At 41.2% G+C, this 288,358-nt stretch overlaps 1 protein-coding gene and 2 pseudogenes across 1 annotated transcript; 1 reads left to right on the top strand and 2 right to left on the bottom strand.

The window, feature by feature from the left end:
- Positions 1–56,812: 56,812 nt before the first annotated feature.
- On the bottom strand, positions 56,813–58,979 carry LOC120233187 (annotated as a pseudogene).
- Positions 58,980–90,419: 31,440 nt separating this feature from the next.
- HMGA2 (high mobility group AT-hook 2) lies at positions 90,420–226,544 on the top strand. The gene is made up of 5 exons (XM_039234293.1): positions 90,420–90,800; positions 93,429–93,515; positions 103,838–103,888; positions 214,907–214,939; positions 226,391–226,544. Exons 1-5 carry the CDS (start codon positions 90,690–90,692, stop codon positions 226,436–226,438), a joined length of 330 nt encoding a protein of 109 aa, XP_039090224.1. The 5' UTR covers positions 90,420–90,689; the 3' UTR covers positions 226,439–226,544.
- A 43,174-nt stretch (positions 226,545–269,718) lies between these two features.
- On the bottom strand, positions 269,719–270,282 carry LOC120233152 (annotated as a pseudogene).
- Positions 270,283–288,358: the final 18,076 nt, after the last annotated feature.

The following is a 288,358-nucleotide window of genomic DNA, read 5'->3' on the forward strand; positions in this document are numbered from 1 at the left end:
TGAACTCTGTGGCTCTTTGTTTATCCTCCCTATGCAGCCTTTTTTCCGTGCTGCAAACTGCTTATTTATTTATTTATTTACTCCCTTCCTATGGACACTCTGCTTTAGAGCAGAAAGGATTTAAGGTGGCTTTAAACTGTTTTACATTTTACAACAAGATGAATACAATGACTAGGTCTTATCACCTCTACTTGACTGTGAGCCTGGAGCAGAATAAGTATGTATTTTACAGCTTCGGAGGAACCATGTGGGGCCATTGCTGATTGTAGATGTTCAGAAACTAGGGAAGGAATACATAGGTGAGTGAAAGGCCATCTGAGAGATTGCTGTCAAAGACGGGATGGGGGAGGAGACACGGTTAAATCAGTCACGGTATTTGACACTTCAAAATAATCTGCAACCATCAGTAGGGTGAGGCAGATCTGTATGATTTAAGATGGTGAGAAGACTGTGATATGCTGTTCAGCAAATCACAGGATACTCACATGTATATATGGGAAAAACACCAGCATGCACGTGTGTATGCATGTGTGCGGTGCTCATAGAACGATTAACACTGATGGCCTCTGGGAAAAGTCATGGCATTGGATGAGAGTCAGTTAGACTTTTATATTACAGTTTGTATCCTGAGTTTATATAATTCTGTATAATTTTGTATATACTGTAAAACATATTTTACAACGCATTTGTATGACTTTTGTGTGTCCAGAGAATTTGGTAATGCAAACTATATGTAACGAAGGGCTAATACTACAGTTTCATGTTGTCTTGTTGATTTAGCCGGCGTTTAAGAAGAACCGTTTCGTCTCCCCCACATGCTGAAGGTCTTCATTTCACTTAATCCTGGAGATGCTTTCCAGTTTGTGATCAAACCCACCTCTATGTCCCCCTTCCTTCCCTGTGTCACCCGCCCCTTCCAGGTGGCCACAAAAGATGTCCCACACGTGGTCTCCTGGTCTCCTTTGTTGTCTTTCCTTTCCTAGGACTTTGAACGGTGTACTCTGGTCCCCTCTGGTTTGACTCTCTTTCTGCTTGGGACCGTCTGGTTGGATCCAGCCCAGCTGTTTCCCACAGCCTCACCAAGGGAGCGTTGCAATATTGTAAACACAGTTGATAGAGTGCAGAGGCATTCATAACAATGTAGGACAAATGTCAAGCCTGTCCGTGAGGTGGCCAGAGTCTTGAGGTCCTCGGGTACTGGGGGTAACCGTGCTTTATGATTCAGCTATGTAATGCATCCTCCTGACCACTGCTTTTGACAGAGTTTCATTATTGTGATGAATAGCGTGGTTAAAATAGCCAAGCACAGTTCTCGCTCAAGTTGCTCTGTCTTTATTATACCAGGACGCCCACGGTTCCTAGAGGGGCTTATCCTCCACTCTACTAACTCTCCAAGGAAAACATGTAGAGCCTTTAAAATGATGACATAGTGTGATTTGAGAAGATTTAAGCTTTTATTTATCAATTTCTATGCAGGTAATCCCACCCGCGTAAAGTACGTAAAGATTTCATTTCATGTTCTATTCAAGTAGACCTGCAGCATTTCCTCTAATTTAATGATTCAGGTGCATATAATATTAAAACATTGGAAGTCAGACATCTGTATATGTGCTTATTGTTTGTTCGTGTATATATATGTTACAAACATATCAAGCTGTTTGATGAAAACTCATGTTTCTGGATTTCATTTGACTTCGAGGAATGAAATCTGAAACAACTCTGAGATTATTTAAGTCGATTATTTAAAGCATAACATTGATTGTGCAACTTGTTTTGTTTTTTTATATATATTTAAGGGCCCATGAGTCGTCCAACCCTACAAACAGAGATTTGGGGTTCTAACTTGGTCTGATATTCATCAACAACTGCTCCTTCTTTATAAACAGAAGAAATAGACAGGGATGCAGAGCAGAGGGGTCCAACTCGTTCCCAAATCTGATGCTTCTCTCCCCCTCTCTTCCTCATATGGTAACCAGTTAACTTTTTTTTTATGAGATTCGTTAACTGTCAGGAGGGAAATTAAATTTGGAAATCTTTCCTTTTTGGACAATCCCAAGGGTTCGGAGAACTGTATGTGATGAGAGACCATGTTTATCCTAAGGGGAAAGCCTTAATTCTTTGGAGTTTATTTCACATTTTGTTTTGTTTCCTTGATTAGCAGAAAACTTTTATAGGTCCAGCAGGCTTTTCAAAGAATGGACGATCTAATTCGAGGGCAAGGCCCACTGTATTTGTGCATGAATGGAAAGTTAATTGAGGAAAAGGGCAGGGTGTATTTCATTCATTGTTAATTTGTGGAGCTGATAAGCAAAGAAGTAAAACATTATTGAATTCTTAGGTATAGATGCAATGTAAAGCACAGGAATATAGTTAATAACATTGTCACAATTTTGTTTGGTGACAGATAGTAGCTAGATTTATTGTGGTGATCACTTGGCAATGTACATAAATTCTGAATCACTCTATTGTACACCTGAAACGAATATAATATTGTACGTCAACTACAATTAAAGAAACTTTTTTTTCAGGTATGTTTCTCACCTTATGTCAATATCTGGATTTATTTTTCATGGTAATTCCCAAAATCACAGTTGTGTCTTGTTTGTTTGTTTAATATTTTACTATATAAACTTCTTTCCTAGAAAAGGTTTCATAGGTCATGAATGAATTCAGTAACAGATCTGATCAAACTTGGAACATTCACACTTGAGTTTAGTAAGATAGTCAACTTGTCCTGTTACACATTCCTTAATGTTACACAATTCTTTCTCAGATGAGTGATTTTACTTTTACAGATGTGTGATTATGTAAAATCTGAAAGTTCCAGGGGAGTGTAGATTGCAAAAGTGGAGAATTGACTTGCTGTAATGTTCCATGAACCTCTTCTTTGTTTCCATTTTTAGTTTGGTTTTGGTTTTCTAAGAATTTGCACCCTTGATTTTGGAATTCATTATTTCAAACTCCAATAATCCTAAAAATGAAAGCTGAAACTATGGAATTTTTTTATGGTTTTAACTTGATCATTCCCTTTCACCTGGGAAAGGGCAAGAATTTGCCCCCAACTAAGCTAAATTTATGGAAAAGCTTGATAAAAATGGTGAGTGTTTTGTGTACGCAGTGATGTCCAGAGAGGCATGACCTGTCTTGCCTTTAAGTTCTAGTATATGAAATGTCCATGCCCCTCTTCTACAAATGTTAGCCTTATTTTTCTAAGACTTTTTTCATTTGTTTTTTTTTGAAGGCAAGAGAAGAGAAGTGAATTGCAAGGAGGTTGGTGTTGTGATAATACTTCCGTGGGAGTTCAGAAAAGGATTACAAATAAAAGCAGTTCATATTTCTCATCTGAAGAAACAGAGAGGAAATTCATGGCTTATGAAGGAAAGAAGCAATAGGTGCTTACCATATAAGACATCGTGGGGTGCAGAGGGAATTGAAAATATCTACACATGAAAATGTTAAGACAGTTGTAAGAAGACAGCTTCTACAACAAACTTCATGAAGATTAAATGAACATTTCCTTTTGTTGTTTGGTCCTTAATAAAATTACTGAACACCATTCTCATAGACTTTGTATTTTATGCTTGCCTCTGCTGCTGACACTGAGAGATCAAAACTAAGTGCTTGGATTCATGTTGCTTATTCATAATCTCTTGGCTGCTGCTCTCAGAATTTAGGAAAGATAAATTTGTGGTGACAAACACATTCACACGCCTCTAATCCTTATATCTTCCAAAGTACCACTGAGATTTAAATGCCTTTCCTCTGTTTTTGTTTTGTTTTTTTATCCCTAACTGTGGATTACACTTATTCCCAAAAGATCTGCTAAACTCTATAAAAGTTTTCCAACCATCTCCTTCTTGTCTCTTAGTCTTTCAATCTGGTCCTCATATGTTAATTTTGGCCTTCCTCGAGTCAGGCTTCCTGTCATGGCATCCAGATAGAAAGAATAATATGGAAAAGAGGAAAGTAAAGAGATGAAAATGTCAACAGATAGGAAGGAGTGGAAACGAAAGATTAAGGCAAGTCCGTACTACAAAGGCATAGAAATAGAGGCAGAATCTGGGAAGGTTAATGATATTAGGCCTGTAAAACATTTGAGCTTTTCGGAGAAAGCTGGGAAATGAGAAACCAGTCGGCAAATGGAGGGAGAATTTACAGTTCACCCTGAGAGAGGAGGAAGCTCAGCTGGCACTCGGGAGCTTGCCTAAGGACCAGCCATGGATTTGAGATGCTTGGGCACCCCAGGACACACTTAACCTCATGACATTTTTTGGGTATCTAAAAGCTTGGAGCTTGGGGCTCCTGGGTGGCTCTGTCTGTTAAGTGTGTGACTTTGGCTCAGGTCATGATCTCGTGGCTCGTGATTTCGAGCCCCATGTCGGGCTCTGCATTGATGGCTCAGAGCCTAGAGACTGCTTCAGATTCTTTGTCTCCCACTCTCTCTCTGCTCGTGCTCTCTTTCTCTGGTAAATAAACAAACAAACAAACCAAAAGAGCTTAGAGCTTAACAGAACGGGGAAATGAGAGTCCTCAGGGAACATATTCCTCTTCTTCCTAGGACTAGCAGTCTGGATTCCAGGACCACTCTGGATCCTCACACAGCACCCTGAGTTCCCTTTCAGCCATGAGGCAGGATCTGAGGGTCCCCAAAAACTGAGTGGCCCCTGGTTATAGAGGTTCTTCTGAGATCTTTCTGATGCCTCCAGGGTGATTCCCGAAAGCCTGGTCTAAATTTGATAGGCTGATCATATACTGTGTGCTCAGGGCAGATACAATTTCTACCTGTTATCCCGCTTCATTAGTAAGAGCACATCTATGAATCTCAAAGGAGATGGATGAAAATTTCCATAGTCATCTTAAAGATTGGCCTCTGGAGACCCAATGATCTATTGACCTTTTTGAGTGTGAAGGAGTACAAGTCAGAGTAGCTCACAGGCAACAGAGGACATTAGCTGTGTGCAATTTCCCTGAAGATGGGGAACTGAACGTGACATTCATAAGCTAAATTAGTCCTGTGGTCTCAACATACAAACACAACGACCATATCCAGCTATAGAAGGAAGGCAATACATTTAACTTTTGGGGCAGGGTCCTCAGATTTGTGGGCATGCCTCTTGCTTTGTGGAACTTTCCAAAACAGGGATCTCTGGATCCCACCCTTGGAGTTCTTACTCCTTGGGTCTGTGGTTGATCACTGGGGCCCGCCACTGGGAATTCTGGTGTTCACCTCTAATAGTGAATTTATTCTTTAAGGCATGCTTAATAGAGCCAGGTCTCCACCAGTGCATTTGTTTAACTTCTCAAAAGAAAAAAAAAATTTAATTACAATCTGAACACCAAGCAAGGGAAGGCAAGGGTGCTCTTTGATCTTTTACCTACTTTGGGAAAAGGCAATCAAATACGGCAATAAAAAATATGGAAAGTCATCACCCATAATATAAATTTGTAGGGCATTTCCTTTAATAATTATCCTTTCAAAGCAAAATTTACTTTCATTATTGTATCGGTTGACCACGACAACTTGTGAGATAGGAACTATTATAACAGTTGAAGAAAATGAGATTCAGAGACTTTATGTAGTTAGTCCAAAGTAGTAGATGACCAGTCTCACAAAAATTCAAATAAAGTATAGGAATATAGGGGAAAATGACATAGAAGAATCAATACTTAAAAAAAAAAAATCCTTACTAGAATACACTTGTACATGTTTTATTTCTATGTAGAACTTGACAATGCACAACTAGAAGCACCCTCAAGTTCAGCTTTCTTCCTCAGCCGGTCTAGGAAATTCTAAACATTAAACAGGTACTTGAAATATAGTCTTGAAGGAATAATGCATTACTTAGTGACTTGTTACTATTTAATAACATCATGTTCAAGAACACCCATCCTTCTCGTTGCCCCTGAAATCTCATTTCTTCCTTCTAAATCTTTCAGTATGCTCCAACTCCATATCTAAGGATCACACTTAACTGAATATGATTATTAGCAATCCTGAACTTCCCTTACCAGGGCCTTAAAGTTAATTTCTTTCATATTTTCAATGAATATAACTTAAATTTCTAACTGTGATGGTACTTTCCTCTAGTGCTTCTCCAGTATGAGAAATACTTGAAATTCTCATATTGTTCTTTAAAACACGGAGGTAAATTTGACTTTTGGTCTAATGCCTACAACCCCATGCCACAGTGTCTTCAAGGCTATTTATTCATACTAGAGGTACAAAGCTGTCCTTTCCAAAACAACACTGTTTCAGTGAGGTCTCCGAATTTTCTTACTTCTCTTCTTAGGAAATATATTTTTAGGTAAATCAGTGCCCAGGAATTAGAATGCCAGGACGGTATGGATGGTGTTGCTTGAACATTTCCTCAGGTTGCAGGAAATGTTAGCAAGTTTTACTATGGTGTTTTATTCGTTATAAGAAAAATAGGTCTACAATTTATTATTGTATTTGTGTTGTTCTTCGTAAACTAAAATTACTTTAGTTTGTTTCCTTCTCTCTTCCAATTCTTCACCCCTCCGCCAAATCCCACCTATCTTACAGGTAAGTTTCCAGTTTCTGAGAGAAAACGATAATGCCAGCTAAATTTAAAATTTGACTTTTCACCTACTTCTGTAATATACAATATCACTTAAGTTATTAAAGACTTTTCATTAGTTAAAAACTTTCTTTGTCAATGACGGTTTACTTGAAACAAAGGATTCAAATGCTGTGTTTCTTTTTATCAGCAAAATGCTTATTAATCATTTTGACCTGATATGCACATGGCTCTATTAAAACTAGACATCATAATTATACAGCATTAAGTAAACTGCACAGAGCATTCTCTGAGAAAATGAAAAATAAATTACCATTTCCTTTTCTTTGTTAGGTGACACAGTTTTCTAAGTTTTGACTTATGAGAGTATATCCCTTGTGGTTTTTTGGTTAAATCATGAAAAATAGGTGAAATTGCTTAATAGATGGGACACGTGCAGTTTAAAATCTCTGATCATCTAAGGATATAACAACCCTTAACATCAACCCTTTAAACATCAAAAAGTATTATTCAAGTCCACTTTAAGTTAGCATATTTTTCTCTGGGTAACATTTGTTAACGAAAAATCTTGACCGTGTATATATACAGTAGAATTATCAATAATCGTGTTAATAAAGTTAATGAAACTGTACAGTTATATGACGGAGACAATTAGTTCACACCATTTTAGTTTATTTATTTAGCAGTGAGCATTGTTTAACATGTCGCCCCCGAGAAACAGAAACAGCCGTGAAGAGGCTTAACATTACTAATAAAACAATCAGTAACAAAATATTTTATGTAACAATTTGTCTGTGTTCATATAATAATCTGTCAGCTCTATGATTTGCTTATTATGTGAGTTAACTCCGTAATCGCTCTGAGATCGGATTCAGCTACACTATTTAACTGCTTCCGAGTCCGGGGCTTTTACATTTTTAGGAAAGGAGCTGTCAGGCTAATCAGAGGACCTTTGAGGAAAGCCAATAAACTGTCACAAACTCCTAAGAGGTTAGATTTCTCGTGGTTTGGTAGAGAGTTTAACTCTTCTCCTCTCCCACTCTCCAGTTCCACTCCAGCCCCTCCCTCGTCCAAAGCCTTTTTTTTTTTTTAAACAATATTAATTTTAAATGCTAATACCAGCTCTAAACTTGCCTCTAATTGGTGAAAGTCAAATCGCCCGCACCCTGATGAGGCTGAGCTGCCCACTTTCCCGGCGGGGAGAGGGGACGTTCGCAAGGACGCCGAAATTTAAAAACCCGTCGCTCCGCCCCAGAAACGAGCACATGCGCGCCGAGGACCCGGGAGCCGACGCCATCTGGGGGACACCCTGAGTGGGCTGCCGGGGAGGCGCTTTTGGGGAGCAGCCACCCCTGTCCTCGCCACCGGCCCCCCTGCTGCCCGAGGAGGTGTCCGCAGGCTCCCGCGCTGCGCGGGGAATGGAAACGTTGCTTCCACCCAGACGCAACGTTCGCGCCCCAGCCGGCGGGGGTCCCGGGCCGTCGTCCTTGGCCGAGGCCGCGGGGGCGCAGGGCGGTTCCAGCCGCGCACCCCGATTCCCAGCGGCCGCAAGCGCGCGGGCGGCGGGACGCGCAGACCCGCCAGCCCCGGGGACAGCGTGCGGGCAGAGGCAAACTGCTAACTGCGACTCTGCACGAGGGGCGAAAAAGAAACACAAAAGCCATTTTAAACATAGGAGCGGAGCACTGGGTCATTCGGACACCTAAGGACTATTAATGAACTGCAGCCTCCACCCACCCACCAACGTAGCATTATGTAGATGCGCTTGCAGATTAGCTTTCCTTTATAAATTCTGTCCACCCCTCCACCACCACCCTCCCCCCCCCCAAAGCAACACAGCCATCCAGTTCCTTCCCTCTCACCCCCACCCCCAATGGCAAGGATTCAGCCAATAGATTTAAAATACAAAAACAAAAACAAAAAACTTTATAGCAGACTTCTGTTTGTTTTGTTTTGTTTTTTGATATTCCTTGGTAGGAAAGTCACAAATGGCACGTTTATACAAATTAGTATTTAAACCAAATCTTCTAGGAGCGTGCGTTCCAAAATCTGTCAATTCCCACCATTCCAGACCAATACGCCTAGTAATTTTGGAAAGTGAACTTAAGGATCAAGATAATTTTGGAAAGGAACAGAAAGAACCTACTGGGACACAACCATTTAGTTATCAGAAACTTTATGGCCGATCATAATTGGAGAACAAAGCAATGCGAGGAATGTCACATGCTCCTTAGATCTTGGTATCCTGTCTGGGCAAATATCCAGAGCTTGACACTACCGAGAAAGGGGACAGCAGATTCCCAAGAGTAAATAGCACATGCAAAGAAACCTTTGAAAGAACATCATTCAGTTAGCGAGTAAGTGAATGAGTGAGTTATTTTTCATTCAGTGAATATTTGAACAAACTTCCTCTGGCAGGAAGGGTAGGAAAGAATTGGGAAAGGAATAGAATAGGAATAAATTCAGGGCTCCCTCCCTCACAGGTCATCTGTCTAGTGACAGGAAGAAAGTTTAAACAATGCAAAAGGTAGAAAGTATAAAAGCCTCAAGATAAAGCCCTATTAAGTCTAGGGAGGTGGGTTCCCTAGACTGAAGGATTGTCCTTGATTGAGATGAGTCTGGACAAGCTTCAGCTCTGTTTTGGGCTCCGAGTTAAGTGAAGAAATTCACTAGAGGTCGTTTCCCCGTAAGAGGGTCCTTGCTATGGATTTAGCATTCTGCCTCTTCTAGAACCTTCAGTATGTTTCCTTCCGTAAGCTTTAAATCATCACTTTCTTCCTTTTTAAGTTTTTTAAGCACTCATTTTTGGGGTCAATTCCTGTAAGTTGAGGCTGAGCTGAGGTGACACAATCAAAGGGAGTTAAAAGTTATGAGCTAAGTACATTTCACTTATTCTTTCCCAAAAGGATCTGGGTGGTCCATGACTAAAAACACCCCATTTCAAATAAATTGCTAAAAATCAAAATAGAAAACCAGAGAAGAAAAAAGCAGAAACTCGAAATAAGGCAACCATAAGAGTTAACGTGATTAGTGTGATCCAGCTTCAGATTTAGCTCTGAGCTTCTTAGCAGCCAAGGTAAAGACAGAAAAACCCAAACTGACATCAATCTGCTCTTGAAAAAATGCAAAGAATGCCTATTTTCAAAGAAACTAAATTATAAAAGAAATTTACCGTGTGGAATATTCTAAAGGGCACGGAGGGACGTAACAGGTAGGGACCTAAGAGAACTTTTAGAGAAGAAAAAAGGGAGACACCACAGCCCTGTTTTTCATAATAACCTCCCATTAAAATGAAGACTTGAGTCAAGACGAGTCTTTGCAGACTAAGCTAATACCATTCAGTGTTTGGGGGTTCACTTTGAACACTAACATACCTAGTGGAAGCCTTCTCTGTATAACACTCCTCTCAGCTCAGCCAAATAATTTAAAATTAAGATTATCCTATGTGGCAGGAGCCCAGAGTGTTGGTATTGCTCTGGATCATAGACTACAGATTTACAGGGTCTGGGTAACGGAGCAAATGCTAAGTTTGTCATCCTTCTACTAAGAAGGCAGAAGCAAATCAGTGCATTCACACCAATGAAGACCACCCGAGTTTTCCTCGGAGTAGGCTGCGGGGCATCTCGAGGGTGAGCCAAAATTTTCCTTAGGAAGTTGCTTTGAATGTGCTCCAGCACTTGAACAAATGTTTAATTGAGTCCCTAGAGCTCCACACTGTTTTGGCATGGAAAATATTTCAAAGCTGGTGTTTCCTAATCACCCACAGTGGCTGGAGGAAAACATCGGTGGGACTTGCCCCAGCACCTCTGACTGAGGGACGGAGCTCTCTGATGGAACTCCGGGATGAGCTTCCTTGCAAAACGAAACTGAATGAATTGACGATACCTCCTGTAAACAATGACTTCGATTTTATTAACGTCAGGCTATTCTTATTGACCCTTGTTAGATACGGCAACTCTTTTTTTGGAGGCCACTTTTGGTTCACGATAATAAAACAATGTCATCAGACCATATATACTATGGTGGGTGGGAGTTGGAGGGCTTTTAAACACGAAGGGAGATCATCCTTTCTTATACCCCTCCAAGGATTGGGATCTGATCTGTTAGGAGACTGTTTCTACTTGTCTTGATTCTTACAGAGGATGTGGGAATGGCGAAAAAAAAATTTTATTGTGGCAAAATATATAGAAGGTAAAATATACCATTAAAACCATTTTTTAATGTTTTATTTATCTCTGAGAGAGAGAGAGAGAGAGAGACAGCATGAGCAGGGGTGTCAGAGAGAGAGGGAGACACAGAATCTGAAGCAGGCTCTAGGCTCTGAGCTAGCTGTCAGCACAGAGCCTGATGCGGGGCTCGAACCCACAAACCATGAGATCAAGACCTGAGCCGAAGTCGGACGCTTAATCGACTGAGCCACCCAGGTGCCCCCCATTAAAACCATTTTTAAGTGTACAGTCCAGTGGCGTTAAGTACATTCACACTGTTGGGGAACCATCTCCACCACCCGTCTCCAGAGTTTTTCAGCTTCCTCACCCGAAATTCTGTTTCATGAAATGCTCACATCCCATTCTTGGCCCCCCATCCCCGCACCCAGGCTATGGCTATTCTACGTTCTGTCTCTGAATTTGACTCTTCTAGGCAGTTCATGTAAGCGTAATCATACTGTATTTGGTCCTGTCGTGACTGACTTTTTTTCATCTACCGCCATGTCTTCAAGGAGAATATTTTTTAAAAGAACATTATTAACTAATAATCTATGTAGAAATCATGCATTGTGATGCATAACCAGTTCCAATCCACATGATGAAGAGTTGGTGAAATCTGCAAACCATCTTAAGAGTTCTAGGCAGGTTTCTCCCCAAAGAATGATAGGCAATGTATCATTGAACATTAAGAGAAAATAGCTAATCTGTAACCTACTTGGTCCTTAGGTAAAATGTCAGACAGAGAGCCTCAGAAATACAGAAAACTGGAAAAACTTTTAGAGAAATTATGCAAAATTATTGTTGGGCTTAGATTTTGTGAGCTACAGAGATTTGATGATAGATCATTACTAATATAAACAGACAGGATCCTACTGGAGGTGCTGTTGAAAAGAAATAAATGTGGTAAAGACTGGCACGCATCGATCAGAACAGACCACAAGCCAGTTCTGATATTGTTTAAAGTATCTATTGTTCTGAACAAATATCTTCTAAGCCCAACGGGTTAAAACAGCCATTTTACTTTGCTCACAATTTTGTGGGTCAGGAATTTGGGGGTGGGTCGGCTGAACAGTTCTCTCCTAAAGCTTCTCATGTGGTCACACTGAGCGTCCAACATGAACGGCTTTTGGTTGGGAGCTGGGCGGGGCATATCCAGGGTGGAAACCTGAGACGTTTGCATCACAATTAGCTTAACCTAGAGCACATGTTCTTGGAGAACCAGGGAGAATCTTCATGACTTTTTATGAGTTAGCTTTGGAAGTGACAGAGTATCACTTCTGCCATATTGTGGTGTGGGTCAAAATAAGGTTGTCGAGATGCGCATGGGGCAGATACACACTCTACCTTTTAACGGGAAGAGTAGCAAAGGACTGGTGGCAAATTTTAAAATAACCGCCACATGTAGCAAACTACTTTAACACAGTTATAATCAGTGTTAATCAGATGTGCTGTGGCAGGAGGAATTTGTCGGATCAAACCCAAGAGGCATCAGGAATCTACAATTTTATATAGCTGCTCTTTCTCATCTCTCCTGTCTTTAAAATAATGTGATGGCTGCAGCTCTAGCATCCATCATGGACCACGAGGGAATCTTGGGGATGGAAGCCGCCCAATAGGAATGGTGGAATAAAACGTAAAAGGAGTCCCTGATGACTTAGAAGCCACCATAACAGACCTGGACTGCCTTTGCAAGAGAAAAAAAGTTCCGTCTCATGTTAGTCAGTCATTTCTGGTCTCCGTTACCATCAGCTGAAAGCAATTCCTAAACGCTACACCTTCCAAAATCACTAACTGGCCAATTCAGTTATCACTTCAGAAAGACTTGGGAGGAGCTAGGTTGAAGATTGGGATAGTCAAGAAATGGTAATTTGCAGCAAAATGGACTCTTAAGTGTCTAAAATATCATCCAATAGTTATTGCTTGAGTACTCACTGTGTGGATGAAAGGTAGTAAATAAATAATTACAGCACCGAGCAATAACGTGAAAAACAGAATGTGCGTAAATTGCTGTGTTTGGAGCAATTCATTTGGGCTGATGGAATAGTGAAGTTTCGGAGGTAGTGACATTTGGGTTGGGTCTTGAAAGATGCGTAGGAGTTTATAAGGTGAGTAAGAAAGAAGTGGAAGAACATTCCTGGCAGATGAAATAGCATATGCCAAAGCATGGAGGTGTGAAATAGGCCAGTGTGTTGTAAGCCTGAACAGTCTGGTGTTTCTGGAAAATACAGTTTCGAAGACTGGATCCTTGAAGTCAGTGAAAGCCAGATTTGAATCCCATCTCTGTGACTTCGACTTCGTGGCTGGGTGGCCTTGAGCAACAGCTATTCAACATATGCTAAGGAGATTGGACCTCATGACGAAGACTGAGGATTGCCTCTGAAGGAGAAAAGCAGATGCGGGTTTTTGAAAACCCACTCTGATAGCAGCTCAGAGGACGAAGGAAGGAGGGTGCCAGTGAGGGCAGAGAGACATTTAGGATACGAGAAACATTTCCTGAGTGCCTACTGTGTCCACACACTGAGACCCTGAGGAGTCAGCAATATGCAAAAGCTAAATCCCTACCTTTGTGGAGTTTATTTCACTGGTAAAACAGATAATTAAAAAACACATCAATATGCAATAAAAGTGCTAAGACATGAGTGGAAAGTGAAAAGTTGGACTGCTATTTTATGTAGGCTGATGAAGAAAGGCATCTCTGAAAGGAGACATTCAAGTCAAGGACTGAAAGAAGTGAAGGAACAAATACGGCGTCCTAAGAGAGGGGCATGCTTTGGCATGACTGGGGAGCAGCAAGAAGATTATTTCGCCCAGAAGAGAGTTATGGGAGCATGTTAAAGCTGGTGGAAGGCTGGGCGGCTCTGACCAACTGGAGAGGGAGTGGGGAGGAGGAGACACAGAGCTTACCATTTGTACAGGGTTTTATGACCAGTTGGATAGGGCAGTGAGGAAAAGGAAGGGATCCATGTGATTGACAGATTTCTGGGTTGGGCAAATGCATCGCAGTGTCAGTGAAGGAAAGAGGGAATACAGGATGGGCGGTACACAATGAAGTCGGCTTTGGACTTTGTTGAGTCTGGTGTGCTGATGGAAATCCGGTAGAGGTGACTTCTAGGTGTGTGTGTGTGTGTGTGTGTGTGTGTGTGTGTGTGTGTGTATCTCAGGGGAAGGAGATGTGGTTCAGGGATCAAGGACATTAGCATTTTACTGAGATAGCCATCTTCAGAGTTTAGTCATTCACTCCATTAATGCATTCATTCAATATTCTGTGAGAGCCAAATCCTGTGCTAGACCTTGGGCATATGAAACAGACGTAATCCTTACCCACATGAAGCCTACAGTAGGTAGACAGACAAAAAACACAAGAACAACAAAAGAACACAGTTATAACTTGAAACCTGGTACAGAGGAAACAACCACCATGTGAAGAGAATACAGGATGTCTCCCCAGAAGGGATCTCTGGGGTTGCTTTCAAGCTGAAACCTCAAGGATAAGATGAAGCCAGCCTTACAGAGCGTGAGGGAAAGCCTGTGTGAAGACTTGACATTGAAGGTAAAGGGGAAGAAGGTACCCACGATGAACTGGGAGAAGTGAAGCAAAGGCTTGGTCATAGAAGTTTGGTACATCGTGACATAAAAGAATCTGAACACTTTTAAGCATAGCAGTGACAGGATGCAATGCATGGTTTTTAAAACCAAATCATCTTGTGTTTCCAGGCATGAGAGACAGATTGCAGGGAGGGAAGAAAGGATCAATGAAAAGGAGGTAAGGGCAAGGAGAAGCCAGTAAACAAGGCTGCTGCAGCCGTCCCGATGAAAAATATGGCTTGGACTAGGGTAGGACACAGAAGATAGAATGGAGTTTTTTAAGATATGTTTTGGAAGTAGAATGATCAGAATTTGGTGATGGATCAGGTACGGGGAGTAAGGAAGACAGAATTTTTTAAATGACTGACAGGTTTCTTCTGCCTTCTCAGTTGGGTGCTTAGCGGAATTATTTATTTCGACAGGAAGACCGGGGAGAAAAACATTTTGGAGATTTGAGATTCACTGTTCGGTTTTGGAGCCGCTAAGTTTGAAATGCATGAGATGCTGTCAAGCAGACAGAAATGTAGGACTGAGCTCAGGGAGATATCTACTCTGGGGATAGTAAGTTCGGAACCATCAAGTTAGGAATACATGAAATCACCTTGTGACCGAAGAGACAAACCCTGGGAAATTTTAGCCTTACGGCTGAGAAAAAGCGGAGGGGATGGCAACCAACATTGGTTGTATTTAACTAACGATATGAATTCTTGAGATAGCTGGTTAGGGTAAAGAATATATTATGATACCGTGGGAGTATTTTTCTGTGTACCCTTTCTGCTTTGCACTAGCATATTTTTATTTCACCTCGCATGTCCCATACAAGGTATAGGGATATTTGTTAATAATCCAGTTGTCTACTGGATAAAGGAAAGTAACAGCTCTCCCTCTCTTCAAGTGATCTGGCCCGAAATTTGCCGACTGACAAGAGAGAAACTTAAAAGAAAAAAGGAAAGTGGAAGGCATCCGACCAATTAAAGAAATGAGTCTGAAGTTTAATTTCAAATATTCAAGAGTTTTCATTTCATATAAACTGTTAACACGTTTCCTGTTTAATTTTAATGCCCATTTGCTACAGTACAATGGCTCTGACAACTGTGTTAAGGTAAGCTTACTGCTGCAATCAACCATTTTTCATTAAATAAAGACGTTCTGCAACAAACCCCAAGATGAGTGATTCCTTTCAGGAACAAAGAAAATCAGCTTTACGTTCTCTGTAAAAAAAAAAAAAAAAAAAAAAAAGGTGATCAATACATACTGCTCCCAACCAAAAGGCGCAAAGCCATTTTTGTTGGGTAGTCAGTGTTTAGAATTCAAAGAAAAACCTAAAAAGGCTTATAGCCAATAGCACCTTATTGGGCATTCTCAGTGTGATACAAAAAAAAACAAACACTGTTACCATACAGCTCAAACGATTTGAGCTCTGATTCAGCAATAGAGAGCAGAGGTTTCTAGAAGCTTGAAGCAAACCTAAAACTATGTTTCTAAGTGTCTTCTCTTATCTGTTTTTGTTATCTTCCCTCCCTTCAGTGTGTCCATCTTTTTGCTTTTGCTGCTCAAATCTCTTCTGTGCGGTTTTGACTCCATTTCAAAGCTGTTCTTAGCCACTAAACCTTAGGAATTCCAAACTACCTTGCAGCCCAAGGTTCCACTTGAACATGAAGAAATTTCAAACATAACATTCAACTGGGTGTCTTTTAAGACTCTTTCGTATCCTTTCATTGCATTTTGCTGAATGGGGTGCGGTAGCTGCTCCTACGTCACACACACACACACACTCAGATGTAACTCTCACTCCTAGGTCAACAAATATTTTAATAACTTTGAACAGACGTGACCTGTAGATTTAGGCGGTGACCCCATCAGAAATAATTTGGGGTTGGGCGAGAAGACTGCCTTCCTCTCCAGGAGAGCGTTTATTGTGTACTCTAGTTAATGAGCCTCCTCTGAGCCTCAAACTGAGCGCGTTATTATCCGTGTCGGCAAGGCTGGAGTAAGAGAGGTAAGGAGCAAACCTCCTAGGCCCCAGGAGCCATCAGGACTGTCTTCTCCCCGCCCGTGGGCAGAGCCTGCAGAACCCAGGCGGGCTCTTCTCCGATTCCCAAGCCCGGTTGCGGCGGGAGAAAGGTAATCGATTCTGTCTGGGGTTGCGGCGCGCCTAACACTTCCTGCGGTGATTTGCAGTCGGGGCTGGAGGTTGCGAGTTTCCCATTGGCTCGGGGGCCGACGCCGCGCAGTCTGGAGGGGCCGGGCCGGGCGCAGGGGCGGGGCGGGCCGGGCGCAGGGGCGGGGCGGGCCGGGCCTGGCAGGGCGGGGGCGTAGACTTCACACAGGCAGGGCCGTAGGGCGGGTAGAGCCCCGCGACGGCTGCTGCTTCCGCAGAGCTTCCTGGGTTGCAGGTCCCTCGGCTCGCGGAGTTGTGTGGGGTTTTTTTGGGTTTTGTTTTGTTTTGTTTTGTTTTGTTTTTTTTAAGAAGGAGCGGATGCTAGTGACAAGTTAGTATTTCTCCTAGGCTGAGCTCTTAGGTTAACCTGAACCTCATTCCTACCCTGAGTCCCCTTCCACTGCAGACACTGCGCCGGCCACGGTGCCTAGGGGCATGGTGCTCACCCCTGCTCACACTTGGTCCACAACCCCCGACCTCTCCACACCCGGGGCGCGGGGTCCTGAGCGCCACTTCATGGGTCGGCGGGCACGGTCGGTTCCCCAGCCCACCCACAGCCAGCGACCGTTTATCCACGCACCTAGCTGGAGCACTGCCACACTCCTGCCTCCTGCCACCAAGTCACCCGGCTTCCTCCCTCACACACTCACCCCTGCCTCCTCTCGCACACATATCCATCCACTCACACTATCTGCTCCGTTACACACACACACTTCCAGTTCCTCCTCACTCCCGCTCCTCTCCCTCGCACCGCACCCCTCCCTCAACACTTGTGCACACTCATTCTGCATTCTGCACTAGGCACCAGCCCGCGTGCTGCGTTGGCCCCTCGCGCCAGCGATCGTGGGAACCGGGCGGGGCCCCTTCGTCGCTGTCCGCCCCCTCCGCCCCCCCCCCCCAATCCCCACTCGTGCGTCTCCCTCCCAGGCGTCCCGCCCGGACTTCAAAGGCGGCCTGGCTGCCCGAGGTCCGCCCCCGGCCCCGCCCGGCCCCGCGGCAGACGTGGAGGCCCGGGCCGCGCGGGAGCGGGGCGGCGGGCGGGCTCCGGGCGCCCGGCGGGGGGGGGCGGGCTGCGGGGCGGAGCGGCTGCGGGGCGGAGCGCGGGCCCAGCCAGGCCGGAGCCCGGGGCGCCCGGGCCCCCGCAGCGCGGCGAGCGCAGGCCGGCGGAGGCGCCTCGGTTCACCCCCGCCCGTGAAACCTTTCCGATGGAGGCGCGCTCCTGGTGCCTGACCCTCTCTGCTAGAGCAAATGAGTCTCCCCTGGAGTTTAAGCCACATTTCCTTCCTTCTTTCCTTCCTCCAGGTCGGACACCCCTCATTGACAGGCTCTAATCCTCGGATCGGAACTCCTTCTGCCTGGAAGATTTGGCCGGCTTTTCCTTTTCTCTCAGCATTCCTGAAAAGCCAATTCGTTCTGAGCTGCATTGATGGCGGGGGCTGGGGGAGGAGGGCGGCTAACAACTTCTGGCACCACCTGGGTGGTCGCCTACCGTGATTCTTTACAGCTATTATTCTCCCCAACTTTATAAAGGCCATTTTGCATAGAATAGTTAGAGAAGCTTAAGTAGTTTATTTTGGCATTGATCTTGCAAGGATATAATGACTAGTTTATATTTATTTATGAGATTTTTGAGAGCAGGGGTGGGTCACTCAGTTCCAGGGCTCTAGATCCTAGCACGGGGCCTGACGAATAAATAGTAGCTGTGCGTTGAATTGTGTTCCGTTCAACGGAACCAGCTTTTTGCACGAAGCTTTCCAAACACTTTATCAGAGATGCTTTAACTGTTATATAAGGCTTTCCAAGAAGGAGAGAAAAAAAGATGGGAGACGGAATCCCAGAGTAATTTCAGATCCCTTGAAAGAAACAAATTAGACTTAAGTCTTCAAAGCTAACCCAGACAGATCCTGCCTATCTAAGAACACAGACGCCCTAAAACCCTCATTAAGTACCTCGAGTTAATTTTGTTCTCCAGGCTGACAATGCCAACCTGCCTTAATATGTAACATTCTCTGACTTTGCATCGTGTTTATTACCTTTCTGACCCACCTTCAAACTTTATATGGAAGTGCTGAGCTGTGAACAAAGGCTAAACCAGACACAGATTGTGCACATCTAGAGAATGGCAACTTCTGTTTTTTTCAGTTACAGAGCTTTTATCCCATTTAAAGGAAGGGGAAGGGCTAACATAACCAGATTAGCTTTTCACAAAAATTGATAGCCGTGTGGAACCAGTGTGCACATAAGTGCAGAGCAGCCCTGTGATGGGGCTTTAATGAATATAAAATACCCTCCTGTTCACAACGGATCTCATTTTTCATTCAATAATAATTTTTTGAGATATAGCCATTTTGACATATGTCAATCTTTATGTTAACTGTTGTGTAGGATTCCGCTGAATGGTTTAGAATTTACTTATTCATCTTACCATATGGAAATTTAGAGGACCTTTCTTTTCTATTAAAAGATAATGTTGTAGGGGCTTCTGGGTGGCTCAGTCGGTTGGACCTCCGACTTCAGCTCAGGTGATGATCTCGCCGTTTAGGAGTTCGAGCCCCAAGTTGGGCTCTGTGCTGACAGCTTAGAGCCTGGAGCCTGCTTCAGATTCTGTGTCTCCCTCTCTCTCTGCCCCTTGCCTGCTCGCACTCTGTCTCAAAACTAAATAAACATTTAAAAAAAAAGATAATGTTCTAGAGATGTCCTTGTAATCACGATCTCCTTGTTTGCTCATGAGACTATTTCTCTTACATTTGTCACTAGAAATTAATTTGCTAGGCTGTAGGGTTACCTCTCTTCATTTTTACTAGATATCGCTAGATTGTTTTTCAAAGTGGTAATAGTGGTCTGCTCTCTTATTAGTATTTCAGACACCCACTTATCCCACATATTCAACACTTGCTATCATCAGACTTTTCCATTCCCCCACCGCCAATATCATGGATAGGAAATGGAATGTCATTTTAATTTACATTTCCCTAAGTACTCATTCAAGTCTTTCAAAATTATCCGAGCCAGCATTGTCCACATTGTCCAACAGAACTTTTTCTGTAGTGCTGGAAATGTTTTCCCTTTCATGGGTTTCTCTTCATTTTAGTTAGTCCTCTAAATAATCCTTGGTTTTCCAGCAAAGGAAAGGTGTTCAGGTTAACCTCACAGCTTTAAAATAGGACAAAAGTTGAGATTACTAACAACTGTAGGCCACACCAAAGTATAAAGCTTGGCGATCAAGGGCATTACACCTCTCCCTGCTCTGTATTTCACTTGTATTTACAGTCCCTCGGTCCTAGCAGACCTTTGCTGAACGGCTCCCTCATCTCTCTACACACCGTGTGCCAGCTCGTCTCTGAGCCCTAGCTCTTTTGGATTATTATACCTTTTCTTCCCTTCCCACCAGTCAGGCTTCTTTACTTGTGTATCTCTGCTACGAGACTGAGTTTCACGAGAACAAAAGAGGTGTTTGTTCATGTTTGCATCCTTAGTACCTGCCCTAGCACTAGACACACAGCTAGGGGTCAATCAGTGTAGAATGCATGCATGAATGACTTCATGAATGAAATCTTCTAGGAAAAAAAAAATGGCCCAAAGCAGAAGAATCTAAAATACAGTGTCATAACTTTATTTATTTTTAAAGTTTGTTTATTTATTTTGAAAGAGAGAGAGAGCACAGAGCAGGGGGAGGGGCAGAGAGAGAGACGAGAGAGAGAATCCGAATCAGGCTCTGTGCTATCAGCTCAGAGCCCGACGCAGGGCTCAATCTCACCAACCATGAGATCATGACCAGAGCCAAAATCAAGAGTCAGATGCTTAACCAACTGAGCCACCCAGGCGCCCCAGTGTCATAATTGTAAGACAATATTCTTGTCTTAGTTCTGTGGAGATGCTATAGCAAAATACCATAGACTAAACAAGCCTGTTTACATTTATTTCTCACAGCTTACAAATGTGAACAAACCTGTTCACATTTATTTCTCACAGTTTTGGAGGCTGGAGAGTCTGGGATCTAGAAGACTCAGTGTTTGGTGAAAACTCACTTCCTCATAGGTGGTGCCTTTTTCCATGTTCTCACATGGTAGAAGTGACAAGGAACTGTCTCAAGGGCCTTTTTTTTTTTAATATTTTATTTATTTTTGGGAGAGAGATAGAGACAGCATGAGCAGGGGAGGATCAGAGAGAGAGGGAGGCACGGAATCTGAAACAGGCTCCAGGCTCTGAGCTAGCTGTCAGCACAGAGCCCGACGCGGGGCTCGAACCCATGAACCGCAAGATCATGACCTGAGCCGAAGTCGGACGCTCAACCGACTGAGCCACCCAGGCGCCCCTCTGGGGCCTTTTTTACAAGGTCACTAATATAATTCTTGAGGGCCTCACCTTCATCAACTAATCACCTCCCAAATACCCACCTTCTAATCGCATCACTCTGGGCATCAGATTTCAACATCTGAATTTTAGGAGAACACATTCAGACCATAGCTCCCTTCTATTGACCATAGGCTATACGTATTTTGAAGTAGGCACTACTTAACATTGATTCATATTCTCTTCCACTGACTTTTTCATTTCCATTGTAGATCAGTTTTTTTTCTAAAATTTTAAATGTTGATTTATTTTTGAGAGACAGAGAGAGACAGAGCATGAGCGGGGGAGGGGTAGAAAGAGAGGGAAACACAGAATCTGAAGCAGGCTCCAGGGTCTGAGCTGTCAGCACAGAGCCCGACGCAGGGATTGAACTCACAAGCAGTGAGATCATGACCTGAGCCAAAGTCAGGCGCTTAACCGACTGAGCCACCTAGGAGCCCCCATTGTAGATCAGTTTTATTCCTATTAGTGTAACAAAGAAAAAAAATCCCCCGAAACCTCTCAGTTTGGAATCATTCACCTGTAAGAAACAAAAATAAAACAAACAAAACCTAGTGACTAGTAGCTCAAACAAAGCACTTTTTCCCCAAATTATAAGAGGCATGAAGAGAGATGGCTACTAGGACAGATTCTATGGCATCTCTGCTAAGCTCTGACTTTTCCTCAGTGTCAAAAGTGGCTGCTGCTCCTGGTACATTCATATTCAATGCAGGAAATAAGAAGGAAGGGATAAGGCCACCCTGAATGTCCTGTATGAGAAGCGCAAAAATTTTGCCGCAACACCCCACCGCAGCAGACCTCCTCTAATTTCATTGGCTAAAGTTGGGTAAATGACCATTCCTAGCTGCAAAGGAGGTGAGGATTGCCTTCGCAGTTATGGGACCAGACACACTGCCAATACCTGGCAAGTAGCATTCTGTTAGCAAGGAAGAGAGAGGGTTACTGGATACTCCACTAAGCATCTTCCATAAACTATAATCCCAGCATTTAAACATAAACCCAAATGTCTGGTCTAACGTCATGTTCCAGACACTCCTGCTCTATCTCCCAGAAGGCTTAGAAAGTTCGAAGTTGTATAGGATTTTGACCAGTGGGCTCTGTTTTCATAGGAAGGAAACATAGGAGCAGGGCAGGAGGGGGTGGACTGAGAGTGAGGATGATTACAAAAGGAGAATTATAAAACTGGGCTCAATTAGGAAGCTGCCCGTAAACTAAGGCTGCCATTTCAGTTCTTTCTACTGTGACCCACTGCTCACAGGACAGGAAATTCAGCGCTTACCCTTTTAAGATGTCAGCCAGTCCACTCAAGTCAGGCCAGAAGAGCTACAGGCAGCGGGGAAGGAGGATCCCAGGAATTAAGCCGAAGGAAGTAACAGTCAGGGTTGACCACCTATCCATCTTTGTTTCAAGTGCTGTGCCAGGCTCCCTGCAAACAAAAGATTTAGGTCAGATCTTATAAAGCAATCATTATAAAAGATCTGAGTCAGATACGATAAAGCAATAACTGATAGCAGCTTAGAGGACTAAACAAAGTGGCAAGAAATCCATGAGAGAGAATCTATGGACATTCTAGACTAGACTAGACTAGACTTAGACTAGACACACTGCACTCTGCTGCTCTCCACTCCACTATACTATAGCCTTTCTGAAGATTGTCAACAGGATAATGGGAATGGATGAAATAAGAACATTATTTCTGGAGAATTCCGAGAAGATATGGAACATCTGTTGTTGCTGGTATGACCCATATGCCTAGCATGAACTTCCCACCTTTCTGACTATCCAGTTTACTTAAAAGTAACTTTTCTTTAAGTCTCTGTTTCCAGAATTTACCAGTACAACCTGTTTGTTCATTCATCTTTTTAACAAGTAACTTGGAGGAAGTTCCACTTTGAGTAAGTTTCCAGGACTGTTGAGAGTGAATTTGGAGAATGATAGAGGACACTGTCTGCCACATGAATAATGATCTAAAAAATAGGTAGGTAGGCCTGTGAACACACTGATAAATTCTTTCTTCCTTTTAGTTTCAAACGTACTTTAAAATAAATATACAGTCACCTTTAAAAGGAAGACAACCCATTACAGTCTAAAATTGTCCAGCTTGTAATTAAAAATTACTAAGCACTCAAAGTATGCGAGGGGGTAGGAAACCGTGACTCATAGTCAAAGATAAAAGCAGTCAATAGAAATAGCTAGTGAGATAACTCAGATAATGGGATTAGGCGGCAAGAACCTTAAAGCATCTGAAAATATGTTCAAGGATTTAGGAAATGACAAACATGAGTGAATAGATGGGAAGTATCAGCAGAGAGTTGGTAACCAAAAAATGTAAATTCTAGAACTGAAAACTGTAATATCTGCAATGAAAAAAACCATTAAGTGGGCTTAACAGCACATTGGCATCTCTAGAACGAGGGGCCAGTAAATCTGAAAACAGATCAGTAGAAATTTTTTAATCCACAGAACAACAAAAAACCCACAAATTTTTAAAAATCTAAATGTTTATTAATTCTTTATTTTAAATTGAATTATAGTTGACATTATTTGAGAAACTATTTTTAAAAAATAAACAGAGTGGGGCACCTGGGTGGTTCAGTTGGTTGAGTGTCTGACTTTGGTTCAGGTCATGATCTCACGTCCGTGGGTTCGAGCTCTCCCTCGGACTCTGTGCTGACAGCTCAGAGCCTGAAGCCTGCTTCAGATTCTGTGTCTCCCTCTCTCTGCCCTTCCCCTGTTCATGCTCTGCCTCTGTCTCTCAAAAATAAATAAACATTAAAAAGTTTTTAAAAATTAAATAAATATATAAAATAAAATAAGAAATGAACAGAGCTTCAGTGAGTGGTAGCAAAATATCAAGCAGTCTAATATATACATTGGAGTCTCAGAAAGAAAGAAGAGAAAGAATGTGGTAGAAAAAGTACTTGTAGACATAAATAGCCAACATTTTCCAAATTTGGTTGAAAAGCCATATAAACAAACAAAAATTGACCTACGCACCCAGGACGCCCTGCAAACACCAGATGAGATAAATATAAGGAAAACCACATTTCAGCACATCATTGTCAAGCTGCTGAAAACGAAAGACAAAGAAAAACCTTAAAAGCGGTCAGAGAAAAAAAAAGACACCAAATTATTATACAGGGGATGATCAAACAAAGGATGGCTTATCGCTCATCAGAAACAACAGAGACATAAATGAGTATATATAATTTTTATAATGTTGAGGTGAGAGGAAACAAATGAGGAAGAGGAAGAAAAGAATATTGCTGGGCAGCCAAACAGACAGCAAACTTCTGGATGCTGTAAGTGGATTTGACAGTACCCCGTCAAAGCTGTTTGGTTGCTCTCCCTAATCTAGAGAATAGAAAGGACGGGGCAAGAATGAAGTCTTCCCCTCACGGGGCTAATAATGTGACTGGAATCGCTGTAAAAAATAAACCTGAAAAGGAAGAGACGGAGGTGAGCTAGAGTGGCTGAAGAAGGCTAAGCGGAGCAGGTTGGGGAGAAGGTAAACTATACTTGGAGAATAATCAGATTGGGATAGAAAGACATTCAGCATAGGAGAGGGGCAGCTGCAGTGGCGGAGGAGTGGGCATGATACCCTCAGGGATCTGACTTGGACGAAAGCGGGTAGCGAGGAGGGAGTGCAAAGGCCAGGGATCATCAAGCCCTATTTTCGTCCATACCTTTATTGATTACCTGTATGGGCCTGCAGCTAGCGTAGGATAGGGATTAAACGTGGAGGCTCTGAAGTCAGACCGTCGGGATTCAAATCCCTTTTCTGACACTTATTAGCCAGCTGCTGCATCAAGTTACTTAAGCTTTGGGGGGTTTCTATTTCTTCACTTGTCAATGGTTAATAAAACTATATCATGGGGATGTAGCGAGCATTGAACACAAAAATATGCATGGAGCTCTTCAAACAGTGCCTGGAATACAGTAAATGTTCAGTCATGTTTGTTTTTATGAAATCAAGTTCTCAATAAATATTTGTTGACTTACTATTAGAGAAACTGGTGGTAGGAGCTGAGGCAGAAATGGTTGTCCCAAAAAAGGGCTGAAACACATTTAGGGTGGCTAGGATAGAAGCACTACAAAAAATTTGCTCACGAAAACAGAAGCCGCATATGAAGCGACTTTGTCACCGGCATGTCGCCAGTTGTGTTTCAGAGGGTGTGAGTGAGACATGCACACCAAGCATATGTCGTTTGAAGACAGGTTGAAGACGCTGATCTCGGGAGAGAAAACCTTTAAATGTGAGAGACCTTACGTTTGACTCAAGCCATGTAATTGTTAAACATCAATTGAAAAACAACTATATGAATGTAGATTTATTGCTTACCGGGTCACCTCTGAACAAGAAAGTAAACTCTTCTTCCTCTGCAAATGAAGATTTTAGAACGAAAATTGGCCAATTACTATAATTGGATCCACCAATTACCATGGAAATTTCCTTTATTTCCTAAAGCCATGACCAATACAGATGGAGAAAATTGGCCCTTTGTTTCTTCATACCCTTTGGCGGGAGCCAAGTACCCTCCTTGAAAGAACACTTTATAAGCTTAGACTACATGAGAGAATTCAAAGGACTTTTGACCCCCACAGTGGCAGGATCTACTCATATTCAAGTTCTATGCTGTTATAGTGCTGTCTCCAAAGCAGGTGTCCTTAAGGTTATTAATGGGTGTTTTTAGCAAAGAGATCTAGCTCATGACATCCACCATCCAAGTGAGAATGTAAACCAGGGCAGAGGACTTACTTTCCAGGTTACCATCATATTACAGAAGGATTAGCTTATAGTTTTGAGCTCTTATATATCCAACCAACTGATATCCATCAAGCTATGAGATTTTACCTATTTTTCAAATATGTCATTCTACATAGGAATTCTTGGTTGGGAGATACCAGAATCTGTGGTACTTTCTGGAAATATTGCCAATGACTTAAGATGAAAAGTAAATTAAAAAGTGAGGTTCTGGGACTTCATTGAGTCTGAAGTAATAGAAAATTGGAGTCTAAACATTTAACTTACTTCCTGCCATCTTATGAATGGGCTTTTAAGTTATTCCAAGGTTTTGAGAACTAGTCCTATTTCTAAACCCCAGTTAAGTAAACGATAAGTTTTATACTGAATCATAATGTTAGCTTATTTGTGAAAATGTTTGGAGACGAAAAGAAACAATAATCAAATCACCAATTTCCACACGACTTTAAACATAGACAAGGTGTATTGTTGTAGAAATAAATAGACTTCACTCCTTGTGGTCCAGTCTAGGGGTAACCTTTTGGCAATGTCTCTCAAGCTTCTTCCACCAGAACTACGTGAGCTGTCTGAAATTTTTATCAGGTCCGGGAGAAAGAAAGTGACTGACAAGCAGACTCTAGGAATGAGCAGGACCTCAGTAGGAGCTATTGCTTTGTTTGCCCTCTCAAGCTACCTGGATGGAACCATTTTGACCAGAAAACATCTACATGAGCTAGGGGAAAAAAAAAAAGAAAAAAAAAAAAGTAAAGCGATCCAGCAAGACTCTGGCGAAACACACTACCAGAAAAATTCCAAATTCTCCAGAGTTGAATGTGTTCTCCTCTCGGATTGTAGACTGAAGTTTTCTGAGGTGTGGTCACAGCACTTCGGTTTGTTGATCCCCCAGCAGACACGAGCTCTCCTCTATTACCAAGGCATCTTCCAGGATTAGTTGGTACCAAACGCCTCAGGATGTCTTTGAGACTGCATTCCACGGAGATGAGCCAGGCTGGTCTCGGCACCATACGGGTTTCCCACCTCCCTTCTTTCCTCTCCTTTCTCTGACCACTTAGGACAGCTGGCCGTCTGACATTCGCTCTAGTATTCACACAGGAGCCTCTCTCAGCAGTGCTGTCCCAGGCTTCCGTCACCACTCCTCTAGGAATCAGAGCAGTAGAGCCCAACGGGGGTAAGAGGGACGTAGAGTGGCATAGTCACTGAGAAACGTAACAGCCTTCAGCAACTCACCTAACATCTGAGAGGTCAAAAGCATGCTCACCCTTGGAAGCCGGTAGGCATGGAACTTTCATTTTGCTGCAAAACGCGATGCCTCTTTGGGGTCAGCGTCATAGCCTTGTGATATGGAACGTCTCACTTATTTCTAAACTCTTCATACTTTTTTTCCAATAATTGCTTGAATCTGCTTAGCAGCCCGATTGCCAGAAACAGCTGTAGCCATGTTCCCTGTTCTCTAGCGTATGCGTGCGCCTTTCTTTATTAAAGAGCCTAATCTCTACCTTCTTACACAGGCCAGTTTCTCACTTCCAGTGCTTGTGGAAAACACAGGGTATTTGTCTTTACGTAAAATGATGTCAGGCATCTGAGCTTTTAATGGATTTGGAGATTCCCCAGTCCTTTGCAAGGGGAGCTGTGCCGTGACATCATGTTTTGAATCCTTAAGGTAAGAATTTTAACGAGAAACCACTGTCAAAGAAACTCTTTTTCTGAATTTGTACCATGATTTCATTGTGAAAAATGAGTTTTTGCTCAAAACCGGCCACTGTGGACCGAAGTGGGGGGAGAAGGGGGCTGTTCTGAGGATCTGAGCAGAACTGAAAAATTAGGGAACCCTCTTAAAGAGAAAAGACATGCTCTCTGGAGCGAAGAAACAGGAGAAGTTTCGGCCATCCCGCTAGGCCGGTGTTTTCCCCGCTCTGCAGCACTCTTGTAAATTCGTAAATTTGCCACAGCTCACTTGTAAATTTGCCAGGGTGGCGGGCACACGTGACACCCGGCTGTGAGGTCTGCCAGCCATCAGAAGCCCCCAGCTCCCAGGAGGGAAGGGGGCGGGTGCCCAGAGACCACCCTGGGTTATATTTATTTGGGGGGGATCCTTGCTGGTACTGATTGCAAGTCCCGCTGGACAGACCCAGCCCATGGAGGAATGCCTTGTTGAGAATTCCATCGACTTCCCAGTATCAGGCCCAGCACCTTGTAAAACAAATCCGGCCATTGTAACGAAGGTAAGCGCAGCCTTCCCGATCTGGCCCTCTGCGTCACCTGATCTTTCAGGTTCTTCCGTGCCTGCATCCATCTCGCCAGAAACCCCTTGTTTATTCTCAGTAGGCAGAAACCCATAATTCTTACTGGTTTTATCGATTTTCCCTCTGTTCACAAATCCCCCTTCATTCCTCCCCGATTCTGGTTACCTCATTGTCCCTGGGCCTCCAAAGAATCATCTCACACCCGCAAGCCAGACAGATTAATGTCCCTATTTCCCAAGATGTGTGTTTGGTCTGACTCCAGCTGACCACTGAGACTTTGAGCCACGACCCTATCCTGGGGGAAACTCCCTCTTTCTTTATACTAAATTTATGCATATTCCTGATCCTCAGTCTGAGACTGCAAAAATGCCTATCGAACTTCCCAGACATTTCTGAGTGGAAACTTAACACTCTCTTATCATACACAAACCTCCCCTGAACCCTCGAACCCTGAAAGGGAGTACAGAACCTCTTGGAAATTTGGAATGGTTTACATGGCATTCTTAGGAAACTTGAAGTCAATGTGTTTGTTTGTTTTTTCTTCAAGTTTGTTTATTTACTTTGAGAGAGAAAGAGAGCAGGGAAAGGGCAATGAGAGGGAAAGAGAGAATCCCAAGCAGGCTCTGCATTGTCACTGCAGAGCCCAAAGGGGGGCTCGAACTCACTAACAGTGAGGTCATAACCTGAGCCTAAATCTGGCTTAACAGACGGAGCCACCCAGGCGCCCCTTTAGTTGATATTTCTTGACGTGGGTGATTTGTGCCACGGGCTGATAGAACTCAGGTATCGACAGGATGAACTGACCTCCTCTACCCCATTGTCGTGTCCACTGAACTCAGCACTTAGGATCTGCCAGGACAGAGGATTAGAAGAGCAAAACGTTGAGCAGTGGTGGCTGAAAGACGGGCTTAGGGGCACAGAGGCATCAAGAAGTGTTTTATCCTCTTGAGGAAAGGAAGAGAGAGGGAGAGAGAGGAATAGTTCTAGAATAGCCTCATAGCCTAACTTCCATTTTAGAGGTGCTGTTCTAGCTCTCATAGTTTTATTGGGCTTATTTCTCTAGTTTTTGAAGAAGCAGTCAGAGTTATGTGCTTCTTTCTTACAAAAAAAAAAGTCACTGTTGGCTACTGTAGTTTTAAAGAATTCAGGCTAGCTTGCAGAGAAAAATTCATATTATGTGAACATATTATGTGTTAGTTTTGTTGACATTTATGATGCTACAGATGATACTCATGTCAAGACATTCATCACACTCATGACCTTTAATCAGAGAAACACCAAAAATGAAGAGTAGTAATATGTCCACATAAGGAGAATTCAATGTCAACATACCTAGGGCGCTGCTCCCTCTCCCATGCCCCCTTGTTCTCCCTTCCTCATCTGTCTCTTTTCTTTCCTCCACCCCTACTTTCCCTTCTCTTACCCCAGGGAACCAGAAGAGGGCCATTAAATGTAAAATTAAAAAATATTTAGTCCTTGGCAGATCCTTGTCAAGTTCTGGAACTACTACCCATTTACATTCATGCATACACATATGTGCACAGTCATCGCAACCAACCCAGTCATTGTTCAGAACTAGGATGAGATTCAACACAATGTTTACATGGTAAGTTCTTGGTTTGGTTTGGTTTCCTCATTCCATTGGTTGCATAGCTTAGAAAGCAATGCAATGACTAGAAATGTGAGTCCCAGTGGCACTGAGTCCCAGTGGCAGAAAGGGGCTAGAAAGCCTAAGAAAAGGGGCTTTATGGGAGAAGAGGTGGGGACAAACTAGTCCGAATCTTCCTTTCTGGAGTTACGTGTGCTGGATGACCCAAGAGATGGTGGCACATTTGCTCTACTGAGGATGAGCACCAGCCACCAGTTTTACAAGACTAATGTTGAAAGCAACGTCATCATTTAATGGCATCACAGAGAGCTGTCCATCAGATTTATGTCTGCACACACCTTTACCTAAATTCAGGTCCCTATTTTGCCTTCCTTGCATCTATTTAACAAACTAGTCTTGTCACCTCAAAAAAAAAAGTAGATTTTTTTTGAAACTGACATTCAAGTAATGTCAGAGGGAAGAGATGAAGCGTATGAATTTTTTTCTAATATACTAGAGGATGTGGAAAATCAAACTCAGCAGGTTTTGAGTCTTCTTTTTTTAGATGAATCATCCACTTCATGGCAGGTGTACTTTTCAAGATGACAGCAGTGAGACTGTCCATCACACCTTTGCTTCTTACAACTTGAGGTTGATACTCTTCTGACAGAGGGATACCGTTTGTGTCCACTCCTCTCAAATATGAGGGGGCCCATGACTATGGTAGAAACAACACTATGTGACTTCTAAAACTAGACTATGTGGGGCACCTGGGTGGCTCAGTCGGTGAAGCATCTGAGTCTTGATCTTGGTTCAGGTCATGATTTCATGGTTTGTGAATTCAAGCTCTCCGTGAGGCTCTGCACTGACTGTGCTGAGCCTGCTTGGGATTCTCTCTCTCCCTCCCTCTCTACCTCTCCTATGTGTGTGCATGCACATGCTCTCTTTCAAAATAAATAAATAAACTTAAAAAAAAAAAAAGACTAAGGCATAAAAGAGATCAGGTTTCTCCCTGGTTCTACTCTTGGAATCTACCGCTGTGCTTTGAAGAGACCAAGCAGCCAGAGAGAGTGACATGTGGGTGTTGCAGCTGACAATGCGCTGCGGTCCCACCTGTCAGATGGGTGGGTGTCAGTGGTATGTGTGACTGAGCCTTCAGGGGATCCCAACTCACTCGAGTCTTCCCCAGTGTGTGAGCTATCCCAGCTTATGCTTCGGGTAGCAGTCGGTCCATGCTGAGTCCCGTCCAAATTGCACGTTTGTGAGCAAATAAAAAAGATTATTGTTGCTTTAAGCCACTAAGGTTGGGGTGTTTTCTTACGTACCAATAGATAGCTCCACCCCTCAACTTTTGCCTCCCATTGCAAGTTTGTCCTATAAATATCGCGCATATAAACATCCAAATATAATGAAACCATTTAAGTCAGGATCTTGAGTCTTTAAGGTTTAGCCTCAGGGAAAAGTGGAAGTTTCATGTGAAATGAGTACTGTGGACTAATAAGAAGTATAAGAACAAATTCAAGTATCATTAATAATACAGCAATGATTGCCTTTCTTGATTCACTATCCACTGTCCCAGAGCAGAGATGAATTGGGAAATGCTGTTTGACAGATATCTTTGGTTTCCAAAAAAAAAAAAAAAAAATCGAAAAGGAATTTAAAGAATGAAGGATGGACAGGCTAGTAGAAGGTGACATGAGCTAAATCATGGATTTGGAATGAATCCAGTCTTTGTATCTCAGAAGTACAGAATCTCAAGATTATATGAGGCTAATTAGACCTGGTCTAAATCACCACTCTCTTCAAATCTCTGGGTCCCATGTATCACGTACTCACAAATTTATTGTCTAGTTTCTGTTTAAACATCTTTGATTCCAAGGAAAGCCCTCTTAACTTCCTAAAAAAGTTGGCTGTTAGCGACTTCTTCCTTAGCTTAAACTAAAAGCATCTCCCTGCAACTTTTCTTTTTTAGTTTTATTGCAAAGTTGCATCTTTTGCAGAAGATTTGGTTCTAAAGTCAACATGAGGCAGCAACTGCATATGGCCAAACTAGTCTGGAAAGTTCCTCTGGAAGGCACCCCAAAAACCATTAGCCTATGATTTCTCAGCCAGTATTGCCTGCAGTGTCAGAAATGATCACCGTTTCTTTGGTTGAGAACCAGAGAAAGTATTTGGCTTGAATGTAAGAGATATGTGGATTTAAAAATCCATGTATTTTTCAAGGCTGGAGTCACACTTGGATTGGGGAGATGTTTATGATCTGAGATGCAAAATAGTACTGAGATGGGAGATGAACATTTTCTTTCTCTTGCTCATTTGGGGCCACACATATGCCCATTAAATGGAATAGCTGGAGGAGACAGCACAGTATTCGGATTGTACTGAAATCTAAATTTAAAATGTAAAAATGGGATTATTTTTGCAGAGCTCATGTAATTGAATTTGTTTCCCTTAAACACATATATGACATGATATCGCTGTATCACATGGTTTTAAGCCCCTTATTCTCTTAGTGTTTCTCTTCTGAACAGATCTGAATGTATCGCCAAGTATCAATTTCAGAACTGATCAAACCATCCACAAGTAATCAAGTCAGCACAGAATAGAGGAGACAGACACACATATCATTCTGGATGCTGACTTTTGTTACTCTAGCCAGAAACTGCATGTGGGTTTTTGGCAACCTGGCAACCATGTCCCTTTGCTGTGTTACAGTTATCGAAGTCCTAAGTCTCTTCTATAATTATGAACTATTTAAACATGCAGAAAATAAAAAGCAGACACCCACAATCTCACAACCATCATCCACAGATGTCAGCTTGCCTCACTTGCCTCTTTCTCTCTTTGTGTGTTTATTTGCCCAGGTCTCCCACGTACTTTATTTGTGCTCCCGTATAACGACACTGTCAGGTTACTGATTCAACAATTATTTATTGAAGCCCTACTGTGTCCACTTTGGGGTCTTAGTTTTACCACTCAAATGTGTTGTGTATTAGCTTAGCCTCACATCATTCACAAATTTGCTGAGGGGGCTTTCGTACACAGCATTCATTACAATAATGAATGGGACAGGGTTAATGCCACAGGCCCGTGGCCCACCAGTAATGACAGTCCTCTGGACTGGCTGACATGTTATTTCATTTCTATGATCCTGTGCTTTTGTCTATGTGGTTCCTTCTGCTTTCTTACCTCCTTCTTCCATCTGACTAACTTGTATTAATTAATCCTTTGAGTCTCAGTGTTCTGTGCTCCAAGGAAACCTCCCTCATCATTATTTGCAAAGATGGGGTGCCCCACCATTGTGCATTTCTCTATTATAGCACTCATACTCTCATAATCATTGATTGCTTGTCTGTCTTCCCCCTTTAAGGGCAAAACGTCTCCATATTTATCTTTACATTCTTCACCTTTATCAGTGTTCCAAAACTTAAAAAGTGCCAGTTCATATTAGGTCCTCCAAAATGCTTGTTAAGTAAACAAGTAAGATTAAAACAATGTATTCAAGGGGCATGTGAGCAGCCCAGTCGTTTAAGCATCCGACTTCAACTCAGGTCATGATCTGAGTTCGTGAGTTCGAGCCTCGTGTCGGGCTCTGTGCTGACAGCTCAGAGCCTGGAACCTGCTTTGGATTCTGTGTCTCCCTCTCTCTGCCCCTCCCCTTCTCATGCTCTGTCACTCTTTCTTTCTCTTGAAAATAAACATTAAAATTTTTTTTTAAAAACCAACCAAGTCAAATCTTCCTTCACCACTAGCAGATCATCGCTTCTAACCACAGAGATTCACTGTCCTGCAGGACAATCCGTTCCTTGTTGGAATGGTTCTGGAGTTTGAAATTCTTTTGTCCTATTAAGCTCCAAGTAGGTTTCCTGTAATGACACTATAAGTTCTTCTCATAAATAAATTCTTTTTGTCTGAATGTCAGATTCTTTTAGGATGCTCACTTTTGTAACTAGTTGTTCACGAATCTGTCTTACATGTAATTAGCCAGCAGACCTGAAGAAATAATTCAGTGCTCAGAATTGGGGAACTTTCTGGGGGTGTCCCATTAAGGATTTCTACCCCCCATTCTTTCCGGAAGCAAACCGGGGCTGTGAAGACCACAGGGCACAGGTGTTCCATGTTCCATACAGCTCACATTCCTATATAAACATGCCGCTACTTTCTTGAGCATCTCAGGCTCCTGGGTGGTCTTAGGGCTGCGTTAAAAGGGAAACAAGTTGGGCTTTTCTCTCCTTGCTAATCACCTGAGGACCTGGGCAGCATACAGCTACACTCTATTCTGGAATCTTTATTTTGTGAGTCCTTGCGTTCACACTCGAGAAGAAAACTACGTGACTGGCCCCAAACTTGATTGAATAACCGAAAACTTCTAGGGAAAAATAAAGCTGGGAGAAACAGGTAACTTCCTTGCTAAGTTTGATGCCTTTGTATATAATTCTATAAATTGTAACTGTCATTTAGTAAAGTGCAAGCCACTGACACTTTCCCCTGAAAATATGGAAACAAAACACTTTCTTAAAGTTTAGGCTTTTGTTTCATAGGATAGGTCATGGACTTTTCTTTTTTTTAATTTTTTTAAATGTTTATTTATTGTTTTGGAGAGGCAGAGAGAGTGTGAGGCGGGGAGGAGCAGAGAGAGAGGGAGACACAGAATTGGAAACAGGATCCAGGCTCTGAGCTGTCAGAACAGAGCCCGACGCAGGGCTCAAACCCACAAGCCATGAGATCATGACTGAGCCAAAGTCAGATGCTTAACCAATTGAGCCACCCAGGCGCCCCAGGTCATGGACTTTTCTAAATGGTGATCAGTTGGTAAAATCTTAAAATAGAGCATTCATTATTCCTTTGGTATAGAATATCAGTGCTCCTTGTGTGCCAGACACTACGCTAGACAGTCACAGATCATACCTAATGTAACCCTTATAACTACCGTGAAAAAATAAATCATTATCCCCATTTTATAGATGAGGCACTGGAGGCTCAAGAAAGTGAAGAACATACTCAATGTTTCAGAATCACTAAGCTGCAGAAACCATTCAAATCCATATGGTGTGAGTCCAAAGCCTGTGCTTTAAACCAGGCCATGCTGCTCCCCCTTTCCAAAACCAGCTTCACTACATGATCTTCCATTTGTATTTGAACTCTGCCTTCACTTCTCCATCCTGCGTTCCTGCATCTCCCCTTTTATCTGCTTGTGGTGGGGTGGCATCCTCTTAGGGCAAGGTGATAACACCCATGCTGTAATTTTGCCTTAAAATAAGGTCACCCATAAGAATGTCCAAGATAATACAAAAGTGATTATAATGAATGTCTGCTAGCTTCTCTTTTTTTTTTTTTTTTTTTTTTTACCTTAGCTTTGGGTTGGCAAGAAGGGAGGGTCGGGAGGATGTGATCTTTACTTAATAGTTGCCCCGTAGTAGTGTTTAGTAAGAAGGCCAGTTTACAGGGCACCTGATTGGCTCAGCCGGCTAAGTGTCCAACTTGATTTTGGCTCAATTCATCATCTCATGATTGGTGAGATAGAGCCCTGCATCGGCCTCTGTGCTACAGTGTGGAGCCTGCTTAGGGTTCTCTCTCTCTCTCTCTCTCTCTCTCCCTCACTTACTCTTTCTCTCTCTACCCCTCTCCTACTCTCTGTCAAAACTAAATAAATAAACATTAAACAGAAAGAAGAAGACCAATTTACTTTAAAACTTTTAAGTCATCTGGACTGAGAAGCCAGGGATAGCATTTGTTAATATTTAGCATATTTTATTCATATTATTTAGGCTTTTTTCCCCCATCCATCTGCATGCTCCATGCTTCATAGCAAATTATTTAGACCAGTGCTTGACCCAATCTGACTCACTGCCCATTTTTGTAAATAGAGTTTTGATGGAACACAACCACGCTTGCTTGTTTGCATATCCGTGGCTGCCCTCGCACTATAAAGGGAGAGTGAAATTGTTGCAGCAGAGGCTGTATAGCCTGCAAAACCTAAAACATTTACTTTCTGACCCTTTATAGAAACAGTTTGCTGACCCTTGCTTTAGGCAGAACAAAAAAATATATGGATGTTTCAGCCCCGCAATGAATCTCTGCGTCTAGACTAGAATGTGGAGGAATTTGGATTTGGATGGCTGGACTAGAACATCTTTAAAGACACTTGCAACCTTGCACTTCAAGGATTTAAAAATTCAGCAACATATATATTCAGCAACGTATATATATATATATATAGGAAGACCAAGATAGCAGATGTGGACTTGGAATACAATGGGTATGTTAAAAACAGGCGTTTCTGTTTTGTTAATTCTTACTACGCTGATCTCAACTATAGCAAACTATGTATCCAGCATGTTAGTTGAATCTTGAATAGTCTCTAAAGATGGTTAAGGCTGAATATATGGAAAGGAGCCATATCTGATTATATTGACATCAACAAGTATTTGAGAGAAATCCATCTACATAATTGTACCATTTTGCTTGTCGGGGTTTATAAAATGTTATTCACATCTTCGATGAAAACTCCCTCCAGTCATGGAAACTTGTAATTATGTGAACGTCTTATTAATGTATTTATTACCATCAACCTTATGCACACTGCGACAGAAAACAATAGAGGAAATAAGGTCTGTGTCCTGGAGGATGGTGGTGCTCGGTTCTTGGACTCCCTTCCCGCGCCTCAGGAACTGTTAGAATGTTTTGGTTATTTTTAAATCGACTTCCAAGTAATTAAGATGCATGTCTAAAAAATTATGTATATGTCAGAGGCCCAAGTCCTTGGGATCTAACACCAGCTAGATTCCTTTTTGCCTCCGTGGGAACTTCAGTTGTATTTTAATTAGAAAACCCAGCCTTTGAAATTATAACCTTTTAAAAAAGTTTTTATTTTAATTCCAGGTAACTGAAATTGCAGTATTTTTAAGCCTCCTGTATTCTCTGTTGATCTTCATTTGGCTCACTGGTTAGTCACCTGGTCTCGGGCCAAACTTTCTCTGAATAAAAGAGACATGTCTAAAGGAGATGTTTACAGGCATCTGATCTCTGTATGTCTTAAAATCATCATGTACACATATTTTTAAAACAATAGCTTATATTTATATTTTCAAGCATCTCTGCTAGGAAATAGAAAGACTAAATTTAATTTTTTTCCGATGGAATTTAAAATCAAGATATACTCACATGCGTGAAACAACAGAAAGTGGAAATGGCGAGATCACTATCTTATGATTTGAAAATTGGAAAGACATCTTATCTTGGAAGGAAAACAGACATGCTGCAGGAAGAGAAAAGATTTGTTTCCATGTGTGGAGATTAGGAATGGTTTGTGGCCATGACCTACCGGAGTTGTCTGCACATCACACGTGCCCAGTGCTATTGTGAACTCTCTGATAAGATGTTTTGTAATTGCTCTCCAGTCAGCCAATATATGAATATTTTGTTTTCTGAGTCGGTAAAGAGCAGAATTTTCATCATCTAGTTCATTTTTTAAAAATTTTTAAAAATATTTTATTTCTGAGAGAGAGACAGAGTGAGCAGGGGAGGGTCAGAGACAGACAGAGAGAGAGAGAGAGAGAGAGACAGAATCAGAAGCAGGCTCTAGGCTCTGAGCTAGCTGTCAGCATAGAGCCCGTTGTGGGGCTCGAACCCGTGAACTGTGAGATCATGACCTAAGTGGAAGTCGGATGCTCAACCGACTGAACCACCCAGGCACCCCTTCATCACCTAGTTCTTTAGTATTCCCTTTCTTTTCTTCACCTGTAAGTGTCTAATAAAATAGTTTTTGCTGGGTTCTTAAAAAGTATTTACTGATGAATGATTTTGCTGTTTTAATTAGCTCATTTGTATATCTACTGAGAATTTAGAAATTGCATGAACTTTGACTTATAGTCAAGAAAATTCTGGGGAGAAAAATTTTAAGTTCTAAAATTGTTTAAAAGAGAACTTATGTAATGGTTCTAGATGAATCCACTAAAGTTTATTTCACACAATAATTTGTCAGTAAAACAGTTGGCCCAATGACCAATTTGCCCACTTAGTGATTCATACTTTTTTTGACAAGTAATAAAGTAAGGAGAATCATTGCTTCAGTCAGTTTGCTCAATATGCCACTATGAGGAGACATCATTGCTTGGGGTTTAAAAATTCTGGTATTAGGTGTGTCACCAATCTCAATGAGATTTTAAAATGGTATGGTTTTTAATCTTCCAATATATTTTCAACCCAGCCTACTGCTTTTCCTACTTCTCATGGTTTACAGATTTCCTTCCTTGATGGGGAGAAGAAGGAATTGGATTACAAGCAATTCACTGGGAATGTTTCCTTACACGGATGGGGGAGGAGTTAGTGTGCATGAGACAGTGAATACATAGACTGATATAATGAGAATGTGAAGATACAAGCATGATGATGTCCAAGACTTTTAGGCTCAGAATTTTTTTTCAAGCAATCATGTTAATGACTACAAAGCAACAAGTGTTTGGTGAAATAATAATATTGAAAAATTGGTCCTTGGGCAAATTGGTTCTTTGATGAATTGGTAGTCAACCACTCAATATTTGGCTGATATTCTACATACTCATCCCCTTCTTATAAAATCCTCTTCCTTCTCCCAAGAGAGACCTACTAGTGTGGCTTGCCAAAAACAGTCTCATCCAGAAGCAGGTGGATGGATGAAGCATCTGCCATATTGCCCAGCCTTATAGCTTTAAAATAATAAAGTGTTTCACTCCATACAAGGGGGGTGGAAATCTTTTCAAGTGCCTTTTTGGAGAATGGGAAGGATCTTTTCAGTTATCAAACGTGTCCATGTGATAGCATTAAAAATAAGACACCATTTTAATCACCAAAATGGCGCATAACTCCCAGCAGGAGGTAAAAAAGAGGACAGCTTGGCTATGTATAATAAGAAGGGAAAGAGAAGAAGGGTAAATGTAGGAAAATGAGTAAAATGCTTAAGGCCCCAAGGGATAGAGAAAACATGCCTGAGGATGTAAAATGGTACAGGGCCCTTAGAGTTTGATGGTGCTTGTGTACATGAGTGTATATCCTGGTCTGAGACAAGGTTATGTGTGTTAAAGACAGAAGGCTCACTCGCCCAAGACATTCAACCATCCTAAAATATTCAACAGCAAAGAGTTGGCGATAGATATACGCAATTTCCAGGCTTGCCTTTTTGCCCTCACCCTGCCCATATCCTTTAGCAATTGAAATAAGGATCCAAGGACTGTAAGGCAAAGTCAGGTTCTGACATTCCAATGACTGGGCTGACTCCATGTCACCAGTGTTTCTGGCGGTAACAGCCAGAAGTTGATGGTGAGAGGGCACTAGAATTGACTAGCTGAATAGTGAGCAGTGTTAGATGTCATTGTCAAAATATTGATCGTTCATTCTCTCCTGCGAATAGGACACTGGCATCCATGGAAGAAGAGTCTGTAGAAAAAAACTCCAATATTACTCTACCAAGTTTCCCTTTCACCTTGTACAAGGTGTCCAGGGTTTTGAATAGAGCTTTCTAAATTCTTCTTGGTATGAGCCTTTGTCTTTCCATTTCTTTTTTCTTTCATCTCTTCTTGTTTTCACTGGATTGAATTAATTTCTTCTTTCACTGAAAAAGGAGCTGCATCAGGCACAGAGGTTTTTTCACCTCCATGATTTAGGTAGCTATACAGACATCTGGCAGCAAGGAGTTATAGAAAAATTCTTCACTCGTTTCCATCCCCCCTCCACCCACCCCCTTTTTTTAAAGGAGCCATTATTTCAGGTAGAAGATATCAGGTAGCATATTTCTGCGGGCACTGGCCTCTTTCTAGACCTCCATTGGTGATCAAACCAAATATTTAAAAGGACATTTCCATAAACAAAAGCATGGTCTGCATTCACAAACCATTTTCAATAAGACCTCTTTCTAGTCAAGATTCTGACCATCTGCTTGCCATCTTATATTTTTTAATATTATTCTGTCAAATATACGCTCTGTCAATGCAGGTAAAGGAATACTTGAACAATCTGAACATACACAAATCAGTGGGTCCAGATGACACGAATCCTGAAGTCTGGAGGGAATTAGCTAATGCAGCTTTGCAAAAAAGTACCCAAAACAGAACAGCTTCACAATAATGTTTTATCAAATCTCCCTCCTTGCAGGACGTACACAGGTAGTAAAATATATACAATCAACATTCTCTTAGACTCTCCTGGCATAAACTGTTAGTTACCTTCGACAAGTTGCTATTTACAAGGCCATACACATGAGCTTATGCTACCTGTCCCCCCCACCCCCCACCTCAGTGTGTCAGCAAGAAAGAGCGAAAAACAAACAAGTATTTTTGCAGGATGGTCTTTTTCTAAAGACTATAAAGGAAATTGGCAATTTGTTATTTATGAAGGGCAGTTTTTCAAGATCTAGAAAAAGATAAACCATATAAGAGATGTCGCTGAGGAGTTCAAGCAGACACCTCAGGACTGTAAGCCAGGATGGTCCTACATCTGGCCTTATTGGTCATGTGGCTGTGTGACCACAGTCATGGATCTTACATGGGCAAAAGCTAAGGAATCTGGCCATTTCTTCTTGGATATTTTAAAATGGCTTCAAATTCTTTGACACTCCTTCCATTGAGAAGGGAAATCTATTTCCCTTCCCTTTGGATCTGGGCCAGTGTCTAGCTGCTCTGACCAACGGAGTATGGTAAAAGTAATGCTATACTAGCCTCAGGCCTAGTCTATAAGAGGACTTCCAAGACGGCCTCTTGAAAGCAAGGCTCCATGTAACAACCACCAAACCTGCATGTGACAAATACTCTAAAAGTACCATGTTGTACGGGAAGGCCAAGCTCCTGATCCATGGACGCATGAGATTAATAAAATGGTTGTTGTTTCCCTTCACCAATTTTAGGCGGTTTGTCATGCAAAAAAGAGAAAGAGCTAGCAGCGCCCCTTCTACTTCAAGAGACCTTACTCTTTTTCCTTTGTCTGTACTTCCTTTTCCCTATTTCCCCTTTTATTCCTCTTTTCCTTGCTATGCTTCCATATTCACCACACTAAGACATGTAAGCACATTTTTATGTTTGTTTCATTTGTAAATGAGGTGGGATTTCAGTAATAATTCCCTCTCCGTGTTCATTATTACAGAAAAAGGTGAGCTGTGCTTAAAACGTGGTCTCAAGAAAATGAAACCAGTCAGTCCATTGTTACTTTAACGTAAGCATCAGTGGATTTTTGTCAGTGGCCCAGAACCTGTAAAAACAGTGACTATAAAAAGCAAACATTGGAAAAAACTTGAGTGCTTAACAAAGCGATCCAATACCAGGCACCTAATAAAAATATGCTCTTCTGACTATATCAGAACTTCAGTACTATCTCTGCCTAGTCTGAGTACTCTCACCTGGCTACCCCTGGTCCAGTTACAAGGGTCTTGGTAGTGTGTTCCTCTGACCTGCCACACATGTCCCACGTCAGGGCCTTTGCGTGTGCCTCTGCCTGGAAAACTTTCAAAAATGCACACAACTTGCTTGCTTTCTTGTTTTAGGCCTTTGCTTATCAGTGTAACCTTCCCTGATCATTGTTGTTTGCATAACATGGGACTCTCTCCTTCCTGACACTGTCTATCTCATTCACCCGCTTTATTTTTCTCCTTAAGGCTTACTTATCACCATCTGATATATGGTGTGCTTGCTCATGCTCTTGTTCATTGTCTTCCTGTCAGCTGACCTACCAAGTCTGAGACCTTGTGTGTTTGGGTTAGTGTCCATCCCCAGCACCTTCAGTACTGCTTGGCATATATCTACACACTGAATCAAGGAAGTTTGCTGGGCAGCTGCGACGCAGTTAATTTTTTCTGCTGCCACGCTACTGGTGATAAATGCGTCATTCAGAGAAAAGAGAGGGTTATGAAACTGTATGGGGCATTTATAGACACGCTTTGAAAAGGTGTAATTGTCTCAACAGGGACACACAACTAGAAAAGAGGGAGATTCCCATTTTTTCAGCCAGGTGTAAAATCGGAGGAAACCCTGGTGTGCCAACCAGAGTGAAAGAACAGCACAGGCAGTACTAAGAGAATGGCTGGGCTATGGACACCATGGGACGGAAGGAAGGAAGGAAGGAAGGAAGGAAGGAAGGAAGGAAGGAAGGAAGGAAGGAAGGAAACAAAGGCATGGTGCGGGCTGAGGCAGCACTGGAAGAAATGCTAACTTTCCCATCCAGTAGCTGTTTCTTCATCTGCCTTACCACCAAAATCCTGATTCCATTTGGGGGAGTGTGGATCCAGCCAAAAATACTCACTTTCTTGAACCTCCTTACAGTTAGAAGTCCACATGAAAAGTACCAGTCAATGAAATCTAAAGTGAGGGCTTCAGAAAGAAAGAAAGAAAGAAAGGAAGGAAGAAAGAAAGAAAAGAAAGGCTTTTACTTTTCTGATCGGTATCACGTTGCCTCAGACGGATGTGAGGCCTGGTTCTAGAGCAGCTATCTTGCAACCATGAGGTGCCAGCTGGGAGGCAAAGGCTCCCATGATAAGTATGGTGAAATGGAAAGGTAGAAAAGAGCCTGATTCCTGAAAGGATCATGCTGTTGCTGTACTATCTTCATAGTACCTAATCTGAATTTCTCATTGTTGAGGTCAAACGTGATCCTAACAGAGACTTTGGCAATTAAAAAAAAATGTATTTTCTTCACCCCACTTACCCTTTTTCTATAATCAGCATGTTATTTACATGATTTGCAAAAGTAATATGTGTATGTATGCGTGCATATATACAGTGAAGGTGGTTGTGGAACACACACACACACACACACACACACACACACAGACACACATTTATTCTAAATCTGAGGCAGGAATTCTTTTTTCTTCCTGGTCCACTTATCCAAGAAGAGAGTACAAGATCCTGAATTCCTGGACCAGCCATGCTCCTTTATGTCACCTTATTTTACACGTGGAGACAATGCCAAATATTTGGTCAGTAGCTGGTGCCGTGATCTCAAGTCCCATTGTAATGGCCTGCCTTGGTATACTGGTCCCTGAGTGATCCAGACAGATTCTGGTTGTCCAGCCAAAAACTTGTGATAGAAACAAACATAATTTCCTTCCACTTGGCGTTCTGGTACCAGAATGAAATTAATTTAAAAAGAAAAGAACTTATCTCCTTAAGCTTGGAGCAAAACTGGGCTCATCCCCAAACCCCCTGCTTCGTTTTTGTCTAAGCTGAGTCTGATGGCTACTCGGCAGAGGTCGGGATCCTTCCTATATGCAGACTCAGTCTCTCCCAAAGAGAAGTTTCAGATGCTACAGTCTGCATGCCTCTCTGCTCCTCTGACTGAAATGTCTCTTGCCAGCATCACAGCTCAGTTGTGTGGGTCCAAACTCATCCTGCCTACGGGACCTAAGCTATTATGTCCCCGGGGCCCTGCTTCCTCCTTCTATTTACCTGGTTGAAGTGTAAGGGGGTCCAATTAATAATATACCTGCTTTGTCTCACTTAAATTGAGAGACAAAAAGACAAAAGGGTAAGACAGATGGGAATACAAAACATATTCTTCCTGATCATGCAGATAGTGGTGAAGGTTTCCTCTATCAGCAAGTTGGCTTCCAGAATGAGACAGATTTACCAACCCAGTTACAGTTGGCATTTGGCTACCATAATTCCTGCCTCAAAGAGGGGATCTGATTTTATAACATTTGTAATGTGTAAAAGCAGCACGCTGTCTTCTCATAGACTGGTGGATCCTAAAAACAAGAGGAAGAGAGAGGACTGGTGAACGTATGCCCAGCTTCTTCCAAACTCATCAGTCAGACCGAGGGACTCTACTTCCTGTTCATACTCCAGCCAGTCCAAGCTTGGTCTCCCTCGCTTACCCTCCGGCATTGCCAGACAACACCTGCCACGTGCCCAGCTCCTGTTCTCTGCAGGAAGCTCACTCCAGAGTAGCATTTTGTTAGGGTGTCAGACGCTCCAAGTCTCTTTCCCACTCTTCCCTGGACAAACGTTTAATCTCTTTCAGTTGTACTCATTCACCTCTATATTCTTTGTATCATTTGGCTCTCAGTCAAAGATCTTACTCTAGAGAAATACTCCCTGGGTTAGGAACATATGAAAAGACATATGGTGTCCCTCCGGCCAGCTCCAACTTCCAGAATTATGGAGGAGAAAGCAAGTCTTTTTCTACAGTTTGGGAAAAAGAAAGTTTATTTTCAGTTTCAGGGAAACACCAGAGTTCCCAATCTGGTTCTGCCATTTTCTTGCTCGGAGATTTTGACACGTGGTTTAAGCTAGGATTTACTCTTTTACCTGTAAGAATGCAATGTTCTTCATATCATGGCTACCTTGCAGAGCTTTTTGTTTGTTTGTTTGTTTTTATAAGTTTTCCCAGGACAAAGCCCAACCACAGGAGGTAATCAAGAAACATTGATTTCTATCACTAATCGAGTATAAGAAAAGTAAGGAAAGTTCCTCTCAGAGAAACTATAGTTGCCATTTTTAGTCCTTAGGTCCTTCCAATTTTTGGATAAGACTATCCTCTTCTGCCTGTGGAAATCATGTATCTTAAGTTAAAAAAAAAAAAAAAAAGCTGCTCCTTCTTATTCCTTTCCAGATCTTCTACTGAACCCAAGCATAAGCTAAAGGCAAAAACTCTCCGAAAGTCAACAGTCAACATGGCGGCTGTAGAACACAATGAAAACCCTTAGAGACTGTGATTGCTCTTCTGAGACCCATCTGCCCACCCTGATGTAACCTGGTAAGACATGATGGAGAGGACCATGCATCAAGTCACTCTATCCTCAAAGAACAGGGGGTGGCCTAAACCACAGCTGCCCTTTGGAAAGCTTATTTCCAAATTGGCAATAGGTTTTTACACTCACCACAAATGATTATGACATCTTGCCTATGCCTGAACAACACGTAAATACCTCCATGACTTATTCTTTGAATGCTCGGCAGCAAGCCTGGGGGCAAGGGCAGTGGGCTTTTAAGTAATGCTGACTAAATGGATGAATGAGCGATCTAGTACCAAAGAACTGATTCAAAGGGCTCTTTCATAAAAAGCATAATGGAAAACACTGTGTGGTTACTGTGATTATTTTCTGTGAGTCGATTTTATTTAAAATAATAATTTCCCTCCAATATAATGTAGGATGAGCTCTCTTTGTATAATACTTCTGTCTGTCATAGCTTTTTGTTTATTGACAGGCTCCAGAGATATCTAACCACTTCTATTTGCAATGAATGCCCTAATCACAAAGATGTCTCAAGTGATTTTATGTCTTTAAAATAGTATTTATTATCGGTTAGCTTCATAATTTCAGAGATATTTTGATTTTATTCTAATGAAGTGGCTTTATTTCAATGTTTGTCTTTCTCCCAAGAAGAGACATGTAGAATCTTCTTGTAATGTAAATTCTCACCCTCTAAATTGTATGTTGCAAGTTTGGGTTCTCGTATACCGTACTTGACTTTTTAAAGCAGGGCACACCTGAATTAGTTTCGGGGATAAAAGGAATACAAAGAAAATTGTGAGTAAAACATCTGATATAGTTTTACTTCGAAAGTTCAAATTTTCTGAATGGGATCAAGATGGCATGGCTTGAAATGTGGCTGAAGGGAATAAGAGAAATATGGTAAAGTTCTATGTATCTGAAAGCAGTAGTGAGGAAGGTCCAATGCCATATTTCCTGGTGTATTCCTCCTTAAATATTTCCGCATATGTACACACACATTGGAGAAAGCAAATGGAGAATTTCCCTGTCTCTTCCCTAGAATCATTACTGCCCCATACATTCTTCTGTTATGTGATAATGGCCACTTTTGCCAGCATTCACTGTTGAAAGTGGATTTTGCTCTGACTTAACCAAACAAGAAAAAGGACTGAATGAAATTCTGCTTGCTACTGGGGGCAGTACTGTCCTCAGAGTTCACTCCTCTGGACCTGCAAACACCACTCACTCCCCATTCTAGTTCTGCTCTGTCCCTTTACCCACATGCCAAACTTTTATCCAGTACCTGCTAGAGACCAGTACTGTCATATGGGGAGAGAGGTGTCCCTGCCTTCCCGAGCTTAGAGTCTAAAGAAAAATTTGATTAAATTAACAAGTCACATTAGATCATAGAGCCAGTGACACTGTCCAGGTCAGATATTAACTGTAATTACAAGTGATACTCATAGTTTGTCCTATATTTTGTCTGTATTTGTCTTTCTAGAATTTTCTTCCTTAGAACCACATGGAGTAAGGCTTATCTCTCTTCTGCAATAAATTTAAGGTTTAAGAAAATTCTTTTTTTAACATTTACTTATTTTTGAGAGAGAGAGAGCAATCAGGGGAGGGACAGAGAGAGAGAGGGAGATACAGAATCCAAAGCAGGCTCTAAGCTCTGAGCTGTCAGCATAGAGCCCAATACAGGGCTCAAACCCAAAAACCCTGAGATCATGACTGGAGCTGCAGTTGGGCACTTAACTGACTGAGCCACCCAGGTGCCCCAGAATCCAGGTTTTTAAAACAAGCCCCCTTGTCTCTCTGAGTGATCTCTCTTCTAGGCTAAGTTGACCCAGCCCCTTCAACATGGGCCACTATGATTCCCCAAGCCTCTGTAATAGTTGGTTTTGCTACAAAGTGGCTGAAAACCCGGGTAAACAAGGCGTTAGAGGATTTCCCTGTCTAAAACTTCAGCTTCATGATCTAGTTGGGTGGGTCTTCCACAACTCCACAGAGCTAGACTCCATCTAGCTTGTTGCTCTCTCTCCACGGCTTCCGTATCAAGATCCTTAGGGCAACACCAAGTTCTGAGCAGCCAGGACTTAGCTGTGCACACGTGCTATCCCTCAGGAAAAACGGTTCCCAGAAACTGCCACTTCTGCTTCTATCTCACTGACTCAAACTTAGTTACATGCCTGCACCTGTAAGGACATGAGACGGAGGAAAGCAAGGATTCTAGGAAGCCGTATGCCCTGCTAGTACTTGGAGGTACTGTTGCTTTAGAAGGAGGCGCAAAAGAAGTGCCTGGATGGTTCAGTTGGTTAAGTGTCCGACTTCGGCTCAGATCATGATCTCACAGTTCATGAGTTTGAGCCTGGCATTCGGCTCTGTGCTGACAGCTCAGAGCCTAGAGCCTGTTTCAGATTCTGCATCTCCCTCTCTCTCTGCCCCTCCCCTGCTCATGCTCATGCTGTCTCTGTCTCTGTCTCTCTCTCTCCCTCTTTTTCAAAACTAAATAACATTAAAAAAAAAAAAAAGAAAAAAGAAGATGGGGCAATGAATGCTGAGGGCAACCCACTGTATTTAGCACATTATCCCACTGTTCTCTTTGGCTACTCATGAAGTGCTATGGCCAAAGCTGAGCAGAACTATCACTGCCTTTTTTTTAAATAACATGCTGTAAAAATACGAATTTTATTTCACTGCACACAGAGGCAAGAAAGTGCTCTTCTAAATCAAATTGAAAACTTTGAGTCTTCTCTCACCATACCGATGAAAAATTCACTGTTATTGCCTCTGTTGGGTCACATAAGACTAGGTAGGGGTCAGGTTGAGTAGGTCTAAAGCGGATCCTGGAGATTGACAGATGGGCCTCTCATCTTCAGGCCATCATGGGCCTCCATGAGAGTTTCATTATCCAAGTCCCTTGTGGTCCATGTAAAGACAGGAGGTGCTGTTCCTTTCACACCAGTCTTGGACCTTAGAGTTTTTGTCAAAACTAGAACGAAAGCTTTGATGGCTCATGCCCAGCTTTCCTCAGTGCACTGGGTAGCCATTTTTTTCTATGACTGTTAACTCCCCGGATCACTGCAAAGTCGCCTCCGTGGTCTTCTTAGGCCGGCAGAACTTACCCTCTCCAGGGCCAGCCTTGTCTGCCTTTACCCTTGAAGAGTACTTTTTGATTTCCTGAAGTCTGCATCAGTCCAGGCCTTTGAGGAAATTAATTTTTGCCTCTTTTTGTGAGCTTGCGGTAAAAGGAAATTCTGGCATCGGTCAATTTTCATTGCTGTTGTTCCGTTTGCATTGTCTTGTTTTGTGTACTCTGTCCCAGATGAAAAATATTTATGAATGCCATCTCAGGTAACTTGGACCCTGTTCATAATCACATTGTATTGCTGACCAGTATCAGGAATTCAGTTCCTCTGCTCATAACCTGACTAGAGGGATAACTAATTTAGAGTTTATTTTCTCACATGAAAGAAGTCCTGAGAGAGTCCAGTTCAGAGCTGGTATGAAGGCTCCATGATGTCATCAGGATGCAGCGTTTCCTTCATTTTCTCCTCTGCTACCCTTACTTATGTCCATCATCATGATGGCTAGAGCTCCAGCCATTACATCTATGTTCCAGGGAGGAGAAAGGGAAGGGCAAGATGCAAAAAGATATCCGTCCTACATGAATCAATACCCTTTAAATAAACATCTTAAAAATGATTTGCAAAAGATTCTATTTATATCTCATTGACCAAACCTTTCCTTACAGGAGGCTAGCAAATATAATCTTAGCTAGACACAGTGCCGTTCCAAGTAAAATCCAAATTTTATTAAGGAGGAAGCGAAGTGAAACTACACTTTGATAAACTAAAAAAAAATTTTTTTAATATTTCTCCATTTAAAAAACAATTTTTTAAATGTTTTATTTCTGAGAGAGACAGCATGAGCAGGGAAGGGTCAGAGAGAGAAGGAGACACAGAATCTGAAGCAGGATCCAGGCTCTGAGCTAGCTGCCAGCACAGAGCCTGATGCGGGGCTTGAACCCACAAACCATGAGATCATGACCTGAGTCGAAGTTGGATGCCCAACCGACTGAGCCACCCAGGTGCCCCGTTTGCTTCTCTATTTTTGAGGGGGGCAAGGGGGGCAGAGAGAGGGAGATACAGAATCTGAACCAGGCTTCTGGCTCTGAGATGTTAGCACAGAGCCAGATGCAGGGCTTGAACCCACGAACTGTTAGTTCATGACCTGAACTGAAGTCAGAAACTTAACTGACTGAGTCACCCAGGCACCCCTTGATAAACATTTTTTTTTTAATTAAACAAAGAAGGGACAATGGAAATGGGTAGGCATCACAATCTCTGCCCATAGCATATTACAGCTAATTCGTGTGTCTGAACTCTTACTTACAGAGTTAGATATTTGTACCCAAGCAAAGAACTATAACCTTTATCTTATTAGCAAGTGCTCAGTTTCAGCCAATGAAAGTCTTTTTTAAAAATTTTTGGAAAATCTTTTTAGATCCAATGTAGTCCTTATTCTGCAGAGCTAAGTCCTCTGTAAATAAAATCTAAGAGAGCCAGCTGCTGAAAAGCTCTCTGTCTTTGTACCAGTTGGTGAAATGATGAAGAAATGGGAATCATCTCTCTCCAAATACTTTTCTCTGATGCCTTCAGCTTCAAAGATTTCCATCGCTTATTCCATAACTTTGACATCTTTTTGAACACTTGGCTTTTCCTTTTTATGGAGACTTTTCATTCCTAGAAAGATGTAGTTTTTATTTCAAAGAAAACGTTTCTAGTTCATGTTCCCCTTCTGTCATTTTATGAAGTATAAATGGCTGTGTCATGGGAGCATTACCCGCATCTATGTTAAGATTGCTATGTTCATGCTCCCCCTTTTTCAGAGGATCTTTAAACTAAAGTAGAATTCTTTTAAAGCATAAATTTTGCCTTTTCAGGTCTCAAGTCTTCTGTCTTTTCTGAGGGCTTTGGAGGAGTCTATCTTCTCTTCAATTAGCAATAATCATCCTCAGGATAGGAAAATCTGTTCAGCAAGTTTTGTTTTTTACTTGTTTCCTTGTTTTTTTAGTCGAGAGTGAAATAATTGTGTTACTGATCGTGTTTCATGTTCCAAGGGTTTAAAAGATATGGAAGTAATGACATGGCATCAGCAACAACGAATGGATTATTTTGAGCCTTAAAAATTGCACTGAATAGTGGCAGAAACAGATCAAGATCAGTAATTCCAGTCTCTCTCTCGAGTTCACAAATATTCTTTTAGTTCCTCTTCTCTCACAATACAAATTGATGGCCCTTTGCAATATTTTAAAATCTGTGCACTCTCTGTTGAGGGTAAAGGGGCCCAGCCTTCTCCCTGAGGGGAGGGGAAATTCTTTGCATTCCTTCCTGATGAATCAGACACACACACACACACACACACACACACCAGGTCTTGGTTTCTCAGTGGCTCTCTCGTGGGATACCCTGCTATAGGCTGAGATCCACAATCATGAACTCTGCCACGTATTCATGGTGTGCACTGGGACTCAGTTTCCTGGCCTGCTCAATGGGGATGGTGATACCTACTGCACAGTGTTATTAGGGTTCAGTGCGATAACACGGAAAGCATCTAATACAGCAGATCCTCATTAGGATGGGATAAGTCAGAGGAGTTAGTCTTCCTTTTCAACTTTCTGTGTCCATCATTAGTGCACAAGGTTAAGTACAGTTTGCAACATGCTGCTTTGTGACTATTAAAACATACGCAGAGCTAACCTGGGGTACCCGCATGCATTAGTGCATGCCATTGGCATGCAGAGGCCAGAGCAGGAGAAGGCATTTAGTGAATGTGTTTCATCTGTTCAACATTGTCCAGATGCTAGCGCTTCTTTTTCTCCCAATAATTCTATGAGTAGGATTGCTCTAATTTGGAGGAACATAGGCTCAAAGAAGTTAAGTGACAGAGCTAGCCAGGGCAGAGGTTGAGAGTTGATATGTTCTTTGTTGTGTCAGAGATTCAGGCCCTGTGGTAGGCAGAATTCCAAGATGGCCCCCAAGATTCCCACTCCTCTGCTGTTCCACATTCTGTATAATGCATCCCCTCCTCCAGCGTGAATGGGACACATGAATGGGATCGCGTGGTCATTCCCATGATCACATTCTGATGCTGGGGACTCTATTTGGCAGAAGTCAGGAAGATTCACCTGCTGACTTTGAAGAAATAAGCTACCATGTTGTGAGTAGGCCACCTAGGCGGGCAGCGAGGTCAGCGTGAGCCCTGGACAACGGCGAGGAAGAAACAGAGACCTCAGTCTTACAACTTCAAGTGACTGAATTCTGCCAACCATCTGGATGGGCTAGGAAGAGGATCTCGAGCTGTAGATGAGAACCACAGCATGGCCCATATCTTGACCTCAGCGTTGTGACACAAAGCAAAGAATCCAGATTTGTCATGTCAGGACTTTGGACCTACAGAAATTATAAAGCATCAAATGAGTGTTGGTTTAAGCTGAAGTTTGTGGGAATTTGTTACACAGCAGAGAAAATTAATACATGCTCTTTGTATTAAGTTCTGCTAGACCCAGAGTCAGGAGATAGGAGCATCAGATGCTATGTGCTATTCTATCAGTTATTGGCCCAGAGAGCTGGGTCAATTCATTTTTAAAGAGGAGCCAGTAAAACACAATTCAAAGGGATATATGCACCCCTATGTTTATTGCAACATCATTTACAATAGTCAAACTATGGGAGTAGCCCACGTGCATTGATAGATGAATGGGTAAAAAAGATGTGACATATATATGTTTGTATGTATAGAACGAAACCTTGCTATTTGCAACAACATAGATGGATCTAGAGAGTATAATGCTAAGCAAAATAACTCAGAGAAAGACAAATACCATATGATCTCACTCATGATCTCACTCATATGTGGAATTTAAGAAACAAAACATATGAGCAAAAGAAAAAAAGAGAGAAAGAGAAACAAAACAAAAGAACAGATTCTTAGCCATAGAGAACAAAGTGATGGTTACAGGGAGTTGGAAGGGGAGGTGGATGGGGGAAATATGGGATGGAGATTAAAGAGTATACTTATGATGAACAAATAAAATGAAAAAAGTAAAAGTAAAATAAAACCAAAAACAAAAATAAAATAAAGATGAGCCAATAATACTTGTCTTTCTACTTGACAGCGTGGCTGTGAAGCTTATCTGAAATGGTGTACGTGAATGTCCTCTGTCGGATATAAAGTCCTACCCAAAGGTGATTTTCGAGAGGTGATATTTAACTCTTAGTCCAGTGCAGGGGAGCAACCCATCAGAGGGAGGGTGCCCATGAACAATATGGTCACACTGGTCCATGCTGGGAAATATTCCTCACAGGGCAGATGGATAAGGTATTTCTAGCTTTTTGTATCAACGCGTGGGAGCTCAGGACAGCATCAGGCAGGAGATCGAGTTCATAAAAGAGGTCCTTCCATTCCACAACAATCCCGTTCAGTATGTCTCATAATTTTGCTTTCACATCATTTTCTTTAAAGCGAATAACTATCATGTCAACAAGTTCCTTCTAAAATTTGTGAAAAAGATTCCGCCTTTGGAGAATGAGCTTTCCCTACCCTCTCTGGACCTCTGAGAAACAATGGTGTCGTTAGCTCTTCCCCGAGTGTGCTGGAGCAAAACAACATAAAAAGATTATTTAATGCTCAAATGTACGCTTGTGAGTGAGAAGTGAAAGGTTGTTTCTTTTACAGTGTCATTCACATTGATTCAGTTTGACCGTGGGGATGCAAATTGTGACCTGCAAGTTCTGCCTTTTTTCCTGTAGATCTTTCGCGTTCTTCCTACAAGTATTTTTGTCGTCTTTCCTGCGCTCAAGCTTCTCAAAGTGTCTCAGTCGCTTTAGCGGCCTAATTGTGCAGTGGCATATTTAAAAGTCATCATTTTCATCATCTATTAACTGTAGCCCAGAACAGTTTAAAAAATTGGGTGAGGCGTTTTTGCAAAAGCATTTATGGTGTGGGCTGCCAAGGAATGTGCAGCTGCGGGAGCTTCTTTGTCTAATCTCAGACTTTTACTTGAAAATGTATTAAGGGTGGGTACCTGCGAAGAGGAACCGATTTGATCTCCCAAGAATGGCGAGCGTTGGAGAGAGAGAGAGAGAGAGAGAGACACTTTGTTTGAATCTGAATCTGAATGCTGAATCTATTGATCTTGGGAAATGTTAGCACTTACAAAGTAGCCCTTTTATATTGAAATGAGCTGTCTCAGCGTGGACTGCACCTGCTATCTTGCTAGCTTTTAACAATTTTGAAGAGTGTATACTATGCAGTAGTGTATCGGTAAATATTTAACCCCAAGATGCTGGGGGGTAGCACCTGATTCCTTACATTTGCCAATTTCCTTGGTGTAAATACTCCTTCTGTAGCTAATTTCTACCTGCCACAATGAGTCACTAAATGCTGAGTTGGGAAGAAATGTACAGGGGCACGCCATCATATGTTAATTTTAGCATACACAGACAATAGACAATCTCAAAAGCAGAGATAATAACAAAATGAAGTGACAGTTAGAAAGTGATGACTTTTGAGTCTTTGTTGCCTTTTAAAATATATATATAATTTATGTAATTGTCGATTTACATCATTTAAATTTTAATAATGGCCATGGTTCATAACCGGCTCCAGCATACCACGGAGCCTACGTCAAGAAGACTGACTATGTAACTCGTTGATAAAATTGGGGTCATTCTGCTACAGTTTTGGCAGAGGCACCGAAATTGAAGAATAAAGCTATTGGCTCCAAGTACCCTGTATTAAAATATGAAGTGCTAGACCACCCATGTGGGACTGGCAAAGGGGATGATCCCAAGTTGGCCAGCATCACCTTCTAGTTGGGCTGAAAGAGGTGGGGAGAGAATTTCCTTGGGGGGAAAAAATTGCTGGAGTGCTTCAACACACACAACAGGGACTTCAAGGGAATGTCTTGGGGGGGACTTACACGCACCTCCTGGAGGTTGGAAACATCATAAGGATGGTGTCTGACATCCACAAAGAATAGTAAGCCTACAGACGATGGCTGTTGCCACCCCACTGTGGCTGATAACAGCATAAGGAAGACTTGCTAACAGAATAAAGTTTACTTCCATTGATGGTAGGGAAAGGTGAGTGCTTCTTGGAGCTCAGAAGTGGACTATGTAAAAGGGAGCCAGGCTGGGGTTGCCTTAGAGGGGATCTTATTCGGTAAGCAAGTGATGACCTCTAGGGATGATGTGACCCTAACAGAGTAATGCCCAAAAGCCCTCCAAGGGGGTAGTGTTAATCAGACAGCTGACTATGTCAAGGTGGTGGCAGTCAGAGGTCCCTGGTGAAGCCTTACTGAGGAGCCAACAATAACCTTGACTGAGAAAGAATAAGCTTGGAGCATCTGCCCTCCCAGACCTGAAAATGCCTTGTCACAGCTCTTCTATCTTTTCTATTCCTTGAGCCAATCTTACCTTCCAAGGGTCAGAATCAGCAGCTAGAGGGAAGAAGGTAAGGGAGAAAAAGGGGGTTAAAAACAGCAGTGCCCATACCCAACTCCAGTCTACACAGAAAGCTTTAATTTGGATTAAAATGGTTTTGGCAGTGCACTGAACTAGTTATAAGATTATAGACTGGGTCATTTTAGATGCCAGAATGAAGGACTATTCATTAATTATCCAAGAGCAATGGAAAAGCGAAACAATATTTCTTTTTTTTTCCCTTAAAAATATTTTTATTTTTTTATTTTTTGCGAAGAAATATTTCATCTTGGGGAGGCATGAGGAGGGAAGAGACCCAGAAGTCAAATGTGAAGAGCAATGGAAGAACAACGTTAGAAGTCTGGTTTCTCCTTATAACCCATTGATGTACAATCTGTGAGTCAACCAATTACGAATGTATTCTTTGAAGATTTCTGAATACATCCAAATCTCCAATATGCTAAAGAATTGCTACTTGAAAGAATGAAGTTGCATTTGTTGGTAACAACAACAACAAAAGCTTAGAGTAACTTTGGGAATGAAATATTGAAATATTCCACACAGACTTGAATGCCAAGCTTGTCTTCCTCAATTCGAATTGGTAAATCTTAATCCCGAAAAGATAATAGGAAAAGATAAGCCAATTCATAAAAGCTAGAGTGGATATAAGTTAACATAGGCTGTCCAAACGCTAGCAGAGCAAGGAGTTAAAAGGTACAAATTAAAATACCCAATTATTTTCAATTACAGAACACTAAACAGTCGATTCCTTCTGGATTGCCTGAGTTATTTTTTGTTTGGAGCTGTACATAATACACAGCCATAGGATTCTTGCCAAAAGGAATTTCAGCCTTTACCTACTCAATTTCATGAGCATAAATGTAATCATAGAGGGGAGGCATTGTTTGGGGGGATGGGCTGGGAACAAGTGTGAAAGCTCCCAGGTTTGACGAAATAACCTTGTGTTGGATCTACTCGCTAGTGGAAATTATATTTGCGACTATGACTAAGCCCAGAATATTCTGTCAGGATCCTGGGCACGGAGGCCACACGCTCTCTTTCCAGGAGAGTATATGTGACCAAGGTAAAGCCTTCACTCGGAACATGCTGTCTAAAGAAGGACAGAGGTTGGTAGTAACAATCATGTAGTGACAGAAGCAAAAGGGAGAAAGGGAGGAAGTGATAGAACAGCACTGTGAGGTCCCTTTCAATTTGCAAACATCGCAGTCTTTGATAGGCATTCAAACTGAAATGCCCACGGGGAACGAAACATTGAGGAAGAAAGAGAAAAAGAAAAACAGTAATGAAAACAGACTACAGCAAATGCTACAATAAATAGCTATCTACCCCTGTTTCCATGTGAGGGACTATAGGGTGGGGGGAGGAGGGCAGTGAACCGGAGACTAGCCAGAGTCGGGACCTGATGACTGTGCCACAGGACAAAGTGCATCCAGTAGCTAAAACATCCCAGCTTTGTAATGTCCTGAGTTTTTAAATGTTACCAACTAATTTTAAAAGTTGAAAACACTGGGGGGAAAAACTCAAAATCACTGTATTGCCCAAATAAAACATAGGCGCTCTATGATCAGTAGTATGGGGTTGAAATATCTTTTAGGTAATAATAATGATGATGATAATAATTCAGTATTGTCCAGAGTATTTTAGAGGTCTTTACTACTGCCTGGAATTAAGTGATTCATGCACATTAACTGTTTTAATTCAAACTTATATAGCACACCACATTAATAACAAAAAGGGTCGAATGTAAATTTCATGGCTTTCTGTTTTCGTGGAGTTTTTTGTTTGTTTGTTTGTTTAGCATTTATTTAATTTTGAGAGAGAGAGACAGAGATGGAGCAGGAGTGAGGGAGAAGCAGAGAGAGGGAGATACAGAATCCAAAGCAGGCTCTGGGCTCTGAGCTGTCAGCACAGATCCCAAGGCAGGGCTCGAACCCATGAACTGGGAGATCATGACCTGAGCCAAAGTTGGCCACTTAACCAACTGAGCCACCCAGGCGCCCCTCTGTTTTTGTGTTTTAAGAGCAAAAAATGTTTGACTTATAAATAATTCTGAATACATGTTCTCAGTTCCTATTACATTTTTAACCATTTGAGAAGGCACCCAGAATGGAGAATAGGTCAAACAGGGCAGGACCTTGTCTACTCTGATAAGGTGAATATGGAGAACTCATGAACATTTATGGAAATACTTCAGAAATTAGAACTATTTGTGAGCTGCCAGAGCCCTGAGCTTTTCATTGCTTTCTGCCAAACAATGCATTAGTTGTGGGAAGTATGCAGGGATTGGAGAAAGATACAATCTGTAATTTCTGAGAAGCCTTTCTGTGTATGATTGCTGTCTTGTTGTCTCAAACAAATTCTTTAAGGAACCAAGTTTACCCTTTTAAATGTTTATTTATTTTGAGAGAGCCCACATGCAAGAGAGTGAGAGTCTCAAGCAGGCTCTGCACTATCAGCACAGAGCCTGACCTGGGGCTCTATCTTACTAACCGTGAAATCATGATCTGAGCTGAAATCAAGAGTCGAAGGCTTAACGGACTAAGCTACCCAGGAACTTACCCCCCCCCGCCCCCCCAAGCTCACCCTTTTAGAAAAGATCTATGAAAGCTGCTCAACTGAAATATCAAATCTCTTCCTCCAATGGTGACTGAAATGTCCGTTAGGTCATGTTTTATCCTAAATCTTGCCCATTTTAAACTCTCTTTTTAAACAACAATGAAAAGTAAATTCTCTCTGAAAGAGATAACGTATCAAGTGCTGAACACTATAATATTGCCTCATTTTTCTGGATTTCTGAGATAGCCCTTAAAATAATCACGTAAATTTACTGGAGGCCAGTTAGGTTGGGAAAAGAAAAGGTAGAAGAGATGAAGAGAAAGGGAAGGACAAAAGGCTAATGTATGTATTTTCTGTAAAGTTAGCCTTCGATTTCCTATTTTAGGGACTGAAATCATTATGGGTCAGAAAATTAACAGAACCATTATAACATCTACTATGCCCATATACACACATAAACATACACATACTTAATGAAAATAACTTTTTGGTTTCTTTTCTTTTTCCAGTGTGGATAGTTTTATTTTGGGAGTAGCACCCCATTTCCAGGCTACCAACAAGGGGGAAATACAGGGGCCTCTGGAATGTCTGAAAGTAGAAAAGTCAGTCTTGGGTGCAAGAAGACAAGTCATCCCTCTTCATCATCCTCAACCATGCCCAGGGACTGCATGCCTGGGGTCCACGCGGGCATTGCTGGATAGAAACGATGCTACTGAGCAAGGCGTAGACCACCATGGCTGCCGGTCCCACCAGCCCCGATGGGCTATGGTTCCTCCCCAGTCACACAACTGGCATGGGGGTGGCACCTCAGCTCCATCCCAGGGAAAGCAGAGGTTGAGAATGTGGATGCTGCAGGCATAGACTCCAAGGTGGGCCTGCAGCTTCCCACTGGGCAGCTTTGCCTGCAGCAGCAGGGTCAAGTAGCTAAAGACAAAGGTGTCCAGGGAGGTGGGGGCATCTCCAAAAGAGAATATCTGAGAGCCTAGGTGCTGAGAAAGCAGCGTCAGGCGTCCCCGAGCCTCTTGCTACAGCTCCTTCTCCAGCTCGTCCTCGTTCTCAAGCCTGAGCTCCTCACACAGAAGCTGCAGCCACTGTGAACTTTCACTACGTCCAGCCAGGAAGAAAGACGTTTAAGGGAAAGGGCGTCGCCCCCTGCATTCCACTTCCGGGTCACGTCCATATTGTTCTTGGGGTCTACATCAGTATGTGGCGCGCAGCCTCTCCTCCAGCAGAGACATGAAGGCCAAGGTGTCTGCACCCTACGAGGCTGAGATAGCATTCTCGCCACTGTACTTTTCGAAGGTGAGTGATGATCTTGTGTGGTGCCAAGATGACCTCTCCATAACTAGTCTGAAGGGCAGTCAGAGTTCCTGAAAGATTCCACCAGGGGTCGGTGATCTTGTGCACCTTAAGTGGGGCACCAGTAAATCTGGCATAAGTCAGCATGACCAGGCTGTCCAGATCCACTGACAGTAGCCCCGTGTCCCCCAACCAGCTCCATGGGCGCCGCCATCTTATCTGCCCTTTGTCCTGGATGAAAATATGTAGTTTTTGTTTTGTTTTGTTTGCGTTTTGTTTTGTTTGGCGAAAAGCTCTCTTTTTCTACCAAACAGTATTAAGTGCTCTTTAGTAGAATGTGTTTTTAAGAACACCTGAGAACATATAAACGCAAAGTCCTATTTTAAAAGTTCTTGTGGACTTTTCAAATAGTTTCACCATAATGGAATTGGTTCCTAATGACCATAATGAAATCATCACTAGAAATTATTTTTTCAGGTTAGAGGCCTTGGAGGTGAAATAAACTTGATGTCTAGTTCCTAAAGGGATCCAGTAGGAAAAATACTGATCTCAATAAGAAATATACAGAGAGCCCAAACGTTCATTTCTCTGGGATGCAGTATTGTTTTTGACTTACTATTTTGGTTGAGGGGAGGGTGCAGTTTCAGAGACTTCTACCTGACTCTTCCTGGTCTCTTGGATAGCTCTGACCTGCTTAGGCCCAGAGATCAGTGGAGGGGTCAGCCAGCTACCAAGTATCTCTATTTCAATTACACATTTGGGGACCAGGGAAATGACCACTGGCTTTGTCCCCAATCCCAGTGGACTCATTGGGAGCCAGACACAAGCCAGAATTCCATTTATTTTATTATTTGACTCCCATGTGATCATATGCTTATAGGGAGCCAAAGCAATGCTTTGAGCCTCTGATTGTCATTGTCCCTTTTCCCTAGGAAGTGGCCGTAAGTTTCTTTAGAGAAGAGCAGTGGTATCACTACTGTGTTTACACGCTGTGGTAGGTATTGCAGGGTCCTTCTTTCTGGGGACCTGGCCTCTTCTTTAGCCACTGGGTTATAGGTCCCAAAATTCGCTCTGGTTCAGAAATATTTTATTGTGATGTCTGGCCTCAGCCTCCTGATCATCCATCCTTGATCTCTTTTGATTTAATGGATTAAGTAGTACCTTCCCTGGCTGCCCCTCTATTTTGCCCTTAGGGGCACTGTTCTACTAACAACGTCTGTATTACTCTGAACATAGATCCCCTTCTGCCTGCCTTTATGACTTTGCCTCTCATTACCATAATCATGTCCCCCTGAGGGGGTCTTATCACTCCCACTGCTACCAAGAATGGCCTCTTGTACCATCAGCCACGGAACAGCTACCACTGGACTTAGGATACTGGTGCCTCTCTTACCTGCATATCCCTGCTGCTTGGTAAGTGATGCTCTTCCCTTGTTTCTGCTGAACAAGGGCCTCTGGTGGTTTTCTGGCCTTTTGTAGCATATCCGCTGCCACATGCCCCTTTCTCTGAGCTCTCCAACCTTCTCTCACTGTCTGTCGTGGCAGTTCTGCCATGATTACCTCACTAAGTGTTCTCCATTCTGTTTCTAGCAGGCATCTTAGTACTGTGTTTGTGCCATCTCCCAGGGTCCTTGCCAGGGTGTTCAATCCTATATCCCGGATAGACTAACCTTCATCCAGCCTTACAGTCCACCCCCCCTTCATCAAGCATTTGCATAATCCAGGCCAGTGTGCTTTCATCTGCTCCTGCCCTTTCACCAGCTCTTTGGGGTCTAGGCCCTTTCTCCCTTATCAGCTCCAGTATGTCCTTGGCTGGGTTACACTGTGACTGAATCCTAGCTGTTGACCTCATAGCGAGCAAGGGAAAATGCTGGTCCTCAACAGGAAGAGTGGGGCCCTTGTGCAGGCTTAGTGGGTTCAGGGGAATCTGGGATTTTGTGATTCTCATGCACATCAATCCAGATGTCCTGTTCATGTGCCAGGGTCGAACTCCCCCCACGCTGCCCCCCTCCTGCATCCAGTGCCCTGAAATTGGCATAACAGATCTGCCTTGTTTGGGAGCTTAACCTTTTGAGCTCTGCTACTGTTATGATTAAGTCCTGGTCTTCAGCTTTCTCTGCCCTCCCTCCAGGAGATGAGAGGCTCTTTATACTCTCCAGGAGGCTGTCTCTGGCCTTCACTCTTAAATTTTAAATGTCAGTCACTCTTAGTTCTTCATCATAATCATTTTTTCCCCAGAGTGTCAACGGAGCATAGGTATAGCCAACCAGTGCCACCATCCTCATAGTTCCTGCTTCCCATACCTTTCTCAAACTCCTACTACACGGCACCAATTAGAACTTACCATTCCACTGGTCACTGCTCTACCAGCCCAGTTCACCACTGGCAAAGGCATTAACAATTGCACTGCTACTTGTACCAGGGGTCGCCCGGGCACTGCCTAACCCAGTGATGGAATTCACATTGCCAGCCAAGAACTCCAAAACTGCATCCCAGGATCTGCTTTCCCAACTATCCCTGGTACTAATTGGCACTGGTCGGGTTCTCCAGGAGGCAGACTCGGAGGCAGAGTTTCATCATGGAGTCTCTTGGCGTCACTTCCTACAGAAGAAGAGAGATGAGGCAGGATTGGGAAGAGGCCGAAGTCAGGCTGTGACGCAGCCTCACGGAGCCCTGCAGCTGACTCTACAGGGGCCTCCAAAGCCAGGTTGGCCCTGCAGCCTGCCGTGAGCTGGCCTGAGAGGCTGGCCTTTGTACCCCAGCACTGACCAGTCCCTGGATGCCAGAGTCCCAGGAAAGGGTCATAACCTTCGGTCAGGCAGCTCTCTCCAGTGGATGCAATCCCCTCAGGGGGCTGGCTGCTGAGGGCCATCTGCTGGCAGCACTCCCGGAAGCTGGGAGAGGAAGGCTTTCATCCTTGGAAGGGGTGCTGAGTGGTGCATCACAGTGTCCACCACACCCCATATTCAAGGCTATCTCAGACAGGCATTCCTGGCTCTGTGACTCTCTCTTTGCAAAGGTGAATTCAATATTAAACACTTTCAGATGTCAGCTAGATAACACCGTAGTTTTGAATTTTACTGCTCAGGTCGTTGCTGTTAGCTTTTCAGCTTCATCTCCCAGAACCTTCTGTCATTCATGGTGCTGTCTACTCACACTGGCATGCACTTGGGGACACTGGGTCCTGAGGCCAAAGTTGCCTTTCTCCCTTTTCCATCCGACTAACTCCTGGCTACCCCTTAAGACCTGGTTCTAAGGTCACCTCCACTGTGACACTTTCCTCTAGTCCCCTACATCAGGGCTATTTGCAATCTTTTCTTTCCTATAAGCATTTGGTAGTATGATACTTAGAGGTCATGTTCATAATGCTAAGAGCTAAACTTGGGAGCCAGACTCCCTTTGATTTAAATCCTAACTCTGACATTTTATAGCTGTGTAACCTTGAGTAAGTGAGTCAACCTCTTCCTGTCTCAGTTTTCTCATTTGTAAATAGGGGTCCACCTCATAGCATTATTATGGAGATTCAGCGAGTTAATACACACAAAACACTTAGAATCGTGCAAGCATAATTTAGGCTCTATGTCTTTGCTGTTATTTCACTGTAATTATTCTATATTGCATCTCATTTATTGGCTCAACAGGGATAATAACTGTTTCTTATTTGCCCTAAAATAGCCAACTGTTACACAGTGGCTGGCACAGAGGTAGAGATAAACACTTGTTGACTAAAGTTGACTCTCTAAGGCCTAGAAACCTATCGTCTAGCTCAAGGATAATAATGGGTCGCCATCACTAAAAGCTAACAATACTGTATATTTCTTCTAGAAATAGATTCTATGTGTGTGTGTGTGTGTGTGTGTGTGTGTGAGTGATAACAGTGTGAAACCACTAATGTTGCCATAAGCATCTCCAGTGAAATACCAGTTCTACAAAATAATCCACAAAAGTGAGTTCAGTGTTCAAGCTTGAGAAATGCTACCTACACTTCTGGATTCACTTGAGAGTAGTAAAGGCTCTAAGAATTTCTACAGTGATATGTAGCACGGTTAATACAGTCACAAATTGTTGCATACCTCTCCTTCAGGGATTGGAGTCGATTACCCACCCCCCTCCCACCCCGCAGGAGCAAAGAGCTAAGGCCTCCCTCCAACAGCCTTCTTGGGAATGGATCCTCCGGCCCCTGTCAAACCTTCAGATGACTCCGGCCCTCGATGGCATCTTGACTGCGGCCTAGGAGAGACTTTGAGCCAGAGCCACCCAGCAAAGATGCTGCGTTTTGGAACAGTTGATTAGGTGGGAATATGTGTACATGGATGTAGCAGAATGAAGCATGCTTACCTTTATAGAATCCAGTGTCTGACCCAGGACACTCATCCACATACTACTCATTGACAGGGCAACCCACACTCTTGTTAGAATGTTAAAAATCACTGTACAAGTACACAGTATCAATTTTCTCTACAGCTCTGTTTTAAATCTTTTAGAAACAAACCGTTTTCTTATTAAGTTGTTCTACAATGGATTCCTTTTTTAATTAAGTTTTTAATTTTAATTCCAGTATCGCTAACATACAGTGGGTGCTATAGGTAGCCTTAGGTGTACAGCATAGTGATTCAACGCTTCCATAAGCACCCGGTGCCCATCGCAAGTGCACCCCTTCATCCTCATCCCCTATTTCACTCAGCCCCTACCCACCTGCCCTCTGGTAACCACCAGTTTGTTCTCTATAGCTAGAAATCTGTTTCTTGGTTTGTCTCTCTCTCTTTTTTTCCTTTGATCATTTGTTTTGTTTCCAAAATTCTACCTATGATCTACAATTAATACTTAAAAGCAAACAGGGGTGCCTGGGTGGCTCAGTCGGTTGAGCATCTGACTCTTGATTTCGGCCCAGGTTATGATCTCACAGGTTGGAGCTCCACAAAGGGCAGCCTGCTTGGGATCCTCTCTCTCCTTCTTTCTGCCCCTCCCCCACTCACACATATTCTCTCAAAAAGAAAACCAAATTAAAAAATGAAACCAACAAGTCCACCATCATACTGTTATCCCTGGATTTTCTGAAGATCAGATTTAACATCTTTGCTTTGCTAAATCCCACCTTCTCTTCCCTGTAAGAGTAGCTTACTTCACTTCCATTAGCCATAGATTCATGCGTGGCTTTCAAAATACTTTGCCGTTTTATTATTGAATTGCATTTTAATGTGCCTTATTTATTTTCTGTCAGGTTCAAATCATGTATTAAATATCTATGTAAAATAAAATAACTTGAGAAATTCCCAGAAGTGATTTTTTTCTCAAAATTTTCCCCAATTTAACCAGCTTTTTAGATGCTCACTTAATAATAATACCTCTAAATAAATAATAAAATCAGTGATGCAGGTTTTGTTTTAAAGGCATATGCAGATCTATGCCTCATTAGTATTCAAAGCACACTAAGGTCAATTAGTGTTGTCCTTGGGTGGTTTATCAGACTCCTAGGTTATCCATAATAAACTTGCTTTCAAGTTCAATGCAGTTAGTATGGAATCTGCTTAATTATAGCTTTTTAGACATTTCAATTTCCTCTACATAGTTTGCATGAAGACAAGCCCTTTGAAGATCAAATACTTAACCACCTCCCTACTTTAAGGAGGTTTGGAGAGAGCAAAGATTTTTTTTGTCAGTTAAGAGAAAGCAGACATTTTCTGTCACTTTGTTAGAAGAACTGGACCGAGAAACAGGATCGGGACAGCAGGTCTCTTTCTCTGTGCCTGAACCATGTCTCCTCGGTACGTCTCCTTCATTTTCTCTGAAGTGAGCATCTAGACCACCAGACACACCAATTTTCCAATGTAAGAACCAAACACATTCCGAAGCCAATTGTAAAGAATTTTTAGTTTCATGGCTGTTTTACATTAACCTAATCTCCGATCTCCCCAAATACTTTGAATAATTGAGAAGACCTGACAGTTAAAGAGTACAATTTCTTCATAGTTGGTTAACTTTATTAAGTTACTTTTCTCCAGTTTCACAATGAAAAATCTGTATAAAATAATATGTATTTCTATTATTTGTGACTTTGGCCTTTAGAACTGCACTGATTCTAAGATACCGCTAATAATAGATAGCAGTGAGTTACGCACTGCTTCATCCCTAAAAGAGTCTTATGAGATGAGAGATATTTCTAGGTCTGGCTAACGGAAAGGACGCTAAGTCTCAGAGAAGTAACATGTGTCAGAGCTTATGGTTGAAAATAGATTTGTCTTGACAGCAAAATCACAAATAACTATAGGAATCATTATTGTAACCTCATTACAATAATTTTTGTCCTTTTAAGTTAAAAATAGTCTGTCTATAGGCTGGCTTTTATTTGACAGAATTGTTGTATATAACACTAATATGAAGACAGAAAGTGCAGTTTGCATAAAAGATTGTATCTGCTTTCCTGTTATACCTTTACGCACATCAGGGATATCAGTTCCACAATCAACTATGATAATTAGAGAAACAACAAATGCCCCAGAGGGAGCATTTTCCAGTGATTATATCATAGATACATAATAATATCTTTATAAGCTAAGCAGGAAAACATTCTCAGAAGCATATTGTTCAGGTCAGTGATTTTACAAGAATTCCATAGGATGAATAGCCCCTCTGTCAGAATAAAAGTTGTGGAGCAAATTCCATTATAATTCTCTTTTCTCAGTCACTTGGAACTTTCTCAAAAAGTCTCTTTCCAAGTGAAACTGTCCCTGGTGGCTGCCTCCCAAATGTGATTTTTTTTAAGTTAAAGGAAAATTTGTTTCTCCATCCAAGAAGGAAATAGTTATTCAACCACTTTTTTCAAAGGCTTTTAAGTATAAATACCTCAAAACTCAAACTTTTAAGTGCTTAAAATTTTATGTAAAATTGGGTAGCACTCAATTATTCTTTTTGCTGTATCATATGAGAAATTAGACGAAAAATTCATCCAGAATTTTACAAAGTTCAATAAATTGTTTGCTATATTCAAATCTGGACTAAAATCAGGACTGGGTTTATAGAGCTACAGTTGGATTGAACTTGACTAAACATTTTTTTAAAGTATTTATTTATTTTATGGGGGGGGGAGCGGGGGAGGGGCAGAGAGAGAGGAAGACACAGAATCCGAAGCAGGCTCCAGGCTCTGAGCCCAACGCAGGGCTCGAACTCACAAGCTGTGACATCATGACTTGAGCCGAAGTCAGACGCCCAACCGACTGAGCCACCCAGGCACCTCTTTTTAAAAAGAAGTTTTTAATGTTTATTTATTTTGAGAGTGAGCAACTTGAGTAAACATTTGAGTGGAGTTTAATTTGCACTTGTTTATCTGTAGAACCAGTCATGGACTCAAGATAAAGCATCACAGGCTCCTCTGTTCAAATGTCATTAGAGGCTGTGGCAAAGCTGGCAAAACTATCCCTTTAGTATCTGCCTCTGTGCCGTTGGTGATTTGCCTCTACTGAGCGGTTTCCCTGACAGGTAAGCTCAGCAGCTGCCTAGCACCTCAGATGCCAAGATCTCCTGGTGCCTCTAAGATTGACCACATAAGCATCTCCGCCCCACCTACCTTCCCTGAGAATGTAGAAACTAGACTTTTGCATGCAAATTAATTCCCAGTTGTTCACCCAAGTACCATTTGAGAAAACTCTGTAAGCTAAGCATACACATGTACTTTACTCTTTCAAAGAGCCCTTCACCTGCAAAATCTGTTGAACTGGACATTGTCAGAGATGAGTCAGAACAAAGAAACATCACTTTGTACCACATACATAAGGAAGGTACACCAGCTAGCAAATTCACAAGCAATCAAAGGAAACTCAGCAACGTTCTGATCGCCCACACGGTGCGTTCATGCCCACTACCAGAACTCTAAAACTGACCTGTGCTGCTCCTTGCTGTGCATTTTAGAAGCAAGAAAGATGAAATGTGATAGTAAATTATATGTTGTTTTAGCTAAATTGGATGGCTGCAAATTATTTTTTAAAAACATGGATTAGCAAGCTGGAAATGTTTCTCTTATGTTTAAAAGTCTGCAGGCAATTGATCTTGGTTGGAATAGCATTCCCCAGGGGCAGGGGCCATCTCTTTCTAGGTGATTGCCTTGTGGTGAAGCCTCTGTTCCAAGACCACTTAATGTTCCAAGGTGACTGCCAAAGCTTCAGACGTTATAAGAAAACACAAAAAATTGGTACGCATGGACTCCTTACTTCCATTTACATCCCATAGGCTGGAACTCACAAGGTCTCACCTGGCTGCAAGGGAAACTAAGAAATGTAGACTTTTTCTCTGGAAAGCAGGCACCCAGCTATGACTCAGGTCTTTGCTTTTTGATGAGAAGGGAAAAATGGATATTTTAGGTAAAACTAGCCACTGAAGCCATATGTGTGATTGATGAATAAAATAAAATAGTAGCAATTGCAAAAAAAGAAGAAAGGGAAAAAAAAAAAAAAAAGGAAGAGAAAAGAAAATGAGTAGGAGAGACTTGGCCAAGACTGAGATATTTGAATTGGATGAAGCCAGAACATAAAAATTGATGATTGTGGACTATTTCCTTTCATGCATTACTTTCACAGGGTCTTCTTGGAGTCTAGGAGGTTACATATCTTGAAAATTAAGATCCAGCTTAAAGATGTGCACATTCCAAAGCCCAGTGGATATTTGGCAATTAATGAGTAAATTCAGATTGTGTAGTTAGCAATCTAAAGGTTGGGAACATTCCCCACTGAGTCCAGAACTGTTCTGGTTGCCACTCTATGGTATGTTTGTGCTGAAATATTTATGATCTTCCAGGAAGATCTTATTCCTAAGAAAATATGTATAAGGTCATCCTTGCTTTTTAGTACTTGGCTTTAGTATGCACTGCTCAAATATTTCAACAACCTAAAATTCCGATTTTCACTACATTCTTTTATTTAAATGAGAGAAAATGATTTTGCTTAATTTAACATAGAAAATAGAGTATATAGTATGCAAGTGATTTCTTCAGGAAATACATGATGAGTAAGTTGAATCATCTTTATATTTTTTAATGTTTATTTATTTTTCGAATGAGAGAGAGAGAGAGAGAGCAAGCCGGGGAGGGGCAGAGAGGGAGAGAGAAATTCCAAGCAGGCTCCACACTGTCAGCACAGAGCCTGATGCTGGGCTGGAACTTACGAGCTTGACATCAGGACCTGAGCTGGAACCGATAGACGCCTAACCGGCTGAGCCACCCAGGCGCCCTGAGTGAATCATCTTTTAAAAGCTGTGGTCATGAGTGAAGATTTCACAGATTTTTACTAAAGACGAGATATTGGAAAATCCATCTCCTCTTGAAGTTCAGGGTTTGTTTGTTTGAAATCTGCAAGATACCTATTTCTAAGGATTTTCATGAGGATTCCTAGTTAATGTGTGTGTACGTGGCATACACCAAGAAGTCAATAACATTTAAGGACACAGTACAGATCAATGTTGCCTGTTTCAATTCAACTACTCATAATTTTATGCATATCCTCAGCTTTTCCTACCAAAAATTTCAACGGAGTTGATTGATTTAGAGTTTTCCAACTGAGCTTACCTTTTTAAAAATTTCTAATATTTATGAAACATTTTATGGATAATTACATATAAAAACTTGTATTACTATGCGTTAGTGCCAAAGTAAACAGGTGGAGGGTTCGTGACTTTGCTGAGTGAAGTCTGTCATTCATTGACCACTGAAATATAGAGTCAAAATCAACTTTTCTTTTTCTTATAAACTTTGTTTCATTTTTTTCAAGAATTGCATGTTTGTCATTTTCTCTTTGTTGCCAAGGGTGTTTCCTTCAAAATACTGTAATCGTCAGTGCACTGAAATCTATCGTGTTTGTCGATTTATCGGCATCTACTATTTGAAAAGTTTTGCCATTTGTGTGGAAATTGTGTCTTTTAATAACTTATGGATGGTCTAAGACCTACCAAAAGAGCCTTGTTCCAGAAATAATGAACACACATACAAAGGTGGCTTTAGTTTCCCGTTCTGAAGCCTGGGTTGCACTGCACTTGCTATTACGGAGCAATATATTATCTTGAAATGAACTGTGGAAGCACTTTGTTTTTAGTTGTGCTAACATGAAATTTTAGAGAATGAATATATCACAGTGAAAAACTGGAAAATGTGAAACATTGCATCATTTGTTTGCATTTCATATAAACATCAATATTGCTATTTCCAAAGAAAATATGGACGAATATTAATTCTGATAAAAAAATAAGTATTGTTAATGAGCCAAGCACATGAGATATTTGTCTTACGGTTTTATTAAATAAAAAACCTCACTAATAGAAGAAGATTGTATTACCTTTGGGCTCCATTCGGCAATTTTTTACCTAAGCAAAACCCCCTCTGCTTTCCTGGGAGCATGTTTCAATTAAGCATGATGAACAAATTTCAATTAAGGCTTATATTTCATATGTATTTTTACAGGTGTTAGTGCCTTGATCCATAAATATACTCAAGAGTCGCAGGACTATACAGAGGGTCCCATTCTGTATTTCTGATAGTGCATATATGTAACTCCAAATGTCTACAGAGCCAGTACTTACAATTGACAAGATTTTCTTGTTGAAGTCGTGTCAACATAATGCCAAACTCCTATCTGTTCTTGTCAGGTTGTTGCCAGTTTTTCCAGTCCGAAGTCTGAGCACTGCCTCGTCTTAAGAGTCACCTTTTCGTGGGAGTTAACGTTATAGCATCAATTTTGGCCCTTTTCTGGCTAATGGTCGCAGGTAGAGCTGTTTTTGTAGATAAGTACAAAGGTAAAGTCAACTTTTGTGGACCCACACTGTTGGAGTGACCCAGAGGTATGGGTCATCCCGAAGGGTAAATGGTGTGAAAATCACTTCCGTGGCATGCATTGTGGTAGTCATATTTGAATGTGTATTCTAAGAATTAAATTTCAAGGTGAGGTCCTCTCAATACTGTTTGCCGCAGGGTCTTGAGATAGTTGCCCACTGTCTCCATCCCTCAGACTGAGGACAAGAATCCTCTTCCTTGCATATTCACTTTTCAAAGGACTTCTCTACATACAAAGTCAATATCTGAGATATCAAAAACTATATAGGGAAGTAGATGTGGGTTTTCACTTGAAAGTATCAAATGCATTCCCTTGAGCAAGTGTACAGAAGTGTTAACAAAACAGAGGCGCCCCCAAAGACAGAATTGTCAGCAATCATCAAAGTGTGCCGGCCAGTCTGCTTACAAGAAAGGCTAATCCATTAGAGCCACTGGCTTATACTTTGCCCCACTCTGAGGTAGGGGTACGGCAGGCTCATGATATGAGAAACAAGAGAAATTTATGGTATATCAAAGGCTTTCTGATGATTAAATGAAAGCTATCATTTGATTTTAGTTTAAGATCAAAGGAAAGACGTTGACAGATTGCTTTTTTCAAACTGACCACTTGACTTTTATGTATTAAAACTGCTAAATTGATTTAGTCAATACTACATTTGACTTTTCTCTGAATTGTGTCTCCTGAGAGATCAAGCCTGAGCTAATCGAGCATGGTACTTAACCCCCAGGTAATATTTAGTGAAGCCATCCACATGGTTTTTCTCCTTGCGGTCCTTTTTAAGGAAAACATTTGAAATGACTCAACAACATGGTTTTCTTCTACCAGGGTTCTGAAATGATTGTAAACAAGACATCCGTGTTTAAGGAGAGCACCCTTTACAAAACTCAACAGAAACTATCCTAGACAAAAAGCATGCGGACGAAACAAGTGTGTTTTCTCTTTGGTTTAGTGACAAGTCTCAGATGAATCCTGGAGCTCAGAGTTCCATTGCCACTGGCTTAATATTGATTTGGTTTCACAGTGGCATTAGAGATTCTGATCTGTGATTTTTTGGTTTGAACTGGGTTGAAGTCTGTCCCCTAAAAGGGTATGTCCAAGTCCTAAATGCTGGTACCTATAAATGTGACTTGATCTGAAAATAGGATCACTGTAGATATAATTAGGTTAGGATCTTGAAGTAAGATCATCCTGGATTCATGGTGGGCCCTAAATACAATGACTATTAGCTCTACAGAAAAAAGAAAAGAGATTTGAGGCACAGACACCTGGAAGGGAAAGCCATGTGAAGATGATGGCAAAGACTGGAGTGATGAGTCCATAAGCCAAGGGTTGCCAAGGATTGCAGCCAGTTGCCAGAAGCTAGGAGACATAGAACAGGTTCCCTCTAAGAGCCTCTGGAAGAAACCAACCCGGATGACATCTTGATTTCAGCCTCTGGCCTCCAGAACTGTGAGGTAACAAATTTTTGTTGTTTTAAACCACTCAGTTTGTGATCATTGGTTACAGCAGCCCTAAGAAGCTAGTACACAGTGTTAAGTCTCCTGTGTGGCTCTTGATCACACTTCTTTTGTCCCAGATGCTGTGAGAAAATGTTAAAATCACAGCACAGGAGGCAAAATAATGGATGCTTGAGCACCGGCCGATGTATCCTAGAGATGGGTACCCACACCACCATTTGTTGGCATCAATGGTGGAAACACGTAGCCAGGATGAAAGCCTATGTATGGTTTGTTTAAAAATATCAGCCACAGATAAACAGCATAATTTCTCCTATGCCTTCAAAATACAGATTTCTTTGATCAGGAGTGGCAGTGCCAACTACCTACAGTTACAAACCTGACTTAAGACAAACTCAAAGGAATTTTAAAAATTCCTTTTTTAATTTCTCTTAACATGCACAATATGAAATGACTTACTGCCCCTTAAACAGAAGAATAAAGGATGGATGGATGGATGGATGGATAGATGGAAGGAAAGAAGAAAGGAAGGAAAGAAGGGGAAAAGGGAGGAAGGAAGGAAGGAAGGGAAGAAGGAAGGAAGGAAGGGGGAGGGAGGGAAGGAGGGAGGAAGGAAGGGAAGGAAGGAAGAAGAGAGGAAGAAGGAAGGAGGGAGGGACATAGAAAGGGAGGGAAGCATGGGGATGATGGAGGAAAGGGAAGGAAAACTGAGAAAGGGAAGAAGGAAGGAAGAGCACTATTGATAGATGAACTATGGAATATACACATCAAGTATTAAAATCACATTGCTTTGAATATATGATTAAATCAAACCTTGTCTGACCTCTTAGTTGACTACCGGATGAGTGGGCCCAATGGACCCATGCAAGATAGAGGAGCCCCAGGGACAGCACCGGTGAGGGAGGCCAGCGGCAGACCCAGCCCTGGGTAACAAAGCAGGTGGGCCCCTTCCATCAGCACGTGAGGCTGAGATTTAGTGCCATTACAAAGAGCTTCAATGTGCTGTTGACGTTCATGCAGTCTATATTTCTCGTTGCGTAGAGTAAGTGAACCAGCGACAACACAGAAAGCTTCTGGCTAATCAGAAATTTTCTTTGTTGTGGTATTTACACTAACATTTCTCTTTTACTTTTGGATGAGGTCTTTAGTAAAACAGAAGAACTTCCTCTGCCTTTTTCCTCTCTTCTCTCCACACCAACCCTTCCCCCCCCTTCCCTCTTAATTTCATGAGTAGGGGAGGGGAACCCCAGGACAGGATATCTGGCTTTATGCCACTGTGTCCTGCAATTGAACAGTCAGCAGATGAGTAGAATGATGGTATTTAAGAACAAACAAAAGGAAAATATAAATCCTTTAGGCAGCAGATATGTGTAATTTACTCTAGTTTTCTGTTTCAACTTTTGAAAGAATGCAAGATCTTAGACAATAGCGAGTCAGAAATAGGCCAGTTACAGCACTAAATCTCTCTCAATTAGGGTCACAACAAAAACACTATTTATTAACATATGGTGCAACTTGATGGGATTAAAAGAATGGTGGGTCTAATTTGCCCTCTCCGTTCACAATGAACGTCCCAGGAGTGGCGGAGACCTTACCGTCCTAGAGTCCTCGCAGCTCAGCAAATGTTGCCGAATTCTTGGTTTCTGCACGACGACTAGGTGTTCAGCAGTTGACTTGGGCTCCAGACTTCATCTCTTCACTCTGTGTCAACCCCAATATTTAGGTCAGCAAAAACGTCACTTGGTGACACAATTATTGGCGAAACTGTATATATCTAAGGAAAATTAAATGTTTGGCACAGCATCATCATTTATAGTGCCTCCAGGTTACAACCATTTGCATTCCATTCTTACAATTCTGACTGATTAAAAACCGCAAAATCCGGATTTGAGCTGTTGAGTCCCTACAAATAACCTTCAGATTTTGTCAACCATGAAGGGTTTAGACTGGCCTTCGGGACCCTCCATGGCCTGTCCGGCTTACCTCTCTGCCCTTATTTCTCACTGCTGGCTTTCATACACCCTTCTAGGTGGCATAATTGAAGTCATACATATGCCCATGGTTTTCACTTCTCTTTTTAATTAACCATTTCTTGTGTGACCTGTACTTCTCTCTCCCTGCTCCGTATTTAATGTTTTTGCAGTATTTTAAAGAGTTATTTGTATGTTGGGTCTTGCCCCGAATCAACTGGAGGCTTCTTAGGGAAAAGGACTTAATTCCTTTCGCACGAAGGAGACCGAAGGAGACAATCTATCACTATTCATTGACTGCATATATGAGTGAATGAATAATGAGTAGATGAAAAGCCAGAAGATCAACATTAAATAATTTAAGTCATGATTTGGAAAGACATAAATAGGGAAAAATATGTTGCAATCATGTGTAGTTGGTGCTTCATGAAAAAAATACTGTCTTCTGAATCATTGTTTTTTTTTTTTTTTACTCAGCTTAAAATTTAAACTAGAATGTTCCCACTTAAAATGTCTAAGTATTTTATATGTTCCAGGGGAAGTCAGATTAGTAATCAGGACATATTCTTGACTTATTTAATTCATAAAATATTTTATCATACCAATAGTAATATACTTTTTTTTTTTACTTTTTTTTTTTTAATGTTTTATTCTTATTTCTAGGAGGGAGAGAGAGAGAGACAGCGTGAGCAGGGGAGGGTCAGAGAGAGAGGGAGTCACAGACTGAAAAAGGCTCCAGGCTCTGAGCTGGCAGTCAGCACAGAGCCCGACGCGGGGCTCGAACCCACGAACCGCGAGATCATGACCTAAGCGAAAGTCGGACGCTTAACCGACTAAGCCACCCAGGCGCCCCAATAGTAATATACTTTTTATGCTGCTTCCTGGTAATGAGGGTTTAGAGAAATGTACATTTTAATGCTAACACTGCACCACAAAAGAAATTCTGGCCTGAAGTACTAATGCCAAGCCACCGAAAATTCAGTTGTCTATACTGTGAAGCCTCCCAAACTCCTCAATGGACTCTTTTCCATGGGCTACACGATTGCTAACTGAACATAAAAGCTACTTACACATAAATATTTGATGGAACGATTTCTCTGGAAATGAAAATACTGGGGCAAAAATGTATAAAACAGCACAGAACCCTTAGCAAATGACTGAATCAAAAAGAAGAGCAGGTTGACTTTCTACCGGGTATATATTCAGGGCATATGTGACCAACTGTACGCTTTCACCGATGATGTGGCAAGACATGGTTTTAACTTTCAGCTATCATTTGTTTATGAACAACAAAGGCTTTGGAGTTTGCCTGCAAGTAGCAAGAAGGAAGAGAGAACAGTTAGTACAAGATGGAGATCTAGCTTTCATGGGCATGAAAGCATTATCATCAATACCTTCTAGGGTTCCTCACGAGCTACTTCAAGCTTTGGGAAAGGAGAGAAGGTGAGAAAGGGGAAATGAATGGAGAGAGGACAGGGAGATGAGAAGAAAGTGGGGTGAGGTCGTAGGAGGGGGTCCTCAGGAGTGGTTAGAATCACAAAGAAATAGGGAATGGAGTAAGAGCTGCTGCAGCACCAGAGACAAACAAGACAAATGGAAGATCCCTGTATCGTGTATGCTGTATTATGCCTACTGTTACTGCTGCCATAATCTAGTAAACGTCACATGTAAGTGCAATTCTAAGCGTTTTCCATATGTTAAATCATTTAACCTCATGACAAAGCTATAGGATGGACGTCAAGAAAACCTGACTTAAATTGTTTCAAACAAGACAGGAAATATGTTGGGCCCTACAAATGAACAGTCCTTCAGGCAAGGCTTTATCCGGGGCTCAAAAAATGAGTTCTTCTGTCCACTTCTTTGCTCTACTGCCACTATTTGACCCCAGTCCCTCGCAGTGGGCCCCTTCCTAGTCTCAAAATGGTTGCCTACAGCTTTGAGCTAAGTAGATATTTCCTGTTCAGTTGGGGGTTGAGGGCAAGAGAAGGGGGGGGGAAGCAGTGTAGACAAAAGTGCCAGATTGGATCTTGTGGTCAGCCTATGAACAAATTCTAGTTCTGAGAAATGTGGATTTGCTGAATTTTTAAAAGTCAGTTATAGATTACTCCTGAAGCTGAGTGAGCCCAATCCCACCCAAACTAGATTGATGTGAAATTGAAACAACCATTAGAAAGGGGGCAGGAAGGAAATCTTTGTAACGGTAGTGAAGTGTAGTCGTAGTGTAATGGTAATCTTTGTAAAGATTATAAGTATGGGCATAAAAACAAATGACTATCAAAAAGCAGATTCAGGGGTGCCTGGGTGGCTCAGTTGGTTGAGCATCTGGCTTCGGCTCAGGTCATGATCTCGCAGTTTGTGGGTTTGAGCCCCACATCGGTCTCTGTGCTGACAGCTAGCTCAGAGCCTGGAGCCTGTCTTCGGATTCTGTGTCTCCCTCTCTCTCTGACTCTCCCCTGCTCATGCTGTCTCTCTCTCTCAGAAATAAATAAAACATTAAAAAATTTTTTTAAACAAAAGAAAAAGCAGATTCAGAATAGAATACATTGTCATGATTCAATTCTTATTAAAAGTTCATTTATATTTTCATATTATATGTATGTATGTACATATCTGTGTACACACACATGTATCTAAACTGCATTGCAAGCAAGAAAAACCAATCTAGGCTAGTTTTGACAGAAAGGGGGATTTTTTTAATGCTTGTTTTTGAAAAAGAGAGCATGACTGAGGGAGGGCCAGAGACAGGGGAGGGACAGAGGATCTGAAGTGGGCTCCATGCTGACAGCAGTGAACCCAACGTGGGGCTTGAGCTCACAAACCATGAGATCATGACCTGAGCTGAAGTCAGATGCTCAACCAACTGAGCCACCCAGGCACCCCTGAAAGGGGTATTTTTTAAAAAGGGTTTTGACTGTCTGACAGCATGGAGCCTGCTTGGGATTCTCTCTCTCCCTCCCTCTCTTTCTGCCCCTCCCCACCTCAAATAAACTTTTTGCAAAAAGGTTTTGACTGATTCAGAATATCTGGCATTTTAACTTTTATAGTGAGAAACTAGTTGTGCCCCATTAAGTATTAAGCGGGAATTCCCAAAGCATGGGTAGAGATGCTGATCCTGTGTGGCCAAAGTAATTAATTAATTAATTAAGTGACTTCAGATTTAAGATGTGCGTTCTCTTCAATTCAGAAATGTAACTTTTAGAAACTATTCTGCAGAAATACTTGCACATGTGCTTAAAGATGTGTAAATCAAGAACTCCTTTATCATTTGTTTTGTAATAGGGGTAAATGGAGAACAATTTGATAGTCTTCCAAAAAGGAACAAAAAAATCAAACTATGATATAACCATACTATAAAAATACTATTCAGTGGAAAGACCTTCAAGACATGTGGGTTTTTTTTAGTGTTTGTTTATTTTTGAGAGAGAGAGGAGAGAAAGAGAGAGCACAAGCAGGGGAGGGGCAGAGAGAGAGAGGGAGACAAAGGATCTGAAGCAGACTCTGGGCTCTGAGCTGTCAGCACAGAGCCTGATGCAGGGCTCGAACTCACGAACTGTGAGATCATGACCTGAGCTGAAGTCAGACACTCAACCAACCTACTGAGCCACCCAGATGCCCCAAGACATGTTAAGTTTTTGAAAGCAAGGCTCAGGGGGCTCCTGGGTGGCTAAGTCAATTGAGCGTTGGACTCTTAATTTCAGCTCAGGTCATGTCTGGTGGTTCCTGGGATCGAGCCTGCATGGGGCTGTGCAGGCAGTGTGGAGCCTGCTTGGGGTTCTCTCTCTCCCTCTCTCTGCCCCTTCACAACATGCTCTCTTTCTCTCCCTCAAAATAAATAAACTTATAAAATATATATTAAAACAATAAAAGCAAGGTTTGGTACAGTCTGCATATTATGGCTTAATTTCTGTAAAAAAGAGCTGTATATTTGCCTATCTACTTCTGCAAATGCTTAGAATAAAGGACTCAAAGGCTTTACCTCAACAGTTTCCAGTGGTTACCTCTAGACGGACTCTCCGTGGAGTTGGTAGACTGGTAAAGAAGGACTTTCATATGTTCATGGCTTACTCCAAATAGTTCTGAACTGTTAGAATATTCTACAATTAGATTTTATTCAAGTATAGCTTGTGTACATTATTAGAGGAAATCTTTCTTACAGAGTTTGAAAACCGCTGGGTTAGGTCATGGTGCTAATGAAGCCATGCATGTCTTCCTTTTTCCTACGTAGACAAGTTAGTACCATGTATAGAAAACCTCTGTCTGACAGAGATTGCACCCACTAACTCCAGCCAGCTTTCACAAACACATATGCCATTTGTCACAGTCAGATCAGGTGACAGAGTGTGACAGGTTTATTGCCCCCAGCTCACAGCATATGTCTTATTTGTAGGTATGTGGCTTTGTCCTTTGTTCATTGTTTTAAGCAAGACTATACAATTCATCCATTTACAGGAACACAATTCACTAGGTTTTTGTATATTCACAAAGTTGCAAAACCATCACCACAATCAACTTTTAGGAAGTTTTCATCACTTGCAAATGAAATCTCTGAGCGTTTCTCACCTCGCTCCTTTACCTTCTGTTTTTATAGACTTACCAAGTCTGGATATTTCGTATAAACGGAATCATACAATATGTGACCTTTTGGTCTGGCTTCTTTCAGTTAACATGATATTTCCAAGAGTCATCCAGTTTTGCAGCATGATTCAGCACATCATTTCTTTTTACTACTGAGTAATATTCCATCCTAGGTATATACCACATTTTGTTTACTCATTCACCAGGTGATGGACATTCGTGCCGCTCATGTTTGGTCTACTATGAATACTGCTGCTATCCACATTCACGCATAAGTCTTGGCATGGACCTATGTTTTCATTACTCTTGGTAATACACCTAGGAATAGAATTACCGGGTCATGCAGTAATTCCACCTTTAGTATTTTGAGGAACTGCCAGACTGTTTTCCAAAGATGCTCTACCATTTTACATCCCCACCAGCAATGTATGAGTGTTGCAATTTCTCCATATTCTAGCCCAAACTGCTTTTATCTGTCTTTTTGATCAGAGTCCTCTTAGTGCGGGCAAAGTCCTTTCCATATGTTCTTTTGTCTCTGAGAATGACCACTTGCGTTAATTAGACTTCTGCTGCAAGAGCATTGCGTAAGAACAACAATCTCAACCTTCAGTGGCTTCAACCACAAGCATCTATTTCTCTCTCATGAGTTTGCATGTTGACTGTGGCTGTGCCGGGCTTGACTGGGCATTCATTCTGATTCTGATTCATTCTGATCTATTTCATGAGCATTTATCCTCTGAGTGCTCTTCTCATATGGAAGCTTAGAATCTCAAACAGCAAGTGGAAATATTCCATGGCGTAAAACAAACTATTGTTCAAAAAATTCATGTTGCTAAATTCAACTTCAGCTGGGCTGGCAAGTAAACTTGGCCTCCAGGGGCAAAGGACATGATGGTATCATTGTATTAAGTAAGAAAATAAAGAGTTGGAAACAATAGTGCAATGTACTTTACCATTGAAATTCCTGTCTCCAGTGCTACCCACTCCCCTGATTTCTAATATGGCTTAGCCGTTATGGGTCATATATTCTGTCACTCAAGATTCAGTATGTCCCAAATCTCAGACCCCCTATTCATTTCCCAAATAACTTCTCCCAGCTTCTCCATCTGGACAACACCACCCAAATTCAGAATTACTAGACATTCAAATGATTAAGAATTAGAGAGCCCTTCTCCCATCAGGCTTCCTTCTCTTTTACATAAAATGCTTTTGGCTTCAACCCGATATATTCCCCCATTTTTCTTTAAAACAAAAAACAAAACCAAAAATCAATGGACTTAATTTAGAGTAGCAACATGGTTTTCCCAGCCTTGATTAACCCTGTGGTGAAATTCTGGAAAAGGTTGGTTTGTTTGTCGTTTTCTTCCTTTTGTTGTCTAAGATATGAACGTGAGACTAGAGACTAGAGACTAGACCATTCAGATGAAATCCACGTACTAAGAGTTGGAGTGCAGAATGGAAGAAGGATCATGGAACACTGATAATATCATGGAGTTCTGCCCACCCAGCCCACCCTGTTCTGGAATATTTGTTACATCACTCTCTTGCTGATAAGCATCAGTGTCTCTACATTATCTATCGAATAATTTAGAAACTTTTTAAAGTGGCAATGAAGATGTTCCAGAATCTTCTCATCTTTCATCTCATGCTTATTCTTTGTTCCCTCAACCAACTATCCACTCTAGATCTATTCTTAGTCCCTCTCTATCCTGTTCTGTGCCTTACCTGGTGGCCCAAATCACTCAGGATACCTTACTTGTTGGCTTCTTATTGAGTTGGGCATAAGGAAGCCGAGCAGGGGAGAAAGAGGTGAGGACATTTCTTCTCACCTACTCCCGGCTCTTCCCCCGCAACAGTTTAACATGCCTCCTTGATTTCAGCTCCTAGCAGATAGTGCCCCCTCCACGGCTCCAGCTCTCACTAGGGTCTTTAGTACTACCTCATTTGCTTACCACTTTAGCCCTAGGGTGGTAACGGTTTCCCAGCATTGCTAGTGTCCGGGTGCCTCAACATTCCTTGCTTGCACTTATAACTCGGCCCAGTCTCTGTATGTGGTCCTACGGTTAAGTGTCTTCACAAAAACCATCTGTAGTGAATTGTTTCCAGCTGGTATTTGACTAATGCAGTAAAACCTCTCTTGGTATACGCATTTCAGGTTTGCATTTCAGCAACTTTTCTCATAATCCTCCCTTTGCTTGAAATTCCTTTCCTCTCATCTCTGGGTCTAGCTGTCCTTCAAGGCCCTCTCAAGCACTAGTGCTCCCAAGTAGCCCTCCACCACCCCACCCCCCGCCTGCCTTAATCCCCACACCATAGAAATCTCTTCTTTCCTTGAACTCACTCAGCACACACTTGAGAGTGATTATCTTTTTCTGCTTTAAATTATAGTGACTTAAGTACATGTAACTCTGGCCATTTTTTAGATTCTTTGAAGCCTGAACCCATACCCAAGTCTGATTTGTTTTTGTTTTTCTCTCCTTCATGTTTCTCCCTGAACTTTGCCTCCTTCCCCAACAGTACCTGAAACAAGATTTGGTACCGAATGGGTGTTTTATCATTCATTCTTTTTTTTTTAGGTTTATTTATTTATTTTGAGAGAGAGAGGCAGAGACAGAGAGAGAGCTCAGGGGAGGGGCAGAGAGAGAGGGCAAGAGAGAGAATCCTAAGCAGGCTCTGCACTGTCAGCACAGAGCCCGACTCAGTCTTGATCTCACCGTTTGTGCGATCATGACCTGAGCTGAGATCCACAGTAGGACCCTTAACCCACAGAGCCACCCAGGCACCCCTATCATTGAGTCTTATTATGATTTGTTACTGCTTTTTATTGCTATTATAGTAGGTCCCAGGCACTAATTTATTACAATGTATACATTACAAAAATTATGAAAAACATGGTACAGATTAAAATTTCATTTTGGTGATAATGCAGTTGTTACATTTAAAATATGCAATAATTAGGGGCATGTGGATGACTCAGTCAGTTAAGCATCCGACTCTGGCTCAAGTCATGATCTCGCGGTTCGTGGGTTTGAGCCCTGCATCAGGCTCTGTGCTGACAACTCAGAACCTGGAGCCTGCTTCAGATTCTGTGTCTCCCCACCCCCCGCCCTTCCCTTGTTCACACTCTGTGTGTGTCTCTCTCTTCCTCAAAATAAATAAACATTAAAAAAATAAAATAAAATATGTAATAATCATATAGCTATGATGCATATATGATAGGAGACTTTATTTTTATGTTTTTTTAAAAATTTATTTCTGAGAGAGACACACACACAGTGTGAGCAGGGGAGGGTCAGAGAGAGAGAGAGACACAGAATCTGAAGCAGGCTCCAGGCTCCGAGCTGTCAGCACAGAGCCTGACACGGAGCTCAAACCCATGAACCATGAGATCATGACCTGAGCCGAAGTCGGATGCTTAACCAACTGAGTCACCCAGCCGCCCCAGGGGACTTTATTTTTATTTAAAAGTTTTTAGGTGACAAATCTGATCTTCTCTCAAAACTGTCGAGTTTCAAAGGGAAAAAATATCATGTATAAGCAAATGTTGGTCTGTAACAGATGCTACCTAACATTATGAGTTGGAGTTAGAACTCTCAACCCATTTTGTAATACAGTCTTTTAAGATGCTCTGTTCTGGGAAGTTCTAGAGATTCTCTCTGGGAGTGGGAATGTATTGCGATGCCTTCAGTATGGCTTTCACTTGAAGAAATGGCCCTGGCCTAATCTCCTCCTGCTCCTCACATTATCCACAGTGTTCTTCTCTTTAGCCACTCAGTTTCTGCTTAACCATCTCCACTAACTGGGAACTCACTTGTTCTGCAGTAATATTAAACAGTGTGTTTTCAAATGACCCTAAGTTTAAATTTTTTTTTTATTGTTTTATTTATTTTTGAAAGGGAGATAGAGACAGTGTGAGCCGGGGAGGATCAGAGAGAGAGGGAGAAACAGAATCTGAAGACAGGCTCCAGGTTCTGAGCTAGCTGTCAGCACAGAGCCCGAAGTGGGGCTCGAGCCCACGAACTGTGAGATCATGACCTGAGCTGAAGTTGGACACTTAGCCGAATGAGCCACCGAGGCACCCAACCCTAAGTTTAGAAAGTTATGTCTTTCTGAGCTGAAATGGGACTACCCATCATTCTTCTGCATGAAGTAATAAAGGATATGTCTAAATTTACTTCATCAAAATAGCAGTGCTCTTTATTTTAATTTTTAAACGTTCATTTATTTATTTTTTTGAGAGAGAGGGAGAGTCAGGGTGTGAGTGAGGGAGGCAGAGAGAGAGGGAGATACAGAATCCGAGGAGGCTCCAGGCTCCGAGCTGTCAGCACAGAGCCCAACGTGGGGCTCGAACTCACAAACTGCCAGATCTCTGACCTGAGCCATTGGATGCTTAACCAACTGAGCCACCCAGGTGCCCCCAAAATAGCAGTACTTTAATATGGTGATTGTACTGACACCATATGGGTTTTAGGCTAACAACCCATTTCCTTCAAATTATCTTCATATGACATGTTTGGAAAACCCACTTGTATTGCATGATTTTTGTCAAAATCCCTCTTCAAGCATAATGCCTAGAACTGAAAATAATTTTCCTGACGTACATTGACAAGGGCAAAGTATAGTGATATTATTACCTTTTCTACTCTCGTTATTTAAAAGCCAGTTGCAGGGACCTTGGAGTTCCAATCTGGGTTATAAGGAGCTTATAAATCACCACTCTGTCCTAACACATAGAAAGTTGAACAAGCAGGAAAAAAAATTCTTAGATGCATAAGAGAAGTGGGATCACAGGTAAATCACTACCTGAAAAATTGAAGAGAGAAATGGATACAGGGAATCACAACTTCCCAGAGCAGAAACCACAGCAAATCCAGTACTGGGGTAAGGAAACCTGACCTGTAATTGACTAACTGCTAATGCAATAAGACAAGAAAAGGAAATAAAATGTGTATAGGGTGGGAAAGAAGAAATAAAACTATCTTTGTTCACAAAGAAAAATAAAAATAATTGACAAAACAATTCTGTAACTAATAAGTGATTATAACAAGGTTGTAGCTACAAAGGTAATGTATTAAAATCAGTTGTTTTTCTGTGTATCAGTAATAAGCAAGTGGAATATGAAATTAAGTCCACTTTACCCCATTAGCACCCCCCAAATGAAAATCTTAGGTATAATTCTAACAAAATATGTACAATATCTATAAGAGGAAAACTTCAAAAGTCTGATGAAATATATTGAAGAAGAACTAACAAAAGGAGAGATATTCCATGTTTATGAATAGAAAGACTCAATAGAGTCAAGATGTCAGTTCTTCCTACTTTGACCTATGGATTCAACATAAACCTTATCAAAATCCCAGCAAACGCCTTTGTGGATTGATCAACAAGCTGATTTTAAAATTTATAAAATAGGCAAAAGATCCAGATTAGTCAACTTAATATTGAAGGAGTACAGCTGACACTACTCAACTTCAAGCTTTGTTATAATGCTGTGGTAATCAAGACAGTGTGTTATTCACAAAAGGATAGATGAATAGATCAATGGAACAGAATAGAGTACACAGAAATAGACCCACACAAGAATAGTCAACTGATCTTTGACAGGAGAAAAGGAAATGTTGAGCAAAGATAGGTGTTTTAAACAAATGGGTCCAGAACAATTGGACATCCATATGCAAATGGAGGCCTTTGTGTTGAGTGAGCCCCAGTTAAAGGGCTTTCCTAGAAGTACTTGTCAAAGGTTTCTGCTTATATTTCATGGAATGCCCCAATCTAGAAGGGAGATTGAGAAATGTGGTTTTACAGTTGGGCATATCGCTATACTCAGCACTGTAGGTGTTCTTTTACAAAACTAGAAACAGAATGGATATAAGGTGGAACCTGGCAATATCTGCTTTTTAACCTTAGATGCAGTCCTAGGAATTGCTTTTAAGTCGCTTTTTTCTACCTTGTACTGGTATATGTTTCTCCCTTTTGAAATTAATTGCACACTTCATATTCATCTTCTTAAATTGTGTTAGAGCTTGCTGAGATCTTTTTGAATTTTAATTTGGACATCAATAGTTAGTCCTTTCTTCCACCTTGAGGATATCTGAACATTTGAAAATTATTCCAGGATGCTGATAGAGACTGTCTTTGAAGTTGATGTCAGCACAAAGAATGCATGACATCCAACCCATATTTATTTTTTCACAAGGATGTCATAAAATTTTTGATGCATTTTTATCAAATGCTTAATTTCAGGTGTCCTATTTTATGTATATACTTGTACATATTTATATATACATATATATATAGTTACTGCAGAATAAAAGAAAGCCATTAGAAGTGGTGGTGTAGAAGAACGTTCATTGACATAAAAATATTCATGACATTATTTGCAAAAAAATAAGCTATGGAACAGAATGTGCAGCATGAACCTATATTATTTCATTTAAAGTCTAGAAGGACTTTATATGGAAACCAACTTGACAATAAACTATTTGAAAAAAAAAGAGCAAGTCTCACAAGAGTACATATAGAATAAACTAATTCATAATTTTTTAATTAAAAAAATAAAGTCTAGAAGGACTATTACATTTGTGATAAGAAAAAAGGATAATAAAAATAAATGAAAAAGACATGGGGGCGCCTGGGTGGCTCAGCTGGTTGAGCATCCGACTTCAGCTCAGGTCATGATCTCGCGGTTCATGGCTTCCAGCCCGTCGGGCTCTGTGCTGACAGCTAGCTCAGAGCCTGGAGCCTGTCTTCGGATTCTGTTTCTCCCTCTCTCTCTGACCCTCCCCTGCTAATTCTCTCTCTCTCTCTCTCTCCCTCTCTCTCTCTCAGAAATAAAGAAAAACATTTAAAAAAAGACACGGATTCTTCTAGAGGCATTACAGAGAATGGGTTTCTTAAATGTAAGACAGAAGGCTAAGAGCCCAGAGAGAAAGATGCAAGACATATTCAGAGGGCAGAACTGGAGGGACTTGATGATCACTTGAAGCGGAAAGAGAAAGAGGAGTTAGAGTGACTCCCAGCTAAGCAAATCACTTGTTTACGATTATTAGTTGGGATGAGATAAACAAAAAGAGACTAGTTTTAGGGAAAACGAGATGGGCCAGTTTCTATGGTTATGTGACAAATCACCCCAAAATTATGGCTTACCAATAAAAACAATGTTTATTTTACTCATAAATCTGCAATTGGGGACAGGGCTCGGCAAAGATCTCTCTGATCTATTTTATATCAGCTTGAGGTGGTTTAGAGGCAGAGGTTGGGTAACATGGAATTGTCTGAATATGTAACCCTCCCCACCCATTGTCCCTCCAGTATGATGGCCTGAGGAATTCTAAGGCACTGAGACAGAGAAATGGGAGAATGCGAGAAAGGAAGGAAGAAAGGGAGGGATGGAGAGAGAGAGAAAGAGAGAGAGAAGAACGGAAACAACACAAGATGATGTGTTTCCATGCTGGCCATTGCTTTCTTAAAAGCCAAAGAGACACAGCAGGTGGCTTGGTAGGTGTGGTATCACCACTTGGGACAGTTCCAGACAAACTGTGAGTACCTGTGTTTTGGGAACAGTCCATGGGATAGAAAAAGGAGGGCAAGTTTATCTGACCAGATCCCCCTTATATCACTTTTCTATTGCTGCACAGACTTCATGACTTAAACACTGTTAAAATACCCATTTATTAGGTTATAGTTTTGTAGGTCAGAAGTCAGGTATAACATGACTTGGTTCTCTTTGGGGGAATCACAAGGCTGAAATCAAGGTGTTGGCCTAGGGGAGTTCTTCCCAGGAGGCCCTGGGGAAGATTCTACTTCCAAACTCATTCTTTTTAGCAGAATTCAGTTCCTTGTGCTTCTACAAAACAGGTCCCTGTTTCCTTGCTGGCTGGAAGCCCGGGATTGTTCTCAGCTCCCAGAGGCTACCCACAGTCTTTGCCATGTGTCCATGTTCAGAGCAACAATGACGAGTCAAATCCTTCTTGAGTTCCAATTCTTAAACTTCCTCCCCTAAAATCAGCTAAAGGTAATACCTTGCTTTTATTTATTTATTTATTTATTTATTTATTAAATTTATTAAATTTATTTCTGAGAGAGAGATAGAGACAGCACGAGCAGGGGAGGGGCAGAGACAGAGGGAGACACAGAATCTGAAGCAGGCTCCAAGCTCTGAGCTGGCTGTCAGCACAGAGCCCAACGCGGGCTCGAACCCATGAACCGCGAGATCATGACCTGAGCTGAAGTCGGACACTTGGCCGACTGAGCCACCCAGGCACCCCAATACCCTGCTTATAAAGCACACATATCCTTAGGTCAAGTTCACTTGGATAATTTCCTTATTTTAAGGTAAACTGTATCACCTAACATTACCTAATCATAGGAACACAATCCATCATATGATAGCCCCAGGGATTACACAGAACATGTACACCAAGGGGGCAAGAAGTTTTAAGAGCCATTTTTAACATTCTGTAGTCCACACCTTTTATTCCTAAGTCTGATTTAAAAACCCATATTCTTGGGGTACCTGGGTGGCTCAATCAGTTGAGCCTCTGTCTCTTGATTTTGGCTCAGGTCATGATCTCATAGTTCTTGAGTTCGAGTCCCATATGGGGCTCTGCACTGACAGTGTGGAGGAGCCTGCTTGGGATTCTCTCTCTCTCCCTTCTCTCTCTGCCCCTCCCTCCTTGCTCTCTCTCTCCCTCCCTCTCTTTCTCTCAAAATAAGTAAACTTTAAAAAACACTACTTTAAAAGCTCATATTCTTCTTGCTACCCAAAGTCACTTGATTGTCAATAGGTGAGAGTTGGAAATAAAACTAACACTAGTCTGTTTCTGATCCACTTCCATGATTTCTTTCAAAAAGAATCTTCTGTGAATCCTAGCACATATTAGTTACTTAATAAATATTTATTGAATGAACTATGGATTGGATAAAGGAGAGTAAATATTTGTTAAGGGTAAATGAAAAGCTTAACATAATAGGTAAATAGATTTTATATGAGCATGTAGTTGTTTCAAAAGAGATTTTACTCTAGTTCCAGATGAATTGTTTTCCCAAGTCCTGAGAGAATAAGAGGTGAGATTAGCGCAAAACCAACCCAATATATATTTGTTGAATGAATGAATGAATGAATGAGTGGACAAATTCATTTTTGTTTGGTGATTCTCTGTCTATAGAACTAGAAAGCCTGTTCACCTCCCCACCCCGCCATTGTTAACCAATAAAATGTTAACTCGGCAGCATATATTTTTTCTTGGTGATAATGTAGGGAAACTTTTAGAGATTATTTTTCCTACATTTCACTAAACACTAAGCATATTTTAAAAGACACAATCTCTAAAATTATGAGTTTAAGCAGTGTAAATGAGTCCTGTCAAAATGTTGGAAGTATTTTTCAGAAATATGTGTTTACCTTGCACTATACTGAGCTCCTGTATACTATACATGTATATGTATATATTATGCATTCTGTTTGCTAAATATTAGGTATAATTTTTTCTGTGACTCCCCAAATAGATCGATTTTCAAAATATCTGGTTATATTGGGGTGCCTGGGTGGCTCAGTTGATTAAGCATTCAACTTTGGCTCAGGTCATGATCTCATAGTTTTTGAGTTCGAGCCTCACGTCAGGTTCTGTGCTGACGGCTCAGAGCCTGGAGCTCCCCTCTCTCTGCCCCTTCCCCACATGTGCTCTGTTTCTCTCTGTCTCTCAAAAATAAATAAATGTAAAAGAAATTTATAAAAAACCCAAAAAACAAAATATCTGGTTGTAATAAATCTGTGTAATTACATATAAAATACATCTACATCTATGATTAATTCAATTGGTTGTAATCTGAGAAAATCCTTAAATTATTCCTTCATTTATGGCTATGTTAAACTATAAATATAATGTGATAAAGTGCAGTGTGAGAAATCTATCCCTTCATCACAGATGCATCTTCCTTTAGTCAAAGGTATTTTAAATATGTAATGCTTGTCTCATCTTATGAGGACATTTATAAGATAGGAATTTATTAAGAGTAACTTCATCATAGCAATCAATTAGAAAGTACCAAACGTCTATCATAAACTGAACACCACCTACACATAACTGGTGCTAAAAAGAAGTGTTAGAAATACTATGTGTCTCCATGGAATCTACATATAATTTACATGTGAACAAAACACAACTAGAGAACAAGATATCACACATGTTTTAAAGTCTGTTCAAACTGAAGAACCCTCAGAGATTATATTGACCTTACATTTAATTTATTTTTATTTAAAAAATTTTTTAAATTTTTTATTTATTTCTGAGAGAGAGAGAGAGAGAGAGAGAATGAGCAGGGGAGAGTCAGAGAGAGAGGGAGACACAGAATCTGAAGACAGGCTCCAGGCTCTGAGCTAGCCATCAGCACAGAGCCTGACGCAGGGCTCAAACCCACGAACCATGAGATCATGACCTGAGTCGAAGTCAGATGCTTAACCAACTGAGCCACTCAAGCTCCCCTGACCTTTCATTTTAGAAATGAGCTACAGAGGAGAAATGATTTACCAAACACTGCAAAGCTGATAAGAAACAGTAAGAAATCGACTTCACTACATGTATTTCACTAATCTATGGTGTCATCAGTACTATATATACCACTAAAATAGAAAAGATACTGGCTAGTATGTGAAAACACAGTGCCAAAAGACCCTGAACTCTAAGATATATACCAATTTCCAAAATATTAGGAGGTGGGGGAAAAAGCATCTGAATACAACTTTCACATGCATGTACTATATAATTAAAACAGAACTTTTACATGTGATACTACCTATTGTATTGTGTATCTATTGGGTCCACTGGATAGATTTACCACCCACCGAGGAGCTGACCTGACCCGAACACTCAATCATGGATCAGATAATTAGAAACCTTGTTAACATATACAACCAAAGTGCTAATTGTTCAGTTTGATAGTAGGTGCAGAAGAAAAGAAATAGTTTCATGTGAACAGAAACCACCTGGAAAGGTTTCAAATTAGAAATAAGAGTTTAACCTTGAATGGGTGGGTAAAATATGGTGAGATAAAGAAGGGGAAGTAAACAATTGAGCAACTTAAACTGGGGGGGGAACTCCCGAATGTAAACATTAGAAAAAATTCATTCTTTAAACATAACCATTCACCTTCATAAATATATGATACTATTTTTAAAGTCTCAAAAACAAATTGCAATGTCTCTTCTACAGAAAATAGACAAAAACTTGAAAAAATTAAATACAGCTTCCAAGAATTAAAATATATAAAGCTGAGTTACATAAAATTTGATGCAGTATTTGTTTTATAGCCTTGTTATAAATTCAAAAGGGGTCAAATAGTCTGAGAGTAAAGTGACGGTGGCCTGAAAACAAGTGGCTGGACATTTCTCTCACCCCCAATTTTTTTGGTGCTTTTCTTTCTTTTTTTTTTTTTTTAAATATTTTTATTTATTTCTAGGAGAGAGAGAGAGACAGCGTGAGCAGGGGAGGGTCAGAGAGAGAGGGAGATACAGACTCTGAAATAGGCTCCAAGCTCTGAGCTGGCAGTCAGCACAGAGCCCGACGCGGGGCTCGAACCCACGAACCGCGAGATCATGACCTAAGCGAAAGTCGGACGCTTAACCGACTAAGCCACCCAGGCGCCCCTTTTTGGTGCTTTTCTTAGAGCCAAAGGATTGATGCAAAAATAAAATTTGGCGATTTCCTTCTTGCCTGCCAGTGTGCATGTGAAAGAAAAATCCGAAGATATAATGTGCCCAGTAGGCTGGCCGAAATCCTGGGTGATACCTCCTACATTCATCCTCAGAATTTCATCTCTAGTCCTTGCAAAAAGCAAGCCAACAAAAACAAACCCAGAAGCCTGTTTTGTATGTGCAAGTAAAATGCGCACACCGCAGTGCAAATGTGATCACATTAAAAAATGTGCAAACTTGGCAGTTAGGAAATGTCACTGCAATCGTTAGTACGTGAAATTTCAATCCCTTTGATGAAGATACCATCTTTCAGCCAAGCCCCAGCAGAAAACCTTTGGTTCCTGTTAGACCCCTCCCTCCCCAGTCAACTGTTGGGCTCCATCCGGAGGGATGGAGGCTCTCCCTCTCCATCACAGTTAAGCGTTGCCAGACCCCGGAGAAACCGTGGGTTTCTGCAGGGCACTCAACGTGCGGCTAAGTGTCCCAGCTCTACAAAGGGCAGCTGGAAATGGATTTAAAATGGCATCGTTGACCAATCAGCGCCGCCGCGCCGAAGCAGACATTTACACGCGCCTCCTCCACAGGCACAGCGGAATCTGGCTGTGCCTAACTCCCTGCTTAGGGCTGTAAGGTAGGCTTTTTTATTTCACGGTGGTCTGTATTTGGGGGAAGAAAATTTCTTCCTCGGGTGAAAGTTTTTATTTTGGAATTGGCCCAAAATAATTTTGGGCGTGATGTGTGAAAATCCGAACCTCATTTTTTCCCCAGAGCTTTTTGTTATTCAAGGATGAAAAGTGGTACATTTTTAAATGCACTCCACCATTTTAAAACGGACTGTGGTCATTACAGTGTTCACATAACTCAGAAACAGCCCAAGCAATAAAATTAGGACTTGGCAGAAAGGGAGCTCCTAGGGAAAAGGTTAAATCAAGGTAAATTAAAGGGAGAGTTGGACAGTTGACTCAATTGTGATGTTTAGGAAACTATGGGGTTCCCGCACGGGGCAACCCCTCTACCCTGCATTGGATTCCGGGTACGTAGCGCCAGACCCAAGGGCAGGGGAGACTGCGTTGCCTCGACTCTTTTCCAGAGGGGGGGAAAAAAAAAAAGCTCAGTGTAGGGGCTATAGCGTTCCGTGTGCCTGGGTGCACATTGTATGCACGTGTGCATGTGTCTGCGAATGCGCATGTATATCTGCGTTCCTGTAGGTGTGTGTTCGTGTGTGCTCCTGCATGTATGCGTCCGTTCGAGTGTGCATATGTGGATCAGAGTGCATGTCTGTGTGTGTGCGCGCGCGCGCGCGCGCTTCGGCTCGTGCAGTCTGTGATGAGGGTATTCCCAGGCAGAGCCAGGCTGCTGGGGGGCCCGTTCCCACTCCCCCTCAGTTCCTTCCCACGCACAGGGAACTACAACTCCGCCGCGCGTGCAGCTAGCCGCTTCCTGCAGGGTGCTGGCTCCGCGTCGTGGAGGTGCAGGTAAAGGCCAAGCCCCTAAACGCGGCTCCGGGGCGGTCACATTACCGTGCCTGACGAGGACAACCGCCCAGGGGCGACCTCGGGCGGCGGGCGGGACGAAGCCGGCGGCGAGCCGTCCCGGGATTCCCGGCCTGTCCCTTTAACCCCGCCGCCGGGCGGGAGCACGTGAGCGGGGCTTCGGGTGGCACCCGGGCGCCGCCGCCGCCGAGGCAGTTGTATTTCGAACGCTGCGTCTGGCCCGCGGCCAGGCGCCTTGGCTCGGCGGTCCGCCTGGCCTCCCTCCTCCTCATACTTTTCCTCCCGCGCAGCCCCCTCCCCTTTATCCGCCCACGATTAGAGGTGGGCACTCCCCCCGAGCCCCGCCGCCCCCTCCCCAAGCACACACACACTCAACCCACTTGAATCCTGGGGCAGGAACTCAGAAAACTTCCAGCCCGGGCAGCGCGCGCTTGGTGCAGGACGCAGGAGCGAGCAGCCCGTGCCCTCCGCCTCTCCGCTGCCGCTGCCGCCTGCTCCCGCCGCCCGAGGCGGCGCGGTGCCACCCACTGCTCCGTCCTCACCCGCGCCCCGTGCCCGGCCCGGTCCCGGCAGATCTCCCCATCCTCCTTCTGCTTGCTGGCTGCCCAAGGCGCTATTTGTTTTCTCTCTCTCTTTCTCTTTCTTGCTCTGCGAGCGCGGAGCGGGGGGGGGGGGGGGGGGGGGGGGGGGGGGGGGGGGGGGGGGGGGGGGGGGGGGGGGGGGAAGAGGAGGAGGAATTCTTTCCCCGCCTAACATTTCAAGGGACACAATCCACTCCAAGTCTCTTCCATTTCCAAGCCGCTTCCGAAGTGCTACCGGTGACCGCAACTCCTGATCGCAAACCAGGAGGGGAGCCTCCCAACCTCAAACCCCCTCTTCCTTCCCCGCTTTCCTCCTCCTCTCGCTACCTCCACCTCCGCCGCCACCTCCACCTCCGGCACCCACCCACCGCCGCCGCCGCCACCAGCAGCGCCTCCTTCTCCTCCTCCTCCTCCCCTCTTCTCTCTTTTTGGCAGCCGCTGGACGTCCGGTGTTGATGGTGGCAGCGGCGGCCGCCTGAGCAGCAGCAGCAGCAGCCCGAGCAGCGCGCCAGCTCTCGCCCACCCTGCCACCTTCCCCGGCCCCATCACCCGACCTCCCGAAAGGCGCTGGGCACACTTGGGGCGGCGGCGGCGAAGGCGGCGGCAGCGGCGGCGGCGGGAGGCAGGATGAGCGCACGCGGCGAGGGCGCCGGGCAGCCGTCCACTTCAGCCCAGGGACAACCTGCCGCCCCGGCGCCTCAGAAGAGAGGACGCGGCCGACCCAGGAAGCAGCAGCAAGTCAGTACGCGGGCGGGGTGGGGGCACCAGCCCACCTCCGCGCCCTCTGCGAGGGCCCCGCGGCGCGCTGCGAGCCGAGCGCGGGAGCCCCGTGGCGGCGGCCGGCCGTGGGGGCGGGCTGCGGAGTCCCCGGCGCGAGCGCGCCGCTGAGCCCCGGGGCGCCCGCGCTGCTCGGGGCGGGCGGCGGGCGGTGGGGTGGGGGTGGGGGGGGGTCGGGCGAAGCGCGTCCTCGGACTTTCGCTATTGTGCACCGCCTCGAGTGGCGCGACGTCTCCCGGTGACGAAGCGGCCGGGGTTCGGCAACCCAGGGCTCGCCGGGCACCTTCCAAGCCGCTCTACAGTTGCCGGGGTGGGGGCGGGAAGGAGGTGCGTGGGGCCGGGGCGCAGGGGTGCTCTGGGGGGGTCAGGGATGGAGGCGTTGGAGTCTCGGGGGCCGGAGGCTATTTCTCCCGCCAGCCGGGGCTGCTCACCGCCCGGGGACTGGCGCGTCGCAGCCGCCCCCTTAGCGCCCTCCCCGAGGTCTCGGTGGCCCGAGACTCGCTCCCTGCCGACAAAGAACCCTGGCCCGCAGGGTCTTCTTAGAGCTCTTTAAACGCGGCGCGCTGGCCGCCGCCGCCGCCGCCGCCGAGCTGTCCCTGGGAAGGGGCTACGGGAGAGCCCGGGTCCTCACCGTACGGGATTAACTCATGTGGCCAAGGGCGCGGTGGAAAGTAGTGTCCGCGAGTGTGTACGGTAGCTGGGTCACTTCCTCGCCAGGCGCCCAGTCTCCCTTTTGCCCCTGGATCCCGCGCTTCCGAGCTGCAGACATGAAATGTACTTCTCCAGGGCGAGTGGCTGGGGGTTGGGAGGGGACAATCGAGGGGCGCCCGGGACCCCGCGGAGTGGAGGGTTTTGTCTGCGGATGCAACCAATTAAGCGTGCAGCCGGCGCTTGCAGAGCTGCGCGCAGCGCCCAGGGCGGGGGGTTTTGTTCGCTGCAATTTCCAAGCCTCGGCGGGCAGGGCTGGAGCGGGACATGTCTATTGAGAACATTTAAACTCGGCTTCCGCGGGCTTTAAAACTTCTCCTGCGTTGCTTAGCCTTAAAGCGCTTCCTTCGCGGCAAATAGGCCTATTAGAAAATAATCCCGGAATCCCAAAGCCGCCCGAGAGCAAGGTGGGGGGAAGCTGAACAATGTAGGCTTGCCTGAGCGTTTTAGAAAAACCGAAAGGGTTGTACCTTTTTGAAATCATCAAAGGAAACAAGCCAATCTAGAGGCCCCTGAGTTTTCCCGCTCTGCCCTAGCGACACTTTAAACCGCGTTAGGATCCAGTTTTACACCTCCCAGGAAGTCTCTGCCCTCCCCCCCCTCCTCCTTTCTTGTTTCCCACCCGACACCCAGCTCCCACTGACCCTTAATTGTCTCCCACCTCCAAAATATAATCCAAAAGAAATTGCAGTGGGTTCTGAAGATGATTGGAAGTTGTACCTTTGAGTTAAGGCAGAGTTCACAAAGAAAGAAAAAAATGTGTCTCCGGTGTGTTTGCTCCGGATGTGCCCACTGGCGCTAGCGGTCCCACAGAAGCTTGCAAGGAACCTTCCCCAGATTCTCTAAATGGGATGCGACTTTTCATTGAAGACCTTCGTGCGTTTTAAGTTAATTAGGCCCATTTAATCACCGAATCTGAATGAAATGTAAATTGATGATTCACTGGATAAATATTTAGGATCTGGAAAATTAATCACCGCATTCTCTTAACCACTTGAGTATTTACTACTTGGCATAGAAGCCATTTAAAGTTTTGCTAAACCTATTGATAGTTTCAATTTCTCCTTCCCAGACACTTCCAGTCTTCCTCATTTTTTCCCCTCCTATTTAGTTTTCTCCAGTCCACCCCTTCCATTAAGAGTTTTCTGAAAAGCAGGTTTTGGGGAGAATGTTTATTTTTATCAAAAGATATTTAAATGTAGACTGGAGACCATGCCTCCAACTCCAAAAGGAAGTGGAGAATTGAAGCAATTATCTAGATAATTCAAGCAAAACCTCCCACAACAGATTTACCATAATTATTTGGAAATTTTAGGGGGAACGGAGTTATTTTCAGTTGAAGATCTTGGATAATTGCTCCAATACTTCACTCAAAGTGTTGATTGAGTCATAACTGACCTGCAATGCAGATATACAGAGATGATTAAAAACCATCCTTTCAATATGGAAGACTGTTGAAATACTTAACGGTGTTTAGCTTCATATGTCTGTTGTTTGAAATGCTAGCACAGCGGATAGTAGCGTTCGTGTAGGATATTCAGAAGTTGCCAAATGCATGACCGTACAAATTTTACACCTTAAAAACGTGCAACTTTCTCTCTACAACCTACAACCTCGTCGGCCTTTGTTACCGTCTGGGGTTGAAACGGACCCTAGTTTTCACAGGCAGAATAGAATTTCCTTTCTGAACCCTTGGATTAAAAGTAGAGTTATTTTCCCTTTCTGTAAACTCAGTACCATCATCATTCCATTTATGCTCTTGCTGAATGTGTTCCAACAGTGCTTTTGAGCCACACGTGCAGAAAATAATAACTTTAGAGTCAGGGTCAATTTCTTTCAGACATTCTTCCACAACAGCATTTTCTCCCCCCCCACACTTAGGAGCCAGCCGGGGAGCCCTCTCCTAAGAGACCCAGGGGAAGACCCAAAGGCAGCAAAAACAAGAGTCCTTCCAAAGCAGCTCAAAAGGTGAGATTTCTCAAGTCAAGTCCCTCCACCTTCCTCCATGACCACACAAGCTTCCCTGGAATTTTCCCATTCTAGATCCAAGCCTAAGGATTTGTCCCAATTGGGTAACCCAAGACTCATCTTCTACCTGTGCTGTTTCTCAGCAGAGTTTGATTTCTAAGCAATTGCTTAGCATAAAAAGTTTATGAAGATGCTTCGAGTGCTGTTCTTAACAATTACCAAAGAATACAAAACTCAAAACAGGGGTGAGAGGGCGAGGAGGGGGAGTGGAGAAAGACACAGTTAAGATTTGCACCAGTTGTGAAATAGTTAAACAGAAACCCAAACTATAGGATTTGCTTGGGGGTGATGTTTGCAATTTCCTTCAAAAATAATAAAGATGAATTTACTTTGTGCTCATTTACATGATTACTGCAAAACCAAATCCTTCTATGAAGTTAAGTACTTTGCCAAATGGTAATTAGAAGTAGATCGAGTTGTGGGATACTGGAAAAAATTTTTTCATGAATTTTACGTATTTACATGTGATGGTAAAGTATGCTGGTTGTTGCATTTATCATAATGTCTCAAAATGCCTTTGCATTAGGTGATTTAGAAATATTCTGGGACACTGAGAATTCTTTTAAACAAGGATTTGAATCATTTATTGTATATTTGGGGGCAGGATAGAACCCAGTCAAGTATAACTTACAGTGTTTTTATTTGTAAATTTTAAATTTGCGATTTAACATAACTTCATGTTGGTTGTATTTGAGCTAGCAAAGAGGAAATTTCTCAGGGTCAATGCATGTATAGAGAAGTGAAGGTAATCTGAAACTCACTTTTTTTTTTGGCTTTACAAATAAATCAAAAAAGATCTCTATTGTATTTGTAAGTCTGTATATTAGTTGAAAACAGAGGTTCAAAACTCAGAAGGAAATTTTGACATATCTTTTTACTAGATCTGAGTGCATCATGTACAGTACTTGTTAAAAACGACTATATGATCATCTTTGGGGATTAGTGTTTTGTGTGGTTTTCTCTGTGACTGTGGGCACTAACCATATTATATGTGATAGTTTTCAGTGTTGTAAACTACCATAGCAACCAGTGATACATGTCAAGTTATTTAGGAAGTAACTATGAGTTCTTGTCTGTTTTATTTTAACAATCCTGAGCAGAGCTGAAGTGAAGGAGCAGATATCTAATGTATTTAAATATAACTCCTTCACAGAGTGAAAACTTAATTGTGACTCACACTTGATCAGCTCTGAAGTAGCTCTAAATTACCTTGTCATGTAGAACTGACAGTACATAACCTGATATTTCTCATATGAACGTTTCCTATTTGTTACATTATTACCTGGTTTATTAAATTAGCTAACGTGGGCTGATTTGACAAAGGAGTTTTTAAATGTTGCGTAAGTGTGGGATTTCCCTCACTTAATGTTACTGTAATGAAATGGCAAAGGAGTATCTTGGTAGGTAGCTAACAAACATTGAAACTCTGGTGTAATTGCTCTGAAACATGCATCACTACAGCATCTCCCAGGAAGAAATCTGTATATCTCATCAGAAATAATTCATTTGAAATTTAAGATAAAAAAGGGAACATGAATCTTATCTCTCAGAGTTCACCTTATTATGTTTTTCTGAATGAGTAAAGAGACACTTCTGTCACCTTCTCTTCATCTTGAAAAGTTTCCCACTGACTAGCAAAATCTTTATTGGTAAAAGGAAAGCTGAAACCTGGGTCGAATTTACTACTTACAGCAAAATAACAAAAAAATTGGTTTTCCCCCAATTTTGATTGATTTGATTGATCTTTAGTTATTTTGGTAATAGGTGTTTACAAATGCTCCTAGGAGGCTGCTCATCTTTCTGATAATTCTCCATGTATGTGGGTACATTATTACAGCTTCTAGAACAAGAGTAGGTTTTCTTTTTCCCAGAGAAATCTTTCCCTGAAATCTTTCATTCATCCAGATGAAAGTATTTTCCACACAGTTCTGTTATAAAAGTCCCTGCTAATAAAAATGAGTAAATATATTTGCCCATAACATGACTGTTACGTTTCTTCAGTTTTATAAATTACGCTTCATTTGGAGAAGATAATACTTCGCAAAATAATGAATGACATTGATGAATTGTTCATGGCATGTGTAAACTTAAGGTATTTTCACTTTCAACTCAGTATTTATGGAGTTTGCTACTACCCTATGTAAGCATGATTATCAAACATATATTTGTTTATCAAACATATACTGTATTCTGACAAAACATGTTTGTTAGGATTTTGAAAACCAATCTTTTTTTGAAAAAGTTCTGTTGTTCCACATGTAAGATAAACATATCTGGCTAGACTGACCACAGTAGATATGAGAAGTCTCTGATGATTAATAAATTGGGTATTCTCGTGCAAACAGACTCAGCCAAATGAAAACTAGAAAACAACACTAGTAAGCAAGTAAGAGGACAGAACTCTAAAATGAGAGGAGATCCAATGGACGCTGGAATCCTGATGATGTTGTGTGTTTAAAATTTCTCGTTGCTTGGGTTTCTTTACTTACAAAGTTTGTGTTTGGACTCAGTAACTGGCCTTGGGGCATTTGAAAACAAAACTGCTTGTTGGAGAATTAGCAATGTGAAACTTGACAATGCACGCTGAACATTGCGAGACCAAGTGGACAACTACTAAACTAGCCATCACTTAAATTTCAGGCCATAGTCAATAAGAAAATTGATTTGTGTAATGTAGAAAACAAACATAAAGATTCAATTTGTTACACTTGGAACTTTCGGAAGAGACGATCATGATTCTTCAATCTGCTTCTATTCCATTATGACAAATTCCCATGGATGACCATTATGTAGCGATTGTAATCATTCCTGAGAACTCCGATCTGGGTGCTCAAAATGTGTCCCTGAACCAGCTTCATATTGTTATCTTAATAAAAGAAATCAGAAGTTAATGTTTTCCGGAATAAATAATTTGTGTGTATGTGTGTGATGTGTGTGTGTGTGTGTGTGTGTGGTGTGTGTATGTGTGTGTATGTATGTGTGTGTGTGTGTGTGTGTGTCTGTCTGTCTTGATCCTTTTATCTATGTTTTAATGTAAGATATACCTGTGACCACTTGTCTCTTAATTTCTTTTTTGTTTTGTTCTGTTCTCCTCTCATGTTTGTGCTGGATGGAAATACTTTGTATTTTCACATTTTGCATGTTTAGAGAAGAGAAAGATCTAATCTCTTGTCTGATTAGGGTTTTTGTTGTGATACTACTCTCATGTAGTAATCATGAGAGAATACTAGAGGGGCTGTCGCTCTTTTTTCAATGTTTAAGCTCATAAGTCAAGCTCATCTGTAAGCCTCAAGCCAATTCTCATTTGGGTACTTTCAAGAAAAAAATTTTTTTTTTCTCAGATTGTATTAAATTTTAATAGAAGGAAATTGCATATAAAAAGATCTCAGGTGTGAGACAGCCCTACTGCAGAGTGTCATAGATTTGCTTGAACTTCCTTTTGACTTTAGGTGTGATGACCGGAGTTAAGGAACAAGGCACAGAATGAAAATATCATTCATCTAGGTAAAGTATGTGTACTTCAAGTAGTGTGTTCAGGTAAACATTTAATTGGTATCTCCATTCGCTTGTACAAAAAAGGCCTGGAATGAATTGGATGCTGTGAAGGCAGGGTTGTGCTTTTTCCAATTGCATTCTTAGAAATCTGGCTGATTTATCATAAATGATGACCAACACCAAGCACAGGTTTTTTATGATGAGAGAATGTGGATTTTATTCGCCATTTCAGATGAATGTTAGAGCAGAGATGCTGAGTGAGGACAAGATTTTGTTCACAATATAATAGGCCCAACTGAAGAGAGCAAGTAAAGGCATCATTATAGGTAAGTCAGGGAAAGTTGTCACATAACTCCAGCCTCTGGTTTCTGTGTTACTAGTAAGATTTAGTTTGATTCTTCTGTGTTGGAGAGGCAGATCATTTCCATTCGGGAGATTCAGGGCCCTACTTGAGTATACAAATGTATGCAGACAAGTGAAATTAAGTAAACCCTAATTGCTGTCTCCATTTTCTTGATAGTATATGCTCATTTACCTGAACACTTGACTCATTTTTTTCCTCCACTTCATTTTGTCAGGGAGGGCCAAGCCTTAATGCATCAGTAAATGCTATCTGGCAGAGCCTTTGAGTCATCATAGATTATGATCCAAATATGGGAGATTCAAATACATTTGAATTCTCTTATGAAGTAACTTTATTTTAAAGGACCCATAGTTCTAATTTTCTGGAAGCTATCATTCTGTCTGAACTTTTTCATCAGAAGCTCTCCATTGCTTTGACTGACCTACAACCCTAGCTCAAAGTCTCAACTAATCTTTCTGCTAAGGAGATAGAGCATACCTGATTGGTATTCTATTGTGTTTCAGTTCTCTCTTGAGAACTGGATGGAGCCTGTCAGGTAAATCATTCAAACCCATCTTCGCTTGTTACCACCCCATCTGTAGTTTTCAGAACTCACCTTAGCACCACATAGCTTGGCGACAAGTTGGAACAATGAACTTCATGATCATGGATTCTGAACGTTTCAGTTATGAATTTTTGTTCTTCTCATCAGAAGAAGGCTGAAAATTGATTCGATTTTGGACTATTGCATTGTCCTCTCTTGTTTTAAGACACTGAGCGATTTTGAGTGGCATTTTCTAATTGACTTAGAGAGGAGCGGCACCATCTTTTTCTTTTCTCCAGGTTAATGGAGGGGGTAGTTGGCTCAGAAGGTAACCCTTGCGAACTCTTGTATCATTGCTATTGATTTTCCTGATTACCAAAGAGGTAGAGAAATGGTTTAAAGGAGGAGACTCAAACTTTCAAAATAGCTTTTCCTGTCGTTTTGGCCTTGGTTTTGATTTGGTGTTTGTATAGGTGAAGACAAGCATGTGTAAATAATGACATGAGAGTTGACAATAAGGGCTTCCTTGAGTGAAATGGGCATGAACTATGATGGGTGATAGATAGAACTTACTTCTACTTCCTACTGTGAAAATTGTAGTGAAGGCAAACTTGTAGCATCGTTTTAAGACTAAAAATGGTTGCACTTAAAATTTGGAAACCCATAGAATTGGACTATCAAACAAGTAAAATGAGAACTGCTCAATGCTTAGTCTGATTGATTGGCCCAGTTGATTTTGATGCCAGTGCACACTGATCTGCCCTGTTTATATATTTCAAAGAACAACTGAACGAAATAAAATATGACTTCCTAGACATTGGATAGCCGGTTCCATATGTGCTTGGGTCTGTAGGTCTTTGTCTTAAAGATGCCTGTACAAAGATAGATGAAAACAAAACAAGGTACTATGCCCAAATATTTTTCTTTGCTTTTCTTCTCATCTTATTTTATGCCCAGATATTTTTCTGGCTTTTGTTTGTTTGTGTGCAGAGGCACAGATTGATTTTGGGTGAGGGAGTTTGGACTTTCACGCATCATCACAGTACACATAAAATGTGATGAGAGTACTTAAAAATCAAAAACTGATAGCTTTCTACATTCTCGCAGAGAAATCGGACTGAGACTCAGTCTGACAGAGAAATCAGAATTGGACAAATTCGCTTGGTTCCCAATCTCGAATCTTGTCCATGTATTTATAAGAAACTTGGAAATGTTTTACTTTTAATTACTCATTTGACTTCCACCCTAGAAGCTGCGAGGCCCAGGAACCCAGAAGAACAGCCCCTTTATTGCCTTGAAATCAGATTGGGTCTCAGTTCCACTACTTAACGAACCTGGTCAGTTTGCTTAATCTTTCATTTTGTGAAACAGGGGAAGTAATAGCTGTCCCATTTGAGTAAGATAATGTTCAGAAAAATCACACTGGAAACTTATAGAATTGGGAGGAGTTCTTTTGAAGGGCAACATTTTAAAGTATGGAGGGAGAGAAGGAACTGCCTTTGAGTCCTACTAAATGCTTTAGCTTTTGTTAGACCCTTTACATATATCAGCTCCCTTAAGCCTCTGATGTAGATATTGTATCTGCATTTCACAAGTGAGAAAACTCTGATTCCAAGATGTAAACTGTGACCTAATGTTCCATTCTAGAACATGGTGGAACCTGGGCCTGAATTCAAGTCTCATTCTAAAGCTTCTGATCTTTCCACTATTATGTGCTGTCGGATATTTTGTGAACTCTTTGCTACAGGGTGGATTAGGTTATCTCCAGTAAGTTGAAATGCAGGTTAGAAGTTAGCTTTCAAGAAACCCTTTGGAGACAAGCTTAGAAAATGATTGGAACTGTGTGCCCATCGCAGCTGATACCCCCAAACTTCTGCCCCCGAAAACCCACAGGGCTATGTTTTTGGAGATCAGAACACATCCACTCTTCTTATTTGTTCACTGAAGGGGCTAGATGAAATGCTTTCTAGAGTTCCGACAAAGCTGCAGAATACTGATGGCAGGAGGGAAATAAGATACACATGTGATATAAACACCAGGGTTTCTTGCTTTCCTTTCTTCCTTCTTCATTCAGTAAATACGTAGTGAGCACATCTTGTGCGCCAGGCACTAATGCTAAGCACTCTTTCCAAGTTGAAGAGTTCTATTTGTTAGATGAATTTCCTTTTTTAGTTATTATGATTAGGATTAGGATTTTAGTGTGGAGTACATGTAAGACTTCTCAGGAAAAGAAAAAAATTGCCTTTCCCACTTAACATTCTTCCTGAACTCGCTTCTAAGCATATTATGAAGTTAAACATACGGTTCTGAATCCAAGCTTTTTTTTAAAAAGCAAAAATATGAAAACAAGCGAGGAATAAGTAACTTTTAACAAGTAATGATGTGGCAGTTGCAAATATTAGTATGATTGTATAGTCTGAAATTTCTGTTCTTACACGTGCAGAATTCCCAGCATCTTTCCCCAGCCCCCAGCCCTCCACCCCCACAAGCTGTAAATACTTAGAACAAGTTACTGTCTCAATTATACATGGGTTTGTAGTATAGAACCAAATTCCACTCTGGTGAAGGAAAACCAAATATATACCCCACAGTACTGTACATGTTGATATCTTCAAAACAAAACAAGCCCCTGAAATGTTTTGTTTGTCTTCTATTGAAAAGTAATATTCCGACGGGCATTAAACACAGGAGAAAAGTTAAAGCCAGTGTTTTCCTATATGTAAAAATCCTGGATCTGTGCTCGTTTACAGACCAAAATCCTAACTTGTTTTGCAGCCTTTGTGAAGTTTGATCAGAATGATTAAATAGTGTGGGTCTTAAAGAACAATGGTAACCTCCCAGATCGACGCCACACAGCGCAGCTAATGTGTTTCTTCTAGATGTAGACTCAGAAAAGGGTTTCAGTTTACATGTAACACAGGCCTGAAGACCAAGGAGCAAGTTTGCTTTTAACAAGTCCAAGTGATAATTGTGATATTTTGCCCTTTAGTTAATGGTGCGAATTTTATTTTTGAATAGGCTTTTTGTAAATGAGATGCTCATTTTAAAGTCCTCTTCTCTGCAGGGCTTTCTCTCTCTCTTTGAGAGATTTGCTTTCTCTGACTTTGAAATGCAGTGAAACCCTTTGAGAAAACAACCTTCTCTTCAGCAGATTTTAGATACGCCCGGATCACATCGTAGCCCCTGAAACATAACAACTCTACGGAGAAAGCCTGGTGTAGTGCTGTTAGCCTTTAAGGTCAATAGCCTCTTCCTCTTAACCCCAACTACCATCCCCAGGCCCATTAAAAAGGATTTCTATCTTCCATGTTTGTGTAACTTACTACTGGGTAAACTGTGCAATCTCACAGTTGATCCCAAAGATTAAATCAGACACTGCTCCTGTATTAAGGAATTTTGTGCTCGTGTAACTCACTACGTACTAGCCAAAGGGTTTCTTAAAAGCTTCATTCTAAAGGTGACAGATGGATGTAATGGAATATTTGCATTGACTGAACCTTCTTTGAGATTGGACTGACTCGAAGGAAAAGTTCCCCTTGAGGAGTTCCATCTTGTTAGGAATGAAAAAGAGCATTTATGGAGCATTTCATTCATGGTGGGCATTTACTCCTCCCAGGAGTCATTATCTCCATTTCACACATGAAGCAAAATGAAGGTTTTCAGGGACCCGCCCAAAGTCATAAAGCTAAAATGGCAGAGCAGGGATTTGAATCTAAGCTTTCCAAAGTAGAGTCTGTGTTCCGCTTAAGAGCACTTCCTCTCTCCTTAAGACAACACACAGAGAGAGGGTGTGATTCACTGGGTGCTCCTGGCTTTCCTTTACGCTAATTCCTGGCCCTTCCAACTAAAGGTAAGACAAAGACACTAACCTTTGACAAAAAATGATTCCTTTGTGGAATCATTCAGAGGTAGGAAACGATTCACAGTGCCCAAACCTGATGGACAGACCGAGCTCCTATAGGTTACCAAGTTCCCTTCTGTTCAGGGAAATTAGCTAAGTCAGTGACAATTTTAGTTGACGAAAATATCTCCGTGTGGTATAGAATGCCTGTATGCCAGGGGGAGGTAGTATTTTAGGAGGGGAGAAACCAGGCTTTAGAGGCCAGCAGAACCAGATTCAAATCCCAGGTGCGCAATTTACCAGTTTTAGGTGTGACCTTTCACAACTATCTAAGACTTAGTTGCTCATCTGTAAAATAACAGGAATAATAATACCTACCTTATAAGATTTAAAAAGATTAAAATAACACATGTGAATGACTTAGCCCAGTGCCTGGGGTATATTAAATGTTCAATAAATGTGAACTAACATTATTCTAATCATGCGGAATTTCAGTTAATTCCTAGGACCTGTTGGATTGTAAGGCCGGGTCAGGGAGATGCCATTTGTGAGAAATCTTGTGGCATATTTTGCTTGCTTGTCTGCCTGCCTGCCTGCCTGCCTGCCTGCCTGCCTATCTATGTATCTATGTATCTATATATCTATGTATCTATCTATCCATCCATCCATCCATCTTCTCTCTGCATCTATTTTTACAAGGCATTTTGAAGAGAGAAAGAGGAAAGTCTCACTTGGCAGTGTAGCCAGTTATAACAGGTCATTTTAGAAACAAAAAGTAGAATTCAAAACAAGTTATCCTGGTTTAGGTTACGTGTGTGTGCGTACGTGTGTGTGCGTGCGTGTGTGTGTGTGTGTGTGTGTGTGTGTATTTTAATGTTTTATTTATTTCTGAGAGAGAGGGAGAGAGAGACAGCGTGAGCAGGGGAGGGGCAGAGAGAGAAGGAGACCCAGAATCTGAAGACAGGCTCCAGGCTCTGAGCTAGCTGTCAGCACAGAGCCCGACGCGGGGCTCGAACCCACAAACCCTGAGATCATGACCTGAGCCGAAGTTGGATGCTTAACTGACTGAGCCACCCAGGTGTCCCAGGTTACTACTTGTGTTTTGTGTTTATACAGCCTTGGGATGATTCTTATATACAGAAGAAGATGCATGAACTTTTCTTTATCCTGGAAAGTATAAATATATGTTTATATAGGAGATGTATATTGTGTATGGGTGTGTGTACGTGCATGCATTTGTATGTGTTTTGGTGTATTTTGGGATTGGAGTAGGGATCAAAAACAGGGAATTTACTTTATAGATTATGTTGAAATTTGATCCACCAGTCAAAAACAATTATGTTACCAGAAAAATCTTCTATGAAGAAAAGCAATTAAAAAAAAACAAACAAACAACAATGCCTTTTAGCTTTTTAGCACTCCTACTTTCCAGCTCAGAGACAAACATTGATGACTTCTGCCAACTTTTTTTTCTCTCTTTGCTTTAAATGAACTGATGGACAAGTGATTGTTTTTGGCAAGGAATGGGAAATTATGTTGAAGTGTGCACATGTTTGGTTTTTTGAATTAGAAGCCTATGTATTCTAACTTCGGACTTATTTTTGATTAGTAAGGTAGAACTGCTTTGTACATTGTAAAGCAATGTATCTGTTAACTTTTGTAACTTTAGTGGTGACATGGAAAAAATCGTTTAAGAAACACTGACTTTCTAAAATACTACTTTATGTAATTATGGATCTGGGGGAGTACTTTTTTGTTGTTGTTGTGGATGGAAATAAAAGCAAAATGGATTTTTAGAAGTATATTCATGCATTTCAGAGGAGATCACTCCAGGGGAATGTTTTAGGGTGAGAGTTGCATGGATATCTCTTGACATCATGCAGTGAAAAACCGGAAGAGGAATCTACTCAAACAAGGAGAAGACAATCTCCATCCCTCACCACAAACCAGAACATTCTCGCTTGGAATGTGTCCCTTGGTGCAGCACTTATAAATAATGTCAGGTAGGAAACAATATGACTTCCTTTTTCATTTTGCAGAAAGCAGAAGCCACTGGAGAAAAACGGCCAAGAGGCAGACCTAGGAAATGGGTGAGTAATAAGATATAATTTCTGTTGGGTCTTTTTTTGTAAAGAAAATTTTATTTTTTAAGTGAAAATTACTTTTATTTTATCAATTACATGTATTTCTAACTTCTGGTCCGATGAATCTTTGAAAGGGTTAAGGCAGGCGACAAGTTATCCCCACTCTTTACCATGAGGCTCCAGGAGTTTACTCAGAACGCTTTTCTTTCCTGGGAGGGACTCCTCTTTCTATCTCTTATCAACATGAAAAGAAGTCTCCACTCTTCCTTCAAACAGAGTAACAATGAGATGACTTGTTCTGCGGGTTGAGTAACTAAGGTTAAAGGGTATTATGAAACCTTGGAAGTTGATTACAAATGGTGATAAAATTCAGATGAAATGTGTGGGAGATAACATTTTAACGTTTTCTTTTTTTCTTCTTCTTCTTCTTTTTTTAATTTCCTCCATGGCTTTGCTCTGGACACATCTCATTTACTAGGTGGTTTGTGTTTTCCTTTTTACATTGGCTTTTTAGGAAACCAGGTTTTAGTTTCCAGATTTTTTTTTCTTCCTTTAGTTAGTGGTCATTCTTATGTACTAACATTCGTGACCATGGCTTCTATGCAAGGGCTCTTGATCCCACGGGAGCACAGATCCTGTATCTTTTTTCGACCAGAAGTTCAGTGATAGCTGAAGAGCTTCATTAATTTTGCCACTTACACCTGGCTCCTTTTGCTGCTGCACTGCCCACGTTCTTCTGGTCTGTCGTCCCACTGACAGAGGAGAAAAGTCTTAAAAATGAATAAAGCCATTTCTCAAGAAAGATAAAGGCATCTACCATACAAGGAATCATCTGTGATGGGATCTTTGGCTTCCTTTTTCCCCCTTCCCTGGCTTATTCTTCATGCTTCTGCTCTTTCAAAAGTGTCTTCGCTGCTGTTTTGGAGTGTATTTTCCTGCTGGTATGCCATTCCTTTCTCCTCTTGAGTTCTACATCACTTTCTATTTATACTGTGGTATTGCCTTTCATTTAATTTATTCATCTTGTATTTTTTTTCCTCTGCTCAACATGTGTTGGGATTAGATTTCTTAGCACAAGGAATGATCGTTAGATTAAAAACATCTCAGTGTTGCAGTGTAACCTTAAAGTAAGAGCATTGCATTCAATCTTCTGGTCCATAAATGAATGACCTCCAAACCTACCCCCCAGCTGGTAATCATCTGGACTGCTTGAGATCTTCGGTGTTAGGGAACTCACTACCTCTGAAGCCTGCCTCCTCCTTCTTGGGAAGCTCTGAACATTAGAACATTCTTCTATCTGACTCCCTGTAGCTTCCGCTCCTTGTCCTTAGGCCTCCTTCCTGGGAATATATCGAGTAATTGTTTTCACTTTTATTCATGACAGACCTTCACATGTTTGAAGACAATTAACACATATTCTTTTTCATCTTTTCTAGTCTGAATATCTTTAGTCCTTACATTTTTTCCCCCCATAAAGGAACATTCTTGTTGTTCTCTTCTCAGTACGTTTGTTTATTAAGCTTTTGAAATAGGTCGCCCAGAACTAAGTATCATGTTCTAAGTGTGGGCTCCATAACTGGTGGATTTATCACCTTTCTTATTGTACATGTGGTTACGGACTAATTAATCAACCACCCCAAAACTTAATAATGCCTTTTTTTTTTTTTAAATAAAAAGCCATTTTATTATGCTCGTGGATTCTTTGGGTCAGGAATATGGGCAGGGCACAGCAGAAAGTCTTGTCTCTGATTTAGGATGTCTGGGGCCTCAGCTGAGATGACTCACACACCTGGGGTTGACTTGGGCACCTGGAGTCTGCAATCTGGAGGCTTCTTGACTCACATCTTGCTTTCGCAAGGTGGGCTTGAAGTCCGGGTGCATCTGGAGCATCTGCACACCTGGCTTCTCCAACTTGGTGGTCTCAGGGTAGATATTCAGCCTTCTGACATCCGCTCAGGGCTCTTAGAGAGTTCTGGCAAATGAGAAGAAAGCTGCCTAGTCTCTGAAGTCAAAAAGGGTCGCTTCCATTACATGCTAGTGAACACGTGGTTGGCTAAGTTGGTACTGGCATGCATATCAAATATAGGCCTGCCAGTTTCCAAGCCTCGGAACTTTGAGAGGGCATCCATCCTACTGAGCTAATCAATGAGAAAGACCTGTATCAACTTTCTAAAACGCAATGTAATAGAAAATGGGAAGTTCTTTAAAGTCCGGAGATTAATGTTGCTATAATGAAATAAGTGTAAGCAACTACAATGAAAGTTATTGAGCACAAAACCTTCCATCAAGTGTGGCCTCTTTTTGGCCTCCCATCTTTCTTGAGATGTAATCGACATATAAAATTATGTAAACTTCAGGGAACCAAAGTGATGATTTGATACTTAGATATTACAGAATGATTATTGCAGTAACATTTATTAAGGGCTCCATTTCCTCACATAATTACCATTTCTTTTCTTTTTCTTCTTCTTCTTCTTCTTCTTCTTCTTCTTCTTCTTCTTCTTCTTCTTCTTCTTCTTGTGGTGAGAACAATTAAGATCTACTCTCTTAACAACTTTCAAGTATATTACATGGTGTTGTTGACTAATAGCTTGCTAGATCCCCAGAATTGGCCACTGAAAGTTTGTATCTTTGTATCTTTGACTAAGATTTCCTCCTTTCCCCCATCCTCCGCTCCTGGCAACCACCATTCCACTCTCATTCCTATAGTTTAGGTTTTTAGAGTCCACATATAAGTGATGTTATATAGTATTTGTCTCTCCCTGTCTGATTTATTTCACTTAGCCTAACGCCCTCAAGGTCCATCCATGCAAGGCAGCATTTCCTTCTTTCTCATGGTTGAACAATACTCTGTCCCGTATATTCTGTGTGTGTGTGTGTGTGTGTGTACGCATGTGCGCGTGTGCGTGTGCACGCACACGACATCTCCTTAAGCATTTATGTGTAGATGGACACTTAGGTTGTTGCCATATCTTGCCTCTTAACTGATCTTTCTACCTCTAATCTGTTCTACTGTTTGGGTATCCTGTAATGTTCACCAGTTACATCTGTAGGCTGTAGTCATCTCACTGCTTTTCTCAGAAGCTGTGTCTAGTTGCACAACTGACCCCTGAATTAATCACAAAGTGCCGTAGCACTTTCAGGCTCCCACAGTTTACATCCACTTATTTTTATGGCTTTATTTCCCACCACTCCTCTTTACACAGCCAGTGTTTCAGCCAAGGACTTATGTATTTTTTTTTCTCAATGGAGTCTTCCTCATTTGAGTGATATATGGATTCCAGGTATCTGGTCTTTCTGTTGAATAAGAAGCCTATGTTTCTATCCACCATAGAAACCCTTGCTTTCTGGGGTCATCCTCATTGACTTTCATGATTTCCAATTTTTATTTATTTTTTTAAATTATTTTATTTTTTAAACATTAATTTACCTTTGGGGGACAGAGAGAGACAGAGCACAAGTGGGGGAGGAGCAGAGAGAGAAGGAGACACGGAATCGGAAGCAGGCTCCAGGCTCAGAGCTGTCAGCACAGAGCCTGATGCAGGGCTCAAACCCACAAACTGTGAGATCATGACCTGAGCTGAAGTCGGGACACTCAACCACACAGGCGCCCCATGATTTCAAATTTTTAATTGGCTGTGAGAAAGAACGATGTCATGTAGTGAATTGTTACAAGGCCCTAATTTGGTCTCCAAAGAAGAGTTGTTCTACTTAGAAGAGGAAATAAAAGGAAATTGTGTATTTTTCTAGACGGTGTGTTTCCTCTTTGCTTGTATACTGTTGGGTAGAGTATGCAGCCAGTCACAGCAAGGCAGTCAGTTCAGTGCCATTCTTTGCTGGAAAGCATGTACTAAAGAAATAAATTATTGCATTTTCCATAGGAAATGGGCTTGTCCTTTATAGTTAGTTCAGTTCTTTCCAAGTGTCGTTGACCAATTTCCTTGTATTACAGATATATTTTTGACTAGATTTACTAGGTACATGGCCTAAAAGCCAAATTGCTACCCTTTTATTCTTCTGAGTTATTTCGTTTTGTTGTAAAGTTCTTTCACTTTTAAAAAGATGTCTTATAAATCTTGCAATACCATGTAAGAGGTCTGGAAAAAAATAAACTCTCTTATCTGGTGTGATTAGAATCAGCAGTTCCTAGGTTATTCAAGAGTTGACTAACCAAAAGTACATATGTAGAAGTAGGAGAGAAACTTGCTTCGGTCTTGTTTTGGTGACAGATGGACCATTGGCTAATCCAGTGAGTATATTAACTGAATTTTGATTAAGGGCACTTCTATTGTTTCCTTTATTCTCCTTTGTTCCCCCCACTCCCTGAGTTTGAATTAGATTTTGGGTCTGCTATTTTGATGAGTTAGTCTGGACGACTTCTTCTTCTTCTTCTTCTTCTTCTTCTTCTTCTTCTTCTTCTTCTTCTTCTTCTTCTTCTTCTTCTTCTTTGGCATAGAGGAGATGAGAGGTAAAGGAAGGAGAGGCAACTGGGACCAAAATTTTCACCTGGTCTTTTAATACTTGGGAGCTCAGGATCTGGATTCAGATGGCTTGGGTTCAAATGTTGGCCCATCACTTGACTAATTGTGGAATCTTGAGCAAATTACATGACCTTTTAAAGATCTAGTTTCCTTATCTCTAAAAAGGGGGTAAGAGTGGCCCGTTTCTCACAGAGTTACTAGATACATACGTTTCTCATACATAGAGTTGTTGTAAGGATTAAAGACGATCATGCATGCAAAGGGCCTGATAAAAGACATGGCACATGTGAGTACTCAATTAATGTTAGATACTGTGATTAATTCTGTATATTTTCATGTAGATACCTCCAACAGTCTAGACCCTACTTACAGCTACCAATAGTTAACACACATAGAGTGAGGCGACAGTCATGTGTCCAACTAACCAAGGATCATTGGTGGTATCATGTCTTTACTGTATCCATGCGGATTTCATCAAGCTTAAGAAATGCTTATAAAGAAAACTAAAGTTCATTTTTTATTATTTTTATTTATTTAGTTGTTTATTTTAATGTTTATTTTTGAGAGAGAGCGAGACAGGCAGACAGTGAGTGGGGGAGGGGCAAAGAGAGAAGGAGATACAGATTACGAAGCAGGCTCCAGGCTCCGAGCTGTCATCACAGAGCCCGACACGAGGCTTGAACTCATGAACCACAAGATCATGACCTGAGCCGAAGTCGGACACTCAACTGACTAAGCCACCTAGATGCCCCAAAAGTAATTTTTAAAAAGTGTTTATTCATTTTTGAGGGAGAGAGAGAGAGAGAGCACACGCTAGTACATGCAAGTGCACATGTGGGGGGGGCAGAAAGTGGGGGGACAGAGGATTCGAAGGAGGTTCCGTGCTGACAGCAGAGAGCCTGAGGTGGGGCTTGAACTCTCGGTCCTGGAGATAATGAGCTGAGCTGAGGTTGGACGCTTAACCAAAAGAGCCACCCAGGTGTCTCCATATAAAAGTACATTTTAAATCTATTTTCAATTAAGGGAGAGATTTTACATAGCAGCTTATAAATCTTTCTTCCAATTGTGGAGGTTTGGTGCCATGTGTTGTTCATCAGTTTGAAAGTATTGTTCTTTCTGTTTGTCTCCATACACACAGGCAGACATGTGCTGGTTTTCTTGGACCCTCCATAGAATTCCATTAGTCAGTTCTTATGCCAGTTGAAACCAGGCATTTAATATTTGCCTTTCTCAGTTTTTGCCTATGAAGGGAGCTCATCACATAACAGGTTTAGTGGTGGGAAATATTTGAAAAAAATTTCAGAGAATGGACTAAAAGCTCAAGAAAATGTGAACCTCGTGGATGAAAGGCTCCATCCAGATGTTGCTTAGAGGAGCAACTAGTACTTCCAGAGGATGAAATAATAAAGAATAAAGCAATGGGAACAAAGATGCTTGGAGGTGTTTTGTTTTCAGAATATCTTTATGAGAAAGGAAATTAATAACAGAAGGGAAGTATACCCCCCATTATGAATTAATGGTTTGTAAAGAGAAAAAAAAAATCCTCTGGAGATACTGAAATTGACCTGAAAATGGAACCAAGGACTAGTTGCTGAAGCTTAATTTTGAATGATCGGTAGGAAGTTAATAACAAACCCCAGCTGTTTCATGGGTTGCTCATTCTCTTTATTTGGTAATGGGGTGTGTGCAGTACATTTTAAACCTATGCATTTCTAGGGTCCCTGGGTAGCTCAGTCGGTCAAGTGTCAGATTCTTAATTCGGGCTCAGGTCATGATCTCATGGTTGTGAGACTGAGCCCCTTGGCAGGCTCTGCATTGAGCGTGGAGCCTGCTTAAGATTCTCTCTCTCTGCCCCTTTCTCTGCTCATGCACACTCTCTCTTTAAAGCAAAACATGTATAAACTAAAATAAAAAGACACATTTCTGTTCTGTCTCTTCTGAGGGAGTTGTCTTTTGTTAAAGAGTGTGTGATGCCCAGGAAGGTGATGTCATTTCAGCTGTCAGTCAAACGTGAGGATTTTAGATAGGCAATAAGGGGGTTTTTGTTCTTTCAAGTTTGAAGAAATCTAGAAACTTAAGTGATGATTTGAAGATCCAGAACAGGAAATTAGATCAGAATAAGACCCATTACAAACTAGACTGATTAAAACTCTTCGGATTTCTTCTAAAGATCCCAAACATTAATGCATTGAGGAACCTGGGAATCTGATGTTGAAGTGCAAACATTAGGTTTTCATTTCCATTACTTTTTCCCTCCAGATGTTTGTTACTTTTTTTTTTTAGCTTTTAGCCATTTGTAATTTAACACTTGCTTTGTTTAAACTGAAGTATAACTTTGATGTTTAGAAAGGAATATCCAATAATGTATATTGCAGATAATTGTAACTTTTTATGGGAGTCAGAGAGAAAGAAATGACTTTGATATAGCATCAAGAAATGCTAATGGAGTGTGTGGAGGCAAAACCATTTTCCCTTAGAAAGTTGCAGTTATAACATGTGTTACAAAATGGAGATGTTCCCTCTAGAGCACATGGTTCTTTGATATGTGTTCAGTAACTTAAATATTAATCTTCCAATGCATATAACGTGTTTAAAATTGATTAGCAGTGTTTTCTGAAATGATCCCCTTTCCAGTATTTTCTGATACACATGGAATACTTTGCAAACCCTCATGAAACCCTGTGGGGGAGAAGTGGCTTCACTTTATTATTATCATTGTTTAACTTTATTTGGTTTTTTAATTGCTGGCTGCCAAACTTCCTAACGTAACTATTTAAAATGGCAAGGTTAAATATGAAAATACTAAGAAATAAATCATACTCTGAAGGCAAGAATCAGATTTGCTCCTTAATAGTTTGATTCAAGATTAATCTCCTTTTTTATTTGTCGGAATATTGACATGCTCTTCTTAATTATTCTGCTAAATGAATCCTTAAAAGAGAGGCCGATAACTTGCCCTGTTTTGTCATCTAGTTCTCTTTGGCGTGGCCCGCTGCTTACCAGATCCTGACTGTTTAGAACCATACAGCCACTGACCTCAGGGTTTGCCACGGAGGGACAGCTGATACAATACTGCGGTAACCATGGGGCCTTAACAAACTACAATCAAGGAAGACCATAGTTTTGTCCCATTTGTGAGTAAGTGGCAAATTATAGACAGGAGCTAGTTCAGATAAATGTTCTATTTCTCTGCACAAAAGAATGAGCTCAAGAAAATCCCAAGACAATTCTACTCTTACTAAACGTCAGGTAGCGTGGCATTCAACATGATATGAAATGATAGGATAGTAAATGTATTTAAGACTTTATCTGAACCGCCATGCACATTGTTACCTGTGCTTACCCCAAATTGAGTATTTATGGATGACAGTAAATTTTTCTAAAATGTTAGAAATTCTCGTGATGTATATAAATAAATGAATATGGCACATCTACCTATCTCTCCACACACACATTTTTTTTTTACTAGGCAACATAGGTAAAACGACTCCATATTTCAAGAGAATATTTGTTCTTTTTTTATTTAAAAAAAGTTTTTTTAATTTTTTACTTATTTTTGAGAGACAGAGACAGCGTGTGAGTGGGGGAGGGGCAGAGAGCAAGGGAGACACAGAATCCGAAGCAGGCTCCAGGTTCTGAGCTGTCAGTACGCAGCCCGACAGGGGGCTTGAACTCACCACTGAGAGATCACGACCTGAGCCCAAGTCTGGCCCTTAACCGACTGAGCCACCCAGGCCCCCTTGTTCTGTTTTAAAGGGTGGAATCTGTTTTAACTTTAAGATTTTGTTTTTAATCCAGGGATTCCTTATTCTAAACTCTTCAATATTTGACACAAACATTTAACCATTTTTGGCGAAATTTCAATCTGATGGGACTTCGTCAAGCCTACTGTCGCCACTTTGGAAATAAGGGCTTCTGTGTTTTAATGAGCCGAATACCTTTGGGCAGGTAGCTTAATCTACCCATGCTTTTTCTCGTGTTTAAGTACCTCACAGGAACATTCTACCTGTAACTAATGGCTTTCAAGCATGTAGGGCTGTAAAACACAAGAACCTTTATTGAGACAACCTGCTCAGTTACCCAGGGACTGATTATTGAGTTTGTAGATGATCCAGCCTGACGTCCCCTTCTTTGCTTTGTTTTCCCTGCTGCCTGCCCTTTGGCCATTTCCCTACTCATTAGCACCTCTGCCAGATGGGGGGCAGGGCCAGGAACCGGGGTCAACTCTGGTAAAAGACTTGGTGGGAAAGAGGCGGGGAGTAGTGGTTGACCTAAGGTTTTCAGCTCAACTGTCAATTTGACCGATCCAGGCTACGCCATTCTCCATCCTCAGTGGTAATCCAATGCAGCAGTGACAGTGACATTTATTTTTTTCACTCATTATTTATTCATTTTATAATATATGAGATTTTAGACATAAGATGTCTTTTTAAGGATGCTGTGGGAAACAAAAGTCTCTTTTTCTATTTCCTCAGTATTGACGAGTGGCTGAAAGCAGGCTTGGGTTAGCAGGCCTTTGCCCCCTATTCAGATCCAGAAAAACAGCGTTAAATCTACTCTTACATTAGACTCAGGCTGTCTAATGACAGTTCTTTAAGTTCAGGTAAAGAGAGATTGCTTTATGATTCTCAGAGAGTCCTGTTTGGGTGTGAATAGTTCACAGAGCCAAGCCTAGATGTTATGACCAAGGGAAGCCTTGCTGTGGTCTCGGTGCATTAAGTCGGAAAACACGCTTTGAGTGTCTCTTTGAACGTGGTAACGTGCAGAAGGCCAAGCATGTAAGATGGACGACACAGACATGCAAGAAACCGCTCGGACACTGTTTTCTTCGCTTGTTTGTTCGAGTCTCTCTTGTGTGGCGGGACCATTTGACCCGTAGAGTTCCAGTGCAAGACCCTTTGATGTTGTAATTTTCCCTTTGTCTAAACAGTTTAGGAGAGTCTTCTGACAGTTTTGTGGATAGAACCCTGTGGTAGGTCCTGGGGAGACTGAGGGCAACAATGCGGATGGGGGCTACCTTTGGGGCACTTAGAGTCTGGGGAACCAAACAGGAAGATCGGATGCTGGCCCATTAAATTAGAACCCTGTGCTTTGGATGCTGTGAAGCTAAATTATATTCCAGTTTTCAAGTGTTTGGAGCTCTTTAGAATTTAAAAGTCCTTCCATAGAAATGATTGTGTTGCTCTCCAATCCCAGCAGCAGTCTATAGCATTATTTGAATGTAGCTGTATATTGTTCTAGAGGGCCTGAGGTTACATTTTCTCTTTATCGCCACAGCAGATATCCAGGCTAATCTCAAATGTATACATACATATTTGATTCCTCAAAATAGTGCGTCATTTTATCTCATTAATATAGGTTTAAAAAGGTAGGTATTAAATTGTCAGATATAGGCTCTAAGGAGGAAGGGAAATGGAACCAGAAAGATCGGGATAGTTCTCTCGAGCCGCTGCTTCAGTATACATTGCTCTAATTTTTTCTCTTTGTTCATGCTGATAATTTATGTTTACCAGATAACTTTAAAGTCGCTTGGTGGCAAAACGATTAATTGTATACTCAGGTTTCTGGGTCCGGCTACCCTTTGTGTTTAAAAATGAGCTCTTGAAAGTAGAGAGCTTATTATATGTATCCTTTTACCCTTAGCACATAGGACCTGGGAGGAAATTCCACAAAGTGATTAAGAGCTCAGACTGCCTGCGTTCAGTTATCAGCTTATGGAGGCAAGTTGCTCATTGTCACCAGCTCCAGTCGACTTGTGCGTAAAATAAAGGGCCATGATAGTTTTCATCTCATAGGATGATTTTGTAGGAATTAAGTGAGAAGCCATGAAAAAACTTGATTCAACCCTTGCAGGCACTCCCATCGATCACCGATCACCATTGTTGACATTAGTAATGTCAGGCCTATGGCAGGACTTCGTAAATGTTTGCTCAATAGAATGACAGTCTTTCTTATGGTGTCTAAAGCATAGTCTTTGCATTTTTGATTTCCAATAAGAACGTGGATTTGAATCGCTTCTTTGGCTTTTTTTTTTTTTAATCTGATGGTTTGTATTTTTGAAGAGGCTACCAAAGGGTTAAAAATACAAACCAGAGGCATCAGAGCAGTGTTTGTAATAATTTCAAATTCCAGCTTATGCCCTTCCCCTGAAGAAGTAAGCTGCGAGCCGCTATCACCCAGGCCCGATACAGACTCTGGATGCCTTGCCCTATATTAATGTTTCCATTCCCTCACTCCTGGAAATAGCGTTGTGCTTTCCAAAATAGACTCTAGCGCTGCACCTTCAAAGAATTTTCGTCACAGCTTTGGATCATCAGAAAAACAGAAGAAAGCTTGGTTGGCAAAACCTCACAGGGTAATTTCTCAGGTAGTTTCTAATTTTTTTTCTATAAAAACCTCTTTTAATTGCTCGCTTCCCATTTCCTTTGCCACCTAATTTTTGGTGTTAACATGAAAATAAGCAAAAGGGGAAAATCGGGTTAATAACTATGTGTCTCTTTGATTTCTTTGGGGGGGGCATTTTGAAGCACAAAGCAGTGGGGTTTACCATTAAGGGTTCATTGGGGGAGGGGAGAAATCTAACACCCCAGGTTTTACATCACTAAAGGGGTAAGGACTTCACAGTCGGAATAACAAAGGTAGCAATGTCACATAACTTAGAAGTTTAAGCATTAACATTACCAATAAAGGAAGTGCAGGTCTGCCAAGTTTCCAGACGATCCAAATATTTTCGGTCTTGAGGGAGCACCCTATTACGGGAACCACCAAAGCCCAGGGAGGTGAGAGAATTACCCTATGTGGAGAAAGAGGGAATCATAAGATTATAGCTGATACTGTCCTATAAAGTACCGTTTATTTCACAGTCTTTTATCATTCACTGTTCCAAAGGATTCTGATGTCAGAGAAGACATAGACCAGTATGTGTCAGAAGCTGACCCTAGCGTATAGTTTCCTTATTATAGAATCTGCCCCTACATTTTCTTTCCTGCCATAATTCTCTCCAATGGCCCAACTTTAATGTTCTTTAAATTCCCTAAATGGGAATTGATGAAGCATCGCTATCAGCTGATAGATCTGGCATGGGGTTGGATGGTATGAAGTTGACCATCTTTGTGGTCCCTCCAACACCCCCCTCCACCCACTCCCCAACTCTCCCACACCCCTGCCTGTTCTCTGGAGACCCTACATTCCATGAGTAGTACTGTTCCTGACGCTGGGTATGCGACTTGACTTAGGAGTTCATTGGAAGGAATGGAAAGGCAATGTGTGACAATACTGTCCGTCCTATAACATTTTCATTCTCCTATGCTCTTATTAAATTTTAAATTTCTTGTTTAGGAGTCAGCCAAGTTTGATTTTACATTCTTTATTTCCCTCTTATCTTTGGACCATCTATTTCCTATATGTGTTGGATAAAAATGAACTCATTCCCAGCCCCAATTCACCCCCTTGGAATCCCTTTCATAGCAATGGGATAGAGTTTAATGGTGTTCTGTTTGGATTTGCCATGTACGGCGTGCTCACTTCCAGGCTATCGAACCAGGGCGATGGTGTGTCCTGGTTTTTTATTACTAAGGCTCTTCTGCCGGGGGTGGTCTCTTTTTTTGTGGGTAATAAAATCTATCCATGAATCAGTTAGGCTTAGGATTTTGTGTGTTGTTTTACATCCTGTTTAGGTGGTGGATGAGGTACACAGAAACCATTTAAACTCTGTAATTTTCTGAACAATAAAATGGTAACTTAGTCTAACACATAGTCTTAATCCGCTTGGCTGTTAAATCACTCATCTCAGTGGACATCAACTGGGATCCTGTTCAACTGTTAGCACCTATGGGAACAAGACTGCTCTATTATGTAACCTGCACTGTGGAAACCCTTAGAATGTTCCTCAGTATTCACAGGGAACGAATTCATGCCGTATTGACTAGTACCACATTGTTTCCTGCTACAGTAAAGCAAGTGAGGCTTCTATGTTCATTATGTACATTATGGGATTAATAGGATGTTCGTTGAACCTAGAGTGTGTAGTTAGAGAGCGCTTGGCCATACCTGATCTCAGCGTGAAGAATTCCCTTGTGACTGGATTTGTTTTCTCTTTTTTGTTTTCTTGCCAAAAAAAGAGTTTTCTGCCCAGGGTTATTATAATGTGGAATGTATTCATCATTGCTGTCTCCTTTTCTTTTAAGTTATTCTGTTAAAAAAAAATTAGGTCCCCCGCCCCCCATTTGAGTACTGGATATTTTCTCTCCTTAAGGCAAAAAAACTTAGAATTTATTTGAAAATTTAGATGCCTTATTTTGAGGTTTTATCTTCTTGTAAAATTTTTGAGACTGAGAAAACGTTTCTATTTAGTTTGCTTACAACCTCAAAGCTGTCTTTGGTAGAAAAATCTCTTTATATATGAGGAAAAGCTGTCTAGAAAGATTTCATGAGTACCCTCGGTGACGCGGTGCAAGTTTAAACACCCTGCCTGTGACAAGAGGGTCTTTCTTACATTCAACCTAAATTTCTCCTTATACGGTTTTCAGTCCATTTCCTCTTGTGTTGTTCTTAGCAGTGACAGAGAACATCTGGTATGTCCTTCTTCGGAATAACTCTTCCTACTTGGGCTAGTGTAAAGTGCACACACTTTGGGTGATAGCAGATCTGGGTTTGAGTCTGAGCCTCAGCACTGACCAGCCTGAAGCCAGTGTTGCTTCTCTCTGAGTCTAAATGTCTCCTCGTGTAAAACACAGCTGAGAATCCCTCCTTTGCTCTGTTAGCCAGCATGTCTAGTTCCTGGTAGATGGTTGGCAAAAGGTGATAGCAGTAAATCTAATTGGCAATTAAAATTTAATACTTTCTAATAGGGTGAATGAAATTGCTTCTTGTTTATATAACTTCTAATACTTAGGTCGCCATCTTCAGCCTCACCCTTGTCCCACATAGTAATTATGAGGCATTTGCTCTTGTTCTGTTTCCATTTTCATCTGCTCCTACAGTTGGAAGGCTAAACCGGATAACTTTCAGATGTACAATGACACACATTAAAAGCGTTCCAACGTTAAACGATTGAGTTTGTGTGCAGAGAGAATGAGTCAATGAGCAGCATTGGGTGAGGTTAAGAGGGAGGCCAGGTGATCGAAGGTGTGAATGAAGGGGTGAAGGGACCCAGGAGAAGCGGATGAGCAGGAAAGATGTCCCAAGATGATGGACATTAAAGGAGAGGGTTATAGACCCGTGTCTCCTAAGAGAGTCACTGCCAAGTTCAGAACAGAAGAATGGCATACTCAAAACATATCTTAATGAGAAGGGAACTTTGGGACCCTGGCGATTGCTTACAGTGGAAGTGGCCTTGGAGGTAGTGGTGATCCCAGGTGGTAGAGCATACTCTGCTTCTGCAGAGATAGAATCTAGGGGGGAGGGGTGGTCTGGCAGACCAGCCAGCGGGGAGCTGAGGATGCGGTGTTGGAGGAGCCGGTCGGTAGGAAAGCCAAGTGCCTCAGCTGTGAGGGCCCAAGACACGAAGCCTAAGAGTGCTCTACTCGTGGGAAAGAAAGAGTGGACATAATCATATTTAAATGAATATTTATCTGTGTTGTCTTTTTTTTAAAAAATCGATTGAATATACAGTTAGCCTTTGTAGAAGCAAGAAGCTTTCCCCCATGTTTGTATCATACTAATTTCTCATTTTGTGACCTCAATTCATTTGGTTTGGCTTTGTGTTTAATTATGGTGCTGAAAGTCCTCAAGCTTGGGTAGTAGAGAGTGGATTTTTGTGAAACATCCCTGTTGATTATGTTGCTTGTTTCTATATTCCGGTAAAACCGGCCGCAGGGCTCCAGCTGTCCACTTGGGATTTGTAGATGCTGCTTTCCTGGGGCCCTTTTCTCCATGGCTGTCTGTGACCTTAGCCATTGAATCATGTAATCGTTTTTGGCCTCCTAAGTCAGTGATTCTGAGTGGGCAGAGTGGTAGTGTGATGTCATGTCTGGGGCATGAGCCTGTACCCTCACCGCACATGGGTCCCCACCCTTCCTGGTCTAGGCAGCTCAATACACAGTGCTTGGCACATAGTGAGCGCTCAATAAATTTAGTTGCTTTTCCTGTCTCTCTCTGGACCTCAGAGACGAATATCCAAATTTGAGAACACCACCATGGTGTTAGGTTCCCCAAGTAAAATCCATAGTGAAAGCAGAGACAGATGTGTGGGAATGCACTTCCAGACTCCAGTTAATCTACAAAAGATGATTATGCTGGGTTTTACGGCTAGGCTTCCCATGCTCATGAATCATAATAAAATCTCTTACAGGATTAATGACTTTTAACTGAATGCGAAATTGATAAACTATGTGTGATATTGCGACATTTGAAAGTATTCAGTATGAAAAATAGCTGATGGGGGGTACATATTTAGAGATACTTTGTGTTCTACACCAACATTGTTTGGATTTTATTGACCTCTCTCCTTCCCTGCTAAAAAAGATCAGAAGGAAGGACCTTCACATTGTTTCCAAATTCCTAGATAGGAAAAACATCAAACTAGAAAGGGAACTTTTGATAACCTTACACATTTGTATTTTTTTTTAATAGAAAGCTTCTTTCTTGTCCTTTCTCCGGGAGAGAGAAAAAATTAGACTCCCTTACTTTCTCCCTTTCTCCTCTACTCCAAATTCCAGCAAGTGAATCTTTCTTTTTAATCCAGATCATTGTAAATTCGTCTGCAGTAGTGGAAATTATACAGAACGATTCCTTGTAATACTTCGCCCATTTTCCCCTCCACGGTGGTGGTTTGTAAAACTATAGTACAGAATCCCAACCAGGATCATGCATTCACATGTTTCTTTTTATGTGGCCTCACGTGTGTGTGTGTGTGTGTGTGTGTGTGTGTGTGTGTGTGTATTAAGTTCTGTGCAATTTTACCACCTGTAGAGATTCACCCATGACTGCCAGAGGTATTCTCTTCTAAGACTGTAGGCTTTTTGAGAGTTTTCGGCACATCTTGCGATGACAGACATGAAGTGTCTTGTCTTCTAAGTATGCAAAAGCTGTGTGGCTGCAGGAAGGCAGGGAGTGGAAGTCTGGCCTAGGGTTCCTGTCTGTGGCTCTTCAGTTACTCTTTCACATTCCCTCATTAGAAATGGAAGGCTGGCCCAGCCAAAATCATAGGTGGGCTTGGCACACAGCTAACTATTTGCCTGGAGTAACTTATACTTTTGTGTTATGTTAAGAATTCTGCCAATTTCAGAGGCCAGGAAGCAAAGAGTTGGCCTGATGGTGTAACACACCTGCTTTTCCCAAGGCCACGTACAACAACGGGCTGATTTGAGTACGTGTTTGCCCTCCTGGGATATATTGAAACAAGTCTCCAAAGTCCTGAAGTTGTGGATACATACTTTTCTCCCTCTAGAAAGCCGTTTCACACAGATTTCGAATGTCCATGAGAACAGATATTCACTGGGGAAATGTACTGTTAATTGCACTTTGGCTCTCTGGCCCGGTCTCTAGGATGGACTGCCATCGAGTCCTGCTATCTGGATGCCTGTAGGAATATCCGCCTTTGAGAATGCCACAATGCCAATAGATTCCCCAATTAAAAACAATCGCAAATATCTGTCATACATGCACATGCAAACACACACACACACACACACACACACACTAAAATTATACTGGAGTGCAAACACTGGCACATGGCCAAGCTGCCTCACCAGCTAAGTATCTCAATCTTGTACTCCAGTCTAAGGAAAAAAAAAAAAACAGATTTGCAGATAGTTCAAACTGACTGTTAGACTTTGAGGATGAAAAAAATCCGTCACGTTCGACTCGTCCCTCCGGGAATCTGAGTGTCTGATTAGATGACCGGCGTTTAGGATGATGATGGTATTTAGGCATAATAACCAGTGAACAACAAGCTGTAAGTGTGATCGAGTTTAGTATATTTGGTACTGTTCTGTCAAGTCCTAAATCCCAATTAGCATATAAAGCACTTCTCTTCCTCTTTGGTCTGATACTTCTGTTACTTGGGACTAAAACTTTAAAAAACTTTGTGATTGACAAGTGACATTCTTTATTTTTGTTGGTAACAGTTATTTAAATCAAAGCATACTTTAAATCAACCAGAGACATTTTGAGAATCTTGGAAGTTCAGAAACAACTATATATTAAGGGGAAAAAATATTAAAAAGTCTCAGGACAGTCTGCTCTTACTTCCATAACAAACTTCTTTGGGCCTTAACTTGATCCAAATAAATGTGCTCGAACCACCGGTGTGGCCGTGGAAGTGGCACATGAGAGCCTACAGTCTTGTTCCCTGTGCCCTGTTGTCTGTCACTGAGGCCTTGTCTAAACTATGCCAAAAGAGTGATTTTTTTTGTCGATACGAAAATGTTGGTCTACTTCGTGCTTGATCTGCCCAAGAGTTAGTTTAGAGAGTATGTAGTTGAATTCTCTCATATTCTGCAGGTGACAAAATGAAAGTCGAGAGCAATGAAATGTCCAGTTCAAGGTCACATAACCTCATCAGCTAGGACAAGGACCAGGTTTCCTGACTCCCAGTCCCTTGCTTTTCCACTATAGGAAGCAGTTTCCTGTCACCCCACCAGTCTTTCTCCATTTTTCCACTTGTAGAATTGACAGTTCTTCTGATGAACCTCTTCCTTCACATCCTGTAAGGGCTTCCCAGGGCTGCTGTAACAAACTACCCCGAGCCTAGGTGCCTTAACACAACAGAAATTTATTCTCTAACAGTTCTGGAAACTGAAAGCCTGAAATCAAGGTGTTAGTCGAGACTTGCTGTCTCTGGGGGCTCCGAGGAGAAGCTGTTCCCTGCCTTTCCCTCGGCTTCTGGTGTTGCTGGTAGTTCTTGACGTTCCTTGGCTTTGAATGCGCCACTCCCGTCTCTACCTCTGTTGTCAGACGATGTCTTCCTGTGTGTCTGTATCTCTCCTCTTATGTGTGTGTGTGTTTGTTTTTTAATGTTTTATTTATTTTTGAGAGAGCACGAGCAGGGGAGGGGCAGAGAGAGAAGGGGACAGAAGATCTGAAGCGGGCTCTGTGCTGATAGCAACAAGCCCGATGTGGGGCTTGAACTCACAAATCATGAGATCATGCCCTGAGCTGAAGTCAGATGCCCAACTGACTGAGCCACCCAGGTGCCTCTGTATCTCTCCTCTTTTTTCAAAAGGACTCCCATCCTATTTCATTAGGGCCTGTCCTAATGACCTTATCTTAACTTGATTACATCTGCAAAGACCCTATTTCCAAATAAGGCCATAGACACACAGGGGGTTAGGGCATCAACAGTTTGGGGGGAAGGGACACAATTTACCCCATGGCAGCTCTCTTTCACTCCAAAACGATTTCTGGAACCAGGCAGGTATTTGTAACACACTATGAGAACCTGCAAAGAATTTCATTACATGGAAGACATCGTATCCAACATTGGTAGTTTGTAACAAGAACACGCTAAAAAGATTTATAGACTGTTTTGGGTGTGATTTTTAGTCTAATCCTCTGCTTTGAAACCATTTGTTGGGCTCTATTTATTTAAAGGAGGGAATGAATAGACCTGAAAACACCTAATTTTCATTTTCATCTTAGCTTGGAAACCAGTAGTTTGGTGTTTTTTTTTTTTTTTTTTGAAGATTGAAAACTGCATCACAGAGCACCAACACTACATTTATCATTGTGATCTTCAGTTATTAGATGCTTGTTTGTGTGCTAAGCCTCTAGCCAAGATAAAAAAAAAAAAACTTAAAAAAATTGTTGTGTAATGAAGTCTAGAACAAATGTTTGCTATATAATATTTAATGGTATGGGTACAGTTTTTAAGTAAAACCTAGAAAGAAAGAAAGAAATCCTATTCTTAACTGTATGCATTCCCCTAAATCTCACTAGTTGAATGTAATAATTTGCATTTATAAACAAACTTCTTGACATCATTTCCTTTGATCAGCTTAGGAGGAAATGCCTGTATAACCTTAATTTATGCCTTTTTAAAAAATATTTTTTAACCAAGTAAAGGGAATGGATGCCATGTCTTTTATTAGCTTTTATGTATGTGATTCCAAATATCACTTTAAAGTAAGGTCTTCTATATGGGGATGAGCACTGAGTGTTATGTGGAAACTAATTTGACAATAAACTATTTGTAAAAAAAAAATAATAATAAAGTAAGGTCTTTTAGCCTCAAATATACTTCTTTCCATAAGGCTAGTCCCCATTTCCTATAATCTTACAGACCTAGGAGAACAATATTTTCCCTTCTGCCGTTTTGATAATTACGTCCTCTGTGCTCAGTGGTGGCCTATTAACTAACATGAATACCATAGTCTTGCAAAAAACCCTCACATTTCCATACACTGGAACTGTGAGAATTTTCTGTAATGGTGCTTTGGCAATAATGATGGAGGGTGCAGGTATTTCCTGAGGATTAATGACCAGCTGGGAGGAACCGGTGGCCCTTGGCTCTGCCTCCCAGCCAGCCATTAATTCCAAGGAAATGTCTTTTGCTAAGGTCGTTATTGCTATTACAAGCCTAAAATGGAAAAACATAATAGGCATATGAGTTATTTTTATGGGTTGATGCAGTTTGCAATGGTATGTACTAATTTGAGAAAATAAACGTGTATACATACAATAGTGAGGCAGAGTGTTTGAACCATCCCTCAGTATTCCATATGTTTTATGACTGACTTTATAGTTCTCTACCTTTACCATGTAGAGAAAAATGAAAGAAAATCTGATTTGGGAATTCTTATACCGGTTCAAGGCTTCAAACTGTTGTATTCAGTGATGTCTTGGGAAACACCAGTTTCTGTTATCAACTTCAAATAATATTCAAGTTTAATAATGTGTGTTGTGGAATGAAAAGAAGAATTTATTTTCCATTTTTGTGATACTACATTTTCTGTTAGAATTAAAGACTGCAAGAATATTTAAAAAAATTTTTTTTAATGTTTTTTATTTATTTCTGAGAAAGAGAGACAGCATGAGCAGGGGAGGGTCAGAGAGAGAGGGAGACACAGAATCTGAAATAGGCTCCAAGGCTCTGAGCTAGCTGTCAGCACAGAGCCTGACACGGGGCTCGAAGCCGCGAACTGTGAGACGGTGACCTGAGCCAAAGTCGGACTCTTAACCGACTGGGCCACCCAGGTGCTCCTGCAAGAATATCTTTTAACCCTATAATAATTTTGCTGCTCTTCTTTAGTTTTGCTGTCACTTGTTTAACAGGAAGCTTTACATTTATACTTTTCCACACAATCCATGAGCAATACACAACTTCATTATTCAACATTTCACAGGGGGTATGTATATTAAATATTGCAATAATGGGAAACCTTTTGACACAAAACACACATGTACACAAAACTCCCAGAAATGAAGCCAAAGTGTCAAAATGTTGTCCATCATGCTTCCTTCTGATTCTTTAAAAAAGAAAATCCTAGAGGCGCCTGGGAGGCTCAGTCTGTTGAGCATCTGACTTTGGTTCAGATCATGATCTCGCGGTCTGTGAGTTCAAGCTCTGCGTCGGGCTCTTTGCTATCAGCTCAGAACCTGGAGCTTGCTTCAAATTCTGTGTCTCCCTCACTCTCTGCCCCTCCCCCACTCACACTCTGTCTCTCTCTGGCTTTCAAAAATGAATAAACGTTTAAGAAAATTTTTTTTAAAAGAAAGTCCTTTTGCATTTCTGCTTCCGATCTTAATCAACCAGCCCATTCCATTATTTTTATCTAAATTATTAACAAAGTTAATCAAAAAACATTCTTATAAGTCATAAAAGGGAAACTTTGAGAATCTTGGAATATTACCATCTTTGACCTTGTGGAGAGAATGGGCTGTATCATGATGCCCGTGGGCCCTTTTTATCTATAATACCAGGTAGTGACTCCATGTTTATCAGGTTGCAGATAGAGGCCATTGGTTGGTAGAGGATTTGAAAAATTGCAGGACACAGATCTCTACTTAAAGGAATCAAGCTAAGTAATCTTGTCCCATTTGGCCCTCAAATTCTTATCTCACTTGTTTTCCTCTTCATCAAATTCACTGATAGCCTCCAGGTAGGCATTCACATTGGTGAACTCATTTGCAGTCACATTTCTTGAGCCTCCTTTGCAAAGGTCTTCAAGTGCCCCCAGCCTGCTCCTCCATTCCCTCTTCTTGGTGTTTGACATCCATGAAAAGCTTAGATGCTGCTTTGCCTCTCAGACCCACTCTTCTGCTTTCTTTCCCTATTGTTGAAAGTGTTAGGATTCTCCCAGTTCTTCTAGAGCAGCCATCCAATAGAACTTTCTGTGATGATGGAAATGTTCTGCATTTGTGCCATCCAGTATGGTAGCCATGAGCCTCATGCAGCTACTTGAACGCTTGAAGTGTGGCTGGTGCATGAGGAACTGAATATTTGGCTTTATTTCACCTTAATGAATTTGAACTTAATTGGCTGCCTGTGACTAATGGCTACTGTATTGGACATCACAGCCACCGTTGGATCCATGATGTCTCTGCCTTCCCTCCATACCTATCCCATTTACCTTTATCATACTTTGTAACAATTCCATTCTAATTCCTATTTGCCCCTAGAAAACACCTTAATGCCCTTCAACTCAAATCTTGCCATATTCTGCCTTTGGTCTCTTGCCTTTTAGGACAAAAATCAAATGGTTATGACATGCAAGCCACTGCGCTTGGACCTGGAGGATGTTCAGAGATAAAAAAAAAAAAAATTAAAAAAAAAAAACCCATTCGCTACCCTCAAAGAGCTTACAGAATAGAAAGAACCAGGGTTTTCTGTGTGATAGTGAGCAGAGGACTCATGGGTCAGCAATAGCCCTGACCAAGTCCAATGTGGATTTTCCTGAGTTGGTCTTTGAGATGGGAGATATTGCAAAAACATATCTGATTTTATTTCTAGAGGGGTTGACTTTCAAACCATTGCTTTTAAGTTTATTTTTGGGAGAGAGAGAGAGAGAGAGAGAGAGAGCGAGAACACATGCATGCACACCCAAGCTGGGGAGGGGTGGGGCAGAGAGAGAATCCTAAGTGGGCTCCACCCTCCGCATAGAGCCCAACTGGGGCTAGATCCCATGACCCCAGGAGCGTGACCTGAGCCAAAATCGAGAGTCGGATGCTTCACCAGCTGAGCCACTGAGGTGCCCCAACTTTCAAATCATTTTTAAATAAGGTGCTTCATATAGTACAAAATTATTATCTCTTAAAATGCCACTCTGGTGCCCCATAATTAAGATGATCATGTGTCATGTTTTTTTTCAGAACAGTCCCAGTTTCTGCCTGTGTTTCAGCGTAATTGCCAATAGCACCCTCTTTCGCTCCTCAGAGCGCCCCATTTGGGAAGAGTAAATGCTATGATTACCCACCCTATGTTCGGCCTTAAGCTCCCACATGCACACCTTGTACTTACCCTAATCTTGTTAAATTTGTGTTCCTTGGCCACTTCCAGATTATTCTTTCAGGTCATTTCTCTATCAGGTCATTCTTCTGTTCACAAACTGCCAGTGGCTCCTCATTAGTGACTCAATTTATACACTTTCCAGGTCACAGACATAGGACTGAGAGGCTGTTTACCATTTTCTTCATATGCATGTAGCCAAGCAGGTGAACTTCCTACTACAGCAACAGGACATCTTCCCACCTTGACTTTTCCCTGGAATTTCCTTCTCCCACGCTCAACTACATAAAATCTTCTTTAACTTTCAAAGTCCAGTTTTGACACCAATTCTTTTTGTGAAGTAGTTCCCAACTCCCTTAGTCAGATGCGGGCTGTCTGACCCTTGGAATGTGAACACATTCTATTAATGCCTTACTTATAGCATTTTCATCATCTCTTGTACTGACAGTTGTTGAGCATTTTTTATCTTTGTTTAGCAGTTTTGTAAACTCTTTGAGAAGAGATACCTACATGTTTTGCATTTTCTTCAAAACTGAGGACAGTTGTAGACAGTAGTTGCTTAATACACATTTGTTGAATGAAGGGAAAAAAGGATATGGTTAGGTTCCTTAGGTCATTCCCACAAGATGATTTCTGAAACCTGTGTAATGGCAAGCTTTTTTTTTTTAAGTATTTGCACAGAATTATGTCATTAATTACTGTACCCTGAAGAATTACTATTGCTGCTAATCTCTTGGATCCAATACTTGGAGACATAAATATAAGTGACATTAGCACTGCTACTGCGTTCAGTGAGATTACAAAATACAAAGTACACTTCGAAGTAGAGGCTGGAAAAATAACTTCAAAGATAGCCAGTGTGGAAAGTCTTGCCAGGATTACTTCAGGGACGGGGCGCCTGGCTAGCTCAGTCTGTACAGCACGCGACTCTTGATCTTGGGGTTGTAAGTTTAAGCCCCACAGTGGGTGGAGAGGTTACCTAAAAATAAAAGTAAAATCCTTGTAAAAAAAAAAGAGGGAGGGTTACTTCAGGGACACAGTCTAAGGGGAAGCTGCCAAGCTGGTATTGACAACATGGTGGCACGTTCTTTCCAGAATTGGAAAAAGTTGTATCTATTTTGGGGAGTTTTCCTCCAAATAAAAACCAGAAAAACAATGTCTTTGTGATTGATTTTTTTAAAAAGATCATTTAGAGAAGCAGCCCTTGCTGATTGGGATGGACAAAATAGAGTTCTTTGTGGCAAAATTTGTATGTGAATGTTATTTTCTTATTTCTAAATCACCTTTTAATATATGTTGGTCACGACAGAAGACTGAGTTCAGAAAAAAAATTTGTTTTCTTTTTCTAAATAGGGGCATTGGTGGTTTCATCTCTTTTCAGGTTATGTCAACTTTTCTTAAATTGGTAAAAACCTAGATACTTTATGTGTTAATTTAAATACTGTGTATGTCTGTGGTAAACGAAATGATAAACTTTTTTTTTTAATGTTTTTATTTATTTCTAGGAGAGAGAGAGGGAGACAGCGTGAGCAGGGGAGGGTCAGAGAGAGAGGGAGTCACAGACTGAAACAGGCTCCAGGCTCTGAGCTGGCAGTCAGCACAGAGCCCGACGCGGGGCCCGAACCCATGAACTGCGAGATCATGACCTAAGTGAAAGTCGGACGCTTAACCGACTAAGCCACCCAGGTGCCCCGAAATGATAAACTCTTAAGAATAAAGTCAGTAAAGGAATATTGCAACTATTTTCTGCATGGACTAGACATTATATTTTGTTGAAAAAATTGATTTTTGTATGGACAAAAAAATTGATTTACTAATCCCACAGTATGACCTTAGCATTTAAAGGCTGATAACAGGGGCACCTGGGTGGCTCAGTCGGTTAAGCTTCTGACTTTGGCTCAGGTCATGATCTCACGGTTCGTGGGTTCGAGCCCTGTGTCGGGCCCTATGCTGATGGACAGCTCAGAACCTGGAGCCTGTTTCGGATTCTGTGCCTCCCTCTCTCTCTGACCCTCCCCTACTCACGCTCTCTCTCTCTCTCTCTCAGAAATAAATTTAAAAAAACATTTAAAAAAATAAAGGCTGGTAACAAAAGAATAAGCATTGGATATGTTTACTTTTTCTCAGAATCTTGTAACAAACTTATCAACACACACACACCTACACACAACACAACCTCAAACAACAGAAAATGACCCTTTCCTACCTACTTCTCTCCCTCTTTACCACCACAACTACTAACAGGCATAAATATTTTAAGTAGTTTTACATTTCTGTATTACACAAGAATGCAGGAAAAACTCAATATCTCTGCAAGTAGATTTACAATCCTGTTTTTGAACAATTAACCTGTTTGGTGGTACAAAATGGAAGCCAGTTGTTAAAAGTCTCTTGTCCTCCAAGCATTTACAAAGTGGGGCGCGTCCAGAGCTGCAGGCCCGCCCCCACTGAGAGAAAACCCCAGGACGGAGAAGAAGGGGTGGAGAGCTCCAAGTGGAGTTGAAGGACTCACATCTTTGTGCCCGTGTGCAGCTTAGGAGAGGGAGCCGAGCTGCAGATAACGATATGGGGCCCCTGGTGGTGGTAATTGAAGCCGTGGCTGTGGATAAAGATCTCGAGAGAATGTGGAAAAAGAAAAGTGATGCAGAAAGTGGAGAAGAAAGGGAATCTTTGGACTACTGCATGCAAAGAAGATAAAAGAGGCTCTCAGCTCAGAGTGATGCCGTGCGGACCAGCGGTCATCTCGGCATGCTTCTCCGGACATCCCCCCCCAGACACGGAACCTTGCGTGGGCCCCTCACCCCTCTTCACCCACGCTCAGCTCCTGGTAACCAGCAGGCTTTTTGCTCCCCCGTTAGTTCACTGGGCTAAGCTCATCGTGGAGGCAGACTGGATAGCAGCGAACCCTAAATCCCGGTGATGCTATCAGCACCGTAAAGAAAACAGGGGAACGAAACCAAGAACGAACCTCTTTGGGGGCCGGATCAGGAACTCATATCTAGGACATCTCCTTTTTCCATCTGGAAAGTTAAGGTTTTGTTGTACAGTTGGCCCTACAGGATAGAGCATTTCTCTTGCTTTCCCCAAACTGTTGAGCAAAATAGGGCACAAGCGCAAGTCCGGGGGCCGGCAGTGGGACTGCGCCTTCCTTCCTGAGGTAGGAAGTGCACATCTGTAAAGAAGAGGGAGATGACCCCAGTGTGTTTCAACAGACAGCCTTGCCGTCAAGAAGTATTATTTTTCAAAGAAAAAAAAAAGGCAAGACAATATCCTTTGCATGGGTCGGATGATGAGGAATTGAGCTGTAATTTGGGATTCACTCACAAGAAAAGATCTGGAAGGTTTTCACATGAATAGAATGGTGGGAGTCAGGAATGCCAGGCTCTGTGACCTGCTAGAGGTCTTTGTCCTCCGGCTACATTAATTGCAACTTCCACGCCAAGCAATGTGAGCTTTTCTTTTTTTTTTTTTTAATGTTTTTTATTTATTTCTAGGAGAGAGAGAGAGACAGCGTGAGCAGGGGAGGGTCAGAGAGAGAGGGAGTCACAGATTGAAACAGGCTCCAGGCTCTGAGCTGGCAGTCAGCACAGAGCCCGACGCGGGGCTCGAACCCACGAACCGCGAGATCATGACCTAAGTGAAAGTCGGACGCTTAACCGACTAAGCCACCCAGGCGACCCACAATGTGAGCTTTTCAAACCTTTTCAAGGGCACGGCGTTTCTGGGTAAGCCAGGGACTCCTCACAGGAGTTGCACTTGTGCCTGATTTGGGCCAAGCAATTTTGGTAGTCCAACGACAAAAAAGGCTCTATTCTGTAAAGCTAATTGCAAAACAAAATGTTAACTTCTCCAGATGGGAAATGGAATATGCAAATACACCGAAGGAAGCATCTTGTTTCCCGTGTTGTGACTCTGCAGCCTTCGAACAGTTGTATGACTCTTACGTGTGTGCAGTTAACATTTATGACCATATTTAGGTCCACGTGGCATGTGGGATTTTGTGTTCGCAGTGGCTGATGCGTACCACAGTGAGGAATCCTTTATACCTGCGGTATCCATAATAACTAACTAGGACCCATTTCCATTGTGCTTATTAGCTTCCAACCTTCTGGCCACGCTTAGACTCCATGGGCCCTGGGAATCCTAATTCATAGACACCCCGGAGAGGTGGGTAAGTTCTTTTCAGAAAAGCAAACTTAAGGGATTTTAAGAGATTTGAAGAATGCCACACAGCAGCCAAGATTATAATGTTTGACTCATCTGCTAATTTAATTGAACAGTGTTATAAAGACAAAATTGCATAGTCAGAAACAGAATTATGATTGTTAGGAAAATAATAGCATTTTCTCGCACCTCTTTGAAATCTTCTATTACTAGCTCCATCGTTGGCTATGTTGTAGGTAGCACACATTCACCTTGTCTTCAGCAGAGATGGCTAGATTTGCGATCAATGTTCACGAGTCTTTAATACAGGGAGATATTTAGCATACTGGAAAAATGGCTTAAATTAATAACAATAACATTAATATTATAACATTATTATATTCTCTTTTTCCCCAGGACACACTACAAATGATTGTGTAGTGTTTACATTAAACAAAGAACAGATTTTCCTTTAGCTTGCATGTGTAATGGTCCCTTGAACACCAGCATAAAATTGTCAGTGGCCTATATTTCTTGGTTTATTTCAGCGCAGTTAGAAATATTGCGATCCATTTTTAGTCACATTGGCTCTTTTGCACATTAGTATGTTTTTGTTTGATTTCATAAGGATGAACATTTTATGTTACATGTTAGCAGGTAGATATGAAAACACTATCATATTTAAATCTATATGCCCTAAAAAGATTACAGCTGTTGCTTTAAAATAACTATTCTATTAAATTTAAACCTAAATTAATCTTCAGACTTTCTAGAGTTTTCACATTTGAATGGAGTCTAATTACGGCATGCACTGGCATGGCATTTTTCCATTTCTCTATCGCCAAGATTGGAAGATGTTCGTTCTGAGGCTCTGTGACCTCATCTATTTTTCACTAATATTTAAGGCATAGTTACTGGCTGAAATGATGGAGAATCAAAGCTTGTGAACTCTAGGGACCACACCAAGTATATAATTCCTCTGTGTCCAAGGAGGATAGGCTTCTCCAGTGAGAGAAAAGCAGTTTACAAATGTAGGAGAAAGAATGGAAACTGAGACTTGTCCCTAAGGAGACATATATTCACTCACTCACTAACGTCTGTTGTGTCTGTGCTAATGCTAGGTAGGCATTGTGCTAGATACTGATATACACTGGTGAACAGTTCAAAGTCCTGCTCTCACAGATCTTACATTCTAGAGAGGTATTATGAACAATATTCTAGTTACTCAAAAATAAAGATGATGATCTCCAGTGGTGATGAGAGCTTTGAATAAAAGTTAACCAAGTTAATGTAGTAGAGAATTTTGGAGTCGGGGAGGCTGTGTTAGATCGGACAGTCTGGGTAGGCATCACAGAGGAGCCGCTGTGTGAAGTTAGAGTCCGGAATGACAAGAAGGAGCCAGCCTTACAGCTGGTAGATCTGTTGGCCAGCATTAACAGCAGATGGGAGGAGAGAATTAGGAGAGGCTCACTGAGCATTTGACTTTATTTTTATCCCCTGGGTTATGAAAAACGTGAGTAGGCAGATCACCCAAGGATGTGTTGCAACTATCATGAGAGGCAAGTTAAAGGCGAGAGGATTTGTCATATCTATTCTTGTGATACCCATGACTATTGTAAACTTCAAAGTGAAACGAATGTTACCTCTCCCACCTTAGCCCGCCCTTTAATCTCTAGCACAGATTTCAGAAAGCTATCAAAGCGGTCACTAATGAAAATTGTTGTTCTTCTTTTTAGCACTGCTAACTTAGGGGGAAAAACTCACTTAACTGATATTAGCCAATGTGTATCAGCACTGTTTGGCATTGTGCCCCCTTGACTCATCTGAGTCAAATTGTTTGTTCTGTTGCTGCTTTCTTTGTAGAAATGGTAAGGGTAGAGGAGGGGAAATCGGTTCTTGTTTTCCCATTTCTACAGAAGAACATAGTAGAGGAGAAAGCAGAGATTTTCTGAGGAAAGAGGTAGGTGTAGGTGCATGAGACTCCTTGGCTGTGGGTGAAATTGCTGTCTCTTGCAATAACTAAAAATGGTGGCGCTTTGGGGCGCCTGGGTGGCTTAGTTGGTTGAGCGTCCGACTTTCGCTTGGGTCATGATCTCGCGGTTCATGGGTTCGAGCCCCGCGTCGGGCTCTGTGCTGACTGCCAGCTCGGAGCCTGGAGCCCGTTTCAGAGTCTGTGTCTCCCTCTCTCTCCGACCCTCCCCTGCTCATGCTGTCTCTCTCTCTCCTAGAAATAAATAAAAATCTTTTAAAAAATAAATAAATAAAATAAAATAAAATAAAAATGGTGGCGCTGTGAGTTGAGGACCCACTATTGCTAACTGGTGCTCCTGAACATAGTTAATACCACAAACTATGTGGAGGAGCCACTTGTCCCGATTTTATAATGAGCAGAAGTGTAGCCCACTGAGTCACTGAATTCTTTTCTTCTGCTCTGCTGAGAACATCTTTGCTTTTGGACACAAAGGCTGCATGAGAATCTGGAGACCTTCTCAGGAAGAGGAACCTGTAGGAACTTAATCTGTTCTGGGGAGACCAGGAACCCGCACCCTTGGAATGGTGTCTGAGCACGAGGTGTTGGAATTGGCTGACCAGTTCTCCCTCAGCGAGGGTTCATTATGTTTAGGCTACAGAATTAATTACTGTGAAAGGACACAAAGGAAAGAGAAAACCAAAACTTTCTCCTCAGGATACTGACAAATCGGCTGGACTGAGCACACAGGAATCAACTGAAGAGCACTTTTGCCAAGTTCTAATTGTGTAAAAGTGGAGGGTGTGAGTCTGGTGGGGCACACAGAGTTGAGGCGTGAGTAATTAGTCGGGACTGTAAGGCTGCCTGCGGGAGAAGAGTTTTGGGTGGAGTTTTCAAAGAAGTGAAGAAAGGATTTGAATTCATAAACATAAACCTTGTTGCCTGAACAAGACTGAAAGCAGCTGGAGGGCAAGGATGCAGCGTCTCTTTCTGACACATTCCCTGAAGTCCCTGTTACCCCTAGCGGTATTTACCAAGAGCCTGTATGATGCGCTTGTGCGCCATGTTGCTGAACTAAGGAAACGTTGGGCTTTCCACTCTGCCGCCAGCCATGGTACAGAATGGACACAGATGTCATAGGCACCTGTCGACCTGTCCCTTTGTCTTCTGATGTCCTCTCCCTTTTGAGCTCCTTCTCCCTCCAACATTGTTCACAAAAGAATCTCTGCATCTAAGAGGGAAGAAATATCCAGTAACCTCCCGCAGCAAGCCTCTGAAAGGGGAGAATCTGTTGAATGCCACTGCAAATGTAAGGGTCTCTTGTGACAGTAAAGTCTCAGGAGAAAACTAGTAGTTAAATTGCTAAGCTCTTTGCATCTGAAGCTTTTTTCACTTACCGTGCAGATAAGTGCCTGATCTTACAGTATCATGTTTCTGATGTCTTTGTTCTCGCTTCATTTTTTCCCCAAGATGCCATTTTCATTTGTTCTTAGAGTTTAGAATATGTCAAAGAGTTTCTCTGAGCAGTAGGTGGTTTTACAGAGCACACGGAGAACGAAAACTAAATGTCATCCTGGAAGCGATCCACTATGATCAGGGAGGAGTCAGATTTCTTTCCAGTCTTGGCTGCATTTGAACATGAAACAGGAAAGAGAGAACTGAGGCAATGAGTCACTTCATTTGGGCCCATGACACCACTTACCTTGAATATGGAGAAAAATTGAAGCAAGAGTTTCTTTGCTATATTCTCCATGGGTTTTGTCCAAGTCAGTACCTCTTAAATGATGGTTTATGGAATGGTGATATGAAAGAAAAATCCAGCTAGTTTTAGCCTTGCTTGTTCTCACTTAACTCTTTTATCTAAATCCTCATTAGAACCTATGGAAATGCCAGTATCAATTTTAACGTTATCAACTAGGTGATTAGTGGTTTATACTAGTTATTCTTGATAGAATAATGGAATCCTAGTGTTTAGAGATTGAAAGTAAATTAAGAATTTGTGCCAAGGGGGGTGCCTGGGTGGCTCAGTCAGTTAAGTCTCTGACTTTGGCTCAGATCAGGATCCCACTGCTCCTGGGTTGGAGCCTCGCATCGGGCTCTGTGCTGACAGCTCAGAGCCTGGAGCCTGCTTCAGAATCTGTGGCTCCCTCTCTCTGCTCTTCCCCTGTTCAAGTTCTGTCTCTCTCTCTCTCTCTCAAAAATAAACACTTAAAAAGTTAAAAAAAAAAAAAAAAAAGAATTTGCACCAAGGGATGCCTGGATGGCTCAGTCAGTTGAGCATCTGACCCTTGATGTTGGCTCAGGTCAAGATCTCACAGTTTGTGAGATGGAGCCCCAGATCCAACTCTGTGCTAACAGGGTGGAGCCTGTTTGAGATTCTCTCCCTCCCCTTCTTTGCCCTTCCCTTGCTCATGTGCTCTCTCTCTCTCAAAATAAATACACAAACTTAAAAAAAAAAGAATTTGTGTAAAATTCCCAATTACAGTCACTGTCATATTAAAAATACTAATGCTGCCCGATATCACCAACACACCATGTACAAGTAAGTCTAGTAGATTAGCACTGATTTCCTGTATCATATATTTTAAGAGACTGGCATTCGTAAGCTGCTATTTCTCCTTGGTCAAAGATGCACAAGCCTTTGCAAAACATTCAGTCAATAGAATGGGTTAGGTATACTGAGTCTAGGAACTTTTCTAAGGATTGTACTCACTCAACCCAACACCAAATAGACTTTGATTCATTCCTGTCTGGGTTCCCTGGGCCAATTTAGTTTGGATATACATCAGTTGAAATAGGCTTCCACCACCTCCATCATCACGTACATACGTAATTGAAAGCAATGCCAAAGAAGGGATATGGTGGACCACAGAGCAACTCAGAAAGATGGCGGCAATTACTAGGAAATGACACACAGTGGTTGTATTTCAGGGACCCTGCCAGCAGATGGTAAAATTATAGCCCTTAAAGTTTTACCTGATAGGCTGATGGATCCTCAAGTCTAACCTGACAGCAAGGTCTACACTCCCCTCTTGCTATTTGCCAACGTCATTGGGGAGAAGTTGAAGAGGGTGCCATCAGTAGGGCAACTCCTCAGGGATCAGAGCAAACTCCTAGTAAACTACCTTCAGTTGCAGTAGCTCTTCCATACAAAGGGCTAGAGATCGCTGTCCTATTTACATATTTAAGAAACAATGGTGAAGAAATAGAATTCACCTTTCACTCCGGCAATGTGAGCACTGTTTCACAAGGCAGGTAATATAAATGAGGCATCTACACACAGCCCTGTTTAATATTTGTAATTAATACTTACTAAATGGCTACCCAATACCAGACATTGGTCTAGAGACCTCAGAATAAACCTTCAAAGCACACATGATTAGCATAATTTTATAGATGAAGGAACCAAGTCTCAGAAAATTTAAGTCACTTGCACAGATACACAGCAATACAACTGAGTCTGAAACCTAGGTTTGTCATACTCCAACAGCCATGACTTTTCTGCAACATGTGGTCAACCCAGTTAGAAAGGTTTCAGAAACCATACAGTTTTTTCAGTCCCTCTCACGCTTAGCTTTAGGATTAAGAGCACTAGTTATGCCTTGTAAAAATGTGCTTCATATTCTATTTATATTTAAGAAATATTGAGCACTTAGCCTAGTAGGTTTGTGTATAAGTAAATAAAATATGGTTCTTAGCTTTAAGAACTTACAGTCTAAGGGTAGATATGCATACATGTGAACCTTCTCTTTATTTTGAGCTCCAATTATGTGTTAGGAGTTATGCTAGGTGCATCATAAACTTTATCTTGCCTTGTTATTTAGTCCTTATAAAGAGCCTTGTAAAGTAGGTACCTTATAAGTCTTTTTGTCACATGTAAACCATAAACAAAGATCTAGGAGACCTTCACCCCAACTAGGTAAACTAAGGACGGCTTCATGAAGAAGATGAATGGCATTTTAGTGGAGCCTGAAAGAACGAATAGGATTTTAATAGAACAGGTGGAAGATAAGTTTCTGGAGAGACCTTTCCAGCTACTGTTGGAAAAGTAGGAACAAATTAATGGAGGCAGGAAGGCATAGGGTGTGTCCCGGGAAGAGCAGCCAGGTTGGGGTGGATGGTGCAAGTCAGGGCCATGGCATGGGTCAGAGGCGTTAGTGATAACGGGCCATGCGGGCCATGCATAGCCTACCCGAGGAGATCAGGTGCCCTAAAAAATGAGAAGCTACTAGAGATTTCTGAGTAAGAGAAGGACTGGATTAGATGTGATTTGATGTAGCAAAATGTAAGCTTACTCAGAAGCCTTTGTCATGACCAATGATTAGAATCATTTGTTACGATATTTTTCTTCTTCAAACCATCAGCTTTAAATTTCACTTATTTACTTATTTATTTTTAGTTTTTATTTTAGAGAGCGAGTGAGTGTGGGAGCAGAGCAGAGGGGCAGAGGAAGGGAGAGAGAAAATCTTAAGTGGGCTCCATGCTCCGTGTGGAGCCCGACTTGGGGCACTGACCCTGGGATCATTATCTGAGCCAAAATCGAGAATCAGAGGCTTAACCAACTGAGCCACCTAGGCACCCCAAAAACGTCAGTTTTAAAATAAGTATTTATAATACAGGTCATAAGCATTTTATGAGAGGATTTTTATACTTTGCTAATGCTGGGAGCTGGTAATCAACACCTGCTTTGATGAACTTGAAAGGGAAAAGATTTACATCCTTCTAGCAGTCTGGTCTAACTATTAGCAGCCAGAGAACTTTCTCTTGAATTTTATGAACTTGAACTGAAATTTTTGTACTGTTATTTCAATGCATGAGTCTATTGTTCCAAGTAGATGTACTTCTGGAAGATATGGACCCCGTTTTTGCTCTCTTTAATATCCCCCATAGCACTGGAAAAGCCATTGTGACTCATTGAATGCTTGTTGAATGAATGAAGAATTGAATGGGTAGCCTCTAGATCAACTGTAGTTTTTTTCTCTCAGCATCAGGGTGAATGATTAGGTTAGAGCCACAGTGAGCAGGACTTTGAGACTTCTGAAGAACCAGCTTCTCTATGTTGCCAAATATATAAATTTCCTGGCCTCTGCGGATCAGGGGGGTCAACCCCCAGCAATTCTGATTCACCAAATCTGGGCTGATGGGGGAGGCTGAACTTGGATGCAGTTCTTCTAGCATAGGAGTCAACAAACTGGACCACAGGCCAAATCCAGCCCATTGCCTGCTCTTGTATGACTCTAACGATCTAGGAATGGTTTACACATTTTTACACAGTTTTAAATGGTTGGGAATAAAAAAAAAAAGAATAGTAATGTTTTGTGACATGTGAAAATTCTGTGAGATGCAAATTTCAGCATCCATAACTAAAATTTTTTTGGGATACAGCCATGTTTATTTGTTCTTGTATGGCTGCTTTCATGCTACAGTGGCTGAGTAGAGTGGCTGCTACAGAGATCGCCTGGCCCCCAGAGCCTAAAATATTTACTAACTGGCTCTTTACAGAAAAAGTTCACTGACCACTGCTTGAGTGTGTCTTTCTGGCCCTCTTAATCCAGTTATATGAGTTTCTTCCTTTAGCGTGCAAATGGAAAATGAATTTAAGTTCATTAATAGAAGCAAAAAAGCTTTTGCTTTACCTCCAGATGTTATTTTTTCCTTCTCTTGAGGATCTTGAATGTTCTATATCTAGATTCTCAAAGCTACAGAATAATGAGGGAGAATATGTTTTATCCATTACCATATCCCTTTACTATAGGGATCCTGAAAGTATGGTTTTCCCTTTAGGTTGGAGAGCTACATGCCTTTTGTAGACACAGTCCATTTTTAGTTCACACTCGGGCGGTCAGGTCCACAGGATGACACCAAGTGAGTGGCTTAGGATCTCTTTAAAAATCTCTTCTAGTTTGGTTTCTGCCTGTGTCTCACCCAGGTAGTTTTCCTCAGAAAGGCTCAGGAATCGTGGAATAACCTTGACTGTGAACAATGTATTTAACTTCCCTGTTTGATGTGTTCATGTCACTGTAACCTACAGTTGCCTTCTGTGGGCTTGCAGCTCTGGGTGCACTCTGCAGCGTTAGAACTTTCTTGGGTTTAAAGGTCTTCGGACATGGCAAACGGAGGGGGTAGGACCGTCTTTTGTAGGCTGAAGACATTCTGAAATGGTAGGGAAGCAATGAGAAATGTGGCCTGGCTTCCACCCTCTTCATCCCATGGGAAGTATTCTAAATAGGTCACCAATAACCTCCTCACTGCTAGATCAAAGGGACGCTTCTCAGTCTTCATCCCCATGGCTGTTCTGAACTATTGGACACGTTGGTCACGTTTCTCTTTTTCAGACTCTCCCTCTTTGGATCATGGAATGAAACTTTGTCCTGATGTTTCTTCTCTTTTCTGAAAACTCCTTGTATCTGGTAGGCTCTTCTCTTTCTACCTGCCCTGTACACGTTGCTCATCTCCAGGGTTGTAACTGAGACCCTCTTTATTTGTCATTTCTTGGGTCCATTCTGAGTACGCTCAGTGACATCTGCGTTTCAGTTAATGACCTACTTTTCACTGACAGTGTTCTCATCTTACTTGGCGCTGTCATTCACTTGGTCGTCCTGACCTCCCTTCTCTCTCCATTTTCAACAGTCACCAGCTCCTACCATTTATTGCTCCATGTGTGTTGAGTTTTCTTTTCCTCCATTCCCACTGCTATTTTCTCTGAATGGGCCCTTACCATCCCTCACCTGAACACTTCGCACTAGGCTCTTGCTAGCTTCCCTGCCCTCTCTGGTCTCCTCCTCCAGCCTGCCACTTACATTGCTGCGAGCGCTGTCTTCAAGACAGGAAGCTCATCACTCTCCTGCCAGAGCCTTCCATGGCTACCGTTCACTCAAGGAACAATGCCCAAATTTCTTATGGTGATTATAGCGCGAGGTCTAGTTTCTCATTCTGCCTCTCACCATCCGCCGGTTTGTACCTTTCACTTCATTAGTACAGAGAGACCGTTTTCTCTGAAACCTACACTGGTTACTTCCCACCCCTGCTCTGATTGTTGTATTCTTTATCTTTCCCTCCATCGGGACAAATCTTAACTGGTTTCCCAAGCCCCAGTTCAAATATAGTGTTTCCCTCCTGAAATTAATCACCCTCTCCTCTTTGCCATCGTGGGAGCTGGAACGCACCTTGAAGAGAGCACGTTCACCGCGCAGTGTGCTTGTTTGCTCAGCAGACTCGGTCTCTTTTCTCTTTGTATTTTCAGTGCACAGCACAGGGTCTGTCTTATAAAACAGAGCCAAAGAATGGATGTGTCCAAGCCGTATGTCTCCCTACGGCATGATCGCTGTACTTCTGTTCCCAGGCATGTCAGAAATGAATGGTGCTGAAAAACCCAACAGGGAAGCATTCAGCAGCAAAGGTTTATTTTCTTCTCTCGCCGTTATTTGTATTGAATCAAGGCTAAGTGTTTGTAGCTCTATATAGTCAGTCACAAAGTGAGGATCATACTGTTCTGCAAAGAATCCCTTATTCAGATTTTTGTATTTTAGTTGTTCTTTAGTACCCAGGCTTGCGTCAATTGTAAGTCGACTTCCTATGAGTTTGAACTACCAATTTGGTGGATGTCACTTTCTTTTTAATAATCTGCTTTTTCTTTGAATGAAATGTCGCTATCATTATAGAGCAAGGTTAGTTAGTACAGAATAAGTTTGTCTCTGCTGTTCCAACTATTTTTAGAATCTTTGATTTTAGGGCCTCCTAGGTGGCTCAGTCAGTTAAGTGTCTGACTTCGGCTCAGGTCATGATCTCGCAGTCCGTGAGTTCGAGCCCTGCATCAGGCTCTGTGCTGACACCCCAGAGCCTGGAGCCTGCTTTGGATTCTGTCTCCTTTTCTCTCTGCCCCTCTCCTGCTCACACACACACACTCTCTCTCAAAATGAATAAACATTAAAAGTTTTTAAAAAAAGAATCTTTGATTAAAAAAAAAGTGGTTGGAGGGAAGAAATGAACTTACATTAAGCTATGCTGACCTTGGTTTCCATTAGCATGGGCACTGGTGAGTTTATTGTCTTTTGTTGTTGCCCCCAAAAAAACCCATTTATCTGGAAGTCCTTTTTCTCTTAAACTTGATATATAAGATGGTAGCCATTCTAGATCAGTCTGTCATGTGAATACATATTTACAAATGATTTGCTTAGATGATCAGGTCTGTTAGTTAAATAGGCATTTAAGACAGTAAAAGTTGTTCTGTATTATGTTTTTCACAGAACGGATTCTACGTTACTGCAAATTTAGTTAATCATTTGTGTTTAAATGTTTTTAGATTTTGCATTCGCAGCTTACACTGAATCCTCCCTCCCAAATCATGGTGTAAAATATAAATCAGATACATTAAACCAGCGGCAGAGAATATCTTGTTTGGTAATCCTATCCTTGTCAGTAAATTACTTTGCCTAAAGGCAATGTTTAATACCCCAACCCCAATCCTAATTTTAATCGGTACACAACGATACATGTGTCTTTGAAGAAAGCCGCATACTAGGAACCCAGAAAGGGATTCTAGATTAGTAATTCTCAGTTTCTCTTTATAACATTTATAATGCAGGCAAGCAATTTCCGGCATCTGACTTTTGAAAACCATAACATCCTTTCACCACTGAAGCCCAAACCTCCTAGATCAAATTTCGATCAAAAAATAAATACTTTTGCCATTTATAAACCTTCGAAATTAGGGTTTTAGGTCGATGGTTCCAGGCAGCCTTCAACAAAGCCGTGTCCGCACTAGCCCCTGAAGCCCATTAAATGACACAGTGCTCTACCATGTACCGGGAGTGTTTACTACAGAAAGAAAAGAACTCAACCTTTGAGCAGGTGCTTTTGGGCAGGGGTGCTGGAGGTGGATGTGTGGGCGTGGGGGAGGGGGTGCAAGCTCGCTCTCTGGGTTCTGGGTTGCGGGGCTCATTCTTTGCAGCTCTCGTGTGCGAAGTGATTTATGGGAGCTGCGGCCTATGGGCCATACATCACCTTCCTGGTTGGCTTTGTTGACACCTTGTCACATTCTTGTGGGCTTGAGGAATTCATGGTTCTTGTTTGAACTGATAAGAACAAAAAAAAAAAAGAAGAAGAAGAAGAAGAAGAAGAAAGAAAGAAAGGCAAAAAGAAGGTTTTCTCACTGCGACCTTGGGAAAGGCCGAGGGGTGGAATGTTGACGTGGAACAGCAGAGCAGGGCTGTGCTTTCCCAAGCCATGCAGGCTCTGTGTCCGCTGCATTCCTCTGTCATGGGGAACCCTTGCCATTAGGTGTGCGGCAGGAGCTATGTCTGCCCCGTGGAAGGAAGTGGTTTTCTGCTCGTGAGGTGCTTCTTTTTGCAGAGATGGTCCTATGGGGAGGGGCTTTGAGAGGAGTATAGAAGAAGAGGGTTTTCCTTCGAGAAGGGGGAGATAGAGTGGCTGAAAGGAGATTCCAGTGGAAGGTAAAATGAGCCTGGTCACTGGGGGAATGTAAAACACGCGGTCGCTTTTGATGTGAGCCAGTCTCCTCCAAGTTCATCCTTTGTACGGTGTGCTTTTCGGGCATGGTGCCACGCTGCCCTCTCCCCTTTGATGTGTAGTGCCCCATGCCTTGCTTAGTATTTTGGCAGCCTGCACTTAAGCCGTTGGCATCCAAGCCCCGCACTTGAAGACAGTGAAAAGTTTCCAAATGGGAACTCATTGAGGCACTAGTAAAAAGTTTGTTTGATGTATACATAGCATCGTCCCTTCCCCTTGGAGGAGGCAAACGAACACTCTGCCTGTTTTTGTTTGGTTTTAGTCTAGATCTCTTCAGAATAGTCTCTCTGATATCTTTGCTCTAAAAATAATAATAATAATGGATTACACTCCTTTTCATGCAAGAAAAGTAACAGGTCACATTGTATATACCATGTCATGAGATTGTAAATGCTCATGCTTCCTTTGTGAAAATACATGTTTTCTTTGAGAGCAGCTTAGTGCAAACATAGTCCGTTCCTGGTATTCTCTGTCATCAGCTTTTGTGGATTGGAAGAAGAACCCATTCACACACCAGCCAAGGGTGGGGTCTGGGAGTTTTTGCATTTTTGTGTCATACCGTTAACAAGTTCATGTGGAATGTTGCTTTACCTGGAAGTACCATTCACACTTCCCGAAGTGAACCTCATTTTGAACTGGAGCCGTAGAAGGCTGTGGTCAAGTTTCTCCAAACGGCTCTCTCTCTCTGCAGCCATGTGTCCTACAGAATGCATATGTACAGAGTGCTTCTTGCACTCAATTTAAAGCAGTTACGATGCTGCCAATAAGGGATGCTTGAAGAACTGCCAAGGTAGGTGCCCCGAGACTGCGATTCAAGAGTTGACATTGTGGTATTGCTGGATGCAAGTGAACGTGACCCACTCAATGTGTAAGAATACAGTAATTATGTGACCAAAATGAGAAACGAGTTTAGAAAGGCACCCGGGTTTTCTTTTGTGTCGTCCATCTTGCTGTCGTGAACTCACATTTAAATATCTCAGTAGAGGCAGTGCTATCAATAGGGGCATCACACTTGCAGCACATACCAGTTTTTAAAATCGACAAGCCCAGGTTCCCCAGTTTGTTTGCAACTCTGATGAGTCTGCCAGGTCTGCCTTAGCCTTTTGCGTAACTTGGGAGCTGCTCTGGCTTCCAGAATTAAGTTTATTGACAGTGTTTCACTGCTCTCTGCTGGAGAAGCCCAAAGCGAAGCCAGGATTTCAGAGCTCCAACCACTTGCAAGGAATACAGGTGAGGTGGCTCTGCTGTTAGAGCCCCGGCGTGTGAAATTAAACTCTTGTGTCGACAGGACGGATTCACATAGTGTGCAGTTGAAGAGTCACGGTGTGCAGACTAGAGATGGGTTTCTCAGGGAGGAGGATGGTTGACATGAAAATGGAGCACTGGCCAAACTCCAGTTCTGACTTCCAATGTTTTCCTCTAGGAAGATACCCTCATAGTGGTGCACAGACAGTGCTGTCCCCTGAGTTAACTTGTCCTTCTGCTTTTGACACACCCATCTAGACTTTATCGTGTTATATGCGTCCACGACAATAACCCCCACCGCCAGTGGGAAAGAAAATAAAGCTCTTTTGACCAACTTTTATACATTTTTTTCTAAACTTCTTTAGTGTGTGCATGACCAGAGAAAAGGGATCAAGAAAGAGTGTTTTAACTAGGTAGGCAGAGAGTGCATTTGGATTTATTTTCTAGAACTTCCTAGGTAGGAATAAATATCAATTTGCATCTTCCTTTGCGTGAGCTTTAAACTGTGTCTTAATTTAGATGCTATGCTTCTCAAGTATGAAACAAAAGTACAAGCACAAACACAGCAAACGCTTCAGGTGAGTATCGTTTTTAATTTACGCATAGAGGTTGCATATACACATATGTTTATGCGTGCACCCAGGTGCGGTTATACATTTATGAATATGCATTTTGAAGGGATAGGAAAAGAAGATAGAAGCGTAACGCATCTTCCAAAGCATCTTATGTTGTTTTCAGCCTGACATCGCCTAACTTAAAAACCACTTTGATGTATAGAAATGATCAAAAGCTAGCCTTACAACAGCATTAAAGTGCTATTCTTTTCTACGGCATTCCAAGTGAATTATTGCTATGCTGTCAAAGAAAACAAAAACATTTGGGAAGGGCTGTTTATTTTACAGTGGTTGACCAAAAGTATGCAAGTGGTTATAAAAAAATGTAGACAGCTAACGATGGGAGGTGCCCTAGCACATTCTGAAATCCATTCACAAACCTTTGACACAAACTCTTGGTCCCGGAGATAATGTTAGAGGCGAAAGCATTTTCCTTGGGGGGAAAATCCTAGCACTTTCAAAACATTTCAGCTCAAAGTAAATAAATAAACCCTTCTTCCCCATCCTGGATCACCAGCATCTCCTCACTCACAGAGTCTGATGACTTTTTTTTTTTTTTTTCAAGAAGAGCAGGAAGAATTTCATAAAAATATTTCTCTCCGAGGTTGTGGTGATGAAATATTTTCTGTGCTACACAGCATGCATTGCCCTTCCTATTTAAGAATTAAACTAAAAAAACACCGTTGAGACTAGGTTCTTTGATTAAACAAATGTTTCATTTTGGAACTAGATGGGAAAATAGAAATCCTTAACACAGTCCTTCATATTAAGATACTAACATATATACTTAGAGATAAATGACTTGCTTCAACTGGCATAGTGAGGCAGGGTGGTGGGATACGACTTGGAATTAGGTCACTGTGTTCCAATATGTTTTGCCCGACAATCAGACCATATAGAGTCAGAACCTCATCGATACCTCCTGGCAAATATTTATTTTCATGTTTAAGGCTTTCTCATTGGTGAAGAGATCCTGATACCAGAAGTCTAAGGTCTTGGGGTGTAGGTTTCTTGTACTTTAAAAAAAAATCACTATTAAGCCAGGATCCCTCTAACCTTCTGCTAGATCTTCAGATATAGTCTCAAGAAGCCAGAATAATCGTAGCAGGCTCTATGTATTCTTATCATGAGGTGGAATACATGAAAATCTCCTTGATGTGTCCAGCATGATTCTATCGCATAAGAGCACCCAGTAAACACTGAAGGCAAGAGTGCCTTTAGAGAAACGTTTCCAATTCTGTGGGTGCCACTGCAGCTTGCCTGCCTGATGATGTCTAAATTGTAGGAAGGCACCGCATCTTAAGTGTATCAATGTGGTAGAAAGAATTGACAGTTTACCAGCATTCACAAGTATAGACGCCGTGGGCATCTGGCTCTCCCAAAGCTTTGCCCCTGGCGTGGAGAGAGGGAAAGAGAGAGAGAGAGAGAGAGAGAGAAGCAGAACCATCCGCATTGGGGTCCCCTACCTCAGCAGCTCCTTCTTCTTGCCTGGGAGGCTGTCCAGAGTCTGAGAGTTTTGTGTAGTGTTGGCCAGGGAGACAATTGTCCTTGTGACCGCCCGGCTGTTTGTGTGTCCTCAGTGAAACGGCATCAGGTCTTTTTTTGGTTTTTTTGTTTTTTTTTTCCCCTCAGATGTAGCATCTGCCTTCCCTCCGTGACATCCTTGGGTGAATCACGTGCTTGCTGGCCCGGATATGTAAATAAAACTTGGCTAAAAAACACTTAGAGGATTATGAAGCAATCTTGCTTAATAGTAGCAAAACAAAACAAAACAGAGAAGCACTCCAACAAATCCTCCTGTGTGCTACTAAGTAGTGGAAAGATCCAGTTACGACTGGAACTGGCCTGGCCTGAGTACTGTCCTAGACCCAGGGAGAGAGAGAGAATCGCAGGGCGCTGCGCTGGGCGGACGGACAGAGCTCACTGGCTCCCAGGCTCCTGCAGACAGCGCCACACACATTCCCTCCCGCCGAGGCTTGTGAGGCTCATGAGAGCAGCCGTGCTGGGGAAGGGAGCCTGCTGGTTGGGGAAGGGGGGTGGGGGGGGAAGGGAGGGGAGGGCGCCTTCCACGCATGTGTGGGGTTGGCCGGCCCACTGCTGCTTACACGTCCTTGACCCGCATCCCTTCTCCCCTGTGCTCAGAGGTGGCCCGAGCCCTCCGTAGGTCCCGGAGGAGAATGCAGCCTGCAGGACGCGGTGAGAGAATCCGATTGTGGGTTCCCGTGCAGCTTTTGCAGTTGAATGTCTCCATCTCCCGTCCCTGGCCGGTCAGTTGCTGGCATGGGACTGTGCAGCATTACCTCCAGAGCTGTCGGCTCCGACTGGAGGGAAATGAGCATGGAAACCCCTGGTGCCTGTGCGTGCCAAAAGCAACCTTAGTCAATGAAAGAGCTCGGCAGACGGCGGGGTCCTGCGTGCCGACCTTTCTGCTGCTCGTATGAGAATCATGCGCTGCTATTTCTGTGACTTCTGCCAGTTGGCCCCTGCCCACCTTTTCTGTTCATACTGAAGCGGCCAGGAACTGAGCGAAAGAGGAAGCTTCGGGTGTGCTCTGGGCTGCGCTGCCAGGAGCCCGTCTGTAGTAGGTCCAGCAGCAAAAACAAAACAGGGCAGAGCCCAGGGAAGCCCCGCCAGAGCAGCTGAGCATGGAAACAAAGAAGCCCGCCCGCAGCAGCAGCAGCGGCGCGGTCCAGGGAATGTCAGACAGGAAGGGAACTTCAAGAGTGGCTGCATCCTCTCAAAGGTGGGAAACTGAGGCCCAGAGAGGCTGTGCCCTGTCTGGGCAGTGGCCAAGTCAGGTCTCCCGAGGGCCCGCCCACACTGCTGTTTGACCTTAGCAGCTCTGAGGCTAATGACGGAATCTTGGTCGAGGTACTTCCTCTCCTTAGCCTCAGTTACCACCTCTGTAAAATGGGAATGCGGATAACACCTCTCTCCCTCTAAAGGTCGTTGTGAGAATTCAGTGAGAAAATGTAAACAAAGCGCTTGGCACAGCGCCTGCCGCCTAGGAAACCCCGGGTCAGTGTTGGCTCGTCTTAGTTGAAGGAGGATTTGAGGGGCAAGCAGAGCAAGAAGGATTGGGAGTTGTTCGTAAATACCTGATCTGGCGTCCAAGTGTTTTTTTTTAAATGGGGCTGCCTTCCGCAAGAAGGGGCGAGCACCCTTGAATGCAGATCAGGCTGATGATATGATTTTGTTCAGTGCTGATGTTATTGGAATGTTTAATCAATGCAGACTCCCCTCCCCCTTCCAGGAAGAGCCCGACTTGAATAATGAGGAAGCCGGTAATAGGAGCCGTGGAGTCTTTGCTGTTCAGACTTCCTGAAACTTTGTGAAAGCGCACTCTGAGGCTTCCTGACCCAGAGTTTCAAATGGTCAGCTTCGAGGTTATATTCTGGTGGAATACACTTCAGCAAAGGCTGAAGGACTGTGGTGGGGTTAAAGACGAGAAGAGGTAGTGAATACTACTGCGTTTGGGGAAAACACTAATGGATATAGGATCTTCCCTCTTTAGGCCCAGGTTACACGGAAGGGATAAGGAACTTATTCCAAAAGTACTTTACAGCTAGTTCTGCCAGTAACAGGTCGTACACAAACGGGTCGTGAATCACTGGGTAAAGACGATACGGCAACAATGACTGTTTATTGAGCCTTTGCTGGGTGTCAGGCATCGAACAAAGTGCTGTATATTTGTTATCTCCCTTCATTTCCACAACAGCCCCACAAAGTCTTTCCCTCTTCTGTGATGAGAACAGGGAGGCCTAGAAAAGTAAAGGAACTTGCCAGGCGCCTTGGCTAATAAGTGCTCCCATGCTCTCAGCCACTATGCTATCCCACTTCCCTCGTAAGGTTAATCCTAACCTGACTTTCATCTCCTCGGCTAGTATTCTTCCTTGGAAATAAAAGGCTTGACCACAATATTGCCGAGGCTACTTCTTTCAAAATTCTAAATGTTTCCAGGGACTTCTGGGTGACTCAGCCGGTTGGAGTGTCTGACTCTTGATTTCAGCAGAGGTCACGATCTCCCAGTGGTGAGATCCAAGTCCTGCATTGGGCTCTGAGCCAGGCATGGAGCCTGCTTAAGGTTCTCTCTCTTGCTGCTCGTGCTTTCTCTCTCTCTCTCTCTCTCTCTTAAAAGTAAAATTTTAAAAAAGAAGGTGCTATAGAAGTGTTAACTCATATTATCAATCATTGATGATTTCCAGACTGGAATTTTCTCACCATAATGCCTAACAAGTTTTAAATCTTAATCAGCCTTCCAACTGATTCTCTTTTTAATTGGTAATCTGCAATATGCAGTTTGCTTTTCTCCTTTCTCTCTGGTGTCTATCAATTGTATTTGCACAGGAAGTCTTCCCCTTTAAAGAAAGTTTTATATTCTCTTGCTTCATCTTGTCATTAGCACTGTAAGCAGTGGTGACTTGCTATTTATTTTTTCTTTGGAATTTTATCTAGAGAAGCTTGATTTTAAGCTGTGACATATACTGGGTCAAATCACCCTCCGTGCATTGATTTACTCTGCACTGCAGATTATTTTAGGTAAAATTTGTCCTCAACTTTTTTCTTGGTGTCCAAGTTTCAGAGAAACATGTTTCCAGCCCCAGTTATGATAAATAGTGGGTTTTTAAAATGACATCAATGTAGCCACAGAATGCTGGGTTTGAGTTTTATTAATATCCTTGTAGATTGAAAACAAAATGTTTTCCCTCCCCGTTTTTGTTCTTTTCCATTTGGCAAATCCAGCGATTTGCCACATGAGCCAATGTGTGTCTCATTTGCTTATTTTCTTGTGCACTAGCAGCTCTGGTGATGTCATCTGGGATGTGTGCAATCCCTGGGAATAAATAACACGCTGGAAAACAGTTTGCTTTGAGGCAGCAGTAGCATTCATGCACCTTACAGCACACTCTCCACATCTCAAACCAGTTTCCTATTCAAAACAAAAAACAAAAAAACTTCAAGGCAGGCCACGTTGCCCATACTTCTCGGTTCACAATGCAATTATCACAACAATGATATAAAAAAGATTTTTAGTAGTGTAATTTGATAGCCACGTTTTCAAAAAAAATTTTTTTAAGTTTATCTGTTTTGAGAGAGAAAGACGGAGAGCATGCGTGTGCATGTGAGCCGAGGGCCTGGGGGGAGGCGGTTGGTGCAGAGAGAGAGAATCTCAAGCAGGCTCCATGCTGTCAGAGCAGAGCCCGGCATGGGGCTCAAACCCATGAACCTCGAGATCATGACATGAGCCGAGAATAAGAGTCCGACACTTAACCAACTGAGCCATCCAGGCGCCCCGCAAAATTATATTCAAATTTGATTTGATAATATCAAATATCTATGCCACGGAAGTGTCTTTTTTTTAAAAAAAAAAAAAGTAAATTACTATGTAACAAGATCAGACTTCTGAAACTTGGCTTACATATATATCTTTGTTCCTCTGTTGTCATCAGTCTTTAAACTGTAGTGTTTATTTACTAAATAAAGAGTGCACAGTTTTAAGAGGTTAGGCTGCTGAGTGGAATTTCAACTGGACTTTTCTCAGACTGCTTCCAAGCTGACAGTTCACTAAAGGTTAATGATTCTCTGGTATGTGTAGTCCTGTTTCCTCCTCCTGGTGAGGGGCTTCTTTTGATCCATCATTCTCGCAGGGAATTACTGAGAAGGATTTTGAGGAAAAGACAACACAGTGGTGTTTGGGGAGAGAGGCATAAATCTACCCAGGGCATACCATTGAGTTCAGGAGAAATTTCCAGACAGAGCTCCTCAATTTCCCAGCCGAGAGCCAACTGGCAGCAGTCACTTTTGCTCTCTGCCTTATCTTGAACATACTCTTGCTTGTCAAAGGCACAGTCTATTGAAGTCCTCATTTCCCGTTTTATTCATTACCTTCCTCCAGCACCCCTTAATAAGTAAGCAAGACTCTCTCAAACTATAGGTTGGATTTTGAAATTCTTGGGATTTTTAATGACTTTGAGCCCATTTAGAAAGTAATGTGTGTTCTTCATGGCCCAGGATTGTAGAAGGCCAATTACCTCACTCTATTTATTTGGCAATTTAAGTGATGCCTTTTCTATAAAGAGCTCATTACACAACTGGCCCCCTGTACAATCCATGTTATTTTAGTGGGAAATTTCAAAGACGGAAGTTTCATGACTTGCTCTAAGGCTTATTTGATGAGAGCAATGAAAATCTTATCTTGACTATTCTTTTAAAAGTTAGCACTTCGGGGCGCCTGGGTGGCTCAGTCGGTTAAGTGTCTGACTTCAGCTCAGGTCATGATCTCACTGTTCATGGGTTCAAGCCCCGCGTCCAGCTCTGTGCTGACAGCTAGCTCAGAGCCTGGAGCTTGTTTCAGATTCTGTGTTTCCCTCTGTCTCTGACCCTCCCCTGCTCATACCGTCTCTCTCTCTCTCTCTCAGAAATAAATAAAAACATTTAAAAAAAAGTTAGCATTTCACTGAATTATCATATGGAAGAAATTTATGAAAAATATTTTATACTTAGATTCTGTGAAACTCTAAAAATCTTAGAGAACAATAGTCGGATCATAACTTTTATAATTAAAATAATTAAACAGTAAAGACTCTTTGGATTTTGGTCACTAGATCCTTGATAGTAAGATCTACGGTCCATATAGCCTGTTATAGATAAGCTTTAAAAAATAACAAAGCAACTTTCAGGTTTATTATTCTAATCATGCCTTCCTTGCCTTTGATCCCATGACATTATGTGTCTGTTGGATCATTTCATTAGATTTTAGAGTTTCCCCCTTGATCTGTCTCACTTACACAGAAGCGCGCGCGCGCACACACACACACACACACACACACACATCTTCACAAAGACTATCAGAAATAGCAGTTTGTTTATAAGAGGTTATTAATGCCCTTTTCCACTGTACTTGAGGGGCATAGGATGTAGTTTGCAAGTTAGGGAGGCACAGATGTTTTCCTAAAAAGAAAACTTGCAGTAAATCTTTGTTTCCACATTGATTCACTGATTCATTCATCAATATGTATAGTGTGCCTACAGTATGCTAGGCATTTTGATCAGATTATCTCATATAATCCTTGTAACATAGATGACTCAGGAGCCCAGGAACCAGCATTGCTTTTTAGAGGTGTGCTCCTGTACAGTTCCTTTGTCTTCTGAGCCTGTATTCTTTCTACCAGCAGTGAGCTGCCCGCCATGTCTATACTAACAAAAAAGACTACAGCCTTGATATTTTGTTTTATTATGCTTTTGTTTTTACCTTCACCCTACTCCAACCTATTCCAAATAACCAAGGTATTAAATATCTTTTATTTTTAATTTATTTTTATTAAAAATTTTAATGTTTATTTCACACACACACTCACACACACACAGAGTGTGAGCCAGGGAGGGTCAGAGAGAGAAGAAGACACAGAATCCGAAGCAGACTCCAAGCTCTGAGCGGTCAGCACACAGCCCAGACACGGGGCTTGAGCTCACAAACTGTGAGATCGTGACCTGTGCTAAAGTTGGCTACTTAACTGGCTGAGCCACCCAGGCGCCCTCGATATCTTTGAAAAGAAATGTTAATTGTGCCCGTTTTAATCTCCTAAAATTTTTTTATTACTTTGTTACATAAACTCTAGAATCCAACTAGAACTTTAAGACTTCTTTCCTTTGGGTTTGGTGAAACCGATTGTTGTTAACTAATATAGTAACACCATCAATATTTTTTCTCACATCCCAACTAAGAAAAAGCCTTTTCCCTTTTTTAAAATAAATCTTTTTTAATGTTTTATTTATTTTTGAGAGGGAGAGAGACAGAGCAGAGTGCTACCAGGGAAGGGGCACACAGAGAGGGAGACACAGAATCAGAAGCAGGCTCCAGCATCCAGCTGACAGCACAGAGCCTGACGCTTGAACTCACGAACCACGAGATTGTGACCTGAGCCAAAGTCAGACGCTTAACTGATGGAGCCACCCAGGCTCCCAGAAAAAGTTTTTTTTTTTTTTTTTTTTTTTATAATTTAAACAATATTCAGAGGACTGTGAATTGCCAGCATTATCTGGTATTGATGTTCCTTCTCTTTCCCAGCAGAATAATCTTAGCACTGGATCAAGGGTGCTCAGAGATACACTGTAGATGTCCAGATGACCTGTTATGGTAAACGTATAATAAATACACATTTAATAAATAACTGTATATACACACACAGATAAAAACAGGTGACCACTGTGGAGGGTTTCCATTCCGAGAATGCTATCTGCAAATTCTGTATACGAGGCCAACAAGGTACAGGACTCAATATTCTAGTTTTGCAGAATGGTGAATGAATTGTATGATTTTAAAGAGGCGATGGATAGCAGTCGACAGATCTTGGTTTTGAAGTGGTTTAGGTTATAGGAAAGTACACGTATCCCCATTGTTGGAAGGATTATCTCATTTTTTTCTCACCATACTCAATGAAGTCGTACTAGTATTATCATTATTTTACTGATGAAGAAACCAAGGCACAGATGGGTGAAGTAATTTAATAGATAATTCAGCAGTTGATGTGTAAGTGGGAGGGCCAGGCAGGGCAGGTTGGCTTTAGAGCTGTCGTATCTGACTACCTATTTCTTTCTACACCCTATCTCCATTCATGTGGTGGGTTATTTTGAAAATTCTGCACTAGAGAATATACAGATTGTCTTCTAACTAATTCTTACCTACTTTATTTTTTAAAAATATTTTATTTATTTGAGAGAGAGAGAGACAGCGTGAGCAGGGGAAGGTCAGAGAGAGAGGGAGACACAAAATCTGAAACAGGCTCCAGGCTCTGAGCTGGCAGCACAGAGGCTCAAACCCACAAACCATGAGATCATGACCTGAGCTGAAGTTGGACACTTAATCGACTGAGCTACCCAGGCGCCCCCTACCTACTTTATTTTTTTCATAGCTGCTACAAATATGGACCTGTACCAAGAACATTATCAACTCACAGAGTATTTAATTGAAGAAAATCTGATAAATTCCTCTGGAAAATTCCTAATTTTATCAGCAAAAACACTAAGCAAGATGAGAGTTGCCCAAATCTCAAAAATTATTATACGGAAAAGTTAGTGGCTACTTAGGACAGGCCACAGCACTTGGAATGCTGTATTTTCTCTGTGTTCAACTCCAGTAGGGCAGAGGCCACGTGTTATATGTCTTTGTATGTCTAGTCTTTAGCACGGTGTCCAAGACATAATAGCTGCACAATTTTTAATTGTTAAATGAAGGATGGACTGAATATAGTAATAGGTCTTAGTTTTGAGAACTTTCAAACTACTTAATCTTTAATTAATAGATTCTTGGGATTTGATCAAGTCAAAGAAGAGCAAGATCATCACCTCGTATTATTCTAAGTAATATATTTCTATACTCAAGCTAGCTACATGTGCTGTGAACATCCTGCCCCTCCCCCCTGCCTTTCAGGTAGACCAGACCTCCGTGAAGGGCTAACTCCTCCCTAGATTAAGAGGACCACTTTCCTGCTTCTTCTGTGCATTCTTGCATGTGAATTGACCCTCCCACCCCTTCTTTCACCTCTCTTTCCATATTTTCCTCTTCCCGGCCACTGGAACGAGTTGTCTTTTCGATGTGAAGCGTAGAAACTTAGCCCATCCAATGCTGTTTTTGGCCCCAAACTTTTATACCTAACCCGCCCCTTAGAAGACTGGGATAAGCAAGCATTGGAACTCCAGGGAGCCTCCTGGTTTCATGATCCATTTCTGCCTTGTAGGGCCAGACAATGCTAGGCTTAGGGGAGACCCAGCCAGCTAACTGGCAAGTCGATTAATCTGTAGTTAACCGCGGCAATAAATGAACACAAAGGAAATGCAGATGTAAGTAAGGGATAAACTTTGAGTGGTTCCATCAGTAGTGATTCATGATGTTGAACTACAATAATATTTCCCTCCACACACCCTCCCAGCTCCCTTTATGACCCTGGAGCAGCATGTCAGGATAACTGTTGTGTTTTGGGGTGGGTTCTGTGGTCATGGCTGTAGAAGATGGGACTGGCTGACAAATATTTTTAATAAACATGTCTTGCTGACAATGGCATTATGTGCACTTAGGGGACAGTGGTAGTTAAGAGAATGGCTTAAACATTAAAGATCAAGAAGGCAGAAGAGCCGTTTGTGGCTTTTCCGGGTTTGAGAGTCTGAATCCGAGATGGCAGGATAGAGAGAAGAAAGCACCGGGGACACTCGCTCAGGCTCCAGCCTAAGCCCGGCTGCCCTTTGCTGCATAGCCCGGCTTCTAACTTCTCTAACGCCTGCGGGTCTCAGTTTCCTCACCCATAATGTCGTGACCATTTACGTGAGAGCATGCATTTAAGGAAGCCGATCCCGTGCCCAGCACCGAGGCTACACTCTGGCGGTGTCAGCCACTCTTCTGTGTGTCTCGTTCTTTCTCTCCAGCTTCTTTGCTTCATCCGTCAGCTGACTTCTGCCCCTCCTGCCCGCTCAGTCACTTCAGTGATTACGGTTTGTACGATCATGTGCCTCCGTGTCTCCCCGTTGGTGAACGTGGAGCGGAGCGCTTGCCTCTCCGCTGATGCTCACACTGATGGTCTTGGCCGGGGGACAGAGGCTGCTGGCAGAAGCCTAAGAGGGAATGCACCGTGGTAGCAGCGTGAAAGAATTTGGCAAGGAGGTGCTCGCCACATGATTGTGATTCATACTGTACTCTCGAAATGTGGCAGGAGGGCTAGGAAAGGCTTTTAATGCCAGCACACAGAGAGCAGAGACACTCATTTTCAAACATCACATTCTTTTTATAGTACAGGCATGCCTCATAGGGAAAATATTGAACTTGGCCTGCCAGTACCACAAGAGTCGTCCCAACTGTGATTTTATTGCTTGAGTCACTCCCTGAATCAGATACTGACTGCATGGAGGAAGTCTTCTATTAAGGATGCTTTGAAATGGTGTTTTTAATTAATTAACACCAACTCCGGGCTGGTTTCTAATTTACTCCTAGCTGACTCCTTTTTTCTTTTCTCCGTCTGAAACTTTTTTGGACGTTTCCTCAAGGTCTCAGTTGGATCATTTTTAAGGATCTTGGTGAAAGAGTCATCTGTGTTGGGTGAACAATGCAAGGGAACTCTTCAAAGCAGAGTTCCTCGTCTCTGAATGATTCTGATACATGGAAACAGTGTAGCGGGGGGGAAAGGATCTCTCCAATCTGGCATAATGCTTTTTGATCCCTTCAGCAGCCCTCAATCCATTCATCCTGTTGTTAAAACTTAAACTAGAGCTGGCCAGCTGTTGGGAAAAGTCCTCAGTTTTATTTCAACCAAATGGTGCTGCCTCCTGGGGCTGGAAGGGGCTGACTTCAAGCACAATTATAGATGTGTAGCTCTTTTCGAGCGGCGGAAACCTACAAAATGGCCTTGATTCACAGGGCCCCTTTGGCTCAAAGGCGTTCTGCTTCCCGTGTGCCATAAATCTGTATCTGCATCAAAAAGTGTAAAGGCTGCAGTGTATGGAAGTCCCTCTTCCTCTGCGAGTGTGTCTATGACAGATTTATACTGATGGCTACAGTGCTGCACAGTCACAGATTCCTATTATAGTCATGCCCCACTGACTCGGCCCCCATTTCCTGTAGAAGGGGGAGACAAGGTCCTGCATGAAAGAGGGGTGATGTTACAGCTCGACTCTCTAATTGCTGTTAGTACAGGAGGACCTTTAAGGGCCTCAGCAAGACCTGTTTTGTTCATGGCAGCGCTACTGTCTCTTCATGTCGGTGAGGTTACAGCTGAGGCACTGAGCATCACAACAAGATCTGCCATGAGCGGGCACTCCAGAATTCAACATTTTATGAGGACATGCCAAGCAGATCTGAAAGGAACAAATAACCTCTTTTGTTACAGTTTTTATATCTTCAACATGAGGTCTTTTCCTTCCAGGAACCTAGAGTTTAAAATGTTAAAAAAAAAAAAAAAAAAAAAAAGTGTGCATGGTGGGGCGGGGGGAGGGTAGCGTGGAGTCCACTTTATTAGTATTTGTAAGTGGATGCAGAGCAGAACTGGTTCCAGAAACTACCTCCTTACTCAAGATGTCCCTCTGTAGTGAACATTGTAGTGTTCCAGAGCAATGGCTTCTTGTATTTGACCTTCACCTCCATGGTTGAGCTATATCAGAGTTGTCCTTCCAAGAGTTAAGCAACGAAGTGACAAAAAGGCTAATTGGTCTAGTTTTGAGGGATGGGAATTAAAAAGGAAAGATATTTGGATGGCTTGAGTCTTCTAAGAAGAGAAAAGGCTAGACTTAGGTCTGACTCTCTTAGTCTATTTGGACTCCAATCTGCACAGGATAGCTGTAGCTTATCACTGTGTTTGTTTTGGCTCGGAGGACCCAAAGATGTCACTAGCTGAATTAGAATGCTTGTATGGTATTTTTTAATTAGCTTTAAAAAAATTTGTACTACTATAAGGAAGTGATACAGAGAAATGAAAATGTATATACCTAACAATTAGTGTTCTGTTTTTGACTTCACAATTCTTAATTTTTCTTCTCTTCCATGGCCAACTTAACATGAACATGGTTATGTGACCCTGGATTGTATTATATCCACTATATCCACTATATATAAGATCTACTATATATATATATATATACATTGTATATATATATATATACACACACATGTATTGTATATATAGTATACATATATATACAATATATACAATATATGTATTGTATTATATCCACTATATATAAGATCTACTATATACATATATATATATGCTACTATATATACATATATACAATATATGGATTGTATTATATCCACTATATATATATATATATATATATATATATATATATATATATACTGTGCTAAGAATTCTGGTTTAAAAAGAAAATCAGATTGCAGTTTGAAAAACTTAGCTATAAAACTTCTACCATCTGCTAGATTAGGGAAAGAGGATCTGGTAACTGAAAACTGTGTGTGTATGTATGTGTGTGTGTGGTTTATTTTATAGACACTGCATATTTCCTTGATGATCTATTTTCCAAGCTCATTCTTATCTTTTAGAAGATATTTCCAGGATTTATGCCTTTGGCCAGATTTCAGAGAACTCTATAGTGGTGGAGAGGTACATTCCATTTATAGGGAATCCTGCAGCAGGGTCATTGAGAGCATGCATTTGGTTCTGTGCGTAAGTGTATTTCTGCTCTGGACATTTCTTTCAAATGGATCGTTTTTTACACTGGCAAAACTAAGCACTTTATTCATAAGAACTCTAATAATAAAGCTTTTTCAGTCCAGACATAGGAGGAAATTTGCAAAATGCATCAGGAAAGTATGCCAATTGTTTTTCAAGCCATCAGGTATGTTGAGAAAGTATTGTATTCATTAGTGCTTGCAAAACTGTATATTTAATGATGCAAAAGTAAAATTGACCTCTCCCTTTTGGTGCACAGATGTATAAACTTTATGGGAGTACACCCCAAGGTAGAGACTTATTGGAGTAACTCTTAGAAAGGGCAAGTTTGGTCATAAACAGTGATGCAATAACCCCACAATTATGTATGCTCAATTATTTGGAAGGGAAGTCTGGGAGACTTCTATGGCTTTATATGGTTACATGGGCAAACAGAAGTGAGTATGGAGAAGCAGAAACCAAAGGTTTGCCTTTGTTGTGTATAGCCCAAATAGCATCCTACGACAGCTTTATAATGTAAATCCACTGGTACCAGTAAAATGGCATTTAAAACAAATAATAAAATGAACAACATTTGCAAAGCAATAAAGACACCACCTTTGCAACCACTTTACTGCAGTTTTGAAAATGTTGGTGAATAGCTCTCCAAAGATGCAAATAACTAATATTTTATTAGATTTCAGCCCAGGAGAAAGGGGAGGAAAACCTTCAAGTAGAATTACATGATTATTACTTTGCTCCTCCCTCAACCCAGCAAACATTAAAATGGAACATAAAATAAGTCTATAACAAGATTTATGAGGAAAGGTATTACACTTAGGGGCACATTGTGCAGAAAAGTCATTAAAATTGTTTGGGCCTTAGGAGGGGGGTGGTACCTTTTTAGAAAAATGAGAAATTCAGATGTCCCAAATGCCTTCCTGACGACTACCTAAGGTTTAAGCTTTAACACACCACCGTACCTTAAAGTTCGGATTCATTTTTCTATTAGGCCTGCTTCTTCTCACCAAACAGAATTGCAAGGTTCTGTTTTCCCCAGGAAAACTGCACTAAAGGAAGTATAGTGGGCCTAACATTTCTTTGGCCTGCTCTAGTTAGATGAGGCTACGGGATGGTAAAAACAACGTAAGGCGCGTTCTTTTCGCCACACTTCAGCTAGGGGATTTTAGTAAACAAATATTGCGCTTGTGGTGTGGAAGAAAGGAGAGCGAAACTTACTCATATCTAGGGTCCTCATGCCTTAACTTCCCTTCTTCCTCCTATTTAGTCTGCCTGGCAGATTTTCTTTCTGGTTGGTCGTATGCATGTTTTGATAATGGTGATAGCTCAGCATTTTCTTTATGCTTTTGTTCTGGTCTGAGTTTGGTTAATACACTCAATTCGGTCCTATGTGCTATCCCGTTTCCTCGTGTTATGCTAAATCTCTGCTTATCCTGTCTGTAAATTTGAGGGGAGTGAGGGAACGTGGGTGTCTGTGTGTATTTTCTTATCTGTTGAAGCTTTAACTTTGGCTTACTGTTTAACCAGGAAACTCAGCAGGACAAAGCAGAGCTAACTGAAACGATATCCCTGTTGAGAATCTCCAGGGTTGTGCAACACTATAAAATGGTGGTTTGGGTCAAAATTCTGTAGTTCATCTTTATCAGAGTAATAGGTTTTTGGTTTTTTGAAAAGGAATGTTTCAAGGAAGTCTTTGAAAAACATTTGCTTCAAATGTTCATTGCATCTAAGATCCCATTTTTGTCCCTTTATTTGCTCCAAAATACCGCCAGACTGCCAACAAAGAGGGCCTGTGCTCCCAGGAATTTTCTGCATTCCTCTCTGGAGTAGGCATTTTTCTCAGCTACAAAGGCCCTTTGGCGAATTCCCTCTAATCATTGGATTTACCCTGGGCTCTGATAGGTGCCATTCATGGACTGGGTCTGCTGTTTGATGGGCTGAGGCATTAATGGGATCTTTTCATGATAAACAAAACTGGGTAACATTACCAGAGGGGTCACAAAGCTGCTGTTGTCGGAGGTGTGGTGCCCTCTCTCTTTCTCTCTCTTCTGTTTTTTTCCTTCTTCCTCTTGGGCTTTTCCTCCCCTTTCTTTTTATGAATGTGCATTTCTGTGAGCGTGGAGCATGGCCATTTCTAGGAGCAGATCTTTCAACCTTTGCTGCTGCTTACAAGTCAATGGCCAGTGGCAGGTCTTTGTTGGACATAAGATGATTCTATAAACGGATCTACAGTAGCTTGGGGAGGTCTCTGCTTTTCTGATTCATTAAACATTGGAGGATCGCTGCATGAAGAATCTGATTTAGAGATCTTTCTTACATGCTGGCATTTAATTACTGAAAATATCTGGTAGTTGGGATGGATGAGTCCGTGGGAACAAACACTTAACGTAAGAATCTGACTTGGTGTGGCTGCCCCTGCCTGGTCCATCTTGAGCTGTGTTGTCTGTATCAGATATTACAGGGCAGCTTTGAGCCACTGCTGTTATTGTTTCCTACTTGCTTCTAAGAAGAACACAGAATTGATTAGGCAAAACCTGATCCCGGCAGTGTCAAAGAAGTAAAAAAGTAAGGTTTGGGGTTCTCTTAGGGGACATAACACTAGTTATTGATGAAAAGAAACTGACATTGTGATTTAGAAAACATGCAGTCGTGTTATCTACCTCATTTTATGTACCCGAGAGGATTAAAGAAAAACAATTCTTATTTTAAATGGCAGTCTTACGTGGGAACAAGCAGACTGTCAAGCACGCTAATGGAGATATTTTACTTATTGTCATTGTATTTTCTTGTGGTCGGTCGTCATGCGGGGGCCCAGGAGAAAGGGCAAAAAGGGACTGGTCGGGGAGAACACAAAATGAGGAAAAGCACAGATCAGTGTTTTTAAATTCAAATGGGATGTTAGAGGGGAAGCAATGGCTGGTAAAGAAGGCTGTTAACCATTTCTCCTGGAGAAACAAGAAAGATAAATGATTAATCCAGAGGGGGGAAGGTTAACACAATGATTTCGTTTCCACCAGCCATTGATGTTAATTCTTCGTTTTAATTCCCAGCAAAATGACCCAGCAAAATGTGGGTGCTTCAGGATGAGCTTTAGTCCCTTTGGGGAACAAACATGATACCAGGCTGCCTTGTGGCTAAGATGTGCACAGTAGCCCCCAAATATCCCTACGTGACTACTTTTTTAAATACACAGATACCTCAGGTTAGATGGGGAGAAAGTTTGACAGTTAACACAACTAAGGCAGAAAATCATTCTGTTTGGTAGAGCAGTGGTTTATTCTTTGTCGTTCAGGTTTTGTTTTGTTGATGCTATTTGTTAGACTCAGTTCGGTGTACTCTGTTTTAAATCATGAACCAGTCTTCAGATCTTTTTCCGTGACTTTCCCAAACTGTAGCAAAGTGGAGCTTCCCAGTTCCAACGGAAGCCTGCAGTGGCTGGTGTTTCCTGCAGAGCCTCCTCAGACAAGTCCCAAAAGCATGCTAACTGGCATCATTTGTTTCCCCATTAAGAAAGCTTCATGAGTTTTTAAATATCTATGTTATTTAATATTCTGCTGTTTCTTTTTTTAAATTTTTTAAATGTTTCATTTCTTTCTTTTTTTAAAAAAATATTTTATTTATTTTTGAGAGAGAGATAGAGACAGCATGAGAGGGTCAGAGAGAGAGAGAGGGAGACACAGAATCTGAAGCAGGCTCCAGGCTCTGAGCTGGTTGTCAGCACAGAGCCCGACGTGGGGCTCAAACCCATGAACTGTGAGATCATGACATGAGCCGAAGTCGGAGGCTCAACTGATTGAGCCCCCGAGGCGCCCCAGTATTCTGCTGTTTCATACATGGCTGTTGACCATATTTGACTTCCTTGAAGGGCTTACATTTCACTTACATCTACTATGATGCCAACAATAGCAACTGTATATTGAGCAACTTTGTCAAGCACTTGATTCACATTATCCTTGATCTTCCTAGCAACCCCAGGAGAGCCATGTTATGATCATTCCCATTTTACAGGTGAGAAAACTGGGGTCCAGGGAGGTTATAGTGTTAAAGGGTAAGGGAGCCAGATTCCATCTTCATCTGGCAAACTGCAGTGGCTGCGTTCTTCCTATCCTGCCCTTGTCCAAGTGTAACTAATGGTTCCAAACAGATGAAAACTTAAAGGCTTAGTCAAGTTTCCAAATGTTTCCAAATATCCTTATATTTCATAGCTTGTAGTTTATGACAGGTTTAGAAGCAAGTCCTGTTCAGTGTTCATTTATTCTCTAAGGTGCCTGCATTTAACTCCCCCACACTCCCAAGTGGCTTCAAATCCTTTATTCCCCTGCTTCAGAATCCACTCCCATTAGGCTTTCTTCCTTATCATCATAGGACATACATACTTTCAGATCTGCCTTATGATAATCATAAGATATTTTATGATAATCCTAAGATATTTTCTGAATTGCAGAGGGTTTGAGTAGAGGAAGATGAGGGCTTGAGTCAAGTTAATCTCTGGGTAAGAAGAATTCTGGTCCAGGAAATTTGATGGAAATGCTCTGGCCAAGTTTCTGAAAGCCTATTGAAGAAGAGCCTACTTTTCTCTAGAATACTCTCTACATTCTAGACATTTTTACCATGCTCCATACCCTTTAATTTGTATATTCTAAGGGAGAAAGTGATCATTTTCCAGGTTGCATTATTTTATGATGTGATTTGAAGACTTTTAATCTCTGGATTGTTTTCATTTTAATTTATGAATATCCCGCTACATCTTAGGAGCATAGATATTTCTAGTTCTGTCACAAACTGTCACATTTTCCCTGTCAACACGTTTGCCACCTCAGTGACTCGTTTCTTGAGACTAAGGTTTTTCTACTCCTCATAAAATCAGACATTGAGGCAGCTGTGTGGGGACTTTAATAAAATAATAAACAAATAATAAAATCCAACAAAGGGAAGGAAACCTTGTGTCTCAGTCACCTCAATGTTTCATTCTCCAAAACCCTGTCTTACAGGATAATTGCTTCACTACTTTAGAACTGTTTTGTAAATGCAGTTTATTTTGGTAATCACTGGTAGCAAATTAGGTCACATTTACTCTATTGACAACGAAAATGATTTGTTTGAATGGAGATTCCCTTGGATTATTTCAGTCATTGCTCCCTCTCAGAAAGGACAGTGATGACCAGTGTCTGCTTTCTCTAGTGAAGGCTTACTGTGCTCTAAATTTGTGTGTGATGAGACTTGGTTACAAAAGTATTAGATCTTATGTTACTAAATAACTTAGCATTTCCCACACTACTATTCTGAAAACTCATTTTGTTCTCACTCCTCAGGGTATGGGCAGGCTCTTCTCCCCAGGATTCCTTCCCAGGGTGTTATCAAGCCAGGTAGAATCTGTTCTTAGGCACAGCCGAGTGCTAGAGATCAGAGCTTATCGGGCTGGAATCTTGTGCATGATTCAGGTAGGAATCAGACAAGTGGCATTAACTTTTCCTCTAAGCACCTACAGCAGGCTCACATTAGCGGCTGGTCAAGGACCAGCTGTGTCAAAGGCAACTGACCAACTCTGTGAACTGTAATAAATACACAGAGCCGGGTACAGGGACCACAGTAACAATTTTATGGTTTCCTGTTCTCGAAAGGACAACTAAACGAAATTAGCCCGATTTGTACAGTCGAAGTTCTGGTCGTTTCTGAAGACTCCCTAAATTCACCTGTTTACCGATAAAGCTAGATAGACCCAAACTAGCCAGAGTTATTAAGGGAGATTTTTGTGGTGTGCAGGATTCCAACTTGGAATTTTGTGAGCCAGTTATTAAACCTGGCAGTTACTAAAAAGTCAAGTATATAAAAGTTGTGTCCGTAGCCTTTACATTGTAAATAGCACAAAAAAAATTTTTTGAGGAAATATTCTTGGAGTATCCTGAAACTATTATCCAGTTCAGCAAAGAAGTCAATCACATTATTGGTGAATGAGTAAAGTTCTGACTTGTTTCACTTTGGTTTTACTTAGTAATGTAAACAAAAATATCAACCTATGTTTATGTTGGCAATGCACATATTTGTTAATGGCATGGATATTTCTTTGCTGGACAGAATAGTAATAAAATACTGATTTACGGTCTGATCCAAAGACACTATATTTGATGATAGAATTATAAAAACTGAGAGTGAATTTTGCAGTAAATAGCAATTCAAGCTGAAGTTACAGGTGTTTGGAGTGTACAAAAAGAGTATTGTATATTTTATTATTATTTGAGGTTGCTCCATATACATTCTTTATATCACAATATTAATCATAAAATTATGTTATGTGTGTATATATGCACACTTTTTTTTTCTCCTGGAGAGCCAGGTGTTAATCATTTACCAGATAACAGAAGACAATGGAAAACTTATGACCTGAATTCATAAATTCTTCACCAACTCCTGTTGGGTCCTATTTTTAGGTCCTTGTTATTCCAAGGACACCAGCAGAACTTTTCAGAGTGAAAAGTTACACAGACACACACGCGCACACACACACAAAGAAACACGCCTAAGAAAGAAAAGCCACCACTACTAACCTACTTTGTCTTTGAAAATTGAATCAAAGTACTTAATATCTGAAATACACAGAAGTAGATCACAAACTAAGTCTTTTATGTTAGGCCCACAGAATTGTGCTTCAAGTAGAGTAAAAATGGGTGGCATTGATTCACTTACTTAAAGAAATCTTAGTTTATTTTTTGAGAACCAGCCATGTACCAATATTTGTGGCTCCACAGAGAGAAGATTTGGTTCCTGTTCTCGGAGTCAGGTCAAATGTTTGTCCACGATATGGATCATCCCATTTTATTTTTTTACTTTTTTTAATGTTTTATTTATTTCTGAGAGAAAGAGAGAGACAGCGTGAGCAAGGGAGGGGCAGAGGGAGAAGAAGACACAGAATCTGAAGCAGGCTCCAGGCTCTGAGCTGGCAGTCAGCACAGAGCCCGACATGGCTCGAACCCACGAACCATGAGATCATGACCTGAGCCGAAGTCCGACGCTTAACCGACTGAGCCACCCAGATGCCCCTGGATCATCCCACTTTAAAGATGTTCGGTCCATTGCAAATAAACAGTAAACTTAAAGGGCCAATCTCAGTTTCCTAAGGAGAATTGGTATGAATTTGCTAAGGCCGATGATACTCTGTTTTCCACGGAATGGAAACCAACAGTATTGAACATCTGTCCTGTACCAGAAACATTCCTCAAAACTAATCTTTCAGGGGCGCCTGGGTGGCTCAGTCAGCTAAGCGTCTGACTTTGGCTCAGGTCATGATCTCACAGTTCATGAGTTCAAACCCTGCATGGGGCTGTGCTGACAGCTCAGAGCCTGGAGCCTGTTTCAGATTCTGTGTCTCCCTCTCTCTGCCCCTCCCCTGCTCATGCTCTGTCTGTCTCTCTCAAACATAAATAAACATTTAAAAAAAAACTAATCTTTTAAAGAACCCTGTGAACTGGGTTCTATTATCTTCATTTGACACAAAAACGAGACATTTTATAAACATTAAAGATGATAACTAGTAATAAATGACGGAGATGGGATTTGAGTTCAGCTCTTTCTGATTCAAAAATTCTGTCTTTCCTGAAAAGATTTTTAACTCCAAGAGCCCATAAATAACAAACAAAGCCAAATTTATATTCTTTTGTATATCATTATTGATCCCATGTGTGGAGGAATGCTTTTCAGCAAGTACAAGAACAAAACTAAATGACTAGACCTGTTTTCAGTAGCAGGTAGCACAGTGTGAGAAAATAGTCACCCAGAAATGAGGGGACAGAACCAAACACGGTTTGTTCTGACGTGTTCTGCATTAAGAGGAAAGAAGAGAACCATATTCTGATTTTGTTGGTCATCTCTGACGCAACCAAATTTTTGGCCCGTTCATACCACAGGATTTAATTATTAAACTCACAACATGGCCTAATGGAATTCTACCTTCCTCACTATTGTTTTGTCCTGTGGAAAATGGCAATGTGCTTCTTCCCCATATTGGTTCAAACTTTTGTATCTCAATCGTGTAGATTGAGACGGTCGTACAAACCACATAGTGTGATTAGAGAGAAAACAAAGCAAGCTGAAGTGTGGTGTAAAAGAAGAGAATACATTGTTTATCAGTATAAAATTAGTCCAGGGATACATGTGTACTTCAAAGAAAAACAACGACAACGATGACAAAAATTAGCGCCAGGACCTGAGATGTCACAGGAAATACTACCTCCCTTTAGTTGCTTTATATTTTGTTGTAGATTGATTTAGGACTGAGTTATTTATATATTTTTCATAAAACACACACTTTGGAACAAGTGGCCTTGCTGATGAGAAATCTGAAACTCGGGACACTTCACTAAAGTAGTGCCTGTGGAGTGAAATATATACAGGGTCAATTTACACTAGAAATGAAGAAAAACATAGGTTTGTCTTTCTTTCTTTCTTTCTTTCTTTCTTTCTTTCTTTCTTTCTTTCTTTCTTTCTCTCTTTCTTTCTCTCTTTCTTTCTTTCTCTCTTTCTTTCTTTTTTATTAATAGGTTTATTTTAAGTCAACAGTTTGATGCAATATAAATTCCAACTTACTAAGGAAACTTTGGAAAAATGCCGAAGCGTACAGTAAAATGACCTGAGGAGGGAAAAATACCTTCTGAGGAGAGCTGGAAAGAGCATAGTCACAAGAGCAGGCCAAGCAGACTGAGACGTCATCTGGTGCTTGGGGCAGACCAAGGGTCCCTGGCTAAAGGGAGCCGCTGTAAAAAGGCTCGAATATAAAAGGTTCGAGGTGTCACAGTGAATATTTATTTAGGTCAAATGTTAGCAAAATGTTTCTGACAGGCCTGTCAAACACTGCATCAGTGGGCCTAGAAAGGCTGTTTGCGTGATGAGGGTAGTGCTGCTTCATCTTGAAAATGAATATGGATTAAATCACACAATATCCGTCCCCGTGTCTACGTCCCGTCTTCTGGCTTCTTGACTGGGGAGATACGGGCTTCTGTGGATAATTGGCAGATAACAGATAACGTTCATTTTTGTTGCTGGGATGAAATGAGACTCAACGCTGACAAATTTACATTCATGGTAACTGCCTAGAGGGGCTTGATCTTCTAGTGGAAACAAAAAGGAAATGCTTCATTTGGGGGAGGTGGGGTTCTTTTTGCCAGTAATAGTAAATAACAAAACCGAACACATCACAAAGTAATTATCATGAGTGGTAATTATTATACGTTTAATTTGTAGGGTAAGTCGCAAAGCCCCACTTCATGTGACAGATAAATCATGAGCTTTGCTGTCCAGAGGACCCCAAGCCAGGGAGGTTCGGGAGATTTTTCCAAGGCCATAGAACTCATGGGTTGAGAGGCTGGACCTAGTGAGTCTGAATTTACGGCTTCCGCCCAATGCTGTCTTTTGGCTCAAGCAATCTGCTGAGTGATCAAAGCATTGCAGTCACTGTATCTGCTTCTAGATTATAAACTCCTGCAACAATCACAAGCTGCACAGCAATTCATTTTAAATTACTTCTGATATCAAGCTCTGTACAATTATCAGTTAATCTCTTTCAACATATGATTGGGGCATATCCTGTTTTTCTACGGTGGAAAGCATCCAGAATCAAGATAACAGTGTAAGCTGCCCCTATCTTCCAATTCCTTAGCAATTGTTCTTGAACCTGTTTTTTTTGTTGTTGCAATTGTAACAGGTAAAATGTTGCTATTTTATAAATAAAGGAAGCAAGATGCACATAGCATGGTTCTGATTGGTTCGTCTGATGATTCTGAATGATGCTGTAAATTGATTCAAATGATTATTTGGGGGATAAAATTGCCTGCTAATTTTGACTGCCTATCTTAAAACTTTTAAGCATCTTGTATATGTATAATCCTACAGCCAAAATAGCTTTCGTTTAGGTGAACTGCAGAGTGAAACAGTATTTTTAAAAAATCAAAAATTTGAAGATACATAAGAAATCATTTGTATTGGACTTTGAAATACATGTCTTAATGTCTTTCTCTCATAAGTTTGGCTTTCTGATCTTAGGGGGTGTAGGGTACAGTAAATTGACTTTACATTTAAATACATGTGTATGTATATAATGGATATTTATTACATATACTTAGTGATAACGTTATATTCAGTTAAACCAAACAAAATTACTGTTTTCGTAAGGCAAAATGATTGAATACTGTTTATTTCTTAGGCTTCAGCCTACCTGATATTGTTTCAATCTTTACCCAGCTTCTCAAGTAGCCTTCCACTACATTTTAAAATGGATTGCTCTTCCAGAAAAAAAATGAATAAACAGAGAAATCACACCACTATTCTATTACTCTGTTCATTACGACTGTTTTCTAGGTTGAGGAATAGAAAGGAGAGTTAATGAAAAGGTAAATCAAATACTTGATGACAAAGTGTGTCTTGTGGGTGGGCACTTGCCTGTACCACACATGCACATAAGCACTCAAGTACACTTGTTCCAAAACTTCCGCACGATGCCGAGAACGTGCACGTGAGTGCTTGCCTCTGTTTTGCATTCCATGTGCTGGCACGTTTCTTCTTACATAAGGCATATTTTTCTTTCAAAATGTATTTTTTAATAACATATATCCTTTTCTGATTATCAAAGTAATACACTCTTCTTTAAAAAATTTGAATCGTTCATAAAAAAATACAAGCAATAAGATAAAATTCTTTGCTTAATCCTACAATCCATAGGAAAGCCTGCATTAGTATTTTGGTATAACTCTTTCTTATATAAAGTAAAGACTTATTTTTAAAAACCTAAGTATAAAATAGGGCCTAACTTCTTTAGGAAATCTGGATCATACTTTACATATAATTTGTATTTGGCTTTTTTACACTTTACAGTATATTGTGAGCCTTTCCCACATCATTAAACATTTTCTCAGTAACCAGAATAGATCAGCAATAGTTCACTTAAAACAGTGAACAAGCTGCATTAAAAAACCAGCCAGAGCTTTACCAAAGAGCTGATGCTATGAATACCAATCATAGCTTAGTTGCTGTTCCATATGTTAATTTAATTTGACAGAGTAAGGGTCTTTGAAGTCCTAATTCTCTTTTGCATCCAATAAACCAGTTTTTATAGTGCCTGAACTTTTAGACGTCAGCCTGCAGCTCAGCTCATGTCGGGAAGTTGCCATGAAGTCACTTGTAACAATGGCCAGAGGGGAGTTCCTCTGGAAGTCTTGTCAGAAAGGTGAGCTGGACTGTGTGGGGGTCACTTGCAGTGGGGGGAGGGGTGTCAATGCCTCTGGTGATAGCGTCTTACAGGCATGCGGATTTGTTGCCATTTTACATTGAGCCCTTGAAGGTGGATTCCTACAGAAGTGGGTCTGCAGTAGCCCAGCAACGTTCATTAATAAGTGTTCATATACATCTTTGTGTTTATTAGTGGGCCTTGTGGCTTTGAAAAGGAAAAGACAAGCAAAAGTCTTGGTGGTGTGTGGTTTTGTACCCATGCTTGAACAAGAAGGCAACTCCACTGTCTTCCCCACCACCAAGGCTTAGAATCTGGATTGTGAGTTGGTTCAGCTCACAGAATGCTTTTTGGCAATCCTGTGTGGAGGGGTGGAAGACAAAAAGATCTTGAAAAAGAGGATCAAAATGGAAGAGGTTCAAAATAACAAATCATGCTGAATGTGAAGGTCTGTAGAGTAAGAATTTTGAGTTTTCTTTTCTTGCTCTTTGTTTAGATTGTAAGTTCTCTGAGGGCAGAAAACCATGTTTATAAGGTATTACAGGGTTAGAAGCTTACTGTTAGAGTCTTAATAATGCTTCCAGTGGCTCAGCATCAAAGGTAGTGTCATAATTACTGCAACCATTAAAAAGCAATGCCTTCTTAAACTGGGCTTCATCCACAATTACTGATCATCTACAGTGGGCCAGGACCGATGTAAGGTTGGGGCCTTCTTCCAAAGGTGAATGGGCAATCCCTGTAGCTGAAGATGAGTGGGAACCAAACATGTGAACTGTCACCTTCAGTCAAAAGGAATAAGGACTTTGGTGGAGTCCCGTGCTGAGAGTCCTAGACCTCAGTATTTGTCTGAAGTTAGGGATCACTCACGATAAAAATGAGAATCGGGTGGGGGAGCGCCTGGGTGGCTCAGTCACTTAAGCTTCCAACTCTTGGTTTTGGCTCTTGTCATGATCTCACAGTTTCGTGAGATTGAGCCCCATGTCTGGCTCTGGGCTGAGAGGGTGGAGCCTACTTGGGATTCTCTCTCACTTTCTCTTTCTCTCTCCCCCTTAACACCCCCTGTTCTGCCCCTCCCCCGTCACACTGTCTCTGTCTCTCAAATAAATCAATAAACTTAAAAAAAAAAAATAAAAGGAGAGTGAGGGAGAAATGATGGAGAAACTTCAAAAGGAGTCCATGCCCATCTTTGGAAGCATCGGGAAGCCCTATTCTTTGGGGAGTACTTCGTTAATGACAGTGATTTGGGGATAGGGAGCAGAAAGGTGGAGTGGCCACTTAGGACTCACACAGCCAACATTTAAGGAAATTGGTCATTAATGGGAAATTATTGGACCAGTGCTTAATTTTTCCAGTAAGGATGTTTCTAGGTAACAATCCTGTTGTGGCCGAGTGGTTCTGGGATGTGGTAGACATGGGATTAAGCAGCTGCATTGGATAGTAGTGATGTAATTGGACTTCCAACATAATTTCCAGTCCTTCTACTGCTTCTGGGTGGTATCAACTACTACTGTGACCTAAGTTCTCTCTTAGCAATCCATTTCAGCTTCTACTGCTGCTTTCCAGTCTTTACAAATGTAGCTTGACTGCCTCTTTACAGTAAATTACTCACGTTTTACTCCTTCAGATAAAACTTATACCCTACCTGTCTTTGGCAGTTTGTTATAATACAGTATTACAGACCGGGAAGCTTCTAAGCAACAGAAATTTGTTTCTCAACACTTTGAGAGGCTGGAAGGTCCAAGATCAGGGTGCCAGCACAATCTGGGGAGGTCCATCTTCAGGGTTGCAGATTTCTTGTTTAACCTTTCCATGGCAGAAGGGGAAAGCAAGCTCTCTGAATCTCTTTTATGAAAGCACTCATCGCATTCGTGACCCAATCACCTCAGAGGCCCTACCTCTTAATACCATCATTCTTGGGGCTAGGATTTCAACATATGACTTTGGGCAAGACATATTCAGACCAGAGCCGATATCTATGGAGTCTGACAATTAAGCATTAAAGGAAACTAAATTCTCTACTTGGGGGGGAGGGGGTTGAAGGGGAGTGGGAAGCCAACTTAGACAATCAAATGCACCAAGAATTTGCCCAAGATGTATAAATTTGTAGGAGCCTACCTTATCTCTATGATGACTTAGGATGTGGTATAAAAGACGCTGTATTACCCATGTGTCACTTTGAAACATCTGTTACATACAAATGGCAGCTTATATATGGCCTGGGCTTTCTCTTCACCCTCAGTGAGCTGTTGGCATGAGGCGTGTCAACTCGTGGAGATCTCACACACACATTGTAGTTCTCTTCTTTAGTTTCTTCCCCTATTCTGTGCAGTTGCTTACCCACACATTCCAGAGTCTTCTCTGGACTCTTCCCCATCTCAGTAAAGTCTGATTCACTTGTCTTCACCATCTTTTCCCTTCTTACACCATTTCTTCTTTTCTTTCCTTTGTCTTTCTCTTTCTTCTTTCCATTCTCGGTGTGAGTTCAACCTGGCCCCAGTGGTTTTTGGGAGAGTTTTATGTTCTCTCTACTCCTTTTTAGCATCTTATAACACAGGGTCCCTGTGTGTGTTGTAATTATTTGATTATGTATTTGTCCCTGCCTTGAAAGGGCCTTCATCTTTAGCTACTTACCTGAGATCTAATGAGTATTTAATAAATGCTCCTGTTTCTAACCATCCTAATTTCACTGAGAAAGTTTATACTGCTTTCCAGGTAGTCGATTTACAAACAGACTTTTGGAACTCAACTCCAGTGTAGGTTGAGGACTTCCTGAAACGTGGTCAAAGTACAGCAAAAGGCTTTTTGTTGCAGAACTGTAATCTTGATGTACTTTGGCCCCACCTGAATTCCACTGTAATTGCCTTTACAATATATATCCTGCCATCATCTTAAAAAGGTTTAGTTCTGAACACATCCGCTGGCAGAGGATTTGTTTTGCTTTCTTTTCTAGGAAACTGTAGCTTAGCAAACTATTAGACTGTCTGACTTTAATTTTTCTTACTTTTAAACAGTTGATGAATTTTTTAAAAAACCAAGTAAGTAGATTAGCTTTGTTTGTGCATTACACTCAATGATTACATGTTAGCAATTTAATAATTTTAATAGCAGACAGTGCATCTACATCGTCTAACATTTGTCTGCATGTAAACCCCGTACCTGGGAGCCGTAATACTTTTAAAAGAGCACATCAAAGTAATTGTTTTGCCTGGCGCCAGTACAAATTTCTGCTGGGACCTGTCCCATTTAATATAAATTATATTACCTGTGGAATTTAAGAGGATGTAAGGTGTAGCATGCCCCACAGGCAGGAAAGTTAAACTATGGATTGCTTTTTTTTTTTCTCTTTTAACTCTGGTTTGTTCCTGTAATATGGGATATTTAGCATCCCTAATTTCTGTTTAATCTTTTTACGGGCATATTTTGAATTTTGCATTCATATGGAAGACAAGTTCAAAAGTCCTGTTATTCTCTTAGGCTGACTTGACAATGAACACTATCTAAAGCTAGTGGGATTAACTAACTACGGTAAGGGAGAAAAGAGATGCCATGATCTGAATAAGTCTATTTAGAAACAGACCAAAACACATACCAGCAAATAAAATGATGAGGAAAATAGGGGCCTAGACCCTGATTTACCCAAATCATGATGAGTCCAGCCTGACATCATGCCTCTGTTTTGCCTAGACAGACATGAATGTAGAAGTAGGGCACCCATGGGCAGGAACATGGGAACAGAAACCTCATGTTCATAAATCCACACAGTTTTATGTCCTGCTTATAAGAGGAAGGCATTAGACTTTCATGAGGGAGAAACGCATGCCAACCCAGCTATTTAGATGGAGAGCTCGACCTTCCACATGCAGGCTCGCCCTCTGTGACTCAGGTCACCTGTGCCCTGATGCCCTGTGGACAGCCCTTGGCCCATGTGATCCTCAGATATGACATGGCTGCATACATATCATTTCAGGTGTTGAATGTGTAGAATAAATGTTTTCAGTAGGATGGGGAAAAAAAGAAGGAGGTAGACAAAAGTTAATAGTAAAGAGCTAGGGAGGAAAGAAGGAGAGAGACAGAGACAAACAGAAAGAGAGGGAGGAAGGGAGAGATGGGGACTAAAGAACTAAGACCAAAGTGATGTAAGTAAGCTTCTATCCACCTCTTCTTTGTGCTCCAAATGATTCCTACATTCATTTATTCACAGGCTACAGCCTGGCCTTGAACACTTAGCCGGCGGAGGGGGGAATACGTGCCTGAAAAAAGCCTTCTTTCCTATTCCCAGCTAGAGGCAGGGGTCTCTACGAGATCTTTTAATCCAGTCATTGTATTACCATTCTCATACAGGTCCTCATTGCCAGGAATGAGTACTCTGTCCAAGTCTTACTTTTTTTTTTTTTTTTTTGGTCCAATAACTCAGATATTCTCTGGAAAACAGATCCTGCAATCAGCAGCGGTAGTTGCCGCTTATGGAAGCACCCTGTTAAACTTTTCACCTCTTGGTTAAAAGTCTTGACATCTTGCTCAATCCTCACTTCTATAAAATTGATATGACCATTTCAAATTGAGTAAGATGTTATATAGGTTTAGCCGTGAGTATAAACACATATCATTGATAATTTCACATAGGACCTTGCCGCTCTCCCTTGACTCCTGCATCTGTCTGTCCCCCTTCTGTGGTCTCTGATTTATCATGGGTATCTTCAGATAGGAACTTTGGATATTGGATCCTGGCCACTACTTCTAGTTTCCTCCTTTTTTTCCTTTTTAAAAACAGCACCTTATTAGCTCTTGCAGCGTCGTCCAACTTGAACTGAAATGTACACCTCCATGGTTTTCTTTTGGTTCTTACATGCTTTCTTTATCTTACAGAAGGCTAAGTACCTTTTGTCCAGGGGCTGACTGATATCAAAGACCCAGATTCAACTCAAGTTTTTAAACTGTACAGACTGAGTCATAGCAATTAGTTGTCCCTGAATGTCAGTACATGAGACCTGGTTTTTAACCTTTCTCCCGACCCCATGCCCCATTAAGTTTGTTCTTCTCAGCATTGGAGCCCCCACAGACTTTGCAACAATGATCAAGATGCTCGTAAATAATAGCATTAAGTAATAAAGCTTTAGAAGTATGATGGACATTTTCTGATCCTGAAAATGATGTATATCTAATAGAAACTCAACTCTTGGCTTCAGAACAGGACTTTGCATACCCAGATCACTTAGAATACACGGATAACTTACATTAGCAAGGTCGAGGCACAAGCAAGTTTAGATGCCACTGTGCTCAAGTGGCATCTTGAGCACAGATGCTGGGTCTGGGAAGGAAATGGGTTTTATTGCTAGAAAGACAAATATTCGGAGGTTGGCATAGCAGACATGCTCTCTCTATTGGGTGACTTTAAGGTTAGTTTTAGATAAATGGATAGTGTAATAATGGAGGTGAGCTGGTTGTTGAGAGGATCATCCTTCTGAAAACTTGAATACCTTTTCAGCCTTGCCCAGAAGCAGATGACAGGGTGGTTGGGGTCCACATCCTCTGCTCAATAGAGCAGCTTTTCTGCTGGTACTTTGCTTGGTCGAGCTCCAAGGAAAGCTGTGTGATGACAGAGAGATTAGGATGAAGGCAGTAGGGTTGGGTCATATATTCTAAATGCTCTGTTTCTCCTGTTCCCTTAGCCTGGTGGATTCCACCAACATGGTTTATCCCTAAAGCCAAGCTTTCTAATGAGCACTTGGGCATTTGAATTCCCATCATATCAAACCATTTCAGTTCTCTTTCTTGATCATACTCTTAGTGATGGGAGATCTTACACTGTAGCCTCCCCCCATCCCTTAGAGATTAGGGTGTCTGTGTGGAAATAATATCATACCATGGTGAAGGTTCAGCGTTGTTGACTATCCAAGATTTGGGAGTCACCACATTCAGCTGTATATTTATCAAAAGTCTTGTGCTTGAATCTATTTTACGAGCATGGCCCAACAGGAATAAGGCAATAACGATGGCATTTCTATACTAAATTCTGCTCTCTGTGTATCTGGGCATATCTGTGCTTATAGATAAGATATTATATGGAATTTAGACACTGTAGCCTCCTTAAAATCTATCATCTGTAACTATGCTTTCTTCCCATTCGTTTTTCTGTTTATGTTCTCCTTACAATCCCCAAACACTCAAAGTTGCAATCCTTACCCCATTTCCCAGAATGCTTCTTAAGGTAAAGAATAAATGTTTTCAAATTTCTTTAAACTTCTATATATTATTTTGGCAAGCAAGGCACTTAACACTTTTTTTAAATGTCAAGGTGAGCTTGATGTGTGTTTCACATTTTGTCATTTATTTCTCCAGAGGAGACACTGCTTTAGAATTTTTCAGTGCCGCCCAAGTAGATAAAAAATTGTGACCTCTCATCTGCTTCAAATTCGAATACTTGAAAGAATAAACAAATGAAGGAAAGCATGTTCTGAGGGTGCAGTCTTCATAGTGGACTCAGCAACATACAGACCAAATGCTTTTAGACAATGCTTCCCACTGTCTAGAGCCATTATGAAACTGATCTCATCCACTTGTGTGTAGGGGCCGTGGGTGTCCTGCATACGTGGGTCCTTTTTATTGTCCTTTTACTCCGCATGTCAGTTTTCTTTTGTAGCTCTTCCTCGGCCCATCTCTAGCATTCACAAGTGAAGTCAAGGAAACAGCATGAGGTGGTATGGTTGACAGTTAGCCAACTCTCAAGATGTGTTTGAAAATGCTGGTTAAGTTTCTGGAAAGACTCCTGGATTTGGGGTCCATTCAAGGACTTAACGTCAAGTCTGAGCTCTGTCAGTTATTAACTAAGCGAGTCGTTTAGCCTCTCTGGACCACGGTTTTCATAACTCTGAAATGTACATTGTCACAGGATGATAATGCCTAATATATAGGGAAATATGAGAAACAAATGGGACATGATATTTTAAAAAATGAGATCACTCTTCAATCTATATAAATGTAGAGGTAAAGAATAAGCTGCTTTGAGGATTACAAAAGCCCCTAAAGTGGTCATTTAGCACTTATGAATTTCTGCTCTGAGGCAGGCCTGCACTTAAATTCTTCCTTTCAGACTACAGTCTGTATTGCTTGAAAAATAGCTTCAGAGAAAGAAAGGCTATAGGACTTTGCTCCACAAACCGAGTCACACTGGACATTAAGAAAACAAAAATGTTTTCGTTATTTATAATCCTGGGATTCTTTTGTTTTCCATTATTTCCCCACCCAACAGTTCTTCTGTCTTTCCGTTCCTTCTACCATTTTGTGCTGTTTGGTCGCATGCCACTCTGAGGTCATTTTCCTTCTCTTTCTCTCTCGTGAACGCCTTCAGCGGTTTCCTCCTTTTTACACACAGTCCACCTTTCATCTCCTTACCGGGGTTAGTCGTTTTGACTTCTGCACAGGAAGGAGATTCCACAGTGTTCCTTAGCCTCTAACTCCACTACATGCAACCCTTCTGGTAAGGAAGCTTTCCTTCATGTCGCCGTTGAAGCCTATTTCCTATCCTTATTTCTTCAGAATAAGTTTTAAAACAGCTGGTTACCATCCTTTAGGCTCGTCCTTCCTAGACATTACTTCAAAAACATTATATCACTTTTCAGTCTTTTTTGTCAACCATGAGTTATAGAACTTCCTTTAACTTTTACTCCTCAGGCATACTGTTCAGCCTTTTAATAAGCAGCGTGGTGTAATTGAAAGAATATGGGCTTTGTAGTTAGACCTGGGTTTAAATCTGGGCCGTGTGACTCACTAGCTGTTTGACCCCAACCAGAACACCTGACTTCTCTGAACTATAGTTTCCTCATCTGGGAGGTGGGGTTAATGGGACCCATCGCACAAGGTTCTTGCCAGAATTGATGATGGATAGAACATTCCTAGTATAAACTCAGTGCTCTGATAAATGTTAGTTCCCTTCCGCTCTCCTCTTTGTGCTTCTCTACATCAGGTCGCTGTTTCCTTCTAGTTATAGCGCGTAGGACTGAACACAGTGTTAAGAATTTGAAGTAAGTCTGCTTACCTATTCCTCAAAAACATGCTTTCCCCTCCCCCCATTACACTGTCCCACCACTAGATCCCTTTTGAGGTTTTTGTGCCATTGCCATGTGCACTCTGATGTTATGTCCTCAGAGACAAGCTACTTCCAAGAGCCAGCTCTAAGGAGAGAACATCCAGAGGAAACAATATTGAAAGGAATCACTTAATTGGCATTGGAGGAGGCCAGGATAGCTCTTGACCTCATTTTCACTTTGAGGAGTTTCTCTAGTTACTTCCGTGGCTCATCGGTGGCTCTCTCCAACATGGGGACATGTCAGCTGTCTTCAGATCACTGCAGCACACGGAGTTACTCATGTGGAGGGGCCCACCCTCAGGTCTAGAGGAACCCTGGAATTCCTCGTCTCCCTGCTGCGCCACGTAGCACCTTGCAGAAATTAAAAGAATCCCCTGCTTTCAGCAGGCACAACACTGTGGGGAAGGAGAGGGTGGGCTGAACGTCAGACCCTTCACACAGGGTTCGCCTTTTCGTAGACACCGCAGTGTTGGCTCTGGTGTGGTTGAATTTCATAAAACAGACACTCCAAAAGTACTCACCACCTTTGCCTCTTCCGTATCACCTAATACGAACCTTCCCATCTCATTCCACTGGGCTTCTCCATTGCCTATATATTATACCTCTCTACAGTTTGTAAATGACACTTTATTCCTGCTTCATGTGTACTCTCATTACTTCTACCAGTTCTAGCGGTTTCTTTACATGCACTTTTTTTTAATAAGGCAACAACGTAATTTTTTTTTTAATTTCTGAGAGAGAGAGAGAGAGAGACAGTGTGAGCAGGGGAGGGTCAGAGAGAGAGGGAGACACAGAATTGAAGCAGGCTCCAGGCTCTGAGCTGGCTGTCAGCACAGAGCCCAACGCAGGGCTGGAACCCATGAACCGTGAGATCATGACCTGAGCCGAAGTCGTACGCTTACATGCACCCAGGTGCCCCTACATGTACTTTTGAATAGCTGCCTTGACTGATGTGTGTGTGTGTGTGTGTGTGTGTGTGTGTGTCAAGTTACTTTTTACGTTTAAACTTTGTGCAATTCGGGATGAAGCCAAACAGATTTTCCTGAAAACTTCAATATTCTATTAACAGATTCTTATTAGAAGCAAATTGGCAAAATCCATATAGCTGAGTTACTTTGGTGTTGCTTTCCATCTTCCCTACTCGCCCTCTAGAGACAATTTAATGAGCGTCTGAAAGGCCTCAACTGAGGTAATGGGGGAGAAAGGGAGAGGGGTTGCCAAGAGACTTAGATAAGCCACACACTGAGAACTTTCCCAGGAAGTGAGAGTTGCGAGGTTCCGAGAGGAATGTGATGCTCTCTTCCTTAACAGGAAAGAAGAGCCTTTTATGCTAAGCCCACAACCATGGACAAGTCCCACATTAAACAGTAAGGGGGGGGGGGGGGGGGGGGCGTGAACAATTAAGTTTTCCGAAGCTCAGCCAAGGTAGTTCTGGAGCTCAGGGAAATGACAAGTCTCAGTCAGCTTGTCCTCTTGCCCAGTAACTGAGAGTTATTCTTAGATTCTTCTCGAGGGGATAGGAGAATAAGTCAATGCAGAAAAAAAAAAAAAGAGTAAAAAGGGATGAGAATTAAGAAATGAGGAACATGAAGATAAACGAGAGGCAGAATTTCCTGACAGCATGATATACTGGCTTTGGGTGAGTCTTCTGATGTGTATGCTTGGAATGCCATTATTAAATCTACCGAGTCCTCATTCTGTTCCATCCATTTCTAATGTGCCTGTTAGGCCATTGCCTCCCTGGGAGCATAACAATTAAACAACTATTGAGTTAAGTAAATAGAAAGACCTAATAAATATTCATATAACTCCAGCTTGAAGCGTTTCTTTTATGCTCTCTAAATCACTAGAGAACATGTGACGGGAACCGATCCTGGTCTGTCGGAGCATGTGTGGGCTGCCCCAAGAAGGCTTTCCTGTTTATTACTTGAGTGTATTAATACATAGGTATGTTTTTACTTTGAGAGAGTTACTGTCTGGAATAGTTCTTTGCTGGGGAGATCATGGTGAAAGGTTGGTCTGAGGAAATGACCCAGAAAAGGAATGAGTAGGGTGGAGGGGAGGCTGAAGGGGAGGGTGCAGGGCAAAGGGGACAGTGGGTGGGGAAAGGGGGCTAGTGGAAGATGGACTTGGAAAGTGGGGACACCGGTGCTTCTGTGCATATGGGAGGCAGTCAGCAGAGGCAGCTTTGCCAGGAGAAATAATAGTCTCGTTTTGACGTTTTTGTATTAGACCATGGGGAGATGTCTACATGACGTATTTTGTAGACATTGAGAAACATGGACTGAAGAGAGGGTATAAAGGTCGGTCTGGAGATGGGGATCGGGGGCTCACCTGAATGTAGGCGCTAATTGAATCTAAGTGGGTGCACTAAGGGAGTGAGTCGAGGAGGAAAAGAGGAGCCAGGACCCCCAAGCTGAGGCCAGGGGACACCGAGAGAAGTGGGGGGAAGGCACAGAGAAAGCAGGCAGAGGCATTTGAGGAGCTCCATGGCCTGAGTCCCATGCCATGGAGGCCATGATGTCAGGAATCCCGTCACGGTGTGGAAGGTGGCCGGATCCCTGGAACTGGGGAGCTGCTCAGATGCCCATTGAAGAGCCTGCTATGTGATGGCTCTCACAGAAGCGACAGACACAAACCTAGGACTATAGTGAGAGGCAGAAGACTGCTTGCAGAAGCTTGCTCATTCCACGTTGTCCGGCACAGAGTTTGGGAAGATAGCATCTGTTTAATGAACAAATGACTGAGTGAATGAGTGAATGAATCAGTCAGATAAGCAGTTCTAGGGCATCATGGTTTCTTCCATAAATAAGCAAGGGTAAGAGTATAGTACAAAGCAGTGTCTATAAATGTGGCTTCAGACCTAACACCTAAAACAGGCAGAGGGGAGGAAAGGGGGTAGTGAGTTGAGTGCCGAAGTCCAGGTTTCCTGGAAGGTGAAGTCACAGGGGTAAACAAGCCAAGTTTATGAGTTTGGACTTTAATTTGTATGTATTTCTAGCTGTTTCCCAAACGTTCATCTTAGGTCTCTGATAGAACTTTAAGCTTCTTGGCAAAGACAAGAACTACTTTTGTGTATCTGTTTAGCACATAATACAAGCCATTTACTCAACAGTTACTGACAGGTCGAGGGAAAGAAAGGCAAGCTTTCAGTGATTTCTAAAAGTATATAATTATCTAGAAATTTAGTGGTGGAAAACATCCAGTTTTGATCAATCAAACTAAAATAATCCCTTCTCCACTCAGAGGAGGCTGTTGACGTTGATTTTTCTAAATAATTTACTCAAAGCCCTACCTTTAAAAGAGTGTCTTAGGTACACTGATCGTGAAGTGACCCTCAGAGATGGCTCTACACACATCTTTCCCAGTTTGAGCAACGTGAAGAAATGTGCCTGGAAGATTTGAAATATGCTTCTTTTCCTTCCCTTCATTTTTGTTCCATTTTCGTAAGAATACCTGTAAGTATTAACAGATGAGTTAAAGACAGTGCTGTTCTGGAGGGAAATCAGATGTCCCTTTAAGTTTGTGACAGAAGGACTTCTCAAGAAAGGCCAGGCTTGTGTAGTAATGCGGAAGGGACGCGTGGGAAGGCTAAGCAGGGCTGGTGAGAGAATCAGGTGGAGACAGTTAATTACTTTTGAACCCGGGAGATGCAGATCTCTTTCGAAGGATCCCGGACACCTGGAAAACTTCAGCTGTTTTGTTTTCAACCGATTTGTATGCAGTAATGATCCAAGTAGGAAAAAATGATTTTGAAACCATCAAAAATGTAATTTTCACCATCTTCTAATTTAAAAACACCTGTGCACATTTTCCCCAAGCTTTTAAGAAAAGAAAGAAAATTCACTTTTTGGGGAAGGTCAACACGGATGTGTTGACAAATATTGGGAGGCTGGAGACTGAAAATAGCCCGTGACAAGTGTACGTAACTTCATGATGTTCTACCATAAATGCTCCCCTAAGGGCTGTGAAGAGGCAACAAAATTACTCATTTTTATTAAATACATAAGGGTTGTTGGATCCATTTCCTGGTAACTATCCCCATTTTTAGGAGGGATGTCAGTGACACTGTGGAGCAAGAGATACCAGTGACTTTCAAAGTGCTTTTAGATGTAAAAACACGTTTCTGCAGGAGGGAAGGGGTACCGATCTGATAAAGCAGTGGGATGAAGAGGAAGAGGGAGGTGTAAACAATCTTGTTTCGTCTGATAGAACTTTCCCACAGAAAATGGAGGAATATCTGATAAAGAATGTGCATCAGACCTTACAGATTTCACAGCCACTTCTCTTTGGGAACATTATGCAGTGTAGACTTGCTGAATCCCAAACGTGGAAGAGAGAAAGCACTATAAAAATAGAGGCCAGCACCCTAGGAGGGGCAGTAGCAAGGCTTCATTATTTACACTGATGTATACATTAGGCATTTGGGTGTGTTTGTTAAATAATACATAAGACAGTCGCATTGAAGAAAATATAGCAGCAGCCCATGAGTTCCTGGCTCAAAAGAAGGCTAAAGTGAATTAAGCAAGATATCTAATAAAAAGATGGCAGTGATACTAATAAAAAAAACCTAAATATTCTTTTCTTTTGGTTTTGTCTTACTTTTGTAAGAATGGGTGACAGTGGAGGACCCTTGAGCATGACTGCAGAGGCTGGTAACTATCATCAGTTACTTGCAAATGTTGGAATCAAGAGTGAACTAGCTAGCAACCTCAGTGATGCTTTAGTTAGCAAGGGCAGGTATTGCCAGTGGAGATCTTTGTGGATGAAATAGAACCTAAGGAAGGGAAACTAAGCGTCATTTCAAAGGCTAATGCTACTATCGTTAAAGATTTATGGAAATTTTTATTTTCCCATCTCTGTTCCCAGATAGAGAACAATGTAGAAAGGTGTGGGATGTTCTATTACCTGCCGTTCAATTGATAAGAATTAAAAAGCCAGAGACCCTATCAACACCGCTGAAAGACATGCCATGGAATCAAATAGATGGTAGAATATGTATATGAGTGATGAAGTATAACAAAAAAATTTCACCAGGTAGTATTCAGATCTGTTCTCTGTTTATTTGTGGCCTCCTTGATTATTATCCTCCTTTAGCTCAATCCATAAAGGATTCAAGGCTGCAGAAAAAGAACACAGTGGACCTCAGGCAACCCGAATTTTCGGTAACCAAAGATGGAGTCTGAGGTCCATGCCATTTAGTCAGACACAAAGTTCGATATTGGCTCCTAGAAGCTGAGGTTTGGGAGAAAATCATTCAATTTGTGGATGAAGTGACCCAACGGACAGCTAATAGTCACATCCCAATGAGATGTGTTTTTTTCCTAATTTGAGTTGACATAGTAACTTCCTTTAGGAGACTAAATACTGTGTGTGTGTGTGTGTGTGTGTGTGTGTGTGAGAGAGAGAGAGAGAGAGAGTGAATACCCAGGTGAGAGATGAATCCTTGGTAAAAGTTGGAGAGGGAGCCAACTTTGGTATGAGGATATTCAGGAAACACTTGCCTCTAGTTAGTAATACAGTTTCGAGAGAAATCTCCAAACCTGAGCCAAATATTTCCTGGATTTCCAAATTTAGAGACTGCAAATTTAGGGGAGTTGTCAATTCCTGAAAACTAACAAGAGTCTACTAAGCTATAATAGGAAATTATAGGGAAAAGAAAAAGGACAAGGAAATTGTAAATAGTTTGTTTTAAAGGTGTACTTTATATCCAGTTCTCCTACTGCTAAACCACTTGGCCTCGGGAAAGGTCTGACCATTTCTTTGGTGTCCCCAAAGTGGAAATGAGGTGAAACTGTACCTCCCTACGGGCTGATGTGCCCCGAAGAAGAGTAGCCTGCTCCTCTAATTTAATTGGTGAATTCGGTAAATCAGTCAAGTAAAAGAGAAGCAAAAAATCCCTATGGCTGTACTTCTAAGAAGGTTCCTAAAGGACCAAGGGTTCTGGGTCCTTTCCCACTCCCCAAACCAGGGCAGTTCTGTTATCATCGTTTATATGGTGATGTTCTAAAGACTGTGGGGGGGGGGGGGAGGAAGGGGAGGCAGGAGAATTCTTTGATGTAGGAACAGTCATACACTCATTCCCACTATAGGCTCACCTGTTTCACACACAGATCACTGTCGGTTCGCAGGTATTAAGGGCTAAGCAGGTGCAGTAGTGGGTTTCCCTTTGCAGTTAAACAGAATGTATTAGTGGTGGGGAGGATCAAACAACTCCCCGACTCGCTCAGTGAATACCTTTAGCGCCTGTAGGCTCCTGTACCCAGCAGAACCCGGAATGGTGACTTCAATGTAAGTGCCATTTTACGGCTTCAAATGGGAGCTCCAGAGTTTGTCGGATGAGAGAGGCCAGACTTTGAGAAAGCTTTCCCAAACTCCTACCCCAGCCTGCCTCGGGAGGGATACTACCCAATGCTAACTGAAATACCTCTTGGCGGTCATTAAGGTCTGTTTTGTCCTGGCTTACTCTGGACAGTGGAAGCTTTACCTGGTTCCCACTCTCCTTCGTGTTATTAAAGCTAGGTTTTAAGTGAACTACTTCAAGTTAAAGTATAAAATTATTTTAATATACCTTTATCTGACTTGCTTCTAATCCCATTGTTCTTTTGCTGTATCTGAGGATAATCTCCAACTTCCCCAGTATGTTAATTTCTAGACTGTAAGTCAGATCCATGGCAGGCACTCACATTTTGTAACTGCCTCGGGGTTACAAATCACACCTGCCCTCCATCTTGTGTCAGCCTCCCCCTCCCTCCCCACCTGTCAGAAGTCACTCTAGTGAGCAGTCACTGTGCTATGGACTAGATCAGGGGCTGTGATAAGACTCAGAGATTCCTCCTGTCTTTGTATCTTCTCAAGATAATGGTCTCACACGTATTTTCTTTTTTTTTTTTTTAATGTTTTATTTATTTCTAGGATAGAGAGAGAGAGACAGCGTGAGCAGGGGAGGGTCAGAGAGAGAGGGAGTCACAGACTGAAACAGGCTCCAGGCTCTGAGCTGGCAGTCAGCACAGAGCCNGAGTCACAGACTGAAACAGGCTCCAGGCTCTGAGCTGGCAGTCAGCACAGAGCCCGACGCGGGGCTCGAACCCACGAACCTCGAGATCATGACCTAAGTGAAAGTCGGACGCTTAACCGACTAAGCCACCCAGGCGCCCCGGTCTCACACGTATTTTCATACAAACATCCGCTTTACTTTCTCTTTCCTTCACTCTTCCAACTCTTCCCTTAGAACATGCCTATCCCACTTTCTTCGATGCCTCTTCCACCATTTTGTCATATTGCGAGAGTGGCCCCGGCAGTACACGTATCAGAGAAGAGAGAAGCCATATGTTTTGAGGTAAAATTTAATAGAATAAAGAAAGAATGCCATTAATCTCCAGCCCTTGAAAATGCCCAGAAGCTCCCATTCAGACCCTTCTTAAAAGTTTCCATTCACTGTCTTTTATTAAACCCTGGTATTCCTCAAATGTCAAATTCCAAGATGAATTTTAAAGATATTTCCTACAAACTTTTGTTTAGCTCTTTTAATTAATTATAAATAGCTCAAACGCTTTTTTTCCCTCTAAAATTTCTATTGCAGAAGTGCTGCGTTTTAGGTTGTGGGCTTTTGTCACCCCACCTAAGACCCTAACCACCCATTTTACCTTTGATCACTCAAGGGAAGGCACCTTCCAGATTTGGGGGGAAAAAAAAAAAAAAAGGACACCCAACTCAACTTTTGGACTGCTTCTATTCTAATAAGGATTTGGTGGCCGTGAACAGGAGGAAATGGTCTAGCTTATGAAATATAGCCAAGGAAAACATCGTAGGTATAGCAAGGAACTTTCATTTCTAAGACCTTGGAAAGGAGTCCGATTTGCAGTTCAGGGCTGTGATGAGGCTTGATAATCCGCCCTCAGGATGCTAGCATTCTAATTCTGGTCCTGAAGCCATCTTTGCCTTAAGGGGAGCGGCTCCACTTGCAGCCCATCGGTGTCTCGGCCACACAGCTCCTATTCGCCTTTGTGTCTGATAACAGTGCCTCACAGTAGTGCACTTAGTAATCACTCCCTGAACTGAATATAACCCACGGCTAATGAGTGATTCTTCACCATCAGACTTAGAGTAAAAATGAAATCCAATGAGAAGTATCATAAAGTACTCAGGTCAAATGGCATCAAGTAATGACGGGAGTTTCAGGGAAGGCGAGGATGCAGGTATTCGGGGACATTTGCAGTGGTGTGTACGGAGATGTCAATGTGTGTCCCTATGGACGTTCTCCCATAGTAGAAGGAAGGAAGTTGAAAGGGTAGAAAATAGAGCCATTGACTGAAGAGCCATAAAGCTGTTTTTAGAATGACCGCTTCTGTTGTGTTGGGGCGTGCTTCCTTTGAGGAGGGGTGTATTATGCATCCTCTTCCCATGGAGTCTATTTGGGGAAGAAATTACCAAAGACAATATGCTACCAGCTCCTAGAGATCTCTTATCAGCCCAGCAGCGCTTCTCATCACACACCTGCCCAGAGCCAAAGAAGCGAAGCCTCCGTTCTCAGGGACACCAACCCAAAACATTCAAAATCTCCAGTAAACCATTGTGTTTATTAGGGAGGCTGCTGACTTTTGACAAGTGTTAACTTTGCCCCGAAAAGCAAAGCAGCAAGTGAGAGCAAGAACGCCGGTGCCTCTGGTCTGCGCATTCAGCCCTTTTCAACAGTGGCAAAGCCTACGAATTGTTTTCGAAACAGTGTGGGGCTTCCTACTCTGGGGTGAAGATTTATCTGCTTTTGGCAACTACCCGGGTAACTGTGGAACAAGAAGTTTACTTCTCAATAGTTTTACAAATTACGTGTTAAACTTTGTCTCTATAGAATTAATTCCTGGGGGGCGAGAGAGGAGGGGTGGAGGCGAGGCTTTCAAAGGCTGGTTTACAAATTTGAGTTTTCAAAGTAATAGCAGCAATTCTCCCCCCTATGCACAACAGTGCCATGAAACTCTGTTTCAACCTGAATGCAGTTTGCATCCTGCATTGATTTACACATTAAAATAAAACAGCTTCAATGTTTAGCAATAAAAAAAAGTTGTTTAATCATTAAACAACCACCGTTTTCTTTTGCCCTTTAAACCTGCATTCAATCAGCTTGGATGCTGGTTTACAGTCTCGTTAACTGCTAAGATCACAAAGGAAAGGTTAGCAGGATCACCAGCAGCAGCAGGAAGCCCTGAAACGCCCCCATTGTCACATGAAACATTCAGCAAGACGCTCCTTCAGCTGTCCTGCAAATGCACACTCAGCTCTGAGGGAGGTGTGCGGTGAGAAAAATGCAACTTTTAATTCCAGCAGCGGAGGGAAAAGAAAAAAGTGTTCTTGCGTGTCATCTTCTGCATGGCCATGTTCATCAGAGTTATCTGCCAAGTAAGCAGGGCTCCTCCCACTGCCAAAATGTAACCTGTCGGAGGGTATGTCCTGGCAGACTCCTAGGCAAGAGGCTTGGAAGGTCCTTTTTTTTTAATATATAAAGGGAGGAGGAGTTGCAGTGTTTTATGGCCTTCTTTCAACACATGAGAGTTTTATCACTCATTTTAAAAGTACAACTTAACACCCTTTTCAAGCCAGCCTGAGTTCCAACCTTGGATTGTTTTCGCAAAAAGGCCCCTTTCTTCCTCTGAGCGGGATGGTCACAGGTGCCCATTAATTGCTATATTTGTAGGAACTGAATTTATTCCCTTCGTGGAGGAAAGCGGAGAGTATTTTCTGAAATTTAATTCTGTGAGCTACAATCCACTCTGTCAGGTTCCAGGAAAGGATCACGACTTTCTGGAGATGAATGGCTACTTTACCACCCACTGTGTGCCTTTTGCTTTCTTATTTTACCTCTGTTGAGTGTTCGTGTTTGCTGCCAAACTGGAAACGACAATCCTTCCCTTCTTAAGTGGTTAGGTTCTAGATAAAATTGGTAATGGTTTCAGTTTTAAAGAAGCCATGGACAAGCAGTTCATTCTGTTTTATAGGATTGCAAATGTTGACAGTGCTCTCCGCCTGAGATGGAGATAGGGAAACCTAGGGAGTTCACGAGACTTGCCCAAGAACTCACAGCTCGTTGGTTCATTATGCTTTTGGCCACCCATACGCCTTTACTAAGTTAATACAAATGCTCCCCGCACTGCCATCACAGAAAGTAAAGGCTTGTTTTTTATCTCTGTCTCAAGAAAGCTCTGCAGTCACAGCATTCTCCCCTTTATTGAACCAGACGATCCAGTTCTTTTTCATTAACTTTGAGTTTCCATTTTCTAATTTTTTCCACCATTTTGATGTGGTCTGTTCACAGTAGCCTTTTAGAATCTGAACCAAAATACTCGGGAAATTAATCGTTTTTGTATAGGTATTTGAATGCTGTGTAGACAAGTCCTACATTTCTCTGTTCTCAAAATTGCTGCCCAGGGAGCAACTGCATGTTCTTTGGCCAATTCGTTGAACCATTTCTCTCAAGAGCAAAACTACCTACCTCATGTTTTCCATTCTTGTATTTCAGGGTCATCTCTTTAACACATTTGATTTTTTGTAATGCTTGTTTATTTTGAGACAGAGACAGAGTGAGCAGGGGCGGGGCAGACAGAGGGAAAGAGAGAATATCAAGCAGGCTCTGGGCTGACAGTGCTTTGTGGGCTGGAACCCACAAACCACAAGGTCATGACCTGACCCAAAATCAAGAGTCAGTGGCTTAATCGACTGAGCCACCCAGGCGCCCCGATTTATTTTTTAAGTAGGCTTCATGCCCAGCACAGACCCCAGTGTGGGGCTTGAACTCACGACCCTGAGATTAAGACCCGAGCTCCTGAACTGAGTTCAAGGGTAGGAAACTTAACTGACTGAGCCACCAAGGCACCCCAAACACATTTGATTTGTTTTAGCAGGGTTTTGTTTTGCTAGCTCTAGTGTATCATGACTACAAATTTACATTAATTTTCATCTCTGAAGATGAAAGGAAGCTATTGCTAAGATTAAAGACCTGTTCTAACTCACTCTTTTTTAAAAAAAAAAAAAACTTATCAACTTTATCTTTCCTGAAGACATGCATATTTATTTAAGTAGCTAGTTCACGTGGTAGACAAGAGAATAAGCCTTACATCAGTTGTTCAAGCACCTTACTTACATTAAGTACTTCAATGAATACTCACTTCCACTCAATTTTAAACTAAATCCAACTGAAAATCATTACTTAACAATTTTTTTTTTGATGTGTATTTATCTTTGAGAGGGGGAAAGAGTTAGGGAGAGAGAGAGACACAGAATCCGAATCAGGCTCCCGGCTGTGAACTGTCAGCACAGAGCCTGATGCGGGCATCAATCTCTCGGACCGCAAGATCATGGCCTGAGCCGAAGTCGGCCGCTTAACCAACTGAGCTTCTCAGCTGCCCTGAAAATCACCACTTTAAAGGGGATAGTTGGTCAACTCAGTGGGGGTAAAAATAGTTGATTAAACTAGTTGTTTGCCCTTACCTGGATAAAACCACTGATTGACTATTGAACAAATTTTTCTACTGTGTCATGATATAGGTTGCTCTAATTATCATACACGTTAAGTGTAGGGTATGGCAGGAAATAGCAGGTTCTTACATGGTGATAAGAACTGTGGAAAGAGGGAAACCTGAAAAAATGGAAATGGATGAGAGGGAGAAAGAGGGAGATGATACACCCAAGGGAAGTGGAATTAACAGGGACTATTTCAGGGTAAAACATATCGTAAGCCCCCATCTAGGTGAATGCCTGTAAGAAATGCTTTCAGCAACCCTTATGTTTCCTAATGTGTATACTCTACCTGAACAAAATGCTTCTTTCCTCTGAGCTGGACAGTAGGAAGTAATCTATCTTCAATCTTGTTTGGTTTGTAGATAACACTGTAGAGAAAGTCTGTTGAACTTTGGAAAGCCAGTCTCCATGTGTTATCTCTCACCCTTGGAGGCCAGTTAAAGGACATGGCCATGACCACCACCTTGGTCCTTCAACGATTGTTTATGAAAGGTTGAAAAATGTTTCCAGGGCTCATACCTGCCCCTCTGTGGAGCTAACCCTACTCCAGCAGGCTGGCAGGCAAGCCTAGCTTTCATGGAAATGGAAGAAAGGGAGTTTGGGTGAGCTTGGCATCTTTCAACACATGCTTTTTTGCTCTCTGCTGCTGAATTTTAATTTCTATGAAATTTCAGCGGGAAAGTGGACGCCAGCCTTCTTTCCTTTCGTCCGCTGCTTTGCAGCTATTGGGATACTTCATTTGGATAATGAAGCAGGTTGTCATTTCCTCCCCCAAATAATACATTACAAAGTGGAAAGGCAAATTTCCTGTGGAAGCTCGAAGTAGCAGGTGGTGTTTCCTTAATATATTGTTTTTAACCTTTAGGAAAATTGGTATTATGAGCTGACTTTGGAAAATTAAAATAGCATCAATGTCCTCCTTTCAAAAAAACAATCAAAATCTTAGTTAATTAGAAAAAATTAAACTAGGATATGGTACCGCTAAAAGATATCATGTATTTTGTTTTTACGTGTTATTTTAAAGTTTGTAATTCATGAAGGACAAGAAAAGGAATATAGCACAGCTGAATTTCCCAATTCATTAAGGGTTATTTCTTAAATATGTATTTTGAAGTCTTACATTAAACCTTTTCTGTTAACTAATGCTTTCATACATTTAGCCAGTCATACAAAGAGTTAAGCATGGGACTGTTCACATGGCAAATCTGAGTTGAGCTGGAGGTAAAAACATCTGTATTTTTCATTCATTTGCTCAGCAGCACTAAATTTCAAGCTTGTTTTTTGTTTGGCATCAAAGAAAAAGTTGTTTTATGGTTATTGGATTTTTTAAACTCGCATATTTCATGAAAGGGACACAAGTCACTGGATCTTCATATTCTTTTCAGCTACTTTACTGCTCAGCAGCCCTTCTGCGTGCCATCTTGTTGAATAAGGAAAGCATAATTTTATTCTTTTTCTCTTCCTTGGAAGAAAAAATTTAAGAGTTTTAAATACCATTCACATTTTGGAATTTCCTTCTTTACTCCTCCCAAAACCATCATCTCACAACCACGTAAGGTGATCCCATGTTGAAAGACTTAAGAGATTCTCACAACTATAAATATCCTTTATATGATTATAACTCCTCTGTTTATCGAGGGCAATAAGATTGGAGCCCAGGAGCTAACAAAGTTTATGGATGTGTGCATGTGTGCTCACGTGTATGTATTGATATATATCCAAAGTTTTATGTGTCCAGATATACACAGTATTTTTAGCATACAAATTGCTGCTGAAGCATCTATTTTTTTTTTCTCTAAAAGTTCTGAGCATGTGGACCTGTTAATTTCCAGGGACCAAATTGCCACAACCAATGGAGGACTAAAATATTTACCAACTCCAAGAAAATGAGCTATATCCACGTTTAAATTATTAAATGTGACTGTTTTAAATAGTTATCTTCATTCTTTAATTATTCTGTGACACAACTTGGCTTCAAGATCCAGACTCTCAGGTGCAAGAAGTCTACATTTTCATCCTGAGAAATATGAAGCAAGATACTTACATTTCACTTAAAGTTTACCTTCATTGTCGTTACCCCACTCCTTCCCAAAAGGAAGGAGAAGTAAGCGCTGGGGTCAAAACCAGATACTGTAAAAGTTCAGCTAATCTTGGACTCCCCAAAAGTATTCATTTTCCAGATAATTGAATGTTAACATCTTTCATTTTTAGCTTTAAATTTTGATAATGTTGTTGTATATGAAAATCTGGGCTAATGTATATGGTTCATGTGTCTCTGACTACATTTATCAGTGCACTGAATATAATTTTGTAGGTTTCTTGATGGTGTTTGGTCATTAGCATAAGCATCCCTAGACTTGTCAAGTGGCAAAGATCGTATTCTTTCATCCTTTCTTCTTTTCTCATTTCTTGAACGTTCACCATATGAAAGGAACTATGATGTCCGTCCTGGTTCCTAACAAATAGAAGGCACTCATTGAGTGTATGTTGAAGAAATGAAGGAATTAAGGAAGAAATAAATTCAATTTCTTGAATTTATAGTTATAAGGATATAACTTATAGTTATAAGTATATAGTATATAGTATATAGTATAAGTATATAGTATATAAGTAGTTATAAGGATAGGTCCAGTTCTACAAACTTTGTTTTTGGTGTAGTACCAGGCTCAATGTTAGCTGAGACTATAGACAGAGCAACAAGGTCACAAAGTATGTGGACCACAGGAACATCCCCAGGCCAGTGGTACCCTGTCCCTCCTTGAAAAGTACTCCAAACATGAGAGTGCCTTGTCATTGACCACTTTCAACCTTTCCTTGCTGCTGCCATTTTGGCATCCTTGGCACACATCACAGACATCAGCTTGCAGGTTTTATTCACCGCGCCTCTGCCCCATGTGCTCTAGGTGTGTTCTTGGGCTAGAACAGGGCAGTAAGAGTCACCACTTTGAGAATTGGGGCTAGGATACTTCGGGGGATGGAAGTACATACAAATTCATACAAATACCTTATCATCATTATACTCCTATTCAGCATAATGTGGAGGGAAAGTGGGGCCTTTGGAGATAGACAAATATAGGTCAGACTGTCTACTTCATCCATCATGAGCCGCTTATCAGCTGTTTGGAGAGCCTTGGGGAGTGTCAGCCCACTCATCTGTCTTCATAAACATGGAGATACATAGGAAAGACCTTTGCAGAGTTCCATGAAAGCTTGTTACTTTTTTATTACTCCTACCTTTATCAGCCCAGACATAGCACCAAGCTCGAAGTTGGTTTTTCTTAACTTTCCTTAATAATTGTCCTCTATGCAAAAACAGTCCTGCAAGTTCTCCTTTTCACTTATTCCATCTAATCAGTCTCTGTAGAGTCTGAAAACTAGATTAGACTCCCCATGAAATCCATTTTGTATTAACCTTTTCATATACTGAATGATCCATACAGCGAGTCAGAGGTAATTAATGCTAAAGGATGAAAAGATCACAAAAAAAATTTCACAAAATTATACCCTGCTTCCTCAAGTAGTCTTCCAAAGGTAAGTCCATTGTTCCAAAATGGGTCTTCACTGAAAGAGTAAATATAAAAGATGGTGGGAACAGTCCACCAAAAATATCTATCTTTTTTAACATTAACTTGTTTTCTGTAACCAGTAAACACAAGTGATTTTCACTCATTCTTTTAAATGTTTTTCTTTTATTTTTGAGAGACAGAGTGCAAGTGGGGGAGGGGCAGAGAGAGAGAGAGGGAGACACAGCATCCAAAGCAGGCTCCAGGTTCTGAGCTGTCGGCACAGAGACCAATGCGGGACTTGAACCCACAAACCCCGAGATCATGACTTGAGCCTAAATTGGACGCTCAACTGACTTACCCACTCAGGCATCCCAAAGCTATTTTCTGATCACTAAATTTTTACTTACCGTCTCTGAGAAAAGTCAGCCTGTGCTTCATTTTCATAAACCCATGGAGGCACGGCTCACCAACATCAGCATAGAGTATGGAAGCAACGCCAGCATGCAGCCACTCTGTCAGCATCATAAAACCATCCTGGGACCAGACCCTGTGTGGAAACGAGTTCTCAGAAGCAGCCACAGAAATCTTTTGTAAATACCTACAGCAGCCATGCCTTATCTCCTTTCCTGCCTCACTTTGCCACAGCATTGTCTCACTTTTGGAAGATACGTAAGTCTCTGTCAGCTGTCTGAATTCGTGACAAAATGTTTCCATTTGTTCGTGTAGTCACACGACGGTAGCCCTCGGAGATAAGGGAGCTCTTACATCTGCTTAAGAAGAACCACCTGAAGAGAAATACGGTGTCCGGGCTCGAATTCACATTGAAAGGGCACATTGTGAGAGATTGTCCCACACAGTTTGGGTAACTGAGAATTTATACAGATTTTCAACAGTGGTCCTTTCTAACATTGGTAAAATATAGGCAGATAAATCCGTAGTCCATGGATCCAGTGCCATTTTCTTGTGCTCAGTTTTTCCACTTGTAAGTGATGGCCGTATTCCCAAATAATATTAGCATCATTTTACTCTTTAGTCTTTTGCTTTTTTGAAAAGAATACTGGAATTCATGATAGGGAATGGTTCCTTGTAAACCTTCAGCCCTTTGTGCATTTAAACACCCATGTGTTTAATGACACATGACCTAATGTGTCATGGCTATAAATGAAGGATGCAATATTTGCCTTCATGGGAGACTCACCCCCTATGCCAAATCAGGTTCAGCATTCCTTCATTTTCTCTATAAGACTCACAAGTTTTCAGAGCACCCACAAACACCATCTCTTAGTGATGAGCAGGACTGAAGAGCTTTTGTTCTGATGCTTACCTTTGTTGGTATAAATGGAGGCTCGCAAGTTGAGCGTGGTCTACAAGTAGGCTGGGGAGCTGGGAATGTAAACGCTCAACTCAAATGCCTCCATTTTTCAAACTCTTATCTCTCGGTCTCCTCAGTTTCCTCATCTTCATCCTGAAGACCCTGAGTGAGTGGCATAGTGTCCATAAAGGCATTAGGAGACTCTGACTTAGACACTTTTTTGGCAGCCAAGCAGGTGTTACCGTGCAGAACTTGGAGGGATCTTGAGAGAAGAGAAGGAAGGAGTGGATATTCATGCCAGTGGCCAGAGCAGAGAAAGCAGAAGGGCAGGTCACAGGTTCCAGCAGTGATGGAAAGATGGATTCTGAACTGAATGGCAGCCAAACCGTCTCTTCTTTCCTTGGTTCTTCTACCCCGTCACCTCAGCCAGAAGTGTAGTGACTTTAATGCCTCCCGGTAGAAGGGAACTTACAGAGCATGTGTGGCTTAGCCTCCTGATGATACTATATTTGTTTGAGTCTTTGGGGATAGACATCAGGAAAATTAGATTGTTGGAATATTCGAGCTCTTTCACATTAAAGAGCTCTGCATTCTATTCGGTATCAAACTATAGGTTGGAAATGTAGCTAAATTTTAAGGTTATACAGAAACTGTTACCAATTTTTAGAAACATTAGAAGTGTTGCTATGTAAGCAAACTTCTAGTGAAATGTCATCTATTAGAAGCTGCTTAACAGTTGTTTGAGAATAGTCTGTTAGTCATTTTAGCAGAAAGGAGCTACTCGAAAATTTGTTGAATACATGAAATGCTTTTGACAGAAATATCTGCATAATTGCAGTGTGTTATACATGCTCGTTATAGCCTAAAGGCATCTGTTTGAGCCGGGGGTTTTCTTTTTCCCTGTCTGTGCAACACACTTGCAGACACTATGTGAATATTTACTGCTGTTATCCTTGTAAAAAGTGTATCTCTTGATTCTTTTAACAGCCTAAGCATTCTAGAGCTAGTTTGCAAGCAACACGTAACTTGGACGAAGGAAAACTAAGTTTGCTCTTATTGAAATTCTAATTGTGGAACTTGCTGAAAGTCAGTTTGGGAGAGAGGCGATTTTTGAAGAAAATAAAGAGCTTTGATTTTGTTTTTGTTTTTGTTTTAATCTTGCAATCTAATTGGGTAATCCTTTATTATATTTAATAAAGTATGGGCTCCTCTCAAAAGAAATCCCTGACAATAGTAGATTTTAAAGCCAGGCTCTCTTTCCCAGCAGCCCAGGGTGTTTTGAAGATAAGAGAACAAGGGAAGTACTTTAAGCTGTAAAGCCTTGCAGGGCTGCAGTTAAGTGCTTTGGGCACTGCATTCTTGATGGAGCATCATATTACAGTAATATTATGAAAAAACAAAGCTACGGGGAATTCTGAAACATGCCTAACACATATAGAGCTTTAATGTTCACATGGCTGGATCCATTCAACAAATGGGATCTGTGGGTCAGATGCAGTTTGCAAGCCACCATTATTAAGTTGTTTTACTTTTGCCATTAAGTAATGGCTCCTTGTTAATATTATGAATGCGTGTGTTCTTTGCTCTCTCTGTAAATCTTTTGTTCTGCTCTTTTTTTTTTTTTTTTTCTCTTTCTGGCTGTACAAGAATGTGGGGGAGGACATCCTTCTCCACAAATCAAGGGCTTTAAATAGCCATGCTAGAGCTGAATGAAGGAAATCAGGCTAGATAGCATCTTTGTAAAGTGTGTGCCTATGAACTCTGCATCGCACAATACAAAGGAAATTGCCATTGTCCTGTGCGAGTTAGGTGAACAAAGCACAAAAAAAGTCCCGTTCTGGTGGCCATGCATGTTCCTGTGCAACCGAAACCGGAATATCGAAGGCCACAGAAATGGCAAGGCTTACGTGACAAGTTGGCAAATGAGAGCATGTGGGTTTGAAATTTATGATGCAGGGAGTCTAGTAATCATTCACTGGAGGGATACCAAGTTCTTTGATATGAAGCAATGTAAATCGTAAACAATGAGGAACGCCTGCCACTGCTACTATTACCACTAGCATTACTATTACTACAACTATTACTATTACTCTTGGTATTACTATTGCTACTGTTACTAATAATACTAGTATGACTACTAGTATTAGTATTATAATATTACTAGTATTGCTATCGCAACTATTGCTATTAGTACTCATATTACTATTGCTACAACTCTTACTATTACTACTAGTATTACTTTTGCTATGACAATGACTACTAGAATTACTATCACTACGACTGCTATTACTGCTACACCAGCACCACCACCTTCCCTGGGGCTATTAAATAATGTTTATTAAATTCTTACAGCCAGCGGTTGTGCCATGTGTTTAAAAGACATTACTCATCTTTTTTTAATGTTTGTTTATTTTTGAGAGAAAGAGGCAGAGAGCAAGCAGGGGAGGGGCAGAGAGAGAGAGGAAAACACAGAATCCCAAGCAGCTTCCAAGTTCTGAGCTGTCAGCACAGAATCCGCCGCGGGGCTCAAACTCACAAACCGCAAGATCATGACGTGAGCCGAAGTCGGACGGCTTAACCGACTGAGCCACCCAAGCGCCTCGAGGCAGTAATTATTTTGAACCACCCCAACAAACCAAAGAGTTATCCTCATTAGACAACTCAGTAAATTAAGGTTTACATTGCTACCAAGTCACAGAGCTTGTGCATTGTTGGTCCCAGACCGATTTCTATGCCCTTTCTGACCCCAAAGACATGTCTTTACCACCATCTGAAGCGTTCTTTCCCTGTCTGGAACTCTGGGTACCAAGATGTCCACTCCAAACCCTTAGAAAGTAAATTGAGGTCCTTGGGGGATAATTTCCCTGAGGCCAAAATGCTGCTTCTGTAGTACTCCAAGGCAGCTTTCATATCCTGGAAACAGCAACTACATTCAAAGATAGCACCTTACACACATCCTTCCTTTATTAAAAAAAAGAAGAAGAAGAAGAAAGAAAGAAAGGCAAAACAAAAAACCTTCCACCACCAACAGTCCCTCCTAAGATCGGAGATACCTACACATATCTGGCAATACGCCCAGACATACCAAAACATGTATTATCTAGAGCCAGGACTTGAATCCCACCGCGTCTACGGAGACACAAGCATCTCATTTCAATAGACAACTCGTTCACAGAGTAAGGATACTCCCCTGGAGGTGACAGGGAGTCGGAAGAGCAGCCTAACACAAAGAGAGTAGTGATTAGCACCTAGCCAGGGGGCCCCCAGCTCACCCTCAGGTTCTGCTCTGCCTCAGTTTAACCAAGCACAACTCCGGTCGCCTCCCATTAAAAGTCAGTAGACATTTAGTCGACATCCAGAATGTAGGCAAGAGCTCCTGTTAGTTATTTCCTACCCATCTCTGGCATTCCTTTTGGACATGACCAATGAGTTACAGCTGGTTTTTAGGCAGCGTGGCACACTCATTAACTAGCTGTCAGGAACACCTACACCCTCCGGTCCACAACGAAATGAACTCAAATCTGGATTTACCAGAGGAAAATTCCAAATAGACCAGGAAAGCAAAAACCACAGACACTATCTCCATAACAACTGTAAAACTGAAATGTGTGCATTCTACAAAGAGGCCTGGTCCTCTACCTCTTCTGAAATGCTTGATGAAGACAAAGCTTTTATGCCCTCGCACAGGACAAACAGTGCAAAGAAAACTCTTGCCCAGCTGACTTCAGAGTCAAGAGGGCACTTCTTACCAGCCCTCAAAGACAGGGAATAGAACCGGGCGCAGAACCAAACTGGTTGCTGTTCTGTAACCAGGCCCATCTTCCTTTGTTTACAGAACGTGACCCTTTCCCTCATCCAGGGGTAATGCTGGTTTTGTCAGAGCCGGTCACATGGTCCCATTCCCCTTGCGAGGCGGTCTGCTTGGGGCCCTAAGAAGAGACCGTCTCTCCTACTGGATGCTGAGATTCCTAGAAGCGCCACCGGGAACCACCATACTGACTTTGTGACTCTGAGGGAGGTAGACCAGAAGGATAGCAAGAGTCTGACACCCTGGAGATTTAACCAAGTTCATTTCAGCTGCTGACCTAACCAGTTCTGGAGGTGCAGCATCTCCAAGCTCTTTGCCACGTTAGATAAGTAATCCCCGTATCAAATCAGTTTGAGTTTGGGTTCCCTGTTGTACCCAAAAGTGTACAAGAGAGATTTTCTTTGGTGAGATACCTGAGATGCATTAGAAATTATTGTCTACAGTTTTACATATTAGTTTAATTTCCATTACTCTTCCGCAACAGATACTGATCTACAAGAAATATAGGGAGATAAGAGTCATATTTAATATGTCTTCTTATGTTTCAAAAACATACCCATCTTCCTCTCCCACCTTTGGATCTGCATTAAGGTAGCTCTCTCCTGTCAGTGACAGCCTCGTCGGAAGGGAGAATTGTAGTTGTGTAAGTGTTGTTTCACCATGACAGCATTTCTCAGAGCCCTGCCCACAGGACCGGTTGCTTATTTTACTTATTTATTTTTAAATGTTTAGTTTTGAGAGAGAGAGCGTGAGTGGGGGAGGAGCGGAGAGAAGGGAAGACAGAGGATCCAAAGTGGGCTTCGCTTTGTATGTAGTCAGGAATCCTCATTTCTAACCAGCACCTTTTATGAGAGCTAGGAAAGGATCCCTACCACTTCAGGAGGTGGGGCTCGAGAAGGACTTCCTCCAGGCAATTTTGGGTTTAGAACTCAGAAACCTTTCTCTTTCTTTCTTTCTTTTTTCATATTTACTCCATGCAGAAGAGAGGAAGTGTGTTAGCCGCTGAGCCAGGTGGGTGGGCAATTTCCCTGTTTGTGAAGAGTCCCTGGGAATTTTCCATTGTTGGTGTGGTCTGCGAAGCTTCTCTGAGGTTGGAGCGTGAAGTGGTCCATGTCCGTAGCTTTGACTAGTAATTGTGCCTTAATGTAAATATATATAAATATTATACACATATATGCTGGCTTTAAATGGAGTGTTTTAAATGACTCCCTCTGTATGGCAGTGTGTATTTATATATATCATGGGTAAAAAATAAGTGTCATGGTGGTCACATTCCAAAGAAATGAACGCATGCACACAAGCACCCGCCAGTGAACGGAGAGACCATATACATCACGGGATTAAGGGCAGGAGACATACAGATATCTTGAGTTGAAAGCCACAGGAAAAGAGGAGGGGAGATGTCTGATGATGTAGACGAGGAGCATAAGTAGGAAGAACCTGTATGGTGGCCGTGTGGGAAGCAGGCATCTTTATTCTTTCTCAGTGTTGGTCACAGACAACAATATATAATACGTAAGATTATAAACACCTCAGATACAGGAACTGTGACCATGTATTTCCTATGTCGTAGGCACTGTGGGATTTACAGCTAATATTGTAAACATGATCACATGTCAGAACAGCTGATAAATAAGAGGGAAAGAAACAAACCAAAAAATTCATTAGCACTTATCTCAGAAATTTTAGCCTCCATAGTCTTGCCTGATTTTTTTTTCCTATGGACTTTTTGAAAGAAATAAAAGAAAAGGACGAAAGAAAGTGTAGATAGATAGATAGATAGATGATAGATAGATAGATAGATAGATAGATGATAGATAGATAGATAGATAGATAAGAATAGCAAGATGGGCCTCTTTTATAGAAATCTAGTGAGAAACAAGATGCTATTATATTTATTAGACATCTTTAACTTAAAAAACTTTTTTTTTAACATTTATTCATTTTTGAGACAGAGAGGGAGAGAGAGTGAGCAGGGGAGGGGCAGAGAGAGAGGGAGACACAAAATCCGAAGGAAGCTCCAGGCTCTGAGCTGTCAGCACAGGGCCCAAGGCGGGGCTCGAACTCACGAACTGTGAGATCATGACCTGAGCTGAAGTCAGATGTTTAACTAACTTAGCCACCCAGACACCACCCCCCCACCCCCATCTTGGACTTTTTGATGAGAAAACATTTTTTCAGAGCAAAGCTGCTATTATAAAAATACTGTTCTAATACTGACTGGTTCTCTACGTGTATTAGAACCATTCTTTTGAACTAAGATCTTTAAAATTGTTTCATTCAAATGCAGTTTTACTATTAGTTGTAATTTTTCTTCTTAGTGAAATCAGAGTCCTAGAAAGCTAGATTTGTATTATTTCAAAAAAACCAATCTACTTTTATGGATGAGAGAAGACAGTTTCGTATAGCACTGGTTTTTCATTAAAAAAACACCCGTGTACAATAAGCTCCTTGCTGGAGCAGAGTGGGAGGGTGGAAAGAGGAAAGGATGTGGAGCCCTATGACATGAAGTGAGAGCTTCATTATATACTGGCCTTTTCATCGTTTACAAGTCATTCACTGCTTTAGAATCCGCTTCTTTGGATCTAAATCTGAACGGCATTACTTCCTTCAGATGGCCGTTGTGAGGTACACACTAAACCATATGGTAAACTCTGTTATCACTGTATATTATCATATGATTGATCTGAAATGAAGTCGTGTGATCTAATCCCGCCTTGTCGTTTAAAAATGTCTGATTGGATGGATGTGATCAGGAAGTACAGCTCAGAGGGATGTTTGTAGAAGAACATAAGCAATGGTACGTAGTTTTTAAACGGACAGTATATCGCTCCCAGAATTATCCATTTTAGAGCAGTTGACCTGAGTTAGGTAGTTCAAGGGTTGCCTGAGGCTCCACTTGCGTTTGAAGTAGAGATTTTGGAGACCAGCTAAATGAAATGTTTGGTTTTCTGAAGAAGGAATGAGACATTTTAACTTATGGATCCTGAAGAAAGGGACATTAATCCAGAGAAAACCTTGAGGGTGGGTCCAGGAAGAAGGTGTTTTCTGGAAAGACTGGGGTGCTGGGTGCACTCTGCAAGTGTGAGAATGTGGAAGAAAGAGAACTCCCTTCTACAACTGTTTAAAAAATTAAAGGGTATAAGCTAATGTTCGGGAATAGTTAACATTTCTCGGATTGAATATTAAACTCCCTCCAAGGAAAACAGCTCAACTGCTAAAGTCAGCCCTAAGCTGGTGCCAAGAAAATACTGCTAAATTAGGATTCTAGGAGAGAGATGACTCAGTTAAGTATCGTAGAGCTCGCAACCCATAAACTATCCCTTTGTAGTCCTTGAGAACATAAGAGATTACAAATAAATTTACTGAGTCTTTCCTTAAGGAAAGGAAATGCCTAAAATCATGATTCAGCTTTTTAAATTCAATTCCATGTGTAACTATTATGGCTGCTGGGAAATACTCAATACTCAAAACTCATTTTGTAAAACTATCTTTAAATGCTTTAATCTAACAACTGGATAGACCTTCTGAGAACCAAAGACTTTTTAACTGAATAAATTTAACATGTAACATTTTGTAAGTTTAAGGTATACAGTGTGTTACTTTGATATATTTGTATATTGTAAGATGATTGCTGATATAGCAACATTTATCATATTATATAGTTATTACCCTAAATGTAGTACAGTATTACTGTCTCTATTCATTGTACTGTGCATTCATCTCTATGGCTTATTTACTACTCATTACAAGTTTGTACCCTTAAACACCAACTCTTATCCCTCCAACCACCCCATTCCCATCTCCAGCCACCATTTTACTCTGTTTTTTTTTTTTTACAGGCTTCACTTTTTTAGATTCCTGTGCAAGTGATATTATACAGTACTTGTCTTTCTCTGTCTGACTTATCTCACTTAGCATAATGTGCGCAAGGTCTACCCATGCCGTCATAGATGAAAGGAGAGCTTCCTTTCTCATGGCTGAATGATAGTCCATCGTGTATAGGTACCACATTTTTTATCCATCCATTTGTTAATGGGCATTTGGATTATTTCCATGTTTTGACTCTTATGAATAATGCTGTAAGAGTATGTATATCTTCTCAAGATCCTGTTTTCATTTCCTTTGGGTGTATACCCAGAAGTGGACTGGCTGGATCAAATGGTAGATCAATTTTTAATTTTGTGAGAAACCTTCATATTGCATATTCCTTTCCATAGTGATTGGACCAGTTTACATTCCCACCAACAGTGGGTAACAGTTGCCTTTTCACCACCTTGTTGCCAGCACCTCTTACCTCTTGTCTGCCTGATAACAACCATTCCAACAGGTGTGAGGGGATATCTTACTGTGGTTTTCATCTGCATTTCCTTGATGGTGAATGATATTGAACGTCTTTTCATGTGTCTGTTGGCCATGTTGATGTCATTTCCGGAGAAATGTCCATTTAGTGCTTTTGCCCATTTCTTAATCAGATTCTTTTGTTGCTGTTGTTGAGTAGACTGAGTTCTTTATATATTTTGGATATTAACCCCTTATCTAATACATGGTTTGCAAAATTTTTCTCCCATTCTGTACACTGTCTTTTCACTTTGTACTTGTTCCTTTTGTTGTGCAGAAGCTTTTGAGTCTGATGTAGTCCCACTCATTGATTTGCTTCTTTTGTTATTTTATTTTTTGTTATTTTGTTCTTTTGTTATTTTGCATTAGACAGACACCCCAAATTATTGTCAAGACCAATATCAACAAGCTTCTCCCTTATATTTTCTTCCAGGAGTTTTATGGCATCGGGTCTTATGTTTAAGTCTTTGATCCATTTTGAGTTAATTTTTGTGAATGATGTAGACAAGGATCCAATTTCATTCACTTCATTGTTCTGAATGTTTCTTCAGTTTTCCCAGCACCATATGTTGAAGAGACTATCTTTTCCTCATTGGGTATTTTTGGCTCCCTTGCTGAATATTAATTGACCCTATATACTGGGGTTTAATTATGGATTCTTTAATCTGTTCCGTTGGTTGGTGTGTCTATTTTTTGTGCCAGTACGATACTGTATTTATTACTATGGCTTTGTAGTTCAAAATTCAGAATCATGGTACCTCCATCTTTGTTCTCAGGATAATTCTGGTTATTTGGGTTCTTTTGTGGTTCTGCACAAACTTTAGGATTGTTTCTTCTATTTTTTATAAAGAATGCCTTTGGTATTTTGACAGGGATTGCATTGAATCTATAAGTGGCTCTGAGTAGTATGGACATTTTAACCAACTAATTCTTCCGATCCATGAATATAGAATGAGTTTCCATTTGTTTGTCTTTTTCAATTTTTTTCAGCAAAGTTTTCATTTTGTAGTTTTCGTTGCCTTGATTAAATTTATTCCTAAGTATTATATTGTTGGGTTTTTTTTTTTATTGTGAATGGGATGCTTTTCTTTATTTCTTTTTCAGATGCTTCATCCTTAGTGTAAAGGACTACAACTGATTTCTGTGTGTCGATTTTTTGTCCAGCCACTTTATTGAAGTTGTTGACTCATTCTAACGGGTTTTGAACTGATTCTTTGTGAACTTCTATATATTGGATTGAATAATCAACAAATAACAGTTTTACTTCTTCCTTTCCAATTTGAATACCTTTTACTTCTTTGTCTTGCCTAATTACTCTAGCTAAGTCTTCTAGGACTATGTGAAATAGGAGTGGTGCAAGTGGGTATCTGATCATAGATGAAATGTTTTTAGTTTCTCTCCATTGAATATACTGTTGGCTGTGCATTTGTCATATACAGCCTTGGTTATGTTGAGGTATGTTCCTTCTCTGCCCATTCTGTTAAGGGTCTTTATCATGAAAGGAGGTTGTAGTTTGTCAGATGCTTTTCTATGTCTGTTGAAAGGATCATGTAATGTATTACATTTATTGATTTGTATGTCAAATCATCATTGTATCCCAGGGAGAAATCCCATTTGGTCATGGTGTATAGTCCTTTTAATATATTCTTTGATTTGGTTTATTAATATTTTATTGAGAATTTTTGCATCTATATTCATCAGGGATATTGGCTTATGATTTTATTTTCCTGTAGTTTCCTCATCTGGTTTTGGTAACAAAGTAATGCTGGCCTTGTAGAATGAGTTTGGAAGTGCTCCTTCCTTCCTTCTCAAGATTTTGGAAGTTTGAGGAGGATTGGTGTTAATTCTTCTTTAAATGTTTGGTAGAATTCTCTGGAAGCCATCTGGTCCTGGAGTGTTCTTTGCTGAGAGCTTTTTGATTATGGATTCAGTCACTACCAGTTATTGGTCTGTTTGGATTTTCTCTTTATTCCTGATTCAGTCTTGGTAGGTAATGTGTTTCTAGAAATGTATCCATTTCTTCTACGTTACGTAATTTTTTGGCATATAATTGTTCTTAGTAGTCTCTTATGACTCTATGTATATCTGTAGTATCAGTTGTAATGTCTCCTGTTTCATCTCTAACTTTTTATTTATTTGAGTTTTCTCTCTTTTTCTCTTAGTCTAGCTAAAGGTTTGTCAATTTTATTTTTTTCAAAGAGCCAGCTCTTAGTTTTACTGATTTTTTTCTGTTGTTTTTCATATTTCTACTTCATTTATTTCCATTCTGATCTTCATTATTTCCTTTCGTCTGCTGACTTTGAACTTCATTTATTCATTTTCTGGTTCCTTAAGGTTGTAAAGTTAGGTTGTTTATTTGAGAGCCTTCTAATTTCTTAATATACACATTTATTGCTGTAAACTTTACTCTGAAAACCACTTTTGCTGCTTCCTGTAATATTCAATATGTTGTGCTTGCATTTTTGTTTAAGGATTATTTTTATTTCTCGTTTTATTTCCTTTTTGACCCAAAAGTTGTTCAGAAGTCTGTTGTTTGGTTTTCCATATATTTGTAGATCATCTCACTTTTCTCTTGTTGATTTCTAGTTTCATACTATTGTGGTCAAAGAAGATAGTTGGTGTGATTTCAGACTTCTTAAATTTGCTAAGATTTGTTTTGTGACCTATCGCATGTTTGGCTCTGGAGAATGTTCCATGTGTACTTGAGAAGAATGTGTATTTTGCTGCTCTTGGATAGCATGTTCTGTATATGTCTATTGAGTTCATTTGTTCTAAAGTGTGAATCAGTTTCGACATTTTCTTGTTTTCTGTCTGGACAATCTATCCATTGCTGATGGAGGGGTATTGAAGTCCCTTACAATTATTGTATGGTTGTCTATTTCTCCTTTAAGACATGCTACAATTCCTTAACATATTTCATGGGGCACCTGGGTGGCTTAGCTGGTTAAGCGTCTCTCAGCACAGAGCTCGACGCAGGGTTCAAATGCACAAACCGTGAGATCACAACCTGAGCTGAAATCAAGGATCAGATGCTTAACCAACTGAGCCACTCAGGTGCCCCAGATTGCTATATTTTCTTGACATTGACCCCTTTATTATTATATATTGACTTTCTTTGTCTCTTGTTACCCTTTTTGGCTTGAAGTCTATTTTGCCAGATATAAGTATGGCTATGCTCACCTTCTTTTTATTTCCATTTGTTTGGAATATCATCTTTCATCCTTTTATTTTGAGCATGTGTGTTTCTTTAGAGCTAAAATTAGTCTTCTATAGGCAGCATATAGTTGGGTCTTGGCTTTTTTGTCCATCCAGCCACTCTGTGCCTTTTGATTGGTAAGTTCATTTCATTTACACTTAAGATGATTATCGATATGTAAGGATTTACTACTGCCCTTTTCTCTTTTGCCTTCTGGTTATTTGTTTCTCCATTGTTTCTTTTTCCTTCTGTTTCTGTCTTTGTGATTGTGTGGTTTTCCATGTTGATTTGCTCATTCTCCCCATTTTTTATGTTTCATGTCTCTAGATTTTTGCTTTCTGATTACCAAGAGGTTTACATAATACGCCTCGTTAATAAAATAGTCATTTTTCTGCTGATAGAAATTTATTTTCTTTTACTTCTAAAATTTCCATTCTTTAACTCTTCCCGTTTTATATTTTCAATGTCACAAATTATCTTTTTATGCTCTGATTATGTTACCAAATTGTAGCAGTGATAGTTATTTTTAATCCTCTTTTCCTTTAACATTTATGATATAGTTAAGAGGTTAACATACCATTCTTAGAAAGTTACAGTTGGAATTCTGTCTCTTTATCACCTTATCAGAGTTTTGTATACCTTCACCTTTTCAGCTTGAACATCTCCTTTCAACATTTCTTATAAGATAGGTCTAGTAATAGCGAACTCCTTCAGCTTGTGTTTGTCTGGAAAAGCCTTTATTTTTGCTTCCTATCCATAAGATAATTTTGCCAGGTAGATTATTCTTGGCTGATAGTTTTTATCTTTTAGTATTTTGAATATGTCACTCCATTCTTTTCTGGCCCAGAGAGTTTCTGCTGAGAAATCTGCAGTGGCCTAATGGGAATACCGTTGTAAGTTACTACCTTTTCTCCCGGCTGCCTTTAAAACTTTCTTTATCACCAACTTTTGATACTTTTAATATAATGTGTCTTGAAGAAGGGATTTTCTTTTTTGTTTTGTTTTGTTTTTGCATTGAGATAGCAAGGTATTTTATTAGCTTCATGGACTTGTATATTCAGTTCCTTCCCCAGGTTTGGGAACTTCTCAGCTATTATTTCTTTAAATATGCTCTCTGCTCCCTTCTCCCTCACTTCTCTGGGATACATGTTATTCTTATTTTGGCTCTTCCAGTAAAGTCAAATAGTTCTTATCAGCTTTCATTACTTTTTAAAATCTTGTTCTGTGTCCTCTTCCACTTGAATAATTTTTATGTTTCTATCCTCAAGCTCACTAATTCTCTTTTTCATATGATTACTTTATATCCACTGTGTTCTAATGCATTCTTCATCACATTTTTTGAGGTCTTCAGCTTTAAAATTTCTGTTTGATACCTTTTTAGAATCTTAATCTCTTTGGTAAAGTCCTCCTTCTGTTTATCCCTGAGATCATTGTGTTAACTTTTGAATTGTCTTGTAGCTTGTTGAATTTCTTTATAACAGTTCTTTTAAGTTCTTTATCAATTTGGCTGCAATATTCCATGTCTTTGGTCTCAGTTGTGGGAAAATTTTCACTTTTTGTGATATTGTATTACCATGGTTTTTCATGGTGTTTGTTGAGAAGTGCGTCTGCGTCTATATAAGAAATAGGGGGTACCTTTCCTTTTTTAGGCATGGTTTTGTTTACTTTGATTCTAGCAGTTCAATAGGCTGATAGTCTAGAGCCTTCCTTTTGTTTTCCAGAAGGTGGTGCTATAACACATGTTTTTGGTTTCTTTTACCCAGAGCTGACTCCCTACTAAGGCTAGCAGCAATCATCAAAAGGAAGGGGGGAAAAAGTAAAGGGTGGCAGCAGAGGAGGAGATATGTGTACTGAGCACTTGGGCTTTAGGTATGCCCACTGCCCAGTAAGGATATTCTCAAATTGGGAGGGTCCCAGTGGTCCATGGGCAATCCTCTTGACTCCTGAGGCAGATAGCAGGAGAGATTTCCTTCAATTCTCTGTTTGCCTACTTCCCATTCCTTTCCTTTCCCACTCCAGTCACTGCCATCTCTCTTCAGAGAGAGCAAGGCATCCCTCTAGCTATAGGACATGACCAAGCAAGCCCTAACTCACTGCCTTTGCCCTCCACCTCCTTTCCCGGAAAAGTTGTGCTGGCTTACTGCTGGCCAGCCACCACCTTCTCTCTGCCACCACTACCTCTGTTGCTGTGAGCTCCATTGCCATTTCCCTCACTCCACCACCCCCTCTGCAGTCCAGTGTATCTCTAGGTGTCCTGATGTGCTGTGCAGGGGCTCCTTGTTGTTGCGCCCCCACCCCTTATGGATGTCTGAATAGTTGTAAATCAGAAAGGCCAGAAAAAAGGAGTGACTCACTTCACCATGATACTGATGTCCCAAAGGAATTTTCTAGGTACTGATCCCAAATCTCTTTCATCCAAAAAAAAAGTAATTAGAACTATTTTAAAAATCACATTATGCCTATCATAAGCAAATGGCCAACCACACAGGAAAAGATATAATTATGTAAAAATTGTTACGTAAAAAACGTCCATATCCAATCTCATATAATGACTATCTGAGTAATCAGTCAAATGTTAAGAAGACTTTATGTCTTAGGTGGACTTTCAGGTATACCACCAACAAACCTGGAGTATTAATTATTGCTCATCTGCAATAATATATAATTTGATTTCCATTACCTTATCGATGTCTATTTTTATCTAGTATTGAACATTAATTAGTCTTTCTATCTGGCTAAAGTTGACATGAGCTAAAGTTTGAACTTAGTTCACAGCATCTATGCATATGTGTTTGATTTGTTGAAACCCAGCCGCATGGTGTTTCAAACAATTATTCATTTTACTTTGGTGCTGCTTACCATGTGCACATATGCGAAGTGAACTAGCAGTGCAAGTGGTCATATGCAGAGAAAAAGAAATATCTAAAGCGAATAAATAAATAACTTGAGGCTTTAAACAATAGGTAGTGTTTGCGCTTAAAAACTTATAGAATAAGGAAATAGGACTGAAACAGATGGATTGTTTTTCTATGAAGTAATGTTAATGTCACCATTTTCACTCAGGTGAAGTTTTTGCCTACAGATGAATTTTTCCCCCAAATCTTGGAGAAATGCAAACATTAAAATGAAAAGTCAACTCATAAGACCATGTATTCCTTTACCCCACCTGTGTGTGGCTGTTCATTTCAGAACGCCTTCTATCCCCCAAGCATGGCCATCTTCCATAAAATAAAATAACTCAGGAACACACCACGGTATCATTTTAAGACTAATCATAGTTTTGACAACATTACCCCATACTACATTTTGTTTTGTTTTGATATTTAAGCTTAATTAAAATGTTTAAGTGAAAATAAAGAAATTTCTTTCCTATCTGTATTTTTTTTGTGTGATAGGAAAGAAGTTATATTCTTCTTCTACGCGAAATCATCAAGTTTCTTCCTCCATCTTTTTTTTCTCCTATCTGTACTTTCTCATTTTCCCTATTAGAGGGAAAATAATCATGTTGTCTTTCTCTATTAGAGGGAAAATAATCATGACTGTGCCTCTCTACATTTAAAATTACATTGAACATAAGAGATTACATTGAACATAGAAAAATAATCTAAAATTGCACATTGTATTCTAATATCTATTTCTTTGCTTGTCTCCCCCATTAGACTCTAGGCTTCTTGAGACCAGGAAACATTTTTTTTTTAAATTTTAACATTTATTTTTGAGAGACAGAGCATGAGCGGGGTAGGGGGGGCAGAGAGAGAGAGAGAGAGACAGACAGACAGACAGAATTCGAAGCAGGCTCCAGGCTCTGAGTTGTCAGCACAGAGCCCATCGTGGGGCTCAAACTCACAAATCACAAGATCATGACCTGAGCTGAAGTCGGACACTTAACCAACTGAGCCCCTCAGGTGCCCCAAGGCCAGGAAACATTATTTATTTTGTACATCCAGTCCCCATCTGAGGTATAGTTTATCAAATATCAGTTAGGATTTGATGAGCCAATAAATACCTTCATCAGATTATAGATGGTTGACTTTTGGAGCTAATCAGGACACTGAAATTTTTAAAGCGTTCCCTGTTGATCTTTGCACTCCATTCTGAAGGTGTCTGAAGGTAGGCTAAGACTCCAAAGTATTGGCCCCCAAATTTCTTCTCATGAGAACTGCTGTGGTGTGTTGCCATACACACACAGGCTGATGTTAATAAACGCTAACTAAAGCAGATTGTGACAATTCTCATTCTTGAACAGATGAAATGAGCCCAGCAGCAGTGAGGACACTTTGCTATAATAATCCAATAAATACTTTTGAAATGATGCTGACTTTTGTCTTTTGCATTAAAGTCTAAGAGTAAAGCCAAGTAGAGTAAAAAAATAAAGAACACCTCCCCTTCCCCCCAATACCAAGCAGAAATTCCAGAGATTTTGCCAAAACTCCCCATAGACTTATCACTTCTTAGGAGAGACTTGATACAGAGAACTACAAAATCTCCTTTGCACTATAAGAGCCAGATGTTACTGTCAAATTGTAACCATCCAGGGCTACATGTGTACACACATTGCACAGTCATCTCTAACTGTACACAGGAGGCACAAGAAATAGAACTTATGACCTAACTCAAGCTTTTTCTAAGCTGGAGGAAAATTGCTACCAACTAGTTATGGTCAATGGTTTTGGTTTCCTAAGGCCTCCCGCCACAAGGGGGCACAATCATTCTCAACTGAGGAAGCCATGAACACAAGACTTCCCACCCAAGAAAAGTGGTATATGCAATAGAGATGAGTTTTGTATAGCTGTAGCCAAGTCACATCCTCACACTGTCCCACCAACATATGATCTGATATAAGTTCTTCAAACTTTAGACACACCATGTCCCTATCTAATTATAAAAAATCTTAGGTAAATAAAATATTATGGGATCACTCGGTGTTAGAGAATACTCTGGACTCAACTTCTTTATACTGGTGGCAATAGCTGAGAGTTGACCATTTTAAATTAAATTAGAAGTTACATGTTTCTTTTTAGAGCTTTCCTGGATAGCCACCAAGAATTGTTATATGCAGATTATTCCAGCCATTCAGTTTCAATGAAGAGGCAGAGTTTAGAAGGGCTTGTGTGAGTATGAGAAGAAGTTAGTAGATGGTCACAAAAGCTGCCACGGTATACCGGAAGAACAGCTGCAGAATAAATAAGAAAACCTGGAACATCACCCCCAATAATAATTAATCCCCCCTTTCACCACAGAGTCTGGCAGAACTTTGCCAAAATGAGTGTCGGGATTAGCAGCCAGGGTGGAGTAGCATGGGAAACTGAGTGCAGGATCGAGGTGCACAGAAAATAGAAAAATGTGTAGGACTTCTAAGCTACCAGAGCCTAACAAATCACAAAAATTATGAGGAGAATGGTGACCTTACCTTGATTCTGTTAGGCCAAAATATATGAAATTGTTCCTATTTTACTAATTTTGACAAACACAAATGCAAGTTCATATGATTCAACCTCAGTCTAAGTCATGCTGAGTGAATGAGACTGCTCTGCCTCTGCCTATCTTGGTGATTCAGATCTGATAGAGGATTTGCATCTAAAGATCAGAGACCTTCACTTGACCTTTCCAGGAGCTCTGGGGTTTCATTGAGGGGCTCCAGGTGCATCCTTAGAAGGCCAGGAATAGGTTGGAGTGGAAGCCCTGTGAATGAGACATTGGCACTCCAGTCAGAAGTACCGTTTTCATTTTGTCTGCTTTCTGTTGTGGGATGCCACTTACAATCTGACTTGTAAAAGGGGATGGAAAGGTTTTCATGCCTTTAAAAAAAAAACCCTTCAAAACCCATAGGGCATGTTCATTTTGTTAAAGGAACCCAAATATAAGTCTTGACATTCAGGAATATTGAAGTTTTAAAACTGTAAATCCAGAAGATCGTGAGTAAGTATGTTGATTACATCATTTCATGAAAAGCAGGAAAGAACTTTCATTCGTGATGATGGTAACCTCCCTCCAGTTGGGTTAACGTCATATTCAAAGAAAATACATCCAAAATGGCACTATGAAATTTCAGAGGGTGAAAAGCATATTTCTCAGTGCAGAAATGGAAATGATTCTTGGTTATAGACAGAAAGAATGGCCATATTGCCTTTAAACTATTGGGGACAAAGGGTGAAAAATGGGTATTGTTCAAAATGCAAGTAAAAACGAACTCCCATAAGTATGTACACCACATGGCTTATAGCTCCTGCTGGCCTTCATGGTTCATGGTTATGTTTGGAGTGTTTATGTAGAAGCTGGACAATTACCTGTGTAGAATCTGGGCTCTGTCTACTTATTTAATTTTTTTTGGATACTTTTTACTTCAAATAACCAATTAATTTAGTCTGGAAAGCAAGTGAGGTCACTGAGCCATAGGTCAATTTATTTAATGAAATAGTCTCCAAATGGTAGGGATATATTCATCAGTTAGTTCAGGCAAAATATGAAGGTAGTTGTACTTGTGTGATTACAATTACAATCAAAAGCTCCACTTTTTCAATGAGCTGACTTAGGCATAAAAGACACTCTGAATGTCTAGGGACACCTGGGTGGCTCAGTCAGTTAAGTGTCTGACTTCGGCTCAGGTTATGATCTCATGGTTCATGAGTTCAAGCCCTGCATTGGGCTCTGTGCTGACAGCTCGGAGCCTGGAGCCTTCTTTGGATTCTGTGTCTCTCCCTCTTTCTGCCCCTCCCCAGCTCTCACTCTGTCTCTCTCTCCCTCTGTTTCTCTCTCCCTCTCACTCTCTCTTTCTCAAAAATAAGTAAATATATATATATAAAAAAAAGGACTCTCTGGAAGTCTAAACACAAGTATCTGTTTAACAAACATTTTAATATGATCCCATATTAAAAATTTTAAAAGCTGAACTTAACCTGTGAGATGTTACTTTGGGAGATGTTAAAGTCTTCTTAAATGTCTCACAGAAGAAATGAGGGTTTTAAAATTCTCTTTTAGTAAACAGTTGGGGGATCTGTCCTACTCTAAACTGCTGTGAGAATGAAAAACAATCCATATGAAGAAAAGATTGCGCTAAGGAACAGAAGTACCTCTTGATTGAACAACAGTCTTATGATTTCCAAGCAGAGTGGACAAAACCACTTCCCACTGGCTGGCAGAAACAAAAGATATAATTAGATTAAAAATCAGCTGCTTACATGAAACCAAAAGACCCATCGGTACAGAGATACAAATGAAGGGCTATTTTCTTTCAAAGGTCAACTTAAGACTCTTTTCATAAGGATATCCTCACTTTACTGCACACTGAACCTCATTTTTTAAAAAATTAAGTTGGTAAGCCCAATTCCAGCCTTATTTCATTTACTGTTTAGATTAGTACTAAAAGTGATCTACTAATGTCTAGGTTCTTTGTTAGGAAGGATTTTCTTTCAGTGCCTACTAGAAGGGTGGCTTAGCTGTCTAAGTGTCTGCTTTAAATATCTAGACTCCCTGGAATCCATAGGCTGGATTCTCGGAAGGGCTGGGGAACCCCTTAATTATTCTGAAATAGATGGTGTGGCAGGCATGTCCTTCATAAGTGTCTTTCTGTAAAATCTCAAAACCAAACTACTCTGTGGACATTAAAAATTCAATAACTGTTTTCCTTTTATTTAGAGAAATACTGATTTGCCCTATGATATCAGAAACTTAAAAGTATGTGCTTTCTTTTTAGTATCCTTTGTGATTTCATAGCATGTCTTACGCTAGGTACAGACCATAACAATAATATTTATTTGCGTAAAGATTGTACTTTGAATTTGGCAGAGCTAGTGCAACGTAAGGATTAGCCTGCAGAGAACCACACGTTGAAGCCCATGTGGCGAGAGAGGGCCTTTCTTAATCTTTACATGATCTGTTCTGTTGATGGGGTCTTTTTAGTTCTCACAGTTTGATTTTAATGTCGTATGAACCCACAGCATTTCTTCAAAGTCCTTTGTGGTCATTTCATTCTGGCTGGAAAGCTCTCTTTCACCTTCTGTGTTTTAGAGGCTTAAATACAACAGCTGAATGAGAGATTTGCATCACAAGCTTTTTGAAAGGTGTAACTGTCTCTTAATAACATAAGACACTCAAAATGTTTGTGCACGAAGACATTTGCATGCCAAGTCAACAAGGTGCCTAAACTGTTAGGAGCTCATCACGTACATAGACTTCTTAGAAACAGAAGCATCCAAAGAAGCCACTGAGAGGACTTTTGCTAATTTGTCTAGAACAGTCATTATGAAATCCTTGCCTTTAAAAGGGACTTCTTCAACTCCTCCACACTTGATAATAATGGAAGACTCTCCATGGGGGAGAGGGGATCAGCTGGAGCCTTGGGAACTAACTCTTGTCCCCTGGTACTAACTTGTAGTCAGCAGCCTCGAGGAACCAGAGCCAGGCCCTGGTGGCAGTGGGGAATCCTGAGAGATCCCGAAGAAGAAGGTGAATCTGGAAGTGGAGATCAAGGCCTTTCTCCTCCTGGATTGGATCTGGATTTCAATTTTACTTTTGTTTTTGTTATTGTTAAGGAAGGAAATGGGCTTCCTCAGAGCGTTGTACAGGGGATTAAAAGAACTAGAAGACTCCGGTTGTTTTAGCTTTAGAAAATGGTCTCCAGGAGGTTACTTAAATTCCCTATGCCTTAGTTTCCCTGTGTGTTGGGGGGGGGGGCGGGGGGATAATCAGGCTTGGGACCTCCCAGTCACAAAGGGGCAGCTGTTAAAAATAGAAAGCACTTTAGGTTCTATATGGGAAAAGCATGTGCAAAATATTCCTCATGTGTTAAGGTACAGGAAAATACACTGCTAACCACACTGAAGGTCGATACGCATAGTTGACATTATTCAGTTCTTCTTATAGAGATAGGTGGCCGACCATGCTTTTGATGACAAGAATCCTAAGGGGCAACTGGTTTCTAGGCATCAACACTTCGTCCTGAGCTAGGAGATACTTCGAGGAAGATAAGAGACTTGCGCTTTGTTTAGTGTCCGCGAAGATTTCCAGACTCTAGTTTGTTTCTGTTCCCTTTTTATGAATGGCCGTAGTATTATGCTTCCGTCTGCATTTTCTACCAAAGCCATTCATAAAAATAAAAACAAAACAAAATAACAACAACACAAAACTTTCTCGGCACAGTCTGGAGCCATTGGGTGCCAGAGGCTGGGAAAACATGCTGGCAGCCATAACCCCAACCGGCATTGAGAGCATTCAAGGGTCTGTTTGTTTGGTGGTCTGAAAAGTATGAAGTGCTGTGTGGAAGGGCAGCTGGGACAAGTTCTGTGACACGGACTAGGCCGGGAGCCAGCGCTGGCAGAGTTTCAGACATTGTCTTTCCCCTCATTGAAGTGTCAGGACCTAATTCATGGAAAATTGGGTGAGTTGGCAGCCCTTTCAGAAGATTTCATTGAGCCCCGCAGTGTGCAGAAGCCACATGAATGCGGCATCCTCGGCCAAAAGAGGAGGGGAACTTCTGGGCAGTAAGAACAGTCAGCCTGCAAGAATGCGTGGGGATTTGAAGCAGTTTGGGAGTAAACATGTGTACAGGTGTCATCAGCAGGAAGAAAGAGAAGGAAGAAAGCCGTCTGTCCTTACAAATGACCCTTTTGAAATGAATACTCTCTTAGTGCACGCTTTTGGACCCTATGAGGCAAGAAGTCTTAATCATTCTTGGTTCAGTGCCACCTGGAGAAGACATCATCTCCATACCTGGGCTGTTGGGATGTCATCTCTCCTGGGATTTTCAAGGCAAAGGGAAGAGCTTTTTCTTTTCAGTGAACAAAAGTATTTTTAAAACTGTTTATCTCGTTCATCCAAAAAAGAAAAAAAAAATGCTCTGATGACTTTTATATAGTATGTTTAATACATCAGCAATAGGATAGTCACACCAATCACATGGGAAGGGGGAAAATGAATAGGAGCTATACACCCCCATGATATAGTGAATTCACCCTAAGTTCTTTTATTTGAGAGAACTGTAGCAATTTTATTTTTTTCACTTGTGCCATGAAAGTGCGTCACTGGCCACATCAGAGTGGCATAGTTGTATTTGCAAACCCTAGTGATGTGTGCATAGAAGTAAGGCTCATATTCAGACATGAGAGTGAGTACTGGAAATTATCCATCAAAAAGCTCATACTTCAAATCCCACTTTTACAATACTAAAGAATCATTTAAATATCTTTCCAATATTCTGATTATTGGAAAATTTATTTAAGCCGATGGAAAAACACCTCCCTCAGGTGTTTCACTCAAAAAAGAGAATTCTGCTCTATGTACATAATTAGATACAGATATAGCTAGAATAAACTGTTCTGCAAATGAAACCATCAAGAAAGCAGACAAACCCACAGGAGGGAAGAAAACATTTACAAATCATATTCTGATGGTACTCATATCCAGAACATATAATGAACTCTTAATGTTCTTAAGAACATTAACTCAGTAATGAAAAGACAAATAAATTTTAAAATGGGCAAGAGATTTGAAAGACATTTCTCTAAAGAAGATACATAAACTGCCCATAAGCGTGTGAAAAGATTTTCAACTTCAGTTGTCATTAGGGAAAAATCTAATCAAAACCCCAATGACGAACTTCACACCCAGCAGGATGTTTATAATGAAAAAGGCAGGCAATAGCAAGTGTTGACAAGTATATGGAGAAATTGGGACCCTCATTCATGGCTGGTGGAAATGTAAAATGGTGCAGCTGCTTTGAAAAACTGTCTGGCAGCTCCTCAAAAAGTTTATTCTAGAATTACCTGTATGACCCAGAAATTCCACTCCAACCTATCTTCCCAAGAGAAATGGAAACATGTCTCCACTAAAACTTACATATGAATGCTCATGGTATTATTCATGATAGCCAAATGGTGGAAACAGCCCAAATGCCCAGCAGCTGATGAATGGATCAACAAAATGTGGTATAGCCATACAATGGAATGTTATGGAGTCATAAAGAGGAATGAAGTACTGACACATGTTATGACCCAGATAACTCTGGAAAACGTTATACTAAGTAAAAGAAGCCAAACACAAAAGACCATATATTGTATGATTCCATTTACATGAAACGTCCAGAGTAGGCAAATTTATAGAGATAGAGAGTTGGTTAAGGACGCGAGGGTGACTAGGGAAGCAACATGGAGTGGGGGGTAGTCAATAATAATGGCAGTGAGGCTTCTTTTAGAGGAGGTGAAATTAGGTTCTGAAATTACGTTGTGATGATGATGATGACTGTACAACTCTCTGGATACACTAAAGGAACTTTGGATTATACACATTATTGGTGAATTGTATTGTATGTAAATTGCATCTCAAGAAAGCGGAGTTTTTTAAAACAAAATATTAACAAATTAGGCCCTTGCCCTCCTCATGTGAATCTAATTTTAGAACCAAATTTTTGTCTTTGCTTTGCAGACAAGTGCCTATAATTGAAACATGTATACTTAATTGTTTTCATTATGTGTGTTTCCTTTTAAGACATAACAGTTTTTTGTTTGTTTGTTTCTTCCTTAGCCACAACAAGTCGTTCAGAAGAAGCCTGCTCAGGTAAGAGATGGACATTATGATTTTTTTCTCCCAATTAATAGAAATCTTTTAATGTTTATTTATTATTGATAGATAGGGAGAGACAGAGCAGGAGCAGGAGATGGGCAGAGAGAAGGGGAGACACAGAATCCAAAGCAGGCTCCAGACTCCGAGCTGTCAGCACAGAGCCCGATGTGAGGCTTGAACTCACAGACCGTGAGATCATGACCTGAGCCGAAGTCGGACACTTAACCGACTGAGCCACCCAGGCGCCCCTCCCAATTAGTATAAAAAGTAGAGTGAAAAAGATTTAACCCAAAATTAAACCTTAAATTTGTCCTTTTCTAGTTTTGATTAGGTCAGCGTTACAGTATTCATGAACATTTGTTGCGTCCTTCACACAAAGCCAGGAATACATAGTCTGAGATCGTGTCATTAAAAGAAAGCTATATCATGATTCATGACAGGTAACATATCTGTTCGTTGAATTATTCCATAACCTTTGATAAGCCAAAACACCCTCAAAGAGGGCTGGGAAACTGGGAAATTAAGTTATACCAATTTTGCAGATTGATGAACCCTCAGGCTTTGCCTCCTTGGCTTCATCAGTTTCTGAGGTCTTGGCTACATCAAAATTAGAAAGCAGTTTTACTTTTCTTACTCTTTATGCTTGGTATTCCTTGTCCTAAATATAATCTATACATAGAAACATAAGAATTGTATTTATTGAGAAAGTAGGTCTTGAAGGAAAAAAAAAACCTGAAGAGTAAATTAACCATGAGTGAATTTAACCAAGAGTCAACTTAACCATCTTAAAGTAGTTAATTCTCCCGCACTTCTCTCCTTCCGAGTTTAAAGAGATACCCAGGAGATCTGGCGTTCTCATGCAGAACCTGCTGAAGTAAGTTGTTACCCAGTGTTGTGGATTACCAAGTTCTTTGTATATCTCTTTCATATAATAGAAAATATCCATGTGATCTTTTCCCTAGAGGTCTCTAAAAAGGTACTTTGCACCCTGTTCTCTTGGGACAATGGTGCTTTGCCTGGGAAAGCCCATCTGAGCAATGGGCTTATGTGTTTACCATTCTTTACAAATGCTGCTTGAAAGAAAACTGAAGCTTCTAAACCCATGTAAGCATACAGGGAAAATGTGTCTGAATAATCACATGTATACTTTAAGTAGAATAAAAGCAGAGTTAACATGAAAGGAAATTTTCAGGGCTGCCCTCATTCCTAAAAGCCAAGAGTGGTAAGGGGAACTAAAAATAAATACCAGCGTTTGAGTCTTGGTAAATAATATTAAACAACACAAAATATCAACAAAAGCTTGGCATTCTAAGTAGGAGATTCCAAATATATTTAGCCTCTCATCCTTCATCAGTAAGAAAATCAAGAGAAAGTAAATTTAAAAGTCAGTACATTTGGGTCAAAGGATACTGCTGTGTTCTCTGTTGCATCACTGGCGATGAACATTAGATTAATAACCTTATGTGGTCTGTTAACAACATTGATTCAGTATCTATTCTTGGTGTTGTAGGGACGATGAGGCAAATAAAACAGTTACTGCATCCAAGAAATGTGTAACCTAGTTCAAAGTTTCTTAGCCTTATCTGCATATTAGAATCACCGAGAGATTATATAGGGACATACATGTATCAGCATGTACATGTACATGTCTATATGCCTGAAGCCTGCCCGGTAGCGGATGTAGAGCCAGCCCTTGTGAGCCAATTGTGAGCATCTCTTTCAAATTCGATGTTAGGTAATGTCAAGTAGGTAGCTTGAAATCCCCTGTAATGTGAGTATTTACACCATGGAAATCGACAACCACTACCAATCAGGACCTTTTTTTTCCTGGAGAGCACGTGTGCTTACACCACTGGCCCTACGGCCTAAAGACCCAAGCATCCATATCTTTTATGAACTCCCCAAGTGATTCTGTTGTGCAGCCAGGGGTGAAGATACTCGGTGAAGACGCAATGAGAAGACATGTGAACATTTGTTGAACAAATGACCACAGAGTGTCAACGTATATGAGGCACCTAGGGGATACAGATGGATAAGTGGAATACCATGTGTTACTGAAGGGGATAATTCCTGGAAATCTTTTTATTTTGTTGTTGCTGTGTAGTTGCAGAGGGGAAAATGGAGATATAAATTAGGGAAACAAAGATGTTATAAATGAGATGAGTGGCATATTCAAAAGTAGAGGGACAGAAACAAATAAATCATCGGTGGAGATCATGGTGTGTCTGAAACTGATTGCAAGTTGGTCAGTAATAAACTGAGAAATCATAATTTTTTTCCCAAGAAAATCAGGAATAGCCACGAAGGCACAGATAGATTGGGCTGGTCTTCACTGATCCTTGTGGTTGTCTTGCAGACCCTCCAGAAGTTGCCCTTGAAAGGAGAGTTCAGAGTTAAAAAAAAAAAAAGAAAACGAAAAAGAAAGAAAGAAAAGAAAAAGAATGTGAGCTCATTGGGCTTCCCAATCTATATTGTCTAAGGACACAGTGATGAATTATATAAACAAGGGGGCTCCGTGGAAGTTCATGGAGGATAATGTAAATTTAACACTACACTCAAAAGGATCTCTTCCTTTTCCATCTGTTTATTTCAAAATACCCTCCCAGATTGCTTTTCCATGTGGCAGTCTGGATTAACTCAGGCTCATATCCTTTCTTCATCAACAGTGCTTTGAGGGGCTACATTCAGATCCTGTTTTGAGGTGGTGAAAATTTTAATACAGTTAAGTTTTTCACATCTAAAGAAAAGGGCTCAGCAGTGTGTAAGGAGACCTTTTCTTTAGATGTGAGGTATGCAAATTCTGGCCCCATCACTGGGTGAATTCATCTCTGTGTTTCTTATTTATCCATCTATGGACTCGGAGAATAACACACCTCCCTTACTCCCAAGAAAATTTTGAGAGATTTGTAATTATATAAATTCCAGAGGGTATTACTATATTCTGACCTATTTGGGATGCTGGATTTTTAATTTCCAGAGATTTATACTCTCAAAAATTCTAGAATTCTAATTAGATTCTAACTACTATCTTCTTGACCTCAAGTGTTTTCACGGCAGATTTCAAAGATAAACACTGTTTAATCTTTAGGGGGGAATGTTACAGTAATTGCTACATCCTTTCATTAGGATTAAAGCAGTCAGAATCACTTTTCTTGGAGATATGTCACATTTATATGGAATTACAAAGACTCTATTGTGAAATACCCCAATGCCATCAAATTTTGAAATTTGAGAATTTCAGAGCTTCAAGAATGCCATGTCTTGAAACTGGTATACAAAGCAGCAAAATTCATTCTGAGGAGACAAGTCTAGACTTACAAGAAGTCTCCAAATCGAGTTATGTGTTTATATAGGTACATACATGTGTCCAGAGAAGAATAAAAATTTAAGGGAAGCCTGCTGCCAGGGTTTGTGTTTATAAAGTCCACCAGGTACCATCAGCTACCGACGTTAAGTGTGTCCCACATCCTAAGGGGAAAGTTAATGGGCTCTTAAAAATCGAAAGAGAAAAATCTGCAATATTCACAGTAGTCTGTTTAATTACAAAGACGGTGAGAACAAAGATTACTAGGGAACTCTATTTTAATTTAAAATGACACATTAAGCAATAAGTAGAATGAGCTAATGTCTTAGTGTTTTAGCAATTTGAAGCAGTTGACTTCTCAGCCCCATACATGGATCACGTTCGTTGGTAGGAAACAGTGGTGGGATTTGTTGTGGTTGTTTTTATAAAAGTTAACACCATAAAAGTATCGGATTATTATTATTATTGATAGAGGGAATGTTGTTCCTCAAGTTTTTGCTTTGATAAGAATAAATCTCATGCCACCTCAGACTTCTAAAAAGGTTTTGCAGGTTCGTCAGACAGCTTATTGTTTCTTGGGTTCCTTCTTTGAAGGTTTGACACAGGAGATCAGAAGTGACTCCTGCTCTCCAATTCAGACAGTCTTTTCTCACCTGAGTCCTACCCAAAGGGAAAACCAGATTTAAAAATCCTAACGGTTCTCCTTCCTTTCAACCCAACTACCTCATTGTTGTTCTGGGCTGGCAAGCTCCACCTCTCGAGAGCCAGTAAGACAGGTATAAACCTGCTCCTTTTCAATTTCCCAGTGAGAGGCTTGGAAAGTTCCCAGTTTCCAAAAGAGCAGAAACAAAGCTTTGTGTTTTGAGGTAGAGTCTTCACCTGCAAGTAACATCTTCTGTAGGTGGTGCGTACCAGGGCAAAGAGCTCTCAGTAAGCCTGATTATCATGGGACTTTAACCCTCAAAAAAAAAAAAAAAAAAAAAGTTGAATGTTTTTACAGGGACTTCAAGGACTCTTTTAAGGATGTTTATATTTCAGACAACCTAAACATTGTTTGGAGCAAAATGAGAGATTTCATTTTGGGACAAGCAAGTTGATGGATTGCAGTTAGCATCTTGTTCTTAAAGAAGGCATTTTTACTGGGGGCTCTCGGTCTAGACACACAAAGGAGAGGGGGGAGCATTCTCAATCTATTTGTCAATTCTCAATCACTTGTCTTTTAAACGGTACGTTGGCCAATGCAGCAAATAGTTCCTAATAAATCAGACTTGCAAATAGTCACTCTTGCATTCACTCAGGGAACACAGTGATTTATGCTGCCTAAGTCATAAAGAGTACTGATTTATTTATTTTCCTACTTATGCTCTTTCAAGCTGGCAAAACATTTTGCGGGCCAGTAAATGTTTGGTACCAACAGGCAAAACCTGAAGAGTTCTATCAAAGTTGGGCCTGAGTGGCACTGTTTTGTTGTAGAGGAAATACTTTTTGATTTAACCTCTGACCTCTGACATTGCAAAGGTCAAGGGAAAAGGAGAGAGCATGGTAGAAATCAACGTTTAACCCTTACAAGAAAGTCGCTCAAGAATATAACTCCACAGAGGTAGGGCAAGGAGACGTATCAAAATTATCACTAGCCATAAACATATGAAGTAATTAGCTTAGCTAACACTTGTAATAAAAGAATATGAGCAAGGTCAAGTCAGCGGTGTCTTGGCAGAGAATGTCTCATAGAGATAGCATAAACTTCCCAACAGAAGTGAGAGCACATCGCTCAGTTTGGGGCAATATAGAAACCTCCAAAAGGCAAAATTTAGTGTTTCTGGGTTTGCCAGATTTCCTCTATTAGTTTTCTTTTTTAAGTATGATTGTTTTTAACTATGTGGTGACAAGTCCATGGATCAGGCTAAAAATGAAAATGGGGATGCCTGCCTGCCTTGTGAGTTGAATAAAAATCAATTATTTATTCAATATGTAAACTTTCTTCTTATTATCCAAACATGCTGACTCAAACTAATACGGATATATAGTAACTGGTTGTAAAACCTGGGCTTTCTAAGAAAATCCATAAAACTTGAGTAGAAGTCTGTTGCTTTGTCCAAGATGCTTCCTTTATAGTCAGGAAGTGTTTGCTGAACACTCAAACGTATATTGAGTAATTATCTGTTGACTTACGGCTCTTACTGATATTTTCATAATTTTATTCCAAATTCCTAGCTCAGGACAATGAAAAACAATTGGTGAATAATGCTTGGTTACAATCCAGAAATATTCTCTTCCCTGGCAACAAATATGCAAAAATTTACATGCTTAGAAAACAAAGGGAAGAGGTTTCTCCTGGTCTGTGCCACCAATAAACACGTCTAGAACATAACCATTAAATACCCTTCAACCTAACCATTTTTCAAAGCTACTCTGCATGAAAACAAGAACATTCCTCAACCGTTTTTTGGAGATGTTGAAATAAACTTCCTTCTTCTGAATGCTTCCTTCATAAAAAATCCTTTTGCTACATCTTTAGTATTTTTCAAACCTGGGGCTCCTTTAGTAAGCATTAGAACGGGCATGGGGCAGATCAATGGAGCTCGCCATCCTCGGAAATGGCGACTTACAGGAGCCTGAAACTTGCAGTTGGTTTATATGTGAAATGATGTCCCTATCTGCAAAGTGTGACTCCCTTCTGAAGATAGTGGTAAATATCCCTTCACCCCAGAAAAGAAATCTGGAGTCTCCTGGGGGTGAATGTTACCTCTGTTTACGATACTTTCAGTGACGGAAGCCTGATCGAGGACATAGACGAGACAAACAGGAGTGCACTTGAGAAGAAATCAAAGACGCCTTGTTTTGTTTTCTTTTCAAGGCATTATTTACAAAGTGTGCGTTTCTTTCTCACCGATCTGTCACTGAATCACAGGTAAAGAAATAAGCATAGAATAAGTAACTGCATTAATAATAATTATCCCACCCTGTACCTTACAGGAGTTTTTTACTCTTTTTTCAAAGATTTTCCCATTTGGTTGTCACATTTTCTTCTCACACGCTGCTGGGCAGTTGGGTGGGTGTGGTCATTACTGATCTGACACAGAAGAATAGGCAGGAGTTAGCCAACCCATCAATGCCAGGGCTGACGTCTGTAGTCAGCAGCCTCTAGGATCAACCAGCCTGCTTTACTTCAAACATCCCTCAGTAAAGACCTTGACACTGACTTTATTAAGTTGATGGTCACACATGCAACGTAGTCCCGATGCTTATATATTTCTATAGACATAAAGCTAAAATAAAGCAAGCACTAGGTACAAATGCCCATAAATATCCCAAGTTCTTATGTCTCCTTTTTCAAAAAATACATTCCCCTCCTAGCATTTCCACCAGAAAACCTTCCACTTGCCAGATTATCTGGTTTCTATATGTTCCATTTAACATATTTTTAAAAATCTGAAGTAAAGTTTTCCTAGTTGGAGGAAATAATCACTTTCCATTAAGTTAAACAGCCTCAGTCCATTTTAAATTAAAATATCCGACGGAGAAACAGAAAAACTCTGCTCTGTGGTCTTGTGGGTCACTTAGCTGCAGCTGGAACTTGAAAAATTGGTTTCTGGTCATTGCCTCTGAGGCAGAGAGCCCATTATCTCTCTTCGGACGGGATTGACTGGAGATACTCAGGAACGTGAAAAACTCTTCAATGTGTCAATCTGAGTCCTTAAAGAGTTGGACATATTAAGATGACAGAATTTGTCATTAAACTGTAACGACTCTTTCTAGACAACAAGGTATTTGCAGGTTTATTGGCAAGATAGCTTAAATTACAAATGTATTTTTAGCCTGCAGCATTTTTATAATAACAGAGTTGCCGAATTCTTCGCAATCAAGGAGAAGAAATAGGATTCATTAAAGCCGACGTGGACTTCTGGGATTTTGCAGTCCTTACTGCACACAGAGAAGGGGATCATGGGGACCCAACTCCTGAAATTTGCAAGGAGAGTATTTCCGTTTCCCAGTTCCATTTAGAATTCACTGGCCTCTCTTCCACTCCAGACCTGCTGTTTAGTCTGCATCTGAAAATTAAACCCAGAGCTTGGGCTCTCACATTAAATACTAAACTTTCCTCCAGCACACACCCTCGCCCATGTCTGTGTGCTAAGATCTATGATTAGACTCTTAAGACGTTTAAAATTCCACCAAGCATTAGAGGATAAGGCTGGATATTGGGCTGTCTTCTTCCTCCTTTTGAATCAATTAGCGGAAGTAAACCCAAAGGTAAATGCCACATGCAGAGCAGAGATAAGCGCAAACTCTATTTCTGGGTTTTAGTGGGATGTTTTTGCAAGCTTAACCAAAGCAATGAAAGAGTTACATTTATTAAATTCCTCTTTTTTCCTGAACGAAAGAAAAACTAAGGCAAAATGAGTGCAATTTTCCAGGAGTCATAATAAAAATACAGGCCTCCAACTCTGCCCACTTTCCTTTCCCTCCCTTCAGTTTTCTGCCCCAAAGACTCGCATGTTTCGCCCTGACATGGTGCCGCCTCAGTTGTCGCTGTAAAGCAGCCACGTGAGTGGCTGGGAGCTGTTCAGTGTTCGGAGGTCTTAGTGGCCGGTGCTCATAAACATGTCACTGTGCACTTCCACTTCTAAACGTCCTTTTATCCTGCATTCCTGCAACCCTATTCCAACGGTCAGCCTCGTTGACCAGACTGCTGCTGTTCGCCTTCCCGCCTTGCAGACCAGCCTCTCATGAGATGTGCATAACTCTTGGCTATCGGATTTCAGTCTCCTTATTACCTCCAGGCTGCTCTTTGGGGGGCCATGCCAGCTCAAAGGTCCTTTGGCCATATGTTGCGAACATGAGGTATTTTAAAGAAGTATCTCAAGGTGCAAACTATTGTCTATAATAAGTGGCAGTGTCTTCTAAGTCACCAAAGAAGATTGAATCTCAGGGGTCCCAACCAACTACTCCCCTGTGGAATAAGAGTCCTTGGGGGACATCAGAGAAGGCTGCTTATTCCTTCCATCACCCATTTCTGTCCACACTTGGTACCACAGAAGGGCCCATGTAAAGCCTAGTCAGCTGTGACACTCAGGGAAGCCGAGGCTGGGTTTTCCAAGTTCATCTTTTTTTCCTAATGGGGAAGATTTTTCTTCTCCTAATCCTACCCATAGTTTTGCCCCGGCAAACCACACATGTAGCGAAAAGTCAAATCACCGAAAAGGTGAGAACTGAGGTCTGCAGAGATGAGAAGTGCCACACACCACCACCATCCCCTTGGCAGCCATGCTGTCCTTTGGAGGGTGGCCAGGCAGGGCCATGCCAAGAAGAGAGAACGCTCCACTTACTAGACATGTGAGAAAACCATCTTTTGGAGGATATGAGAGCCACATCACTTCCCAAAGTCAGCAGAGTGAGGCTCCCACTCTCCGACCCTCTAGTTATATACCCAGTCCTAATTGACAGCTACTAGTAGAAGAATTTCAAGGACAGCGGAAAGATACATTAATAAAACAGCTCTCTGTTTTGTGTTAAGAACTGTTAAGTAAAGGAAACAATATGAGGGACCATCATTTTCAGCTGAGCTGTGTCTAAGGGATTTAAATAAACCACTCACATATCGGGAGCTTCAAGAGCTCAAATCAAGCAAAGTTTCTGGGAATGTTTTGAAAAGCTGATCACATTCCATCTACTACAAGGTCTTTGTAAGTTCATGGCCTGAAAATTCGATTTCCTTCCGGATTTGGAAGTACTTTGGGTTCCAGATAGTATAGAAAAATCGAGCAGTCAGAGATGGAATAATTATAGCTAAATCCAGGAGGTTTTCCAGCTTGACAGAGTTCTATTAATATGTTAACCGTAAGAAGAAGGAATAAAACCTACCTGCCAGTTTTTATGCTGTGGTCTGTATCAGAGCGGTGCTCTACGTTCACACCTCATGTCATAATGAGAAGTGAGTCATTTGGGGACGGATGAGGAGTGTATCTGCCTAACAGCTTAGTGACTTTCTGGAATTTAAATATTAAGTGAAAAGACAAGGTCATAGGGCAGCTGAACCTTGGCTTGTCTCTCTTTCGTCTGTCCGTGGCTTTGATCATGCTACATCTTCCTTTGTGGCCAGGACTCCGTAGAGAATCTCAGGGTCATGGCCTGTTGCCTATCAAGAGGTATAAACCTGCTGCTTAAATATGTGAAGCCCTCGGTTTGGGGGGTTGGGAGCAGAGGGGAGGTAGCTTCATACGCTCCACGTTTCCCACATAACCCGAAGCAGACTAAACAAAACCGGTGTGAAATCTCATGATTTGATGCTGCTGTGGTTATATTTTTTAAGCTGTAATCCATTCATTTGTATGTGGGCTTATTCCCAGGATTTACAGCTTTCTCAGTCTTTGGGGGTAAGAGAATGTTTGAAACCTTTTGCAAAGGGTTTGCAGTAAGCAGTGGTCTGTGATTAAAACCCAGGAGAGAGAGGGAGAGAGAGCACACATGCATTCATGGGAGTGTGTGAGTGCCCGTTTCTGTGGGCTTTTTTCTTCCCGTTTGCTGCTCTTACGCAAAAGCGTCACACATGGTAGCATTTAGGAGCTCCTTCACAGCTGAAGTGTTTCAAACACTAATGAATGGAAGTTTGGTCATATAATGCAGACAAGCTTTAAGGCATGCTTTACTGAATGGTGTACTGTAGTGACCTGGGAAAGGAAGAGAGGTATAAATTGTGTCAGTTAGCCACCCAGACAAAATGAAGCCGTGTGGAAAATCAAATCTATTAAAGTATGAAGACTGTTATAAGCTGTTTTAAGCTGGCCATTCTTAAAGGGGCTCTGTTTGCTGCAGGAGTAAATGTTTATCTCTTTTCCCAGATCTTTTTCACATGCCGTCTTCGGAGGCAATGTGCAGTATTTGATAAAAATCATCCTCTCCCTAATGACACTTTTATCAGAGATGTTTATTATCTCCGCTTTACCACCCATGTCCTGAAAGGTACTGCACATTTGTTAAATAAGCAAAAGGAAAGAGAACCGTGCAGCTCAAGCCAGCTCACAGAACCTCCAACAAATTCCAGAGCCATAAGGAATCAGGAAAGAAAGAAAGAAGGAAGGAAGGAAGGAAGGAAGGAAGGAAGGAAGGAAGGAAGGAAGGAAGGAAGGAAAGGGAGAGAGAAAGAGAGAGAGAGAAAGAGAGAGAGAGAAAAGAAAAGAGGAAAGGAAAGGAAAGGAAAGGAAAGGAAAGGAAAGGAAAGGAAAGGAAAGGAAAGGAAAGGAAAGGAAAAGAAAAGAAAAAAGAGAAGGAAGACTTAGATTTATATGAAGAGGAGGTCCTACAGAAACACATATATTAGATTTTCTCTGCTTGGCCGGCCCACCATTAAATGTTTGGTCAACGTGGCTTTAGTATTGACATTCAACAGTTATGCCAAACTTTGGAAATTGTCTTAAAATGTGCTTTAATAAATACGAGAATGAGGAACTCGATTTGCCGAGGAAGTTAGTAGTGAGCTCTTGCAAGCCTTCTCCAAGCGCGTGTCTGTGCTCACGCTGCCTCCGCCCTGTCGTGGTCACACACAGGTTCTGGCGCCCGTCTGCCCCGGCCCAATTCCTGGCCCTACTCCCTCTGTGACTTTGGGTACATTACTTGCCATGCCTGGGCTTTTTCATCTGTAAAACGGGAGGAGTAACAAACAACCCCTGAAAGCACCTAGTAAGCATCGTGGAAGTATCAGCCATTATAGATATTACCGGTATCTGTAGAACAGGTTCATTTGAATCTGAAGAAAGGATTTCCCTTAACTTTTTCTTTCTTACACGTGCACCGGGTTTTTAAAACCGATGAGCGGCCATGCTGTCGGGAAAAATTTATCCATTCCTTTTTTACTCTGGTTGGTGAGTGAGCTTACATTGGCCTGACATTCTCAGGACTGCAAACAATTGAATTTGCTGACCAGCCGCCATGATGTCAAGCCTTAAGTCAACAGTGGCTAAATGACTGCTCTGGGAAAAAACAACACCTTGATTCCTCAATTACAGTTTAAGAAGCCCTGGGAATGAGGGCTTGCCAATCATCCGCGACCAGCAGAATGTGTCGTGGAGACAGGTCCCCTCCGAACTGCTGGTCAAGAAGAGCCCACACAGTGTAATGGTTGTGCCTTTTGTGTGTTCCAGGAGGAGACTGAAGAGACATCCTCACCAGAGTCTGCAGAAGAGGATTAGGGGGCGCCAACATTCGATTTCTACCTCAGCAGCAGTTGGATCTTTTGAAGGGAGAAGACACTGCAGTGACCACTTACTCTCTATTCCCATGGTCTTTCCACTTTCATCTGGGGGGGGGGGGAAGGGGGGGGGGGTGGGGGCGGGGCGGGGGGGCGGGCGGGAGAAATCACATAACCTTAAAAAGGACTATATTAATCACCTTCACAGTCCCAGGTTTAGTGAAAAACTGCTGTAAACACAGGGGACACAGTTTAACAATGCAACTTTTAATTACTGTTTTCTTTTTTCCTTAACCTACTAATAGTTTGTTGAACTGATAGGCAGGAGTGGGTGGGTGAGAAAAACTCTGAATCGGGTTTAGTCGATCACTGCACTGCACACAGACCAGAAAGTGTCACGCTCATGACGTCGGGCATTCCCCCGGGAAAGGCGCAGTGTTCAACACTGTGTACACCTCAACCACCACCCAACCCGCTCGCCAGTAGTGAAGCTTCTTTTTAGAACACCAAAGATAGGACTAGATACTACTCTTTTTCGTATAATCTCGTAGACACTTACTTGATGGTATTTTAACTTTTCTTTCTAAATGAGACGAAATGCTGATGTATCCTTTCATTCAGCTAACAACCCAGAAAAAAGGTTATGTTCCTATTTTCAAAAAGGGAAGTAAGCAAACAGATATTGCCAACGCCTCTACTTATGGATATCACACATATCAGCGGGAGTAATAAATTGACTCATGGCGCTCATTTTTGGGAAAACACTCATCCGTGTAGAACCTACTTCCTACAGAGCCAAATGCCACTTAGCAATAAATCACCCGTTGTTGGCTTCAAAGCATTTAAGGAACCTAGACAAGTCAAATTATCCTCTTTGTAATTTAATGAAAAGGTACAACAGAATAACGCATGATGAACTCACCCGACTTACCAGGTGGGAGGAGCGAAATCTAAATTTCTTTTGCTATAGTACAGTATAGTATAGTATTTCTTTTGCTGTACTACAATTTAAAGAGCAAAAAATGCAGTCCCTCTCTCTCTGTCTATCTCCCTCTCTCTCTCTCCATTATGTATCAGTTTCCGTGAAAGACCTAAATACCACTTACCTCAAATTAAGCCTATGTATTACTTCAAGTAATACGTTTTGACATAGGATGGTTGACTGAGATGCTTTGGCTTCAGCTCACCGTCTCTTCATTCAAACTGCACTTTTAGCCAGAGATGCAATAATATATCCCCACTACTCAATACTACCTCTGAATGTTACAATTAATTTACAGTCTAGTACTTATTACATGCTGCTATACACAAGCAATGCAAGAAAAAAAAAACCTAATGGGTAGGTGATGCTAATCATCTGTGGTTCTTTTTGTACACTTCATGACAGTTAAAGAAGCAGTCTCCTTACTGTGTTTCAGCATGGCTATGTAATTTTCTATTTTTTTTTATTAAAATTTTACAAATACTTGTTTCAGCTTCTCTGCTAGATTTCTACATTAACTTGAATATTTTTTTAACCAAGTCGCTCCTAGGTTCTTAAGGATCATTTTCCTCAGTCACACTACACACCACACAAAATTTGACTGTAATATTTAAATCGTACCCTCCAAGTTTGTACCTCAAATGAATTGTTTAAGGAAATGGACTAATTGACTTGCAAAGACCTACCTCCAGACTTCAAAAGGAATGAACTTGTGACTTGCAGCATTCGTGTTTGTCAGTGTTTGAAGTAGTTCAAACTGCAGCTACCCCGAGTCCAAACTATTTTTGTAAAAGACGTTTGATAGAAAGGAACACATTTTTACATGCTTTTTGCAAAGAAAGAACGAAAACAAAGCCAACCTTCAAAGAAACTTGAAGCTTTGTAGGTGCGATGCCACAAGCCCAGCTTTTGCAGGATGCAATCAAAAATATGTGTTTTTTAAGATTAGTCGAATATGAGAAAATGCTTGACAGATATTTTCATGTATTTTACACAAATGTGATTTTTGTAATATGTCTCCACCAGATTTATTTTAAACGCTTCTTATGTAGAGTTTTTTATTGCTTTCTCTCCTAGTGAGTGTGCTGACTTTTTAACATGGTATTATCAACTGGGCCAGGAGGTAGTTTCTCATGATGGCTTGTGTCAGTCTGGCTTTTAGTACGGAAGCCAAATGAAACTCAAAACCATCTCTCTTACAGCCACTCCGGGGAGGTCATTTCAGAGGCCACATACCTCTCGGAGACTGGCAGATGGCTCACTGTTGTGAATCACCAAAGGAGCTACGGAGAGAATTAAAACCCAACTTTGCTGTTAACTGTGCATTAAATAAGCAAATAAACAGTGGCTCCTAAAAATAAAAGTCCCATCCTGTATCTTTGGTTGGGCCTTTCGAAACCTCATTGGCCAGCTCATAAAACTGAAGCAAGTTGCTCATGTTGGCCAAACTCGGAGCACCGAGCGATTTCCATCTCTGATGAAGTTACTCTTTTATTTCCTATACGTTGTACAATCAAAACACACGACTACCTCTTAAGCCCCAGTATACCTCATTTTTCATACTGAAAAAAAAAAAAGCTTGTGGCCAATGGAACAGTAAGAACATCATAAAATTTTTATATATATAGTTTATTTTTGTGGGAGATAAATTTTATAGGACTGTTCTTTGCTGTTGTTGGTCTCGGCTAAGTAAGACTGGACATTTAACTTTTCTACCATTTCTGCAAGTTAGGTATGTTTGCAGGAGAAAAGTATCAAGACGTTTAACTGCAGTTGACTTTCTCCCTGTTCCTCTGAGCGTCTTCTAACTTGATTCTTTGTTCTTCATGTAGAGTTGCTGTCTATGATTGTACTTTGAATCGCTTGCTTGTTGAAAATATTTCTCTAGTGGATTATCACTGTCTGTTCTACACAATAAACATAACAGCCTCTGTGATCCCCATGTGTTTTGATTCCTACTCTTTGTCATAACTCCATTAAATGAGTAATAAAGTTTGGTCAAAACAGGTCATGGAGAGAGACATTCACAAGTCATTTTGTCGCACCCCCTGCGTATTGTGGGCCCACACCTCTCGCACACTGACCTAACGTTTTACTTATTTTTTATTCACAAAATTTTTTTTACCTTTATTTATCTTTGAGAGATAGAGAGAGGCAGAGCACAAGTGGGGGTGGGGGCAGAGAGAGAATGAGACACAGAATCCGAAACAGGCTCCAGGCTCTGGGCTGTCAGCACAGAGCCTGACGCAGGGCTCAAACCCATGAAGTGTGAGATCATGACCTGAGCCAAAGTCTGATGCTTAACCGACTGAGCCACCCAGGTGCTCCTGACCTAACGTTTTAAAGTACTGTGCTGCTTAAATCAACTACCCTAGATTCTCCTTTCACGGTCTGGCATTTAATCCTACAGAGTGACCTTAGAATAAATGTCAAGGAAGATGAGGCTGCAGTTTCAAACCGAAGAATCTCTCCTGAAGGCTGGCATCTATGATGTTGGTAAGGGAGGTGAGTGGTAATGTCCTAGGTATCTTTCAAGTAATGGTTGCAGAGCGTGCCAAAAGTTGAGTGAAGAGAGCTAAGAAATGAAAAGACACCGAATTTCTTTAGATAGGAGTCTCTTACTGTATAAGACCCAGAAGCAGGGTCAGAAGTATTCCACCAAATTCGAGATCACCTTTACATCTCAATTGCTGATTATGAATATATCCAAGAGCTTTCCAAGGTTAAAATCTTCTGGTTTATGCTGCCACCACTGTCACTAAAACTCTTTCTTTAGCTTCTCTGGAAGGACTTACCCATATTAAAACATCTCCTGTCGGGGAATTTATTGTCAAATTTATGACTTGACACCTTCATTCATTTATTTTCACGGCCAATGTTCTGTGAGTGCCTACTTCGTGCTAAGCCCCAGACCAGGAGGCCTTCAAAAGATCATCTTCCTTAGAGAAAATTATGCAGATACAGAACCAAATATGTGACTTAGGCAACAAATTACAAGGACTCAGAGGAAGCAAAGCCATTTCCCACTGGAGGGGATCATTAGTTCAGCCTATTAATAGACCAAATGTATTTAATATAACCCATATTTAGTCTCTTAATTTTTATTAACAAAGAAAAGCACATAAGAAGAAATTACTTCTGGAAAATAAAAACAAACAAACCAACAGAGAATCTTTGGCTTGAAAAAGAAAGAATAAGGAGAGACATGTTATGTCCAGAATAGAATAAGTAGATGAATAGGATAAAATGTTTACCATATTGTGGAGTCGATAATCCCTAAATGATCTCTGAATTAGGTTTTCCTTTTCGTTTTAGAAAAATTAAACTATTGCTTCCACACAATGAGTATTACACTCATGAAAGTTATTATGTGAAGAAACATTTTAAGTTTAAACTTAAGTTCAAGAAGGGTGTCCAAAAAAAATCAGCCAATGCATTCAAATAACGGTGGAGTCCCTAGTGGGTGCTGGGTAACTGGGGTAATAGAGGTAAAGGAGACTTCATCCCTGCCCATAAGAGCCAAAACTTTCCATGAGAGACCTGGACCCAACGGGGAGCTATGTAAATAGAATGTTACTGAGTTATCCTGAAGGTGGTTGGAAGCATCGTGAATTCCCTGCTAATACCAGAGATGAATTGCTGGTCATCTCACAAGAAGGCTGTTGCATCATCAACAGAGAGGATCCTATGCTATACTGGCAGTGAGTCTCAGCCCATGTAGCATTTCATATGTGTGTGGGGAGGGGAGGTGTTTTCAGCAGGGTTAGGGGTACTCAACTGTTGGATGAATTCAGGAATGATAAGTGGTTTAGAAGTATGGGAAGTAATAAAAACAACTAAAGGGACGCCTGGGTGGCTCAGTCAGTTAAGTGTCTGACTCTTGATTTTGGCTCAGGTCATGATCTCACGGTTTGTGAGTTCAAGCCCCAAGTCAGGCTCTGTACTCAGTGCAGAGCCTGCCATGGATTCTCTCTAACCCTCTCTTTGCCCCTCTCCCACTTTCTTTCTATCTCTCTCTCTAAAAAAAATAAAAATAAACTTTAAAAACAACTAAAGAATGAATGACATTGCAGTCAGTATGACAGGACACAAACACATACTACAGATTAATGGATGAAATTTCAGAAAAGTGAAACAATAAGAAGCTCAAGAGTAGAGAGGAGATCAAAATGGATGTGCTTCTTACCAAGCTTTATTTATATAAGATGACTTTTTATTGAACAAGACTAATTCTTAGAGTTAGGTAGGGTCATCCCTGAACAATTACTCCTCAGATCTAGGAAATCTGGCCTACAGGGCGAAGAGAAGCTGAAAAGAATCAAAGTCACTTGTGAAATATGGAATGCGGATGTGTAACGTTTTGAGAGTCAAAAGGCAGCAACAGAGGTCTACACCCGCAGACTGAGTTTAGCCATCTGTGAAACTCGGCAGTCTGCGCTCTGCCTGAAGTAGGAGGGAAATGGCTGTGGATGTGACCATCGGCCTTGGCTCTCTGCTCCTCTGTTCTCAAACTTTTCATTCAGGACTCCACCCGAGCTAGGCCCATCATGCCTCTGTCCTACTCTCACACCACGGCCCTGGGTACAGCCAATGGGAAAACACTTCAGGTCAGTGACCCATAGCCCCACTGTGTGTGTATCCAGTTTACAATAGTTGGGTTCTTATCTTCTGCCTCTGAGCCGGATTCATAGCCTTAATAACTCACCTCCACCCCGTTCATCCAGGGCTTGGCCCTTGCCTTCCTCCCGTCAGCCCTCCTAAGGCCCTAACCCTTTCCCTGTACATCAGTCAACACTGGGACTGACCCCTTATGACCTGTTCGTCCCGTGCCCTCCCCCCCCCCCACCTGATTACCTACTTTCTTACTTTTGGATTTCACCTGTTTCGTGGCTGCCCTGATCCTAGGTTAAGCATACATTTTCAGAAATGTTGGATAACATTTGAAAATGCTCCATGGCCAGAGCCTAGATGGCAAGGTGCCTGCTTTGGAAGAAACTTGCTGGGGGCGGGGGGGGAGGGGGTTGCGGAGGAGTGGTGGATGCAGGTCTAGCCCTGTCTTCTGCTGCCCTAGAGACACAGCAGGATAGGGGCGCCTGGGTGGCTCAGTCAGTTGAGGGTCCAACTTCAGCTCAGGTCATGATCTCACGGTTCGTGGGTTCGAGACCCACATCAGGCTCTATGCTGACTGCCAGCTCAGAGCCTGGAGCCTGCTTCAGATTCTGTCTTCCTCTCTCTCTGACTCTCCCCTGCTCACACTGCCTCTCTCTCTCTCAGAAATAAATAAAACATTTAAAAAATTTTAATAAAATTAAAAAAATAAAATAAACAGAGACACAGCAGGAAAGAGGAGCCCTGGAAGGCACAGCCACAACTTTTCCCCGAGAAGCTTCAGTGTCCTCTCAAGCCATGTTTCCAGTTGGTTCTTGCTTCTGCTGGGCAGGTTAGCCACGTCTTAGCGGAACTTAAGGAAGAGGAGTTGCCATTTGAGCTGTGACACTCCAAGATAGGCAGTTAATTTCAATTAATACTGAGACTCAGGTCATTCAGTCGCCTTCTAAAAGTGTCTGATGACTGATGTCCAGGGACACTGGACAAGGTATCCCGCTGCACTGTAGATGAAAAAGGTGTGAGCTCTGGAACCAGGCTGCCTAGGTTTGAATCCTGGCTCTGCCAATAACTAGCTGGGGGACCTTGCACAAACCACATAACCATGCTGGGATCAGTTTTTTCATTTTTTAAAGGTTTCAATTTGATTATTTATTTTGAGAAAGGGGGTGGTGGGCAGAGAGAGAGAAAATCCCTGACAGCAGAGCCTGATGTGGGGCTCAGTCCCACAGTCCATGACCTGAACTGAAATCAAGAGTCATACACTTAGCCAATTGAGCCACCCAGGCCACCCAGGTTTTTTCTCATTTTTAAGCAGAAATAATAACCTCTATCTAAATGAGTTGTTAGGAGAATTAAATAAGTTGGTATATGTGAAATGATTAAAAAGAATTTGGCATATGGGAAATGCTCTATGGCATTGGCTACCATTTTGGCAAGGCAGGCTTAAAGCTACCATTTTTTCTCCTTACTTGATTTTTGGCACACAAGGATACCCTACAGATCATGGGCAGGAACATATCAGGGTTTTCAAACTCCATTTTGGTTGTACATTCCATGCACAGAAATCATTAATATATATACAGACACCTTTTTCCCATTGTGGTTTGCACTCTGTTTGATCTCAGTGGATTTGCTTACCAAAGAGACCCCCACCCCCGCCAAATCAGCAAAATGCAAGTTGCCTCCACTACAGTGACAGTATTAGGGGACCCTGATGCCTCACAACTTCCATCGTCTAAGGGAATGCTCACTTTCTGCCATTCCAGTCCAGCCACCATCCCTGGTTGCTCCAGGCTCTTGTCTTTGGCCTTGATTGAAAGTATCACAGGGTCGAGGTACTCATCTTCTCAGTGGTCTCCCTCCTCCGGGTACATAGCACCCAGGTCCTGTTATTCCTTCAGATTGCAGCTGCTAGCTGAGCCCACCTCAAAGAGTGAAACTAAATGTACTCCTGCAGCCAGCCTTTGCACCTCATCTTCCCTCTGCCTCACTGTCTTCTTCTACCCTGTCCTCTCCCCCTGACTTGTGCAGCCCCTTAGGTCTCCCTAAACTAAATCAAAGAGACTGGCCTCTTTGGCCTGGGAGTAACATTACTTCCTGGAGTACTGATAGAGAGAAGGACAGTAAACAAGAGGGAGAGTGCTCCTGTTGTAGATTTCCTCTGGTGACCAATGGGAACTGGGATGGGATGAGGGGGCTCATGCCCACGTCCACCTGCACTGCCATCTCCTGGGAGCTCCAGCATTGGAGACAAATGACTGTATTAGCCAGGACTCCTTCAGCTGGAAGGAATATAAACCAAGTTCAAAACGGCTTAAGCCAAAAACAAAATAATAGCTGATAAAACCGAGAAGTCCAGGATACCAGATCTTTCGCATGACCTGAAGACTGTGGCCAGGAGTCTGATTTTGCATAGCCCTCAGTTCGGCTTTTCTCTTTCTTTGGTGCCTTCAGTTAGGCTCTCCTCCAGTGCTGGCAAGGTAGCTGCTGCAAGTGGCAGACCCACATCCCTGGGCCCAGCAACCTCTACAGAAAGACAAGTTGTGTTTTGTTTTGTTTTCCAGTATTTCCAGAAAAATCTTGGGGCTGAGTACTTTGGGGATGACTTGGATCATAGGCTGATCATTGTCACCAGGGGAAAGAAACTGCCTATTGGCCAGATGTGGGTCACATGTCTGCCCCCACAGCCAATCCAGAAGGGGGGACCTCTGTTAGGCAGATGGCAGGTGAAGGGGAGCCCCCCCATGTGAAACATGAAATGGGCTACGCCCCAAAGTAAACTCCAAATGCACTTCCAGAAGGGAAAATGGGAAGGAGCCTGCTATGAAGGTCCACTGCAGCAGGGCACACTGAATAAGCACAATAGGGAGGTGAGGTCAATGTGAACAAAATCACAAGAGTCTCACACTTTATCATCAACATGAATGGAAGCCCAGTACCCTGAGAGGTGCCGGCCTGGCACGGGACTAAACAGGGACAAGAAAGCAACCCTGATTTAAGGCACCGCGGCGTTGCTGGTTTTCACCAGGGCACAATTTGGCCCATCTTGACTGAAACAAAGATGACAATTCTACTCATCAAGGATGAGTAAAGACTCATTTTGCACTTAACAAAACACTTTTACAAATTTCAGCTTTATTTTTCATCACGATGCTGGGTGATATAGCAAGTATTATTATTATATTTATTTTACAGGTGGGGTAACTGAGGCTCAGATAGCATAAGTGAGCAGCCGGAGGAGACAGAGCCAGCAAACAGCAGAACCATGATGTAATCTGAGGCCCCCTGACTGTAGTTTCACGCTCTCTCCTCTGAACTAATACATATCCCTGTAATATACTATCACTGCTGAGTATAAACCTTCTCTTGGGGACACGTCCTGAACCTACTTAATTCTAGCTTCCCAGACTCCCATGTGATTTAACAAAGTTGGCTTTGCAGGGAATCACTGTCATTATAGTACGCTCCATCTCCAAATCTTCACCCCCATCAACCAGGGTTCTTCCATTCCATTGCAGAGCATCTGAACCCGGCTACTTGTCTCCATTTATCAATCCAAAAATACGCTTCAGGAGAATACGAGCTCAAACAGATTTGAGGGATTATCTAAACTGCGGCAAGCAAACTGGCTGTCGGACCCAGAACATTCTTCGGGCCTCCAGAGTTTAAAGTCCCATTCCTTTATCTTTAGTCACCAAATCTGTAGGCTCGATCAAGTTCCCTGTGGCCTTGTGCTCTTAAATCAGGCACGTGGCAAGCTGATATATGGCCATTATTTATTACAATGGGATACATTTATCCATAAAACAATTATGTTCAGCCTAATCCCCAGCCAATTTAATACTGTCATGGAAAATAAAACCAACAATTCAACCAGCTAATGAAAATGTGAAGCCTTCACAAATCCACATTTATATTGTACTGCCTGTCCAATGATTACAGAAGTCATCTTTACAAAACCAAGACTTCCCAATACCTCTTGACTGTGGCTGTTCTCTCTCCATGTCCATCGTCACTACTGCAAGCCAAGCCACCACCAGTCTTGGGTGCTCTGACTGTGTAGTGTCACCCCAGTTAACTCTTTCTCTACCCACAGCAAGTGGGGTCTTTCTGAAAACACAAATCTAATGCTGTCAGATAAAATTAGAAATCTCTTCGAAGTCCGGAATAGGGTAGCCTGGTCTGGCTCCTGCTTCCTTTTCCCACCTGAGCTCTTACCAACCTTCCTCACTCCATGCTGGCACTTTCTCACAGGCTCTAGCACTCTCTGCCTGGAGAGCTTTCCCTTGTCCTGGCCCCTCCCACATCCTCACAAACCTCCTCCTTGTCCTTCCAGTCTCGGCTTAAATGTTTTTCTAGGGCACCTTCTCTGCCTGCCTCACTACCTGTATTCTCACCGCCACACAGTCAGGTCCTCCTGTGTATATTCCCTTGCAACACTCCAGGCTTCTCCCTTCCAGCAATGACTGCATTGATCTTTGTGTATTACACTGGTTGGATGTGAGGATTGCCTTGCCACCTTTGTGTCCCCAGCACCTGGCACAGTAGCTGACCACAGTAGCCCCTCCAAAAGTGCTTGCATGAGTAAACTACGCTCGGGCACCACTGGGCTGAGCAGATAGATTCTCCCTGACAGCTCCTCCCGTGGCCTTTCCCCCCAGATCTCTCCAGTCCCCTGGCACCGCAATGACCACCACTCAGACCACACTTGTCTTCCCTGATGCAGGGCTCTGCACCCCAAACCTCTCCCTGTTGCCTCGCCATCACTCCATCAACACATCCAATAGAACCTTTCCTCTGCTCCATTTCTGTAGGCTCAACTTTCTGCACACATGCTCATTTTGAAAAACCAACTGATTTTTTTTTAAATGAATTAACCACAAATGCTACAAACATCCAGAGCAGTGTCTCAGATATAGTAGGCACCTGAAACGATCAGTGGTTGCTTCAAACTACTGAATGTCACTTTTACTTTCCTTTGCTAACAGTGCACCAGACCTTCCATTTGGCTTAGGTACAGGTGTATAACACAACTAAACCCGTGAGCACTTTTCTGGGACCAACTAGGAAGGTGAGCCTTTCCCATTCTGGTAGGACTAAAGCCCGTAGGATGCCCAGAACTTCTGAGGGAAGAGTAGTAAGGAGGAAGGCATTGCAATCCATCCATGAAGCCAACATGGAAGAAAATGGAAACAAGATCTGGAGACAGAACAAGTGTTGAAGACATCACTTGACCCATTGGATTCTATTGTGCCTGATAGTTTCTTCTTTTGTTAAAGTGTGTCAGAGTTGGGCTTTTCTTACTTGCACCCAGAAAAATCCTGACTAGGCCATAAATTAAAGAATGAATAGATGAATGAACACAGTGAAAGGCAGCAGAACTGACCTCTGAAGGCCTTCATTCCAGTCTTGGTTCTACAAGGTCCCAGAGAGAGACCTTGAGTGAAACTCTGAGTTTCAGTTTCCTAATCCACAGACTGAGTAGAGTGGTTGGATCAATCTTTAATATTCCTTCTAGGCTTAAAATTCTAGGGTTCTGTGATACTAAGATGTCCACAAACCTAACACAAAGGAATTAGTTCCAAGTGGTTAGAATGTGGAATAAGAACCTATATGAGAAATAGTACTGGATCGGGTGGGGGGGGGAGGAGGGGGAGGGCAGGAATCCTTCCTGGCTCTCCCATATCTCAGGTGTGCACAGCTTTCTATTATATTTCCAGGTTAGGGAAACAAGGAACATCCTGAACTGATAATAGAACCTACTGGAGTTTGAAGCCAACAAATAGCAAAATAGCCATCCCAGGGGTGCCTGGGTGGCTCAGTCGATTGAGTGTCTAACTCTTGGTTTTGGCTCAAGTCATGATCTCACAGTTCATGAGTTTGAGCCCTGCACTGGGCTCTGTGCTCACAGCACAGAGCCTGCTTGGGATTCTCTCTCTCTCTCTGTGTCTCTCTCTCTGCCCTTCCCATGCTTGTGCACGCTCTCTCTCTCTCCCTCAAAATAAATAAACTTAAAAAAAATCACAATCCTAGAGTCAGTAGAGTTTCATGAGAGTGACTGTCTACTTCACAGTCACTGGAGATGATATATACATGCATATATATTACTTTAAGTTAAATATACCTGGGAGACATGACTTTTCTTAAACTTAAGATAAATAAAAATATAACCACTCATAATTAAGCATAAATAATAATCATTATTATAATAGTGATTATAATTCTAGCCAAAGTAGAGTTAGTAAAGAAAGTTAATGAAGGGATGCCTGGGTGGCTCAGTCAGTTAAGTGTCCACCTCTTGATTTCAGCTCAGGTCGTGATTTCATGGTTCGTGAGATCAAGCCCCAAGTTGGGCTCTGTGCTGATAGTGCAGAGCCTGCTTGGGATTCTCTCTCTCCTTGTTTCTCTGCCCCTCTCCCCTCATATTCTCTCTCTCCGTCTTGCTTTCTCTTGCAAAAATAAATAAATATTTAAAAAATTTTAAGTGAAAGAAATATAATGTATTATCACACTTGGTTAAATGAAAGATAAGGTGGCTGTTGTTCTGGTCATAATGGATAACATGATAAAGATCTGTGGCCACCTGTTTCAACTTTTAACTATATGGGTTTCTGGACCACCATTCGAATCAAAGATACATTCTGTTTAAAAGAAGTACTTTTCTTACAGAAGACACACTGCCATATAAAACTAGACATTGAGGCAGAGTCTAGTCTTACATATCAATGAGAAATTTCCCACAGTTATTGTTAATAGCATCCTGACTTATCCATTTACTTTTAGAGTTATGTAAATTGAAAATCCAGCATCACACTTAAAACACCTACCCCATCACATAAACCAAGTAGAATAATTTTCTTTCTTCTTGCTGGTCATTTGCATGTTCAGAAGGCAGTTCCAAAAAATTTTACCCTTTGATTTGTTATTCCTTAGCCTATCCCATAACTTGCACTAAAAAATGAGATCTTGCTTATCTTTGCAATAATCACAGAATGACCACACCTCCTTAAACAATCGTGTTTCAATTAGCCTTAGATTCAAATTTTTAAACCACCTTTAAAGTTCTCTTTTAACTTTTTCATATCACTTGTGAGGGCATTCAGTGCACATTAGCTCTGGTCCGATGACGAGCTATAGAAAAAGCATGAAGTAACGATGGTGCTTCTAGGGCACTTCATGCCCCAGCTGAGCGGGTGGGAAATGGGCGGGGGAGGGGACTGCATTGAAAACATTTCACTTCACATAATCCAGAACCTGATCTCATGAGTGATGAGGCAAGTACAGTGTTCAATGTAGTCTTTGTTAACTATTATTCAAAGACTCTGAAGAAACAGAAAAATATAACAACTTTCCCTCAACTATTTGTCAAGCCATAAAGAAGAATCTAGATAGCTTGAGGAGCAAACCATTTTGAAAGCCTTGTACTTCCTTCTTTCACACGACTATAAATAATGTGATGCATTCTCAATTTACTTAGGAAATTGCTGGAGAAAAAGAGTTTAGGAAATATTCATTTCCTATGAAGCACAGGAAACATGCACGGCCTTCTCTTTATCTCCTTTTCCTTTAACTTTGGGATCTAAGCCAGTATTTTTAACTCATTAGCCTTTGACTTACTAATTGCTAAGCACAGCTGTGCAGTTGTTTTGGCTGTTATTTTTGACACATACTCAGAATATGCAGACTCCAGTGAAACTGTATACAGTGACAGTTGCTTTCATTAATTCATGTGTGCATTCATTCATTCAACCATTCATTCATGCAATGAATGTTTACTGAACCCCGATTTTGTGCCAGGGCCCTATGCCGTGAACCAGAGCCAGCAAGACAAACAGTTCAGCCTATGCATCCAGGGAGCATCAGGGCCAGCAGAGGAGGTGAAAAATAAATGGTAGGGACAAGGCAGTATATGAAGTGAACTGAGCCAGAGGGACGTTCCAGAGGCTTCGGGAAGTGCAGGATGCCCATGTAGGTTGTGTCGTGGTCAAAAAAGGTTCCTGCTGGGAAGACACATCTAAACTGAAGGCTGAGCGATGGGAAGGAGTGTGTGCAAGCACAAGGGAAAGGTAAGGAGAGGGAGCTCCCAACAGATCCATTGTACAGTCTAAATACCAGAAGCATCTAAGCAACAACAACAAAAAAATGGCGCCAAAATGCTTTGGTTTGGTTTGGTTTGGTTTTTAACAACTACCAGTGTTAAATTTCAGCTCTGGAATGACTGAAGGATGATTTGCAGCAGTGACTGGCTCTGCGTATGCCTGAACCACTGGTGGATGGTGGCGCAGCGGAGAATCCAGGTTCAGACGGGAGGAAGCAGATCAGAGCCGAAGCCCAAAAATGACTCTGTCAGAAGACATTTCATGTTGTGAAAATCTCATAAATTTCCTGAAACAAAGGTCACTTACGCTCCAGATGAACCAACTGAAAGAGAAATGTGGAGTGGAAAGAAGAGAGGCACGAAAGTAAGCAGATGACACGGACAGATGTTTCCAGGAGAGCTTACACACGATTTTCCCTTCACTTTCTACAGTTCCCGTTGCAACAAATCTCGTTGGCAAGCCTGTGTGAAGTTCTACAAGGATTTCCTAGGAAATGAAAACTTTATTTAAAAACTATTAATGTGATGCTCTTTTTCCCTTGCATTTTAAGGACGTGAGGAGGCGTATCAAATGCATATCTTTGTTGTAAGGATTGATAAGCAGTATATTCAGTTTATCCAACTGAGTTTAGGTTACTATTATATTTTTGGACTGAGGGGTTTTTCTATTTTTAGGGTAAATCCAGATGTTTTCAATCCATGCAAAATGACAACAGATATGTAATACATTCTCCAATAATCCATCTTAAATCTTAGCACCATGCCTGGCATGTAATAAGTGCTCAATAAATTTTAGCTCTTATTCTTGTTGATATGACATATTTACAGTAAATAAACACAAAGTGTTTTCTAAGACATATGCTCTCTAAAAAAAAATAAACAGCTCAAGCACAAGGCGAAAAAAAGCAAATAGTTTGCAAAAACGTATGGAAAACAACAGTGAATTGTCGGCTCATCCATCCATCCCTCGGATGCAGCTCAGTGCCTTGAACACCATTAGTTGTGTTTATAGGTGGTTGCCTCATATTTCTAAATTATAGGCTTTATATCTTTTATTGATGTATCAGTTTGAGGTGTTATCCACTAATTTCTTTCCATGGCAGGTGAGGCTCTAGATCTCCAGTGTCATTGACTTATGTATTCACTCAACAAATAACTACCGAACACCTATTATGCCAAGCAATAGTGAGGTGCTGAGGATGCTGCTGTGGATAAAACTGACAGAGCTCCTTGCCTTGGGGGGTTGACATTCTAATGGGGAAGAGAGGAGTTAGATAAACGCATGCAAGATATAGTATGTCAGATGGTTACAAGTTCAATGGAGAAGAATCGAATACGGAGGGAGAACCCAGAGCCTTGGATGGAGGGGCTGCGGTTCAAACAGGTTGGCCAGCAAATGCCTTGTTGAGAAGTTGATTATTTGAACAGACTCTAACCTTGGGAGATTTTCTTATCTTTTTCTTAATACTCTCTTCACCTTCATTTTCTCTCATTTATCTTTTGGGGTACCCCGCTGGTCAGATGTTGATCCTGCTGGTTTATTCCTTTACACTTCTAGGATTTCCTTTTATGTATTTTTCTGTCTTTATCATTTTCTCTGTTTTCTGGGAGATTTTCTTGACTTTGCTTTTTTAACTCTTCATACACCAGGTATGTGGAAGTTATTTTTTTCTGAGATTCTTGAGGTCTCCTGGGAAGTCACCTCTGACTTTTCGGCTGAGTACAGAGACAAGGCTATTGATATTTTATGTCCAAAGAAATGGATGGCAGTCAACTGACCCAAAACATCTCTCTGTTTCAACCCTAAGCCTAAATACCACCCGCTACCCTGCCTGGCATTCCAGAATGCTTAGCCCTTCTAGGATTCCTCTGGGAAAATCTGATTTCTTTTGTCTCTGTCTCTCTATGTATGTAGTCGAAAAGGTAACCTCCCTTGCTTTGCTAAATTTGCTAAGTCTGTATTCCAGAAATGTGTAGAAATGTCATATCTGCTACTGACTCCAATTCCATTCTTTTGTTCTCATGAATCTCTACCTTTTATATGATTTTACTAAGACTCTAATGGAGTCTAGAGAAGAAGAGAAAATTAGTGTCTTGGTTAATCTATCATCTATAATTGGACATCCAGGCACAATTTTTAAAAGCATCTGTTGATTGTTATACTTTCCATCACATATATATATATATATATATACACATTTATATACATTTTCCCATATATTTATCTCAAACATTTATTATGCATGGATATATGTATGTATATATATATATAGTGTACGCATGTGTGTGAGTATATGTGTACATATTTGTATATGTGTGAGTATATGTGTATTTATGTAAATATGAGTGTGTGTATGTGTGAGTGTGTAATCTTTTTTCCATCATCCCACTCTTTTTTTTAATATAATTTATTGCCAAATTGGCTTACATACAACACCCAGTGCCCATCCCGACAGGTGCCCTCCTCAATGCCCATCACCCACTTTTCCCTCTCCCCCACCCCTATCCACCCTCAGTTTGTTGTCTGTATTTAAGAGTTTCTTGTGGTTTGCCTCTCTCCTTCTCTGTTTGTAACTATTTTTCCCCTTCCCTTCCCCTATGGTCTTCTGTTAAGTTTCTCAAAATCCACATATGAAAACATATGATATCTGTCCTTTTCTGGCTGACTGATTTCACTCAGCATAATACCTTCCAGTCCCATCCACATTGCTACAAATGGCATGATTTCATTCTTTCTTGTTGCCAAGTAGTATTCGATTTTATGTATAAACCACATCTTCTTTACCCATTCATCAGTTAATCGACACTTAGGCTCTTTCCATGTTTTGGCTATTGTGGAGAGTGCTGCTATGAACATTGGGGTACATGTGCCCCTATGCATCAGCACTCCTGTATCCCTTCGTCATCCCACTCGTTTGGAGTTAAGACATGTAAATCTCAAAGAAATAAAGTTCTGTACATTATGTTTCAAGGTGAGAAGGCTTAACCTATTTTAGAACCCGCAAGAATAGATAGCTTCATTTTGGGAAGAGAGAAATGGTCACAGCAGCTGCTACAGAGAAATTTTAAAAAAGGAATTTAGATCCTGAAGGGTCATCTAAGTAAAGTTAGGAAGATTGAAGTTTGTTATATGATCTACAGAGAAGCACTGAATGAGTTGAACAGAGAATAATGATGTAATCAGACTTCTGTCTTAGAAAAATCACAGACTACAGCAGAAAGAAGTTACTAGGGGGTGACATAGGTAAGGATCAGTGCAAAGCTATTGCAGCGATGCAAGCAAAAGATAATGGTGGCCTGAACAGAGACAGCGGCAGCCGAGACTGGCAAGTGGACCAACGTGAGAGATATTTGGGAAGTAGAGCTGATGAGTCTTGATGTTTGTTAGAAAAAGGGGTGGATATAGGAAAAGGAAGTCCAGGATAACTCCCGGTTCTGGGACAGTGCAGGCTGGTGTCCAGAAGGGACAACAGGTGAAGAAGGAGCTGCTAAATGGAAAGAGAAGAAACGAGGATCCAGAAGCCAATGATACCCACCAAAATAAGACACAACCAACTACAGGTCTTAGCATGGAGGGAGAGGCAATCTCATCTGTTTGACTTCACTACAGGACCCAACCCAGGTGCGGGCATTTGGGGACCAAAGTGAGAACAGGACGATTATTTGAGGGTTCACAGAAAAGACCTCACACTTTTCAGCACTCACATCCAGACACAGAAGAAGTTTATTCCCACCAAGTAAATTTAAAATGGCATTTGTGTTGCAGGCCGCACATCATGGATTCAATACACCGATTATAGATACGTGAAACTCTGTCCTCCCCAAATTGAAGATACACATTCTATTCAAGCACACATAAAACGTTTATCACAATTGACCACATACTAGGGCGCAAAGGACAGCTCAAAATTTTTCCCAAATTGGATGTCACACAGATTGCATAACTTTAACCATGTTATCACTAAGTAAGATATCATCAACAACAATATAGAAAGGGAAGAACAGCACATTTTGATTAAATGTATCTCCAAACAGTTCGTGAACTAAAGAGAAAATGACGAGGAAAATTACAACATATTTAAACCTGAACAACTGTAAAAGTACTACCTATCAGAGTTATGGGGTACTTAGATACTTAGATATAAATTTATTGCCTCAACTATTTCTTTAAAAGAGTATTGAAGTGAATAAGCATTTACTTCAAGGAAGTACATTAAATCATTCAAAGAAAGTTAGACATCAAAGCAAGGTCTCATCCTTTTTTTATACAAAACATCATTGGACCTATTTTACCACAATAAAAAACAATGGGATCATTGGGTAAATAAATAAACCCCTATTAGCTCCACATAAAACTTTTATTAACCAAGTAATAAAAATGATTTTATTCACTCCGCCCTCTTTGTCTTTTTTGTGTCTGTATTGATCGGAAACTTCAGTGAGTTCATAGATATCTGGCCTTCTCATATATGCTATGTATATTCAATATCTACATGTATATGCAACATGATTCCCTGTGTGTATATATCAGAGTCTAACTGGACACTTTGCCTGGAAACAGAAAACAGCTCTGAGAAAGGCAAGATGAAGGGATGAAAAAGACCATGGGCCTCTGGTCAGATGGCACAGAAGTCTGTCTCCACTTTACCTTCTATGAGCTGGGTGACTTCAGCACCTGTGTGCAACCACTGAGCCCTTCAGTTCCCTTCTCTGTAAGTGACAGTTGCTGTAACAAGGGTCCCAGCCACCAAAGAGTGTTGCGATGATTCCAAGTTACTGCATACCTATTGCATACTTTGTTGCCCAGCAGTAAAACGATTCACAAACAGTAAATTGTGAGAATTAGAAAAGAAGGGTACCTAGTAGGCTAAGTCAGTGGAGCATGCAACTCTTGATCTTGGGGTTGTGAGTTTGAGCCCCACATTGGGTGTAGAGATTACTTCAAAAAATAAAATTTAATTTAAAAAATTAGAAAAGAGAATAATAATACTTTACAGTGGAAGGGAATGTTTAATCTTGATAAGCACCTCAGCACACATAAAGTGAACCTGTGTCCTACTTAAGCCAATAAAATGAAAGTTATTTGGCTTTTGCTTTTCATAGCCCTCCACTAGAGAGTTTTAATCAGACCTTTGTGTTGCAGTTGGAAATAAGGTTGCTACTCAGTAGATCTTGAGATAGGTAGTGTTCTCAATGATGCAGGTGGGCCCAGTGTGATCACGAGGGGTCTTTAAAAATAAAAGATAGAGAGAGGAGAGCCTCTCCCTGAGGAGGAGAGCCTGTCAGAGAGGAGGAGAGCTTGTCAGAGTGATGCAGCATAAGAACAACTTGACCTGTCACTCCCTGGCTTTGAAGATGGAAAGAGAGCACAAGTCAAGGAAATGTGGGAAGCCTCTAGAAGCCAGAAAAATGCAAGGAAACAGGTTCTCCCTTCAGCCTTCAGAAGGAATGCAGCCTTGATGTTAGCCCGGTGGGACCCCTTTTGGGCCTCTGGCCTCCAGAAACTGAAGAAAATAAATTTGTGTTGAGTTAAGGCACTGAGTTTGTGGCAGTTTGTTACAGCACCAATGGAAACTGATACATAAGAGGAAAGACTGATACAAGAGGAAAGACTGCATGGCCACTAACTAGATCAATTTCTGAAAGTCTTTCCATCAACCCACAAAAGCCTCAATATTAAATGATTGTGATTCCTGCTGTTGTTACAGCTTCCTAGGATTTAGTCCTGGGGCGTCTTCTCACCCCTCTCTCCTCCCTGCCTCTGTATCACCATCCACACTCATGGCTTTGGATGTGATTTGTGTACATGGATGAGACACAAGTTTGTGTCTCTCATGTGCCCCTCCGTCAGAGCTCCACTCCAGAATATCTCCGTTTGGATATCTCAACCTTATTTATTTATTTATTTATTTATTTATTTATTTATTTATTTTAAAGAACTATTTATTTATTTATTTATTTATTTGCTAATCTCTTGTTTTATTTTTTTATTTTTATTTTTTACAAATAGTTTATTGTCAAATTGGTTTTCATATAACACCCAGTGCTCATCCCCACAAGTGCCCTCCTCCATGCCCATCACCCCCCACATCCATCAGTCCTCAGTTTTGTCAACAGTCAAGAGTCTTTCATGGTTTGTCTCTCTCCCTTTTCCCCACCATTTCCCCCCTTCTTCTCCCCCATGGTCCTCAGTTAAGTTCCTCCTAATCCTCCTATACGTGCAAACATATGGATATCTCAAACTTAAAGTGTCTAACACTGAACTCTTGATTTTCTACCCCCTACTCTGCATTGTAGACTTCCCCAGTTGCTCATGACAGAAACTAGAGGAAAACATGACACTTTTCCTCAACCTCTAGTTACTAAGTCTCATCAAGTCTTTCACATACAACTCGAATTTACCCGATTCTCTCCGCCTCTCGGCACCGCCTAGTCCTAGCTAACATCATCTCTTCTCTAGACTAAGACAACCTCCTCCTCCTGTCTAACTTCCCCCAAGACTCCTCCAGATCATCCTCCACATTGCAGCCGGAGTGATCTTTTCAAACAGGAAGGAGACAGTATCACTCCTCTGCTTAAAACCCTTTGATAGTGGGGGAGAGGGAGGGAGGTAAACCATGAGAGACTCTTGAATACTGAGAACAAACTGAGGGCTGACAGGGGTGAGGGAGAGGGGGAGGGGGGTGTTGGGCATGGAGGAGGGCACTAATTGGGATGAGCACTGGGTGTTATATGGAAATCAACTTGACAATAAACTATAAAAGAAAAAAAAACCTTTAATGGTTTCCCCTTGATCGCACAAGAAAATCAAGACCCTTGAGCATGACTTCAAAAGCCCTGCATGACCCTCCTGCATTTTTTTCAAATCTATCTCATGAAACTACTCCCTCACTGTTTCTGGAAAACCGTGTGGCTACCTTGACCTTCTTATACTTCCTTGAACATTCCAACCTCCTTCCGACCTCAGGGTCTTCAGACATACTATCCCTTCTGCCTGGAGCACATTTCTCCTAACTTTTCACATGACTCTTTATCTTTAGGGTCCACCTTACTCAGAGACCTCCCCAGCTTAAAGTAGTTCTCATAACGTCTTGTTATGTTCTTACAACATTCTTATCCAAATCTGTAATTATATGTGTACTTATCTGTTAATTTTTGTAACCTTTACTAGTCTGTAAACACCCTGAAGCAAAGAACATGTCTGCTGTGCTCATCTCTATATCATTAGTCTCATGCACAGTGCCCAACACATAGTAGGTACTCAGTAATGCTTGATGAAGGAATAAATTAATAGTGAAGGAATAAATTAATAAATTAATGATGAGGTTGCATAAAGTAAAAATTTTAAAGATCTCTTCTCTTACCCCCTTCAGACTATCTTTGCCACATACTCCTACCTTCAGTAGGCAGAGCCACATGCTCTGAAACTTTCTGCAACATCCAAATACTACCCTGTCACATTTCCACAGGGATCCTGCCCTCTTCTGGCCAATATGGGAACCAGCTCTATTTTAATGGGCCCGTAAGGAGTGATTTATTTTCCTTCTCAGATTTTTATCTTAATCAACAACTTCTGGAAAACAAAGAGCTTGGCCCAAAATAAAGTCTCCCTATCCATTTCCATTGAGTAATGCATATAAATCAGGTCAATTACCAAACTCATGAGTGATGAATCCATAAACATAACTATGACGATCTTCACTTGTTAATTCAACACCTATTTATTGACAGCTCGGGTTGAGAGACTAAGAGTCTTCAAGAAGCCCAGGCCCAGAGAAAGATATTGTAATAAAATAATGAAACTCTCTCCTCTGTAAACAGCTCTCCATCTCAACTTCCCTAGTCCAAGTCACTGGGAAGGAGGATAATCCCTGGGCTATAAATTTAATCAGCAACTACATTATAGCGTACTACTAAGATCTTGTCATATTTATATCATGCCTAAGAGAAAATATTTCATGATAAAAGTTTAAGGGTAGGGTCAAGGAAAACAACTAATAGTACTCTGCAAAACTCCAGGAGTATGTTTAGGAAACATTTCTATCATATAGGCTTAGATGACATGGTCTTTGAAAATCGTTAGTGCTTATACGTGTGTGATCCTATGATTGCTGGACAGACAAGGGGAAACCCTTGGACAGGATGTCTGCAACTCACACTAGCGGGAAGACCTAAAAAAAACAAAGCCAGTCTGGGTTTGGAATATGCATATTCACCTTGGGCTACGTACAGGCATTCGCAATGCCAGAGGCCACCTCAGTGGGGCCTCTCCACATCACTGTCCCTCACTTCACTTTCACCCTCAGTAGCATTTCCCAAAAGGTGGGTAGAGTTTCTCCCATGAGAGTTCAGAAAGACGAGGCACTTTTTAAGAGAGGCACATGTCTGGGGCGCCTGGGTGGCTTAGTCGGTTAAGCGTCTGACTTTCGCTTAGGTCATGATCTCGCGGTTCGTGGGTTCTAGCGCCACATCGGGCTCTGTGCTGATTGCCAGCTCAGAGCCTGGAGCCTATTTCAGAGTCTGTATCTCCCTCTCTCTCTGACCCTCCCCTGCTCACGCTGTCTCTCTCTCTCTCTCCTAGAAATAAATAAAAATATTTTTAAAAATGCTTTAAAAGAGAGGCAGATGTCTGAGGACAGGGGTGTGAGGTTCGGTTTGGAATTTCCACAAGGAAACACCCTGTTTGAAGTTGAATAGGTCAACTTCTTGGATTAGTTTCTCTTAGACTATGGGAAATGTCATCTTGTGTCATTTTAGATTTTTTATCATTTTATTATATTATATAATTATTATGTCATATTTTTAACATAATAATATTATTAATATATTGTATGTATCATGTTACTACTACAACCCTCCATGTGGTAATTCTCTTTAGATGTACCAAACCTTCAGTAAAATCTGACTTATTGGTATACATCGGTATGGGAATGTTGAGACAACTATAGAAGTAGTACAGAATAAAAATATTAATCAGAATCGATTGCTGAAAATCGAATTGGTTTAAGTGAAAAAATGAATTCATTGGATCATTGAACTGAAAATCCAAGTGCTCAAACTATATTCAGGAATCTCTCTTTTCTTCTTCTAGTGCTATTTTTCTCCATGTTGTCTTAATTTTTTTTTAGAGAGAGAGAGCCTGCATAAGCAGGGGAGGTCAGAGAGAGAGAGAGAGACAGAGACAGAGACAGAGAATCTGAAGCAAGCTCCAAGCTCCCAGCTGTCAGCGTAGAGCCCGACATGGGGCTCAAACCCACGAACTGTAAGATCATGACCTGAGCCAAAGTCAGATGTTTAACCGACTGAGCCACCCAGGCGCCCCCATGTTGTCTTAATTTTTAAGCAGCCTCTCCCATAGACTGGTGGAATGGCCACTCGTGGCTCCAATTTAGCAACATCAAAATCAGAACTTCTGTGTCAAACATGTTTCAGTGACAGCACTAGGTAGATACTTACATGCTTTGCTTGTCTGAACCCCAGAGCAACCACTGTGGCCAGGCAAGTCCAAACGTGGGTAAACTCCATCTCCAGATCCAGGAGGGTAAGACAGTTCCTTGAAACACACAGACCAAATCTGTAATGACAAATCTGGATGACAGACACATAGCATTAAAAAAATAGATATATAATATCATACCAAGTATTGAGAAATCTAAATAAAAATATAACCAAGGAAAAGGAGAGGAGGACAAGGTGGTGTTTTTTGGTTTTCTGGTTTTTACGGGTTTTTTGGTTTTTATTTTGTATTGTTTGTTTGTTTGTTTCAGAAAATGCGAGCAGGGAATGAGTGTTAGGAGCAGGTGTAGAGTGTTCGGGTATGGGGAATGACAAATGCAAAGACTCTAAAGGTGGCTTGTGCTGAGAGTAACCGACGGACAGTATCAGGCCCATGTGGCTGGAGTCCAGAAAGCAAGAATTCATAGGAGATGAAGAAAGAGGGACACAGGATATAAAGTAAGAACAGCCTTGTAGACCATGGCAAAGGTAGATTTTATTCTCAACGTGACAGAAAGGTAATGAAGTAATTTGAGCACAAGACTGACATGATGTTATTTGTATTCTAGAAAGGTGGCTGCGGACTTTTATGGACTTTAGGAGGCATTCGGGGAGGGAGGGCGAGGACACAGAAGAGTCAGGAGGCATGTGCACGAACAAGAGATGAAAGGTGACAGCAGCTGGCCTGAAACGGTGGTGGTGGAAGTTGGATACACGATCAGATTCAAGAATCATCTTCAGAGTTACTGCCAATGGGATGGGAGATGGATCCGAGATAGGAAGAGAGAGAAAGACAGCAGACCGGGATAATTTCAAGGCTTCATGCTAGAGAAACTAAGGGTTCCATTTAGGTACAATATGTAGAAAAACAATGGCCACATGTCACAACACACATTCACACGTACGCACACATTTTATTAAAGAGCTCGTGAACTCTGTTACTCAGGATCTGGCACTCAGTGCCTGCATATGTCTGGTAATCCTAAACATCGCTCTCAAGACTAACATCCTTCAGGCCCCCAGGGAAACACTTCTGTCTCTCCTTCTCTCCCTCGCCTCATATCCTTGAACTGTAAGCATATGGCTGTCCTGAAGGTACACAGATTGTGCCATTGCCAGTGCTGGAGAGGAAACGCTGCTTTCATCTGTGAAACTCTGAGGAGGGGACTTGAGCAGCACAAGGACTTAGGGAAGAGAAAAAGACAAACGAAGTTGCCACATCTTTCTTCTTGCATAAGTAGCATGATTTCCCAGCAGGACCGAGTCTCAATTTTCCTGCTTCTCTTGATATTCCATTTTGTGGCCTGGGAGGTAGCCTTCAATTGCTCATTATTCAAAGTGGTGGTACATGGCTTCTGGAGAAAACAATTCGCAACATTTTAAAAATTCAACTACTCTTGGGGCGCCTGGGTGGCTTAGTCGGTTAAGCGTCCGACTTTCACTTAGGCCATGATCTCGCGGTTGTGGGTTCGAGCCCCGCGTCGGGGTCTGTGCTGACTGCCAGCTCAGAGCCTGGAGCCTGTTTCACTCTGTGACTCCCTCTCTCTCTGACCCTCCCCTGCTCACGCTGTCTCTCTCTCTCCTAGAAATAAATAAAACATAAAAAAAAAAAATTCAACTACTCTTCCATTTATATCCGTAGATCTAGACCTAACTAATGCGTGAAATGTAATGCTGACTACGTACACTGGTGATTAGATGCATATTGAACTCTAGATTTGCAAATACTTTTATAAAAGTATTTAAGAAGATCTAATTAACTTTTCAAAATAATACATTTAAATAGATGAAAGTTAGGAGACAAAGGCAGAGCAGAGCCTGCAAAGGCAAGACTCGAACTTTAGCTCTGTAACATGATCGGCCTCATTGCCTTGTGCATGGTCAACCCACGGGGGTATCTCAGCACCAATGCATTGGTATGTACAGTTTTTGGAGATGGATCGGTTTTAGTTTAATAATTTTGACTTAACATCTTTGATATGCATTAATTATCATACATCTTCTACCTCCTAATTTTGTAAGCAATTTAAAATACTTGGAAGAAATCACTTTCTTGAAAATAAAAATAATTTCTATTTTTAATTGTAATATATACACTGAAGAGAGTTATTCAATTTTGTATCCACTGGATACTGTTTTATTGTTTAATCCATTAGGTCACAACTGCCAACATAGCACAGATGAAATGAAAATCTTTATTATAAAGTATTAAATGATTTTCCTGAAGTCAAGAAAAACCTATTTTGTAGAATAACTATGTAAAAATACAAAGTAATATATAATCATGTGTGAATTATGTATATCTTTTTTATTGCTCACCCAAATATTTCCACCCTTTAGTTTAAAGAATGTTTAATAATGTTGTTAAATTAAATTCAATCATTGTCAGGATTTTGCCAACTTTCAGCTATACGAAAATAATATTTTCTTATATATATGCATATATATGTGTGTGTGTATGTGTGTGTATATATATGATGGTATATTTGAAAAGGGAGGAGGATAGAACACATTTTATTTTATTGATTAGCTTGACTTATAAGTCCTAAACATTTTGCCATGTGGTACGCAGGCCTCCATTCATGCTCTTGCCTGGGCCTTCTAAATGTAAGCAGCAGCCTTGTTCAAAATACCAACAGAACACCCGGAAGAGTGTGATTAATTCTGGGAGGCCGGGGAAGGTTCCGCTGAGGACATGTACATCAGGGATAGTTAGGAGCTCATTGGGCAAAGGAAGAAGGGCACCCAGAGAGTGGGAACAGCACGTGCAAAGCTGAGTAGTCACATACTGTGAAATGCAGTTAGCTTGACGTGACCAAACGTAAAGCTGTGTGAGGACAAGGGAACGGATGGACATGGAGGCAGAGCCAGGACTCAGAGAAAGACATGCAGAACTGATACACATACCTCTTGTTGCTACTCACCATCTATGGCTTTCGTTCATTCAGAAATATCTTTTGGGGTACTTATTATGCACCACAACTACCACCTAGGCACCGTTTTTGCTCTCCAGGAGTCAGGTAGAGGGAGTCTGGTGGGGAAAGTGTGATGTAAGGCACTGTGTGTGCAGGGAGCTTTGTGTCTTAGGAAGGGCCTGAGTGAGGTGTCCTGGTATAGATATCTTTGCAATTCTCCCCAGCCTAGGATCTGAAACTGAATGAATACTGTCTGTGAAGTATTTGCTGAATCGAAGTGAAAAAAATCACTGCTGGAATACTTGAATGTATTCTTTTTAAAAAAGTTTTTCAATATTTATATTTGAATTTATTCTTTATACTACATTGCAGGAAGCACATTTGTGAACTATTTCCCAAGGCCTCAGGTCTGAGGGACATTTGGAATCCCTTAGCTAATGAAAAATGCTGTGAGAGAGTTGAAGATTTACAAACAATCCAATATTGTAAATGTTAAGATAATAATGAATTACTATTACCAGAAATAATAGCTACCATTGATCAGTCACTTACTATATGCTGATCTCTGTGTTAAGTGCTCTGTGAGAATGATCTCTATGACCACTTCATTCTTATGCCAACCCTACGACACATGAAGGTTCGGGGTGGGGGGGAGCAAAACGAATTAACCTGCCCTGATACAACTAACAAGTGACAGACCAGAAGTTCAAACCCAATCTGCCTGTATCAGCAGAGACTTGGAAGGTGTCCCTTAACACACACACACACACACACACACACACACACACACACACACGGAATAGACAGTGCTTTCAAAATAGTCCAAAGAGCTGTGATCACCCTCAAAACGCACCGCCTTGTGGTTTTTTTTCTCTCCTGGCAATTTTATAAGATTTGGACAACGGCCACCTCTATATGATAAACAGATGGAGTGTGGACTCTTTCCATCTGGCGCATCTCTAAAACATGCTCATCTCAGCGGATTGGTCCTAGGGTTTCTGCGGTGAGTGAAAGGGTTCTCCAGCCAATATGGAAACACAGTTACTCAACTGATAGAACTGAGAGACAAGGATTTCTTTTGCAGGATTCCAAGTCCTGTTAGGGAGACTCTATTGCTTCATCAAGGAATCAATTGAGAGACACAATTGTTGTTGTTGTTTTAATTAGAAGCATTTGCTTCTATCAAAAAAGTTTAGAAGAATGTAAATATTAAGAGAAGGGGAAGAATTACTTCTCAGCATACAATGCTTGATGGAGATTTCTCTACAGCTGAACCTTAGTCACTAAGGGCCAGAAGATGATGGGGGAGTTTGCTGAAGAAAGATACGGAGCTGGGCCACCTCGTGTGACTGTGGAGGTTGCTCACTGCACAAGGGCTCCTGTCAGAGGAGGCAAATAGACTCAGATTCAGCAAGGGTCCTGCTTGCCAAGTTAAGCATAGTGGCGCAGGCTGTATCTGCCCGGATGGAGGACTTGGTTCGAATTGGCATCTATTTACTAAATGTAGTAGCGGCAGCCCTGCCCTCGCTTCCTTCCATGTTAAGGGTCATGGTGGTGACGCCAGGTCTTCATCTCCACTCTTCCAAATCCCTCGCTGACTTTGGAGCATTTGAGAGACTATATGGAGCAGTAGACGCCAGCTCTGGGCTACCCAGCTCCATGGCCGTTAGCCACATGGGGCTCTTGAGCACGCGGAATGTGGCCGATACAAATTGAAACATTCTGTAAAGGTAAAAGACAGCTCACATCTTGAAGACTTAGTATGAAAAAGAATGCAAAATATTCGTTAATAATTTTTATACGGATTACATGTTCAAATCATAATATTTTAACATTGTGTCAGAGGTAATATATTATTAATTATTAATTTCACTTGTTTCTTTTTACTTTTTAAAAGTGGCTATAAGAGGGGCACCTGGGTGGCTTAGTTGGTTAAGCGTCCGACTTTTGCTTAGGTCATGATCTCACGGTTCGTGGGTTCAAGCCCCGCGTCGGGCTCTGTGCTGACTGCCAGCTCAGAGCCTGGAGCCTGTTTCAGTCTGTGACTCCCTCTCTCTCCCACACTCCCCTGCTCACGCTGTCTCTCTCTCTGTCTCTCTCCTAGAAATAAATTAAAAAAAAACAAAACATAGAAATAAATAAATAAATAAATAAAAGTGGCTATAAGAAATTTTAGGGGATGCCTGGTAGCTCAGTTGGTTAAGCATTCAAGTCTTGATTTCGTCTCAGGTCATGATCTCACAGTTCCTGGGTTCAAGCCCCACATTGGGCTCTGTGCTGAAGGTGCAGAACCTACTTAGGATTCTCTCTCTTCTCTCTCTGCACCTTCCCTGCTCATACACACACAACCTTTCTCTCTCAAAATAAATAAATAAACTTAAAAAAATTGGGGGGTAGGCAAGTGGTCCCAGACAGTGACATAGGAAGACCCCAATCACCTCCTCCCATGTATACATCAAATCTGTAATTACATGTGGAAGAATTCTCACTGGAAAAAAAACAGAAAGCTAGTCAAACAGCTTTCTCCTTAAGAGATAAAAGGGCCACACTGAGATGGACAGGAGACACAAAACTGTGGTCTTACCAAGACCCCCAACACATAGGGCCTGTGCCCAAAAGACAAGGCACCCAGAACACCTGTCTTTGGAAACCAACAGAGCTTACATCCAGAGGATCCAGGAGACTGTGGGGATCTGAGAGACTCCTTTTGAGAAGCTTGCATGTGGACTCAATCATCCTGGGAACCAACACAAAGGCAATAGTTTGAGAGGTAACAGAATTATATATGAAGGTGATTAATTTGCTAATCTTAAAGTGTCTGATGGAGGGGCAGGAATTAGTTGGGATTTTCCTCAGGAATGGAGGTGCTGAACAGTGCCAATTTTTGCACTCTCTCACAACCTTGCTGGAACAGGTGGACACATATGGACACAACCTAGCTGAAGCCAAAGGTGTGCCCCACTCCCAATGCACTTCTCCAGCATCACGAAACCATGGGCCTGTCCAGCCCCTCGTACTTGTTCCTGGCCACGGTCATGCCCACATCCCCATCCCACCACTCTCCAGCAAGTAAAGCTGGTGGACAGCTGCAGACCACACAGGGAACGCCTCTTGATTGCCCAGCTCTGGAGACTAGAGGGTCTTGTGTTCCTGGGCCCCCTGGGACTGGGACAGTAAGAAAGACAGTTTTGGGCAGAATATCACACCCCAGGGCACTGCACAGACCGTAGACTAACACACGCCCCACCCCCCAGTCTGCCTATGAAATAGGCCCATTTAATTGTCCTAGAGCCTCAACCTGAGGAATAAGCTTCCAAGGCTACAGAGGGACTCTCAGGGAACATAGGCAAGAAGGCATCATCTATGTGCTCTCCTTGCCACAGCTTGCTCCTACTTCCCAGAAAGGATCTTATACACTCGTCTGAAGCCCCAGTTCTTGCAATGGTCACCCAAGGGGACCTTCAGATATTGTAGTCTGAAGGTCAGCATGATGTACAATTGCAGCCCCACAGGACTGTGTATGTTTGGATATCTTAAAAGCTGTTGCCTGAAGATCTGGCTGGCAATCAGCCTGAATCTAGTTGCTGGGTGAGATTTCTTCCTTTGGGTCACTGACAGATCCTGGCATACCTTCAGCCACTGGGACCTATCAAGAATAAATCAAGCTAGGGCACCCACGTGGCTCAGTTGGTTAAGCAGCCAACTCTTAATTTTGGTTCAAGTCATGATCTTGCAGTTTGTGGGATCAAGCCTCATGTCGGGCTCTGCACTGACAGCGCAGAGTCTGCTTGAAATTCCCTCTCTCTCTCTGCCCCTCTCCTGCTCATGCATGCTCTCTCTCTCTCTCTCAAAATAAATAAATAACACTTTTTAAAAAGAATAAATCAAGCTAAAGATACGGAAACAGCCAAAACGTCCATCGATAGATGAATGCCTAAAGAAGATATGGTATACTGGTGTTCCTGGGTGGCTCAGTCAGTTGAGTGTCCAACTCTTAATTTCAGCTCAGGTCATGGTCCCAGGGTCATGAGATAAAACCTTGTGTTGAGCTCTACACTGAGCATAGAGCTTGCTTGAGATTCTCTCTCTCTCTCTCTCTCTTTCTCTCCCCCTCTACCCTCTCCCCCTCTACCCTCTCCCCCACTCATGCTCTCTCTTTCTCTAAAAAAAAAAAAGGAAGAAGAAGAAGGAGGAGGAGGAGATAGGTATATATGTATACACAATGGAATATTACTCAGCCATAAAAGAGAACGAAATCTTGCCATTTGTAACAATATGTTGGATCTAGAAAGTATAATGCTAAGCAAAATATGTCAGTCAGAGAAAAACAAATACCATATTATTTCACTCATATATGGAATTTAAGAAACAAAATACAACAAAAGGAAAAAGAAAAAGAAGAGAGAGAAACCAAAAAGCAGACTCTTAACTATAGAGAACAAACTCATGGTTATCAGAGTGGAGGTGAGAAAATGAAGAAGAGTACGCTTATCTTGAGTACTGAGTAATGTATAGAATTGTTGAGTCACTATATTGTATACCTGAAATTAATTTAACACTGTATATTAACTATACTGGATTTAAAATTTTAAAAGATAAAGAATAAATCAGGCTATATATACACATGCAAAGCTTTGAGAGACAAGAACTAGGGCAAAGCTGAACAAGAAGGATCATCACCTACACAAGGCCACTCCTTCAAGACTGGGAGAAATAGGTGCTTCAACAAATACATAGAGTCAAGCAAAATGAGAAAATAGAGGAATATGTTCCAAATGCAAAAACAAGAAAAACCTAAGAAAAAGACCTTAATGAAACAGAAATAAATAATCTAATAAAGAGTTCAGAGTAGTGGTCATAAAGATGCTCACCAAACTTGAGAGAGAATAGATGAACACAATAAGCACTTTTGAAAGAGATAGAAAATACAAGAAAGTCTCAGGGCTGAAAAATACACTAACTGCACTCAAAACTAGAGGGGGATCAAGAGAACACTAAATGAAACATAAAAATGGATCAATGGCTTTGAAGACAGGGCAGTAGAACTCACCCACTCAGAATAGCAAAGGAAAAATGAATTTTTAAAAGTGAAGATAGCTTAAGATACTTACGGGACAACGTCAAGGAGAATAACATTCACATTATGAGGTTCCCTGAAAGAGAAGAGCGAGAGAAAGAGCAGAAAAATTATTTAAAGGAATAATGGCTAAAAACTACCCTAACCTGTGAAACAGATGCCCAGGTCTGGGAAACACAGAAAGTTCCAAAGAAGATGAACCCAAAGAGATTCACACCAAAACACATTATAATTAAAATGTCAAAAGTTAAAAATAAAGAATCTGTCAAAAATAAAAAATAAAGCCACAGGCAAGAAAAACAACTTGTTACGTACAAGACAACCCCCATAAGGCTTTCAGATGAGTTTTCAGCAGGAACTCTCTAGATCAGAAGGGAATGGGGTGATATAGTTAAAGTGCTGAAAGAAAAGAATTTCCAACCAGGAAGACTCTACCCAGCAAGGCTAAAATTCAGAATTGAAGGAGAGATAAAAAGTTTTCCAGGCAAACAAAAGCTAAAAGAGTTCATCACCACTACATCAAGCTAAAAAATTACCTCACATAGAAGGAAACTATTAACAAAATAAAAAGTCCACCTTCTAAATGGGAGATGTTTGCAAGTCATATATCTGATAAAGGGCTAATATCAAAATATTAATGAACAGAAACACCTAAACAATTGGTTTAAAAATGGGAAGAAGATCTGAATACACATTTTTTTCAAAGAAAACATGCAAATGGCCAACAGGCACATGAAAAAATGCTCAACATCACTAATAATCAGGTAAGTGCAAATCAAAACTATAATGGGATATTGCCTTACACCCATGAGACTGGATATAATCAAAAAGATAAGAAATAACACGTGTTAGAAATGCTGTGGTGAAAAGAGAACCCTCATACACTGTTGGTGGGAATGTAAATTGGTGTAGCCACTGTAGGAACTACCATGTGATCTAGCAATTCCACTATTGGGTATTTTATCTGAAGAATACAAAACCACTAATTAGAAAAGATATCTGCACCTTTATGGTCCTTGTAGCTTTATTTACAATTGCCAAGATATGGAAACAATCTAAGTGTCTATCAAAGGCTGAGTGGATAAAGATATGATATACATACACACACACACACACACACACACACATACACACACACCTGTAGATGTGTATACACATATACAATGAATGGAATACTACTGAGGCATAAAAAAGAAGGAAATCTTGCCATTTGTGACAACATGGATGGACCTGGAGGGTATTGTGCTAAGGAAGTCAGCCAAACAGAGAAAGACAAATATCATATGATTTCACTTATATGTAAAAATCTAAAAAACAAAACAAATGAACAAACCAACAGATAATGAGAGCAGATTAGTGGTTATCAGAGGGGAAGAGGTTTGGGGGGTGGGTCAAAAGGGTGAAGAGGGTTAACTGTGTGGTGAGGATGGTAGCTGGACTTCTTATGGTGATCACTTTGTAGTGTATGCAAATATCAAATTATAATGTTGTACACCTGGAACTAATATTGTTATATTAGTATATATTAGTATATAATGGTATATACCAATTTTACCTCAAAAATAAAATAAAATAAAATAGTAAAATAACATATGTGGCCTGAATTATATTTATCTTGGACAGAGCTGTTGTAGAGGCAGTCAGAAAAGATTTAAATACCCTCCCATCCACTTACCAGCTCTGCTTCTTTGGGCAAGTTCTTTCATCATTTCTTTCATATAAAAATGAATTTATCAAACAAAAAGCAGAATCAGAATTATAAATACAGAAAACAAACTGATGGTTGGCAGAGGGGAGGGTGTGGGGGAATGGGCAAAAAGGGTGAAGAAGAATGGGAGACACAGGCTTCCAGTTATGGAATGAGTAAGTAACTAGAATAAAAGACCCAGCACAGGGAACACAATGATACTGAATGGCAATCTATGGGGAGGGGACAGATGGTAATAACTATACTTGTGAACATAGCATAATGTATAAGCTTATTGAATCACTCTGTTGTACACCCGAAACTAATGTAACACTGTGTGTCAATTATACTAAAATTTAAAATAATAATAATAATAATGAAGGACACAAAGGTGGCTATGTCTGTTGTGCATCTGACTCTCGATTTCCACTCAGATCATGATCCCAGAGTCGTGGGATTGAGGCCTGTGTCAGGCTCCACACTGGGTGTGGAGCCCTTCTTGGGATCCTCTCTCTCTCCCTCCATCCCTCTCCCCTCCTCACTCTTTCTCTTTGTCTCTCTAAAATAATAATAATAATAATAATAATAATAACAATAATAATAAATGTTGATAACCTCACAGAGTTATTCTGACGATTAAGCATTTCTGAAGCAGCTTCCAAACACAAGGTGAAGTTTCCACCTCCCCGCACCACACTGGAGCACAGGCACCCAGATAACAGGGTCCTCAGGGCCAAGATGCACATCTACTCTCTTCACCAGGGTCTCCTTTGGGGCTCCCTTCTAGGCTATGTGTTTCCTTCATCACGATTCTTGTACCATAAACATACTGTTATTTTCCTCTTTCCAGGGACTAAAAACAAACAAACAAGCCCAGCTACTCTGCAACATGATAGTCACTTGTCTTTGTGATAAGGCAATTGACTCACTGCTATGTCTGTATCCAGCTTTTTCTTGGTCAGGTGAAGGTAGGAGGGGATGTTCATAGTTTTCATTTTTGAAAAGGCCTCAAAGATTTTTATGTCTTGGTCCAGACATGTCTCTTTGTGGCTATGTTTACAATGTTTTTATTCATAAATTAGAAATCTAGGACAGACATGTTAATATAAATGCTCTACTTCTGAACAAGTCTTCGTCTAGTCATTCAGTGTTTCAGAGGGGGTTGTCACCAGATACCCAGGGACCAACGAGTCATAACCTGAGTCAATTGCCTTATCACAAAACCACAACCTCACATACCTCATGGTGATTCATTTGGTTGACTTTCCCACTAATCCTTGTTCCTGAAATGCCACAGCTGTTAAGTTTCCACTATAAAGAAATCTTCAACAAATTGATAAACTTAAATCCAAGTGACAAAGAAAACAGCAGTTTAAAAAATGGGTCACTATCTGTTGATCAGATTTAGTCTTGGAGAATCATGTAACTTTCTTAGTTTTATAATTTTCCAACTAAAAATTAGAAAGAGTTCAACTCTGTGCTGAAATCTTTGGTGGGTGGGGGGGGAAGTGGATCAGAATAAAAGGCAGATAACAAGTATCACTTATTTTTAAAAATCTACTCAGCTAATCTCCATGATCTTTGGGAGTTCTGAAATTGCCTGACACAGGGCCTATCAGACTACACTTACTCAAAAAGCTTTTGCCCCATTCCCCTTTCTCTCTTTCTTCCTTCATTACCCCATTTGGTTTCCAGTATTCTCTTGGCTAAAAAAAAGAAAAAATTATTATTGCTCTGAAAAAATAGGCATGGTCGTTGGTTTTTTTTCCACTGGGAATATGTTTAATAAATGTTTAGTAGTCCAGAAACAAAGGGGATACAAAGATAAATGGGCACCCTGTGTGCCCTCAAAGAATTTCTGTCTAGAGGAGGACCTTAGACGTGTGTTCAACCATTCAACAAATATTTATTAAGAGCTTACTGTATGCCCCTAAACAACAGGAGGCAAAGCAAAGGCATTGCAATCGTGCTTATGTTGTGGAGAATGAAGGTTGACAACAAATAACTATGTAATGTGTCTACCATCATAGTACTTAGTGCTGTTCAACAATTGCTGATGGCTGGCTGGCTGCTGTGCATATGGTAACATCACCTCACCCTGACCCTTTGAAAGCTAGGCGTTGTCATGTGACTTGTGGTCAATGACACAGACACAGACATTACTTGTGTCACCTGCCGGCAGAACCTTTAAGAGCCAGTGTACAAACCACCATACTCGCTCACCATTGCGGCAGTAATTATGGAAGCAGCATGTTAAGTGAGGACTTGTCCCTCTGAGACCCTAAGTGATTACCACAAGTAGAGCCTCCTGCCGGCCTGCAGTGGGCATGTTGCATGAGCAAGAAAGATTTTGCTGCATTTAGCCACTAACATTTGAGATTATCAGTTACCACAGATGAGTCAAAACTTCTCTGAAAAGAGGGGGCGGCTAAGTGTCCTGTGGGAAAGTCAAGCATGATTAAAGATATCAAAAAATGATACAGATACGAAGCAGGCTCTATTTCTGACAGAGTAGGTTAAGACGTCCTCTCTGATAAATTGATATTTGGTCAGAGACCTGAAAGAAATCAGAATGGTGGCCACGAAGGTATCTGGGCAAAGAACATTTACAGGCAGATAGAACAGGCAAGTGCGAAGGTCCTGGAAAAAGAGCGTGTTTGGAGGGTTTGATGTGGCCAGTGGGGCTGAAGCACAATGAGCACGAGGAGAGTGGTCGGATGTGAATTTGGAGAGGTTAGTGGGGGATTGCAAGAGTGGCAGAACTTTTGTGATCAAAGTGCATTGTATGTAAAGTGCAGTGGAAAGTTAGAGATGAAAGAGAAGGGTGGATGGCATTTGAGCCCGTCATCTTTGACTCTTACCTTTACCTCACCTCTTATCTCTAACTCATGATCAAGTCTTAATTATATCTGGGATCTGTTTCCCAAGCCCTGTCCCAGCCCCCTGCCACTGCTGTGGTTCCTCTTTTTAGCCTTGACTTGAATCATGGCAACAGATTTCTAACTGGTCAAGTCCTTTTGTTTTTGTTGCCCAGAAGAGTATTCTGTGCTACAGCTACTCCCTGCAGGAATGCATCCTTCAGAAACTCAAAACTGATGAAGTCACACAGCCCTGGTGATAACACATCAGTGGCTCCATACCTTCTAATGAAAACCAAACAGACCCAACTCCTCAGCATGGAATTTGAGGCCCTCCGTCATTATGCCAGCCCATAGACCCTCTTTTCCAGTCTTGACTCTAATCCTTACCCCGCCTTCCTCCCCTCCAGAATGATCTCACTGCTGTGGCTCCTTTCACACCATGTTGTGTCATGCCTCTGTATCTTTGCACATGATGTTCTCTTTATCTGCCGGCACCACTCCTGTTTAATCATGGCCTCTTCTGCAAAACTTCCCATAGCATTGACCTCACAGCAGACCCATTAAGTCTCCTCTGTTTTTTACATTAGCACTACAGAGATTACAGACATGATTACAGCTATGACACAGTGTACGTTTAACTGTGCAGCTTTCTCCTCTTCCAGTCTGTCCATTCTTGAGGATGAAACTTTGTGATTCACTTCTCTGATGAGGCAGTGCCCTGAACAACTCTCTCTGCACTATGGGGTTATTGTGATGCCTTCTTAAAAGGCATTTTCTGAAGGATTTTTCTAGGCCTCACCTCCTACCCCTGTTCTGGGCCCAGTTGCTCACTCTTCTTGCAGTGCTTGGTATTACTCCTTGTGATCTGCTTTAGGCTTAATGTTTTAAATCCATTGAAGTTTTCAGCCCCAGACTTGACTTTGAACACTCGAAACTTACAGTCTTGGGTCTGTTTGGATCGATCCTGGTACCTGGAACGACCACCCATGCCAGGTCCTATCCTTTGGTTCAGCCAGCCGGTGGTCATTGGTCATCTCTACACACAACAGCTGTTCCACACGGGACTGCAGAACCAAGCTAACCCCCCTGTGCTGGAGGGCGTACACCTTCTTTCTTTTTCGCTTGTATGTCCCCCCGCTGCCACCAACCTCTTCCTCCATAGGAGCAAATTTTCAAAAAGTTTGAAGGGTGAGTGGCAGCAGCTTCCCACAGCAGATTGGGTGGCCCCGCTGGAGCTGATCAGGCTTATCTTACCCTCCCTTCCTCCCTGCCTGTCTCCTTTCTCCTTCAAGTTGCTGGAAATGTTTTCAGAGCCATCACTTACAATAGAATTAGTAGAATTTGTCCAAGCCTGTCTGAAATGGGGTACAAAAACCACAAGAATGAAGTTGTGTGCTTTTTTTATTTAATACTTGGCAATTCTTCTCAAATATGTATTCTGATATGGGAGAGGGGCTGGAATAAGCTATACTCCTTGTCAGACTCTGTTATGTTAGCGTGAATCTCCTCCTGGGGCCATTTTGCCTCAAAGAGTGTGTTTTGAATCTTCTCTGTCTTGGAAAAACCCGCAGGAGCTGTGAGTAAGAATGGTGGCATGCAGGGGCCTGGGTGTGGGCTGGGAACGCTCCAGAGTTTCTGGGAAAGCAACATAATTGTGGCAGGAAGAATTTATAGGCAATACTGATTTCAGGGAATAAAGGTGAAAGTGAAGGGAAAATAAAGCTCAGAAATGAAAACAAAGGATCAAGTAAGTGTCTTTCCTTTTCAATGACCTGATTAAGCCCATGATTCCCAAATTGATACAAAGAAGATCCAGTGTTGGGATTTTGAGATTGTGCTGTCCATGTCAGCTTCATATCTAGAATGTAAAAGGAGTTCTCAGGTCCCCAGCTGGAAGAAGGGGCACCTAAGAAGGTCAGAGATGTCATGGTTAGCTCAAGATCTCACAAAGGGAAGGGAAGAACTGACCTTGACGGTGCAGTCTGTTCTATTGAAAGCCAATGGTGGCCTAAAAACATCTGCACAGAACCCTCAAATGGTACATGACTGACCCTGTGATATCTCCTCTATGTTCTTATTTTAGCATGGATTAATGGCTCATGATATTGCTTGACAGTACTTTATTAAAACCAGAAGTAACTTCCCTTGAATTTGAGATATGCATAAAGTTTTTTAAGAGACCACTCTAGGAATGGGTTGGAGTCAATTGGAAAAGTATAAAAACTTGTTTTCTCATAGAACCCCATTCCTCTCAATGTTTGAAATAAGATCCTAACACCACAATAAGGCAATCTGCAGTTCACCTCAGTGAGCATTGGAGAGATAGGAGAAGCCAAGGAGAAAGTTCCTCTGAGAATCAGTCATAAGGCTAGACCTGTATTTCTCAACACACTGAGATCACCTGAGAGTTTTTTTAATTCCCAGAGAATGAAGATAAGCTCAAAAGGTTCCGAAGAGAAAACTAGGGCAATTATTGGAGTAGCTGGAATACAGCTGCTGCCTCAACTGTGAGGTAAGAAGAAAATACTAAATACTAATTTGTACCAACTTGACAATAAACTATGAAAGAAAAAAATAATAAAAAATAAAAAATATTAATTGTATTCATGAAACATATGAAATGCATTAAATTAATATTTATATTAAGTTATATTATTAATATATTAATTGAATTAAACATTATCTTATATTAACATAGCTTATTAATATAATTATAAATATTACTTTAATAATTATTAATATTAGATGCATATTTGACCTAATACATAAAAAGATATTGGATCAGATACCACCCAGCCTTCAAAGAATGGAGTTACAGACACAGATGCACAAAATTTTAGTAAAATTTAGTATTTATTATTCTTTTACAAAAGAAAAATGAGGAAGATAAAAAGAAAAGAGAGAAAGGGAGGAAGAAAAAAGGAAGATAGAAAGATGTAGTAAATTTGGAACAAAAAGAAATTTTCTTTTTTTTTAATTTTTTTTTTGTTTGATTGATCTTTGAGACAGAGAGAGACAGAGCATGAGTGGGGGAGAGGCAGAGAGAGAGAGGGAGACACAGAATCTGAAACAGGCTCCAGGCTCTGAGTGGCCAGCACAGAACCCGACATGGGGCTCGAACTTGCAAACCATGAGATCATGACCTGAGCCGAAATCGGAGGCTTAACCTGAGCCACCCAGGTGCCCCAAAAAGAAATTTTCTTAACCTGATGTAGATACCTGCCAACAATCCAAAGCAAATATCATACTAAACATGAAACATCAGAAGCATTACTTTTTATTGAGATATAACTGACACATAGCATTATATTAGTTTTACTTTTAAAGTCAAGAAGAAGGCAAAGATGCTCAGTTTTACTACTACTATTCAGGATAGAAATCCAGAAGCAGAAAAAAAGAGAGAGAGAGAGAAGAATTCAAAGAATGAACAGAACAGTATGATCAATATTAGCCAATAGTGTGATTATCTACATCTAAAATTGTAAATAATCCATAAGTGATTTAATATAATTAATGAGAGTCCATCAAAGTTTCTGGCTAGAGAAGCAATTTATAAAAATAGTAGCTTCACTATACCTAATAGGCAACCATTTAGAAAATGTAACTAAAGAAAAGATCTCATTCACATTGGCAGGAAAAAGATATAAGACAAGTAATAAAGTTAACCAAAAAATGTACAGTATCTTAATAGAAAGTATAAAATATATTACAGGACAGAGGCACCTGGGTGGCTCCGTCAGTCGAGCATCCAACTCTTGATCTCAGCTCAGATCTTGATTTCAAGGTTATGAGTTCAAGCCCCATTTGGACTCCATGCGTGGCATGGAGGCCACTTATAAAAATGTATTTCAGGACATAAAACAAGGGGCGCCTGGGTGGCTTAGTCGGTTAAGCGTCCGACTTTCACTTAGGTCATGATCTCGCAGTTGGTGGGTTCGAGCCCCGTGTCGGGCTCTGTGCTGACTGCCAGCTCAGAGCCTGGAGCCTGTTTCAGTCTGTGACTCCCTCTCTCTCTGACCCTCCCCTGCTCACGCTGTCTCTCTCTCTCTCTCCTAGAAATAAATAAAAAATATTAAAAAAAGCAAATAAATGAATATGTACAGAATGTTAATAGATGAAAATAGTGTTGTGAGAATGACAATTTTTCTCAAAGTGGTCTATAAATTTATTGCCATTATAATTTGAGGTTTAACAGGGCTTTTAATTGAATTTGACAAACTAATCCTAAAATTCATATGGAAGAATAAAGGACCAAGAGCAATCAAGACAATGTCAAAAAATAAGAATAAGGAGGGGAGCATCTGGCCCTCCCAAGTATCAAGATTGATTATGAAGCTTTGGTTTTTAAACAATCTGATATTAGTTTGAGGATAATAGATGGACTAATGGAACAGGATAGAAAACCCCAAGCAGACATACATGTACAGAGACCTTGGTATACGTACTTCTGGTGTTTGAGATGGGGAGGGGGGTTCCTGACAGTGGCAGAATAAATAGTGGAGAAAGAAAGGTCTATTTAATCAGTGAGGTAGAGAAAACTGACTATATCCTTATAAACAAAAATCCCTACATCCTTGTATATAAAAATGAATTCTGTGTTGATTAAAGTCTGTGAAATTCAAAACTTTAAAATTATGAGAAGACAATGTGGAGAGTATATGGAGAGAAATATCTTTATGACCTTGTGGTATAGAAGAATTTCTTAAATAAACACAAAATGAACCTCACGAAAGCAATTAAAAATTTCTGTATGACAAAGGCCATCTACACAAAATGTAAAGACACACTATTAGAAGACAGTGTAGAAGGTACACTCAAGAAAATATTAGTATACAAAATGTACATTTTAAAAATCTATAAATTATTGGGAAAAGGGCCATCAGAAAGAAAAGCGGGTAAATGATCTGAACAGGCAATTTACAGCAAAAGGAAACCAAATGGCAAAGAGCCACACAAAGATTTCCCCCTTCCCTGGTAATTAAGAAAATAAAAATGAGGCAAAAGTGAGATAGCAATCTATGTGAAGTTTTTTGGCAAAACTTAAGAAGTCTGACAGTGCATGTGTTAGAGCATGAGTTATAGTGATGTTTGCGTGAGTTCATTGTTAGTGAATCAACAACATATATTAAATAAGACGTCTTTAAACAGACACACACATAAAACAAAATTGTGTGTTGATAGGTTGATAAAAACGTTGTGAGCAGACGCTCTTGGGAACCTAACCCTGTATTTTCATATGCTCTTGGTATGTCTCTTACACTGAAATCAAATTATGGGTGGAGGTCCGTCCTACTTTTACAAAATGGATATAACACCTCCAATTTGGAATGATTACTCTAGGAACTAATATGATCAATGGCCTTAGGGAAATAAATATGCTGAGAGATTAAGAAGGCGAGGCATAAATTTGAAAAAGAACAACTAAAGAAAAATAACTTCTTTGATGAGATACACTGAAAAAGGCTCGTTTGTATTTTTGATTCTCTTTGAGATGCACTGCACTTTAACCTGAACAATGTCTCATCTTTATGTTATGGTAAAAGATAAATAAGAGTCTTTCTAAACTTATCTAAACTATTTTTTACCTATCCAGGGCCCTTACTTTTCTTCTTCATTGCAGAGTGCCATGGCTGTGAACAAAAAGACAAATGCTGTTTCCTCTCTTACTTCCATTATACTGCTTTGGCCCTGTATGCTTACACCTATGGTTCACTTGAATCAAAGAGGAATACAGGACCCTCCTCCGTAATGGAAAAGACTTAAATGACCATTTCGGCCATATGACCCTGTCTCTTGTTATCACCGAAGGGGAGATCAACCAAAGGCCTCTCACTCTGCATTTGAGCTAGAAAACACTTCTCTATCTTCTCTCAAAGCAGTAAGTGCAGTTGCAATAAAGGGTCTTTATTTAGAAAAAGCCATTAGCTAAATATATTATAACAATTTATTTGTGCGATAACAATAGCTACTGTATTCTGAGTACCTACCATATTTAAAATTATCTCCTCTACTTTCATGAGGTGGCATTATCCACGGCCTTTTCCTGAGCTATAATTTCAAAATGAATGCCAAGGAACATGATTAAAGAAGGAAAGAGAGAAGTAGGTTAAATATTATTTAAAAAATATTATCTCCTTTGTACTTTCCAAAGTACAAATCTGGGATTTGAACCTAGGTACACCTGACTGCAAAGCCTGTCCTCTTTATGCTTTATGAACACTAACAGGCACCACTAGTCACAGCGATTCCCCCATATTCTTCTTTGCTAATAGAATCTTGGTTTTTCTCAGCTATATGGTGGCCATGCACTTCAGAGGAATTTGTTCCCTTTCCAGGCCAGAGGCAAATCCTGATGTTAAATCACATAGGACAGTTCCATTCTTATTCTAGCAACAGTTGGACAATGGGCATGTGTTCAATAAGACATTTGGCAAATTTGATAGGAAGCCTCTTGAGATATTTTCCTTTCTCTTAAAAAATAATGATGCAAAGAAACTGGGTGACTCGGTCAGTTAAGCATCTGACTCTCGATCTCACCCCAGGTCTTCATCTCAGGGTCATGTGTTCAAGCTTTGCATTGGGCTCCATGCTGGGCATGAAGCTTACTTTAAAAAAAAAAAAAAAAAAAAAAAAATATATATATATATATATATATATATATATACCATTAATTTTATTTATATTCTTATATGTGACTTGTTTGTTTTTGCCTCTGTGATGCAATGTCCAGAACTTTGGTAGCCCACTTGGGACACTGGAGGAAGTTACTCTAAAGGACTCACAACAATGTCCTGAGAATAGCAGAGTGGAAAAGAGAAAGAACCTAGAACCCTAACAAAATTGTTTTGATTTAACTAAACCTTGTACCTCTCCAAATGAGGTAATACAAACTTTTTTGGTTTATGTATTTTGGATTGGATATTCTTTTACTTGAAGTCCAAAATGACCTAACTGACATTTGGTCTGTAAAATAAGATTTGCTTAAAGATGGTTTGTACAGCTAGAAATAAATTTTCATATAAGTCAAGAAATAGGTTTTCTGGCTTCACTATTGGATGTAAGAAATGGAAAAGAGCTCCACACTTATGACCAAAAAAAAAAAAAAAGACTAGATAATTTTAAAAAATTTCAACTTTTATTGAATCTATCACAGAGCTGTGGTCTCAGGGCAAATAGTTAATGTAAGAAATGCAAACAAAGGGGTGCCTGGGTGGCTCAGTTGGTTAAAGCCTCTGACTTCGGATCAAGTCATGATCTCACAGTTTATGAGTTCGAGCCCCATGTCGGGCTCTGTGCTGACAGCTCGGAACTTGGAGCCCTCTTCGGATTCTGTGTCTCCCTCTCTCTACCTCTTGCCTGCTCACACTCTGTCTCAAAAATAAACATTAAAAAACATTTAAAGAAATCCAAAGAAAGATGCTTCTAAGAAGAGCACCTGGTTAGCTGCAGCAAACACCAGATGCTGTACAAGCGGGTAAGAAATATTTGGCTAAATTTGTTTGCTGTTTTTTTTTTTCCCAACATCCAGAATCTTTTCAATAACAAGGCAGGATGTGGGTTAGTTTTTGTAGCCAAGGCTGGTCCTGATGCCTCTAGTCTACTCTAACTTCTGGCCCTTGAAATGAAGGTAGGATTTGGTGTGGCTGCGCAGAGTTCCTGGGACCTTACTGAAATAACTGTATACCTCTCGGCTCTTGCATGGACCAGAGAGCAAGATGGTGCCACAGTCCTTCGGGAAGTCTGGGGCTAACTGGTCAAAGGTAAATCTTGCCCCCAGCTTTGAAAATGCAGCTCTGGGTATGACTGCTCACTTGCAGCTTGTCCACTTTCAATTTGGGCACCTCCCGACACACACACTATCAGTTATGGTCCCTACAACCACAGCTGTTTTGTCTTCCTGGCCAGAGAGCTTCATCTTACAGATCATCCAGGAAAGGGACAAAGGTGGCCAGTTGGTGCGATTCTTGAACAACTTCTTCAACACAACTTGGCTAATGGTAGAGTTGGTTGATCTGACCAGAAACCCAGACCACTTGACCAACAGTCCCAGATAGATGTCCTGGTTCTGGGGCTCCTTGCACCAAACCTTTTAGTCCTTGTTGTGGCAAATGTGAACTTCCATAATGACACCTCCTGCTCCGCCACTTCTGGAAAATTAAAAATTTTGCTAAAATTGTTAATGAACACTTAAAGGTCAAGTGTGAGAGTATATGGTACAAAGTTTAGAGTGAAAGCATAGAACTGCTGAGAGCCACGGAGACAGAGAAATTCACACCCACCTGCAGGGCCTTCTCACAGACCTCATTGAGTGTGCATGGAAAACTGGACACAGAACGAATCTGAAGAAGCATCCTTTATGGCACAGACTTGGAGAAGGAAGAGCATCCACTGAAACGAAGGCATGATGATCTGCCTGTATCCTCTCCTATGTCTCCTATAGAATAAAAGCCTTATTCCACTGGAGGATGGGCATTAAACCCTGTTACCCTCATGGTACAGATGAAGACACAGTGCAGTTGAACAAAGGACAGAAAAAACCCTCTGGGGAAGGGCAGAAATACATTTAGGCTCAGGTCGTTAGAGATTGCCAACTTCTGGATGAGAAGAATCACTGAGAAGGCCCCACCTCTAAGACAGGATGGAGCACCTATCTAAGACTGGGACTGAAACAGAACAACAAAACACACCTCCATTCCACTCCCAACACCAGGCTAGCAAACTCAAGAAACAAGTAACCAGTGTTCAAAAGTATGGAGAGAGCCCTCTGTGAAGCACAGGCATAAAGGGAAGACTTAAATCTGAGGATGAAGAGGGGCACCTGGGTGGCTCAGTCGGTTAAGCATCCGACTTCAGCTCAGGTCATGATCTCACAGTTCATGGGTTCAAGCCCCACATCAGGCTCTGTGCTGACGACTAGCTCAGAGCCTGGAACCTGTCTTCAGATTCTGTGTCTCCCTCCCTCTCTGACTCTTCCCTGCTCATGCTGTCTCTATCTCTCTCTCAAAAATAAATTTTAAAAAAATTTAAAAATTTTTTTAAAAATCTGAGGATGAAGAAGACATTGAGAAAAACCTTCTAGCAAACCACTCCCTACCGTAAACACAGGGTAATGCTAGAAGCTGAAGCTTGTGGTATAGTGACTGTAACCGTAGCAAAAAAATAACCCAAACCCAGCCATACTGTCTTGAACAACTTCCCACACACTAAAGCCCTAGCAAAAATAAAAGGCATGACCATTATCAGGCATGCACATTATTTACCTCAGTCTGTACTATTCTACATAAGATGTACAGCTTTCAACCAAAAATTGCAAGACACACAAAGCAGCAAATAAAAGTAACATACTATTAAGAGACAAAGTAATCAAGAGAATCACACTTAAACATGACAGAGATGTTGGAACCATCAACCAGTGACCTTAAGCATCCTTTAAAAAAGATCTTTCCAGAAGAAATAAATAATCTGACTTGTCTTGTAGCTTTTAAAGATATTGAATTTCTAATTTAAAGTCTTTCAAAAAAGAAAAGTCCAGGCCCATATGACTTCACTGTAAGTTCTACCAAATTTTGAGAAAGAAATAATAACCACTTTGTACAACTCTTCCAGAGTTTATATATAGAAAATGTGGGAACAATTCTCCATTCATTTAATGATGCCAGCATTATTCTGATGCCAAAATCAAAACAAAGGTACCATAATAAAAGTACAAACCAATATCCATCTTGAACAAAGATGAAAAAAATCTTCAGCAAAAACTGAGCAAACAAGGAATAAAAGGGGACATCTAAAACAGACACCAGGAATCTACCAAAAACTAACACTTTTTGCCATACTTAAGAGTGAGAACCTGGATGTCCTACCTTCCTCAAGATTGGGAACAATTCAAAGGTGTCCCTCCTATAATTCCTTTTCAACATCACACTATAATTCCTAGCCAATGCAATAAGGCAAGAAAAAAATAAGATATATATATATATTGGAAAGGAATAAATAAGCTAGTCTAGAATTGTATAAATGGCCTGAAATTTTACCATACTTGCAAATAAAAAAGTTAACCTGCCCTGTTTTCACGGATGCTAGCAGAGGGCACAAGATTCCTGAGTCATAGGAAAGGATTTTAGTACTTGTAACAATAGCAATTGCTAGAATATCAGTATTTTTTGTGCTGGTCACTCTAACCCCAATTCCCACAGGGCAACATGAAAAGGGCCAGATGCAAATATGTAAATGGTTAGGGAATCTAAATATTTTATATTGGCCCTTATAATATATTATAAGGGGCTGGGGTGAGGGTAGAATCTGACTACCAAGAGGCACAGAAAGTATTTTGGTGTGATGGAACTGTTGTATATTTTTAATATGGTGGTAGTTATGTGACTATGCATTTGACATAACTCACAGAGCTTTATACTAAAAAGGGTAAATTTTACTGTATATAAACTACCCTATTTTATGAAAAATTATGGAGAGATACAGATAAAAGTGTTATCTAAAAAATAAAGTAAGTTGTTTATTATTTCACCTTAATGGGTATCATTTTCCACATTGCTTCCGTTTTGATTCTCCATTTTGGGTTTCATAATTATTTGATTTTTGTATGTGAAAACTGTTTCTATATTATACCTGTGTAATTATTTTCACATTTAAATTAATAGAAACTTGGTTTAAAATGTTATTAATATACAACCTTGAATTCATGAACATTTTCTTTTTTTAATTTTTAAATATTTTTAAAGTTTATTTATTTTGAGAGAGAGAAAGTACAGTGGGGGAGGGGCAGAGAGAGACAGACAGAGAGAATCCCAAGCAGGCACCACTCTGTCAGCACAGAGCCTGATGCAGGGCTCGAACCCACAAACCATGAGATCATGACCTGAACTAAAGTTGGACATTTAACTGACTGAGCCACCCAGGTGCCCCCATCAGCGTTTTCAATTAATGACTTTATAAGCACCATTAAAGCTGTTCCCACAACTCCATGGAGAAGAAAATGTAATCATGAGCCAGAGATGTTAAACGACTTACCAAGACTTATGCTACGTTGACCAGTTCAGATCAGTCCAACTAAAGTCAGGTGCCTTGAGTCTTGTGTGCTACACTCCTATGGTTGGATTAACTAGATCTGGCTACTGTTCAAGGTCAAGAATACATAACACCAAACTGTGAGGCTAGAGGAGAAATCAGAGGTTGGAGCAAGATTACTAAGCCAGAGGTAGACATACCAAGATGGAGATCTGAGATAAAGTAGACACGGTCAATATGAAGCAAAGAAGGCCAACAGCTTCAGGAGTTTGACCAGCTTTTTAAGCCATAGTGGGACAAATCAGAGGTAAAGGGACACCCTGAGAAAATTCAACCCTTTAGATTATCTGGATGAAAAAGGATGGGGTCAGGAAGTCCACTTGCCAGGTGAGAGGAGAGGGTCTGAGGCTGAATAACCAATTCAACGTGGGCAGTCTTGTAACCTTTCTGATCCTGCTTCTCAGATTGACTCTTGCATGCTCCATTTACCTAGCTCCCCTGCAAGGTCCAGAACTGATCAGTAAACTCACACACAGTTGATTTTATAGAATAAACACCCAAGCCAATTGACTAAATTGATGAAGTCAGCAATTTGTCAGGTGTTTTGGTGTCTTTTGGACAGAACTCTTCCATCATCACTTCGCTTAATATTTCAAAATATGGTCTTCTATTTAAAAGAAAACAAAGAAGAGCAGAAAGAACACATATTTTGTTTTAAGAGAGAGAGAGCAAGGGAGAGGCAGAGGGAAAGAGAGAATCTTAAGCAGGCTCCACATTCAGCCTGATACGGGGCTTGATCCCATGACCCTGGGATCATGACATGAGCTCCAGTCAAGAGTCAGATGCTCAACCAACCGAGCCACCCTGGCACCCCAAAAATGAACATATACTTTTGAGTCAAGCCGACTTGAAGCCATACTTCTTTTCAATGCTACAGTCTTGCATTCTTGTAAGACTTCTTTGATTTCACTGATGTAAGTGACAAAGCCCAAACTTTCTAGTGCTTGTATGACATGTTCGGCTGAGATGGTCTTCTTTTCTGATTTGTTGCAAATATCATTGGCTTCAGAAGATATAAGCTAAATGAACTCAGTGCAGCAGTTCACCACCAGCCCCAAGCATTATTGGTCACCAGGACGTTGGGGACAGTCTCTCTGATCATCTCGCTGATGGTCCACTATTCCACAAAGGTTTTTCAAAGGCTGCCCTCAACATGTGATCCCAGGAGTGCGAAGAGGGTGCAGAAAATGAGGGGTGAGTGGTGGGGAGCAGCTGGTTCGTGAGGGTGGGGAACACCCACGTGTGTGAGAGATTTAGGGTGAGACTGGGAAGGAGGTGGGGTGCTGAAGATAACGGGGACAGCACTGCCCAATGTCAGAGAGGAGAAAGCAAAGGTGGTCTGGAAATTTGAGCACTGGGGAGCCACCTTCGAGTCTCCTCAGAGGAGTGGGCGCTGTCATCTAACCAGTCCCCAACCATGCCAGAGGAGAGGCAAAATCCAGGGGCACTGGCCCTGCTGTGGTACCCTGCAGACACCCGCCAGGCTTGGCTCTAAAGAGTGGAGCCCCACCTGCTGCCGGCGCCTCTGCCTTTATCACTGGTGTTTCTAGGCATATGACTTCAGACATTAAAAATCTCTGAATCTCAGCATCCCCATGTGTAACAGGTAAATAACACCTATCCTGTGGAATTGCTGTAAGAAATAAATAAAATGGTGCTTGTCAGCCACCTAACACAGAGAACACAGTTCACCTACATTCAGTGAACAGTAATAATAATAATGGCCATTTAAAAAATATTTCTGGTTCAAATCAAGTTTGAACATTCCATAAATAATCCATCTAGTTCATTTCAGAATATTCACAAGGCACCCACTATATGCCACATGCTCTCCTAGGTACATAGAATTTGGCAACAAGGAGTTGTCTTCCTGAAACTGGCATTACTTTGGGGATTTGCATATTATATGCCACCCACATAGCAAGAGATGCTTCCCAGACTGAGCCCGGAGTAGAACTCCTTGCCACACCGAAGCTCCACCAGCAATGACTGAGGCCACTGAGTTGGATCTATTGAGAGAATGGTCTGAGATTTCCCAAGCAACTTCTGCATTAGCACGATGTCCTGCTAAAGAAAAAGGATCCAGTCTGTATAATGGGTATCCCCTGGGAACAGAACTTAAATTTTTCAGACTCCTTCATACAGATACAGCAGTAACATCATTAGTATTTCAAAGGAATCTGATGCTACAGGAATCACAAACCCAAATGCCAACTGAAGACCATGGGTAAATGAGTCGAGAAGCGCAGCGTCATGGTTAAAAGTGGAGAAAATTCTTCAAAAAATTAGACTGTCCTACAAAATGTGTAGCCACTACTATTTCCAGCTGGTGTTACCAGAAAAAAATGTCAGTGTTGCTAGAGCTGAAGTTGAAATCTGAAGTTTTACATGAAATTAAATGGTTGTCCAAATAAAATCCCTCATCAGTACTGATTCAGCATAGGAGACATCAGTTTGCAACTCCTGTAGAGCTCTAGAAGACTCCATTTTTAAAAAATATTTGTTTTTTGAGAGAGAGAGAGAGAGAGACAGAGTGCAAGCAAGGGAGGAGCAGAGAGAGGAAGACACAGAATCTGAAGCAGGCTCCAGGCTCTGAGTTGTCAGCACAGAGACTGACGCAGGGCTGGAACTCAGGGACTGTGAGATCATGACCTGAGCCGAAGTTGGATGCTTAACCAACTGAGACACCCAGGCGCCCCTAGAAGACTCCATTTTTAAAAGCTATAGCATAAGGGTGCCTGGGTATCTCAGTTGGTTGAACATCGACTTCAGCTCAGGTCATGATTTCACGGTTTGTGAGTCTGAGCCCTGCGTCAGACCCTGTGCTAACAGCTCAGAGCCTGGAGCCTGCTTCAGATTCTGTGTCTCCCTCTCTCTCTGCCCCTCCTCCACTCACACTGTCTTTCTCTGTCTCTCAAAAATGAATACATGTTAAAAAATTAAAATAATTTAAAAATAAATAAAAATCAAAAGCAATAGCATAAACAGTTTTCAAACCTTTTCACGTTTTATGCTGAAAGATATTTTTAGAATTGCAAGATGCCAAATGGCAAAGATTTCTAATTCTGTTTGTGTGGTTTATCTGAAACCACAACCGTTAGCCAACATCGAAGAATGTAGAGCTCAATGGGTAGATCCCATCATTTGTGGAGAAGCTACAACCAGGCTAGAGCAATGATGGAATAGACGACACTGGACGCTCTCACCCTGACATCTTCTAGCCCACCCTTGCCCTAGCATTAAGGCAGGCAGGGACTTGTCTGTAGCTGCGGATCTTGTATTCTCCCTTGACGGGGCTGCAGTGAGAAAGCACATCTGTGAAGTGTTTGCCGGCATGTCAAGAGTAACAGGACTCTTGAAGCCATTTCAAACGTCATGCCAACCCTTGTGCATAACATCTTTAAAAAGATTGTTGCTTTAGAGATCTTAATATTTCAAAAAAGAAAAAAAAAACCCGAAATGCAATACTTTTAGCCACTTAAAAGTGGAGTTTTTTTTTTTTTTTCACGAAGCAAAGTTGAACTTATTAAACGTCTTTTTACTAAGCAAGCCTTTTTGGTGGTGAGCAAATAAATTAGCATGTGGGTCCTAAGTGCTCTTAAAATCGTTTTGCTATAGATCTGTCCACTGTTTATAATTCTTGAATAAAGCTAAAAGTAAAGAAAGCCATTCTCTGAAGGTTTATGAGCATTTTTCCATGAAGCAGAAGTCAAACAGAAGATCAAAGACATCTAACAAAATGCTTCAAACTGGGGATAGGGTGGGCTGAAGCCTGGCGAAAAGAAACCAACCTCTCCAGATAGTTTGGAAGATATGTCTTGTTCTTTTAAAATGAAACGAAACTAAAATGTGATAGTCCAAGTGTGTTATGCTGGCATTTCTGAACATTGTTGTTAAAAGTATCAGTCTTTGATATTTTACCCATAGTATCAAAGGCATTTTAAAAGAGGTTAGAAAACTGTTTTACCAAGTAGCAAATAAGAAAAATATCAGATGAATTTCTTCTCTATTCCTAATAGCCATTCTTCTCTGGGCTTCTCTGGGTCTTTCAGCAAGAATTCTTCCAGGTTCACCAAGGATAAATAGACAGTTTTGAATGATGTTGAGCAGTATAACGCATCCTATATATTTTGGTACTAATTAATTGATGCTTCAGCACAAACCACCCATTTTAAAATAGAAAAATGAGACAAAAGAATATAAAATGAATGTATTTGCTGGAAAGGCATGAATCTATCCTGCCCTGATTAAACTCTCAATAATCTGCTTCTAATCATCCACTGGTCTTTAAATATAGAGCAACTATGCTATTAAATTTAATTCTCCTTATTTAATGACAGTTATTCTAAATTTAATGACAGTTGTTTAAAACATATATCCACAGATTATTAACAACAATTTAACAAGATTTTTAAACCAAGGAACACAAGCACGAATCCATCAGATGTCAATAAATCAATTACTCTTTAATGTAGAATGCCCAAATTGTTAATTTGAAGTATATACAAGTGAAAGTGCTTTGAAAACATTTCAGTGAAAAATAATTTGCTGGGGTGGGGGAGGAGGATCATCTGTGAACTGCTAGTGCCATTTCAGCATAAAATTAACGATATCCAACTTTAAAATATATTTATTCTGTATGAACATACATATTTGGTGAAGCACATTAAATTTTCTTGTATGGAAGTTGATTTTAACCAGAATGTCATTTCAACACTATAAGTCAAGTGGTTTTAATTTTTTCTGTTGCCAATTAAATCTGTGCTAAAAATATTACATACTATTTTATCCTGGGGATTCACAACCAGGCCGATACAAAACGTTCCTTTATATTGAATATAAGAAAACCCTTTTTCAAGTTATGGTGACCACCAAGTCACCTTCCCTCAAGCAAAACAAAGTCCTTAATCCAAATAATTCTGCTTCTGCCTGCCGGCCAAATTCGCCTCCTGTCAGAAGGACTCTGGCTGCCATATCTTTCTGGTGAGCATGAATGATCCGTGCCATTCTTGCATTGGCCTTGCCCTTCCAGTTACCCTCTCTCACATCCCTGGGGCATTTACTGGGATCAGAAGTGTAGACTGGCAAGTTCGTGTGACGTAAGAATCCTAACCTATAAAGCACATTAGTAGACACTTCATAGCATGTGCCGTTTATTAGAGTTTTCATTAAAAGTATTATGTTTCCATACTTTACAACCATAAAAGAGTAAATAATTTCAAAGGATTGCTTGATAGGAGACTTCTGTTTTAAATGGAACTTGGAAATATCTGGGAAATCACTGGAATAAATATACTTAATAGACCCAATGCTGTGAAGTTCTTTTTAACTGTTTTCTTAAGCACATAAAAGATATACCATTTCCTCCAACATTTTTTGAAATAGGTTTTGGTTTGGAGTTTTTCTCTGTAACATTTGACTTATAAATATTTCTTACAATGCTTCCATTGTTTATTGTTTCTCTCTCTCTCTCTCTGTCTGTCTCTGTCTCTGTCTCTCTCTCTCTCTCTGTGTGTGTGTGTGTGTGTGTGTGTGTGTATCTTTCTTTTTCTTTCTTCTAACCCTGAGACTTCTTAACACCAACAGATTCTGCCCCACTTCACTGGTGTAACCTATACGATAAGTGAGAACCAAAACCAGAAAGTAACATTACATGCCACTCAGGAAAGCTTGCTGTACCACTTGATAAGCTGGCACATGTATACTAAATGTCCCATTGAGATATTTCCTTTTTTAGAGGAAACACATTCCATCCATGGCACTAAGCAAATACTTCATCAATCTGGGCTATCCAGGAAGCCAATATACCATCCACTGCATGGAAAAGATTAGATCAGGTTAGTTCCAGAATAAAACTATTTTTTAAAAAATACTGATAATATCAAACATTTGAAGAAAGTTAAGTAGTCCATTAAATAGTAACATGTTCTAATCCAAATGGAATCATCTAGATGGGCTATGTCTAGGTTCCTCTTCTCGGGGCAACCACATGAACTTCTGTCTGATGTTGTCTGTGTTGACATAGCATTAGATGGAGCACTTTCTATTTTATGGGCTCATTATCTAAAGGATGAAATGAGACGTTTCTGAGCACCAGAAACCCTAGTCATCAGAGATAAGCTGATGAGTAGATAATACCGATGGCAAAAATCATTTGATTATCGAATTGTACAACTTAGAGGTCTCAAATAGGTGGAGATTCACTTTTAAAACCAACAGTTTTAAACCTTCAGTAACAACTCTTGGAACTAAGGAAAAGGAGTGAGCATAACATTATGCTCAGGTGAGTTCCCTAGACTTGGTGAAGAAGGCGCCAGGAATTGACAATAGCGACTACCACACTCAGATGCATGCCAGGCGCTACACTAAATTCTTGGCTCACATCATTTCATTTCATTCGTACCATCCCTCCTCATCTTCATTTTACAGATGAAGAAATTGAGGCCCAGAGAGATTGAGTAACTTGCCCAAGCTCACGGAGTTAGTAGTAGTGCTGGATGTTAACCCAAGTCCAAAGCTTATGTCCTTGACTGCCATGCCAGTTTCTCTCCTTCTTCACAATTAGGTAGGGCCCGAGGATTAGAAGCCAGAGACAGACCTAAAGAGAAGCTTGGTTCTTTGGATGCGAGAATGCAGTGAAGTGAAGAAGGAAGTCACTCAACAGCTGTTTACAGGACCACGGCCTCCTCCTAGCAGAGAATGTCTGGTTGGCAGGGGAGAATAAATGAGAGATGCATGGACAGCCTTCTGGATCTGGATCTGAGCACAAGTCTTAATTTCTGTACTCTGTCTAGTGGGAGATGACTAAAAGCTACATGAGTTCCCATGAGTGAGGGGCTAGGCCTGCATATCTGGGTGGTAGAAAGCTGGGGGATTCACCTAGCTAGAGTAGGCAAAGAAAGAGGAATAAAGGCAGGGAATGACAACCCCCACCCAAGGCATGTCTTTAGATGATCAAGGGCTTGTCCTTCCCACCAAATGCAGCCTGAATGAGGACTCTCTCTTGGAGAAGCTGGGAAATGGAGCGGGAGAAGAGGAATTCAAGGCAATTAATCACCTTGCCTGCCAAGGAAATGCAGTTCAGAAACCAAAGGGAAAAACAGGGCTCGATTCCACAAAGCACTCAATCTCCTGAAAGAAACAGCATAAATAGAGTCATATATGCCAATGAAGGTTTCTAAATGTTTAAACTAGCCAGTAACACCACACAGATGGAGAAACTAATGCTTGCGGAAGTTAATGATTTGTACCGTAGTCACACAGTGAGTTGGAGACAGAGCAGATGTGAACCCCCAATCTCTTGACTCCCAGATCTGCACATAAACCTTGAAAAATACAGAGCTTCAAGCCCTGAAATCTGCCCAGCCCTTTGTCTACTGTGTGGTCTCCTGTCAACCTCAACACTGCACTACACAGAAGGGATTTCTTTCCCCTTATGCAGTTTATAAGACTTGGTGAGCTACATAACTGGGTCTCCGTGCTTTCTTTTTTATCCTTGCATTCACTTAACAAATATTTATGGAGTGCTTACTACGCGCCAGGCACTGTTCTAGACGTTGGGAATACATGGTGAACAAGACAAAGACCTTGTTCTCCTAGACTGCAGATTTTAGGAGAGACAGACTGACAGTGAACAATGGACAACCAAATAAGAAAATATCAAAACGTGCAAGTGCCAGATGGAAAATAAAGCAGCATGATAAGATGGAAAGTGACCGCAGGAAACACCTTTGATTGAGTAGTCAAAGAAGGTCTCTTAGGGTAGAAGACTTTTGAGGTGAAGCTTGTATGCCAAGAAAAGCCAGCCAAGTGAAGATGGGAGGAAAGCAGATTTCTTGACCCAAACACACCCCTATAGACTTCCCCAGTAATGCTTTCTTTAGCTTGTTTTTTTTTTCTACCCGAGATAACTTTCTAAATTGCAAGGGAGTGCCAGTGTCATCCTACTAAGAAAAAGGCAAAATATTTTGAATTTCAAACTTTCCTTAGTAAGCTTTGATATTTTGACTATTATTAGCATTAAGTTGTGTTAATATGGAATTCCCTACACATTTCACAACAGATTAAGGCACAGCAGTGTCTTATATCAGAGAGGTTCATATACAAAGGGATGGAAAGTTTCATAGAGGAGCTCAATGGCATGATAGATGTCACATCCATATTATTCTCAAATTCATTTACACATCAGATCCTGCTCCCTCCGTGGTTTACCATTATCATCATCTCTTCCCATTTTATTGTAGGACCTCCTGACTGGTCTCCCAGCTTCTCAGCAACCAAGGTGATTTTTTTTTTTTTCCCAGAAAGAAAGTCTGAGCATGTCTCTCCATGGCTTACCTGCCTCTGGCTGACATCTGCAATTGTAGATGGTTATGGACTGAATTGTGCTGCCCCAAAACTCGTATTTTGAAGCTCTAACCCCCAGTGTGACTGTATTAGAAGACAGGGACTTTAAGGAGATAATTAATGAGGTCAAAAGGGTGGGGCCTTGATCCAGTAGGACTAGTGTTCTTATAAGAAGAGACAGACACCAGATTTCTCTCTCTCTCTCTCTTCTTTCCACCTCTCTCTCCCCTTCCCTGAACTCACTAAGCATGCACAGAGGAAAAGCTCTGTCAAGTTACAATGAGGGCATCCCTGCAAATCAGGAAAAAGGTCTCACCAGAAACCAACCCCAACGGCACCCTGATCTTGGACTCCCAGCCTCCAGAACTGTGAGAAAATTTGTTTCAGCCACCAGCCTCTGCGACTATGCTGTGGCAGCCCAAGCTCACTGCTGCATGGATACTCATCATCTGCTCACCTCACTTCCTCCCTCACTCATCTCCTGAGGACCTCCCTTCTCCCATTTCATCCCAGCCATGTGAGCATCCTCCTTGTTCCTTGTGCCTGAAACCCTCCTCCCCAAATATCCACGTGGCTCTCTCCCCCTCCTCCTTAGGGTTTTGCTCAAATGCCCCTTCACAATGAGACCTTCCCTGACCATCTTTATTTAAAATTATAAAATTTCCCCTCCCTCATTGTTCATCACATTTCCCTGTTTTACTTATCTCAGAGACTTATCACTTGGCAATATAATAGATAACTGACATATTTAAGTTGGTGTGTTGTCTATTTCTTCTCATTGCTGGGTAGGCTCCATGAGGGTAGGGATGGTTAGCTGTTTTGTATGCTGTCAAATGGGGATAGAATGGGCATGAGAAAGAGGAGAGAGATAGGAGACAGAAGCAGAAGAGAGCAGAGAGAGAGAGAGAGAGGATCATCAGTCAGATCAAGATTGTGCCTATTGGGCAAGTTCTATTGAGTTCTTTGACCAAGCTCCCTAGATATTGACTTATAAATGCTAATAAAACAAAATAACAAAAAATAATTTAAAGAGTTCAAAATGCAATGAAGACTGGGCAGTACTACTTACTGCCCAGTGCCTGGCAGACAGCCCTTTACAAAACAGATCTTCAGTGATTACTTTTTGAACTGAATAGTCATTGTTACCATCATCTCCATAGTCTAGTAACCCCCTCCCCCAATGACTATTGTCTGATTATGGAAAAGGTTTTCCTCATCTGAAAATGTATGTACTTACAGTGGCTAGAACAACACCTGACTTCTAGTGGACACTCAGTAAATATTTGTGGAATTAATTGACTGAATTCTAACGCAGAAAATCTAAAACTCTTCTGGGTAGCCCATTATAAAGTACCCTACATCCCTTTCAGTAACTGACCTTTCCTTATTCTGCTTGGCTCCAAGCATAGTGTTCAAATCAGTACATATCCCAAAGACACTATGTTTTTATCTTTGGGACTAAGAAAACCCAGAGTTTCTTCCTTGGTAGGAAGGGAAAATGTTGCCACAAAACGTACTATCAGCATTTAACAGCATCGTTTCACAAATTGTGCAAGACACAGAAAGTATGTTCACCAAAACTTTGTTCTAAAACTTAACGCTTGTTTTTTTTTTTGTTTTTTTTTTTTTTAAGTAGGCTTCCACACCCAGTGTGGAGCTCAAAGCAGGGCTTGAACTTGCGACACTAGGATTAAGACCTGAGCTGAGATCAAGAGTCAGACATTTAACTGACTGAGCCACCCAGGCACCCCTAAAACTTAACTTTTTAAGAGAACTATTTTTTTTTGGAGATTTTTAATTTTTAACTTAACTTTTTGGATTTTCTTTTTTTCCCCCAGCTTTATTTAGTAAACTAGTTTTAAAATTTTTAATCCCAGTACTGTGAACATACAGTGTTATATTAGTTTCTGCTGTACAATATAGTGATTCAGCAGTTCTATACATATCTCAGCGCTCCTCAGGATAACTGTGCTCTTAATCCCAGTCTTCTATCTCCACCCACCTCCCCTCTGGTAACCATCAGTTTCTTCTCTATAGTTAAGTGTCCATTTTTTGGTTTGTCTCCCTTTTTCTTTGTCCATTTGTTTTGTTTCTTAAATTCCACATATGAATGAAATTATATGGTATGTACCTTTCTCTAACTGACTTATTTCACTTAACCCAATACTCTCTAGCTCCATCCATGTTGTTGCAAATGGCAAGATTTCATTCTTTTTTAGGGCTGAATAATCTTTCATTGTATATACATACCACATCTTCTTTATCCATTCATCCATTGATGGACATTCGGGCTGTTTCCATACTTTAGCTACTGTAAATAACCTGCAATAACCATAAGGGTGCACGTATTTTTTTCAAATTGGTGTCTTCCTATTCTTTGGGCAAATACCCAGTAATGGAATTACTGGATCACATGGTAATTCTATTTTTAATTTTTTGAGCAATCTCCATACTGTTCTCCATAGTGACTGTGTCAGTTTGCATTCCTACCAGCAGTGCACGAGGGTTCCTTTTTCTTCACATCTCCACCAACACTCGTTGTTTCTTGTGTTTTTGATTTTAGCCATTCTGACAAGTGTGAGGCAGTATCTCAGTATAGTTTTCATTTGCATTTTCCTGGTGATAAGTAATGTTGGGCATCTTCCTGTGTATGTTGGCCACCTGTATGTCTTCTTTGGATGAATGTCTGTTCACGTCTTCTGTCCGTTTTTCAATTGGAGTAGTCGGGGGTTTTTTGGTATTGAGTTGTATAAGTTCTTCATATATTTTGGAAAGTGAACTATTCTTTAATGCAACAGAGATTACTGAGTTAAATAGCAACAAAAAGATTGAGGAACGGTTTGTGTTAAAAAAAAAAAAACTTATCTGCAAATAATCATCTCCTACTTAATCCTGATGACTGGGGAAATGTTTCCTTTTTGTTATTGTTGTTGGCTTATTTTCTTTTTGCTGCTATTTTATATAAGTGATTTTCTTTTTCTTTCAAGTGAGTTAAAATTGGCATATGATGTGTTAGTTTTAGGTGTATAACATAATGGTTTGATATATTTATTGCAAAATGGTCACTCCAATAAGTTTAGTTAATAGCCATCACCATACTATAGTTACAAATTTGTGCGTGTGATGAGAACTTTTAAGATATACATTCTGAGCAACTTTCAAATATAAAATACAGTATTGTTAATACAATCATCTTGCTATATATTATCTCCCCAGGAGCCATTTATCTTATAACTGGAAGATTGTATTTTCTGACCACCTTACCTCTTTTGCCCACCTTCCCTCTCCCACCTCTGGCAACCACCAATCTGTTTTCTGTATCTACAAGTTTGGGGAGATTTTTTCGATTCCACATTAAAAATTCCACACGGTGTTTATCTTTTCCTGTCTGACTTATTTCACTAAGCATACTGCCCTCAAGATCCATCCATGTTGTCACAAATGGCAGGATTTTCTTATATTTTATGACTGAAAAACATACCATTGAATATATATACCAAATTTTGCTTATCTGTTCATCCATTGATGGACACTTACACTGTTTCCACATCTTGTTTTTTTGTAAAAATGCTGCATTGGATGTGGGAGTGAAGATATCTTTTTCAGTTAGTGATTTCATTTCCTTCAGATAAACACCCAGAAGTGGAATCACTGGAGTCTATGGTAGAATTTTATTTGAGTTTTTTGAGGACCCTCTGTACTGTTTTCTATAGTGGTCACACCAATTTATATTCCCACCAATGGTGCATAAGTGTTCTCTGCCAACACTTGCAATCTCTTCTCTTTTTGATACTGCCCTTTCTAACAGGTATGAGATGATATGTCAAGTGATTTTTCTTAGAATACAAAGTTTAATATCAGAATAGACTTTGTTGCATACTTAATAGTCAGTTTCCAGACACTTGCCTGTCCATTTAAGGACTTTTGTACCCTTATCCTATCTCCAAACCACTGCCAGCCTCCAACTATACTCCTAAGCATCTCCACCATAAAGCAATGCAACCAGCCAATCCAATCCCAGGTGAGTAAAGAGTACACGGAGTTGGCAGTCAAAACTATTGTCAGAACTATCATACTCTCATATATTCCCATGAACCTGGGGCCCTAACCCACTGAGCTGGAAAACTGAGCCATATGCTTACATACATCTTTGCAAAGCATAGAGTGATTTCTCAGCAAATCTAACAGACTTGTATTACTAATTCTTCAACATGAAGAATATAATACATTTAGGTTTTTTATCCTGACAGATAGCAGGTTTAGATTTTAAGGTAATTCTTTTTCTATTTGTTGTTAAAGAAAAGTCGGTAAACTCATTTTTATCAATTTGGTATTTGTTGAATTTTTTTGACCAGTAAACATTTATTCAGTAGTGTCAATATTAAAACATTAGAAAACCAAAAAAATGTAGATCAACACTTGCCCTTTAAATGTTGGTTTTAAGTAAGAGAAAAGGCCAACTGCTACATCTAGAGTGCAGAGAAGTAAGAGACGCGGCAGGAAGGTGAGTGTAGGTTGAGACCACTTGAGGGCATTTGGGCACGTTTATATCTCACGCTAGTGAAATGGTGGAAGTTGAAAGTTAGTCTGTCTTTGGAGAGAGAAAACCACATGAAACCAGGAGGCTGGAATTTTCTTACATCTTTTGGATAATATTTTAGAGAGATAAAATTTGAAACTATAAGTAAACAATTGAATTAAGCCCATACATTAAGTATCACATCCAAATTACCGAAAACTGAAATATAGAGTTAAAAAAAAAAGATACAATATACAATAGGATTATATGAATCTCCAGATCCCCGTTTCTGCAAATTACTCTCCAAATATTCATAAATCTAAGTAAGTTCCTGCAGGATATCTCCCAAACAAAGTGTGGCTGAACACAGAAAGCTGAAATACATAAAAAACAGCCTTTGAGTATATATTTTGTCTGGAATTTATTAGGAAGCAGAAAGGCCACCAAAATGGAAATTGCATACAGGGAAAAAATTCCACCATGCTTTTATCCAGATAGGTTGGAAGTGATGTAACAAAGGCACCATAATTTATGTACATAAATGTGTGGGCAACTTGTTCAGAGAGTGACAAATGCAGTATTCCAGTAAAAAAAAAAAATAGTGGACATCAAAGAAATTTGACCAGCTGCCAGCAATCATTAATCTCTTTGTGACCTTTTTATAATTTAGATGCCAAATAGAGCTTGTCATTTTATTCCATCCTCAAAGCAAGACATTCTTATTTATGAAGTTACGAGAGAATTTAACATTATATTTCATTTGACATCCATCCACAGTGTGCATGGCAACCTTGAGAAGATTTCATTCTTAAAAATGAGGACATTGATAAATCAACAGCCATACACCTCAAGGATAATGGCTTAAGTCTGACCATAGTCCTCAACTTAATGTGACTGTGATCTTCATTCATCTCGCCATGGTCAGCAAACCACATCACAGAAACCACTGCATGCGATACATCACTAACAGCCCACTCACTCACCAGGAGGGACTTCAGATCAAGCCAGCACTGAATTGTTTCAGATGCGGAGGCATGAGAAAAACCTTCAGAATTAAGACAGAATACATTAAATATCACACTAAAAGCAAACATTTGTGTCGTTGTCTAGAAGAGCTAGGAGTTACTGGCTGCAGGTACCATAAAATTATAGCATTCCATGTGCTAACATTGTTCAGTGATAAACCTTTCCAATGATGTGGCCTTATCAAGAAGCCACTTAGCACTCTCCAAATCATAGCTTGATAGGTTTCCATGGAGAGCATCCTATAAAGATATTTCCTTCTTTGGATTTCTATAATTTTACATCTTAAACACCTTAGCAATAAAACACAATATGGTACTTACTACTCCTTCTGAAATGAACAACCAATATTTCCCACCTTGAAACGTTACTTCAACCAAGTCTGGATGAAAACACCTCTGGTTATCTGGACATGAATGGGAGAGGCCTTGCAAATAATAATGTGAAATTCACTCAAGTAACAGTATAACCATAATACTGTCCCTCTCACTGCAATCTCAATAAATATTTAGAATGAGGAGTGGGTGGGTGGCATGAGAGAGACAGAAGACAGACAAAAATAGGCAGACACACACAGGAAATGAATCCTTAGATCAAGATTTATTGGGTTCTTTAACCAAGTTCTTTAAAGTTTGACTTCTACTTGGTAATAAAATATAATAATGTAACAAAAAATAGCCTAGCATTGGGCAGGCACCCATCACAATGTAGAGGTTCTGTAAGTACTTTATGAATAGATGGGTCCTTGTTGCCATAGCCATCAGGTCCTTAATCTAGTGCCCCTTCTTTCCTCAGCAACTATCTTCTGATTATGGAAAAGATTTGATTTGGAAGCTTCACAGGAGAAGCAGAGCAAGGCCTTGTGTGCTGACCTAGGCCTGCTCATAGCAACCAGCCCTGGTGGCCTTGAAAAATGAATTTTTTCATCGTCTTCAAGTGGTCCAAAACGATGTTCCTTAATACCTTACAAGAAAGTTATGAAGACATATAATGGACCCCCTCCTCCCGTTGTTTTTCCATTTGTAGAACAGACCAGAGTCAGAGTACGTGACCTGATCCCAAGCCTCCTAAAGAATGCTAATATTGGGTCTGAAGACAGAGAAGATGAAGCAGCAGAACTCACCACCATCCTTCCAGATTTTGCTAGGCTGGAGCACCAACTTGCTCACAGAATTCACTTTGTAGATCTGTATTTCCCAAAAGACAAAGAAAAACAAAGTCAACAAGA

The sequence above is a fragment of the Hyaena hyaena genome, unplaced genomic scaffold (genome assembly GCF_003009895.1).
Source record: "Hyaena hyaena isolate Hyena2069 unplaced genomic scaffold, ASM300989v1 scaffold_87, whole genome shotgun sequence".
In the NCBI taxonomy this organism is placed as follows: Eukaryota; Metazoa; Chordata; class Mammalia; order Carnivora; family Hyaenidae; genus Hyaena; species Hyaena hyaena.

Coding starts and splice junctions, on each gene's coding strand:
- HMGA2 (XM_039234293.1), top strand. CDS start 90,690: ATGAGCGCACGCGGCGAGGGCGCCGGGCAGCCGTCCACTTCAGCCCAG. Junction 90,801..93,428: donor GACCCAGGAAGCAGCAGCAA/GTCAGTACGCGG, acceptor CCCCACACTTAG/GAGCCAGCCGGGGAGCCCTC. Junction 103,889..214,906: donor GAGGCAGACCTAGGAAATGG/GTGAGTAATAAG, acceptor TTTCTTCCTTAG/CCACAACAAGTCGTTCAGAA.